This window comes from Lissotriton helveticus, chromosome 3_2 (assembly GCF_964261635.1).
Source record: "Lissotriton helveticus chromosome 3_2, aLisHel1.1, whole genome shotgun sequence".
Classification (NCBI taxonomy): Eukaryota; Metazoa; Chordata; class Amphibia; order Caudata; family Salamandridae; genus Lissotriton; species Lissotriton helveticus.
This window is the reverse complement of record NC_136062.1, coordinates 443,967,909-444,256,266: the sequence shown is the minus strand read 5'-3', so window position 1 is coordinate 444,256,266 and position 288,358 is coordinate 443,967,909. Positions and strand designations below refer to the sequence as shown.

General features: G+C 44.5%; 1 protein-coding gene across 1 annotated transcript; it reads right to left on the bottom strand.

Annotated features, from left to right (window-relative positions):
* Positions 1-63,816: 63,816 nt before the first annotated feature.
* Positions 63,817-277,009, bottom strand: LOC144826356 (1-aminocyclopropane-1-carboxylate synthase-like protein 1). The gene is made up of 15 exons (XM_078684684.1): positions 276,890-277,009; positions 247,582-248,174; positions 213,683-213,742; positions 213,106-213,176; positions 209,724-209,793; positions 178,841-178,907; positions 164,009-164,106; positions 147,197-147,274; positions 130,793-130,893; positions 127,238-127,327; positions 123,808-123,853; positions 84,915-85,056; positions 81,761-81,903; positions 68,769-68,922; positions 63,817-65,662 (listed from the first exon to the last, which is right to left on the bottom strand). Exons 2-15 carry the CDS (start codon positions 247,789-247,791, stop codon positions 65,532-65,534), a joined length of 1,461 nt encoding a protein of 486 aa, XP_078540810.1. The 5' UTR covers positions 247,792-248,174; positions 276,890-277,009; the 3' UTR covers positions 63,817-65,531.
* Between the last annotated feature and the right edge of the window lie 11,349 nt (positions 277,010-288,358).

Here is a 288,358-nt window from a genome sequence, read left to right as displayed (position 1 = left end):
CTTCTGGGAATATTTTTTTTTGTAGTTCCATTAAGCAATTTATAGAGAAATAGGATTCTTGAAGTTTTATGGCAATGGCAGGAGCAGGAATGAGCCAACCTCCACCCTTCCTCAATGAGTTAGGTGAACCAGTTATTCCCTGGAGAAGGTGGGAAGGTATATTCAAATCTTACCTAATAGCTATTGGGGGTAGCAACTACACAAACATACGCAAACAACATATATTGCTACACAATTTAGGCACACATGGGAGAAAAATATATGAAGATATTACAGGGAGATTGATTGAGGATGAGGAAGAGGTGGTGGAGGAAGGTGTCAATGTTTATGAAAGCACTCTGAGGGAATTAGCGGCTCACTTTAGGGAGAAAATAAACATAGTGATGGAAAGGCATAAGTTCTTCAAGAGAGTGCAGAAGAGGGAGGAGAAAGTGAGCAATTATATAGCAGTGTTAAGAGGGTTGTCAGCCACATGCGAGTTTGGTCAGCTCACAGACTCTTTAATAAGAGACCAACTAGTGAGGTGCACCAATGACACAAAGATACAAGAGGAATTACTTACTAAGAATCCAAATCTTGAGGAGGCAATAAACATTGCTAAGGGACTAGAACACACTGCACGTTGCATGAGGGAAATGAAAGCACCGGAGGGGACTAACAGAGAGAGAGCTGAAGGTAAATCCAGTACAGAGAGTGAAACAGTTCGTAAAGTAGGTGACAAGAGTAAAGAGGTCAATCGCAGCAAGCCTAGTTCTTCTGTGTGTTATAAATGTGGTAGTCCCAATCACTTAGCCAATAACTGGAAATGTCCGGCAAGGAATGTACAGTGCAGAAAGTGCAACCGGTGGGGGCATTATTCTAAGGTGTGTAAGGCCCCGGGAAAGGCAGTACATGTTATTGAGGGGACACACCAGGAAGAGGAAAGGGAAAAGTCTTACGTTTTTCAAGTGGAGAATGAGGAAGACAACAATGATGATATTTACCCTAAATGTGATGTTTTACTTGATGGGGTCAAGTTTAGTATGTTCGCAGATTCATGCTCCCCATATACGTTAGTAGACAAGAAAGTGTTTGATGACAAATTCGCCAACCACCCTGTAAAATTGTTGCCGCCAGATATCAGTCCCAAGGGTTACAATGAAGGGAAAATTCCCCTGGAGGGCATGGTGACTATGAGAATCTCATTTAAGGATAGACACACAGTAGGGAAGGTGTATGTGTCCACGAGAGGATCAACTCTATTGAGCTGGAAACACCAGAAGCAATTGGGGATCACTCTTGATCCAAACAATAGAGAGCAGGTGTTGTTAATTGAACCTGAAGGAATATCAGAGGATCTCGCCAAAGAGTTTAGAGAAGTGTTCAGTGATAGATTGGGTGTATTTGAGAATTACATGCACAAGATAGTGTTAAAGGAGGGAGCTGTTCCAGTAGTGCACAAGACTAGGTCCATACCTTTGCGCATGAGGGAGCCCCTCCAGCAGGAACTTCAGAGACTAGTCAGTGAGGGGGTCATCACAGAAATTGAGAGTTCAGCATGGCTAGCCCCGATTGTCATCATGGCCAAAGATAAAGGGAACAGCATAAGACTCTGTGTGGACTTGAGAGACCTGAATGCGAACATCCTTGTGGACAGGTTTCCTCTTCCCAGGATAGGGGAGATGTTAAGCACCATAAGGGGGGCCAAGTATTTCAGTGTGCTGGACCTATCGTCGGCCTATTATCAAATCAAACTCCATCCGGATTCCCAACTGCTGACAGCATTCACGACCCCATTTGGAAATTTCAAGTTTCAGAGAATGCCATTTGGTTTGGCATCAGCCGCCGCTGCTTTCCAAAGAGTCATGCAACATGCATTAAAAGACTGTAGGAACACCATCTGTTTCCAAGACGATATACTTATCTTTGGAGGTTGTGAAGAAGAACACAATGAAATGGCTAGAAGGGTCCTGAAAAAGTTGAAAGAGGTAGGCTTCACCACGAAACCCTCCAAATGCAAACTGGGAGTAAGCTCGGTGGACTACCTGGGACACACCCTATCTGAAGACGGCATCAAGCCAAAACATGACTTAGTGAAGGCAGTGGAGAATGCTCCCGCTCCCAAGAGTAAAGAGGACATACTGTCTTTCCTAGGTCTGGCAGAATATATGGCCAAATTTATTAAGGATTTTGCGATGGTGTCGCAGCCGCTAAGAGACCTGATAAAGAAGGACAGTGTTTTTGATTGGGGAAAAGAACAAGAAACGTCCATGAAGTGCATAAAGAAGGCAATCATTGAAGCTCCATATATAGGGAAGTTTGATCCTAACGGGGTAACCATCATCTCCACGGATGCAAGCAACAGAGGCATTGGGGCAACTCTGGCACAGAGAGAAGGCAGCAAGATAAACGTGATAGCTTTCGCATCAAGAACCCTCACATTGTCTGAGAAAAATTACTCGACCATAGAGAAGGAGGCCCTAGCTGTGTATTGGGCCGTTTGTCACTACAAATTTTTCATTTGGGGAATTCCGTTTGAAATACAGACTGACCACAAACCTTTGGTTTCCCTTTTCACAAAAAAGAACATGGAAAGCATGACGCCAAGGATAGCAAAATGGGCAGTGGGCCTACAAGCCTATAACTTCACAGTATCCTACATACCTGGTCAACAAAACAGAGTTGCGGACTTCTTGTCGAGAGCACCCGCAGAAGGAGAAGAGGAAGAAGAAGAGAAGGGTAGCTCAATCCTGGAGGTGCGATTGGCAGCAGTGGAAAAGGTGTCATGGGAAACACAGATGGAACGAGACGAAGTATTGAAGAAGGTGAGGAGATATATATTGTCCGGATGGCCCAAGAAATGCAAGGACATGGAGTCAGAGATCCAACCATATTGGAATGTGAGAGAGGAGCTATCGGTGGAAGGAGATCTCATACTGAAGTCAGGGAAATTAGTCCCTCCAGAAGCCTTAAGAAACCAAGTAGTGGAACTGGCCCACGAAGGACATCTAGGAAGAAGCCTGTGCAAGGCCAGACTTCGTGCAGACTACTGGTTTCCTACAATGGACAGAGAAATGGAGGACAAAGTACGTGATTGTTACGCGTGCGCTCTGAGTGATAAAACTAAGATCACGAGAAGAGCACCGCTGTCACCGGTTGAAGTTCCGGAAATGCCGTGGAGCAAGTTAGGATTTGATATTGCAGGTCCCATCCATGGTAGAGGACCCCAAGACTGTTACTTATTGGTCTTAGTAGACTACTTCTCAAGCTGGATAACCTGCAAGACCGTCCACAGCGTGAGCACTAAGGTGATAGTAGATTTCCTGAAAGAGGTGTTCACCCTTGAAGGCATACCCTCAACACTGGTGACCGACAATGGCGTTCAACTGGTTTCGGAAGAAATGAAGGATTTCCTCAAAGACTGCTCGGTGACCCACATTCGAACACCACTGTATTGTCCTAAAGCAAACGGAAAGGTGGAGAGAGTCAACCGAATGCTGAAGGAGTGCATACAGTTGGCCAACCGGGCAGGGGAGAACATAGAGGAAGCCATAAGGGACATGCTGTGGGCATACCACACCACGCCTAAGTCTACCACTGGATGCACGCCCTTTGAGTTACTGAGGGGAAGAAAAGCGGGCACCAAACTCACACCAGGTTGGATGGGGAGAAAACAAACAACGGAGATCGAGCACGGAGAGGTCAAGAGGAAGATTGAAGACAGTCAACAAAAATACAAGGAATGGTATGACAAGAAGTGGGGAGTGAAGGAAAGAGAATTTCAGGAAGGTCAAGGAGTCTATGTGAAGAAACCCGAGAGACTATGGAGAGGTGGCGACAAGTTCTATGCCTCCAAGACCATCCGGCGGCCAAATAGAAACTCCGTGGTCGTGGAAGATGGGAGACTATGGAGTCATGATCTAGTGGTTCCAGCAGAAGGGAGAGAACATAGGACAGTAGTGAGAAGAGCAGAAGGTAATGACGTCAGAGAAAACATCAGACAAGACAGAAGGAGTGATAGATTTAGAACCTCTCCTCAGTGGCACAAACAGTACATAATGAGATAGACACATACATTACAGTCATAGTATTCCATTCACCTCAGGATAAATTTCCGGATCTCCCTTGTTATTTCCCTTAAGGGGGATGATGTGTTGTAACCTAAGTTATGCTTCACCCTTCTCCTATTCCCGGTTTCCCCCCTCCTTATTGTACCATGTTGGTATCTTCCATGTGACAGCCAGGCGCTCACTGTGGAATGTTGACACAGTGACCCGGGCTACCAGGTTGACAAGCTGACGGCAGTGTTATGTGTTATCTGACAATAAATAACTCCAGTACAAGAACCCTGCGTCTCTCTTCACTACAGTAAGTAATTTTGTTAATAATTTCAAAGAAAACGCAGATTAAGAAGTATGAAACACACGACAAACATGCATACATTCGACTGACTTGGACTCATTGCTTCTTCTTGTTCTTTTCCCTACAGCTTTGAAAACAGAACGTATGACGCCATACTTAGGATTACCCTTAAAAATTTAGTGCACATGGGGGGTACCATCTGTAGTTCCTTGCACAACATGGCAGGCAACGCGCGGTGCCTGTCACGTTGTGCATGGAACTGCACTACAAGCCTTCTTGGCATTGCGGCGTGCGGTGCTGAGAGCACCGCCCGCCGCAATGTAAAAAATGCAGGATGTGCCCGCCAGTGTGGCAGGCGAATCCTAATGTCACCAGCAGGACCCCTGCACAAATGGCGGGCGGTCCCATTCCACGAAACGATGGCGGGCGGACAAAGTCCACCCGCCATTCTAATGATGCCCTAAGACTATGGGATGCTGCGTTCAGTTGTTGTTTTCCAAACAAACTGTCTTGCAAATGATAATACAAGCAATTTTCTTTCTTCTTCTTTTTTTCATTTTGTCTATTTTCTTTTAGCTCTTACCAGTTCTAGCTCCTGAGAAGAACCCAATAAAGTGACTTCCTGGGTTCAAAACGCGTTGACCATAATATGCCCTTTCAAGTGAAAAACAGATTGTCGGGCCAACCTTCTTTTGCATGTTGGAATGAACAGTTGTAAAAAGATTGTCTAGATTTCCTGGTTGCCCTGGACGGTACACTATTCGGTCCTTGCCCAAGTTAAGGTTGTCAAACACCACTTGTTCAAAGCATTATTTCCAATCTTTGGGCTCTGTCTTTTTTTCTTGATTTTTCAGTTTTGTATTTTTTCATTTTGAAGTTTTTGGAACTTGAGCTTCTTTATTCGTTCAAATATGTATAATTTTTTGTCCATGTTTTGTCTTTTGTTGTCCAATAAGTGTGACGTCTAAATATATGTTAACAATTGTTTATGGATTATATGTGGTTTAGTGTGGTTTATGAAAATATTTGAGTAACCAGGTTTTTGTGTTGACCATCAAAAAATTGTTTCTAAAATTGATCGAGTGTTTTTTTATTGATATGAAAAAATAAAAAGAAATTGATTATCCAATCACAACTGAGTTTTACGTGTGATCTTATTGAATTAACTTTGACTGAGCATCAGTATTGGCATTACTTCTGTTTTGATATTGATACTATTGGCCTAGCCTTACTGATTAAGGGGCAAAACCCTCTCTAGTTGAGCATAATCAAAGACTGTAGCCCACACCATACCACCATGCTTGGAAGTAAATAGCAGATAAGTCTTTCCAGTTTTTTATTATTTGTTTAAAAGCAACAGCAATTAATAGATCAATAACAGTTGGATAGGTGGACGAGTTCCATTCATAATAATTGACTACCGAGAAATATAGTCTTATAAGAAAAGCGTTAATTGGCATGACAAATATGATTAAATTGAGAGCATTCTTTTAACCAAAACTAATGAGTGTGAGGACATGTGAGTAGAGCATGGAAGAGATTTGTATAAAAAGCTTTACACAACCAGCAATCAGAGGAGATAGGTGCATTTATGTTATTTAGGTATTTGGATGTTAAAAAGAGTCTAGAGTAGACAGAAAACAGTGCATGAACACTATTTGCCACTCTAGATGTTTTAGTATTTTAATCCAACTCTTATTTCACATTGAGGTTGACAATGAGACATTCAAATATTGTTCCTATTGGAGTTCGATTAAAGACTTAGCACTCAAAAGAGGGGATGCATGAAGAGCTCTGTATATTTTCATAGCTGGAAAAGAGGATAAGATAAGACTTGTAAGTTGTGATTGGAAACTTACAGGTGTGCTAGTGGAGGAAAGAGACAGTAACATTTGTGAAATGATTCCCCTGAGTTGGATATATTTTGAAGTATAGGATTGTGGTAAATTGAAGCCAGACTAAACCGGCTGAAAAAGCAGCGTAGTATTTCCTTCAACACATTGTTTGACCCATAAGAGTCCTTTAGCTCTCCAGGGTTTCCCGAAAACTGTTTTGCCTTTGATGGTAATCAACTTATTATATCATCACAAGGATGATTCTAAAATTGTGTCCCTATCATATTAATAATAGGATGAAAGAGATCTAAAACATTTGGCAAATTATTATGGGGTAATAAAGGAAAGTTCGAGTTTCACCCATAAATGAGAAGGATCTGTAATATTGTCTATAACTAAAAATCTAGATTTATTAAGGAGGAAATCAGTGTGATAAGATTAAACAAAATTGGAATATAACTCCTAGCTCTTTAACTAGCTGAAATCTAGCAAGAGACATACAAGGCGTTTTATTGGTCCAGAAGAATATATAGATTTGAAATAATGCTGTGGAATCCATACAGGTGAATGAGCTAAGTTAAAGCGGATAATAGATACTAAAATCAACTTGATGAGATGTAATTTTTGTGATTACTAAATTTAAATTAACAGATATTGTGTCTTTAATATTTTAGTAAACCATATTCCCACATATTTTCTGAGGGGTACAGGCAAAATTAGAGCATAAAAAGTCTTGTTTAAAGTAGAATTTAGTGAGAGGGAGAGTTTCACATTTATCAAAGTTAAGTTTAAATCCAGAAACAATAACATACTTGCTTACTTCGCTTAAGAAAGCTGGCAAAGAGGAAGCCGGATTAGATGATACAATATGATCTGCATATACAGACATTATGAACAGTTTGTTATCATATGAAAGGCTAGTAATTACCAAATTCTAAAGCCAAAATGAATAGTAAAGGTGAAAGACAATATCCCTGCCTAACTCCTCTATGCAGTGGAAAGGATTGTGATAGCGACCATTTACAAAAATAGAAGCTGACGGAGAGGAATTTAGTAGAGAAACTAGAGTAAGAAAATATGGACCAAAATCAAACCATTTAAGCGTGTGGAAAATGAAAGACCAACACACACAGTCAAAAGCTGTCTCTAATCCAGAGAAACTGCTGCTAAGGAATGGGCATATCTATTGGATCTGCTTATTACATTGAAAAAATGTTGGGTGTTATCTGTTAAGTTTCTGCCTTTACCAAACACTGATTTTTCTTGACTTATCAGTTGTGGTAAGAGTAAATCAAGGCAAAGAGTAATGCGCTTTGCAAAAACGTTATAATCTAAGTTAACTAAGGTTATAGGTCTATAACTCTCGCAAAGTTCGAGATCTTTACCTTCCTGTGGGACAAGACAAATTAAAGCATCTTGAAATGTTCTATTTTCCAAGGTATTGGTCCTAAAAAATAAAAAAATTAAAAAAATTACCTAACAGGATTTTTGACAAGCAAAGATAAAATTCAGTTATGAATCCATCTGGTCCAGGAGCTTTCCCTTTCATGAATAACTTCATCGAGAAAAGACTTTCTCAAATAGTGATCTCCATCTCAAGGGGGACAAAATCAACAGAGGAGTTGTGTTCTTCACAGATAGAAGAGAACTAATGTGAAAGTGAGTTAGAAGAGGGCAGCGATTCAGGAGGATTTTCGTCCGCCTGGAATATCAGCATCAGTTAGGAGAGGAGTAATTTGCTTGTCAAGAAGGGAATACACACTAAAACATTTCTTTTGAACCTTGAGATAGTTGGCTAAGAATGTGCCTACTTTATTATGTCGACCATGGTTTTTAGGACTAGATTTAAATAAATAGGAAGTGGTATATTCTGTAGAAATGTTATTAAAATATAATTTAGCTTTAAGTAACTGATCAACATGGGATTTTGATTTCGAGGTATAATAGAGATTTTCTAAATATTTAATATGCTGTAAGAGTTCAGTTAACTTTTGATCATTACGTTTTCCTATTTTAGAAATATATGAAATAACTAAGCCTCTAACCGTAGTTTTGAATGAATCCCAAAGAAGTTGTGGAGATACATCAGGAATATTATTAAGAATAAAACATTCCTGAATAAAGGATTCAGAACTTTGAGAAAAAGATGTGTCTAAAGGAAGATAACTATTATACTGCCTTCTTTAAATACCTTTTGTACAAGGAATAAGATCTAAATCTGCAAGGACTGGAGCATGGTCAGAAATTAAGATGGAGCCAATTTCTGAGTTTAAAAGAAGTGAAGATAAGGTTTTAGAGACAAAGAGGTAATCAGTCCTCGACTGAGAAGAATGAACTGGAGAAAAGAATGTGTATTCTCTCAAAGTTGGGTTACAGAGTCGCCATGCATCCACCAGAGAAAGTATTTGTCACTTTTGTGTTGGAGTATAAATAGCAAAAATAGTTATATAAATGCTATTAATGAGTAGCGTTATAATAATTCATCTCCCCTCTTCATCGCATTGTGGTGAAATTAATTGAATGTTGCATAAACAAAATGGCAGCCACAATGGCACCAGGTAATGGAGCCGAACTGCGATGCCATATCAGTTGCGAAAAGTAGAGCTGGAGTGAGCAGAGCAAATCACTTGTTCTGTGGGTAAGTGAGACGACGGTCATTTGCGCTTCAATAGGTGACTGGACTATTTTTCTTTAAGAGCACTGCAGCGCTCCGTTTCTGCTTTCAGGGGTACAGTAAGTGAATCACCTCTCCATTACCCCCACTTCCCTTACAGGTCAAGCAACGCAGCTCCACAACCAAAGCCTTTCTTTTACCATTTTTAAAGACTCCTTGTCATTCCCTTCTACATTTTGGAACTCCCTTCAGGTAAATTCTAGATGCTAATTACTTTATAGCGCACTTTGCCCATAAGCATTAAAACGTCCATCATTTTCTAAAAATCTTTTTTTTTATTTTCAAAGTTTCCCCCCAACATTAGTACATTATTAGACGGGCCAGACAGATTAGAACTTACATCTGCGTACATTAATGAATTCTTTTTTGAGGTAAGACAATAGTCATTCACTATCTCTCACCCTCTCCTGCTCTCCCACTAGTTAGCTTTCATTACCTCTTGGCCTCACTAAATGGAACTACTGGATGCTCAGTCCTATTTGAATAAACTCTAAACTTTTTTTACACTACCAAAGGATATTAAAAGCACCACAAACACGCTCTTCTGGAACGGCCCACAAGACATCAGCCTTCACTCTGTCCCCTAAATCACATCTAATGTTCTTATCATGCTTGCTTTGCACTAGTTCACGTTTGCATCACCTTACATACCACATACTATCACTCTTGCTTTGCATCAGTTCACAGGTGTGCATCACCTTACATACTATGCACTATCACGCATGCTTTGCACCAGTTCACAGGTGTGCATCACCTTACCTACTATGCACTATCACGCTTGCTTTGCACCTGTTAACATGAGTGCATCACCTTACATACCACGTACTATCACTCTTGCTTTGCACCAGTTCACAGGTGTGCATCAACTTACCTACTATGCACTATCACGCATGCTTTGCACCTGTTAACATGTGTGCATCACCTTACATACCATTCACTATTGCATATGTTGTGCACCAGTTCACATGTATGAATCATCTTACATAACACGCACAATTGACCTTATTTTCAACATTTCGCATGTGTGGATAGCCTCACTTACTATACACTATGATGCTTGCTTTGCACTAGTTCACATGTGTACATCACTTTACATGCCATGCTCTATAACGCTAGCTTTGCACTAGTTCACATGTGCATTACCTTACATATCATGCACTTTCAAGCTTGCTTTGCACTAGTCCCCATGTGTCTCACCTACATGCCATGTACTATCACACTTGCTTTGCACTAGATCACCTAATATACCATATACTATCACACTTTCTGTGGAACACCTGTGTGACCAGACCAATGTCCACGAGTCTATTATCAAAAAAGAAATAATAAATGTAACATATGTGTTTTAATACTTGTCAATCAATATTTTAGTCTCGAAAAAGCCCCTAGCCTGCACATCTATAGATGGCAAAACATGCGGTGGGTGTCGGATGTAGTCCTCCTTTAGGCTTGACTATCAGATTACATTTGTTCTCATTGCTTGAATTGCAAGAATAATAATACTGATATTACATTATCTTTCTCCTTCTTCTGTGATGCACTAAAATAAAGAATGTAAAATATTTGTACATGAAAAATCATCATATGACCTGTTTATGGAATGTCCACGAGCAAGTGTAGGAATTGTCATAACCCCGGTGCTGGCATCTCCTATATGAATTGACCCGTTCCTTGGTTTGTGTGTTTGGGGGGGATGCTCCTTCCAGGTCTTGAGGCTCACTTTGATGACGTTATTACTAGGGTCAAGTGGACTGGGCAGCACATTTCAGGTCAGGGTGTGTGTGACACCATCTTTGCTGGGAGGGGTTTCCAGGGACATCTTCATTTCCAGGGTTAAGGGGGGTATGTGCAACTTCTAGTCTCCAAGGCACCCTGGTGTACAGGGCACCTCTGGGCAACAAGGGCCCAAAATGTATGGGTTAGGTGCAGCAACCTGGTAGCACCTCTTGGAGCAGCATCATTTCTGGTAAGGCATTTCTAGATGAGGACCAAATGGTGCGTCACATCCGGCCCCCTGGCACTGGATGTGATGAAGCTTCTTGGTAATGACTTCCAGGACATGGTACTTGGCACTTTTGAGTTTGATGAAATAATTGCATTAATCTAACACTTACCAGGGTTTAATTAGATGTGCACTCATTTATACTTGGGTGCTGTGACATTTGTCTGTGAAATAGTGTGGAAAGGCCTACACAATTTTTTAACGTTACCTGCAGCCAGTTCTACAATATTTGTAATTTGTCTGGAGAGTTTGAGAACTGACTGGCAGAAAGAAACGCAGTCTTGTCTGCTTATAGACAGCTGATGGAGACATTGCTGAACTCTCCCGGCATTACCGCTGCAGCTACAGGTAATCACTGGAAATGTTTATAATTAGGGCTCCCTGTTTTCTGTTTTTACTGATTTCTACAGATAAATAATAACGGAAAATATTGTGTTTCCTGTCTGTATTCATTCATTTTAAAAGTTCAAAAATACGGATAATTTATTTTCTTTTGAGTGTTTCTCTTTGCTAAGATTAAAGCCTTAGCTGCACATATTGGCAGCATGGGGAGTTACAAAGCTCGATAAACTTTGCTTAAACTATGCATATCTCAATATGTATTCCTGCTATTATGCAATTTTTTTATGTGGGCTTATTATTTTTGGCTGTGTAATGTGCTAACACCTGACAGGCATCAATGTATGAGTGCATGTTTGTCTTTGAAATAAATTTGGAAACATGAGTTATCGCCTCATCTGCTCACAAAACTCAAAATAAACATGGATTAATACCAATAAGATGGACAAAAATAAATATGGATACATAGAAATGGAAATGTTTAAAAAATAAATACCATAAAACCAGGAGCCTTATTTATAATGTATCGGAATGGAGAAAAGGGCTCTTAAACCTTTTCCTTGACATTTTTCACTCTCCAGAAGTTCTACAGGAGGATATCCTGGCACTGAGCCGAGCCAGGGCCGTGGCTTGGTGAAGAGCTAGGCCTTCAGTTTCTTGCAGAATTCAAGAGTTGAGGTGGAGCTTCTGATGTGTATGGACAACACGAACCAGGGATTAGGAGTGAGGTAATAGTTTGTATCTGTGATCTGCAGCTCATCCATTTGTAGCATGGCCGGCTTAGCGTTTCATCTTTCTGAGGTTAGTAAATTGAGAACCATTAAATTGGGTAGCTGTAGAGCAGGGGTCTCCAACCTTTTCTGTAACAAGAGTTAATAATGTTCAATGAAAACCATCCAGAGCTGCTAGTATTATTAGTGTTGTCATAAAGACCACACCAGACAAGGCAGCATAAGTGGGAACCGCCTGCAAGATGAGTAGCAGTGTGGAGTATCCAGCAGAAAGGTAAAAAAGACGTTGTCAATTTCAAATGCCTGTACATGGGTAATACATAACCAATGCCCCTGGCACCGAGCTTATGGTATTAATTATAAGTCTGCTCAAAGCCACATGAGTTATCACTCAAATATCAACTCAAAATATATTTTGGAAACCAAGGGGCATATTACCAAACCCGTGATAAATGCGTTAGCGACTTTTTAAAGTCACTAACGCATTTATTTTTTAACGCACTATTACCAATACGTCTCTAACCTGAGTTAAAAACGTATTCTTAACGTCATCTATCGCCCCGCCCTGGGGGCAATAGATAACGCTAATGGGATGCAGGGTGGGCGTTCCCACGTCCAACCACATGTAAAATGTGGTTGGAGGTGTCAAGGCAGGAGTTAGGAGAAGGAGACCTGCAATAAACTCGTTTATCGCAGGTCTCCCAACACCTGCTTTGATCAGGTGTTAGGCATTGATAACATGGGGGTGTGGATCATAAAGCTGAATCCACCCCCCCATATTATCAAGGCACACATTAGCGCGTGAAAAGAACGCTTGTTTTCATGCCCTAATGTTCCCTATTGCCGACTATCGGCGGATTTATTTTCGCCTACCTGTTGCGTGTTGATAATTACGCGCTATCACGGCAATTAAATCCGGCGATAGCCGGCGATATGGAAATGTGCGATGTGCTTTTATTATCGCACATTTTGTTAATATGCCCCGAGTATTTTTCTCAAAATGTTAACTTATGAGTTCTGAAACTACATAAAAAGCTTATAATTTAGTAGGCTGGGTTGCTCACAGGAGATTTACTTACAGGTGGCTGGAGAGCAACCAGTAGCTCACGAGCTATTCAATGGAGAAGCCTGCTGTGGAGCCTAATATTTATATATTCAGTTTTTAGAAATGGCAGAAAGCAGTGCAAAGCACCATACGTAAAGCAATGCATTACCATTTATTGCAATGCGTGGTCTCCTAACAGCTACAGTTATTCTGTGTTTGTGCTAAATTTTAAAGGATCAAAGTGAAGATTTGAAAAAAAAGCCTCATATGGGAAAGTAATCCCATTTCCTCAGGCAGGCTCTTGGAATGCCTCACTGGAGCCTGGTCGTGCATGAAGTGTACTTCAGGGCTTGGGAGCTCCTAATCAGAAAGGATGGAGGAGATGCTCTGCCAGACAGCTCATAAATGAAGGTCATTTTTATTTCTTGTTGTTACAAACAAATATAATTTGCAGCTGGGAGCGGATTAAGACACTAACCACATAAACACCATATCAGGGCAATTAAACACATGCATTTTTGGAGAAACCGATGAGGCGGTCTAGTGGGACTTCTATGAAAACCAGGAAGTCGGAATCGTCTGCCGTTATTGGCTGCCTTCACAAGAGGAAAGGTGTACGTACCTCACTTGTAAATAGCAAATTTAGCTGCTACAAAGCTACGGAGGGCGGTACACATGGGGGTTCACAATAGGTAGCGAAAACAGTGGTAAAGCGCATGTGCTTCCCGCCTAAAATGAGCTGTGAAATAAAACTCACTGTTTGGTCCATTTAGCTTCCATGAAGTCCATTATAAATGGCGCCAAATGTACACCTATAGCACAGTATCTTTAATGTCAGATGTAGGCCCCCCGATGTGCATTTACACCCCGACATACATGACACATATATATGTCTGCCAGGAGTGCAGCTGTGTTCTGGCCGGGCTGCAGTTTAAAAGAACTGCAGTGATGCATGACAAGAAAAAAATGCCTCAGCCAGATAGGCAGAGCCTCTTTTATATATCTCTCCACCCCCCACATTTGCCTTGTAAGCCCACAGGGCAGAGGGCTAATATATACAAATAGGGCATACTGCATATTGTAGCTAACGTGGTCTCACAGTTCAATCAATCAATCAATAATCCTTTATTCGTTATTTAAAAAACACCATAAAAGTACATATTTATACATTTAAAAAAAACAATTAAATGCAATTCATAGACATCACCTGCCCACTTCAGAGTTAAGATTAATGATTGACGAGCAATTCATTTAGCATAACCCTCTTGTATTCCTTAGCCTTAAAGCAACCTTAATAAAATGTATAATACAAAACAGCGTTAGAGGATCATTGGCCCTTTGCAAGAATGATAGGGCGACCTTGGCATGTCCAAACTCAGCCTGCTTTAAAATACCTACTAAGAAACTGCGCCTGGGTAATACATAAAATGGACATAATAATACAAAATAAAGGGTGTCCTGCGGAGACCGGTTGTCGCGGCCGCAGGCACCCTTCTGCTCAACAATTAAAGTAAAACCTGGCGGATCGGCTAGTAAATGGTGTAAAAGGTTGAGCCTAAAACGAGTAATTAAAAATCTGTCCTGCGCATTAGACATGAGAGCGAGATAAGGTTCCATACCCTCCCCTGTATTGACCATACTGTGGGCTCAGACTGTGGGTTTACCTCCTTCCACTACTGTTCTACATGAGGCTACCTGCACCAGAAAGATTCTCTTAACTCTGGGTTTGTCTTGGGGGATAATTTCTGCTAGTTTTATGAAGAGATCCTTACAGCCAGTTCCTTCAAGAGAAGTCTTCACATACTTTAACCATGGGATTCTCATTCCTTTATCCCTATCCAGGCAATCTCTGATAATTTGTCCACTCAGGTCTGCCTCCATGTTGGTCCAGATCTTTAGCCAGGCCATAAGGGGTCTAACCTTTTCAATATATACAGGGCCTGCCCAGTTCCTCATGGGCAATCAAAGCCGGTGTACTTTGTGGGGTTTTGAGTACCTTCCTCAAATATTTGTTCTCCTCCAGCTGTAATTGCCGGGTATTTACAAAACCCCAAACTTCTGATCCATTAGTCTGTTTGAGCAACATATTGAGCTGTACAAATTCATGATTTGCTCCAGTGACCATCTACCCAGCCTATGCCCATAATTTATTATAGCACTGGTCGAGGCCACTAACGTGGTACCCCGCTCTTCAGTTAGCATTTTAAAATTAAAAAGACCCATCAAATAATAGGCAAAGATAGGAAAAGGTTTGTACCTGTCCTATTTTGTGTGCACCTATTTTATAGGGGAACTTCTTCCATGGTTTAGTACCAGCCAACATGACAAATGACTTAGTCAGATTAGCAGAGAGATCTAGGGTATCCATAAAACTAACAAACCCGTCTATCAAACACTGAAGTCCCTTGGGAGTGCGGGCTAGCAGTACCGCGTCATCCGCGTACAGCAGCACTGGAACGGGTCGAGTGCCGACTCTTGGGGAATCTACCTTTAACTTGCCTAGCTCCTGATCTAAATTATTTATGTACAGAGAGAACAGAAAGGGGGCCAGAATGCATCCCTGTCTGACCCCGCTAGTACAGGGAAAAGGTTCTGTAGTGCCCCCTCCAGGTTAAAGCGCACTTTAGCAGAGGTGTTCCAGTGCAGTGCTCTCAAAATATTTACCAAGCCCAGATCCACTCCGAAACTGGTCATTAGGGTCCACAACTTCTCTCTGTTTACATGATCAAAGGCTATGGTGAGATCCATGAACCCTAAATATACTGCTTCCTTGCTGGCTATGGTATACTTATCCACCAATAAATAAAGGTTCAGACACTGATCCGTCGTCGATCTCCCTGCCCTGAATCCATATTGGACATCGGTAATAATTTGGTGTTCCTCAGCCCAATCCATAAGACGCATTAGGACCACTCTACCTAAAACTTTAGCTGTCAAGTCTATCAAAGAGATAGGTTCGTAACACTGGGGGTTGTCCCTATTCCCTTTTTTAAAAATTGGGACTATTGTTGCCGATGACCATGAACGCGGGAGGTCAGCTGCGAAAGCCGCGTTTATCACCCTTGTGAGGATGGGGGCCCATAACTCAACGTTACTTAAAAAAAGGTCTGGTGGGATACTATCTGGACCCAGGGCTTTATTTCGTGTTAAACCCTGGATGGCAACTATAATTTCCTCCATGGAAAATTCTACGGAGGAAACCGTGTGATTATATAGGCATTTAAAATGGTCATACCTTTGTTCAGGCAATGCCAATTTCTGGGGTATTAGTGTCCTGGAAACACAGGTTGTTTATTATTATTTTCCAGAACGCCTTCATGTCCCTTCTCTCTGCTGCGTCCCTTAAGTCTTCCCAGGCTTGAAATTGTAGGGAGGTCTTCCTACATTTAATCGCCTTGGTCTCACAGTTAAATAAAATAACCCTGGCCAAAGCACTACGCTACGCTCGCGTAGTTTGCGAAGTTTGCGCTACTTCGCACTACGCAAAATGCACGTAGCACAGTGCAAACACGCGTAGTGTAGCATAGCGTAGTGCAGCTGTCATTTTTTGCTTGCTCGTGGTCCTCAACGTCAAGTTGACAACCGCGAGAAAGCAAAATGACATTCCGGTGAGACTTTTTCCTCGTTCGCAATCAGCTACATCAAGCTGCTGATCGCGAGCGTGGAAAATGGACCGCCCGGCGAGATTCTCAACACGGGGAGGTCAGGTTTCTCATTGCGAGTAGTCGCGTATGCTCGCGATGAGAAACTACCAGTCCGCGTTGAGAAAGCTGCAGCTTGCGTAAAAATATACTGTGCAGCAGAAAACTACAGCTCGTACTGTGCAAGATGCCGTTTTCAATGATTGCACAGTGCCGGATTTTTGTACGCACTGTGCAATCATTGAAAACAGCATCTTGCACAGTACGAACAGTGTACTACGCAGTTCGCGTAGTGCTACGAGCAGCTCGCATAGTGCGAAGTGCACTTCGCATAGCTAGGCGTAGCGCTACTTTGCGAACTACGCCCAGGGTTAAAATAAAGCACAACTACTTCTTTGTGTAGGCCTTGCTAGTCCTTTTTTGAACAGGCCTAGATGGAATTGAAGCCCTTATTGCCTATCTCTGCTTGTAGAAAGCTTCAAAAATGGTGCACAGCTATTTCCTACTTAATTTTGAAAAACAAATTTAATGGTGTTTGATAACTTTAGTTGAAACATTTCAAAAAGCACTTTAGGCTCTCTGGACCAGAAGTGGCTTAAAAAAACTACAGTCACTCCTCACACGCCCTGTGCATCCTTGCTGATAAACAACTCTGGCTCAGAGGAAACTACTGTGTATCTAAGCTAAGGAGGAGCAAATGAGTGTTAACTGCTAATCACATAGCAGGCATTAGCCATAGGGGTATGGATAGGAACAGTTGGAAGAACAAAGGGAAGTTTTAGCACTACCTCTTTTAACCTAGATATTCCGAGGAGGGCTTCTCCAGTTCATTCATAGGACCCTGGACCAGTTTTGCCTTTATTAGATGGGAGGAGAGTGCATCTAAATAGAGGAGTGGCTGAGGAGCTGAAGAAAGGCCTGCCTATTGGCAGCTGGGACCTGCCCTATTAAAACAGGCTTCTAGTTAATTTTAAAGAAAATGAAAGAGGAAGTGATACAATAGAAAATGGAGGGACTGTCAGAAAATAGTTTTGGATAGTAGAATTTCTCTAGCCATTGGCGATTGCACAGGTAAAGCTGGCACCTCAAACATCGCATCCCCAGATCATTCATGGACCCGGGAAGGCTCCATCTGAACAAGACTTGTGACTCCTGACTGCGGCTAAAAGAAGAGAACTCACACAAGGACTCCTGCTAGAACTGCTCGACATAGGTGTGTGGATGGCGTCCTGTTTACATGCTTCAGTAAAACAAAAAGCAGCAGGACTCCTCACTCCAAGAGGGCCCAGGCGACCACAGAGAACTGTGCCCTGCAAGAGACCTGACTGAAGAGAGCATTGGTGCCCAGGAGCCTGCTCTGTGGAGCAAGGGGCTGCATTTCTGTCCAGAAAGACTTTTCCTAGCAAATGGAAGCCAATGGCCTGATTTAGAGTTTGGTGGAGAGAATACTCCACCACAAATGTGTACACTGTCCGCCAGACTGTCAATCCGGTCTCCTGGCACAGCTCAAATGTGAAAGTAATGTTGGAAAAGAAAATGTTTCTAACCACTATTGGCATCAAAATAACAGTTTGTTCTGATAGCAGACATGATGGCGTTCCACAGCTTGAATGCACTCCCAGAGAAAGAATGCTTAAGAGTTGTTGTATTTCTATATGTAGTGTCCCAGAGTGTGAAAACATGTTAATGACAGTAAGCTTGAGTGTATGGTGCCCTAATTGGGTGCCTTGTCATTGATAACAAGGTTGATTTAATTTGAGAATCTGTGGTAGGAAGACAATGCCATGTGGAGAGGACTCTTTCATATACAGGTCACTGTCATCAACATAAAGGCTTTACACATATATCATCAGTCAAAAATTATAACGCCATTCAATTGAAGAAAAGCTCCCTCAAGGCTGTTAAATATTAAGTTGTCTCAATCCTTGACTCAATTACTCCTTGATACCAATATAATTGACCAGATTATCATTAATAAAAAGAAATGACCATGGAGAACATCCACAGCACCAGTGCTCATACTTGCACCGTTCAAAACCACAGTGTTTGTGTTTGGCCGTCTCCCATCCATTATCATGAAAATTCTCACTAGACAAACACTTTGACCCCTGCTAAACTAAATCAATGCCTACTTTGCTCAAGGTGTTTATTCCAGTACACTCAAAGCCAGAGAAAATCCCACTAATGAAACAAGCCAATGTCTCCTGCAATCACCTGAAGAACTCGCAGACAATCACACACCTACCCTTCCTGTGACAAACTTAGAAAGCAGTCACAATCCAACTAAAAAACTGGAAAAACAACAACTCCATCCTTCATAATTACACCCAGGCTGTACAAGGTGCTGTGGCACAAAGACCCTAACTATTCATGTTGTATATGATGCACTTGGCAGATGAGAGCAGCCCTTGTCTTCAAGCCCTACGGGACTCTCCACAGCATTGCACCCAGACAACCGTCCAACCCTACAAAAAATCCTGTTTAATCACTGTGAGCCCAACAAGGAAACAAATGACAAGTCTTGCATGAAGTGTTCATGAACTGTTTGATCAAAAACTTTAAGCCAACACATGTTTCATCAGGTTCTTTCGCCTAGTCTTCTTCAGGGATAGGAAAACATATACAATGTGTATCACAGATACATTTGCCCAATATTTCCAAAATTCACATAACCATCACCAGAAACCCCATAGTGAGTCTATCTCCAAGATCCTCACAATAAGTACTTCAGACACCATATGCGTATATATGCATTTGTTTGTGCAACAAAACTTCATACATTATTAGTGAAAGTAAATTTCTGTCTTATATGTGTGTCACATTAAGCTGAATGTCAATCCCATTTAATGCCTCAGTAAAACATCTGGGGCCCATCCATTATGTGAGAGAGATCCCATAAATATTAGCACTAAAATGTGTCCACACCCTATCCATTAATTGACGCATTGGAAAAGGCGTACCCTTTAGTTATGATGTAGACAGGTAGTCATACCGACCTTTAAAAGTCAAAATCCCTTCCTTAGTATCATTGTTATCCATAAGTCATAGATTTTTCACTGCAGGAATAACGCTATTGATGCCTTTATAATGCTGCAGAGTAGTAGGAGACCCAAGTTCATAAAATGGCCACATCTTAGAAATGGAACAACATACTGCAAGCTCCCAAGATAAATTCTGGTTACTGAAGAGTTAGAGTCCTCACATTGTGACATCTCCCAATCACACAAATCTACAAGACCACAGAAACCAACACAGCTCACCCAGTGAGCAATGGGATAGAGGAATAAATTAGAACTGTGTGTACTGCCTCCAAATCTGTACTTATATCTAAGATGAGCAGTGCGCAATGGTCAAGTGACAGAATCAACAAAGCCACACGTACTAAATATTTCCATAGACCGTTTCAATTCAATACGCAAATGGCGTTACTGTAGGTGAGATATAAAGTATCGTGACCATAGTAGACTATATTTTGGAAAGAGTATTACAGAGCAGATAAGGTACTAAACATAATTCCTATACAATGTTATTCAAAATGCCAGAGTCCTCGGCCTACGCCTCACGGCACTGAGTATACTGGCGTTCTACTCAGACGCCATTTTATGTATACAAGCATCATCATAGAAATCAACTAGCTGCATCCAGTAGACAGAAAACACTGCTAACATCCGAGTTTAGTCAGTGTTCAAAGATGAAGTAAAGCTGGAACATGTCCACCTTTATATTATCAATAAGTAAACATTAAAAGGCAAACTGGTAAGGCCAAAACTCCCTAAAATACTTGTTAGGCAAAGATAAATCAAATAATATAGGGTTACCAATCTAAACCATTGAAATCATACTAACTGCGTGTAAAAAGCAATGTAAATGAATGTCTCTAAAGTGGTCATTGTTTAAGTTGAGTTAAACTGGCACCCGTTCAGCTTGGCATTAAAAATAATTTAGTCCATCAAGAGGGAGGACCAAACCTCACAACTCCAACAGTAAACAAAGGTTCACCAAATATAATTTTGATCAACTAACACATGTAAAAAGGGAGTACTTATGTGTCTACGGTTACACAGAAGCTACTGAAAATTGTAGTAAAGGCCAAAGTAAAATCACCCACCCAAAAGGGAAAGTTATACAAAATCATGGGTACTGACAACTCAACATATGTGTTTCATCCACCCCCAATACTGTCACTGTGGTGAAAAATAAGAAGCATTAAGCGTAACTAGTTAGTGAGCCACTCATAACAAAATAAATAAGTCTCAGTGGTGAACTCTCTCAACACTCCACGTTATGCAGGGCACGTGGAGTGCTCGCGCTCGTCAACGTCAAGTTGGCAACCGAGGAAAATCCACCTACCGGCAACATTTTTTCTCATTAGCGATCGTCAACGTCAAGTTGCCGAGCATGGAAAGTCACCCTCCCAGCGACATTTCTCAACGCGGGCAGTCGGATTTCTAATTGCGAGTGATCAAGTATGATTCTGATCGCTCATATTGAAAACCGTCCGTTCACGAGGAGAAAGCTACTGCTCGAGTAAAATATGTACTTGAGCAACAGAAGGGTATCAGAGCCCGCTAACACTGTGCATGGTGCTGTTCGCGATGATTGCACAATGTGGAAAATCACCCGGCGCTGAAAATCACTGCGAAAGGCATTTATCTAACACACTCTGCTGCTTGCACAGCTCTGCGTAGCGCGGCAAAGGTTTTTTTGCACTTCGCAGACTTCTGCTATGCAGAACTCAGCGAACTCCAGCCAGGTTTAACCCCTTTACCGCGGCAATCATTTTCAGAGGCGATCATAATAGGGCGAAATACACATCCCTATACCCAGGGTTTCAAGGCGATCGCCGCCGCATCATATTAGGGCAGAACACATAACCATAGACCCTGGGTTATAAGGCGATCGCCGCTGTATCATAATAGGGCGGAACACATAATTCTAGACCATGGGTTTCAAGGCGATCGCCGCCGCTTCACAATAGGGCAGAAAACATAAACCTAGGCCCTAGGGTTCAAGGCGATCGCCGCCGCTGTTTCAAGGCGATCGCGCCACATTATAGGGCTGAACACATAACCCTAGACCCTGGATTTCAAGGGGTTGTATGACGTTACAACGCATACTTTTACAACGCATACCTTTACAACGCATTTTTTACAATGCAACATTCCATTGCAACGCATGCCATTACAACGGATTTTTAAAAACTACCTTTACAACGCATACTACCTTAACAATGCATACCATTACAACGCATAACATTACATTGCATGTATGGTAAGTATTGGATAGTTTAGGGGTAAAAATTACTGTTCTAACTCTAGGGGGTGCAACAGTAGGGTAAGTGTTGGATAGTGTAGGGGTAAAAACTACTATTCTAACTCCAGGGGTGCAACAGTAGGGTAAGTGTTGGATGGTAATGGCATGCGTTGTAATGGTATGCGTTGTAATGACTGCATTGTAATGACATGCGTTGTAATGGTATGTGTTGTAGTGTCACGCGTTGTAATGTTTGCATTGTAATGGCATGCGATGTAATGGATGTTGCGTTGTAAAAGGGTTGTTGTAATGGTAGTGAGTTTGTAAAAGTTGCGTTGTAAAGGTTGTTTCCCTTTCAAGGTGATCGACGCCGCATCATAATAGGGCGGCACACATAAACCTAGACCCTGGGTATCAAGGTGTCACCGCGCATCATAATAGGGCGGAACACATGAACCTAGACCCTGGGTTTAAAGGCAATCACCGCCGCATTTTATTAAAGGCGGAACACATATCCCTAGACCCTGGGTTACAAGGTGATTGATTTGCATCATAATAGGGCAGAACACATAATGCTAGACCCTGGGTTTCAAGACGATCGCCGCAGCATCATAATAGGGTGGAACACATAAACCTAGATCCTGGATTTCAAGGCAATCCCTGCCGCATCATAATAGGGCGGAACACATGAACCTAGACCCTGGATTTCAAGGCGATCGCTGCCGCATCATAATAGGGCGGAACACATATCCCTAGACCCTGGGTTACAAGGTGATTGCTGCTGCATCATAATAGGGCGGAACACATGAACCTAGACCCTGGGTTACAAGGTGATCGCCGCCGGATCATAATAGGGCGGAACACATAAGCCAAGATCCTGGATGTGAGTGATCACCTTGCACCAGTCCAAACAACCCTTATGGTGATGGTTGTAAGTCAACCTGTTGTAAAGATGACAGGAGCAGTCAGGTGAAGTCCAAATAATTTATTGAAAGCGGCACAGCAACAGATGAAAGCAGCCACTATGCAGGCAGGGACAGGCAACTGACCTTGATGCCTAGAAGCTACTCTAAATTCTAAAAGGAACTCTGAGCATACAAACAAATACAAGTCTATTTAAAGGTACAGAATAAAATATACATGTAAGTGAAGACTGTTACACATCTCCCTTCATTGAAAAAGAACAAAGTGAGGAAAGCACAGTGTAAGCAGAAGACTGTAAAAATCCAGATGGTTATGAAACATAGACAGCAAATTTCTTGGGAACACTTTTTGGTCGGGAAAATGACTTAAGCATAGATGCGATGGATTCCAAAGTTTCCTGTTGTGAAACAGGAAGCGTGGCATTACGAACATCAGGACATTTAGCAACCCGTTTGATGTTCCACAACTTACCATCTTGAGTGATAACACTGTTACTAAAAACTTTAACAAGTATCATAGGTTTACCAAATTTGTCTGAACATTTGGCTAGAAAACCTGGTCTTCTAAACCTAACCAACTCACCCACAGACAAATCAGAAGTTTTGGTATTCCATCTATTATCATACCACTCTTTTGTTTTAGCTTGTTTGGATTCAACTTTATGGGAAACCTCCTCAACAAGATCCTTTGAAAACGAATTATTTGAACATTTATCCCTGAACCACCAAGGACAAATATTGGAAGCAGGATCTCGCCCTTTAAAAAGACAGAACGGACTAACCTCAGTAGCAGGGGCGTAACACAGGCCCCCGCAGGCCACGCAGTGCGGGGGGGGGACCCCAGGCTCCAAGGGGCCCCCTCACCGCCCAGTGACATATGCCACCTGACATCAAAACAGAACTCCTGCAACACTCTGGCTGGGAAACAGGACACGTTTTAGAAGCAAACATTTGTGGGGTTTTTCTTAATGTAAAATGTTGTACTGTCTCTCGTATATATAAACCAAGACTTTTGACATTAGTGTCACCCAAACGTCAGCGTTTTAATAGGGCGTACTTGCGACGGCCTCACGTTACATGCCGTCACGTGACTCTCTATTTTCCAACAGGAAGAGTCACTAGTAGTAAGGCGGCCATTAAACGCGGTCAGTTATGTTTCTTGGGCTCACTACTTCCAGACTTTGTGCCGCAGTAGTTTGCTGCCCCATCATCATGCGGGAGCACAGGCAGAGCAGTCAGCAGAAGAGGTCGGACAGTCATGTCTGCAGAGGGAAGATCTCTGGAAATCTGAGGGCCTCCACAATGCCACTCTCGTCCCATCCGCAACTCAAGTCTGACAATTCATGTTGCTTTCTGACATTATGATGTCGATTTACAACGTTAATACAAATTTAATTTTAGCAGGCTGCCTGAGCCTGCAAGTTTAGTAGAACTGCGCACTGGTGCTGCGGCAGATTGGACTCAGAGCCGAGTTAATTAATTGATTAAGATCAACTGAGACCCCGCAGGACCCTGTCATGGGGCCTCTGTAGTTCGTTTCCTTTGCATATTGTGTTCCATAGCTCTGTGCCCCGTATTCTCGGGCATCTGCCACCACATCCTACATGTTTAAATTACTCTGTGTAATATATTCCACTTATTAATGGACCAAGATGGCAAGGTGGGGTGGAGCATAGCAGAAACATGGCAGGTGGTTCACACTGAGCTATTCTGGACGTGAGCCAATAAAAGGGCATGCTTACCAGGTGACTCGTAACACACGAGAGCATGTACTGTAATCATTCCTTTTAATACATGTATTTATTTGTACTAAATTATAAAGCTAGTTGTTTCATTTTTTATGTCTTATTTGTATTTCTTGAGTTTGTATTGAGCTCATGCGACCAATGTAAGCTAAAAAGCAGCATTTAGATGGTGAGGCCTGTAGAAGCAAGTTGAAAATGCATTCCCAAACATGTTGCCGAGTAACCATTACATGGCATTTGTTACAAACACACAGGGTTTACCTGATGCAGCTGCATGCAGTAGATTAAATCTCTTGAATACATTTAGACCAAAAGTACATCTGGCCTGGGCCAGGCGATCAGTGAATTTATTGTGTATCAGGGCTGCTCCCTGCCTAACAAGAGTTCGAAGAGATGCAGTCTTTGTTCATGGCAATATTTCCAGCTGGGCAAAAGGACCAGAAATGGGATGGAGGGAGGAAGAGAAGGAGAGAGGGGGGAAGGTAGAGAGAGTTTTTACTATAAATCTGAGGCTAGCAACATAAGAGCTGATCTATAGATTGACAGGCTGTCTGTCAACACACCAGGTCAGTGGAGGACATTGCTTGCTTCACCCCATTGCAGCAGAGTACCACCAGTCATATTTAGATAGCAGTGCCTGATGCGCATCACCGGCTGTGGCAGTTGCGTTCTAAGGACAGCAGAATTCTGAAGGCATCATATTAAATTTGGACCATCTGAAAAAAAATCTTCTCCCAAAGAGGGAATGAGTTTGGGAAAAGCAGAGAAAGCAAACACCCTGGAGCACAATCCGTTTCTTTGCTTGGCGGACGTGGGCAATGAAAATCAGTGTTGGTGGCTAGGCCCTAAGCAGTGCAGGGCTGCTGCTGCCGGGCCACCAGGTCGCTGATTTCTGACAGGAGAGCCAGGTGAAGTTCCATCTGCAGTGCTTCTCACTACTAAAAGGGATGGGGCTAATAGCGAGTGTGGTGGGGTGGGGACCCCAGCCAATGTATTGCGGCCTTGCACTATGCTAAACTCTGAATCACCACTTGTGCCCAGCCAAGAGACAATGTCTTCAGCTCAAAATTTGGAGTGATAGCCAAGCACTAGAGGTCCCAGAGTAAAGGTCCGGAAAGGTTAAAGCGGTGGTGTAGGTAAGGAGAGGGTTTGGCCTAACGGTTAGGGCGGTCGACCTCGAATCTAGGGAACTGGGTTCCAGTCTCGGCAATGACGCAGAACATCGTGTGATTCTGGGCAAATCACTTGATCTCCCCGTGCCTAACAAAAATGAATGTGGCCTCATGTAATGCAACTGGTGCTAAGTAAAGCCCTCTAATACCCGATTCGGGTCAATTTCGCGCTATATAAAACGCTGTAAAAAATATATATATACATTAATCCCCTGAGGGTGGAACCTTCCCTGTTGCCAGCAGCTGTTTTTACTGCATGCAGCGCTCACTTTTCTTACTACTTTGGGGACACAGAAAGGCCTGTCTCCTTATGTGATGGTTACAGTCCAACAATTAAAAACGTGGGAGTCGATGTTCACCGCACATGTAGTTTAGAAGCTCTGTAGGTTTTAGGCTTCGCTCTGAGACCTCGGACTCAGGGATGTTTCATTTTAATCCAAAATTGCAGACAAGGAGTTTAGAAGAGAACAGGGGCCTGAATGAACTATGGCTACCAAGTACTGGTGAAGAAACATTACAAAAAAAATACTATGAAAAATGCTGACGTTTTTATTGTGGGAATTGCAGCTAATGTAATGTAAATAGCAATGCACCTTAAAACTGGATCGAGTAACACTGAGATATTAACAAATGCAATGAATAATTGTGTATTATAGAAGTTACTAAATTTACTCAATGCCTATAACTTCAAATACAGAAAGGCATTTCATTTTCACTTGAGTGCTTTGGAAAGACCAAAAGTCCTCCCAGTATAGGTTACTCTGCCACTCGCCAACTGATAGTTCAGGCTACCATTCTCTCACGCATAGATTATGCGAATTCTCTCTTGTTAGGGGCCAACAAGGCGGACGTTCTCCGCCTGCAGAGAGTCCAAAACGCAGCTGCACGGGTCTTGCTCAGGCTCCCTAGATTTTGTTCTGTGTCAGGTGCCATCAGGCAACTTCATTGGTTGCCTGTTCAAAAAAGGATTGAATTTAAAGCACTCTGTCTTACTTTTAAGATTTTAAAATGTTCTTACCCTGAGATTGTATCCAATTTAACACCTTAGCCGCGGTAGGATTTACCGCGGTGCGCTGAGTTTTTTTATAACCCCGCGTTACATGACGAGCTCAGCTCGTCATGAGTGTACGAGAGACGTACCTCATGACGAGCTGAGGTCGTCATGAGCGTCAAAGGGGTTAATGACTCCATATATGCCCAACCGCCAACTTCGCTCCTCGGAGCAGTTGTTGGCTGTGGTTCCCCGTGTGAAGCTGGCCAGAGCCGGGGGGAAGTCTTTCTGCCTTTTGGCGGCTAGGCTGTGGAATTCCCTCCCTGCCCATGTCTGCTATTTAGACGGTCTGTTCCCCTTCCGTAAGGCCATCAAAACCCTCTTGTTTCCTGCCTAGACTGTGCCGCTGCCTTTGTTCTGCTTTTTGCCCCGAGCGCCGGGATGCCCCTTTGCTGGGGCAGCTGCGCTTTATAAAATTACGTTATTATTATTATTATTATTAGGTTAGATTAATTGTTTTAAGTAACATTAAGATCTTCTTGAGTCAAAGGTTAGTGGTTATGGCAGTAATGTTGTTGTTTATTTGTTCCTCTCAGTTTGTTGCTGGGGTGCATGAACCAACCGATGTACTAGCCCGCCACAGATTTTAATGAGCAATACTATCACTACTGCACAAGTAGACTAAAGGAGTAAGAAAGAAAAGATGTAGGAGGAATCAAGGGAGAGGGGAGAGGACAGAACTAGGTAAGCAAGCATGAGAGAAAGACAGTGAGGATGGAGGAGTGAGAGAGAGAGAGTGTGCAACAAAAATAAGAAGTGAAAGTAAGAAGGTGAACCAATAAAAAGAGGAAAGTGAGTGGAAAAGAGCCGTATAGAAGAAACAGGAAAGTGGATGAAGGGGAGACAGATGAACAGAGAATACAGGGGAGAGAATAAAAGTTAAGGAGAAAAAGCAGGCAGGGAGAACAGTGTGAGAAAGGAGAAGAATGGATGGAAGCGCAAAGAAGGAGCATGCAGAGAAAAGAAAGGAAGAGGAGGAAAAGTAAACAGTGAGAAGTTTGAGAAAGGAAGAGTGGATGAAAGAGCAAGGGAAGAGAGTGCAAGTGAGAGAATAGGATCAGGGAAATTGGACAGAAAGAGTGGGGTGAACTAGCGATGCCAATTGTTTTTTTTGTATATGTTACATAACAGAAAAATAAAGTTTAAAAAGAAAAAAAGAGTGGGGTGAACTAGACCAGCTTTAGTGCATCCAGCTGGTTCCGGTTAGCAAGAGTGCTGATCTCTCAAGGTGGCATCTATTTCCATTATCTGAAGTTGCACTCTGTAAAGCACTGCTCGTTTACCCTGTTACCTAAGTTTGAATCATCACTTTGCAATGCTAGGACAGAACTGATGGGCAGATGACCACATATTTAGTGATTGTGCAGGCCTGTAATAGAACAGCACTGTTTTTCTCTTGCCTGCTGTACATTGCACCACTCTCGTTTTGTCACCATACTCCATAAATTATTTGAACATTTTCAAAGGGCAGGGGACACAAACTCAAGCGGTCTCTAAACCACACCATTCTGTTTTTGCTTCAGATGAAACTCTTTAAAAAATTCAGGCTTATCTTATAGAAAGAAGGATTTAAGATATTCCCCTTAAATGAGTAAATGAAAGATGTTGATCTCTGTTGTGGGCATTTCTAGACCACACACAAAAAAGAGTCATTTCTATAATTTATCTCAATGCGGGTGAGATAATGCATTTGTTCTTGCAATGAAGTCTTGCTCATAGTGTGACTTGTGGCATTGGAATGTCACTCATGAGGACACTGAAAACATTTAAATGTCTCTTATGAGGCAGCAGAAAACTTGACAGCTATGGCTGAGGGCTCTACTTTGCAGCAATCACACTGTCTTCAGTCTGCACAAACATGTGTTCAGCTTCGTAAGTAAAGTTAGTACAGCAGAGGTCTCGTCATTGCAGTGAGTTGCTGTCTGCAGTATGATTAGGTGCTTTGCAAGCCTTTTTAAGATATTAGAGTTTCTTGTTGCTCAAATGGGTATAGTTTCTGTTATTTAAACGTTTCCCCTCGTCTTCACTCCTTGATTTTGCTCAGGAGAAAGTGTCACTCATATTTGCTCAATGTCACTCATAATGACACTGGAATTATGAAAATGTCACACATAGGCAGTCTGAAACCTTGTCAGCTATGGTTGTGGTGCATATGACGTAACTCGGCATCTGCACAGGTGTCATTCAAAGTGCTGGTTGTTCAGTCTTGCCCCTTTATTTTGCACACGCTGCACTGTAACTAAATGAAAATGAATCCACCATGTCGATTTGCAGAGGGAAAGAAAAGTGTGGTATTGTGGGTTGTGGATACATGATACATATCCATGGGTTGCTTTCAATGTAAGTGAGCTGAGCCATCCGTTTCTAAAGAGCTGGGGGAGGGGAAGGCTAGAAAACATAATGAAATCTGAAGTTAATATGGACACTTATTGCTGAAGGCCATTTATGTAATATATGTATTTTTGTGGGTCTAGTTTACATGATTTAGATTGCCGATTCTTTAATTGATCTCTTACTCGTTTTTCATCCATGTAAATGTACTCTTAAATACGGTGCTACAAAAATACACACACTCTCCACAATATTCATATTAATGAGGCTCCAACACAATAAATCATTCTCAGTAATGATTTGACAATATTTATAAGGATAAAATCCTAAAAATGTGGTCCAGTTTTGATTCGACTGCAATGGTTTGTGGAAGCTCAGGGGGTCCAGTTATTTCCTATAAGCCTAGATTATATTTGACGGAATATCCTCCTATAAATACAAACACATTGAGATCCCCAATGAATACTGTTAAATCAGGCACACCTTCCGACCCTTGCACCTCTGGGGGCATATTCACAAGCCCCTATCACCACCACAACGTCACGTTCAGTGGCGTTATTGTGGTGATAGGGTCCTCGCCTTATTCACAAGGCAGAGTTAAGTCACTTAACATGGCTTACTGCTGCCTTGTGAATAAGGCCCCCTTTCAAGCTGTGTTTAGCGTGAAAGGGGCGTGCAGTGGGTGTTGTGGTGGGCGTTCCAACGCAACACCCATTGATTTTGACGCAGCCGCCTATTCACAAGGGCAGCGTAAATAGGAGGTAGTGCCAAAATTAAGATCAGGAAAACCTTGGTCTGTAGTTGACAAAATGAGGAGAAATGCTTTATTTCTCGTTTTTGCTTTTTCCATGAGTGCTGCCTTGTGCAGCACACATGGAAAAAGCAAAATGCCATGGGTTGTTTATGTACAGGAAAGTGTCCCTTCCTGTACATAAACAAACCTTTTTTAAACATGCCGTTTTGTAACTTATGTGTGTGCCGCATGAAGCAGCACACATATAGGTAACAAATTGGCATTTTAGTTTTCCTTATGTGCTTTGAAGAGACACCTTCCTGCACATTAACAAACCTTCCTGCTTGCAGGCACCCTTGCACTCTGGTGCAAGGGTGCCAGCGTTGGTGCTAAGTTGTGAAACTTAGCACCATCGCAGGGGTAAACGCAAGGCTGCACCATATCCTTGTGAATATGGTGCAGCCTCGTGTTTCCGAAGTAGCGGAGAGAGGCGTTAAGCCAAGAAGGCTAACGCCTCTCTCCGCTACTTCCTTGTGAATATCCCCCCTGGTTTTTACATTTTGCTATAGGTCTTGTGACCCCGAAACTCTCAGAAATTTGTAATAAGTCTCTGGCCTCTGCTGAACTTCTGCCAAGATGGAAACATGCTTCTGTTAAAAAATCTGTGGATATGACTAGCGTCTCTACTTTCAGGCCTATTTCTTTATTAACATTCCAAACTGAACTATTTGAAAAGTTTGTTAACTCTCAGTTAGAGTGACCAACCGTCCGTAAATTTCTCGGACCGTCTGTCATTTTGGTGTACTGTCCGTTATCCATAATCATTCCTTTTATGGACGCCTTTTGTCCATAGTTTTGGAGATCAATTACAGCGAGCTGTGCTATTACCCTGAGAAGTGCCAGGAAATTAAAGTTCCCAGGGTCCAGGCCGCACTTCTCTGCTGAACTCCAGAGGTTGCAGCAGCCCCTCACTGAGCTCGCACAGACTGTAGACAGGCCCATTGCCATTCTGACTGAGGCTGATTATCCCCTTTCGAATGACAATGCGCCGTCTGCTTTTAGCATATCTTGTGAGTGAGTGCCTTGGATCCAGTAGATCGTAGGTGGTGATTACAGAGGAGCTTTCCCCAAACAAAGTACTTCTGGGGAACTTGCGGCCCAATGTAATTTGCCAATATTGCTCACTGAGAGTGAAGGGGCAGGAGCAGTGACGGGGTAAGAGCTGTGACGGGGCAGGAGAGGTGACGGGGCAGGACTTGAGAGGTGACGGGGCCAGGCGCGTAACACAGGCCCCAGCGGTGCGGGGTCCACTGAGCTGCTGGGTACCCCCTCAGCACAGTACTCAGGCCTGAGTCCTCCGGATTAAATCTGGAGCGGGGGCCCCTCCATGTACTTGCGGGGGAGCCCCCTCAACTTTCGTTATGCCACTGCTCAGTAGTTGAGTGTGTAGTTATGCGATAAAGCCAAAGCTTTTCTCACTATAGATTTTTCCAGTTGCACCCCGACTTGACAACATCCGATACAAACCCTTTCCCTGTTGAAACGCTCTACAAAACCATTTTCATGGGGTTCAGTATGATGTACAATGTTTTGCCGTTTAAGGAAATGCTCCATTTCTAATGAGATCAACTGAACCCCATTGTCAGTGACACGTGTCGAAGGACACCCTTCTCTTGAAAAAACCTCTTTAAAGAATTCCATAACATTATTGGTAGAAGCAGAAGAAACAAATTTGACCTCAGGCCATTTAGAGTGGTAGTCAACAAGAACAAAGGCATAGCGAGAATCATTAGGAAGACACATAAACGGCCCTGAAATATCAAATGCTATTTTTTTCCATGGATCAGTGGGCCAGGGTGTACTCTTCTATGGGGGAACATTCACTTTTAACATTTTCTCACTACCCGTACAAACCTCTCACTCTCTTACCTTGCGATCAACCATCCGATCTAAACCTGGCCACCAAAAATAATTCCTTATTAAGGGTTTCATCGCAGACATTCCCGGATGCGTCTTATGGGCAAGTTCCAAAATAACATTTTGCATAGCAAATGGTGGTACACATTTACCAGATTTGAAAATTAAATTACTTTCTAATTCCAATTCGTCATAAACCTTAAACATAGGCATAAAGTTTTCTGTTAAATTCTTCGTGTCAGGCTAACCCTCCAAAATATATTTTTTAATGGTCTGCAAAGATAGATCTTGATTATCTGCAAGAGTCCAGGACTCTTCAGAAATATCCTCAAACATACCCAATAAAACATCTTGTAAACAAGTGACTACATCAGTGTCATCAGAAATGTTGTTTGAGAAAGTTTGACATGGAAGGCGAGACATGAAATCAGCAACCACATTTTTTTTTCCTGGGACAAATTCAGGCGTAAAATGCTCATTGTTAAATTCAACATTGCTGTCAAGGGCCTTAATGAGCTATCTGAGATTTATAACTTGTAAATGATTGTAAACAACTTCTTTCTCTGATCTCTGATATTGATTTTCCCTCAATAGTATAAATGAATGTGCATTCAATCAGATATAATGAAGGATTTATAGCTTCCATCCCTTGGGATTTTCCAACCATCTCCAATACATCCCCTCCAGGTTATGAACTTCCAGAACAATACTGCCAGAAACACAACTGTTTACCTTATTCCACCTTGAACCTTGTATTCACGTACTGACTGACACGCGACTGTTAGAACAACTAAGTGAAATACTTGCATGTGTTACACAGTAAAGGACATACCCCTCGCTATATGTGGAATTGCCTTTGCGAGTTTAGGGCTAGATGTAGGTAATAGAAATTTACAGAGTCGAAAATACCGAATTTTACCGATTCGGTATTTTCGAATCGGTAAATGCTATATAGTTAAATAATCGGTAAAAATTACCGAATCGTTAAGGATATTTTACCGAATCGGTATTTACCGATTCGGTAATTGACATTCCTTCCTATGGGCCTCCATGTCCATAGGAATGAATGGCAAATACCGATTCAGTAAAATAGGGAAAGAGTCAAGGGTGGCAGGGTGTCACATTGACACCCTTTTGTACCCCTGAATAGTGCTAGTGTGCACATGTAGCACACATAGATGCCCTAAGGGCATGTATGTCTGCCACATGGCACTGGTGTAAATGCACAGATTTGCATTTACAGAGGTATTCGTTATTTACCACCAACTTATAGTTGGTGGTAAATAATGAATCCTTAAAGCACAGAAGCACTCTTCAAAGTGCTTCCTACATTTCATGTACAGATTCGGTAAATACCGAATCAGTAAATGATGATTCGGTAAATACCGAATCGGTAAATACCAATTCGGTATTTACAGAATCTGTAAATTGGCCACCTACATCAGGAAAGCCAATAGGCTTACCGGTCGGTAACGGCCAAAAATCGGTAATTTCGGCCGTTACCGACTGGTAATAGCCTTCCTACATCTGGCCCATAGATCTTTAATAACATAAATTTACAGAGTGAGCAGCTGAAATACATCTTGTTTCCTACAAGCTTTTCTTTCTCCAAACAAAACTTTACGGAGTCGCTCAACATCGTTGTTGTAGACCAGGGGTCTCCAACCTTTTCTGTAGTGAGAGCTACTTCTGATCAGTGAAAATCGTCGTGAGCTACTGAAGGCCAAGCAACTCGCGCATGTTTGAGAGAGACCCCACACGCCCAGTTATATTGACTGTGAGCCGCCCTAATTTTTTAAGAGCCCATACTGTGGTTTGACTAAAAGGGGCCAAACTCCCTCCCACAGATGCTTTAGGCCAATGGGAAGGGGCCAATGGGAAGGTTTCCAGTTCTTCATGTGGCTATTCTGTCTAGGCAGGTACATACCCTCCCATAGCTTCCTTTGTAAACAGGATAACTTCCGAGACAGATGCTATTTATTCGGAGAAAGAAAAGAGTTTGACACGTTGATTTATTTCAATGATTAAATGTAGTCATTAATAAAGCAGAGTTTCACACCAGTTTTTTTTAGATCGCATTTAATGTGCAAGTAAAATCTGCAAAACCACAGAGCCAATGCAGCTACTAGGCAAGGGCAGAGGCTCACAATGAATACATCTGTAAAACAATTTGGGATCCAACTCTTTATGTAAGTATGTGAAACACCTGTTGTTTTGTAACTTCTTTTTTTTTAATAAAGAGTAAGGCTGGCTATTTTGTTGTTGAAGCACTCTTAACAGATAAACTCTGTTCCCAAGAAGCAGTTAAACTCAACCTCCGAACTGAGGATTTAACTAGTAGACGCCCGATCTGTCCATGATCCAAACGATGCTACTAAAGAGTTCTCTGAAATGCATGGTCTCGAGATTAAAACCTCTAAACCTAAGTTTGTAAAAAATCAATTCCCATAAGTCCTATAAGGGCAGACCATCTCTGGGCTGTACTTTGCTAGAGAGGGCAACCACCTTTGAATATTTGGGAATAACCCTTTCTGAAACCATGTCGTGGTAGCACCAAGTGGCTAAATCCACTTTGAAACTTTTTCAAATAGCTTGGGTTATAAGTAAAGAACAGTGGGGCATATTACCGAGATGTGCGTTGCAAAACGCACAACGCACATCTATCGCCGGATTTCATCGCTTAATTAGCGCGCAATTATCAATGCGCATCAGGCAGGTAAATAGAAATCCGGCGATAGTTGGTGATATGGCACATTAGCGCATGAAAACAAATGTTGTTTTCATGCGCTAATGTGGGCCTTGATAATATGGGGGGGTGGATTCAGCTTTATGATCCACACCCCCATGCTAACAATGCCTAACGCCTGGTCGGAGCAGACGTTGGGAGACCTGCGACAAACGAGTTTATCGCAGGTGTTTGTCTCCCAACGCCTGCCTTGGTAATAGGGTGTTCCCACCTCCAACCACATTTTACATGTGGTTGGACATGGGAACGCCCACTTTGCATGTCATTAGCGATGTTTATCGCCGACATGCAAAGTGGGATCGGGCCAGACTTTAAAGTGCCCTTGGTAATAGGGCTCTAGCTGTATCGCTGCTTTCTCGGCACAATTTGCAGAGAAAGCGGCGATACAAGCCCTTGATAATATGCCCCAGTGTTTCTCCCATAGCAAACCATTGGTGGTGCCTTTAAAGATCTATGAAATTAAAGCAGTGACCGCGACCCTCTATGGAGCAGAGCTGTGGGGTACGGCAGGATGGATGACCTTTCTAGGGCTGAGAATACATTTCTGGGAAGTCTAGTTCAATCTCCGCAGAGTACCCCTCTTCATCCCCTAAAGTTAGCCATGGGCAAGAAATCCATTGTCGACAAGGCAAAGCTCCGTCCTGTGTTATTCTGGCGGAGAATATGGTCAACTCCTGAGCTAAGCTCCTATGCCAAAGTGCTCAAAGAAGTTATTGCACTAGACAAATAGAACAAACTAAGGCAGCTAAAGAATTTAAAGCATCTGGCAGCTGACATTGGGCTTGGGCATCTGTGAGAGCATACGGACCTCGCATCATTCCCCTCAAAAATCAAATAAAACTGCAGTATTGGGGCTGGGTCTCCTTCCAAGTCTCTGCTAAATCTAATGAGGGCCGATTAAGCAATGAATTTACAGACTTTAAGTCTATTCCCCTCTTAGAACCTTGCTTAACCCCATCGCCGCGGGGCTAGATCCCCTGCGGTGCGGGGAGGAGGGGGTCGTTCGCGGGGCCACGGTGCTCGTGACAAACTCAGCTAGTAACGCTGCACGGTGGCGCTGTGCTCGTGACAAGCTGAGCTCGTCATGACCACACCCGTTTCCATGGAACGCTCAGCACAGCAGGGGAATTAGCCCCGCATGTGAGCGCCATGGCAGTCATGACGAGCTGAGCTCGTCATGAGCACGCAAGGTGTTAAATATCATTAAAATTTCATTGGATAGGAAGCTGTATATGCAGATCAAGTTCAGCATGCTTCCCTTCAATGCTTGCATTGGCTCATGGCGCAATACTACCGTAGCTACACGGTCCTGCCCTCTCTGCACTGCATCATCTCTAGTGAATGTCTTTTTTACCTGCCCTGCCTATTCTTGCGCCAGAACTAACAGCCTGATTCATGTAGGTAAATTGCACTCGCAAAGGGCCAGATTCTGAGAATCTGGCCCTTTGCGAGTGCGATTTTTGCATTTGTTATTCATGATACCAAATGCAAAAATCGCTATGTAAGAATTCGCATATTTGCGTGGAATGGCATTTAAGGAATCTCTAATAGAGATTCCTCAAATGCTATTCATGACACAAAACAAAATAGCGATTTTGGACTTTTGGGGCTGCTATTTACCGACAGGTCAGACCTGTCGGTAAATAGCAAAAACTCAGAAAAATGCTTTTAAAAGCATTTTTCAAAGTTGCATGTAGCACACACACATGTCCTTTGGACATGTGTGTGCGCAACACCTGTCCAAAAGTGCATTTTAGGGGTGCTACAGGGCGTCCTTTGGACACCCCTGCCACCCTTAAAATCGCTATCTTAGTTGCGAGTAGCAAATTGCTACTCGCAAATCCCCATTCATTCCTATGGGCCTCTTGGCCCATAGGAATGAATGGGGAGTATTTGCGAGTAGCAAATTGCTACTCGCAAATAAAGAACATGTAGGAATCGCTATTTAAGTAGCAATTCCTACATGAATGCCGTTTTGCGTGTCCTCAATAGCGAATCGCTATGATTCGCTATTAGGGACACGCAAAACGGCATGTACATGAATCAGGCTGTAAGTGGTTTCTACTCGTATGTAAACAACTGGGGATCTGAGTCCACACTGAAGCCGTGCGCATATTAAGATCTGATTTTGCACAAGTTATTGCCTGTTCAGTCGCAAACTTCCTAGGCCATATGTGGGGCATAAGGAGGTATCTACTGCTAAGAGGAGGAGATTGTTAATTTTATTGCTAAAATTCTTCGTTACATAGTATTCCTTCTGGATTTGTTTGTACATGTTTGTGATGGAGGTTGTCCTAAGTATCGGGGACTCAGTGAAACCAGGGCCATGTCATTAGTTACAGTGTGGGCCGCGTGTATCGAGGAGAACACGTTAGAGGGTTTTTAATTTGTAACAATGATTAGTTTTAATTGGACCTATGCACGGGCCATGTTTTATTATTTTATCTTTTGTATTTTTTAGTCTTTGTATGGAAGTAACTGCATATGTATTTGATGAATTTGTTATTGCACTTTATGTCGCACTCAACTTCGGACAATGGAATGCATGAGTTAATGAGCATATTGTACTTTTATGGTCAACGACCGAATACAGTGATTGATGATGATGATTGGCATATTTAATTAGCCTACAAGTCTATGTAAGGTAAATGTCACAAATAGACTGCGCCACCCATTGTGACCTCCATTAAAGTATCACTCTGTAATACCTATCTCCAGGCTTACCATTGTAGCCCTGTAGTGCAGTTTTAAAACTGTAAATTTGATCTGTGAAAATAACCATTTTTTCACAGGCCTGAACCTTCCTTTTAAATATTAATAATGTCACCCCTAAATAGGTCTTATTGCCCATAAGGCATGGCACATGGTATTGAAAAGTAACTGTAATTATAAATTGTACTTATGTAGTGTTTATTACCCCTGACCAGGCTTTTAATTAGGACATGTAAAAGTTTAAAGATCGACATGTCCTTACAGTGACTGACACCTCAGAGGTATTTTCACTGCGTCAGGGTTGGCTGTTCCACAGGAAAACACTGGGATGCATTATTAAATACAAATACTGTATCTCAACAATGGGAGTAGCTAGAAAAACAAATATACAACAATTTATTTATAGTTATTAAAAATAATTCAATTGTTTTATAATTATTATGGAAAATTATCTTTTAGAAAGATACCTTTGCCTTACCTGAAGTCCTTGGAAGCTACATCTGCATGTTAATCTCTCCCTTCTGCCAGCAAGTAATTACCATTGAATAGAAGTGAATGAAGTGCGTACTTGCTCATCGGAGCAAACAGTAGCCTGACCTTAATGGGCGAAGATGATCCATCTGAACCTGATAAAATATGCAGGGGTGCTGGAAGGATCCCTGTCGGTATTAAAGTGTCAAGCCCTACTTGAATGTCATATCCTGTTTGACAGTTCTGCTAGGGTTTGTCATATGACACTTCATAGAGGCCTCCACTGTCAAAGGCTAATGTTAGCTGACACTTGGGCACAGCTCGTCTTTTGTCCCCCAGCCAGTCGGCCCCAATCACAGTGGTCCTCTTTTTGACACTACAGTGTCATAATCAGTCTAATAGGTCAGCTGGGTATAAATATAACATTTGGGGTACACTTCAAAGGGGGACGGTAAGTTGCCCAAAACATTCTTGTGTATCCCATGAATGGTTGTTGAAAACTCAGTTTTGATCTACAGACGTCTGTCTCTGAGGTTCTTGTGAGTACAGGGACGCCTCAAACTAGATTCTATTGTTAAATGTGGAAGGATACTAGGATTACAATAGTACACTTCTTACACACACCCTCAGTGCCCAAGTTTATTGTGGCCGAAGACTTTGGCCATCTTGAAAATGCCCAAAGTGGTTATGGTGTGTCTAGGGAACATTTACCCCATTGGTTAGGGCTTCCCCAAGGATTATTCCCACCACTAGGTAGTGTCAGGCATAAATATAACATCTCCAGGCACTCACTTCAGAACAGTCCTGGACCGCAGGAAGAGGACTGAGCCTGAGAAGTACCTAGAAGACTGGTTCTGCTCTCCCTCTTCTTCTCAGGACAAAGATGGGGACTCCAAATATCATACGGTTAATCTTCTATTCATGCCACAGAGATACAACAAGCTACAAGAGGCCTTTCCTGCAACTGCCAAGCTGATCAGTGGAAACTGAATCTGAAGTCGACTCTGCTTGCCTCCTTGCGAGTCTCAAAGTACTTCGCCTGAGATCCTGGGAGCGAGAAACTTTAGAAGTATACTCCTATGGTGGATTCGGAATTAAAGAAGTAAGAGCCTAATTATGAGTTAGGTGGTCCTCCAGCGGAGCGCCACACCAGCGCTCCGCAGGAGGACCGCCAAACCCGTAGTGAGACCACCCTCCGGATTCTGACTGGAATGCAGGTCGGGTGGACGGTGCTGTGGCGGTCCCACGGCGGTACCTTCCTAAGGCTTAAAGGGACCGCCGCAGCATGTTCCTGTATGGGAAGAAGTGCACATTGTTGTGCATTTCTTCCAATGGAGGAACTTGAGGGTGCAATACCGGGGGGGGGGGGGCACATCATTTACCCCTATGCATTCATCCCCCAGAGGGCTTTCTGCCACCCTTTCCTTGGTAGTTATAAAAAAGGGTATACCCAAATAAGCCAATGGGACTTGGGTGTTGGACAGTACAGTAGAAAGGTGGGTCCCAGTAGAACGATACTAAAGAACACAACAATTAAATACCAGCAGGCATTAATACACTTGGACCATAATTCTATTGTTCAATGTTATTTAATCACATTGAAACCATGTAATTAAATAACATTGAACAATAGAATTATGGTGTACAAGTGTATTAGTGCCTGCTGGTATTTAATTGTTGTGTTCTTTAGAATCGTTCTACTGGGACTCACCACCCTTTTCTTGGTAGGCTCCCGCCATGGAAAGACTGGCTAAAATGCAAGTCGTGATATGCTTGGCGGTGCTGCAGCGGCACCGCCAGCATATTACTCTGCCTGACTGCTGTGCCACCGCTGCAGATTCGTGGATGTCCGGCAGTTGCAGCGGTCCTGTGGCGGTCCGTCCGCCACACTCGTAGTGCTGTGCATGATGCTGCGGCGTGTCAGGACCGCCAGCACACCGCCTAACTCGTAACTAGGCCATAACTCAGAAGGTAAAATATTTTACCAAAACAAACCTGGTTGGTATATCTGATCTACGCTCGATTGTGGTCACATTCAAATTGAGCTTAGTTCCTTTTCTACTGCGACGATTGACTTTCAAGTGCACTTTGTGCTTCTTGATGCTATTTCTACTTAAAACATTCTTTTAAATCATATCTCCGGTTCCCCTTATTGCATTTTTGTTATTTTTGATGCAATTTTGTTTAATAAATATAGCTCTATTTTTCCACATCATGGGCTTTTTATTGTTTTGCATTTCGAATGTATTACTGGTTTAGTACTGCATAAATACTTTATGCCAGAAGGGTCATAGCCTTCCAAGTTAAGCATTTTGCTCTATGCTGTAGATACAAGGGGTTTGAGCTAAGGTTTATTTAGTCACTTTAGTGATACACCCTGACTAGGGATGTGATTATTACTGAGGTGGACTTTTACCCCCTCAGCCAATAATCCAATGTATTACAGCGAATAATATTAAACCAACTAAATATGCACAAGTTGTAAAAACAAAACCAACAGTGAAGGCACATTGAAAAATATTCTCTAATGCGTCTGAAGTATCCGTTCTTGCAGGTGTTATATTAATTTCTATTATTAATTCTTAATACTCTTGTGTCAAATTCACACATGAACCACCACCAGCTATAGCCAATAAACCAAGGGATTTTTAAGGCACAGGGAGGTTTACGCAGGATCACGCAATTTGAAAAAACGGGGCCACTAGCATTCAACCATTGTCTACTGATGCTGAAAACTGCAGTTAGCCGCTACATTGCCTCTAACTCCCTGCACATTTCTCTCCCTGTAGATACCATGGGTCTTTTGTGTAAAGTGTTTTTTTGGTCACCTCTAAATGATTTGAAAAAGGGTTTGTGAATTGTTAAATGTTTTAGGAAGCATTAAGAAATAGCTATTTGGTAGTGGTATTTTAAGGCCGTTCCTTTCAACTACTGATTCCTTTTGGTACGTATTACTGTTTTGTGACCAAAATCCAGTCGTAAAAATTTATATTTTACCACCTACTCACTCTTGTGAGTAGGTGGTAAAACTCATTAGCAAGCTGCAAGGGGTTTCCAGCAGTGCTTTAAATGGAAAATAATAAGTGCAGGAACTCAGTAAATTGACTTAGGGGCGTGGCTAGTGGGCCTAATGGGCGGGGTTAGAGGCAGGGTGAGACATGATGATAGAAAAACTTCGATGGAGCATTCATTTTTCCCTTGCATTGCTCTTGACAGTTGTCTCAAACGTTCCATATGTGCAGATTAACAGGTACATATGCTAATAAATGGTGGTGTGAAGTACTTCTGGGAGCAATGCAAGGAGCTTCTAAACCCAGAATGCAGCCAAGCCATCAACAGTACTTTTAGCCCTTCCAGGCTAAGAATCACTGTGCACCAGGACGAGAAAAACTGGCATAGCATCATTATTAAGAAGTATTAGACGCATTTCTTTTCAAATACCTCCTGAGTGTCCTGATTCCCTCCCTATCTGATTTAGTTTCTGTCTCTCACACAAACATACACACAACCAGGCAAACGCACACAAACAAGCAGACAAATACTTTCTATCACCCTTCACATCTCTATTTTCGCTATCCCTCCCCCACTCACTTCTCTCCCATTTATAATGAATTCTCTTGCTGACCCATTCTTTTTACCCCTAAGGTATCCTTTAACCTTTTCCATGCTCATGACGAGCTGAGCTCGTCATGAGCCACGGTGCTCTGGTGCTCATGACGAGCTCAGCTCGTCATGAGCCGTGGAACGCTCAGGTGCGTGGAGAATTCCCCGGCTGTGCTGAGGGTTCCACCAGAGCCGGTGCACCTGTGACGGGCTCAGCTCATAATGAGCACAGGAGCACAGTGCCCCATGACGAGCTGAGCTTGTCATGAGCATGAGGGTGATGTGCACGCCCCCCTCCCCCCCAGCACAGCGGGGGAATTACCCCCGCAGCGAAGGTGATAATCCTCTACTATCACTCTTTCTATTTCTAATCTGCCATCTCCGTGCTTCTGTTACTCTTTCCATAGCCGTCTCGATCTCTTCCCCATCTCTGTCTGCACTTACCCCTTCTGTCTCTTTTTTTCCCCTTTAAACTCACCCCTGCTCCTTCTATCATTGGCCCCTCACTCTTTACCTTCTTTCACCTCATTCTCCTTCCTTTTCCCTCGGCAGAAGGCCCATGGCCGGAGAGGTTGCAGTGGCAGACAGTGCGCACTGCAGGGTCGTGAGCATGTGCATAGTCCAGTAGGGTAGAGGTCAGGGGAAGAACAATACTTGCCTCTGATGAGCAGGTTAGTAGACCTCCGCCCACCTCTCCTGGGCTCCAGGCAGGCCGCGTAGGCCATTTCCACCACCTCATCCCAGCAGGTGGGCAGGGGTGGGGGTGGAATTGCCCATTGGCCCAAAAAATAAATGTCACTCCACTCTTCTCTTTATCACACAACATCCTCTCTTTTCCCACATCTCCTCTCCAACAGCATTGATTCACCACACTCCCTAAATAGCATGCCACACCCTCACCTTTTTCACCCTCCTCATCCCTTTCTCTGTCTCGCATATTCTCCGCTTACCCTTACATCTCTTTTTTTCTCACCCATCCCATCTTCCTCCATTTTATGACACCCTCTATCTTCCTTCGTCCACTTCACAGCATAAGCATGACTGACTCCCTTCCTCACTATGTCACCTACAGACTTTTCTCAAAACTTTCTTTATATTAATTTTCCACATCTTTTATTACTGCTTTTCACCCCTTTCTAACGTTCTCCTGTTACCAAATCATCTCTTATCAACTAGCTGTATGTCTCACACACACTCTACAGTGGTTTTCTCACATCAGAACCTCACAAAACTTTGCCTACAGACACCCTCTCCTAAATCCAACTTTACTTCATTAATCCTTATCAGACACCTCTTCCTCCTGACTCTCCCAGGCCATAACCTCCCTCAAACTCTTCCTTCTCTATTTCATGCAGCTCTACTTCTTTTTTGCTTCTCCTATTTCTCTCCCTCAGTTTATCACACATTCTGTTTCTCATGCTGTCTATCACTCCGGCATGTTTTAAATGATAGATTTACAAACGTACACAGGCGAAAAATATGCGCTCCACAATTTGATAAAACTGACCTAGTGACCTTGCTTTTGATGTCAGTCAATCAAACCAAGCACATGGCTGAAGATTTAAGTAAGTGCTGTGATGATATCAAGCTATACATGGCTATTTACTTGTATGCTTCCATTTTAGGTATTAAAGGGTTTAATGTTTGCAGTTGGGGCCATAGGGGTACAGTCTTATCCGGTGCAGCCCAGCCACCTCCTCAGTAAATACCCTCCAGTCAGGTGGACAGGGGTGGGGGTGAAATTGCAGGAGCAAGTGCGTCAGGCCTCAGTGGGAGGACACTCCCGTGTTTCATGACACGGTCACCAATGCAGGCTCTCTTCCCTCCCACCTATTCATACTGCACACATCACTGTGCCCCTGGAAGCCGATGTTTAAAACACTAACAACAATTCGACCCAGCATGGAGGCCCGGCAGGGGGCGGTTGAGGAAAATGGGCCACATGCCTCAAGTCATAAGTCAAGTCATAAAATTTATATAGCGCACTACATACCCAGAGGGTTTCAAGGCGCTTAGGAAGGGGAGGGGGATTATTTGTCAAAAATCCACGTTTTAAGCTGCTTTCTGAACGCTAGGTGATTCTGGGTGAGGCGAAGGTAAGCGGGGAGTGAGTTCCATGTTTTGGCAGCCAGGTATGAGAAGGATCTGCCTCCCATGGTGGTCTTGTTGATGCGAGGTACAGTGGCGAAGGCTTGGTTGGAAGAGCGAAGTTGGCGGGAGGGGGTGTAGAAGGACAGTCGAGAGTTGAGGCAGTCTGGTCCGATGTCGTAGAGTGATTTGTGTGCGTGGGTAAGCAGTCGGAAAGTAATCCTCTTATTGACGGGTAGCCAGTGGAGGTCTTTAAGGTGACCAGAGATGTGTTCGTAGCGTGGGATGTCTAATATGAGCCTGGCTGAGGCGTTTTGGATTCGTTGTAGTTTCTTCTGGAGTTTAGTGGTGGTACCTGCGTAGAGGGTGTTTCCGTAGTCCAGTCGGCTCGTGACTAGAGCGTGGGTGACTGTTTTCCTTGTTTCGGTGGGGATCCAGCGAAATGTTTTTCTGAGCATGCGAAGAATGTTAAAGCAGGAAGAGGATACGGCGCTGACTTGTCTGTTCATTGAGAGTGAAGAATCCAGGATGACGCCAAGGTTCCGTGCGTGGTCTGTCGGGATGGGTGCCTTTCCGAGGGCTTCCGGCCACCAGGAGTCGTCCCATGCAGAGGGGGATTTACCTAAGATGAGGACTTCTGTTTTGTCTGAGTTCAGTTTCAGACGGCTTTGTTTCATCCATTCGGCGACTTCTTTCATCATTGTTGCCGTTTGCGATTTCTTAATTGCGAAAATTAAGGAATCGCAATTAAGAAATCGCAAAAGGCTATGCATCAAGAAATCACATTTTTTTTTAGATTTCTTAAAATTCCTCAATTGCGATTCACAATTTGCGAATCGCAATTAAGGAATCCCTTCCCATTGATTCCTATGGCCCTAGAGACCCATAGGAATGAATGGGAAGTCATTTTCAATTTGCGATTCGCAATTTGCGAATCGCAAATTGAGAATGCAATTTCAAGGGTGTAGGGGGGGTCCAAAGGACCCCCCCCTGCACCTCTGAATTATAACTTTAAGTGCATTTTTCACACACACATACCCCAAGGGCATGTGTGTGTGTAAAGTGAAACTTTCAAAAATGCACTTTTGTGCATTTTTGAAAGTTTTCGTAAATTACCATGAAGGTCGACTTCATGGTAATTTACCTCTCCCTATTTGCGAATTCGCAAATTTAAAATGTTCATGCATTGCATTTAAGAATCGCAAATTACGATTTCTTAAATGCAATCGCAATTTTAGAAATCACAACGTGATTGCGATTTCTAAATTTGCGACAAACATGATGCATCCCAATTTTGTCAATTGCATTCGCAAATGGCCGAAAATTGCGATTCGCACCGTTTGCGAATGCAATTGACAATGATGCATATGCCCATATGAGTGCTTCAGTAGCAGAGGCCCTCTTACCCATGGGGCAGGCCTCCAGCCAGCGCCCAAACGGAACACATGCTACCAAATAAACGGGCCACAGCTGGCCCTCAGGCACCTGCCCAGTATCTGATCAGAGTATCGGTACTCTCCTTAGCACTGGAAAAGTGCCGGTACTCTGCTTAGTAAAAATAAGAAGTGCCGGTACTCAGTACCTGTGAGTACCGGCCCATTTAAAGCACTGGTTTCCAGGGAATTCCTTTTTCTTTGTAAATGGTGAAAAACATTTTTTAGAGTTGTATTGGTCCCATGGACTACTGCCTAATCTTAAAAAATACATAGGTCGGTTTGTAATATAAGAATGCATTAAGTAAAAATTGGTGCTCAGATTGCAACCCCTTTTACCTAATGTATTCTGCATACATGAGGCCCAGGAGAAGTAAAGGATGAACAATCTTTATGGTGGGTGCATGGTGTAATGGTAGTGACCAGTCGATCTGTGAATCTCCATTTCTCACTGATCACAAAGAAATCCCTCAGAAAGACTGTTATGATCTACTGTTTGCCTTTCCCCTTGCCTTTGTATCATTTCCTTACTGCTCAGCCAGATTGAGTGTTGGTGTGCTTGGAGATGTCTGGAATGTTGGATGATTGATGATGTCGTGGAATGCATAGGTGCCTGGTGAGGTTGTGTGTCAGTTGGAGTGTGCAGGCTGAGCATGGGTACCTGGTGAGGCTGCTCCTGGTGGGGCATCACCTGGACTTTACATCTTCCTGTAACTTTCTGATGCTGTTTACTTATGAATAAATCTACAATATATATCTACACATCACCTGGCCACTGAAGATTTTTTATTTACAACAAAGACCTCTTGACGCTCATTGTACAGTGGTATTTAAAGTATATTGAATTCTGGCAGTGTGTGTAGCCAGTCATGCTTTAAAACTCACAATCAAAATTTCCACCAAGACAACAACCACTTTGCGTAAGCAGCGTTCAGTAAATGTTGTCATGGTATGCCTTGGGGGTGATGAGATGGATTTGCTTTGACCTCCACTGTCTTGATTTAAACTGACCAGAGTGACACACAACAAAAAATGGAAAATGTCTAACAATTAATATCAGTAGTGATTAATTTTGACTACACAGACCAACATTTAAGAATGTCAATAGCAATATTTTTAGAATGAACAAGGGTGAATACTGTTATTTCGAACACGAGTGTACGTATTAATACCTTACTTTACAAAGCTTCAGATCTTAGTTTTGGCAATGCTAAGCATCTTGGAACAATAGAAGCTGTGATTATCTAATGTTACTCAATTTACCAACCTCAGGAGTTGGAAGGCTAACTTGGCCTTTTCTACATAGGTTTTCATGACACGTAGGCCACAGCAGATCTCAGCCTTAATCATTAAACTCTAGGGTGGTCAACCGTCAGACTTTTTTGCAATTTTGTCCTGAATTTGGGTGGTCTGTCAGATTACCCGCAAGCCACATTTCTTACTTTTTGCTACTCAGGTCCACCTGGCTCATAAGACAATGGGCACAGTCTGGCAGGATGTGCAAATATCAATATTCCGCATGTAAGAGTTAGGAAAGAGGTGACTGACTATGGCTGTTAGGGAGGAGGTTGGCTTTGGAATCTTTCTTCTTTTCACTTTAGGATGACCAGCTGCCCCAGTTGATGCAGTCTGCCCCTGTTTTGGAAGGTGTGCTGCGGTGTTTTCAGACACTTTCGAAACACATATTGAACAAATTACTTACCTAGGGTAAAACTATTTCTGGTGGATTCTCTTTCTAACCGTAGAATCCTCACCAGGGGCCTCATTTATGAAAAGTGACGCATCGCTGCGTAAAAACAGCGATGCGTCACTTTTCACTGCACCCTACTTGCAACACCAATAATGCGTCATATTTACAGTATGACGCATCATTGCGCAAGGAGTTACAGATACGTCAGTATTTCTGACGTATCTGTATGGCGCAAAAGTGACGCAACTCCAGCAATGTATCCTTTCACATGGGGCAAGCCCCATGTGAAAGGGCCTGCGTCAGTCTTACGCCTGCTGTGAGGCAGGTGTTAGAAATTGACGCATTTGTGTCCTAGAAGTGGCGCCGTGAAATCACATAGATTTCACTGCGTCACTTCTACGATCCTTTCAATACGCCCCCCTTGCATACATTATACCTGGCGCAGGTATAATGGCGCGCTGGAGTTTACAAAGTGACGCATCTACCCAGATACGTCACTTTGTAAATATGATGCAGCAAGGCACATTTTTTACGCCACTGGTGCGTTATAGAAAGTGACGCACCGGCGGCGTAAAAGTGATGCACAGTCTCATAAATGAGGCCCCTGGTGAATAGTCCCCAGGCAGTGGACTAGATCCAGAAAAACTCTGAAGCTGTACTCCTGAATTCTCGTAGGTGGCGCTCTGCTGCTCCACACCGACTGCGTTCTGCCCCTGGAAATGATGAACAGAACCTCATATATTACCCCCGTCAAATGTGCCCTGATGTCAGTTTCTGTTACAGGATTGTCGATGTCCTCATATGCAGAGCCTTTCAGTAAATTGACATTGTCAGTAAGAAGATTTCGAGGAAGAGTCCTTTTTAGGTGGAAAAGACTTTGGGGCATATTATCAAGGACCGGTGTTAAAATTATCGCCTTTTTATCGGCCAGAAACTGCCGATAAAATGGCGATAATGGGCTTGATAATACGTCCTTGTTAATTCCCATAGAAGCCCATGTTAACATCAGAACATGGGCTTCCATGGGAATTAACAAGGGCGTATTATCAAGCATATTATCGCTGTTTTATCGGCAGTTTCCTGACGATAAAACGGCGATAATTTTAACACCGGTCCTTGATAATATGCCCCTCATTCCACAGAACAGGGTACTGGAGGTGGTGAGGAATCAGCAATAAGTCTTGTCTTGTGTAATGAAGCCATTGTTCATGTAAAGCGCTCCATTACCTGCGGTCGAGCAAGCGCGTCATGAAACTTTTTTTTTTTTAAATCTTTTCTTCCTACAGAGTCCAGCATCATCATACCACGGCTCAGTGGTGTACATAACTCTGAACATATGATCTTCATTAAGCACTATCGAGCACATGCATTGTTGTCAATTGCATTCGCAAACGGTGCGAATCGCAATTTTCGGCCGTTTGCGAATACAATTTATAAAATTGGGATGCTTCATGTTTTTCGCAATTTTAGAAATCGCAATCATGTTGCGATTTCTAAAATTGCGATTGCATTTAAGAAATCGCAATTTGAGATTTCTTAAATGCAATGCATGAACATTTTAAATTTGCGAATTCGCAAATAGGGAGATGTAAATTACCATGAAGTTGACCTTTGCATTTTTGAAAGTTTCATTTTACACACACACATGCCCTTGGTGCATGTGTGTGTGAAAAATGCACTTAAAGTTATATTTCTGGGGTGCATGGGGGAGTCCTTTGGACCGCCCCCTGCACCCTTGAAATTGCATTCTCAATTTGAGAATGACTTTCCATTGATTCCTATGGGCCTCTCGGCCCATAGGAATCAATGGGAAGGGATTCCTTAATTGCGATTCGCAAATTTTGAATCGCAATTAAGGAATTTTCAGAAATCGCAAAAAAATTGCGATTTCTTGATGCATAGCCTTTTGCGATTTCTTAATTGCGATTCCTTAATTTTCGCAATTAAGAAATTGCAAACGGCAACAATGATGCATGTGGCCGTATGAAATTAAGTAAGAGTGTTTTGGTAATATTCACCTTGATTGCTTACATTGTTTGCTGTTGTACTTTAAGTATTCCCATGCGATCTATAGGGTGAGTTGAGACATTAACATGTACTCACACAGAGCAACTAATTATATGCAGAGTGAGACGACAATATACAGGTGTTGCACCATAATCACTTTATTACTTTGTAAAGAACGGCAAGTCTCTCATATTTGCACAAAGAAATTCAGCGTAACCTCACCAGAACAAATGTATGTGATGTTGTATCAGACAATTTCATTTATTTTTCATGAATAATACATGTTTGCAGAGAGGTAATAGTCCTGATGAATGTCATTGCACCTCCCGCTGAGGGTACAGTTCAGGCAGAAACATGTTGACCACTATCTTTGGATAAAATATTACTCCTCGTAGTACTTAAACCCTGCCCTGTGGGGTCAACAAAGAAAGTGTAAAGCACCAAGAGGCATTTTTAACCTTATTTCCTTTTTCCCCTCTGCACTTTTGTTTTACCTCACCCAATCCACTTTGATAGAGAACTGCTTCCTGTACTTCCGCCTCAGAGCTTTCCTTTGAGGTGGGTGGCAGCCCAGCTGGTATCTTCCCTTCATACCAGCGGGAGAAGGGCCGATGATAAAGCATGCCACCTGTTGGTGGGCAAGGGCTTCCGTCCCAACAAAAAGAGGGGGGGACTTCCGCTTCCAGCTGTGCAGCCGTTACACACGCACACACACCCTCCCGCCCCCCCCCCCACCCTTCATCCCCAGAATAATTTAGTCAGTAGTATCTGCGGGGTAATGTATTAGTTTAGATGGATTACTCCGTGGCTTGACCCTCTTTTCCATAAAGTATTGTTGCTAATTTATTGTTCCACCGTGATATTTTATTTAAGGTATTATTTCTATAAAAAGTATCAAAACCCAGAGTGTCTGGAAAGCCAATTTCCTATGTGATGAAAGACGATTTTCACCCTGTTTCATTTGGCCACTGGGCGGCACTCCAGCCACACTAATCAGAAGGTTACGGATTGAATAGATTATCTCAGATAAACATTTCACGCATTTATTGAATAGAGTTGTACTTGAGGCTAGGCGCTGTTTTGAGATTGTACTAGGGCTCACTGCATGTGTCACAACTTTCAAAGTTCTATCGACACAAGAAGCTCAGACGAACAGCTAGTGATCGGTCTGGTACAAGCAGGCACTGGCACGAACACTACAGAATGACACACTGACAGTGGGAGAGACTGATACGAGTGATATGTTAAGACTGATGCACACAGCACACGGCTCAGAGTGACAGTGACTCACTGGGCCTGAGGGACATGCATTAAGGGACAAGGAGAAACTGGCACAAACTGTGAATGAGTGAGACGCTCACAGTGACAAGGAAGAAGTGATAAGCAGTAGAATTGGGAGACACTGACAGGCACAGTGGGACCTGTGAGACACAGGTGCTCAGTGGAGCAGAGACTGCACCTTCTGAGGAACAGAGAGAGTCTGACAGATGCTGGGACAGGCAGGCAATGGCGTGGGTAAAAGAAGAGAGTGACACATACACAGTCATAGGAAAACCATGACAGGCACCCACAAGAAAACACAGTTGAGGATAGACAGAAACTGAAGATAAAGTAGCTTACTTTCTGTTACATACCTTCTGGTGGATACATAGAGGCCTATTAGTATTTCAGGCGGATCGCCAACGCCCGCATGGCGGTGGCGATCCGCCCGACAATAACAACTGCCTGCATCCCTTTTCCCCAGCCATATTAAGATGGTGGGGGGACCCCCGCTGACGGGACGACCGTCCGTCAGTTTTCCGCCGGTAGGCAATCCGCCCGATTGCCTACCGTGCGGAAAAGATACGCAATATGGTTGGGTTGCCGTCCAGGCACCACCATCCATACTACGATGATGGCGGTCCCATGCGTTTCCATGGCTGAGTCTCTGCCATAGAAAGGCATGCAGGGAAAACCTTTGGGAGCCTGTTGCGGGCCCCCGGGAGGTTGGGGGGTGGCTGCACTTGGGGGTACCCATGGTACCCCCCCCCATTTGCATGCACAAGATAGCAGACACCAAGGTGCCTGTCACGTTGTGCATGCAAATGCATAGCCTGCCCTTTTAACATTGTGTCCGGTGCTGGATACAGCACCGCCCGCCACAATGTGAAATATACAGGATGCGACCGCCATGGTGGTGGTCGCATCCTAATTGGCGGTGCGGGACTGCCGCACCACTGGCAGCCTGAGGTTCCGTGAAAATCGTTACGACGTTTTGGGCATCGCCGAATATGGACGAGTGTGGTATCTATGAACCGTAAATGACGAGTTTAGTAAGTGTACGCGGTATCGCCATGCTACCCAGAAGAGTTCGTCTCATTTACAGGTTTTTCCAATGAACCCTCGGGTTCCATTTTAGATACGGCATCCATTTTGTTTCTTGCCCTCACGTAGTCAGCGAACAGGCAACTGTCCGCATCGTGACCTTTTGTTCCCAAGCTTCACGGAAGAAGCATATGCCTTTTCATGCGTCTTTTAAGAGTAGGGGGAGGACACTGCTAAAGCAGTTGCCTCCGCTCGAAGGTGATTCTGCCATGCCGGTCTATTGTTTCAGCCTCGCACGTGCTGGGATCAAGCCCTTTTAAGCTACGATTACGCATCCAATATGATCCTCACACCCTCTCCTCCCTGTTGTCTGACTTCCCTGCAGCTGTTCTTGTCTCTTTCTCTTGCTTATTTACAACTCAAGTGGAATGTACCTAATGGTGGGAAGATGTGCTTTTACAGTTGGAACTGGTGATGTTAATGTAATTATGTTCCGGGGTTCTGAATACATGAAAGCGATCCTTTTGAATTTTACTGTGGGAACTGAGCTGTAACCTTTTGCTTACATATTTTGCAATGACAAGATCTTGTATAAAAGAGAGCGATCCACAAATGCAATTGGAAGCAGACTCTTGGAACCTACACTCTGTTGTACTTCTCATGACTTTTGCATCCCTGCAGTAATAAACGCTGATCTTTGACGCCGAAGGAAGTCTCCCGTGTCTCTGTCTTTAGTGCGCCAGAACAGGTATCCCACGAAGGTTTTAGGTGTTGTTCCCTGGCACCGCTGGGCCTTAAATAGTCCAGTCCTTCAGTTGGCGCCCAACGCGGGGCGACATCGGCGGTACCGGTCCAAAGCCTGACGATTGTGAGGAACTTCGTGTGAAATCTCCGAGGAAAAGGTGCACCCCGCTTCATCGATCCTGTTGTCGAAATAAGTGGTCCGAAGATTTTTCCAGCGAAGATTCCCGCCTCCTGACGGCTGCGACGGACCGATGCCCTGACTGTCGACCTGTTTTCGACGCCTGGCGTAGACCTTTCGTACAGCGAGACGATAGACGGGCCTTCCTGGTGACGCCATTGAAGCTCTCAGTTAAGTATTTGTGGGTCGCTCCCAGTCCTTAGTTGTTGTTTCAGCTTGTTGAAGCTTTGTTGTTTGCATGGTTCCATTGCATTTGTGGTTCTTAGTTGTTGGTTCTTAGTTGTTATTTGACAGTTGCAATTGCCAAAAACCGAGGGTTTTGTCTTTCACGAAGAATTAGTGCTTCGGTAACTCTTGAAGTTTGATACTAGGTTAGTGTGCACGATGCCTAGCCATAGTGGTTTTCTTGTTTTCTTTAAATGTTGCAACAAGGATTCCCGGTTGGAGGACTCGTGTCCGATACCTCCAGTTGGAACTCCGATATATGAGCTCTATAGTCGACATGGTGTGGGCCCTATTATATATAATAAATATTGGGTCCATTACACGAAAAAAAGATGGTGTCCTTAGTTGGCCACCGCACGGAAGTTTTGAACTTACGATTTTAGATAATCTTGAAGCTAAATTGTTTAAAAAGAAAGCTAGGCCAGCTATGTTTGATTCCTTTCGGTTGTGGCGTAAAGAGGCCAAGCAGAAAGAAATCAAACAGCTTAAAAAGGATCGAAGAGAAGGGATCGTTCCGATAATGCAAGTTGTACAACAATGTCAGCGAGATAAAGAAGAAAAAGAAATAGAAGTTTCTACTAGATTACATCACATGAGGATAGACAAATGTTATCCGGTTTTACCAGCTAGTCTTGATAAGAAAGAAGAGGATTCAAAGGAGGATCCCCTGTTAGCGTATTTGATGAAATCGCCACCTCCTTATGCACAGGGTGCTACAGCCCCTGTAGTTCCTCCTGTAGTTCTGCCTGTTGTTCCTCCTGTTGTCCCTCCTGTTGTTCCGGCGGCTGCGGGTCAGCCCGTTGTTGGTCCTACGTTTGTCCCACCACCTGTCTCAATTCCTACTGCTCCTTTGCCTGTACCTTCTCAGCCTCTTGTCCCTGCCACCCCGACTATCTTGCCTGCTTCTGCTGTGTCTGCCTTCACTTCAAACGTTGTCACTCCTGTTCTCCTTTCTCCTTCTGTTCGTAATCGTATCCCTAACACTGTTGCTACCCTTTATTCACCGCTTTCTGGTCAGTTATTTCCATCCGATACTTCTGAAACTCCCCAAAGACGGAGTCAGATCCCTAGTGGAAGGGAAAAAGAGACGTTAGTGACAATGGCACATAGGTGGATAAGACATCCTGCCAACTACCCTCCATGCATGGTTTTGGAGACGTTTTCTCAGTTTAATGAGCCGACACAGAGATTCGTGTTCGAAGAAATGTGTAACTTTTTGAGGGAAGAATGGTATAATGACAATTTAGATGACATACCGCCCGATATGATTGAACTTCAGAGTCAATTTTCGAGCGGTATGATTGTAGGTGGCGATGTACGACGTGCCTTAGAGCGATTGTTATCCTTTAGATCCACAGTGCCTTCTCGCGTGTCATTTAATGATGCGACTTAGAAACTTGGAAAGCGGCTCCTGGTCAGTATCCCATGAGAGAAGTTCCGCCAGTATACATGCCAGGTGCTCCTGCTGCTAATCCTCCGATTCTTCCACATTTCCAAAGAGTTTGGATACACCTCCCATGGAAGCGATCAGAAGTCTTGCAGGTGAAACAATCTTTGCCTGATCCACGCAAGAATCCGGCGGGTTACTATAAGGAGTTGTCCCAATTGGTAGATGCTACTATTATGAACCTTGCCGACATCGACATGCTGTTCGGTAATGTTGTGCCACAACCGGTTTGGGCGAAAATTCGTCAGGAAAATCATGCGAATGAGTTAGGCGGTGATTGGGCTGCACTAATAGCAGCTGATGTCCGACAAGTTGGTGGGGCTAAGCCTGAGCAGTTAATTATGGATCTACCTCAGAGAATAATTACACTTATGAAAACTCTCATGCCAGCGATGAGGGTGAACTGGGATAAATTATCAGCTTGTAAGCAAAAGAAAGACAAGAGTGTCTCGGACTTCTTTACTAGGTTCGAGGAAGCATTTGTCGATCATAGTGGTCAGGATATGAGCACTGAGGGAGGTCAGCGGTTATTCGTTGATAAGTTCGTGTTAAATTTGTTACCTGAACTATGCAACAAATTGAAGAATTCAGAAAGTGCATGGGCTGTTTCAACCACTGCACAGATATTAGCGACGGCTCAATATTATGAGAATAGGGAAAAAGAAGAAAGTGATCGTGTAGATAAGAAAACGAAGGAGCTCAAAACGAAGGTTTTGTTGCAGCAAGCGTATCCTCCACGTTCAAATCAAAATGATTCGCAACAGCAATATAGACCACAATCGCAATCCTCCAGAATACAGTCACGTCCTGACTCCTCTGACTTCAGATCTATGCTTGGGTATAACCAGTGTGCATATTGTAGAAGAGAGGGACATATAAAATATGATTGTCCGGCTTTACGTGATCGCCTTAATGGTGTATCGGCACGAGGGGGTCGTGGTGGTCCTCAACAAGCATCTCGAGGTAGAGGCCGCGGTACCTTTCAAAATCAGACTGAGCGCCCTAATACGTCCTCGGACGCGATTAATTGTTTTGACCAGCGAAATGTAAGGCCCGATAAATCAGCGCAGTATTATGCGGACGACTATTACGTTGAACATGAGACTGTTGTAAACGATCGTTACTAGGACAGCCACCGACAGAGAGAGGGAGTAGTATCAGTTCCGGTTGATCAGAGTGGGCCTTACGTAGCAGTTGCTACATCTGGCGTAGTTGAGCCTTTTCTGTTAGACACTGGTGCGACGAAAAGTTCCATCATGCATTCGAAACTCCCTGGCGCACCTTTGTCCGGCTTAACAAATGTTTCCGTTGGATTCTCTGGCGCCCCTGTTAGCAATCCTGTCTCTAGCCCTATACACCTTACAATTGGCCCTCGTGAGCTGGAGGCTCCATTGATTTTATCTACTGGTTGTGGTGAGAATCTTCTGGGCTTGGATTTGTTAAAACGGTTATATGCGACATTGTATTGCTCTCCTGAAGGAGTAGAGCTTACATTAGGTCAGAGAATAATCTCTCCTATGTACTTGTCAATCGATAAACTTCCGCCGGAATTGAGCTCCCTTCCTGCGTCTCTATGGGCCACAGGTCCCAATGACGTGGGTCTCTTGGACATCCCACCTTATATGATCAAGCTGAAACCAAATGTGCGATTGCCACGTATACCTCAGTATCGTATCTCCATTGAGGGAGAACGGGCGCTACTAACGATTGTACACGATCTGATCGAAAAGGACGTCGTTGAAGAAACTCGGGGAAATGTGTGTAATAGTCCTGTGTTACCCATTTTAAAACAAACTGATCCATCTAAACCTCCTGTGTACCGTTTCATAATCGATTTGAGAGAAGTAAATAAAATCGTGATTCCACAGTTCCCCGTGGTCCCTGATATCACGACTTTGTTGACCCTGATTCCAGCGTCTGCCTCCTGGTTCACGGTGATCGACCTAAAGAATGCTTTCTTTAGTATCCCGATTGCTGAGGAAAGCAGAGACCTATTCGGATTCTCATTAGGTGGTCGCAGTTTTAGACTGAAACGTGCACCACAGGGCTATTGTGAGAGTCCGTCGATCTACAGTCAAGCCCTTAAAAGTCAACTTGATTCATTTGTATTACCGACAGGCGCAGCCTTGATTCAGTACGTTGACGACCTGTTGGTAGCTGCTGATACCGAAGATATTTGTAGAACGGCTACAGTATCGTTGTTGCGGCATTTATGTGACTTACATCACAAGGTGTCACCTTCCAAGCTGCAATATTGTTGCCAAGAAGTAACCTACTTAGGTCACTTATTGTCAAAAGATGGGAGAAGGTTGACCCCAGAAAGAATTGCAGCGATTACCCAAATGACTGTGCCAAAAACTCAGAGAGATGTACGTGCCTTTCTAGGTATCACGTCATACTGCAGACAATGGATCCCAAATTTTTCACTATTGGCGAAACCATTGTTAGCGCTCACCTGCAAGGATGTTCCGACTCCTTTGCCATGGACTGAAGAGTGTCAAAAAGCTTTTTCTGAATTACGTGATGCGTTGTGTTCGGCTCCTGTGTTAGGTACTCCTGATTACAGTAAGCCATTTACACTGTACGTTCACGAGAGGGATGGTTGTGCGTTGAGTGTTCTGGCGCAACAATTTGGTGACAAACAGCGCCCATGCGCATATTTTTCTTCGACCTTAGACCCAGTAGCTAGAGCTTTGCCGAGTTGTTTAAGAGCAACAGCGGCAGCTGCGGCGTCCATTCGACAGTCCGCAGGTCTGGTCATGGATAATATGCTTACGGTGATGGTTCCGCATGCAGTTGACACTCTCTTGAACCGAACGAAAACTCAACATTTGACGAGCGCAAGGTTGTCTGGGTATGAGCTGACGTTACTGGCTAGTCACATACGGATAAAACGGTGTAATGTGTTGAATCCAGCAACATTATTGCCGATCAACACGGAGTCAAGTGATGTAGCACCACATGACTGTTATCTGAGAACTGAAGAAGAAACGAAGGGTCGTATTGACCAAAAAGATACTCCATTGGTAGATCCCGATGGTACTTTGTATGTTGATGGTTCCTGTTTTAAGTTACCGAATGGTGATGTGACGACTGCGTATGCTGTAGTGACGTTGAGTACGATTGTGGAAACTGCGAGATTGAGTCAGAATTCGGCTCAGGCAGCTGAGTTGATTGCCTTGACGAGAGCGTGTGTGTTGTCTAGGGGAAAACGGGTGAATGTGTTTACAGACAGTCAGTATGCTTTTGGTGTGGCACATAGTTTTGGGCGATTGTGGAAAGAAAGAGGATTTTTTACGTCGCATGGTACGAAGATTCAGCATGGACAGCTTGTGAATGACCTTTTAGATGCACTTACATTGCCTAAGCAGGTGGCCATAATTAAATGTAGTGCGCACCGAAAAGTGACAGATGATGTTGGTCATGGTAATGCGTTTGCAGACGAAACTGCTAAAGAGACAGCTAGAGACCTGACAAATCGAATGTACGTTGCGAATTCGGTAAGATGGCCAGCCGAGACTAGCATGTGTGAGGACACAGTTGAAAGTGTGAAGGAAATACAGAATGAGGCCACTGAAATGGAAAAGACTAAGTGGAAAGAAAGCACGGGAAAGTTAGACGAGAATGGATGTTGGGTTGACTTGTCAGAGAAACAGAGATGGATGTTACCGGATGCATATGTGCTTGCTGTTGTTACAATGGCCCATGGCACAGCACATATTAGCTCGAAGGGCATATGCAAGTTATTGTCTCCTGTATGGAACAATGATGGGATTACTAAATGTGCAGAGAGAGTGGTTAAGAATTGCATGGTATGCTTGATGCATAATCCCGGTAGGGGCACCCCCACTCCACCTGGTCATTTTGCCCCTCCTACATGTCCTTTCGAAGTTATTCAGTTAGATTTCATCCACATGGAGAGATGCAACAATTTGAAGTATGTGTTAGTCGTGGTTTGTGCATTCTCCAGATGGATTGAAGCTTACCCTCTTAAGGATAATACTGCCCTATCCACAGCGAAAATTCTGCTCAAAGAGTATTTCCCCAGGTACGGCATGCCTCGGATTGTATGGTCGGACAACGGAAGTGAGTTTGTGGGAAGTGTGATGAAGAGTGTGTGTCGTGGTTTAGGAATATCCCAAAAATTTCATAGTGCTAATCATCCTCAGTCAGCAGGTTTGGTGGAAGAATATAATGGCACCCTGAAATTGAAGCTTGCTAAAAATCCAGGCAACGACTGGTTTATCATGGCCCGACGCTTTGCCTCTAGCTCTCTTATCGACCAGGGCTACTGTGCACTCTCGAGTAGGGCTTAGCCCATATGAGATTGTGTTCGGCCGTCCTGCGAACATTTGGGGGGTTCCGAGGCCTAAAGAGTTTAACAGACTTGAATATCCAATGTTGATTGATTATCTATATGATCTGACTGCTAAATTGAGTTTGATTCATCAACAGGTCTTTGAGGCTCTGCCGTCACAAACAGAGGGTCCTGGTCATCGGCTCCAACCAGGGGACTGGGTCCTCACCCGTAATTTCGGACGAAAACGTCACCTTGAGCCGAGATTTGTGGGTCCTTTCCAGGTGCTGCTAGCCACGAGGACGGCGGTTCGGCTGGAGGGACGAAAACACTGGGTGCATGCCACCCACACCAAGAAGGTTCCGCTTCCTCTGCCGGCAGACACATGGATACGTAAAGGTTTTTCCTCGTCTGAAACTGACGTTCCCAAGCGCTTTGTCCCATTTAGCGAAACTCAGCCCATAGGGAACACTTCAGTTTTATCTGACACCCCTGTTGATTCCTCTCAAACAATTTCCTTTCCTTCACCTTGAAGAATTCAAGTACTGAACAATTGCCTGAACAATCGAACACTCTTTCGCCATCCAATCCACTGTTTGAAGATCAGACTCGACCCGGAAGAAACCGATACTTTCTTCGTACACGCAATAAAGATGAATAATTTTTTTTTATTATTTTGATTTCAAAATACCCCCTCACATTTTGCCTTGACGATTGTGGACATTTTATTATGTATGTATTTCTTTTCCAGAACAGCTAGGAGACGTATATAAAATTGATTATTTAACTGATTAAAACCTGCCATCTGGGTTGGCCGTAGGGCCGCGCGGGTACTTCTTTCTGTTTAGCAGTTATTGACATTAGGTCAATTTCTTTTGTCAATTTCTGGGAACTCCTGGGAATTGATAATCGCTACTCAGAACGAAGTGCGTCAAGAAAGTTGCGGACGGTTGTTAAAGGATGGAGTTCTCCAAGCTGTCGAAGCTAGAGGAAAAGACGGCGCAAAGATCTAAATTGTACAGCACATTTCGAACAAAATGTTTTTTATTACAGGTTTTCATATTGTTCCTAACTGTTTCTATGCTGCTGGTGGGTGGAGTATATTTTGGTTTTCAATCATTACTGCCTTCTGCCTTACCTACCTCTCCTTCTCATGATCTAAATTTCGTCTCTACTGTTTCTCCACATTCTTTTCACCTACTGCCCCAACATGAGCAAGTCAGACGTGCGGAATTTAGAAACAATTCCTTTGTGCAACTTTTGCATCAGCATCAGTTGGTGGTAAATGCTACAAATTGTTGGGTGTGTGGGCTAATGCCACATACCATGGACAGGGGTATCCCATATTTGGTTCTTCCGTACAGCCCCCAAGGGTCAGCTCGGGCATTCCAAATCATGTTCTGTAGTGCACTAGATTCCTACCCCCATCGAGAGCCACGCTCAGCAAGCTTTGGTTCTGGTCCGTACCATAAGTCTCTGGCGATAGCGATGGCTGATCTAGATAGAGACATTTTTGATGCTTCGCTCATCCCAGAGGAGGAAGTGCAGGCCTATAAGTACCTTAGTGAGGCTGAGTATAGTATATCAGTGGGTGATAGGCAGCTTAAAAGCTCATCTCCGATCTGGATTGTACCTCACCTAGGCCACTTTTGTCTGCAAGGTCGTGGCCGAAATCCAAGAGCCCAGCTTGGGAAGAGTGCTTGTGTGGATACTTACGTTCTACCGATGCTCTTTTCCCCTGTCTTTCTGACTGCCAAGGGTACCTATTTTGTATGTTATGACCGAGCATATACGTGGTTACCTCATGACTTCTCAGGTACCTGCTATATTGCAAATCTCTTGCCCCCGACTTTCACTGTTGCTGCCGACTATCACAAAATCAGAGTTGTGAGAGGCATCATTAGTAAAGAGGATACTTCCGGTCAAGAAGCAGGAGACTTCTTCAAGGGTTTCCTACCGTTTTGGGGCCCTATGGTCAATAGCAGAAATCTGAGACAGTTAACTCGTGTAGTAGAGTCAACCGCTAACATAACTGCAAGCGCCCTTGGTAATCTGACAGCAGAGCTTCAAGCGGATAGGCTCATGACGTTACAGAACCGTATGGTTCTAGACATTGTTCTAGCAGATAGAGGTGGTGTGTGCAAAGTCATCCATTCGAGCTGCTGCATATTCATACCGGATAACGCTCCAACGGTTTATCAAGCCATCTCCAAGTTGCACAAAATCTCGGAGTCCATACACGTGGACGAGGGAGATTGGACGCTTCTAGGATGGTTTTGGAATCTAATGTCGACTTGGGGTTGGAAGATTCTCATGGTTATGGGGGTTGTTGTGACGTTTCTGTTCACGTGTTGCCTTTGTGTACAGTGTGGTCCTGCCTTATGTGGCCTTTGTGCTACAACGTGTATAAGAAGGCCATCTGTTACCAAAGAGGCATTGATGGATAGAATTATGTTCCAACAACATCTAAATGATCTGATGAGAATCGAGATTGACTCCGACTTCGACTAGTTCTTGCCTACATGAGGGCAAAAGGAGCGTCTGAGGTTCCGTGAAAATCGTTACGACGTTTTGGGCATCGCCGAATATGGACGAGTGTGGTATCTATGAACCGTAAATGACGAGTTTAGTAAGTGTACGCGGCATCGCCATGCTACCCAGAAGAGTTCGTCTCATTTACAGGTTTTTCCAATGAACCCTCGGGTTCCATTTTAGATACGGCATCCATTTTGTTTCTTGCCCTCACGTAGTCAGCGAACAGGCAACTGTCCGCATCGTGACCTTTTGTTCCCAAGCTTCACGGAAGAAGCATATGCCTTTTCATGCGTCTTTTATGAGTAGGGGGAGGACACTGCTAAAGCAGTTGCCTCCGCTCGAAGGTGATTCTGCCGTGCCGGTCTATTGTTTCAGCCTCGCACGTGCTGGGATCAAGCCCTTTTAAGCTACGATTACGCATCCAATATGATCCTCACACCCTCTCCTCCCTGTTGTCTGACTTCCCTGCAGCTGTTCTTGTCACTTTCTCTTGCTTATTTACAACTCAAGTGGAATGTACCTAATGGTGGGAAGATGTGCTTTTACAGTTGGAACTGGTGATGTTAATGTAATTATGTTCCGGGGTTCTGAATACATGAAAGCGATCCTTTTGAATTTTACTGTGGGAACTGAGCTGTAACCTTTTGCTTACATATTTTGCAATGACAAGATCTTGTATAAAAGAGAGCGATCCACAAATGCAATTGGAAGCAGACTCTTGGAACCTACACTCTGTTGTACTTCTCATGACTTTTGCATCCCTGCAGTAATAAACGCTGATCTTTGACGCCGAAGGAAGTCTCCCGTGTCTCTGTCTTTAGTGCGCCAGAACAGGTATCCCACGAAGGTTTTAGGTGTTGTTCCCTGGCACCGCTGGGCCTTAAATAGTCCAGTCCTTCAAGCCGGTCCCAGCACAGCTAGGGTGGCGGGCGGAGTCCGCCTGCCATCTTAATAGACCCCATAGTCTTTCTGCTAATTCCTTATATGATGAATATTTGTTCCGGCTTCAGACTGGTCCAGAAATCTTTCCACCGAGCCAATGACTGCGCAACGAATGCCAAACAATGACTCCGAACTGGGTGTGAGGTCAGCGGATTATAGTCGGCGCCCAGTGTTCTGTTGGTATCAGTTCCTGACATTTCTTTACCCCATTGCGGTGTTTGAAGATGAACTGAGAGAGCACCAACAGCGATATAAAGCACGTTGGCATATCTCCGGATCTAATTAACCACAGCCGGGTGGAGGCAGGGCAACGAGAAACATTATGGTTCAACCAGAAATATCATTATCGGAAGTAACTATTCTTTCTCATAGGTTTAGTTTAGTTTAGGTTAGTTTTTTTATTTTATTTGATTAATTTAAAATCTTACAAAAAGTAGCTAAAATATCAGCAAATTTTAAGATTATAAAACAATCCATCATTCCAATTTATATTCAAAGACTTGATTATATATCATACATTTTAAATTATAAAGCAATTGATCATTTAGCATTTTTTTTCAAAGACTTGATTATAATTTATACATGGTAGCTCAATCCATAAATAAAGTAAAAGCCTCCAATTTAATTTCTACAGCTCGTAGGAAGTTCACAAATGTTGAATTCATTGTTAAATCTTCAGGGTTTAAACATGCAATCAGTTCTTGCCAACATGTCCTTACACCACATATATTAAACAGTCTCTTAAGTGTAGTTTTTCTTTCACCTTCCAAATCTGGGCAGAGACACAGTAAATGAATAATGTTTTCTTTTCCTAATTTACAAAGTCTGCATAGATTTTCTTCTTCTGGTCTCTTCCATGGTAGTAAGTGACATAGGGCCAGATTCTGAGAATCTGGCCCTTTGCGAGCGCAATTATTGCATTTGGGATTCATCATCCCAAATGCAATAATCGCTATTATAGAATTCGCTATTGTGCGAGGAATTGCATTTAAGGAATCTCTATTTGAGATACCTTAAATGCAATTCATCAACCAATTTTAAATTGCGAATTCGTAATATTTTGCCGCTATTTACCATGAAGTCTGACTTCATGGTAAATAGCGAAAAAATAGATTAAAGCACTTTAGTGCATTTTTTTCTTTTGCATGTTACACACACACATGTCCTTTGGACATGTGTGTGCGCAACACCTGTGTAAATTTTCATTTCAGGGGTGCTACAGGGAGTCCTTTGGGCACCCCTGGCACCCTTGAAATCGCATCCTTATTTGCGATTAGCAAATTGCTAATCGCAAATAAGGAATAACTCCCCATTCATTCCTATGGGCCTGTAGGCCCATAGGAATGAATGGGAAGTTATTCCTTATTTGCGATTAGCAATTTGCTAATCGCAAATAAGGAATGTGTAGGAATCGCAATGTATTTAGCAATTCCTACATGAATCCCGTTTTGCAAGTCCTTAATAGCGATTACTTATGAATCGTTATTAAAGAGAAAAATTTCAGGAAACTATTAAAAACATGGACATATTCCTTATCAGACTCTGGATGCTTAGCACTTATCTGACTTCCTCATTGCAGACTGTTAGCTTTACCATGAACTCTTCGCTGCATACTGTTACAAGGTTTTGAAGCTCCAAGATACTCCTTGGAGTGGTAGTGCGCTATATAAGTGCCTTCTCACATCACACATAACATCACATCACATCACAATCCAGTAAGGAATCTTTCCATGTCTGTTAGGAACCACACCCATAATTTCATTAATAGTGACTGGACTAATTGCTGGTATTACTAAATGTGGTTGCGCTGCTTGAGCAGCCCTCGCTGGGTCTGTTGTTATTGTTCACATAATGAACTGTGTCAAACGTTTATATAATCTAACTAGATCAGTGTAAAGTGTGCACAGCTGTCCTGCTGGGAGTGCGTCCTATTGTGGATATGGTGTGTAGCTGAATAGGACTGGCCATCTTGCCCCATCATTGCTGGGGATGTGGTAGGGCGCCTTGGAACAAGTTTGTGTGTTCCTGAAATGTAAATGCTAATTCTAAATCTTTATTAGTTCTGCAATTTTTAGGAATTACTGTTGTAGTGTATGTGTGAAACTTTCCAGTGTTGGCGTCTTCTGACGGAATTGTCACCCATGAACAGAATAACTGACCGCTCTTGGATCTCTACCTCTAAGGTAAAACAAGAGGGAGCTCAGAGGGTTGTAACGTCTGTGTTACTACAAGTCTGCAGTTTTGTGGTCCAACCACTGGTGTTGCGTTAGCCATTTTAATGAATGGAATTCAGAGACATAAAACTATAGTGGGGTGATCCTTTGAATGGTTCAAGCTACAACACCTACATACAGAATTATGAGTTCCCTATTTTAGCCGAGAAAGACTTTTGCTAACACCGTGGGCATTTCCGTTAAAAGTTGACTAGGGGCTTTGGGCACATGTAAAAAACTGCTCCACTCATACCATCAGAATATGGTGACCTGGTTCCTTTCTAGGTCACATTGTGCCATCTGGACCCGTAAACCTATCAGGGTTCCTGATAGTGTCTGAAACCTCAGAAAATGAAACCCCAATTTCCCCAAGCAAATCGTGGAAACCAATCAACCCTTTTGTTGTTATCTCAGGCATGCTTAAAGGCAGAAATACACAAACTGGCATTTTAAACATTTATTGAGCAATTAGATTATTGTGAAAATACATCTGTTGCAATGATTAGTAGAAGGAAACAGAGCATTGTAACCAGCATAGCAAGAATGGTAAAAAAGGTAAATAATTCAAACATTATAATTATTGCATTGACTATATGAATAGTTAGATTTGTAATCCTACCTAGCACTACCTATCCTAGAGAACATAGGGTGAATGTGTTTCTGCCTCATACCTAGGAGTGGTACAGCTCCCCATTTACCATTGTGCGTGTCTCATCTGGATCCCAGTGTGGTGTAGAACAGGACACCATTCCTCACAGGATAGCGCACCTGGGCCTGAATTGAGGAACATGGTGACCACGACAATCCATGGAAATGCTAGTCAGCCAAACAAAAGGCTTGGGTGAGTTTATATGATAAACACTGGATCCATTTGCACTTTCCCTTAGTTCAAATCCAGCTGCCATTTTCAATTCTACCAATTCAGAGCTGTCTTTGAACACATAATAATATGGCAAGGACAGTTTTTACAGTGCACTTGGTCCTTGGTAAGAACGTACACTGGTTTTGATAAGTTGTCTAAGAGCAAAATGTGCTAAAATTCATTGTCCATAAAGATGTCAACTGAAAACCTGAACATGTAAAAATGGGTACATTTGTGCAGGGGCCCTATTAAACTCACAATAGCACAGACAGACAGGACAAGGGAACACGCACAGTGGGAAGGGGACATGAGAACATGGAGCAGATAGGCCAAGACACTGGGTCTGAGACATCAGAACATCCAGGCACTGCAGCAGACAGAAGGACACAGGGATTGGAAGCACAGTCAAAAGGCGATGGCACTACCAGACACTGCTGTTTACAAGTGACCTCCACAGAAAAGCTTCTGGATATTCCTGAGAAGTGCTGCCAATGCCCTGCTGGGCAGATAAAGCTGTCCTCTCAAACCTACTAGACACATTTTCCTGCTGGTCTTGCTTTTTTTCTAACAAGCAATTTAAAATCATGAATCAGGATCATGGAAGAGAACAGTCAAGTGATATGCAGTACTAAAGCTTAATAGGTGTCTGTTATAATGCTCACCACCTGTTTGTCTGATCCAGTCCAATGGAGTCTGCAGGACTAAAACAGCAGTTGTTTCGTAGAATTTGTCCCCTTTCTGGTAAACAGTACTGCATCTCCCCTTGTGCCAGCCAGAACAAGAAAGCACAGGACTGACGTGTCCTTGCACAGGGGGTTTGAGACAAACATGACTACTGTTAGTGCATAAAATGGAAATCCATTTGCATCCTTTATGATACAGCTCTCTGGTACTGTTACTTTAACTTATTTGTAAGTCAACACTGGTTTGGGAAACACAGAAGCTTCAGAAAGTGCACCTGCAGGAGGTAACATGTTTTAGAGTCTTCATGATTAGAAGACATTGTTGGCATTTTAGGGCTTACCACGTTCTCCATTGGTGTGATGCTGTTCTCTGTGCTCACAGACAGCAATTTCATTACAGTGAACCTGTTTATCTGGACAATATGTTGATGTGCCCAACTCTACAATAGAAATGAAGCTGGTGCACATGATCAGTCCAGAGCCTAGTGCTTGCCTATTAACTTGGCACACACACCAAAGAACTCTGGGTTCTCCTGAGTGAACTGTTCTACTAGATTCTTTTGAAGTCTGCCTGAGGATCGCATCAGCTGCTGCAAAAGACCTATCAGGTCGCCCAGGTTAGGCTTGGTGGCTGGAGATGTAGATGCTGTCTGCCTTTCCATCTGGTTCTGCCTGGTCCAGCTGACTTCTTCCTTTTGCCGCCATCTCGCCTTCTATCGCCTCCAACACTTTACGAATCCTCTGCATTCCTATGGGTAAAACAGAGTGGATGCAGCAGCTTAGAAAGTTCTACATGCCATTTTATAAGATTTTCAAGTATACCGCACTGCAGTCACAATCGTTGTCTACAGTGCAGCACTATCGATGAGACCTATATCTGATGTCAACCAGAAGCTTGTTACACCGAAAAACAGAGAATTAGATATCATTTGGAACAGCTTGAAAATTCAACACAATTTCACAATATTCTAGGGTGAAGCCTTTACACATAAAAAGCATCCATTCCCAGAACCAAAATCAATCAAGATTGATCATCAGTCAGTCTGACCATCAAGCCATAATTTTCAGGATTACACTGTAACCTCTTAATCCTTCTCAGACTAAAGTCTGCCCGCTGGTGGGAGCACGGATGTGGAATAAGGCAGATATGCCGCATTTTATTAATCTTTTGACATCATCTATTCCAGAAAACATAGGTGATATTGAAACTATGTCTACAACTTTTCAGGAATGGATTTTAAAGGCAGCCAACCAAGTTGCACCGGAAAAATGTCATCGCCCCAATAGAGCTACTCCATCTGCTCAATGGTACACAGAGGAACTGCGCCTCCAGCGCCAGTACTGTAGAAATCTTGAAAGACGATGGAGGAAACGCTACAGTTCCTCTGCTAAGCAAGAGTATAAGAGCGCTCTAGCAATTTACAAAAAAGCGATTAACATGCAAAAGAATCTTTTTTATACTGCCCAAATTGAGCAAGCACACAACTCTGCTAGGATGCTCTTTCAAGTGGTCAATTCTCTTTCTAACCCAAGTGGACCGGTGATCGAGAACTCGCAGGAATTATGTGACTCATTAGCCACTTTCTTTAAAACTAAGGTGGTGGACATCTACTCTACTTTTTCTAGTGAACAGGCAGGAAAAACGGATGCCCTATCCATCATTCATCCAGTATTCAATCATCCCTCCTTTGATCAGTTTCAACCAGCCACTGAAGATCAGATTAGTACACTGATTTGTAAGATCAAATCAGGTTCTCCTCTTGATTCCTGCCCCCCCACTATAATGAATAAATTACAAAATGTCATCACACAACCGCTAATGGAAATATGTAATTCCATATTTAAATCAGGTGTCTACCCAGCAAGCTGGAAGAAGGCCATTGTTAAACCTTTACTTAAAAAGCCTTCTTTAGACCCCACCATTTCGTCCAACTACAGGCCTATTGCCTGTCTTCCCTTCACGTCCAAAGTCATAGAGGCAATCATGAATAAACAGCTCGCAGAGTTTATTGAACATCATACACTCTTAGATGACACTCAGTTCGGGTTCCGGAGGGAACACGGAACTGAGACAGCATTAATAAAAGCATCGGACGAAATTAGAGAGATTATGGACTCAGGAGGAGCTGCAGTTCTTATATTACTGGACCTGTCGGCGGCCTTTGACACGGTCGACCACACCATCTTGGTCGACCGTGTCGCGACCCTTGGAATCAATCATCGGGCCAAAGACCTTATAGCTTCTTTTTTAGCCAACCGTAGACAGGCAGTAAAGTTGGGCAATTATTACTCGCCCACCACAGAATTGCCTTGTGGGGTTCCTCAAGGATCCTCGCTAAGTCCCACACTTTTTAACATTTATGTTTCGGACTTGGCGAGGGTCATTAAATCTCATGGGATGCGTGTAACCACCTACGCCGATGATACCCATCTTGTGTTGGCAGTGCACAAGAATGGCCCTGTGGTAGCAGCCAAGTTTCAGGAGGGACTACTGGATGTACAATCATGGATGCACAGTAATTGCCTGAAATTTAACGCGGAGAAGACCGAGGTCATGACTTTTGGCACAATTTCCCCAGAATGGTCAAACACATGGTGGCCCAGTCAGATGGGCCCCCCTCCGGTGCCAGTCACTAAGGTCAGAAATCTTGGAGTGATTTTTGATAACAGGTTATCTTTTGGATGCCATGTTAACAAGGTGGTCTCAGCTGCTTTCTTTGTACTGAAGAAAATAAAAAAACTCCTGCCGTACCTACCAGCATCTGCAGGAAAAACGCTAGTTACCACTCTAGTATTTTCAAAATTAGATTATGGAAATGCTCTCTTTCTTGGCACACACAAATATATCTTAAACAAACTTCAGTCCATCCAAAATATGGCAGCACGGATCCTGCTTAACATCCCTAGGCGACAGTCCACTTCTGCAGCCATTCGCCATCTCCATTGGTTAAGGGTCGAAAGCAGGATCAAATTTAAGGCTCTTTGTATAGCCTATAAGGCCATGCACCAGATCGGACCGAAGTTTTTAAAAGAAGCTTTCCAGGTGTACATCCCCAAAAAGAATCTAAGATCAGCGGCCAGCCATCTTTTGACTGTCCCCCGGACAAGAACGGCTACTTGGGGTGACAGACGATTTTTGGTAACAGTTCCCGTGCTTTGGAACTCTCTTCCTTTGCACATTAAAATTGCTCCCACCCTTATTAATTTCCGCAAATTACTGAAGACTTGGCTTTTCAACCAATGAGAACGTGCTTTGACTGGTGTTGTAATCCTGAGTATTTGCTGCGCCTAGACACCTCAGGGTATTAGTTGCGCACTAAAAATCCCATAAATAAATAAATAAATAAATAAATAAATAAGATATCCCCAATTGGTAAAGATGATTTTCTTCAACCAATTAAAAAAAAAAACATTATAAAGACAGATTACTAGTGGCATTTATAGCCATATTTTATATGGCAGCCATCATGAACAACACCGTGGTCATGAAATCCAGGGCGAGCAACATGTCACTTGCTCGCGATTCAGAACAGGGGTGAGATTTAACACTGTTACTAATGAGGGGAGCAAATCTGGAACGAATTATTCAAGAAATATCACACACACAAAAAATCTATGCTTCAACAAACTACCACAAACACGATTTATTTTGATATGTACTCAGACCTAGTCATCCACTGGTCTACAGATAAGAAGCACTTTATTCCCTCACAGTGATGAAGTAATGGTACAGGAATAGGACAGGAGGTATTCTAGAAGCTATGACCAGGAGGACAGAGAAAATTCAACAAGGTTCAGAAGGAGCAGAAAAACAGTCTACAAGACAAGACTATCGAAAAAGGCCAAGACACCCACCTAATTGTAAACGGTGAATTTTGTCGGCAAATATGATCCGAAACCAGCCCGGTTCACAGCACTCAAATGTCTTTCCATATAAGAGAAAGACTTTGTTATCCAGGAAACGTCTCCACAACTTAACTTCCTCTTCAAATGTGCTCGTCTGTAGGTACTGTCAGGTCAAAAACAAAATAAAAGCAAAGATAAATAACTGTTGGCAGGTGACAAGGATATCCCCTCTATAACTACTGTCAACAAAAAAAGCAAGGAGAGCAGTCTGGATATAAACAATTAAAACAGTGTTTAACCACATGTATGTGTCACTCGACCGGACTTTCTACTTTCTGGGTGCAAGGTTAGGTGAATTCTATTGCATCGATTAATCCCAATGGTATCTTTAGGATAAATGTGTTCAATCTTACGTAACGAGGCCAGTACATAGTGGGCTCGATTCACAGAACTAACTTAAGACATAATACTAAACTTACTACCATTTTGGTATTCACAGAAGGCACTTACTCATTGATGAGTAAGTGCCTTCTGTGATTACCAATATGGAAAGGGGCGACCGCTCGGTCCCCCCGAACGTATGGATGGGGGCCCGAACCTCCCGGGAAGCCATTTTGGGCGGGGTGGGCGTGGCCCGGCTGGTATGCCCAAAGCGGCGTAGCCGGAGCGCGCCTTCCCCCGCCCGAGAGGGGTTGTCCTAGACACCTCGAAGGAAGACCACGCCCAGTAGGCGTATCAGGGACGGGTACACGCCCTCCCGCAGAAGGATAAAGGAGCGGGAACCCAGAAGATCGTCCTCTTGTTCCTCGGATCGGAAGGCTACACCCACTCGTTGCTCGTGAGCCCTCGACGGAACAAGCAGCAATTTTGAATGTGGTAATCCTGTTTTTATCTTTCAGTTTCAACACAGATTTCAGGACCTCGTGGATCGACCAAAGGCGGAGGACTCGAAACCATGCCTAGCAAGCAAGCAGGAAAGGGTTCCGAGATGGAGAAGATGTTACGCCTGTTGTCGAACCGGATGGCGTGTATGGACCGAAAGCTCGGTCAAGTCCAATCGCTCGGTAGAGGTTTGGCGGAGGTAAAGAAGCAATTGGCTACAATGAACGACTCAGGTCAGCCGAAAAAGGTAATAGGCCCGGCCTTGCCGGGAGTGGTTCCAGGGTTAAGAGGGAAGCGGGTCAAAGAAAGGGCATCATCGCCCCCCTAGTACCGGCTGGTAACCCGGTTCAGGAACCAGTTTTAGGCCAGCCTATCCCAGTGGTGATCACCTCGACCGAGGATGATGAAATGCCCCCAGAATTGGCCGCTCAGTTGACCGCATGGCTTAAAACAAAGGTGGGGGGCACAGCGACCCCGGGAGATCCGGCCGAAGAGGCCAGAGTGTTAATGAAGCAGGTGCGGCAATCGAGAGATGTCGCGAAAGCGAGTGTTCCTCTTGTTCCCCCACAGGTGGCGGCAGGAGTACCAGCAGCTGGTCAAGAGAAGGTGGCGGCAACAATAGCCGATCCGGGTAAGCTCGCATTGCCAATGGTGGGGGAGGGCTCAATACCCTCTAGGCGGGAAAAGGTTGCACAGCACGTTCCCTTGGCCACGAAAGAGTTAATACGGGGAGACAAGTATGTCAACATGTTTTCATTGTTAACGGACCATCGTGAGATGGAGTATGCTAAAACGCAGAAAGATTTGTGGCACCCTAGTGTATGGCGCGCCAAGATGGCCGAGTTCAGGGTGGAAGAGACAGTGACGAACTGGGTTAAGGCCTTCTCTATATTTACCGCAGTTATGGGGGAACGTAAACCTGATGTTATGACTGGGTTGGTTTGCTATCAGAATCGCATTATGGATTTTTATTCAATGTATGAGGGGGAAGAATGGAAAGGCTATGACATGAAGTTCCGTAAAGCAAAGGAATATGATGCTTCTCTGTCTTGGGATTGTTTGGACTCGGTGTCATGGCACAAGCAACTCCTGCCAGGGGCGACAGGTACGTCCTCGCCAGGCGGGAGCGGGTCCTGAGTTGTCCGCCAAAAGCCCGGGGTGCCCTTTCGAGCAGGCACAGGTGGGGGCTATCAGCCTAGAGTTGGCGGGAAGGGCGGACAAGGAGGGGTCTGTTGGGGCTTCAATCGAGGCAATTGTAACAGACCACAGGGGACATGCAAGTTTAAGCATGTGTGTGCCGGCTGTGGGAATTCCTCACACCCGGAAAGTGCATGTAGATCAAAGAATGGCGGGACGGGTGGAAAAGGAGGACCTAAGCAGGAGTGAGGTGGACCTTTGTAACCGATTGCCTACACCAGTTGATCTAATGGTTATGATTCCGTGGTTAAACAAATACCCTGATCATGTGTCCGCTGGGGTGTTGAGGAAGGGATTCTTACATGGCTTCCACATCCCGGTGGGGGAAGTTCGGGGGAATTCCTTTTGTAGAAACCAGTTATCGGTACAGCACAACCCAAGCGTGGCAGAAAATAAAATAGCAAAAGAAGTCAGTTACGGACGAGTGGCTGGCCCCTTTTCCTGCCCGCCGTTGGCCGATTTCATATGTTCCCCGTTGGGGGTTGTCCAGAAGAAAGATCCGGGGGAGTTTAGACTCATACATAACCTTTCTGCTCCCAGGGGATCCTCGGTGAATGATGCCATAGACCCAGAAGTTTGTTCGGTACGATACGCATCGTTCGACGATGCCGTGGCCATATTGAACCACCTAGGCCCTGGGGCACTGATGGCGAAATGTGATATCGAATCAGCATTCCGGTTGCTTCCGGTGCACCCGCAGGATCAGCGCCTGCTAGGTTTTGCATTTCAGGGAAATTATTACATGGACAAATGCATGCCCATGGGTTGTTCCATTTCATGTGCATATTTTGAGATGTTTAGCTGTTTTTTGGAATGGGCATTTACAGAGGCCACAGGGCATAGACATGTTATGCATTATCTGGATGATTTTCTGTTTTTGGGGGCAGCCGATGATATGAATTGCGCACAGGCGCTGTATGATTTCTGCATCCTCATGAATGAATTCGGGGTCCCATTGGCACCAGGTAAGACGGTTGGACCATCTACTTCACTGGAGTTTCTGGGTATTGAGCTGGATTCTGTGGAGGGGTGTTTCCGACTACCAGTAGACAAAGTGACCAAGTTCCGGGCTTCCTTGAGGCAATGCCTGGGTGGGGAGAAAGTGACCCTGCACCAGTTACAACGAACAGTGGGTCAGCTTAATTTTGCCTTAAGGGTGATTCCTATGGCCCGCCCGTTTTCGCGCTCTATCGCGCAGGCTATGGGTGGTCTCAAAGAGGCTCACCACCGTACGAGACTGTGTGGAGAGGTTCGCCAGGATATGCGTATTTGGTTGGCATTTCTGGCAGACTTCAACGGTCGAGTCGTCTGGAGCTCCCCGCCAGAGTCTTCGGAGGAATTGGGTCTATGGACCGACTCGGCAGGGAGCGTGGGTTTTGGCGCCATCTTGGGTGATCGATGGTCGGCACAAACATGGCCAACATGGTGGCACTCCGACGGCCTCACAGGTAACATTGGGTTCCTGGAGTAATTCCCCATCTGGGTTGCTCTGATGACATGGGCCGATGACTTCAGGGGCCGCTCAGTGGTGTTTTGGTCCGACAATATGACTGTCGTAGATTGCATTAACCGACAGGCAGCACGCTGCAAAATGATGTTGAGATTGTTGAAAGAGATTGTGCTGCTGTGCATGAGATTGAATGTACTGTTCAGGGCGAAACATGTGCCAGGTGTACTGAATCATGCAGCTGATGCACTCTCTCGTTCACGTATGCAGGCATTCAGGGGTTATCTGCCCACAGCAGACTTAGAGGCAGCACCATTCCCAGAAGCAATGTGGCTAATCGGTGCCTCGGATTACAAGACCTCGTGGCAGCGAGTCTAGCCCCCAGGACAAGGAAAGCATACGAAGGAGCGTTTCGTTCTTATTGCACATATTTGGGTCCTGTGGGAAGTCTGCATTGGGGGCAGGAGGAATCCTTCCTGGGGTACCTGGTTGCACTACACAGGGAGGGCCGATCAGTGGCAACGGCCGGTAGGCATAGGGCGGCCATTTCATTCATGGCCCAGGTACACGGCATAAAAGACCCTACAGGTTCTTTTTTGGTGAGGAAAGCCCTTCGCGGCTGGCAGCGCCTTGAGGGTTGCAAGAGAGATACGAGGCACCCAATTGGCTTAGACAGACTGTCTCTGCTTTTAGCAAAGCTGGACGAGACGTGTTCCTCCCATTACGAAGCAGTTCTGTTCCGGGCAGCGTTCACATTGGCATTCCATGGGGCCATGAGGGTGAGCGAGCTTGTCGCAAGGAACAAGAGAGATATGGAGGGGAGGAAGGTTTGTGCAGGGATCACATCCAGATAAGGCGTGATTCGATGGTAATCATGATAGCCAGGTCCAAGACCGACCAGGGGGCTATGGGAGATAGTGTGGTCGTACAGCGCAAGCGAGGGTCCCCCGTCTGCCCGTTGAAGTGTGTGGAAGACTATTTGGCGCTGAGAGCGGCCGCTTGGGGGGGGAGCTTGCTCCGACACAAGGATGGCACCCCACTGACGAGATTTCAGTTTCAGAGGGTGCTGGCACTGGCAATCGCTGACGCGGGCATGGACCCGTGCGATTTTGGGACCCACTCCTTTAGGATAGGGGCTGCTACTGAGGCTACAGCCAGGGGTCAGAGTGCCGAGGAATTGAAACAATTGGGCCGTTGGTCCTCGAATTGCTTTAAGAGGTATGTGCGATTGCACATGTTGTAAGTGATCAATTGACATGCACTCACGTTTTCTGTCTTTTGTTTACTTTGCAGTTTCGCGGGCCTGCCATGCAGGGCGGAATTGGAGGTCGACCCTACATCAAGAGACCAGCGTTCAGAGATCACCGACTGGGGAGAGGATGGTATGGGTCGTGGGCCACTCATACGTGAGGCGCGCCGGTGACGTATTCAAGGAAGGTGACGCGATTCACGCACCTGGGGAATACGGGTTCAGAGTGGCATTCCATGGGAAAGGTGGGCTCGTTTCTGACAAATTTGAGTCATTTTTCGAGGGACTTTTAGGGCGGCATAGGTCACCGCCATCTATAGTCATAGTACACCTGGGTGGCAACGATTTGGTGACACTGGGTAGACGAGTGTTACTTGAACGAATCTTGTCGGCTGTTAGCTGGTTGGCTAAAAGAGCCCCGGGGTGCACGATTGCCTGGTCCCACATGATTCCTAGAAGGAGGTGGCAAGGGGGCCTTTCGGTGTCAGCTCTGAACCATTCAGTTAAACGGGTCAATAATAAGATTAATAGACTGTTCCGTTCTGCACAGTTGCATGTCATTCCTCATGGGTGTATCCGGGGTGACCATATGTATCTGTACGATGGGGTTCACCTGTCCAGGGAGGGGAATGATTTACTAATAGGAGATTTGGTTGCATGGCTGAGAGGTTTGAGGAAGTATGACCTATAGGAGGAGTTGGGGGGACCGGATAGTCGGTCAACTATCCGGTCTGTGGCGGTAAGGTCATGATCGGTGAGCAGGAATTTAAAGGTCCCTAGAGTGGGGCGCCACCCACAATGGATGGGAGCGCCCGGGGGAAGACGGCCATTGGCCCCTTCCACGGGGAGGCGGCACCCACTAAGGATGGGGCGCCTAGGGGGAGATGGCCATGGGCCCCTCCCAGGGGGGGAGGCGGTTAAATGCCCCTCCTGACTAATTTCCCGGGGGCCGGATATCCGCGACGGCGGATAGAGAGTATGGGGTGGGGGGAGAGTCCACGCTGTCCTTCCTACAGAGACCTCATACGGGAACTCGGACGACCCTTAAGATGGCGTCGAGTAGAAAGGGGGCCCCCACCACGACAAGGGAAGTTACAGTTGGCAATGAGGGTAGAGCCCTCTGCGCATGCGCCGCTCACACGGTGAGGGCGGGAGTTTGGTAGTAGGGATCTGACACCGGTTAAGACCTTGCCGTTGGCCCTTAATGCTAGGATGTACAATTTGAATTAGAGTGTATGCATTTTCAGGATGTTATCCAAAAGTACATGACTGCATCGAAATGTAATAAATGTCAAATTGTACATAATGCATAATGATGAAACTTTTAATTTTATGTTTTAAATTTTGTTTCATATTTTAATAAATACGGCCGGGAGGGTGACTCCCTCCCGTCTTCAAAAAGTTCAACGATTGTCCGACTTCCCATCCTTGGGGATGTGTGTTGGGAGGGGGTGGCGGGCATCCCGGCCATATGAGTAAGTGCCTTCTGCGTATACCAAAATGAGTAAATGGTGGTAAGTTTAGGATTTTGTCTTAAGTTAGTTCTGTGAATCGGCCATATATGACTGGTGCACTCTAAAAAGGGACTACATTCTAAAGATATATTTGGCAAATTACGTTATGGCATAAAAGAGGTGAGAACCCATATAGTAGCAGCCTGGTAGAAGTATGGGGCTCTAACTACCCTCATCAATGCCATCGATACAGATTTAAAAAGAAGGGCTGAGGAAACACCACAGCCTAGTTAGAGCACAGCATCAGACACCCAGTGTCTCATATAATTTTACCTCAAGGATACAAATAGTTATGACTCAATAATTTCACAATTGCTTCCAACCTTTGGAAAAATGTATGTATTTTTAAATCATCATTTGTAAACAGGCATAATGACAGCCATATAAATCAGCTTTTCTGTGCATAATATTTTCAATGTGTTCCAAAAGAAAATGACAATGACAAATATTTCAAAATTGTCATATGATGTCGATAGATCAATACATTTAACTTTGTGCAAACAAACATTCCCAAAAGGCATCTATTTTACCTCCATTTTAATCTAAAACAGGGTCTCTCTTTGGCTGTAATTTAGCAGCCACTACCATCCGTAAGAGAGAAGAAAAAAGGGCTGATGTATGAACACATTTAGTGGTCGCAAACCCTGTGATTTGGTAACTCATATGGTTTGCAAACTAGTAAATGTGGTTTTGGATTCCACAACCCAGTTAGTGATTCAGTATCAGGTTACTGAATCACTAAATGAGTTTATAAAGCCAAACTGAATTGGTATTTGGAAGGGGCAGTATTCAGGATGTCCCTTCCAAATACCAATTCTTTATAGTTTGTGTTATTATTTTGTAGCCAAATCCAGTACCAAAACATGAACATGTTACAGACAACTAACACTTTCATAAATGTTAAGAGGTCTACAAGGGACCTTTTACCTCTGTGAATGGTCAAAAAACCTTTATTAGGAGAAGTCAGTGGTTCTTGGGACCATTGCCTATTCTTAAAAAAAAAGTTTTCAAAATATAATTTTTTTATACACAGGCAGTTTCTTTTAAGGAAAATAAGCTGCTTAAAAAAAGTTTGCTTTACTTAAAAGAAATCACAAACGTGGTGGTCTACTAACCCCAGCAGGATACCACCTCCCTTGTTGACAATAAATTGTAGTGAATTGCATTAATATGCATAAGGTAGGTCGGCCTCAGGCTCACTACAACTTAGATATTTAAAAACCAACCAATTCGAGATAGTTTGATTCTTATAAATATTTAATGATTGCAAAAATACTGCTCACCAACTACAACCAGTATTTTGCAACCAGTAAATAGTACACATGGCCCAAGGTTACTGACCAGCACGTGTAGTTCTCCAGTATTTGTAGCTTTCGTAGATTCACATGCTTTAATCATCCACATGGTTGAGAATGAGATTTCCCTAGGGCTTTATAGTTTGCCCTGCTTTTTTCCCCTGTGGTTGATTGAGCAATCACATTCAGCTTCTCAAATGGCTTCAAATGTCCTCCAAAGGATTTTATTTCCTTGGATTACTGTTTGGACAAAGTAGATATACTCATCCTCCTTCTCCAGCATACACAAAATATTTTGCCTCTTTCTTGCTGTGCCTGATACTTGAACCTTTCACCTGATAATGGAGCTCTTGAGTACAGGGCAGTGCATGCACATGTTGTCTGTTACAGTTTGAAGCCCTTATCCCTCTACTTTCCTTTTGGAATACTATGATGAAGGATTTTGAACTTCAATTATTTGAAGTATCATCCTTTTGCCACTTGAGGGGGTATTTGTAATTGGATTTAGGCAGGGGTGGAGTGCATGGTCTAGGTACGAAGGAGGATTCTCCAACACATTGATGTTTCTCTGGGGGGGGAGAGTGGTGCTGTTGAAGTCAGTAGATTGGGTAGGCTGGAAGAAGTAGCATGTTAGGAAGCGGAGAGAGACACTCCAGTGTCTTGACAATCTGCATTTGTGATATAAGAGGAGATCATTATGTGTGATTGCACAAATTCCTGGCCACTGATACTTAAAAGCCCAATTCTATTTCCTTCTTGCTGCTCATCTTCAGTAATATGCTTGGAGGCAGTTTAAGAATTGCAGGGCCAGTGACAGCATTTTCATATATGAGGGGCTGCTAAATACCATCTTTGATGCGATGTTTGTCAACAGATTTCCACCATAAGAGGTTTGAGAACTAGTAGTCAACAAAGCCTTGTGATGCATCGATTTATGGTTGGAGGGAGGCTGGTCATTTATGCAGAGCTAGATATCTAGGAATTAAATCTCATGGATAAAGAACAGATGATGATCAGAAAGTGGCTGCTGGCCAAAAAAGTCGGCCTTGGCGGTACTTTCTCTTAATATATTCATGGAACATCATAGCAGAAAAGCAAATTATTTCATATTTTAGCCCTCAAAATTGCTTTATCAGAGGGGTATTGGTTATTTTTCTTTTGTTTGCTGAACACAAAAAATCTTGAGCGAAAGACCTAAACTTAAGAAGACAGCAAGTTCCTACGTAGGTAGAGACAGAACGTTTCTCGTTTTCTTGGCACCTGATTTCTTTGTCCCTGTGGAAAACCTTGTGCTAACTTGACAGTCCTCATACATAAGATCTGGATATAAACAAAAAATGCACTTCACATGATGCGCTTTGTTGGAACTAGCACATTCTGCTTGGCTGAGGCGATGCCCTAACCAGGTAGAGCATACCACTCCTGTCAGGGGTGGGTAATTACACTCACTGTATTACCTGCTCTCAGCCTTGGGTAGCGTTGCACTGAGCAGCCAGGCTTATCACAAAGGAAATGTGTAAAACATAGGCACAGCACTCACTTATAATACATATACTTAGTATCACGAAATAGACTTCAGACATGCAGACATGATATATGTAAATTAGTATTGTATTCAATACACACAATAATAAACATAACATGAACATCATGTACTTCTGGGCATATATCACAATTACAAGTATTACTAGCATTACTAGGCCCAACCATGTTGAAATTACATCAGTAGTGTGCACACTTGGGAAAGATTTACTCCCCACAACGATCTTTTGTGGTATAGCATATTGTCAAACATAGTCCCACCCTGACAATTCCTATAATTCAATATCACACAGTTATGGGGAACACAATGTCGGAAATATGTACATACAATAAATTATAACACTTTTTAGCAGCACCACGGACGGAGGCTGTATGGGTAAAACCAATGTCAAACGTAGTGTTCTTCTAGAAAGAAATCAACATGCAACACATCACCGCCGGCCAGTGTCATCAATCACAGGTGGTCTGCAGACTGTCACTCACACACACACACACACACTCACACCGCACCGATACGCGGTGCTATGGATATCAGGAAAGTCCATGTGGAATGCACTTGCACACAGACGCACACAGCATTGTAATGCAATGAAATTGATATCTGGCCGATAAATTGCAGAGACCCCGTGGCCCACGCCTCCCTCCACCCTCCAATTTACCCAGACAAATCTACACCCACAAATTGGGGATGACAGCCCTCCCCCCAGAAACTAGGGTGCACGCCGCCAAAGTCACACTCACTCAGGGTCCCAGGGAAGAAGGTGGAGGTATGTAGCAGGACCCATTAGGAGACATTTGGCAAATGGGGTAAAGTATTTGTACTCAAGCACACAGTAACACAGTGATGACATCACAAATGTGTAAAGTATTTGTACTCAAGCACACAGTAACACAGTGATGACACCACAAACGGACAGCACACCAGTTTAAAAATTAAGTATCTTTATCTAAACTCAACAAGACCAAAATAACAAAAATCCAACATACATGTAATAAGAATATGACTTTAAAAAGGTTTCAAACAACTTGGCTCATAGAAAACTATGGATGCGTGATCCCTCTCAATGTACCTGTAGTTGCAACAAAATTCACAAGGCAAACAGCCACACAGATGAGAAGCGTAGAAAAACAAAGATATGCGTCAGTTCTTGAGGCCATGGGGAGCCGATGCAACAGTTCTGCTACACACAGGAGAAGTGATGCATCGAATCCGAGACGTTTCTGGTCCGTGGGTGATGCATCGGAAAACGTGCTGCACAGGTACGATGCCTGGAAATCTGGGATGCATCAGCAATCTATTCAGCGGGGTTGAGCGGCGCTGCATCAGTTTTTTCAGCCATGATCCCTTGATGCATCGGTTCTTGCGGCGCCGACAGGCGCTGAGCCGGTTTCGGCAGCGGCGTGCCGATTCTTTTCACACAGCGGTGCTGCATTGGAATAACAGCAGCAAGAAGAGCGTTGCATCAGTTTTCGTGTAGTTGCATTGCTTTTCCAGCTCTCAACAGCAGAAACAACCATCAGAGGCTCAACACAGCCATTGGCACCTCTTGGCAGGTCTGAACTTCCAGCAAGGAAGAACAGGGGGAGCTGGGGATGAAGTCTTTGTGTACCTTCAGAACGGGAGGCAAACTCTAGAGCTCTAGAAATCTTCTTTAAGCAGGGGACACAGCAAAGTATAAAATGCTTTCTTTGGCAGAACCAGCTACTGCAGACCAACCCCAGACAAGCCACAGCAAAGGAGCAATATTCCACTTCCAGTTTCTCCAGTTCTTCTCATTGGCAAAGGTTCCTCTTGGTTCTAGAAGTAGTCTAAAGTTCAGGGGTTTTAGGTCTAATACTTATACCCAAAAATGTCTTTGTTCTCTTTGTGCAAGGTTTGCTGAGCCCAATCCAAACCAGTTCTGTCCACACTGGTGCTGTATGACCACAGGGGGTGGAGACAGCATGGTGCAAGGGAGATCGGCCCCATTTAGACGCAAGGAAATAACCTCCCACTACTCTCAATGCAACCAAGCCCCACTCAGCTCAACTCCAAGTCATACAGGAAGGGCCAGGCACACCTTATCCCCTCCAGTGGCTGTCTACCGCGAACGCACATGCCCGGACCCTGTAACTCCGAAACCAGACGGTCAATACACAAACAGGCAGAGGCACACAGAACGATTAAACAAGAAAATGCCTAAAGTGGCATATTCAGACACACAATTTAAAAACCTTCTTTACTAAAAGATGTGTTATTACATTCTGAGTTTAGAGAGTCTAAACTTTATTTCTCTTTCTTGTCTCAATGGGAATTTATACGTATACAAAGAATTTCCCATGCTATCTTATGGGGCAAGATAGCCTTTCAATAGTGAAAAACGAAATTGGCAGTATTTCACTATCAGGACATGTCACACATGCCAGAACATGTTCTACCTTTCACATACACTGCACCCCGCCCAGGGGGGTACCTTGGGCCTACCATAGGGATTCCTTACATGTAAGACAAAGGAAGATTAGGGCTCGGCACGTGAGTGCACTTGTCAGGTCGACATGGCAGTTCACAAACTTGCGCACAGACACTGCAGTGGCAAGTCTGAGATACCTTTTCAGGGCTATTCATGTGTGTGGCACAATCAGTGCTGCAGGCCCACTAATAGCATTTGAGTTACAGGCCCTGGCACACTCAGTGCACTTTACCAGGGGCTTAGAAGTAAATCAAATAAGCCAATCATGGATACTAAATCACACTAACAATTTACACAGAGAGCATGTGCACTTAAGCACTGATTGGAAGTGGTGAAGTTCCCAGAGTCCTAAAGCTAACAACAACAGGTCAATAAAAAAATAGGAGGAATGAATAGAAAGTTTGGGGATAACTCTGCAAAACACCTGGGGAAACTTCAGGTTACACTAAACGACGCAGCAAGACTGATTTTAAGCTGTCAAGAACAACTAAAGCAAACCCCATGCTAAAACAACTACATTGGCTCCCAATTAAGCAGAGGTTCAGGTTGAAGGGCCTGTCCATTGCACACAAAGCACAGTATGGAGTGGCGCCCAGCTATATAAAAGACTGATCGAAGCCTTATGTGCCTAGTCGTTGTCTTTGTTCATCCGGGAGAAATTTGCTGACCTGTCCACACTTTAACAGAGCTACACTGGGGGGGGCTTTCTCTGTGGTGATCCCCCAGCTCTAGAATAAGCTACTGGAGAGCTTACTTGGGGAAGCTAAGCTACTTCCTTTTAGGAGGAAATTGAAGACCATCGTATTTACTGAGGCATTTTGATTAGCTTACCCCACCTCTGCCCGATCAGTTGGCAGTAGGGGTCTTCTGGGTTCAGGGTCCTTTTGGTAGCGCTTAGAGACTGTTGGTGATTTGGAGCTTTACAAATATATATTAACAATAACAATAACAAAAAGGGCCAAGTCCAACAGTGAGGAATATCTTTTTTTTTTGTGTGGAGTTTTATATAGCGCAAACTAGACCCGAAAGTATCAGAGCGCATTACATGAGCACCAGTTATGTTACAGATGGACACATTCATTTTTCTTAGGCACGGGGAGAATAAGTGATTTGCCCAGAATCACAGAATGTTGATCATCCTTGCTGAAACTCAAACCTGGTTTTCCAGCTCTGAGGTTAACCGCCCTAGCCGTTAGGCCACATTTCTCTCTCCATGTACAGTTTCAAATCACATGTCAGACTCGGTCATCCTTCTCAACTCACTTCTAGCTAATAGAGGTCAGTAATCAGAGATGTTATGCAGTGTCATGGGAGGTAGGCATCACCCGTTCCAGGATCATGCTTCGTGCATGTCTACTCCTGCGCTGGCAAGATTTACACTCCAGGGGTAAAACCTGGCGAGACGGTGCTTGGGGTCTCACTCACCTTACGGAAATCAATCCACAGATATAAACCCGCACTGCGGTTTAAAAAAGGGACACCAAGAGCCTCCAACTCCTCCACCAAATACGCTTTGGCTTCCCTCAGCCGGGCATGGTTTGCTCTCAAGAAGACCTGATCGATCCAATCTAGATAAATGTAAACAATGACAAACACGTAGTATACTGGTTCCAGTGAAAATTTCCACATGACAAAAATTGTAAGGTAATTCAAGAGACACCCATATTGTGGCATTCAGGTCATTAACATACAAGCACAGCATCATAAAAAAATACAAAAAATACTTTGATTACTGTATACAACCAATTTATCATGTTGATGCATTTTAGTTGCAAAACCTCTATTTTTGCAGTCAATGGGCTTTTGTAGTTCAGAAAGATTTTATTAAAGAAGGTGTGAATAACCATTAGAACCATCATAAGTGAGATGAGATCAAATTTCAGAAATCTTAGAATCCAACACGTCAATGGTCCAAAAGGTATGGAAATTTAAACATTATTTAAATTTTTCCTAGAGTACAAGTCAGAAAGCAACAATTACAGGTTAGTTTCAAAAAGGACATCACATATAATAATAAACTATAAAGGTAAAGAAGTGCAAGAGGAAGGAAAGAGAAGGGAAAAAAGGAAGCCATGTTGTCGAGTAAGACAGTAAGACATGAAGGCAGCCCATGAGGTGTGAGTGGCATCAGACACTGTCCTCGTGGCACCATTAAACACTGTGCAATTTAGAGGATATATATGCAGGGTTGCTGAATGCTGCTTCCTATCAGTGAGCTGCTACAACCCCTTTTCTTCCTGTTTTCCACTATTTCGATCCCCATCTTTCTATGGGTTTGTTCTGGATAATTCAGTTTACTCAATGTTCTCACTGTTTCAAGTATAAAGCTCAACTCAACCATTCATCTTCCCTTTAGCGTTAAACAACATACTCTTGTGGGTGAGGTAGATCATCCCGTGCACCTTTGGGTCTCTCATCTGGCAAGATACATAAGCGGTCTCAACCTCCCAGCTTTGTGGTGAGAGCTCTTCAATGTGGGGTGGCAGCAGCAACCTTTTGCGTATCATGTTGTAAGACAAATTATTGGGAGATGATCCTCATGGCAGCACTTGGCTCACCAGTGGAGGCCCTCTTGGTTGGTTGAAGGTAGTTGCTTACTAGAGGTAGTTGCCTCCAGAGCGAATTGTCATGCTGTGAGATCTTTGGGTAGCGGCAGATCAAACTTCGGATCGGTGGTAATAGACGCTTGCTCTTCAGCAGCAGTAGCACCGAGTGATCAAACTCATTGTTGACTGCAAGTTGGCCTATTCTCACAGAAATGTATACAGCTCACCCTATGAACAGTGCAAAAAGCTGATGAGACCTTTTCACAACAGTGTCTAATGGTAAACAACGTTTACCCTGAATCTTTTGTGCCGCAGTGAATCACAACGCGGTCATTACAACGACCGCGTTGTGATTCCGCATACCATTACTCCACAAGTCGGCACAACAACTTGCGGAGGGGGAAGGAGGTGTTGGATTTAAAACCCAACACCTACCCTATTGTCCGCACAGACTGCAGGTGGAATAGTAAATTATACTATTCCAACATCCAGCTCTCCCCCTCCGCAAGTCTGACTTGTTCTGACTTGTGGAGTAATGGCATGCGGAATCACAACGCGGTCGTTGTAACAACCGTGTTGGGATTCCCTGTGGGGAAAAAGACTGCGGGATCACAACGTACATTCATGTCTAATGGCGGACTTCCTTCAGTCCTCAGAGTTCATTTTGGTGGATAGTCTGTCCTAATGCAAAGACAGACACATTCCTTCCTTCTTTCAGAAGGCAGGTAGACTTTTAAGCACTTCAGGCTGACCCTCAGCTCCCCCATCAGAAAGTGGTGACTTTAGGTGATGTCTCATCACATCTTCGAGACTGGCTGTCAGGCAGCATCTCTGATTATACAGCAACTTTACAAATACACTGTCAAGCACTCCCTTATTCACGAACTAGAGACTGGAACAAAGTGGGTTGACATTTGCCACCCAGGGGATGAGAAAACTCTGTCTGAGGATTCAGAACCAGTTAGGGTTGGTTCTCTTTTAAATGTCATTTTAAGGCTGCTCCTCAGCACAGCCCTTGTGGCATGTAAGAAAGAAAAAGCCTTGGGTCATTCATGGTTGATAAAGTTTGGAGGCAATGACTTTCATATTTGCAATTATTGAAACAAAGATGGCAGCACTCTCATAAAACTCTTATCGACAATGCAAGGCAATAATTTGTTTCAGTCTAAATGTAGGTTACGCCGTTCCACATTTCTGCCTGAGTGATGAAACTTAAGGAAGCAGAACTTCTGGTTTGGTTTGGTTGGCTACGATGGAACTACAACAGCAAAACTTGAGAGCAGTCAGTTTCGGGACTACAGGTTAGCTTCTCCATCTGCACTAAAAGCCGACTCTCCTAGCCTTAACAAAAGCCAAGAAGGCTTGTTGTCCCTGGGTGCAGTTGTAATGCGCAGCACCATTTTAGAATGTCCAGTCAGCAGAAGGAAGGCTTCTCTCTAATGTTGATAAACACAGATAAAAAGGTGGTGAAGATCAACGCTTTGTTACTGTTTCAGCAGCCGCCCTTTAATCAGTACACCCCTGTGCTGGTGGTCATACCAACAACATCTGCAGGGGAATGAGAGGATACTCTTTTTAGGAACATTGGAGTTGAAATAATTACAAAATGCGGGCAGTAATACCTATTTTCACTACGTGTAGGGAAAATGGAGGAGGAAGACTCTACCTTATTTCAGACCTCTACACTCTAAATCAGTTCCTCCACCTTGCTAGTCTCAAAATGCACATTTTAGCTCAGTCACTGACAGCTGTCCAAACCAAAGGCTGGCTGTACTCAGTTGACCCCAGCCAGGCAAAAGGGACATCTACTACTTAGTACCAATCACAGAAAAACCCAGGAAGTACTTACATTTTATTGTGATAAATTGACTATACCAGTGGAGATATTTACATTTGGTGTCAAGTGACTTAAATATTGAAAGCTCAAATGTGGTGTAAGGTATTGTAAATGGAGATACTTCAGATAACTATGATGCGGGGCGGGGGAGGGGATGGGGGGTTGCGTTAGTGCAGACACAGACATCAAAACTTACCTCTGTCACGCAGCAGTTGTGCCATTTTGTACTGAGTGGTCCCACAGACGCCATGTAAGTAACATAGGGAGGCCATGCCTTTACAGACATCTTGGTTCTGGGAATACAGTGTGCCAAAGCGAATCCCAGAGACTGCAAAGTCCTACGATAAGAAGTGAAGAGAAGATTCAAAAATTTGGAAACACGTTGACCAAATTACCATCCTTCATGCTCAAAACAATACAACCTCTCCCCAGCATATTGAACATCACCAGTGTATTAAGCAAAACAAATCTCAGAATAGTACCTTGGATGGGATTACTTTGTAATGCCTGGTCAGTACTTTTCCAATATTTAGCCATCGGTTACATATCACACCCAACTGCTACCCACTATAGGGTGGGTGGTATGTGTGTATATCTTTGTTTATCTGGAGCTCACCTAAACAGTAGTGGGCTACTATGAGTATCAGAACTGAAGAGATGTGTGGTTGCAGAAATCTCATAATATTTTCACTACCTACTGCTTGCCGTACAAGTGGTGGTATCTGATCTAATGAGCCCAATATACCAATGAATTAATACCAATACCCAATACCCCTATGAATTGAACCCCCTGAGTTAGGTTTTGTACCTTGTTCTTGTTTTTCTTGTCCAATAAAAAGAGTTCTGCAACTCCAGGAAACTGTTAATGTCACTCAGCTGGCTCACAAGAGAGTCATTTATGCAAGTATACTAACAAAGAGGAACCCCACAGCCTTGTGGGCTGCTGGGTTACAAAGCAAAGGCTAATATTTTTCTATGGAATATGCAATTAATTACACATGGCCCTGCTTGCCAACAAACACCCTAGAATGAGACGCTCTACTCTCCTCCTATAACTGTCACCTTACTCATAATTTGAGTACTTTTATCCTCTCACACAGGCCCGAGCTGCCTTCTCATCTCATCTAGGGGTGCAGAGAGCAGTAGGTGGGCACCAATGCAACCATGTGTAACACTCCAGAGTCTCTTGAGGGTCCACTACCCACTACTGTTTTATCTAATCCTGGAATTCAGTTAGAGGTTCAGGAGGAGACCAGCATAAATAAACTTGAACAATGGACTCTGTTTGACATGATTTCCTTTAATCGTATATTAAAAAGTATTAAAACAGGTTCCCCTCGGGACCCGCTTCCTATTACTATACTGCAAAAAATTGACTTATCTGCTTTAGAGCAGATTAAGGAGCTACTTAATGCCTCCTTACGTGAAGCCTTGATTTCTCCTGAATGGAAGCATGCGATGGTTCTTCCGCTGTTAAAGAAACTGACCCAGCCCAATTATCCAATTTTCAACCCATTTCCCTGCTCCCAGTTTTTTCCAAGTTATTGGAGAAACATGTGAATTCGCAATTAAATCACTATGTGGAGACCCACAATCTCTTACACCCCTCTCAATCAGTGTTTAGAGAAGGGTATTCCACAGAAACCACACTTCTGGCAGTTAGTGAAATGTTGCATAGTCATTTGGCTGTTGGGGACACTGTGGCGCTCATACTGTTAGATCTGAGCCCCGCATTTGACATGGTGTCCCATACTGTGCACTTACAAACGCTCAGATCCATTGGCCTGACTGGAGCTGCCTTGAGATGGCTAGCAAATTTTTTGTCTGGTCGTACATTTCAGGTTTCTTCTTCTAAAGCAGTCTCTAAAATCCATTTCTCCCCCTACGGGATGCCACAGGGCTCGATTATTAGCATTTATTTTAAACAATTGGCTTATATTGCTGAGGAGGCAGGACTGTCAATTTTTTCCTACGCTGACGACACCCAAATAGTCTTCTCCCTTTCTGCTAAAGGAGCCTCAAGGCCCTCTTCTCTACAAGATGGACTGGGTAAAATCATGTAGTGGATGCAAGTCAATTCTCTTAAGCTTAATGGGGAGAAGACAGAGGTGCTCATCCTAGGAAAAAAATAAAGAATTCTGGGGCCCCCAACACTGGCCCCCTGAATTGGGTGCCACCCATCAGCCTACTAAACAAGCCCGTAATTTTGGATTTATAATTGTTGATCATCTCTCGATGAGGCCTCAAGCCATAAAGATGGCTGCAACATGCTTCTCCATACTTAGATGACTCAAAAAGATCTTATGGATGTTGCTGGATTCCACAAATCAACGGTAATCCAGGCTCTGGTCACCTCTCGCCTGGACTACGGCAACATCCTCTTTCTTGGAGCCAATAAGGAGGTTATTCATAAGTTGCAAATTGTCCAAAATGCTGCTGCTCGCCTGCTCTGCCAGATTCCTAAATTTACGTCTGTTTTTAGTTCCTTGCGCGATTTCCACTGGCTGAAAGTGGAGAATCACATTCAATTTAAAAACTTAACTTATATGTATAGGATTAAAATAAGTAAGGCCCTTCACTATTTGAGATCTATTGCTCAATTGTATGTCCCTACTCGTCCTCTCCGCTAGGCCAATCAGACAAAATTTGTGGTCCCTCTGCCTTTAAGAAATGAGCCGAGCTTTGTGCACTTTCGTAGGATGTTGAAAACCTGGCTTTTTAATCAATAGGTTTCCATCTTCCATTTGTTCCCCGACCTTTTTTCAGGCGGCGCCGGGAAACCCATGGGTAGCTGAGCGCCTTATAAAACTAAAATAACATAACATAACTGAATAACTGAACAAGCCCTGCATTCCTGGCTAGGAATGTGTGGCCTGGCACATGGAGCAGGAGCTAACCTGTTGAGTAAATTTTCTACCAGGCTCGTAGTCCTAAAGTGGTGACCCGCAATGCATAGCCCAAGTACAGCTGCATCGAAGTCGAATCAGTACAGCTTCCAGATGATTCCTCTTGATCTCCAGGCTTAGCCTGGCCTGCATAGATGGTCCAATGACAGTAAGCCTTGAGAAATCTGTCCACTAGTTGCTCGAACACGCGTGACACTAACCTGTCCATCCCATATGTCCACAAGGGAGGCCCATTTCAGGCCATGGAACCCCAGCATTTGGGGAGTATGAAAGGCCACAGCCCAACATGATATGTCTGAGCAGAGCTCCTAAGCTTCTCTCACAACTGTCCAGCACCTGCTGAAAAATACTCATCTGCATACAAATACACTCCACTGCAGACACACAGCAAGTTCCCATGATATGCTGTCACTCATACCTCACTCAGGGGCATATCAGCAAGGGCCGGCTATAATAATCGCTCAGCGCGAGGATATTTATCGCCAGCTATCGCAGGATTTTATCGCTGAAATAGCGTGCTGTCAGCAACGCTTATCTCCAAAGCGATAAAATCCATGCGCAAGCTGCCAAATGTGCGATAATCGCTGGGAATCCAGCAATAATCGCACAACGTTTGGCGATAGCTTGATGATAGGGCAGGGCAGACTTAGCCATTATATCCACCTTCCATTGGATATAATGGCTAAGTCAGACTGAAAGCAGGCTTAAGGAAAGTAGCGATAACCGCGGTTAGCGCTACTTTTCTTATCACTATGCAGGTTAGTGAGCAGCTTGCTGATAGGAGAAATGTTGGTTAGCGACATTTCTCACGTTATTTGAGGGAGGAACGCCCACTTTGCATCTCATTAGAGGTTCCCAGCTGCGCGTTCAGGGAAATGGCGAAAAGGCATGGAAACATGCGCTAACGTGTCCATGCTGATAGGGCGTTAAGATTATCGCCGCTTTAGCGGCAAAAAGTGCTGCTAAAGCGGCGATACTGCCCTTGATGATATGCCCCTCAAATCTTTTTTTTCCTCTTCTTTTTATTACAGCAGAGCAATCGGCCACATCACAAACATACAGGAAAAGGATATACATGTCGCAACGTATCATCATAAACATAGAGGCTAGAGAAAACCCAACAAAGTGCATGAGTGCATGGCAGCGATCTAGTTACTAAATATTCTTACATAGGGCCACTGAAATCTTGAACTATTTGGCATGAGTAGCACAGAAGAAATAAAGTGCAACAGTGCAAACGTGCAATTGCAGCAAAACCGCACCTGACTCCTCACAAGAATACCTAACAGCCTAATAATTGCTAAGTAATCTTGCACAAAACCTTGAACATCTTAAATTGATCAGCAAAAATAGCAGCCTAAATAATTTAAAATAGAGTGTCAACAGAGAAATAGCAAAACACAGTACTCATCTTTTGACATTAAAGTTGAGTAATTCATATAAAGGAAAAACAAATTTGCCCATATTGCCCTATATCTTCGGGTGGCTCTAACCCTCATCGCATAAACTTCCTCAAATCTATATGTCCTACACATTTTACTAGTCCAATGACCAATCGTTGGTAGATTAGTTACTCTTCAATTCTGTAACATAAGTGATCTTGCCACAGTTATAGATATTAGTATAACATACTGCTGATATTTCTTAAAACTTTTAACCTTCCCAGAAGAGCCAAAAAAAAGCAACATACACAAGGAGTCAATTGCAGTGGACATACAGCGAGAAATACTTATAAAAACTTCTTTAAAAATTGAAATAAATGACTGCATTTTTTTTATATATGTACTCAATCATCTGCATCCTGTTTATTCCATCTAAAACATTGGTTACTCATTATGGGATACATTTTATGTAATCTCAAGGGCGTTTAATACACCAGCCATCTTGACAGAAAATTAATCCTTTTAACATTAGCACCCCGCGACCCTCTGTGACTCATTTCGCAAAGCAGCGACCAATCTTTCTAATTAAATGTACAGCCTGTCTCAGAATGAATTTTCTCATGTCTACCCAAGACATCTTTTTCCACTTTTATACTCTGATACAGCAGGCAGTACCATGTACTTACACCCAGCTTTTTAATTTGCCATCTGTCTAGCAATCTGACATGCTGGTTCGCTCAGAGTGCAATAAAAATGTTTTAAAGCTCACAATCTGAAAAAAACTTCAACAGAAAGCAATGCTCTGGCTCCCAAATCGCACCTGTACTGTTTCCCATGTAATTCATCTATCCATATTAAAGAAATTCCCAAGTCGGGCAAAGTACAATTCTTGCCAAAGTAGTAAAAGCCCTTTAGACAGCATTAAGCCACCTGCTGCACAAATCTTGAATACGGGTATATGTGTAATAAGAAGGGTTATCTCGAGAATTTTAAAAAAGTGAATTCTATCTGATAATGCCACTTAGACCACATATTTGTTTTTTGGGGGGGGGGGGAGTTTTGCTCCTCGTACAAAGATTGGTAATCTACTTGCACTCAAATGTATCATATGATTAAAAGAAAGGTTATAATAAACTGAATTTAACTCACCTATTTGAGATATCAGATTCACCAGGGAGGCCTGATAATACATCGCAAAATGTGGAAGTGCTAAACTCCCATACGCTATATCTAATTGAAGTGTTGTTAAATTTACAGTGGGTTGTTTATTATCCCAAACAAACTTCTGGATCATAACTCCAGCTCTTTAAAAAAAGAGTTAGGAATGTTCAATGTGATTATTAGAAAGGACAGTGGGAGTACTGACATTTTACCCATAGCAAGCAGTCCAATTGGTGATAAATGCAGAAGGGTCCATTTATTTAGTAATCTTTTTACCTCTCCCAGCATATTTCTATAGTTTAATGAGTACAGATCAGCATATTGGTTCGTAACTAGAAACCCAAGGTATCTAATGGGGCCGGACGATACATGCGGCAAACATGGCGAGGTGTCTGCGGGGGTCAAATTATTTGTAAGAATTTCTGTTTTAACTTGATTTACTCTGTATCCCCCAATTTTTGTAAATTAATCAATTTCTTCCAACACATTCTTTATGTTTGATCCCTCTGCCTCAAGGTACAAAATTATATCATCTGCATATAATTTACTTTTCAACAACTTTGCCATAGGGGGTATTATCTGCTGATTACAACGTATTTATGCTGCTCAATATAAAGAGAAAACAGCAGGGGGACAATGGACACCCTTGCTGAGTGAACTTATTAATATTCACCCTCCCTATTTCTGCTACATTAATAATTACCTTAGATTCTGCTTGGCTATGTAGTTCTTTTAGCAAACCTATCAGCTGGTATGGAAATATAAACTTCTCTAATTTGAGAAATAAAGCACTGCCAGATTAAAAGCCTCTCTGCATCCATAATGAGTATTGCCGCTTTAATCTGACTGGCAGAGAAGTAATCAATTGTTTGCATTAAAACATAGGTATTGGTGGCCAATAGTCACCCCAGCAGGAAGCCATTCTGATCTATATGCACCACTTGCTGGGGAGTTGGAGCAATTCTCTTCGCCAAAATTTTCATAAAAAACATTGTCTAATTATTCAGTATTTAGCAGACTAATTGGACGATAAGAGTTGGGATTCCGTGGATCTATATCTTTTTAAGAAAGATATTCAAACACTCCTTAAATTCTTTAGGAACAACCGCTCCATGTCTAATTTGGTTAAAAAGATTAGTTAAAAAAGGAAGTAGTTTATCTTCAAACCTCTTATTTACCTCCACCGGAATCCTGTCACACCCACAGGCCTTAGCATCAGACATATTTTTAAGCGCTCCTACAATTTCTTATTGTTCTATAATGTTATTAGGCTGCTTAATATGTTCCTCCGGCAGCTGAGGGAGCTCTAGAAATTCAAAATATGAGACTTGCGCATGCTCTACTATAATCTGCGTGTCCGTATCATTTTTTATTTAAATGTGTGAGAAAAATGTCCGCTATCTTATGATTATCTTCGTCTAATTTATTAGAGATTGGGTCATTCAGCTGATTTATTATTTGGGCGCTCTTCCTACTTTTCAGAGTCCATGTCAAAAATGTGCCAATCTGCTGATTTTCCTCATAGTGTTTTTGTTGATATGCTTTACTCCCTGTAACCTCTTCTAACACAAAAAAATCTCTTAACTCCTCCTTAGCTTTAGAAAATTCCTGCTGTAGTGATTTAAGCAAGTGTTCCTCAGATGAGGCTACATTTATTTGTTGTCTAGATTTGTCCACTGCCGCTTGCAAGACCTCAACCTTTGCTTAAGCTGTTTAGTAATCTGCAAAGATTACTAAACAGCATAAGCAAAAGGTTGAGGTCTTGCAAGTTATTTCTTGTCCCCTAAAGACAGCTTTGAAAGCCTCCCAGACCATAAAAATTGAAGGAGAATGTACATTAAATTGAGAGAATTCCTTAATAAATACTTGTTTTCTCTTTCAATCAAGTGGAATACGCCAGAAATAACTGATCAAATCGCCATCTTAGTTTCGTTCTAAGAGTAGCCTGAAGCGAAAATGTGAAAGAGAATACCGAACGATCCGAAAAGGAGTTGGCCAGTATCTCAGCCTTACCATTGGCCAGCAGTTTTCTGCCAGAAAAAAAAACCTAATTGTGATACTGTCCTGTATCTAGAGGAGTAACAAGTAAACTGTGAGAAGCACGTATGTCCCATCCTCCAGGGGTCTACTAGCACAAAATCTGATTTTATCGTACTTATTAACCTTGCTGTTTTTGGTTTCAATTGAAGCTTAGTGTTATTAGAGGTATCAAGACTCACATTTTTATTTTAAATTTAAATCACGCCGAAAATCAATGCACCTTCTGAATGTATGATCATATCTTAGAATTGTTCTAGCGCTCTGATATCATCATTAATGGGGCCATAATAATTCAACAAATGTAGCCCTATTTCCTCGATTTAACCTTATTCCATAACCATCTTCTCCTCTTATCCCGAATTACTGTCTTAATCTACCAATCGAACGAATTACATAACAAAAATCCCAACTCCTCGAACCACAATAGTAGCAGAAGAGAAGTAAGCTTATATTAAATATTGCTTTTGCAGGCTAATCTTAGCAACAATAGTGCAAAAATGAGTTTCTTGCAGAAAAATTACTTCTGAGGCAAATGACACTAACCAATTCAGAAGAACGCCACCTTTACATGAATTCAGGAGCCCATTCTCATTGCATGAAATTATTTTAATATATTGTGACATCCCTTTTATTTTTTGTAGTATATACCTGCACCAGCTTTATCTACTGGATTGCGTCTTTACTCTAACTATCTTTTACTATTCTACTGGACGTGCATTGTAGCACATTAGCGCTTGCCCTGCTAATTTTTCATCTGCCAATCCCCCCTTTCTCCGTCATACTCCCATACCTTCCCCCGCTCTCTTCCCAGCGCTGGGGGCCTCTACACCAACCAGCCATGGACCCTCCCTTCATCTATTGGTGCCATTGTGCCACGCCTGTCCCCAAAGACGCTACCCTCCCACCAAGAAAGAAAAAAAAGGAAGAAAAAAGTAAATTCCTACATTAATAATTAAAGGTTATGTGACCACTCATGCATTAGATCTTATCTTGAAATACGTGTGATAGAAAAACCTTTGCATCTTGTACTGAGGAAAAAAAATGAAAATGACCCTTCACCAACACTTTTAGTTTAGCTTGTTGTACCTTGGAGGCTTGCCACCCCCAGGCTTTTGAATTCTTGGATCAGGCACCCAATAGCCTTGCGGCACCTGGCAGTTACTGCTGCCAGATCCTGGAAAACCCTCATATGGACCTTTTCAGAAATAAAAAACGATTTTTGATCGATTGCCGTAGCCAAGACTTGTTCTCTAATACGGAAGTACGCAAAATTAACTAATATTGTCAAGGGCACTTGGCATTGGCAGGATACTGGACGGGGACCCTATGTGCTCTCATGATCGATATGTCACTCAGGGCATTTGGCAATATGAATTTCTTAATGAGAGGGTCCATCAACTGGGGGACGCTCTGATTCTCCCCCTGCGACTCACTTCCTTCTTGAATGCCAATAAACCTCAAATTACTGCGTCAAAAATTGTTTTCCAACATCTCTGTTTTCAATTCCCACAGTTGCAGTTTCTTTAGTTCTGGAATAATGATGTCATCCATTCTTTGATAGCAATCCTCAAGATCTGAAATTCATTGTTCAGCCTCTGAGAGCCCTTTAGGCAACTGCATCAGGGTATCTTCAATCATACACAGCCTTTGTTTAACTGTCGCTGTATCAAGAGCGTGCTGTACTTTCAGGCCCCGGATCTCCGTCAGAATCACTTCCTATAGTGGCCACAGCACCTCTGTAGTAGAATCCAAGTGAGGTTCTACATTATCTGATCCCGGTGCTTTCTCTTTCATCCTTTATTCCTGATATGGATCTGGTTGCTTGTCTTGCACTAAATTTTGCCCTACATTTCCTGGCTCAGGAGTGCAGGCCAATCCTGTGGGATGTAATAACCTTGTAACTTCAGGTATGGCTGATGACTAGTGTGTCTGAATCTGGGTCAAATGTAGTGGTTCTTCCATATTTTTTTGTTGATAATCAATTTTATTTGCATTTGAAAAACCAAACATACAAAGGACAGCATATAGTTGCATAGTAAGTCAAAATCCATCTTTGGCAGACAACAAAAATCCCAGCCATGATGTAGCACCTCCGAGCCTACCACCCAACCTGGGTAGCAATGTAAGGAGGTAGGAGAGAAATCAAGCACGTAACTCAAGACAGTAGGTTTAGCCATTTGCCCCATACCTGAATAAATTTCTCAGGACATCCCCAGGCATCTAAGAGGGGTTACTCCTGGGCCGTGCACCAATCCACCCCCCCGTCGCCACCAGCCCGGTACTGTAGTTTATGTGGACAGCTCGGTGGGTTACTGACTTGCTTACAGAGATCCTTTTGTTACTAGCAGTTCAGAAGTACAATCCTAACAGGACAGTGACCTATGAACTATCATCAAAGAGCTACATACAAACCTGAAAGGTATAATTAGAACTTCTTTTTTTTGTTTAGTTAATATTTCTCCAGTCTTTCATTATTCTAATGTGCCTATAACGAATTTGTCAGGGCAGATATACATTTTAATCAGTAAAGCCCCCCCCCCCCACACACACACACCACCACTGGGGTATGCTTTAAATCCTGTGTTTGGCTTCTCCAGATCAAACTCTCTTAAACATACTGCCCACCAGTATGGATGACATGTGATTCCTACTCCTGGTAATCCTCATTGGTTTATGCGACATTCCCTATAGGCTGGTTTACATATTTGTATGATTCATAGTCTATGCATAATGTGGGCACGATGTAAAGTACTGTAACACCCTACACTATGAGTAACGCTAGGCAACCAAATAAGTGCCCATGAGAGAGGGGCTAAGGAGATATGAGGGGCACTGGTGGAAGGTGGTAGTGAGGGAATCTGAGGAGGAGGTCATGAGGGGGAGAGGCTACGGAGAGATGAGGGGCACTGGTGGAGGGTTGTAGTGAGGGAGTCTGTGGAGTAGGTCATGAGGGGAGATGCTACAGAGAGCTGAGGGGCACTGGTGGAGGGTGGTTGGAGGGAGTCTGAGGATGTGGTCATGAGGGGAGAGGCTACAGAGAGGTGAGGAGCGCTGGTGGAGGGTGGTAGTGAGGGAGTCTGAGGAGGAGGTCGAGAGGGGTTGAGGCTAGGAAGAGATGAGGGGCACTGGTGGAGTGTGGTAGTGAGGGAGTCTGAGGAGGAGGTCGAGAGGGGGAGAGGCTACGGAGAGATGAGGGGTACTGGTGGAGTGTGGTAGTGAGGGAGTCTGAGGAGGAGGTCATGAGGGGAGATGCTATGGAGAGATGAGGGCCACTCTGGAGGGTGGTAGTGAGGGATTCTGAGGAGGCGGTAATGAGGAGAGAGGCTACAGAGAGATGAGGGGCACTGGTGGAGGGTGGTAGTGAGGGAGTCTGAGGTGGAGGTCATGAGGGGAGAGGCTACAGAGAGATGAGGGGCACTGGTGGAGGGTTGTAGTGAGGGAGTCTGAGGAGTAGGTCATGAGGGGAGATGCTACAGAGAGCTGAGGGGCACTGGTGGAGGGTGGTTGGAGGGAGTCTGAGGATGTGGTCATGAGGGGAGAGGCTACAGAGAGGTGAGGAGCGCTGGTAGAGGGTGGTAGTGAGGGAGTCTGAGGAGGAGGTCGAGAGGGGTTGAGGCTAGGAAGAGATGAGGGGCACTGGTGGAGTGTGGTAGTGAGGGAGTCTGAGGAGGAGGTCGAGAGGGGGAGAGGCTACGGAGAGATGAGGGGCACTGGTGGAGTGTGGTAGTGAGGGAGTCTGAGGAGGAGGTCATGAGGGGAGATGCTATGGAGAGATGAGGGCCACTCTGGAGGGTGGTAGTGAGGGATTCTGAGGAGGCGGTAATGAGGAGAGAGGCTACAGAGAGATGAGGGGCACTGGTGGAGGGTGGTAGTGAGGGAGTCTGAGGTGGAGGTCATGAGGGGAGAGGCTACAGAGAGATGAGGGGCACTGGTGGAGGGTGGTAGTGAAGGAGTCTGAGGTGGAGGTCATGAGGGGAGAGGCTACGGAGAGCTGTGGGGCGCTTGTGGAGGGTGGTAGTGAGGGAGTCTGAGGTGGAGGTCATGAGGGGAGAGGCTACAGAGAGATGAGGGGCACTGGTGGAGGGTTGTAGTGAGGGAGTCTGAGGAGTAGGTCATGAGGGGAGATGCTACATAGAGCTGAGGGGCACTGGTGGAGGGTGGTTGGAGGGAGTCTGAGGATGTGGTCATGAGGGGAGAGGCTACAGAGAGGTGAGGAGCGCTGGTAGAGGGTGGTAGTGAGGGAGTCTGAGGAGGAGGTCGAGAGGGGTTGAGGCTAGGAAGAGATGAGGGGCACTGGTGGAGTGTGGTAGTGAGGGAGTCTAAGGAGGAGGTCGAGAGGGGGAGAGGCTACGGAGAGATGAGGGCCACTCTGGAGGGTGGTAGTGAGGGATTCTGAGGAGGCGGTAATGAGGAGAGAGGCTACAGAGAGATGAGGGGCACTGGTGGAGGGTGGTAGTGAGGGAGTCTGAGGAGGAGGTCATGAGGGGAGAGGCTACAGAGAGATGAGGGGCACTGGTGGAGGGTGGTAGTGAAGGAGTCTGAGGTGGAGGTCATGAGGGGAGAGGCTACGGAGAGCTGTGGGGCGCTTGTGGAGGGTGGTAGTGAGGGAGTCTGAGGTGGAGGTCATGAGGGGAGAGGCTACAGAGAGATGAGGGGCACTGGTGGAGGGTGGTAGTGAGGGAGTCTGAGGTGGAGGTCATAAGGGGAGAGGCTACGGAGAGCTGAGGGGCGCTGGTGGAGTGTGGTAGGAGGGAATATGAGAATTCAGGTCATGAGGGAAGAGGCTAGAGAGAGATGAGGGGCGCTGGTGGAGGGTGGTATTGAGGGAGTCTGAGGAGGAGGTCATTGGTTGGAGGGGCTACAAAGAGATGAGGGGTACTGGTGGAGGGTGGTAGTGAGGGAACCTGAGGAGGAGGTCATGAGTTGGAGGGGCTACAAAGAGATGAGGGGCACTGGTGGAGTGTGGTAGTGAGGGAGTCTGAGGAGGAGGTCATGAGGGGGAGAGGCTACGGAGAGATGAGGGGCACGGTGGAGGGTGGTAGTGAGGGAGTCTGAGGAGGAGGTCATGAGGGGGAGAGGCTACGGAGAGATGAGGGGCACGGTGGAGGGTGGTAGTGAGGGAGTCTGAGGAGGAGGTCATGAGTTGGAGGGGTTATGTAGAGATGAGGGGCACAGGTAGAGTGTGGCAATGAGGGCACCCGAGGAGGGAGTAATGGGGGGAGGGGCTATGGAGCTATAAGGAGCACTGGTGGTGGGTGGCAATGACGGAATCCAAGGAGGTGGCCATGGTTTGTAGGGGGGCTACAGAGAGATGAGGGGCACTGGTGGAGGGTGGTAGTGGGCGAGTTTGAGGAGTAGGTCATGAGGGGGGAGGCTACACAGAGATGTGGGGCACTGTTAGACAGTGGTAGTAAAGGTATTTTCAGAGAAAGAGGTCAGTTGTGGGGCGCCAATAAAGACTTTTGCACCAGTGCTAAAGCCGTCCCTGTCATGGCCTTTCTGTTTTCGTTTATTTAATTAGCAGTCGGGTCATTAGGGCCACTGTGGAATATATTTAAAGTATGTGCTCATTTGTTTTACTGTTATATTCAACGATTCAAGTATGAGGGTAATGTTCCTAATGTTTTTTACCAGGAATAATGAAAATTGACTCGGATGGTGGCTGATATGGGGCTGGGGCCCAAGGTGGGTAGAAAATGGATAATCAGGCTGGGAAGGTAGTGTGATGCAGAGTCCGGGGTCTCTGCAGGTAGAAATGAAGAGAGATACTCTCTGAAGACTGACTATGAGGGAGGCTGAGTAGTGTTACTTGCCTTATTTTCCCACCTCAGAAACCACCTCTTCCAATCAAAGGGATCTTACATGGGTTACATTTCAAAAAGAAAAATGAAGCATTTTAAGAGCAGGTAGTGGTCCGTGGGACCAGTGCTTGGTCTTAAAAATATTTTAGCATCCATTCACAAAGAGGAACGTATCCCCTGGTGACTCCTTCCTCTTTCCAAGTTGGATTACCACCTACTTGAAGTAGGTGGTAAACTGCAAGTGTTTCACAACTGCAATTGCGGTTGCAAAACAATGATACATACAAATGTGGCTTGCTATTAGGAAGGGACGCCCTTGGAACGCCCCTTCCTAATACAGTCTTGCACAATAGCGTTTGTACATACCAACACCCTTTTTTGCAGTCGCAAACGGGCCAATTGCCCGTTTGCGACTGCAAAAAATGGTTGTACATCTGGCCTTAGTAAGCTAAAAGGCAAGTCTGTTGTTATGTGCGCCTTACTTGTGGCTTAGATTCTTAGTGCAGATGAAGCACTATTATGGTACACTAAAGCAAACAGAAAATGTGTTTTTAAATAAACTCCATGTTGAGTGATAGGGACCCCTGTGGTATTGGTGCTCACTCTTAGTGGTATTATCCTAATTCATAAATAGTTGCTATGGTGCTCAAAGGAGGGGGAAATCACCCACACCCCCGATATGTGACCCCTAGGGATCTACCTTACAAGTGAGAACAAAGCCCGAGCACACAAACATAATTTGATGTATGAGTGCTCGGGCATGTTCTCACAGAAAACGTGTTTTGTACAGTGCACATCTAGAACACATGTATTTGAAGGTGCCCTCTTATGTGATTATTAATAAAGGAGGTTCAGGGAAATAAAGGTTTGGCTTGGATCACACAATTTGGTCAAGCATGGAAGCCAAGATTGATCCCAGGATTTCTCATTTCACATCGTGCAATTCAGCAAGATGGGTGTCTCATTCTCCTGTATTGCATTACAGATTAATGCTATATCTTTCATAATTTGACTATTTTAGCACACAAGGATGGAGATCACGGAAAGCTATGTATGGATGAGTTTACAAGGGAGTTTGCAAAGAATAATAGAAGGTTACCTCTATGACTGGACTGCTAGTTTTGTAATTGGTTGGTATGAAAACTGCTGGCAGTTTTCATAAAGAACTCCTTTCTCTTTTTTCAAATGTGTTACTGTTTTTCAAGAATTTGTATCTTTGAAAGTACATCGCAAAAGAAAGAAAAGAAAGTAAAATGTATCAAGTTAAATTTATGCAGCGAAATAAGTGTTGGACAAATTGCAACAAGTAAATAGCCAGCCTTTCTAATACAATGATGCCAAGGCTTTGGTGTGGTTATAGGGACTTCCTTAATCTTGAACTATTATAATAGGCTTGGTATTTAAGTACTTGTATTGCAGCCTGGGCTGCTGGAATTCGAGGGTTTGCAGTTAGGTCCAGACATTGCGATTACTTTCAAATAACTCTCCGCATGCTCTGTATACACACAGAAGCAATCTGTTGTATCATGGTGACTGCAAGTAGATATGATGTAATCTATGGCTTGTAGGCTACCGCCAGAAGCAACAAATTGGGCCTGCAGTGCAGGGGCGGCTCCTACACTAGGGCGGAGGAGCGTTGCCCCACTGCTTTCTCGCAGTGCGAGAAGCAGAAACATAAAATGGTAATAACTTTCAGTTATGTTTGGCTGCGGGTGGGCGGGGCTGCTCTGTGCTTAGGGAAGGAGTACTGTGCCCACTCCTGAGTGCCTAAAGACTGTTTGGTCGGCACTCTGGGGCCACCCAAACCTGTCATGCACACTCTGCCTTCTCCATGCTGATTAATTAAAATGAATATTATTATATTAAAACCCAGCACAACACCCCACCCCTGCCTCCCACCCCTCCCTACCCAGTCATGCCAGCCGTGACTGCTGCAGTGGCCCACCCAAATAAAAATTCCTGGAGCCGGGCCTGGTCGCCACATGCGTATAGTAGGGGGTTTGGCATGAGCCCAGACCGCAGCGATGTCTTGCTTGGCCACTGCCACCGCAGTGCCCAGATAGTGTTTGGTTCTTGCATGTTTAAAATGGTTTCCATCTGCCTGAGTCTGTTTTAGGCATAACTTTTTGAAACAAAGGATAGTGTTTGAATTTCCCTGAGATAGCAGTAGGTGCCGTTAGTGCTGTCATAATCACGGAGGGTGTGGGCAGGGTCACTAATGAAGGAGATACCACCTGAAATTAATCATTAACCTCCTCTACTCCTTCTTCCTCTATGAAAGTTTCCTCCCGTGTTGAATAAGACAAGTGGGCAGACTTAGCCGTGCCTGCATTTCCACAATGGATGACACGTCCGCACTTAAGTATCTTTTTTCTCTAAAACCTGCTACCCGGCACTGGGATGTCTTTTTGCAATGCTTTGGTATGACCGGAGTTGCTGTGGAATTAGAGCGCTGTTGCTGCATAACATTAGGTTGCATGAGCTCCGCCCTGCCCACTATGTTGAGCCCACACAGCGACTCCTCGCACGCTGGCCCCACCTACCTGGGGGAAGTTGGGCTGCCCTGCACCTTTCGCCAATAAACTGCTTGCTCAGTCCAGATAATTATGCTCTCACAACTCTACCTCTGCTTTCCCTTTCAATCGGCATTCCAGCAGGTCCTTACATGTGGTAATCGTACGTCAAGTGCTCGAACTGTCCTGAAATGAGGGAGCGGGAGCCGGCATCCTTCCACAACCTCCTTTCTCAGGACAACATCCCAGGGCCGTAATTTACTTTTCCGGCAAGTTTTTTTCTTTTTTCTCCTCAAAAGTGGAAAAGATAGAACACCGTGGCTCCGCATTTTGGGCCTTATTTATGAGGTCGTATGTCACTTTTACACTGCCGGTGCGTCACTTTTTGTGACGCACTAGTGGCGTAAAAAATGTGCCTTGTTGCACCATATTTACAAAGTAATGCATCTAGGTGGATGCGTTACTTTGTAAGTGTAATGTATGCAGGGGGGCCTTCTGATGCAAGAAAAAGTCACAGGAGTGACGCAGTGAAATCTATATGATTTCACTGCGCCACTTCTAGGACACAAATGGATCAATATCTTACACCTGCCTCACAGCAGGCGTAAGACTGACGCAGGCCCTTTCACATGGGGCTTGCCATTATGATCTTCCCAGACTATATCAGGTTGATCCAACATCGACATCAGTTCTTAAGGGAGGAAAAGGCTCGCCTCCAAGGCCTCAAGATCCCCGAAGCATTCTTGTTTCTGGCCTGCTTGCGTGTGATATAGAAGTCCTGCATGCTCTTCTTTGACTTCCATGAAGAGGTCCCTGCCTGATAAGGAAATACGCATTAAGCCCCACACGCGTCCTCAACTTCACTCTGACTCCTCTTCCAGTGATCCTCTTCGTCAACGGTCCCAGCTCAAGCACAAACATCACCATAGATCAAGGTCGTTGCTGCTATCTAGAGCAGGAAGTGCAGACAGGTCCATGACCCCTCAGACCTGACATACATTTTCACTTCAGAGTAACAAGACTTTGGCTATAAGGTCATGAGAGGAGAGGCTACAGAGAGATGAGACTCGCTGGTGGAGTGTGGTATTGATGGAGTCTGAGGTGGAGGTCATGAGAGCAGAGGCTACAGAGAGATTAGGGGCACTGGTGAAGTGTGGTGGTGAGGGAGTCTGAGGAGTAGGTTATGAGGGGAGAGGCTACGGAGAGCTGAGGGGTGCTGGTGAAGTGTGGTAGGAGGAAATCTGAGGATGAGGTCATGAGGGGAGAGGCTACAGAGAAATGAGGGGTGCTGGTGGAGGGTGGTATTGAGGGAGTCTGAGGAGGAGGTCATGAGTTGGAGGGGCTATGGAGAGATGAGGGACACTGGTGGAGGGTGGTAGTGAGGGAACCTTGGGAGGAGGTCATGAGTTGCAGGGGCTACGAAGAGATGAGGGGCACTGGTGGAGGGTGGTAGTGAGGGAGTCTGAGGAGGAAGTCATGAGGGGGAGAGGCTATGGAGAGATGAGGGGCACGGTGGAGGGTGGTAGTGAAGGAGTCTGAGGAGGAGGTCATGAGTTGGAGGAGCTATGTAAAGATGAGGGCAGGTGGAGTGTGGCAGTGAGGGCACCCGAGGAGGGAGTAATGGGGGGAGGGGCTATCGAGCTATAAGGAGTACTGGTGGTAGGTGGCAATGACGGATTCCAAGGAGGTGGCCATGGGGTGTAGGGGGGCTACAGAGAGATGAGGGGCACTGGTGGAGGGTGGTAGTGAGTGAGTTTGAGGAGTAGGTCATGAGGGGGGAGGCTACATAGAGATGTGGGTATTTTCGGAGAAAGAGGTCAGTTGTTGGGCGCCAATAAAGACTTTTGCACCAGTGCTAAAGCCGGCCCTGTCATGGCCTTTCTGTTTTCGTTTATTTAATTAGCAGTCGGGTCATTAGGGCCACTGTGGAATATATTTTAAAGTGTGTGCTCATTTGTTTTACTGTTATATTCAATGATTCAAGTATGAGGGTAAAGTTCCTAATGTTTTTACCAGGAATAATGAAAATTGACTCGGATGGTGGCTGATATGGGGCTGGGGCCCAAGGTGAGCTGTGAGCTAAGGTGCACGGGAGATGGTGGGTAGAAAATGGATAATCAGGCTAGGAAGTTAGTGTGATGCAGAGTCCGTGGTCTCTGCAGGTAGTAATGAAGAGAGATTCTCTCTGAAGACTGACAATGAGGGAGGCTGAGTAGTGTTACTTGCCTTATTTTCCCACCTCAGAAACCACCTCTTCCAATCAAAGGGATCTTACATGTGTTACATTTCAAAAAGAAAAATGAAGCATTTGTTTCATTTTTTAAGAGCAGGCAGTGGTCCGTGGGACCAGTGCTTGGTCTTAAAAATATTTTAGCATCCATTCACAAAGAGGAACGTATCCCCTGGTGACTCCTTCCTCTTTCCAAGTTGGATTACCACCTACTTGAAGTAGGTGGTAAACTGCGAGTGTTTCACAACTGCAATTGCGGTTGCAAAACAATGATACATACAAATGTGGCTTGCTATTAGGAAGGGACGCCCTTGGAACGCCCCTTCCTAATACAGTCTTGCACAATAGCGTTTGTACATACCAACACCCTTTTTTGCAGTCGCCAACGGGCCAATTGCCCGTTTGCGACTGCAGAAAATGGTTGTACATCTGGCCCTTAGTAAGCTAAAAGGCAAATCTGTTGTTATGTGCGCCTTACTTGTTGCTTAGATTCTTAGTGCCGATGAAGCACTATTTTGGTACACTAATGCAAACAGAAAATGTGTTTTTAAATAAACTCCATGTTGAGTGATAGGGCCACCTGTGGTATTGGTGCTCACTTTTAGCGGTATTATCCTAATTTATAAATAGTTGCTATGGTGCTCAAAGGAGGGGGAAATCACCCACACCCCCGATATGTGACCCCTAGGGATCTACCTTACAAGTGAGATCAAGCCCGAGCACACAAACATAATTTGATGTATGAGTGCTCGGGCATGTTCTCACGGAAAACGTGTTTTGTACAGTGCACATCTAGAACACATGTATTTGAAGGTGCCCTCTTATGTGATTATTAATAAAGGAGGTTCAGGGAAATAAAGGTTTGGCTTGGATCACACAATTTGGTCAAGCATGGAAGCCAAGATTGATCCCAGGATTTCTCGTTTCACATCGTGCAATTCAGCAAGATGGGTGTCTCATTCTCCTGTATTGCATTACAGATTAATGCTATATCTTTCATAATTTGACTATTTTAGCACACAAGGATGGAGATCACGGAAAGCTATGTATGGATGAGTTTACAAGGGAGTTTGCAAAGAATAATAGAAGGTTACCTCTATGACTGGACTGCTAGTTTTGTAAATGGTTGGTATGAAAACTGCTGGCAGTTTTCATAAAAAACTCCTTTTGCTTTTTTCAAATGTGTTACTGTTTTTCAAGAATTTGTATCTTTGAAAGTACATCGCAAAAGAAAGAAAAGAAAGTAAAATGTATCAAGTTAAATTTATGCAGCGAAATAAGTGTTGGACAAATTGCAACAAGTAAATAGCCAGCCTTTCTAATACAATGATGCCAAGGCTTTGGTGTGGTTATAGGGACTTCCTTAATCTTGAACTATTATAATATGCTTGGTATTTAAGTACTTGTATTGCAGCCTGGGCTGCTGGAATTCGAGGGTTTGCAGTTAGGTCCAGACATTGCGATTACTTTCAAATAACTCTCCGCATGCTCTGTATACACACAGAAGCAATCTGTTGTATCATGGTGACTGCAAGTAGATATGATGTAATCTATGGCTTGTAGGCTACCGCCAGAAGCAACAAATTGGGCCTGCAGTGCAGGGGCGGCTCCTACACTAGGGCGGAGGAGCGTTGCCCCACTGCTTTCTCGCAGTGCGAGAAGCAGAAACATAAAATGGTAATAACTTTCAGTTATGTTTGGCTGCGGGTGGGCGGGGCTGCTCTGTGCTTAGGGAAGGAGTACTGTGCCCACTCCTGAGTGCCTAAAGACTGTTTGGTCGGCACTCTGGGGCCACCCAAACCTGTCATGCACACTCTGCCTTCTCCATGCTGATTAATTAAAATGAATATTATTATATTAAAACCCAGCACAACACCCCACCCCTGCCTCCCACCCCTCCCTACCCAGTCATGCCAGCCGTGACTACTGCAGTGGCCCACCCAAATAAAAATTCCTGGAGCCGGGCCTGGTCGCCACATGCGTATAGTAGGGGGTTTGGCATGAGCCCAGACCGCAGCGATGTCTTGCTTGGCCACTGCCACCGCAGTGCCCAGATAGTGTTTGGTTCTTGCATGTTTAAAATGGTTTCCATCTGCCTGAGTCTGTTTTAGGCATAACTTTTTGAAACAAAGGATAGTGTTTGAATTTCCCTGAGATAGCAGTAGGTGCCGTTAGTGCTGTCATAATCACGGAGGGTGTGGGCAGGGTCACTAATGAAGGAGATACCACCTGAAATTAATCATTAACCTCCTCTACTCCTTCTTCCTCTATGAAAGTTTCCTCCTGTGTTGAGTAAGACAAGTGGGCAGACTTAGCCGTGCCTGCATTTCCACAATGGATGACACGTCCGCACTTGCAAGTAAGTATCTTTTTTCTCTAAAACCTGCTACCCAGCACTGGGATGTCTTTTTGCGATGCTTTGGTATGACCGGAGTTGCTGTGGAATTAGAGCGCTGTTGCTGCATAACATTAGGTTGCATGAGCTCCGCCCTGCCCACTATGTTGAGCCCACACAGCGACTCCTCGCACGCTGGCCCCACCTACCTGGGGGCAGTTGGGCTGCCCTGCACCTTTCGCCAATAAACTGCTTGCTCAGTCCAGATAATGATGCTCTCACAACTCTACCTCTGCTTTCCCTTTCAATCGGCATTCCAGCAGGTCCTTACATGTGGTAATCGTACGTCAAGTGCTCGAACTGTCCTGAAATGAGGGAGCGGGAGCCGGCGCCCTTCCACAACCTCCTTTCTCAGGACAACATCCCAGGGCCGTAATTTACTTTTCCGGCAAGTTTTTTTCTTTTTTCTCCTCAAATGTGGAAAAGATAGAACACCGCGGCTCCGCATTTCGGGCCTTATTTATGAGGTCGTGCGTCACTTTTACACTGCCGGTGCGTCACTTTTTGTGACGCACTAGTGGCGTAAAAAATTTGCCTTGTTGCACCATATTTACAAAGTAATGCATCTAGGTGGATGCGTTACTTTGTAAGTGTAATGTATGCAGGGGGGCCTTCTGATGCAAGAAAAGGTCACAGAAGTGACGCAGTGAAATCTATATGATTTCACTGAGCCACTTCTAGGACACAAATGCATCAATATCTTACACCTGGCTCACAGCAGGCGTAAGACTGACGCAGGCCCTTTCACATGGGGCTAGCCATTATGATCTTCCCAGACTATATCAGGTTGATCCAACATCGACATCAGTCCTTAAGGGAGGAAAAGGCTCGCCTCCAAGGCCTCATGAACCCCTAAGCATTCTTGTTTCTGGCCTGCTTGCGTGTGATATATAAGTCCTGCATGCTCTTCTTTGACTTCCATGAAGAGGTCCCTGCCTGATGAGGAAATACGCATTAACCCCCACACGCGGCCTCAACTTCACTCTGACTCCTCTTCCAGTGATCCTCTCCGTCAACGGTCCCAGCTCAAGCACAAACATCACCATAGATCAAGGTCGTTGCTGCTATCTAGAGCAGGAAGTGCAGACAGGTCCATGACCCCTCAGGCCTTACATACATTTTCACTTCAGAGTAACAAGACTTTGGCTATAAGACAGGGACGGACGACCATGATGCGATCACCTGCTTGTAGGAAGGCGTCTTAGAAGGGCTGCACACTTGGAGGGACACCCTCCAAACCTTAGGAGAAACTCTGGTTAATAAACTTGTTATTTAGCATCCTTTGGATGGTGGCGGTACCCAGCCCCCGTTGGGGTTGGGATGACATTCCAGCCGCGACAGATACTTCAGTGGTTTTGAGGTATTGGGGTGGGAAGGGGGGAAGAGGTTGGGCATGTTCAGTTGTAATTTGTTTTTTGTTCCCTCTGCACGATTGAAGTGCTCCTCAAGTGGCAACCGCACACAGGCCGTGTCCCATACACAGTGCTTAATTTGAGCCGGTGCTTTCCGATGCTCAGCACCGGCACTTAATTGGTTTCTGGTGCTCAGAACCGGCACTTATTTGTCAACACCATACTTAGAACAGTCCACCACAAGGGGGCGCTGCTCATCTAATTTAGAGATGAGCAGAACAATGGTAGTTTCGGAATACAATATACATTAAAATTGCTAAAACCTGCCCCTCCCTGCCATTGCTTTAGCTTTGGGGACCTGGAATATCTGAACTGTTGCATTTACCTGTGAGAGAGAGGGTTAGTAGTTATTATGGTAGCAATGACAAGGGCAATGGGTGGTGCAAGCTGCAGTGGCCTCCTGGTCAGTGCTTTGGCACTTAATATTTTACAAATTAAGCACTACCTATACATACTCAGCACCAGCCCAGATGACAAATGTATATAGTAGCATCTCATGGGTAGGCTCCAAATCACCATCTGGAATGTTCGGGGAATCTTAGACAAAATAAAATGGGGTCAGTACTCCAGCAGGCTAAGCGCCTCGGGACTAACATACGCTACTGCAAGAAACACACCATCTATGTTCTAAGGCCCCTTTGTCTGTCCTGTTTTGGACAGGATCAAACATTTAATTGGGGATTCACCAGAGGCTCCTGAGGTGTGGCAATTCTGATGAAATAAATTTGTACTTGTAAAGCGCAATTATACCCCAACCTGGCGCTGTACGCATGCCGCTGTGGAACACTTCCAGGCTTTTCCCTGTGAAATATCTACTCCTGGGCACCCCCAAGGTGAAGCCAGGCATCCCAGCGCTGTTGGGGCTATTGTGGATATTAAGCAAGCTATTGCCCAGAGTTGCAGAGCGGGACCCATGATTAGAATAGGCACCGAGGCGAGAATTATCAGGTCCGAGGAAATTGAGCCCAAGACCCGCTGAGGCGAGAATTGAACCCTGGTCCCGGGCCAGACCTCTGCATTAGGGTTTGCCGCCCTAACCATTGAGCCACACTCCATTTAGGCCCCAATCGTTCTCTCTTACTCTGGCGACTCTCCCCTTGGTGTTTGGAGGACCATCAATACCGGATACACATACCAAGCTCTGATTGAATAAATCGCCCTCGATAAAGGGACCGTTGCCCGGCCACAACCCAATGGGAGGCCATGATGCCTACACTACGTGGAGTAGACATTTCATTCTGTGCCACAAGGAATAAACAGCATGCGCAAAACTTCTACAGATGGAGCCCCAATCTTGACCCTAGAGCGGCAGGCCCATGAGGAAGGCAATGGAATGGCCCGGCCCGCAGACAATGGCCCTAGCACAGCAGCTGAACTTCTAGAAGAGGCAGGGATGGCCTGTCAGGCCTCCCATAGCTCAGTATATCGATGGGGAGACAAATCAGGCAAATGTTTGCATGGTTGTGCCATACACACTGAAGCCAATCTATCTTTTCACTGTTCGTGGCCTCGGTGGTGATTTCCTCACCGATCCAGTGGCGATTGCGAATAGCTTCCCTGCATACTTTGCGGCGCTATACGCTAACTGTGACAGGCTGCATAAGACCCAAATACAGAAAAGTATTTGGGTCCCAAGGCCCTATCAGATACAGCCAGGTCTCTAGTTGATGACCCTCTTACAATTGACAAACTAACGGCCCGAGCTGATATGCTCCCAGGCAAACAGCTTCCCATATGAATTTTTTAAGGCATACATGCCACCGCTCAGCGCCCACTACAGCAAGGCCGTACATCTCGCACTGGCAAAAAAATATTTATCCCCAGACTGGGGACATGACGAGGTGGTTGTCTTTCTCAAGCCTGGCTGATCCCCATAAAGCCACTCCTCTTACCAAACAAACTCTTTATTAAACTGTGGAAAAGTAAATTTTGCCATGTTCTGTGTCCCTACGTGTTCCCCATCTTATGTTATATGTGCATGATTAATATGCATATGTATTCCCTTATGATCGATTAAAGACGCAATTCTAGTTGTGTCCAACTCTAGTATGCCAAGTTTCCAGTTCTCGTGAAAGCTACGAGTATTAGGCCTATGTAAAGCTATGTTGCCACGTTTCACAGTGTGCACGTTAATTCAGTAAAAGTCCCCGTTTCTAGGCCTCAAAAGGGCCCGGACACCAGATTCAGCTCCTGTCTCCTGAACCCTCGCTGAGGAGCGATACAGCCCCCACCTGTATCCCTGACCCTTCACTTACTTCCTGCCTTACAGTGCCCGGCTCGGCCTGGCTCTGCCTGCCAGTCTGCCAAAAGTATGTTATGATTCTAGTTATCAGTTCAGCCCTCCTTCTCTGCATTCCTAAACTACTGAATCACATCAATAGTTTCAGTCATGGTCTAGCCTTTACGTCTCCATTTAAGAGAAATACTGTATTAATGGTCATTTAATATTCCTCAACACGCACAACATGTAGAATAATGCATGCACCAGTCTTAGAGTCTGTTAGCCTTTACCCTGATAACTTTTGGATTCTATCAACATGTTCTCTAAACATCAGATACTAGATAGTGTTTAGGTACATGTCGCTCTGACACTCCAGACTTTAGTCTCTTCTTCTAGCGCAGAAGTCATAGCCCCCAGTTTTTCCCTAGTAACACGTCATTGCCAGCTTGCGCGCACCACTAGGTCAGAGGTCCCGGCTCCTTAGGTAGCCCCCTCCATGTTTCCACCCCATTTATGACATATTCTGTTACGTTTACATCACATGTCAATGTACACGCCTCTTGTTACACCCACTTCAGCCTTATCTTTCGCGACTGCTACGAACTCCGCCCACTGCTACGCCTACTGTATTAACTGTAATGCAATTGTTCTAGTATATATATACTTGTGCACTGTTATTAAAAGTTACCATTCCTTTGTCCCTGCCCCCGGCAGCTGCCATCCTATTCCCGTGCAGGTTGTCCTGTTGCTGTCCTTTATGCTGTATTAAAACCTGCAAACTCAAGATACCTCGAATCTTGACTCTTATTTATTGAGCTATCTGTTATTGTATATCTAGTCAAAAATAGAACAGGTATTTAATTATTTATTTACCACATAATGGCGCCCGAATAGGGACTTGCCCTTTCCCCACGCGCCGGAGAAGCCACGCAAGCCCCTTGATCCTCTGCAGTCGTGATGGAACCATCCTGCGCAGTGGCAGATATTTCTGCTTCAAGTATCCCTCAGGCCCACGGAGGAGACGGAGGTTGCGGTCCAGCATCCAGACGAGGCGGTGGAGGAACGCGGCGAGTCCCGACCAGAGCCCAAGCCGAGAGTCCAAGGTCCGAGGTATCCGGAGGCCCACCCGTAACTGAAGTCCGAAGTTCATAGTCCGTCGTCGTAGCAGTCCAGTCCAGTCCGAGGCCTTCCGTTCTTGCTGCCCGGTGAGTACCGTTGCTGGGGTAGTATCTAGACAGGGTCAATCAATTTGTCTCTGGTCCGTGGGTTTGGGTACGCAAATCCAACACGAAGTGTCCACCTAGGTGGATGCGGGTCCTGACGTGTCTCTTAATGAGACCGGTATGTTACGTACTGTTTCAGCAGTGCATCTAGTAAGTTCTGTTCTCGAGAAATTCATGTGTTTCTGTTCTCAAGTATTCCAGGTAATGTTTCTGTCCGAACTGTTATCTTAAATGTCATTTCAATGTGTTTTCAATGTCGTGGTATGAATGAGTTGTTTCCCCAGTCATTATTGTGTTCGTCGTGTATTGTATTGTGTCTAGATCCCAGTTTGCGTTATGCCTCTGTTCTCCAAGTTACGTCAGTTAAGAACTAGAAAAGGTCTGCTCGAGGAAGCAGTTCCTGTCCCGCCTAGGGACAGTCCCGGTCATTTTATGTATCATAAGCATGGCATAAGTGCCATATTATATCTAGACTTATGGGTCGAGTATACTAAAGATCTAGAAGAGAAATATAGATGGCCTGTATCAGGCACATGGGATGCCGAGTGCATCATGCGAGTAGAAGAAGCATTATGGAAAAAGAAAGCCAGACAGTCACAGAAAGATGCCATCGAGTTATGGCGCAAAGAATCTCATAAAAGAACGGAAAAAGAAATCAGAAAGTCAGAATTAAGTAGAGAATCCTCAGAAAGAGCCCAAGAAAGGGAATTAATCGAAATAGGTGAACGAGTTAAAACCGAACAGTCAGACAGGCAGAGGAATGCCCTTATTAAGGGTATGTACCCTCTTCTTGCCGAGGGCTTGCCAAAAGCAACCCCGGAGGCATCCAGTAATTTTCCGCCACCCTTAGTTCCGACCAAGCTACGTCACAAACCGACCGCAGCTGATATTTTTCTCTCGTCCTATTTGGACGACACAGTCCCAGAATATGCAAATCCTGTTCCGCCAGCTCCTGTAAATAATGTAATTCCTGCTCCTCCAGTCACCGGGGCACCTGTTACAGCACCTGTTACGGTACCCCCGGTCCAGCCTACATTACAAGTACCCGCTACATTGATCACTCTGCCAGCACGAAGAGTATCAGTCGACGATTCCAGTTTAGGGGCCTCGGGAGGAGGTCCTCCTGGTACCCCGCCGCCACAGAAACGTGTAATATTAGCCGAGTTACATGAACGTGCGTTACAGCGTACGCCCAAGCATCAGTCCGTTGCAGATATCAGGCGAGCTCTTACCGAATGCCGTTATGATCCAGTCCCAGGCGATGATAATATGGTTATATATTCATTGCGCGTAAGACGGGTGACCGAGTATTTGGACACCCTACCGAATATGAAAGAAGATCTAGACAGAATATATCGTTTCATCCGTACAGGAGAAGATCCAGAAAGTATCGGTGAAGTCATGTCTCTCAGGAAATCTGAGATCCAGTTTATGCTATTAAAATTTCTAATAAATTGTTTAATAAGGGAACAAGATTATCCGACTAAAGATCCGACCGAAATGAAAGTCCTGACAAGGGGGAGTGATAATATAGCTGGGGGAAGACACAAGACACTCAGTAGTATAGAGAGTATGTACAAGAAGATACGTAAAGAAATAATAAGGTTACACGAACAACGCAAAGAAGCACTAGTAAGCGAGAAAGAAAATGACTCTTCTACTGAAGAGGTAGACGACGAGAATCCTTCCAGAATAGCGTATGTAGGTAAATCTAGATTTCCAGACCGACACTTACGCCTAGAACACAAGAAAGTTTTCTCTATTCCAGCACCAGAACAAGGTTCTCTGGAACAAGTATTTCAAGCTACCGATCACATTCTGAAATCACGAATCGGTTATAGTGAACTTAGTACCATGCATGAACAAGAACTAGCCCGATCAGCAGTCCGATGGGCTACTGATTCTACCACTTTTCCAGACGAAATAGTGGCACAAATGTTTCTGAAACTGCCCCCAGCCGAGCAGCGACTGGTGGGTATGTATATGATCCAGCACCTCATTACACTGTATGAGGGTCAGCATTCCGATCCAGGTCCGTTACATGATGTTCTGAACGAGTTACTCCAGTATAAATGGAAAGGTCTAGGTACCGATTTAATTAGTACCATTCTAGAACAGCGCCACAAATATAGAACGTTCCTAAATCCGCATTTTGTTCACGTCTCACCTCCAGAAAGTAAACCGTTTTACATAGACAGACAGCATCCGTTACGAGAAGTACACCCAGTTAGGACACAGGGTGGTGAAATGCAACGAGTATTTGTTTACACCCCGATTACGAAGATGGAACTCTTAGAGATGAAAAAGTTAATTCCCTGTCACGACAAAGATCCAGCAGGGTTCCACCGTGAATTAAAAGACATGCTCCGTATGGGAGAATACACGTATCCAGATATAATTAAAATGTTAAAAGTCCTGTTGCCTGCGGGCATATATGAAAAACTCAAAGAAAAAGAATGGGAGGTGGGAGAGAAAAAGATAGATTGGGCAGTTCTAGAAGCTGAAGAAAATACACGTGTACCAGGTACCGGTCTAGGAGATAAATGTAAAGAATTACCTGAACTGTTAATACAAGTTTTGCCAAGATTACTAGCCACGAAAAAAGAAGACTGGGATGCAATCTCAGCCTGTAAACAGAAACCAGACGAAGATACTAGTGATTTTTATTCTAGATTCGAGAAATGTTTTAGTATTAACAGTGGTTTGAAGACGAGTAGCGAGTCATACCCTCATCTTTTTGTTACTAAACTAGTCGAGAATTCAAGTCCACAAGTTAAAAATCGAGTTTTGAAAGTCGAAAGTACCTGGCAAGCTAATACTCCGTCCCAAATGCTTCAGATGCTCCAGTACCACCAGAATGGAATCAGAGAAGAGCAAGATCACGAAAGGAAACGTATGAAAGACACGAAAATGAAAGTATTAGTTGCACAATCTGTTCCTCAAGACAGTCAGAAGAGGGGTACGAATCAAGCCAGTCATCCTGCAGTTCCTGTTAAAGGGACCTGCAATTATTGTAAACAGCCAGGTCATTTTATAAACGAGTGTGCAGTTCTGAAACACAACATAGCTACCGGTAAGACTAAAGAAAGACCACGTCCGCCTACACAAGAACAGGTTTCACAGACTTCTCAGCCACCACAGAATGCACCACAGACAGTTACAGTACCGCAGCCTATAGCTGCAACACAGCATGTTACACAGCAAATGTACCAGTATGCCCAGTCCGAGTATCCAGAGTACCAGCCGTATTCATGAAACAGCCTAGAGAGGGAGGTAGGCTTGCCTCTCATCGAGATACCTGTAGATCAAGAAGGTCCCTATGTTCACAGTCAAGTATTAGGGAAAGACAGAAAGTTTCTGATTGATACAGGGGCAAGTAGGACTACTATCAGTCATGACGAGGTTCCAGGGGCTCCGCTCTCAGGCTCTAGAAATGTTTCCCTTGGATTTTCAGGAAAGCCTATTGTAAACGAGATATCAAAACCAGTTACTCTAGAAGTAGGCCCATTGTCCCGAACTACTGATTTATTACTTACGAAGTCATGTCCAGAAAATTTGTTAGGCATTAAGACACTGAAAGAATTAGGTGCAGTTATTTGCTGCTCCCCAGAAGGAATACGTTTGTTTTTACGTGACTTTAAGGGTCACTATGTATTACGTGATTTTGATCCAAGATTACTGAATGTTCCCCAGCATCTATGGGCACAAGGTCCAACTGATGTTGGTTTTATGCAAATCACACCCCATCGTGTGACTCTCAAACCAGGTGTAGTGTTACCACGAATCAGACAGTACAAATTGCCACCTGAGGCTGTAGCAGCCTTATCCAAAATTATTGACGAGCTCATTGTTCAAGGAGTGGTTGTAGAAACTGACTCCAATGTATGTAATTCTCCTATTATTCCAGTCATGAAACGTACTGATCCAAATGCACCTCCAGTATATCGATTAGTGATTGACCTTCGAGAACTTAATAAATGTATCATTCCCCAGTACCCAGTTGTTCCAGATATTTCTTCCCTATTGACAGCCATTGATTCTGAAGCCACGTTTTTCACTGTCATAGACCTCAAGAACGCATTTTTCAGTGTCCCCATTCATCCAGACAGCCAGTTCCTTTTCGGATTCTGTTTAAATGGAAGGAGCTATAAATTCACACGAGCTCCTCAAGGTTTCACAGAAAGTCCTAGTATTTACAGTCAAGCACTTAAGAGACAACTAGACAATATTCACATGCCAACTGACACTGCCCTGCTCCAGTATGTCGAGGATCTACTGATCACAGCCCGTTCTGAACGTGACTGCGAGCGTGCGTCACTTACAGTTCTGTATTTTCTAGCCGAGATGGGGCACAAGGTGTCCCCTTCGAAGCTTCAATTCTGTGTCCAGCAAGTGATCTATTTAGGCCACTTACTGTCCAAGAGGGGTAGGCAGTTGACACCTGACCGTATCCAGTTAATAGCGAGTCTTCCTCAGCCCAAGACACAGAAAGAGGTACGAGCTTTTATCGGCCTCACTTCCTATTGCAGACAATGGATTCCCCAGTATGCATTCCTAGCCAAGCCACTGATACAGTTAACGACACAGGAGGCAGCCGTATCGACTGTCCTCCCTTGGACATCTGAACATACACTTGCTTTTAATGAATTAAAGAAAGCCTTATGCCAAGCTCCTGTTCTAGCTACACCGAACTACAGTAAGCCTTTTACACTTTTTGTCACAGAACGTGATGGTACTGCATTATCTGTTCTCACACAAGATCAAGCAGGACAGTACAAGCCCTGTGCTTATTTTTCAAGCACGTTAGATCCAGTAGCCCAGGCTCTGCCTGCGTGCCTCAAGTCAGTTGCAGCCACAGCACTAGCTATCAGACAAAGTGATTCCATAGTATTAGGACATTCCCTGACAGTACAAGTTCCACACTCCGTGGAAGTTCTTTTAAACCGAACACAGACCCAGCACTTGACTATTGCACGTTTAACAGGTTATGAACTGACACTGTTCCAGCCACACATAGAAATCAGACGCTGCAACGTTCTGAATCCTGCTACACTGTTACCGTCAGTTTCTTCAAATCCTGCCACACATGACTGTGTGGAAGTAGTTAACACTATGACAAAGCCAAGACAAGACCTGACAGATATTCCACTACCTGATCCCGACCTGACACTTTATGTGGATGGTTCATGTATGAGAACAAATACAGGAGAACTAGTAGCCGCGTATGCAGTGACTACTGACACTGAAGTTATAGAGACACACCGTATTGACACTCTGTCCGCTCAAGCAGCAGAGCTAGTCGCTCTGACCCAAGCCTGCATACGTGCCAAGAACCTGAAAGTTAATATTTACACAGATTCACGTTATGCATTCGGAGTCGTACACGACTTTGGAGTGCTCTGGCAAGAAAGAGGTTTTATGACTTCTCATGGAACCAAGATTCAGCATGGTCTCCTCATTCAAGCTCTGTTAGATGCAATACATTTACCGACAGCTATCGCTATTATGAAGTGCAAAGCACATACGAAAGTTACTGACATTATTTCCCAAGGTAATGATCTAGCAGATCGAACAGCCAAGCTCACAGCTCAGACTCCAGACATTCCAGTTAACATGACACAGACACACACTCCAGATCCGATTGCATGTATGACAGTTAAGGACCCCACTCAAGATGTCATAGATATCCAGTTACATGCTACTCCTGATGAAATCAAGAAATGGTCCGAACAAGGAGGGGTCCAGACAGATCAGGGATGGTTGACGAAGGGAAAAGCCACATGGTTTCTCCCCGACTCAATGGTTCAAGTCATTATTAATACCACACATAGTCCTGCACATTTAGGAGAAAAAGCCATGTTAGACAGTATCCAGAACATTTGGTTCAACAAGCATTTACGAGCGGCAGCCAAGCAGAAAGTCCGTACCTGTATGATATGTTGTCAGTTCAATCCAGGTAAAAGTGTCCCGGTGGAACAAGGGGGATTCCAGCCTCCTGACCACCCTTTTGAGGTCCTCCAGATGGATTATATTCAGATGGAGCGATGTCGAGGTTTCAAGTATGTCCTTGTAGTTGTATGCGCTTTGTCCAGGTGGACAGAGGCATATCCAGTTCCAGATTACACAGCCGCGACCACTGCCAAGCAGCTGGTTCGTGAATTTTTCCCTCGTTATGGACTCCCTAGGGTCGTGTATTCAGACAACGGCCAGCCATTCTCATCTGAGTTAATGAAGCATGTGTCCCTTCTGTTAGGGTACCAGTGGAAGTTTCATTGTGTGCGCCATCCTGAAGCAGCAGGTCTCGTAGAGAGACATAACCAGACATTAAAAATCCGCATTGCTAAAGTTTGTAAAGAGAAAGGTGTGGACTGGCTAGTAGCTCTGCCAGTCGCCCTATTTTATATGCGCATGGTCGCACATTCCAGATCAGGTCTGTCTCCTTATGAGGTCGTATTCGGCCGCCCCCCGAACATGTGGGGTACACCTAGACCCCGAAGTATTACAGATGTTTCCAGTAATATGCTGACAGATTACCTAGCTTCCTTGATGTCTGCCCTACACTCTTGTCGTTCACAGGTTGCCGCCGCATTTCCAGACAATACTGAAGTGAAACCACACGAGGTCATTCCAGGCGACCTCGTGTTGGTTAGGAACTTTGATCGTTCAAGTCCGCTGGAGCCCCGCTGGAAACAACCTCAACTTGTCCTTCTGACCACCCGCACGGCCGTGAAGCTAGAAGGCCGCAAGGGCTGGGTGCACCTGTCACACGTCAAGAAATTCCATGGATGTCGCATAAAAACATTGGACTGTTCCATTTTTAAGGACTGCCAGAATTCTAAAGACTGCCCTATTCTCAAGGACTGTCCCGCTACAAACTTTGATTCCAAGCCTCCCCTGTTAGAGGAAACTCCGCAGCAGGAGTATAAAAAGAAGCTCAGGTCTAGTAAAATAAGTCAGCCAGTTTAATTGTCTAAGTCCCCCTCGGGTGAAACGGTTAGACAGGTTTCTGACATGTATGAGATAGACCCCCATAGTGAGAGAGTTAGTCAAAACTCTATCAGATGTATTGTTATTCTATTTTTCTTCTATTTCTGAGTTTGATGGTTACCTGCACAAGTTATGCATTGCATTTATGTTTTCCAATTTCTCATGTAAATAAGTTTTCTAATGCTACAGTAGAGCACACATTCAGTGATCTGCCTCCTCACGAGTTGTCCTATCGTCTTGCTATGAGAAATAATACGTTTATCCGTATGTTGCACTATTCACACCAGACCAGCAATGCCACTAATTGTTGGGTGTGTGGTCGACTCCCCCCTTTCCAGACACCGAAGGGAGTTCTGCCACTCTTTCCTTATCCATTTTCACATAATGGTTCGTGTGGAGCATGGTCCACGTTAACGTCATCCTCAACTGATATGTCCCTTCTGAATAGTACATGTTTTCCAGACAAGCAAGGTCTCACCCATAGAACAGGGTTAGATCTAGAAAATGAAGTTTATAATTTAGGTAATTATTCTTCGAATTTTATGGTCCTGAATGTTCAGTCTGATACTACTCCAGATTTACCTGCTATTTCAGTACTACCAGTCAAAGGCGAATTATGTGTCCGAAAGAATGGTTCCGCACATGTAGGACATAGTGATTGTACTACTATTGTCAAGTATAGTGACAGTGGGAAATCTATTTTCAAAGCCTCACGTCATTCTTATTTTGTTTGTGGTCAGACCGCACATGTTCGTCTGCCCCTCGATTGGGATGGAACATGTTACATTGCCTTCCTACTGCCACCAGTTTTCCTAGCCCCATCCGATTATCATAGAAACACACATCTAGTACACGTCAGACATAGAAGGGAGATTGAGTCCCCAATTGTCGATCAAACTGAAACTACTCTAGAACAGTATCAAGATTTCAATAAAGGATTCTTCTTCTTTATAGGCCCTGTCCAGAATAGTAAGCTAATCCGTAGGTTAACCAGAACCCTTGAAGCAGTAGTGAATGAGACTACTTCTGCTCTAGGTAACTTAACCGAAGAGCAATCTGCTATGAGATTTGTTGTGCTCCAAAATCGTCTCGTTCTTGACGTCATACTGGCCGATAGAGGAGGAGCATGTAGAGTCATCGGATCTAGTTGCTGCATTTTCATTCCTAATAACGCGCCGTCTGTTTATTCAGCTATAACCAGACTTCATAAAATTGCCCATCAGTTACACCAGAATCCAGGCACCTGGACATGGTCCGGTTGGCTCTGGAGTATAATTTCTGCCTGGGGATGGAAAGTATTGTCATTCCTAGGTATAGCAGTAATGATCATTTTCAGTTGCTGCCTCTGTTTACAATGTGGCCCTGCGATTTGCGGCATTTGTGCTACATCCTGTATTCCCAGTCCTAGTCCTAAGTCCCGTTCCAAGACAATTCGAGACGAGCAAATGATGCTGCATGAAATGATAGATGGTATCATGAATATTGATGTTTCCTGATGGAAACGTAGTGACAAGGAGGGAATGTGGAAAAGTAAATTTTGCCATGTTCTGTGTCCCTACGTGTTCCCCATCTTATGGTATATGTGCATGATTAATATGCATATGTATTCCCTTATGATCGATTAAAGATGCAATTCTAGTTGTGTCCAACTCTAGTATGCCAAGTTTCCAGTTCTCGTGAAAGCTACGAGTATTAGGCCTATGTAAAGCTATGTTGCCACGTTTCACAGTGTGCACGTTAATTCAGTAAAAGTCCCCGTTTCTCGGCCTCAAAAGGGCCCGGACACCAGATTCAGCTCCTGTCTCCTGAACCCTCGCTGAGGAGCGATACAGCCCCCACCTGTATCCCTGACCCTTCACTTACTTCCTGCCTCACAGTGCCCGGCTCGGCCTGGCTCTGCCTGCCAGTCTGCCAAAAGTATGTTATGATTCTAGTTATCAGTTCAGCCCTCCTTCTCTGCATTCCTAAACTACTGAATCACATCAATAGTTTCAGTCATGGTCTAGCCTTTACGTCTCCATTTAAGAGAAATACTGTATTAATGGTCATTTAATATTCCTCAACACGCACTACATGTAGAATAATGCATGCACCAGTCTTAGAGTCTGTTAGCCTTTACCCTGATAACTTTTGGATTCTATCAACATGTTCTCTAAACATCAGATACTAGATAGTGTTTAGGTACATGTCGCTCTGACACTCCAGACTTTAGTCTCTTCTTCTAGCGCAGAAGTCATAGCCCCCAGTTTTTCCCTAGTAACACGTCATTGCCAGCTTGCGCGCACCACTAGGTCAGAGGTCCCGGCTCCTTAGGTAGCCCCCTCCATGTTTCCACCCCATTTATGACATATTCTGTTACGTTTACATCACATGTCAATGTACACGCCTCTTGTTACACCCACTTCAGCCTTATCTTTCGCGACTGCTACGAACTCCGCCCACTGCTACGCCTACTGTATTAACTGTAATGCAATTGTTCTAGTATATATATACTTGTGCACTGTTATTAAAAGTTACCATTCCTTTGTCCCTGCCCCCGGCAGCTGCCATCCTATTCCCGTGCAGGTTGTCCTGTTGCTGTCCTTTATGCTGTATTAAAACCTGCAAACTCAAGATACCTCGAATCTTGACTCTTATTTATTGAGCTATCTGTTATTGTATATCTAGTCAAAAATAGAACAGGTATTTAATTATTTATTTACCACAAAACATTGAAACCAACCTTGTCGCCAAGGCCCAGGCCAATCGACTTATGCCCCACATGGAAGATGTAGTCATTCTAACCAGACCAGGCAGGTTTCATGCCTCATCGTCGACACTTTACACCTGATGATTTGTATACTCCTCTATTGTGAAATCACAGAAAGTGTATTCAATTAATTATTGTCTGTTCTAAAAAAAATAATTTGATCAATTTACAGACTTTTTTCCTGCCTTCCATTTGTTTGTTTGTCTATGGTTGTGTATATGTGGTAGCTGGACACAGGCTTGTGTTCCACTTGGAAATTGTCAGATATTTTGCCACATTTCACTATATTTACTATTAAAACATGTCCGGCTGGACATTGAACAAAGATTCCAATTTTGGTCTATTTGTATCTCTGTTTTCAAATTGATAGTGAAGTTTGGGACCACTGTTTTGTGAAATAAGTCATTGTGCGATGTGCCATAATATCTGTTGAGCCCATAGCCACAGTGGATCACCTATGCCGCCCTGATAGCAGATATGGATAAGGCATTTGATTCAGTCAACTGGACCTATTTGTTTGCACTCCTGCGCTGACTCAACATTGGCCCCTGATTTTTGTCCTTCATATCTCTACAATACACGTAGCTACCCGCTGCAGGGCGAGTGGCTGGTTTGGTTTCTCACCTGTTTTCCATCAGACTGGTTGCCGCTAAGGCTGTCCCTTGTCACCACACCTATTTGCCCTGGCCATGGAACCACTGGTGTATCGTTCAGGATTGATGCTCAGATCCAAGGCTTTGAATATCTGTGAGAGGTTTTGACCATATCATGCTGTATGACGATGATGTCTTGTTTTTCTTCACAGACCCCCACAGAACAGTCCATCGACTTCTTCGCATCATGCAGGTGTTCGCTGAAACATCCGGTCGGTATATGAATTGCCACAAATCTATCCTTTGCCTTTTACGGGGGGGGGGGGACAAATGACTGTGGTACATGGTCAACAGACTTTACCATGGCCACAGAAGGACTGTGGTATGTGGGGGGTTTCCTATCTGCCTCCCAACCTATCCCTTGGGAGCGTAATATGGCTCCATTGACAGAACAAGTAAAGTTGATGTCAAATCCTGGTCACATTTGCCTTTGTCACTGTATGGATGATCCACCATCTTCAAGATGGTCTCCCTTCCTTGCCTCCTATATAAATTACAAAACCACCTGTGGTATTTGTCTGACATGCTGCTGCATGTGAGCTGACTTGTTATTATGGAACTCGTAAGTGCCCTAGAATGTTTATGAAAAAAGGCTCTGTTGCCAAGTGTTGGGATAGTCAGTTATCCCTGGCTGGCCCTGTGGATTGGACGCTGTTGTATGAGTATCTCCAATAAAGAAGATAACCTACAAATCACCCTGCTACAGTGTACTTCATTACACTGGCGATGAGTGTAGAACCACGTCACTGGGAAATATTACCACCCCTTCTCTAAACAAGACCACTCAGCAGGAATTTTCTACAACTAGTAAGAAGTTCTCATGATCAAGAAATCGTCCTAACACAACTCTGCTTCTAAGCAAGACTTTAAGGTACTGTGCATGCTCTGCTTTTCCCCAAAATTAGCCTATGAACTCTGGTGTGCTTTTCTACTGCCGCTGCTGAAATTCTCTGTGCTTCAAAACACAGGCAACCCGCAACGCAGTACTGGCATCTTACATTCCCTGCCCACTGCGTGTCTTGTTACTTCGCGTGTTTTGTGGGATTGCTTCTAACCCTGGGCGTAGTTTGCGAAGTAGTGCTACGCGTAGCTACGCAAAGTACACTTCGCACTACGCGAGCTAGGCGTAGCATCGCAAACTGCGTAGTGCACTGTGCAAGATGCTGTTCGCACTGATTGCACAGTGCCGGATGCTTGTCCTCACTGTGCAATCAGTGCAAACTGCATCTTGGACAGTGCAAGCAGTCGTTTTCTGCCGCACAAGTAAATTTCTACTCGAGCGGGAGCTTTCTCAACGTGGACTGGTAGTTTCTCATTGCGAGCGGTCGCGAGCATATGCGACCACTCGCAATGAGAAACCTGACCTCCCCGCGTTGAGAAGCTCGCCGAGTGGTTTATTTTCCACGCTCGCGTCAGCAACTTGATGTTGCTGATCGCGAACGAGAAAAAAATGCGCGCTAAGCTACGCTACGCGTCTCTGCACTGTGCTACGTGCAATTTGCGTAGTGCAAAGTAGCGCAAACTAAAACAGCGTGTACCAGTGCATTCATCTTTATTCACAACTTTGAAACAGCGTGACCTAGCACATTCGTCTTCATTTAAACCCAACAGAAACTCCAATGTGAAGTGTTTTCGTTGCGACATGTTTGGTCACCTTGCTAATGACAAGTCATGTCCTGCTCTCAAATCTAAGTGCAGCAACTGTGGGAAAATTGGACACGTTGCTCAAGCTTGTAGAACTCCAAAAAAACAAAAAGGGCAGATGTTTCAAAGAGGTTTCTCTAGAGGATGAGAGTGATTCTAATTACGAAGATTTGCACTTGGGCAAATTTTGTTACAAAATGGTCAGAATAAGAGTAAAGGCCCTGTAGATGAGTTACAAATAAATTATTGTACAATCAGAATGCTTTTTGACACAGGAGCAAAGATTTCACTTATCCCGAAAATCTTATTTGACAGGGAGTTGAATGCGGAGGTGAAAGTCTAAAAATCCAACATTAGGCCACTAGCTTATGGCGGTCAACCCATTAAGTTGTTTGGATATTTATTGGCAACATTGAACACAAGGGAAGGCTAACAGCAGGGAAGATTTATGCTGCTGCATGTCAGCTGACGTGTTATTATGGAACTATTAGGTGCCCTAGAATATTTATGACAAAAGGCTCTGTTGCCTAGTGTTGGGAGAGTCAGTTACCCCTGGCTTGCCCTGTGGATAGGACATTGTTGTATGAGGATCTCCAATGAAGAAGATAACCCAAAAAACACCCTGCTTCAGTGTACGTCATTACACCACTCTTTCCCAATCCTTGCAATCTGCTTCCAGCAGGTGAATGCACGGCATAAGTCACTTCTTATTATGGGGGGGAGGTGCAGATCGGAAGGCTCCAAATAACTCCTTTTCAATCCACCTACTGCTGTGGAAATGCATTAGCAGACAACCAGTCCTATCAGGCAGTTTTGTACCTACAGGTGCTTAACGACTGGTGATTCTGTGCCAAAGATGACCCAGCCTACGCTGTGGAGCGCTCGTATCTTTATAGCGTACCAGTGCCTCGGGCCTTGTTGCTGGCGGCACAGGTGGTGATTCAAGTGTGGATACAATCACTACGGCAGATAGGGTGATGGGGCTGCCTCACGCGGGAGACCCCGCTTTGCCAAAGATGACCCAGCCTACGCTGTGGAGCGCTCGTATCTTTATAGCGTACCAGTGCCTCGGGCCTTGTTGCTGGCGGCACAGGTGGTGATTCAAGTGTGGATACAATCACTACGGCAGATAGGGTGATGGGGCTGCCTCACGCGGGAGACCCCGCATTGGCATAATGCTTTCCTCCCCCAACTACCTACTATGTCCGGGTTCCAAGGATGGGATAATATTGGAATATACTCTCTAAGGAAGGTCATGGATTGCTGATTCCCAAATCCTTTCAAGAGCTTCAAAGTGAATTTTACATGCCACGCCCTCTTCCTGTATCTAAAGCGAGACATTGCCAGGCTGTGGAAGGAAAACTCCTCTCCTACATGCATAGAAACTGGGCATGGACTTTTTCATGGGTCTGGAGCTACCAATTTTCTTAGCTCTGGATGCCCACAAAAACACTCCAAGGTTTGGTACAGATGGTCGGAGTATCCTGGTCTACCTCCCCAAGCATGACTCTGGATAGGCGATGGCGGCTCATCAGACAGATGTGTGATCAATAGTGTGTTCGGGTGATTGGGGTGCGGGAGGCGGAAGTTAGGGAGCATAGTTAGGATGTTTCACACTTCGTTTGATGCAAAGCATTATTGTCTATGATGTACATGGAATCTAATGAAAAAAACATGCTTATGTACACTGACATGTATACATATGATTTGGTCCCTTTGGGCCATATTGTGGCAGAAAATACAATAAAATTTGTTGTGAAAAAGTCACTTACCTTGCTGATGCCCCACATCACATGAGTTCTCATAGGATCAGGCAATCTGCATGAGACAAAACACAGAGGAGTCCGTTTTCAAAGAGGATGTGGAGAAGTCAATGATTACTTAGCATAGAAGAGCAAAGCACTTCCTGCACAAGTAATGGGCATTTCAGTCGAAGAAGAAGGAAGAAGCACTATCATGGCAGAGGCATGGAAAGCTATCTGTATAGTAGCTTTGCTACTTGAAGTACCTGAGTGCCTTTACTTTACAGACAGAGATGTGGGACTGCCATCTCTTGGGAGTAAATTGAAAACAAAGATATTTTTGAACTGAAAAAAACATTTAAATTGCTATTTGATTGTTCTCACGCATAGCTAGGACCACATAATTTGCATCAAGAGAGAAACTCCCTTTACGATTTGACTTACTGGATTACAGTGGGGATCTGATTCAATTGTGACCTGCGTGGTGAAGGCTTAAATTGTGGCCTGGAAAGCTGGTTTTGTTTCTCGTGTACCCATGAAAATCGAAATTTGATAATTGTTGGAAAGTGGGTTATTTGGTAGGGGCAAATGTAGGTCTGCCACTGGCAATAAAGCCACTAACACATGGTAGGACTCAGAATAGGTCTTAGAAAATCATTCCTAAGCTCAACCCTTCGTAGCTTGGCTGTGAGCAGATACACCATGACCGTAAATAATTAAGACACAACACAAAATAAAAATCCAACACCAATTTATAAAAATAGGTCATATGTTTATCTTTTAAATGACACCAAAACGAAATTAATCCACTGTAGGGAACCAGAGATATGAATTTTTGAAGATTAGTCACTTTCTAGTGCATAGAAACCAACAGTGCCCCTTTTAGTAATTTAGTTTTCTCTGACAGGGACACACCTTTAAAAATTGTTCCGGAGAATCTCACCATTGTGTTGTGCCGCCTTCGCCAGCAGGCGGGGTCCAGTTTGAACTCCTTCCTGAAGTTCTGCTTGCGGGTCCCAAAGTATCCAACACGTATTCCAAGGTTCTGGAATCTCCAAGTGGATCCTTGAAAGTGTGATGCTTCAACTCTGCAATCCACTTGAACAAAACCCTGACAAAATCACTGGTACTCCAGGCTGGGAATTCTTTGTGGGGATGTCCAGGTGAGCTCTGTAACCTGTAGCTTGCAGGGAGTCCACTTTTTAGTCCTTTTTAAGCAGGTTTGATCCACAGGGCTGTAGTTTCCAATGGTGCAAAAAGGCGCAAACTCAGAGTCCTGGCCTTTGGAAATGCACTTCTAAATCTTCAGCGCTTTAATGAGTGCTTAGTTCTGTCACTCAACGGTGCGCATGCATCTCTTTGTTTGATCATATGTTCTTTATTTAGCATGCGCTCATTCTCATGCTTGCATGCACGCTACAGTGTATTCTTTTTATTATGTTGTTGTTACTGCATGCGCGCACATATCTAATGCTTTACTTGTATACAATTGAAATGTGCATTCTCGTGCTGTCTTTCTCTCGTTGAATTCCGAATGCCGGTTACTGACATTGGCAGTTCGGATTTCAAGGAGGACGGGCACACTCCAGTGATGTTCTGATCAAAGCTTGAAATAAAGCTCAATTTATTTTATCTACCAACTTCTGTGCTGTGGATTTCTCTATCATTTCAATCGCAGACAGACCCTTCTGATTCTCTTCAGTTTCAAGCAGCAGATCTGGAGGGCTCTGTCCCTATAAGATACTTATTCCAAGTTCTCTGGGTCATGCAGGAGGTCACTTCCGACCAATGGGAGCAGGGTAACTCCTCAAAGTTATGACCACATCCTGTAGAGTGTGGCATTATTTTGTCCCAGAGTGCATCAAATCTTCCAAATCCATAATGGCTGATTTTACACGAAAGAGCTAAGAGCTGGCAAAACACACCCCTGGGATGGCTAATTTACTTAGACTCGCCCCCCCCTGCATCTGCTCATACCTTCCTTAATCCTACCATCTGTCTAAGGTGGGAAGTTAAGAGCTGTAACTGACAATGGTATCTGCTCTTCCCTTTGTAGAGCGTAGTTTACGACTCCTCGCCCTGGCCTGGCATTCCTACGGAACAGCACAGTGCCCTGCCAGCAGAGCTGGTTAACCCCAGGGGCTCTTTATCACATCTTCAAGGCAGCCTAGCTAATCCACTTAACTCTGACCAATCAGGGCAGACCACTGGAAGGCTGAATTTGCACCTACGAACAAGAAAGTCTTTTAACTTCTTGTACATACACTTTAAGAGAAATTCACCAATATGATATTGTTGGATTTAGTAATACCATTCTGGAAAGTCTTTAAATGGCATGTGTATCCCTCTCCTATCAATAGTTATTAATCAATAACTTTCTACCATGTTACCATATTTAACAGGACAATTGCAATGGGAAAAATGACTTGGGCCATTTTTCCAGCACCAGGACTTACAAAAACACACTTGCCTTATATCTACAGGAACTTCACCCCATGTGCAACTAAGCAAGACTTTAGGGGTTCTGAATCTGTAGAAATATTGCAGATTCTCCTTTTACAGTGCTTCTAGTATCAAAGTCAAATTTGAGCAGCACTTTACCACAATGTGGTGAGTGAAATGTGACATTTCATTTTACCCAGGTACATAAAAACTCATTTTATAAGGGTGTACCTTATAAATACCTGACCCCCCTACCCTGGGATACTTAGAGGAGACCATGGGTGTCCCTAATATGCCAAAACATTGTAGGTTGTCCATTTTCAGTGCCCCAAACCCAAAATTCGAGTTTGGGCACAATCTACTTTTGAAAAGCAGTCCTGGCATCCAAGGCTGTTTTTAAACTGGGACAACACAAACTTCCCAAGCAGTAGCCTGAGGAGGGAACAAGAGGCCGTAGGGTAGTGGAAGGCGGTCAGCCTCCAATCAATATAGTAACCACAAAAGAGACCGCTCCCAGTTGCAGACCACATTAATTTCAATGTGAGGTGCCTTGTGAAAGTGGGGCATCTTGCAAAAAGTGATAGACGTGCATCACACACCACCAGGTGTCATGATTCATTATCTGCCAGTCCTTTTTTAACTGACCTCAGGCTTCAGCAGGGCACACATGCAAGTGCAGCAAAAGGCTGCTGGCCTCTAAACCACCATGCCCCAGGGTACTGGGGACTTCTAGGTAGTTTCAATCCCCCAGCCCTATTATATACTAGAGGCCTATAGGGGAGGTCATGCCAATCACAGGGGTACCCCACCATACCATTGTGTACCCTAGTGTATGTAGGTGTTTTATCTGTATTCTAATGTGTCTTTTTCAACATAGCAATGGCCCTGGGACCGGTTAGGCAGAGTCCAGAGTCAGTCAAAATCAGTTACCACCAGTTTCAGTCAGCAAAACGTTGGGGGGTGCCCAGGGCACAGGATGACTTTGCAACAGTAATCATAAAAAAAAGATTTGACTTACTGCTCTATACTCAGAATGCTCCGGAACATTTCAGAATCCTCGCAGACGGACAACATGTAAATCTCATCCACTACAACGTGCAACTCGTGCCTGGAACAAGGACATGAGAAAAAATAAGTTTGTCTCTCAACAGAATATATTGATATGGTCATATCACTGTACAACCTGAGACTGGTCAGTGCACCCAGACATTGTTAAAAAATAACCTGAGGACCACCGCCCCAGCATGTAACAAATCATATTTTAATGCTGGTGCTGAAAAAGGAACTTATGACTCAAACACCAATGTTTTTACCTGGTCTTTCTTGATGTTCTTCCCAACTCTGGGAACTCAAAAGAGACAAAACTGTTGAGGACACTATCTCACTGGTGTAGAAAGTAGAGAGGCAGAGGGAATACAAAAACAATAAGAGCCATCGAATTGCATAACCAGCACATCCTCGGAATAGCCAATGGACTTCATCCAAACGTGCTGCCAAAGCATCATTCTAGCATCAACTGCTCTGATCAGGCAGCCAGTGCTGTGTAATCGAGAAATTACAATTTATTTTACAAAATCCTGAATGTTTTGAGCCTGACATGCCTTTGGGATGCTGGGTAGACCTTCCTAACTGTCACATTAGTTGTGGGCATACCTCTCCAGAAAATAGCTGCTATTGACTGACCAAATAGACTATTCTTTTGGACTCCCTGTCTGGTTTGTAAGGAATGAAGTGGGGTTCATCCTTCTGGTGGAAGCCAGCCCCCCAAACTTTCTGGCATAGGATGCTGTGTCAAGATGTCAGGGTAGTATGGCAGGGGCATGTGGCATCTGGCAACCTGCCTGTGCACAAGAGGGGGAGAGGGGAGGAGGGGTGTGGTTGACAAGGCTTGGACCAGGTGTTCTAAAGGGTGACATTCAGGGCTTCACTAAATAGAAGTGTTTGGATAATATTTGTCCAGGTTGCAAAATGTCTGTCGGCCCCTTAGTTTTAAATTCAGTACATTGGGTGCCTTTCTCATTACCGCTTCAAAGGAGGCACTCCCTTATGTTGATAGCCTATGAGGAAAACACTGCTCAGTTTCAAGAGAAGTGCCCAACCCACTGGCCTCATTCAGACCCATATATAATTTGTCATCATCGTAGTGCTGGGGAAGATAATCCCCTACATCTCCTCATCATCTCAAAAGACTGGTTGGGTCTAATTAAAGTCTGAACTGGAAAGTTGTGAGAGCTCTGAGGTGCAGCTCTGAGGCAAAGGCATATATTCTGTCTAACTTGGATTGTGGCCATACGTGTGGATACGGCTTCCGGACACAGCCTCAGTTGGTGCGGAGATTAATTCAGCTCAGTCGGAGAGGAATGGGGTCTTCCTCTGGTGCTGGTGGCTTTGGCGTCAGTCTCAAAGGGGCCAGTGTGTATTTTGCTGCTGGATTGGAAGTCAGCTCTGGTATTGGAGCAGAACCAGAAGTGGGCTCAGGAAGCAGAGCCAATACAGAGGAAAAAATAGCCAGTGGTTACTATCGCTGATGGTTACTTTTACTTACTTGCTGAGTAATGGTATGCGGAATCACAACGCGGTCGTGGTAACGACCATGTTGTGATACCCCGTAGGGAGAAAGACTGAGGTTTAACAAGACATATTCGTGAGTCTTAGCATAATAGTGCAGCTTCTCATGTGAGGAGATGGCTGCCACAGCAGTGGCTGATGCCAAAGTCTGTGTTTTAAGGAAAGCGAGAGCAGACTCAGTAACTACACTGACCGAAGGGCCGAGATAGTATGAACATGACCTTGTATGTACTACTGAATGGCAGATTCAATGATCAGCTCCTGAATTTTTTATGCCACATGGATCTGCTTTCTGAACAGTGATAAGAACACTTGACCAGCTGCTGAGAGGATAGGACTATGTCATAGTATTTTCTTCCTTCCAGAGTCATGATACTAGATGTTCTCACTGAACATAAAAATCTATGAATTTATTATATTTATACACTGTCCAGCTGCTTTGTACATTGGATTTATGCTAGTTTGATGTTCTCCTTCACTTTCAGTACAGGTCTGCTCTTAACCTATGTGTCAAGTCCCACAATGGTAATGGTACACACTTCAATATACAATATCCGACCATTTTGCTACTGCCTGTCCCATCCTCTGCATCCGACCCATAGCCGCAGTCAAGAAATACAGTGCTATATTTTATTGACCAGGTCTGAAACTGAGGTTTCTGGTCACCCATCCTCTGGTAACTTAATCACCGCAAGCTTATGATCCGCACTTACTGAGAATTCCTTGTTCACTGGAGATAACTGCAATCCCCCATCCTTATCAAGAGCGGGGTTCAGACACACTAATGTTTTTCACACCTTTAGAAAGCAAGACATCCCCTCTCTTTTAATGCTAACAATTACACAATATGGTCTGCTGCACCACTCTGCCCCACCAGGTCCTCCCTTTTTATTGTTCATTTGTGTAGGGCTGCCAGTCCCTAGTGGAGAAAAGTATAGGTAAATTTAATCCGTGACCGACATACTAATCACTTTTTGATGCAGCCCATGCATTTTCTCTGCTGATAAGGTTTCATATCATGATTGAATGCTGTGTTTCCCATTGGTTGTGTTACATGCTTTTTAATAACAATTGTTTAACAAAAAGAAAAGCCTTTCAAGACATTCCAAAGTGTTGTGCCACAAACTCAGCAAGTCATGTTTTGTCAAGAGATTTAGAAAATTATTTCCTAGTATAAATAGTGATTAAACGGTTGCGTGTCAGCTCGTATGTGGTAAACAGCCACATGGTTAATTACAGCACACATCACAAACTTTTGGTTCGTTTGAGTATATTGGCATACCATTTGCATTTCTCCTTGCCGCCTAACTTTGCGGCGATAGGGGTAAGTAGAACTTCAATCCCGGCAGCACAGCTGTACGTTCTATGTAGGCCTTATCCGTAACTATCTACAAATTAAGTAAACTGCTTCTTTAAAAAAATCTGAAAAAAAATCTGCCACACATCATCTAGACAAGAAACATTGCCTGATCGGATGATCTTCGAAAACCAACTAACAATTCTTTTTAATTACATGTGTGCCCTTTCTTCTATACTTGTGTATATCGGAATTGACCTAGTGAAACCAATAGATGTATCATGCATACATGGTGGACTCCCTTTCCTGATTACTGCTGACTATACCATATGGATGGCACTTTACTAAATGTAATGGTTTGCGATTAGTGTACTCTGTAAAGGAACAGCATGGTTCCAGGAATAACCCCTTCGCTGCTTCTGACGGCCAATGGCCGTCGCGCGCACTACCTCCGTATTGCTGAGTACGTCCGTTGGCCGTCGTGGCCCCACCAACTGCACTAAACCACTACACTGCAGCGGAATTGCCGCCACGGTTAGGCGGATAATAGATGACATCCCAATGGTACCAAGTAGCATTTGATAAAGCCTATAGCTTTCTGTTTTCAAAACAAATTACCTTGCGTTATGCTTCAAATCGGGACAGTCTTTCTTCACCCTTGAACTCTATGACATCATGCAGGATATGCTGACCGTGCACACTCCTTACCGTTTAGCAAATTCCAGGAACTCCTTCATTTCTGTGAGTGAGTAAATATCCCCCAGAGGGTTTTGGGGGTTGATGAGGAACAGAGCCTTCACAATGGTGCCCTGAAAAGAAAAGCAAGACGTTGATTCGCCAACAGACAGTACAATTTGGCCTAAACATTCTGGCACTCAGAGTAGTGGAAACTACAGAGTAGGGAACAGTTTTGCCACGTTTACTGCATAACATTTGAAGCAGGCAAATATCAGTTGCGGCTCCTGCGTTATGGTGGAGGAGTCTCGCAGCCCTCACAATTCCCTCCCCCCTCCCTCCCCCCCCCCCCCGCCCCACCGAAAGCCAGCAGGGGCAAGGACAAATAAAATGATAATAAAACTTAGTTATTATAATTTTATTTTGTGTCTTGCCAGTCGAGGGAGGGGCGGAGACAGTCACAGTGACGCTGCAGCTGCATCACCAGGGAGAAGGGGGGAGTGGTAGGTGCTGCTAAATGTGCATGATGCATGAGGGCCGGCCAAACCATCATGCCCACTCTGCCTTAACTGCGTTGTACAGCTGGGTGGGGAAACCAACACAGGCTTCCACTCTATGTCTGAGCGCTGACCCAAGGAATAGCATTCTCATCATGTGAGCAGCGCTGGGACTGGGAGCTGGGAGCCTGCTCAGTTTGCAGCAGGTTCCTGCCATGGGGGCGCAGATCAGGAGTAAGGCGGCAGCCTTCGGAGCAGGTAAGTGACGTTTTAATAATTTATTTGTCTTTTTTTGTGTTCCACCCTGCCCCCGCCTCACCACTTCAAAGTACTAGTGACCGCTCCTTGCAAATATACAAATATCAGCCTGTGATTTGACTTGTATAACACAAACTATAGGAGCGCTTTATAAATATAGAGCTAATGAAAGGGGCAAAATAATGTATGAACACCCTTCATTTACATCACAAATTGTCCATTCACAGGGAGATGAAAACCAACTTCTCTACCCTAATATTAATTAGTCAGGTCATAATTTGAAACCCCCTGTGATTGGCTTCAAATGCAGGGATTAAGGCCTATAAGGGGCAGAAGTCCTCAGTCCCTGCACTCACATTCTCAGAATTTTTTTATCTGAGAAAATCATATCAAATTACATCAGGGACATTTGTATAGCGCACACATCACTTGGAAGTCTCATGGCGCTTTCAGACGGCTCTGATAGAGATGCTAGCTAGTTATCAAATAGCCATGACTTCAGCTTCTTACAAAAGCAGTTATGATCAGGGTTGGTGCGCAAGTGTGGAGGAATTTGTTTTCTCACCGGAAGCCAGTGAAGGGCTCTTAAACAAGGAGAAGAGGAAGGTCTACGCGGAAGATCTAGGACTAACCTGGCAGCAGTGATTTTCATTAATTGAAAGCAATAGGGCATTTCCATAGTTCATTCGGTTTATTATAAGTCCCTGGACTAATGGTCTCCTGGCCTCAGTGGGAATCCATTTAAAAACCTTCCGCAAGCTGCTCATCACTCCAAAACAGGTACCAAATATGTGATTAATCTGGTTTTTCATGGACAATTGGTTGTCCTTGTAGAAACCAAGGTTGCGTACCATTTCTTTGGGGATTGGGCAGGGGCCCAGGTTCGGTGGCCACCAGTCGTGTGCCCAATTATATATTATTATTATATTATTATTATTTATATTTGTAGAGCGCAACAGCTACCCTACAAAGGGTTTCCCGGCGCTTCCAAAATCGGTGGTTTTCTATTACTGGACAAAATTTAGATGTTAAACAGCCAGGTCTTTAAGGTTTTTCTAAACTTCATGTAGCTAGTCTCGTTTCGTATAGAGAGTGGCATTGAATTCCACAGTGTGGGTCCAAGAAAAGAAAAAGATTTGCCACCCATACGTGACAATTTGGTCTTGGTCAATGCTCCTGAGCCTTGCCAAAAAGCATGATCTCTAACTTGTCACCATTCAATTGAAGGTGGTTGGAGATCATTCACCTATCAATATGAGACATACATTTTTAGAAACGCTGTTTGGTTTCAACAGGGTCTGGGCCGATGATGATCAGGATCTGTGTGACGTCTGCATACGATATGACATGAAATCCATAGTATTTGTAAACCTTGGCCAGTGGAGTCATATACAGGTTAAAAAGGGTCGGACTGAAAATGGAGCCCTGTGGTACTCCCATCTTGACCGGTCTCTCACACAAGATACTATAGGAGCGCTTTATATCCAATTTGGACAGTTGTTACTCGGTCGACTAAATAGTTCTTGAACCAATTGAGAGCATTCCCTAAACATCTATCTCCCAGAGCCGATGTTCTAAAATGCTATGGGAGATGGTGTCAAAGGCGGCGGACAGGTCGAGCAGGACGAGGATGGCTGACTGATGATTGTTCAAGGCCAGCCTGTCTGTTACCGCGACCAGAGCTGTCTCTGTACTATGCGCTGCCCTAAAACTGGACTGCGAAGGGTCTAAAAGTCCATGACTCTCGAGATGGTCTATGAGCTGTTGGTTTATGAGGGATTCTAAAATTATCCCAAAATAGGGACGTAAAGAGATGGTACGGTAGTTTAAGATCAGTTTAGGGTCGGCAGTTGTTTTTTTTAGAATCGGTCTTATCCTGGCTGCTTTCCACATTTTAGGAAAATCAGCCTCTGAAAGAGATTTATTAAATAGACAAGTTAAACTTTCCAATAATACCGGTGCAATAATATAGAAATTTTTTTGAGGTACAGGGTCTATGGGAGAACTGGATTTTATCTTCCGCATGACAGTTGTAACTGATTTAATGTCACATTTGACGAAGTCGTTCACAATATGAGGGAGATCGGAGGACATGCTAGGCACATCTTCAGAGTGGATGTTATTAAGTTGTGATGGGAAAGAGTGATGGATGACTGCAATTTTATCTTCAAAGAATTTAGAAAGAGAATCAGTCCATTCTTGAGAGTTGGGAGTTGATGGTTGATTGCTAGGTGCTAAAAATTCTTTCAAAGATTTGATAAAGTTCCATACAGAAATTTTCGGCCTTATTTATCCGATTCAAAAGAAATGATTTTAGTTTGATGGCAGTCATATAGTCGTGATGGATTTTTTAAATATATTTCACGGTCTGCCGTGTTTTTGCTTTTGTGCCATTTTCGCTCCGCGGTTCTACACGAGAGCTTTGTTATTTTTAATTGATCAGTGAACCAGGGGGTGGTCCTGGTCTAGATTTTAACATGGGTAAGGGGGGCAATTTTGTCCACTGAGGTCGAAATCGCTTTATCAGAGTCATATGTCGTTTGATTTACGCTTGCTTCTGGATCTTGATAGTCTAGGCAGAAATATTTTGAAAAGAGAGGCAGAGGGACTTTGCGCCATGACATTCGCAATAAAACTTCTTTTTTTATGATCATTTTTGGTCATATTAATAGAAATAGCAAATTTTAATAGATGGTGATCTGGCCATAGTAATGGTACTGGGGATTCGACTGTGAACCCAGAGGAATTAGTAAAAAGAAGGTCAAGAGTATGACAAGCACTGTGAGTCGGACTCGCAACCAGCTGGACGAGACTGAGAGTGTTCATATTTGTAATCAACTGGTCGGTGCCTGAATTTAATAAGATTTCCGTGCGATGGTTAAAGTCTCCAATTAGAAAAAAATTATCATGTGGCTCAATGGTCTCTAATAATTTATCAGAAAAGTCACCTTTGGGTCCTGGGGGTCGATAAATTAGGCCCCTCTCCAGGCACCCTTAAAAAGGCCGTCTATCTTAAAAATACTGCTACCTTCTCTAGTGAAGGTACCAGTAATATATTGAAGACAAAAAAACAACTAAGGGGATGATTACGATGTAATTAGGAAAGGATCCTGATGGATTTCAGTATTGCAGAATCCGATTCGGAACCCTTGTTTCCTATCGAATCGTACAGATTTCCCAACAATTGATTACGATGCCCGGAAATAATTTGAGCAGACCGAATCGGTTCTGAAAGGCATCCATACAGCCTGACTTTTTCTGAGCTGATTCGTACAGCTCTATGGACACAGTTACGAGTGATTACGATGACAGAAATCGGTTCAATTCGGTTCGCCCGAGACAAAACGGCTGCCGGAATCTGTCTTTGGGGGCCCCTTGCGGGGCCCTCCTTTATACTGAGACTTACAAATGTAGTCTGTGGGGGTACCTAAGGGATCCCTCTTCCCAACCATGCCCAGGGGTTACCCGCCAGAGAGTGCAAGGTTTTCCCCAACCACCCTTTTTTTTCCATGGGAACCTGTGGTCTTGTTTTGGAACACACGCTCCCATTAAAGTCAATGCGAGTCCAAGCAAACGATGTTGGAAAGCATCTTAATCAGTCGTCTGGACTCACAGTACCCGATTTGTTTGGAAACTATTTTGTAAATTATTAATTTGGGACAGTTTCCTAACAACATCGTAATCGGGCCACAAGTGGTTGCCATCATGATACAAAATAATGCACAGTTCTAATATGCATGGAGATTGAAGCTCACTAATGCAACCTCCAAATCAAAGAGGTTGCTTTGTAGAGCAGCAGCTAAGCCACAGAAAGACTTTGGTTCTACAAGTGCCTGCATGAGGTGGGCGAGAACAAGACTCAGATCCCATCTGAAAGCCGACCTCCTGACCTCAGGTGATGTTTGATATTTTTCACTGAGTAGAAGATAGACTTTGCAGCCAGTTTCTGAAGGTCTAACGGTGGTCAAATAGTATTTACATATTTCCATCTGCATGCATGGTTCCACCAGGTGTCTAGAAATAAACATGCTGCTATGCTCAGATAATATCAGAAGGATGAAGCCTTTGGACATTTACCATTAACAAATTATTAACCACTTGCTCTTATTTTTAGATCTGATAATGGATTTCATGGCAGCTGCTAGAACATTTAGGACATCTGAAGCAAAGGGGGATACGGCTAGCACTTCAGGAATCCAGCATTCAAGTGCAAAGTCTATAGAGGGGCGGAATAATGTTCCCTCATCCATGAACGGACAATCCTGGCCTTGAAGGAAACTAGACAACCTACTTCTGATAAAGGAACAGTATGTTAAACTGTCAGATCGCAGGTATCAGAGCTACCAGTGTGAAAAATCCAAAATATTTTTAGTATGTCTAGAGAACACGATCAGTGTTTCTCAAACTGTGGGTTGCCAGTTGATTTCTGGTCGGTCATTGAAGAGTAATATATAAAGATGCATTTACATTTTGTGTTTATCTTGTAACATTTGCTGTGATTCAAAGACAGGGATCAAATGACAGACTATATCTTCTGACAAATTACAGCTTATTCTGTTAACATGGGGATTGGTGTTTATTTTTTTTCTCTGACTGCAAAGTTAGAGGAGTTTTTAAAGTAAACTAAGTGCCAATTTTACTGGGGTACAGGGAAAGGCAGTCAGATGTTATTATTTTGTAACACCCAACAAAATGTAAATACCTGTAGATGAACTGTACGCATATTTCAGAATATATCAGCAGTTAGGAAAGCAAAAATGAAGTAATTCAAGTGTGATAGAAACTAAAGATTTTACTAGAATCAAAACAAATCAAAACACTTGTATTTGGTGATGCATAAATGATCAATATTCACTGACTCTCGAATTACACACATTATCATTTGCATGCTATATAGTTTTATCAGTAAAACTGTATGTCTGTGCAAATGCAGTGGTCATTTCAATGGCAAAAATGCTGTATTTAAATGACAATATGCTACATGTGTATATTGTAATACTTGGAATAACATTTTTATGTTAACATTTTTTAATGTGGTGGTGGTCGGCGGTGTCGCGTATTCCCAAAATTCCAAATAAAAAATTATTTAATAAGAAAATGAACAATAGTTTGGGCTCTTGGGTGGCTCTCACAAGAGCCTTTGTGTTGTAAGTGTATATAAGACAGTGACAGATAATACTGTATGCAGAGTTTTGGGTTGCTGTTCCTTTCATCTGTAAAGTGAACTTGATCACTATAGATTCCATGCTTGACAAAACACAGATAGATATTGTAGATAGAGCCCAAGTTATTGTGTCTAAAGAAAGCAGAAACAGAGTTATTATATTTTTTCCAGGCCTTGGCAATCACTGGACAGAATCGATTAGACCATTTCAATTTCTGTCTTTGGCATATGTAAGAGTACACCAAGACATTATAAGCAAAAGCATCATCAATTCAACAAAGGTATCCTTGAGTAGGATTGCCAGTCCTACTCCTCCAGTTAACATGACTAGGTCATTGTCACCACAGTGCACAATAATGAGGTCTGGGGCTGGTGAATCCAGAATGGTTTTAACCAAAGGCAGCAACTGATAAAACTTTAATCCTCTCTACCCAATCCAAGTGATGTCCAAATTAGCCCATCCCAAGCCCCTGGTTATATTCCTTTTTCATCCAGCCTCAACACCCCAATAGACAAAGCTTTGGCCCACAATCCGCACTCTAAGCATTTTGTAGGAAGGCGGAGTAACACACAGGACATGCCTGCAGTTGAATATTACAGTTGGTAAAATAAAAAACAGTGAAAATGCATGTGTGCTGGTGGTTGAAAAAAACTAAACAAATTAGGAGGAGCGAATCTTCAGGTGAAATAAAAGTAGATAGCATCTGTAAATGATTCATAAATGGATGTTTGATTGGGTCTGGTAAATAGAAAAAAAATGTAACAGAGAGTTGGATATGCTTTACAGTATGTGAAGGTAACCATACCTGCTGTAGTTTATTTTGTAACTAATCAATCAACAGTTTATTGTATATGACTTCTTAAAATCGTTATATTTACAATCTAAAATATTTAGACATACATAGTTGGTAAAAAAACATCCAACTAAATGCCACTCAATAGCAACGAGCCAAACGATTTTTAAAATCCGAACAACATTAATAATGCGCATAAGATGTTAACTAAGAATTTGAACGATCTGCGAAAGTTCTATTGTTCAGATTTTGTAAAGGAACTCAGCGACTGAATTTGTCAAAAGAAAATGAATTAACTATGCGCTGTTAAGATAAAATGTGCCAATAAAAAGTGCAGAGTTTTACATTAAAATGTAAACAATCTACTAAATGTCTTATTATTCACGTAAACCCCTGATTGGTTAGGTTTTTTGTCCACTTGTAACATGGACTTGTGAAGAGATGCCACGCTTGAAGTAACCCATGCCGACCGTGTTCATGCTTTTTTAGTTTCCTCTAAATCGGCTTGCCGTAAAAGTTTCCTTACCGGTAGGCCAAGATTACGGAGGACCCTTCCAACCGATGTATCACGGCTTGTGTGCAAGTGCAGATGTTCAATTAATTAAAAATGGGTTTTAAAAGCAGTCTCCTCAAATCCTTGACTGCAGTGCATGCACATAGCAGGTGAGTTAGTGTTTCATTACAAAAATCACAGTGTGCTACTTGTTGGTTGCTTTTTCAGGATGGCTGTAGGTCTTTCGAATCGCGCATGCCTAACCGGTAATCTATAAACGCTAAAATGGGTTACTAAGTAAGCCTGTGGCTTTATTGATGTATAAGTGTTAATCACAGTCCACCCATGCCGACATTTGGAAATTACTATTTAATCTTCCAGAAAGACTTCTTTGCTATGTTATTAAACGATTTACCAACATTTGCCTGGTCTTCCATACTGTCCCATGTCATTTGTATGTCAAGTTCCGCCAATGATTTTCTCAGATGTGTTCCCCATGAATTTGGTATGTCTTGATACATCTGATTTTTAATTTCTTACCAGCATAAACTATTCAATGATGCAACCCATATTACATTGGCATAAAGTCTGGACCTCAGGCAATACCGCCGTAAACCTTACTATTATTGCGGGTCACTGAAAATCGACGCTGCTCACTCGCATTCCATGGTTTGTATACATCCAACATTTTTGTCAGATTACTTTGAGAACCCCGATTCCCTGGTAGCTATTAGAAGAATGACATTTAAAAAACAATGCACTGTGCACTTAGAAAACCTTAGGTTGACCATTGAATTATTAAAACTGGGGGCCATATTATCAAGAAAGGGCGACACATTATCGCCACTTTTATCGGCAGGAAACTTCCGCTAAATCGGCGAAAAAGGGCTTGATAGTATGCCCTTTTGAATTCCCATAGAAGCCCAGGTTAACACCAGAAGCTGGGCTTCTATGGGAATTTACAAGCCCATATTATCAAGCCCATTATCGCCGCTTTAGCTGCAGTTTCCTGCCGATAAAAGCAGCGATAATGTATCGCCCTTTCTTGATAATATGGCCCCCTCTGTTTTAAAAATCTGCTTATTTTAACTGGTCACGATATTTACTCGTAAGCTTCCCCGAACCAAAGGGTTAGGCGCTAATTTTAAGCTCTTACCCTTTTGACGGCATGGTGCCTCAGAGCACCATGTACGGAGTACTTTTTTTGTTCATTTTATAACCAATGGAGAAAACGTTACATCCTACCTTTTCTAAGGTCACACATTGTCAGCCTGCATATATTTTCTTGCAATCACTGCCTACTGTTGAGCTTTTTTGTGGAATGTTGAGCTTTCTGTGGGCTGTTTCTTATGCCAGAAAAAATATTAGATAGATGATATGATAAATTTTGTTTAATTTTTTTCAAATGATTAACTGATACACAACATTTTTATAATACGTTTTTTAATTATTGTTGTGAAATGTATTATAAATCATGGATTTTAAGAAATCTTCAAAAGCAGCTATTATGAAATAGAACAGAGGATTATCAGAAAATAGTTAGGCAGTGAGGCATAGTGGACCCTGAGTTGAGGTTTTTGCACTTCATCCTTTTCACTTTTCCTCTGTGTTAAAGCAATTATGTAAAAACAATGTATGAATGCTATAAATGAAGGATATTAGGGTCTAATGATTATATATATAAGAAGTTATCTTACAATGTATTGTCAAATGTCAGGTTTTAATTGTATTTTTATGTTTCTTTTATTTCACTTTTATGGTAAAATGTATTTAGGTCGAATAAAGTAATTACTGACTGACTGAGTCATATACTGTCAGAGCTATCATGTTGCATTTAACTATTTTCTCAAGGCATCTGAAGAAGTATGTAACATCAGGAAGCATGGCAAATAGGCAAAGCGACTGCTGAAACTGACCCAGTTCTCCTTCTATGGGTTGGGCTTGCTTCCCGAATGTGTTTAGTGGCCAGAGTACTCAGAGGGATACTTCGTGGAAGTAATGCTGCTGGACATGTACGAGCAAGAAGAAATCCTGGCCTGGTGTCTTTTGACTGGGTGTGAGTGTTTGATTGATTCAGATGCTCCGTCCATCACCACCCCCTTTTGTACCGCTTTTGGCCGCCATAAGTGTGGCAGGGTATACTCAGACGTGAGTCCCTTGCTCACTTTGCCACTGGATTCAAGCAAGCCGGGCTGAAGACGGCTGGAATGCCAGAAACTGGTCCTCGGAAGCTTGTTTCCGGTCCAGGGAAGACATGGCTTGGCAGTTAGGGCTGGACTGTTCCCATGAGGCACAGGGTCAGACTGATTTGCATATAGCCATGTCTGAACTGGGGTGGCAGAGTGGGCTAAAGAACGGTGATGGATTAAACCCAGATCTTTTGACTGGGTGTGAGTGTTTGATTGATTCAGATGCTCCGTCCATCACCACCCCCTTTTGTACCGCTTTTAGCCTGGTGTCTAGGCATGGGAGAAGGGAAACATGCCAGAATCTACTGATGAAGTGATAAAGGCAGGGTAGGAATGTCCTCAGTCCATGTATGCAAGTTAGAAATACATAAACAAAAGGAGAGAGTAAAGGGATTTAAACCACCGGAGTGGACGGAAAGTACTCCTGATCCCCTGGGTTAGGTATCTAAATAACAAAAAAGAGGAGTACCACCAAAAAAGGCTCAAAGAGCGATTAAGGTGGGATGGTTTTCTAGTGGAAAAAGAAGAAAGTCCTTCTTTGGTTTTAATAAACCCCTCACTCACCGACCTAGTCGGTGACATGCTTCATCATCGGGGCCACCTTGACAGCCGAGTGCCATCAAGGTGTGCTGCGACACCTGGAATACAGTGGAGGTGGTATATGAGTGATGAGTGCAAGAAAAAAGTAAGTGTGTTAAAAATTGTCCTGGTATGGCTTATAGGAGAAATATGTTATTCTTAAGACTACTGGACAATATTAAAAACGTGTGTGTAGATACAATAATAGGTTATTTATGACCATGTGTATCTGTAGATAAGTGGAAGGTCTACATGTTTCAAACCGTCATGGAAGTTACCGGTTTTTTGTCAGGACCAAGAAAGGAAATGGGTGGTCAGGGTACACTAACGCCCTGCCGTACCAACATTCCTTTGTTCCCTGCTAACAAAATTAGTTGCAGGGTGAAAAAACTGTAACCCGGGGGTGGTTACGCTGAGAGTAAAAAAGACCTGTAAGGAGAGAAAGAGTATCAGTCACAAGAAAACTCGTTACGTGCCTGCAACATAGTGAAGTGACGAAATCTGCTGTCTCTGTGGGTCATCCCCCTCTGAATTAATGCAGACTATTTTAGTGCATTGTGCTGCTCAAATACATAGAATAACGTATTGGCGCAATACAGCCAATATGGCTTCCTTGCACACCTATCAATAATTGTGTGCTTAGTAAAAAAAGAACCGTGATTTTGTCACTCGCATCCATTGATTTTAGGTGTGTGGCTAGGCAACAATCATATCCTTAGCAGTGAAAGGATTACCGACGTGCTATTGCTTCATCATGATCCAAAAGGGACAATACAACACAAACACAACATGTAACACACAGTATGCTCGCAAAGTGCTTACTCCTAATTCAGGGTCATTAGGCTGCACGGGATTAGAGGGAAGGGAGGCCACTGTTGGAAAACATATTCTGCAATGCAAAGGGAAAAAAATGCTTAGTACCGGGTTGGTTTGCCAGGGGTACTGGAAGGGTTCGGAAGAAGAAACGGTAGCAATCACGTTTCATTCGGGGAAAACAGAGTTCTACTTACAGTTTTCAAGTGGTATAGTCAAGCGATATACCTAGTTTGCCCCTCCATGCGCCCGTGATGAGAACGCAAAATGAACCGGGTTAAGACTACTGCCATCGGGGTCGGGGTGGGCGTGGTCTCCTGAACGTGATGATGTCAGGCGCTTCCCGAAGGAGTGGTACGGAAGCCTCTGAGGCGCACGTTGTGATGTTACTATGGAGACGCTACCGCGTTTGGAGAAACAGCGAGTGGGGAATATGACTATCATAAGGATAGGGGCTGTCGCTCCAAAAGGTGAAGCGGTAAAGCGATCGTATTAGTAATGTGTCTTCCCGAAGAGACTGATAAATTCACATGATAGGATAGTGGGAGAATGACGTTCCCTCGACTAATAACAACAAGGGGGAGTATATTTACTCTTGCTGAACCAGTGCAAAGGTATTGCATAAGCAGTAGGTCAGAGACCTCAAGGTGAACTGAGATACTATTGATCAGTATGCTAAGGTAATACCATATAGGCAGCCTGAATTGCGGCTGTGCTGTGATTAGACGGTCACAATACAAGCGTATCTTACAGCAATGCAATGGGGTTAGGTATATTGATGTCAATGGGTCAAAAAAACGGGGTGCGGCTTATTGTTTATTGAGATGGGCCAGACAGGGGGGAGAGAGCAACAAAGTTTTAAAAGACATTAGCCCATGGGATCTTAGGTGCTAGGTATATAAAGGTTAATAAACCAGGGGTGCAGCTTATTGTATCTTAGAATGGGCCAGACAGGGATGAGAGGGAGAGCAACAAAGATTTTGAGGAGCAAGTTTATAGGACATTAGCCCAGGGGATGCTATCATTTAATCCGTTGATATGTGTTGATAGTCTGTAGACCCATCTTTGTTCCTTCTCATACAGACGTTTCTGTAGGTTGGGTCCAGGTGTTATCTGTTCGATGATTGTCCATATCATGTCGTTTGGTGTGTGATTACTCTCTAAAAAGTGGTCTGTTAGTCTCGTCGCACTTTTCCTGCAGCGGATGGTGCTGCGGTGTTCACATATCCGTTGCTTTACCTTGCGGGTAGTCATTCCTATGTACTGTTTCTTGCATGTACATTCAATCAAGTAGATCACGTTACTGCTATTGCAGTTTGTAAAACTTGGGAAACTTGTCTCCATACTTTTCCTGCTTCAAGGTCCAATGTTTTTGTATTTCTCGTCAGGTGGCATCGCTGCAGTTTCTTTATCTTAGGCCTGGTATTGACCAGAGTGTCCTTTAAACTGTGAGACTTTTTAAATGAAAAGAGTGGTTTTTCCCAATGTAAGTTTCCAGTGTTTATGATCGCCCAGTGTTTATTTATACTCCTGGTCACTTGATTGGATACTGCATTAAACGTGGTCACGCATGTCAGCGGTATTGAGTTGTCGTTGGTAGTTCTCTCTTCTATGAGCGCCTCCCTAGGCTGATTTCTGGCCCTCTTCTGACATTTGTTTACAATTTTATTAGGGTATCCACGCTTTACCAGTTTTTCGGATAGATCAGTGAGAGTTTACTGCAATTTCGGCGCAATCTAAGAAATTGTCCATACGGCATGTTTTCCCTGAGTGGGCGAGGGTGGAAACTCTCAAACCTTAACAAGTTATTTTTTGCAGTAGGTTTATAATGAGTTCTTGTCTCTAGCCGGTTGCTCTCCTTGGTGATGACCACATCTAGGAATACAATCTTTTCTTTGTCATAGCAATTCGTGAATCTAAGGTTTTCATCGCAGGTGTTTATCCAAGTGATGAATTGGTCCAATCGTTCGACTGGTCCTTGCCAAATTACCAGGACATCGTCGATGTAACGTTTCCTGAATGTCAAATTTTCACGAAAGGGATTAACATCATTCAAGATAAACTTCTGTTTGCAGTCGTACACATATAACCCGACCACACTGGGGGCAAAAACGCTGCCCATTGATGTACCCACCGTTTGTAAATAGAGGGTGCCATCAAATTCAAAATAGTTGCATTTCAGTCCCAACTTGGCACATTCCAGAATGAAAGCTCTGGGTGTGTTGAAAGACCAGTCAGTGTTTTCCAAGGTGTTTTCAAGGACTTGGATGGTGTCATCTTGAGGTATGCTTGTATAGAGACTCTCAATGTCAACACTTAGTAGGACCGTGTTTTCATCAACCACTACATTTTGCAATAGGTTCAATAAACTTTTAGTGTCTTGTAGATAAGTAGCCGTATTTTGGACAATAGTCTTTAAGAAAAAATCACAAAACCTGGACAGAGGTTCTAATAAAGAACCAATGCCCGAAACAATTGGGCGTCCTGGGGGTGGTAACCTGCCCTTATGCATTTTAGGCAAGATATAGAAATATGGGATTTTCCCTTTTGTGGTACACAAGTAATCCGCTTCCTGTTTTGATATCCTGCCAGAAGCTTCTGCGGTTTCCACTAGTTGTTGAATTTCTGTTTTTAGTTCATTGGTGGGATCTGATTCCAGGACCTGATAATTTCTGGTGTCACTGAGGAGTCGTGTGCATTCCTCACGATATGTGGTTATATCCATAACCACCAACCCTCCACCCTTGTCGGCGGGTTTTATTATGATGGTTTCACAGGCGCGTAGTTCAGTTAGTGCTGTGTTCTCAGCTCTACTCATGTTTTGAAATTGAGTGGTGACCTGCATTTTTTCGACATCATTGTACACGGCATGTTCGAAAGCGATCAATTCCACCGGGGTGGTGTGTGGGGGTGGCATGAAGGTAGATTTGACTCTTAATCCACTCTCATTTTCAACTTCGTTTTCTCTTGGGGGCCCTGCTTTTCAAAAAAAGCTTTGAGTCTAAGTTTTCTAAAAAAAACTGCCAAGTCGCAATGTAATTGGAATTTGTCCAAACGGGCTGTTGGGACAAAACCCAATCCCTTATTTAAGACACTCTCCTCTGTGGTTGATAGTGGTCTAGAGGATAGATTAGTTACTAGGGTCTCATATTGCTGGGCCCTGCCTTGCTCTTGGTCCGATTGCTCATTGGATCGTCCTCCTCCCAGTGTACCTGATTGGGTTGTCTGTTTTTTCCTCTTCCCCTTCGTCCCCTGTGAAAAAAAGGAGGCTGAAATTGGTTTTGTTGAAATGGAGGCGGTTGGAAATGTGGTTGGAAAGGGGGTTGCCATCCATACATTGGGTAATGTGATGATTGGTTTTAGGGGTCTTGAAACATTGGCGGATTGAAATTAGGCCAAAGGTTTTGTCCTCTTTTGCCACCTCTGCCTCGCTGTTTGTTACCGCTGGTATTTGACCCATTGCTGCTGTTGGATGAGTTGCTTGAAACATCAGAATCAGATGTGGGCTTCTCAGCTGATTTAAAGTCTGGGTCTGAGTAAGGATAGGTTTTTACGAAGGAGAACCTTTTCAGATCCTTCTGAAATTTTGTGACCTTTTGTTGAGTCAGGTTCTCTCTATATTCATTTATCTCCTTATTTATTTAATCAAGTTTCCTTTTATATCCAGTAATACTTGTCTTAATATGTGTTTCAGTTTTTTGGATTTCAATCTGGATAGTTTCTGACAACCTCAGCGCAGTTTTTAAGATTAACATAATCCAATCATGCGTACAGTGCCACGCTATTAGGGCCCAGTCTTTTCTGAATGTTGGATCATTCAGAAAAATCTGTGGTGCATTTGTCACCAGAAGGCCCTTCAGGGCCATGTTGTTTGTTACATACTCCTTCAGGATGGTACCATGTAGTATAGTTCTTATACGATCCCTCTTCATCTCTGTCAACTTTTCCCAATCGCCTGTCTGTGCTATTGTTTGTGAAATACTTGCATCTGCAAATCCGGAGATTTCGCCCAAAATGGCGTCGATCTCTTCTGTAGAATATGAAAGGCCTTGATTTTCTCCCATGGTGTCTACTGTGTGTTAGGTGGAGAGTGTTAGAGTGTCAAAGGATCAAAGAAGGACACACTCTCGCAGTTGTGCGCTGCCAAGATATACAATAAACAAAAGGAGAGAGTAAAGATTTCAACCACCGGAGTGGACGGAAAGTACTCCTGATCCCCTGGGTTAGGTATCTAAATAACAAAAAAGAGGAGTACCACCAAAAAAGGCTCATATACAAGCTCCACTGTATTCCACGTGTCGCAGCACACCTTGATGGCACTCGGCTGTCAAGGTGGCCCCGATGATGAAGCATGTCACCGACTAGGTCGGTGAGTGAGGGGTTTATTAAAACCAAAGAAGGACTTTCTTCTTTTTCCACTAGAAAACCATCCCACCTTAATCGCTCTTTGAGCCTTTTTTGGTGGTACTCCTCTTTTTTGCGAGTTAGAAAGCCTGGAAGTGCTTGCCAAGGTAGGTGTACAGTGATGTGGTATCAGTGGGTACCAGTACACCATGATGCTTGTGCATCTTCCTGCGCAGCTGTCAATTACTGGAGAATGCTGGAGATGTAGAAGTACTCCCAAGTTTACTTCTATTTGCCCTATTGTCTTTAGTTGCCAAAATAATTGCTGCATCCTTCTCAACAACCTCTTGCATTATGTGCAAGTGGGACTCGACCACAAGAGAGGAAAGAGGACTCAAGAGAATTGTTAATCACCCACCGAAGAAGAGTATCTTAACTCCCCTGATGCCACCTCCCTGGAACCACAGATGATGGGTGAGATTAGGTAATATACACCATGCTTTGGGAGGCAGGAGCTTTCCACATAGGGGCACTGTACGAAAGTTACCATGCTCAGAAGGGTTGGCAGTGGCAAAGTCCAGTGGTTAAATGGAACCATCCAACTCAAATTGTAGCTGGGCTTGATCCCAACAGTGAAATTATGTCATCAAAGCATTATTAGATATATTAGTGTTAGTATTAGATAGGTCTCCAGCTCTTCGGGAAGCACCATATGTGGAGTTTGGCAATGTGATCTGGTAGCATAAGTCATCATACACCAGAGAAAAGATGACAGGCACACTCAGGCTTTAATACCGCGAAGGGTTATAAACACTAGCAGAATTTGGCCCTTTAGGGTTCGACACAGTATCTGACGACATGCTTGATACTAGGCCCAGGTTTGGTGCTCCTGTACCTACCTTCTGGTCTCACGCACACCCAACAGCATGGGCATCTACTAGGCACATACTACAAACCATTTGTTAGACTGTACACATGGGTTGAACTATGATCCTTCAGGCTTAGACTGACTGAGCAAAAGAAAGCAAAGAGGAAGCAAACAACAAGAATGACATTGTGGTGAAAGGTCTACAAGGTGAAACTGATGAGCACAATAAGAGGTTCAGTCCGCACTAGTTTGCATAAAAAGGGGAAAGAAGCACAAAAGAAGGGGGAGTCACCCCAACTACATGCCAGATCTGGGTGTTCGAATAGAAAATAGGACTGTTCCAAGATGTAGGTGAATCTTTTTAGCATTGCACAATACCATAAAGGCCTGGTACATCCTGCTCAATTCTTCTAAGACTAACATGGAAAGTTCACTCACCTCGGATTTTGCTTTCAGTAAAGCTGTTTCCAACTTCGGGACAGTCAACTGAAATGGGCGAGAGGTTGTGTCGCTTATCTGTGTAAAAACAGAAGCACTCTGCATAAATAGAACACTTTGTTGTAACAAGTGATGGCTCAGCAAAGATTGCAGTTCAGGTTCAAAGACTGACATTGTTAGTGTATTTTGATAAGGTTAAAGTGTGATTAAAAAGTTATGAAAAGGTAACTTACTTTCAAAATTGCTCCAATGTATCAGTATGACAGACAAACATGCATAACTGCTGCATTCTATGTAAAGTAAGGGACAAAGTACGTCCTCCAGGTGAAGCTTTTTTTTTTTATAATTCTCTACCATTAAAGGTCCTCAAATACTGGCCCTGCTAAAGTTGAAAGTTTTCAGTTTGTCCTTATAAATAAAGGAATTAGAAATTTAAAAATCATCACATACTGCCCTCTCCCCTTCATTGTTTTTACCAAGCAACGAGAAAATTAAGGTTCAGAGTAATTCAATAAAACTTGCATTCTGACCAACCACCATCCGTCTGCTTTATTCACGGCGAGTGATGTCTACTGGAGTAAAGTAAGATCTGCTTTTATGGTTACACCAACTCTTTGCCTGGTGCTAAGCTGTTTTAGTAGTCTGACTGGGATCCTGCTTACCAGGACCCCTGTCTCTCTGCTTTATCCCCTAAATTATTATGATAAGTAATTATGGACACCCCAGATTGGATACTGGGGTGCCCTTATAAGTTCCTAGTATATGGTACCCATGTACCCAGGGCATAGGTACCACAGAGGTCTCTAATGGGCTTAATCATGTATTATCTTACCAATGGGAGACCATGCAAACTGCAACTAAAGGCCTGCAATTGCAGCCTCTGTAAGCTGGTGCTAGCAGCACTTACAAAAGATATAGGTTTCCTATATCTAGGGTCACTGTATTAAAACTTACAAGTTACCTCTCTAGCAGGCCTTTGTAATACTGAAGGCAGGGTGCTTGGTTCTAAGCTTGAGGGTGCCCGTGCATAAGCAGGAGACCCCTATAGCCTACAAAGTCCAAACAACCCTGGTTGTAAGTGAAGCAGCCATATGCATATCCATACTAATATTATAAAGAGAGAGCCCGAACCTTTGAGGTGGTTAATCTCAGTAACCACAGCACCAATCACAACACCCAATACCGCATTGGAAAGGGCTATTGCAGCAGAAGGACATAGGCTATGCAGACGGCCACCATATATATTTTTTCTTTTTTAAATTGTTTTTATTAACTTTTCAAGAAACAGTGGTGTTCAACACAATCATACAGTGCAAGACATACAATTGTACCGTAGGACACCATATTCATTTAAAAGGTAAAAGAACCGTGCCATCAAAGTAGTCCCTTGTGGGCGTGTCTGCATTGTGCTGTGGGTGTGGGCTGGGGGCATGACTAACGCTGGGGGCCTGTGGTACGGCCATCACATCGTGGGCTGTGGGCATGTGCTGGGGGCGTGACAAACGCTGGGGGCGTGTGTCCGCCCTTCATGCCATGTGAGTCATACATACAAGCGCCAATTACATTGCTGTGCATCATCAAGGGGCACGCTGGGGGCGTGAGAAACGCTGGGGGCGTGTGTCTGGCCTTCATGCCATGTGAACGCAATTGCGCCGCATCAAGGGGCACGCTAGGGGTGTGAGAAACGCTGGGGGTGTGTGCTACGTTTCGCCCTTCATGCCATGTGGGTCGTACATTAATCAGAAGATCGTCTGCTGTGGCCGTGTGCTGAGGGCATGACAAACGCGTTCAGCTGGAGGCCTGGTAAGTAACATTACTGCAGCCTATCCTGCGCGCTGTTACTGAACTCTCTCATTCAACGAAATTAGACGCGCCTGCTACCATCAACCAGGGCTCTAGCCGGGCTCAGGCGGCGGATCAGTACACTAATTACACGGGCCTGATAACATCAACCAGGGCTGCAGCTGGGCCTCAAGCGGGGGAACACGCGCCTGCTAACATCAAACTGGCCTGAATCTGGGCCTCAAGCGGGGGAACACGCAAATGAGCGTGTCTGCGGGGACAATTACTGCAGCCTCTCCTACTCGCTGTCACTGAACTCTCTCATTAAACGGATTTACCCGCGGCTGATAACTCTCTCATTCAAAAACATACCACGCGCCTGCTAACATCAACCAGGGCTGTAGCCGGGCTCAGGCGGTGGATCACTACACCAATTACATGCGCCTGCTAACATCAACCAGGGCTGCAGCTGGCCCTTCTCTGTCCCTATTCTAATGAATCAAAAAATGTTGTTTACCGTGAGATTTTAAAATAAATTGCCCCTGCCAAATACACACATTACACACATTCTATTTCATACCCGGACAACGTCGGGACGGGCTGCTAGTACTTTATAGAATGGTACCGCGTAATTACGCGATGACCAACTTGAAAACGGCTGCAACAAATTATCATATTTGGTATCAAACATGTTGGAATCCAAGCACTGAAAGAGCCCTCCATTAGGCTCTCGGTGCTCCTGATACTAGTCTTCTAGACCCGGACAGCACAACAAGGCTGCTGCCAACCAGAGACACAATTCTACCTTCCTGCTGCTGAGTGTTTTGGGGCCGGATGGGTGCGCTTGCCAGCGCCACTCAGTCTGCATGAGCAGCACATTTGGTGCCTCCTTGCATGGTCCAGTTCAAACCTGATCTGGGAGCCATTGGCTCCCCCTACGGCGCAAAACTGGACAAAGGACATGGGAGTATGCGTTACTGTCCAGTCCCTCCATGGGAGAGTCCCCTGAATCGTCCCAACCCTTTCATAAGGGTACTAAAGGGCTTACTTGTGGGTGGACCCCTAGATTCGTCGTGAAACACGATTCAATTCAGACACCTCTTCAACTTCTGCCGTTTGGGCACTCTGGGATTCGCTGGCCTTCGTTTGGGCTTGACTTCATCCCCATTTCAGTCTGCTGCATCGCCTGTGCCTGTGCAACATTCAGGAACCTTCCAAGGCCTCTGGGCATCCAAGACACCTAAAGAACTCTCCCTTGAAGTGAAGAAGTCACTTCTCTGCACTTCTCTGCATGTGCAGGCACCGCAACTAGGCTGACAGGTTTGCTGATTTGTAGCTCCTTAAGACTCCAAAAGGTCTAACAGCATAGGTGGTGTTTTTCCACAGCCCTCAAGGCCTGCCCTGCCGTCTCACCAAGTTTGAGGCCAGTATCCCTTCTGAGAGCCGCAGGAACCAAACCACTGTGCACTGTGTTGACTTGCTTTTGCAAAGGTCTGTTGACTTTCTTCCACAAAGATCTTCAGGCTCCAAGTAGCCCCAACCTCCAGCATCTCCAGTGACAAGAGTCTTCATCCACACAGCCTTCCTTGCACCGTGGTCTGCATCTTTTGGTGAGCTGCTCGAGAGCCTCTTGTGACTCCAGTGTCTCCGGCCTATGGGTCCTGTTGAGGGTCACCTTTCTTTCTTTTTGGCTCTGTCTATTGCTCAGGGTCTACCCTGACTCCCTTGCTTGTGATGAGTCCCCTGGACCTTGCTGGTCCCGACAATGCACCTTCTTCGACATCCTCATTGTTTGCATTTGCCAAGGCTTGTTGCTGTTCCCGCCGGACACCGACCCCTCAACTCTCGACATCCTCAACTCTCGACATCCGACATGGGACAGCTTTTGCATGGCTCATGGTCTTCCTCAGCATCGCCTGGTACTCACAGCTGCAAAGTCAAGGTCACCATCAACTCTCCTGCAACACCCAACATTGGTGGGCATTCGTCTTCCAGGTCTCCGGATCACTCCTGAGTGAGATAGACTCTGCCCCCTCTCTTTGTAGGTTTTTCTCATCCTGAGTCCACCTACGGATTCCACCGGACATTTTTTCCTTCTCCAGCAGCAGCACTTTCTTGAAGTCCTCCATTGGGTTTGAATGCAGTTTTTGAAACCACTTCACACCGATGCATCCATCTTCCCTGGTGTAGAGTAACGTGGGTGCTAGGGTATCCACAGGTTTCTTCAGGGTTGACTAGGAAGGGTCCTTAATCTTTAAAATTGCAGCCGAGACTTACATGTTAATTTGTACGGAGAACGCGTGTGTGTTCCCACACTGCACACGATCTCCGTGGGCTCCTAGTCTCTCACCTTGGGTGGTTCCTTGGGTCCCCGCACTTCTACGTCCTCTGTACATTGTCGACCCAAAGCGTGGTTCTCATGCAACTTTCTTAGTATATGGTATGCTCCCATCCCCCCTGGTCCACTGTGTATTCTGTGTTATTTACATGATTTCTATGAACAGTTTTGTGTGCATTGTGTTTATCTCCACGTAGGAGATACCTAAACCTGTTAGAGAGTATTATATAATCAATAAATATTTTTAAAAATACCTTGTGTGGTTATTTTTCCTTTAATCTATACCAATAAGATTGCATTCTGGTACAACAAGCTGCTTTACACTTCTTCTGGACTAAGCCTGAAGACTGTTGTCCACAGCTACCACCTAGAGAGGTTTCTAAGGTTGCCTAATGTCTCTTAAATAACCATAAGGGTTGTCTAGACTGGTGCAGGGTGCCCACTTACATTAGTGGACATCATAAACCAGGCTAGGCTCTCACATCTAGGTAACTGGGTTATGTGCACATGGATATGAATCCACTGTGAACTAAACTGAAGCTACCAACACTGACCTCTAGGAGAAGCAAATGGACTTAGGTGCTAATTAGTCTATTTATCACTAAAATGATATTATATTAATAAAATGTCAAATACCAAAATTCAAGCATCTTTAGGCTCAGTGACTCTTTTCTACGACCACCACTAGTCTGCTTCATGCACGATGAGTGATGTTTAGGAATCTGTGTTATATTCACATGGATATGTATCCACTGTGAACTATACAGAGGCTACCAGCACTGACCTCCAAGAGAAGTGAATAGACTGGTGCTAATTAGTCTAACTCCGCAGCCAAGAAATTCCACCGCTGGATCTCCTGCTGCGCCAACAAGCTCGCACCTGTACGTCACCCGGCCAAACAATGCCCTCTGAAGTCCGCCTGGTTCATCACAGAACTACAAAAAGCCAGACGCGCCTGCAGATGCCTAGAGAAAACCTGGCGAAATCAGAAAACCTCGGAAGCACGGTTTAACCACAGGAGCACCCTGAAGGAGTACCACCAGCGCATAAGAGACACCGAACTGACCTTAATAAGGGACAAAGTCAAGACCAACGCAACCAATGCCAAGGAACTGTTCAACGTCCTACAGCAGTTCGCCAAACCCCCCAGCGAGGCCACGGACATCACACTTTCCCAGGAACTCTGCGACAAGCACAGCTCCTACTTCCATCTCAAGATCAAGGCCCTCTATAAGACAACTTCAGCGAGCAGACGCCAAACACCACCCCCCTCGGCACCGCCGCCGACCAACCAACTATCATGACCTGGAATCCCGCCACCTTCGAACACATCACCTCTACCATGATGAAAACCCACTCAGGAGCCCCTACGGAACCCTGCCCACCGAACATATTCCACAGGGCAATCGCACCCAACTAGGACGGACCATCAACGCTTCCTTCAGATCAGGCATCTTCCCAGAGACTGGAAGCGTGCAGAGGTCATACCCATCCTCAAGGAACCTACAGCCGACCCAACAGACCTGAAGAACTACATGCCCATCTCTCTCCTCCCCCTTGCAGCCAAAGTCACTGAGAGACTCATAAATGTCCAGCTGTCCACCTTCATTGAGGACAACTCCATCCTAGATGCCTCCCAATCTGAATTTGGCAGCAACCACAATGCCAAGACCGCCCTCCTCGCCGCCACCGACGACATCCGCATGATACTCAACCAGGGACACACTGCGGTCCTCTTACTTCTAGACCTCTCTGCAGCCTTTAACACCGTTTCACATTGCACGCTCACAGCCGGACTTCACGACGCAGGGATACAAGGAGCCGCCCTCGACTGGATCCAATCCTTTCTCGCTGGCAGAACCTAGAGGATCAGTCTCCCTCCCTTTCTCCCCGAACCCACCAATATCAACTGCGGAGGGTCCCAAGGATCATTTCTCAGCCCCACACTCTTCAACATCTACATGAGCCCCCTCACCGCCATTGTCAGACAACATGGCCTCAGGATAGTATCCTACGCTGATGACACCCAGCTCATCCTCTCACTCACGAAGAATCCCAAAGACACCAGACTCTGCTTCAATGAAGGATTGAAACATGTCACAGCCTGGATTAAAGAAAGCTGTTTGAAGCTGTACGCAGAGAAGACCAAGATCCTCATTCTGGGACCCTGCACCTCCGCCTGGGACAGCACATTGTGGCCCTCCGCCCTCGGGAACCCACTCACCCATACAGACCACGCTCGAAACCTCGGCATCATCCTTGACTCCTCCCTCTCCATGAACTGCCAGATTAATGCTGTCGCCTCCACCAGCTTCAACTGCCTGCGCATCCTGCGCAAGACCTTCAAATGGATCCCCCCGACTGCAGAAGGACAGTCACCCATGCGCTTATAACCAGCAGACTGGACTACGGCAACACCCTATATGCCGGAACCAACAGAAATCTTCTACGGAAGCTCCAACCCATCCAGAATGCTGCAGCGAGACTCGTACTCGGGGCACCCCACCATGAACTCATAACCCAACACCTACGAGACATCCACCGGCTCCCTGTTGAGAAGAGGGTCACCTTCAAACTCCTCAGCCACACCTACAAATTCCTCAACATTGGACCCAAATACCTCTACGAGAGAGTCTCCTTCCACACTCCCAAGAGGTACCACTGCTCCGCCGACCTTGCCCTTGCAGAGGTCCCCCGTATCTGCAGAAACAGAACAGGTGGGAGAGATTTCTCCTAGATCGCAGCCAAGGCTTGGAACGAGCTCCCTGTGCACATCAGATTCTCCCTGACCCTTCACACGTTCAGGAAGGATCTCAAGACCTGGATCTTCAACTGATCCGGAGCTGCTCCCCCCATCAGCGCCTTGAGACCCTCACAGGTGAGTAGCGTGCTCTACAAACCCTTGACTGAAACCCCTAATTTATCATTACTAAAATGACATAATATTAATAAAGTACGAAATTCCAACAAGCAAGTGTCTTAAGCCTCAGTGACTCTTTTCTACAATAACTACCATTCTTCACACCTCAATATTCAAATGAGAACCTACATATTTGTTATGTATTGTTGATTTGTTGAGTGCTTTACTCTCCTGTGGTAGGTGTGTGGTCTCCATGTGTTAGTTGAAGAGCGAGGTGTTCAGCTTCTTGCGGAAAACTAGTAGTGAGGAGGAGGCTCTTAAGTGTTGAGGGGGGTCGTTTCCATGTTTTAGTTAGAAGCGGCCTCCTGTTCTTCTCTTGCATGTGCGGAAAGTGTGTGCGAGTGAGAGTGAGACAGAACATAGGTGTCCGGGGGGTTGATGAAAGTGTATGCAGCTGTTTAGTTATTCTGGTCTAGTGTTGTGCATGGCTTTGTTTGTGTGTGTGTGTGAGGAGTATGAACTGCTGCACTCTGTTGTGGCATGGAGGTTTGAGCATGAGTCTTATTTTCACGTCAACTGTAAGCAGGGTGCGCGCCCGAACAGGAGGAGGATGCGGATGCTGAAACACTACTTGCTGCTAGGTTCGGTTTATACAGAGTTTTCGCGTTGGGGGCCCCAAAGAAGGTGTCATTCAGTTGCAGCCGCGACTAAGCACGGCTGGGTCTTGGCCCCCCACAGTGGTCCCACTGCCTTTGTTACTCACCGGCCGTGCTGTTGCTGGAGAGTGGGGCAGTGTGCTTTTAGAGTACCCAAGGAACTGCAAGCCTAAGCAGCATTAGTGAATAGTGTCCCCAGTGAGTGTGCACAGCGAGTTTTCCGGCCGTGCCCATCAGGCATCATTGGATATCAGACTTAAGCCACCAGAGAGAGCAAGAGCAAGAGGTACAGAGGAGGGGGGAAGGATTGGACTGATCGGACTGTATGGGCCATAGAATTAAGCATAAAGAGCCCACAAGTTACAAGAACAAGGAGGGGGAATTGTTATTTGGGACTGTTAATTGGGTCCAAATTAGTGACATACTAGTGCTGCACAGGACAGCCAGACATACCAGTGCCGCTCACAACTGCCTAGGACAGCCCATGCCAGCCCAAGACAGTCCAAGACAGTCCTCCAGTTAGGCGTTCAGTCTCAGATAGAGGGTGCATAACCCAGGAAAAGAAAAGACAGACTAAGAGATTGGGCCAAGAGTTACAAAAGTCTGACACCACTTCGGAATCGGAGCAGTCTCAGAGCGATGGAAACCCTAAACAATCCCCATTGCGAAGAAGGGCACCAAGAACAGAGCCAAACTCCTTGCAAAACTCCTCATTAGAGTCAAAGAGGGTCTTTCAGATGGTTGATCAGCAGGTCAAACAGCTAACTGAGCTGGAAGTATGTCAATCAGACTTGAGAAGTGAAAACTCCCCCGGTTGGAGGAACGTAAGAGAGAAAATACATTTGATCTCGCATTGCGAGGAGTGACCCGAAAAAATTCAATAATAGTTCGAGCAGAATAACATAATTTAGAAACTAGAGTGCAACCCCAGTCTACTCACCCAAAAGGTTGGGACTGCTCAAGCCCAAAATATATGACAGAAGACCCTCTGACCCAAAAAAGATCACTAGGGACACAAGAACAATCTCTGAATGAACTTCTTGAAATTTCATCTCAAAACAAGAGATCAGACAACAGAAGGACAAATTACTAGAAGACTTTACATTAATCCCTTATAGGAAGGCTGGGGAAGAGGAAGACATATCTTTAACAAGTTTAGTTTAAAATCCTTAATGACAGACAGTGAAGCCCGCAGGCAAAAAAGCGATTTACTGTTGGTTTACTAGTGATTTACTATCATCGCTATTACCATCTAAATCCTTACAAAGGACCAGGGAACAAAAGGAACAAGAGGTTGGAGGCAAAAGCCAAGCCCTGACCATGGGTAACAAAGAGAATAAGGATCGAACTGACAAGGATCAGGGCAACACCTGGGGGGCCCTGCTGATAACTATGGACGCAATGTCGTCAGCCATATTCCACCAGGCAGATAAACAGGACCTTCAGGTGGAACTGCTACACATCTTGGCAATACATATAGTGGGTATCGATAAAAAATTACAAGCATTAAATGATCTGATTGAGAGAGCCCAAAACACAACTATATACAGCAGGTCACATGCCGTTGTGAAACGTTAGGAGATACACATGATCAGGTGACCACACTTCTTACAGAAATATTGGCAGAAGTTAGGGCACAAGCAGCAATAGTATATAGGAGACAAAGCATGCAAGAACAGGAAATGGAAGAATAAGCATGGACAAATGATAGAAAACAGTGTTTAAGTAACTTGCATAGAGCAGAACTCGCTCCCCTTACACAATTAACAGGGAAAGGATTAGAAAAAGCAATAAATGAAAAATTGCTCAATCTTTATACAGCACCTAACACTGGCAAGTTAAATAAGGGGAGTGGAGAGACAGGAGCAGAAGTACAAGCACAAGAGCAAGAACAAATTGTTACAAAAAGGGAAACGAAAAGACAAAGTAAAGCAAGAAATAAGGGAAAACAGCTACAACAAAAAACATATTGCAATTATTCAATCAGAACACAAATAAACAGACAACGGATGTGGAGACACCCAAAAAGGTGGAGGAAATGCACACTGGAAGCATCACAGGATCCTAGGTGCAATTTGCTACCAATTATAAAAAACGAACAACAAGCAACTTGCCCAGAAGGGATATTTCGGGAGGAATTGCACCCGGGTCTAGCAAGAGAAGCAATGAAAAATTCAGTGGGCGGTGTAGCAGTACAACAGACAAAAGAAAATTAGCACAAGACTATAACACACAACAGTATGTTAGAAAAGGAAGAAAGAGAAGAACAGAGAGTAATAGTACATAAGGAGGAATTTTTGTTTACAGTGAGTAAGGAAAGGCAAAAAGAGGAACAAAATCAGAGAATTGTGAAACCAATTCTTGAAGAAAACAGAGACACAAACAAACAATGGATAAAAGGCGGACAGCAAGATTGTAGCACTACACTTAATACAACAAATAAACCACATGAGAATAGTAATTTAGAGAGGCAAAAAGCAAAAAAGTAGTTTAGTGAAAACAAGCTACTATCAATACCAAACTATGTTTCACGTGGACGATTCAATAACCTGAATAGAGGCACAATATTAAAATGAATCGAGGAAATAGGAGACCTCGGCCACATCAAATACACGGATTTGACATCCGTGGAATTTGTGCTTCATCCTCACGGAAGCAATAGAGAAGCAACAATGACCTACTGGGACTCAAAGGAAATAATAGTACAAATCAAGAATAATCACACTATTTTCAGGGCATGAGGGATAGAGTTACAATTCATTGAATCTTCCTTCCACCCAGGTCCATTACTGCCTGAAAACTAAAGAGGTACCTCTATCTTAAAGGGAGATACAGGAGCAGACTTAAGAATTATCAAGTACCCTAGCAAGGAACAGATCAAGCAGATGATCAGAACATCAACAGAGCAACAATCCAGGAAGAGTCGGGAAGTACATCAGGCGAGCAATAACTCAGTCCTGACAAAAAGATCACCAGATCAACAAGGGGGCAAGAGCGGCTGAAAATCCGCTCCTGGAACGTTCATGGGCTTGAGAATCTTCTACAGTATTAAGAGGTAACAGAATTTCTCCAAATGCACAATATAATTCTGATGCAGGAAACTTGGTGCATAGAGCCAATACAAATTACTGGATACACAAGTTATCATGTAATGGCAGAAATTACGTCAAAATTTGGCCATTCAAAAGGAGAATTAGCACTCTACTGTTTGCCAAGGTTCAAATGGCAACTCGAACATTTAGAAATTTGGACAAATTGTATACAGGAAAAAGAATAGTAAGAGAGAACGAGAGTAAGGATCAGTCAGCCATTATAGTAATGAATGTCTATATCCACCCAACATAGGATTTAAAAGAGAAAAAGCTGAAAATTCTATATGAAATATTAAAAACAATTCAGAGACAATATAAACAGGCAATTTACATAATTTTCAGACGACTTCAACATTAACCCATGTAAAAACATGAACACAAGGAACCAGTGCGAAACTGAGAATATTAATAAAAACAAGTCGGAAAAGATGGGATTGAGGCTCTTGAACTGAAATTATAAAAGAAGACACACCAGCAGCTGTTACATTATCAGTGGGAATACGAGTCCAACTATAGATCACACCCTAGTAAATGAAGCCGCAATGCAGCGAGTATGTCGCTTTCAAATTTGTCCCCGTATGGAGAGTGATCGCTCTCCACAGATCATTGGAATATAATATATGACAGAGCTGTATCAAGCATCAAACAACCTACTCTCGGCCCCTGTAACATATAATTTAAAAAGTTTGAAATGGAGGGGTAAAGGGATGGAAAGGATATTAAAGGAGGTATATACACAAGCTGGAACTCCGGATACAATAAAAAATAAAAAAAAAGGGAGGAAAGTGAAAAAATAAAAGAAGGGGAGTTAAAAATAGTATGGGAACGATTAATAAACACACTACTTGAAAAGTTCACAATAAAAAGGCAGACTTGTTGGATCAAAGGGAATATAAAGCAAAGCAAAGGAACAAAAAGGCAAAGATAGCACAGCAATAAACTACGCAGAGAAAAAATGCTAATCTTACGATAAAGCAGAACTCTAATAAAACAGCTTAAGCAAGGGAAAAGAAGTGAGAAAAACAGATTACGGGAACTGAAAACTCAGTATAACAAAAACTGCTGGGAAGCAAAAATAAGATGTCAAACGGACCCGTGGAACAAATTGCTCCTAGCAAGCCGACAACGGAAAAGTAAACAATTCTGGCAATTGATGAATGGCCTGTCTGTAGGGTACACACAACAGCAAAACGCAGGTATAAATGCTGCTTTGTGGGAAAAACACATGTGGGAAATATATGCTAATAGCGAGGCAAAAGGAATGCAAGATCACATGGTGAATGACAGAAATATGAGTATATGCCAAATACCAAGCTTGGTATCATCAAATGATAAAAGCGATAAAAAAGAATATAAAAAGCAGCTTGGAAAACTTCACACTGGTCGTGGAAGTCAACCATCTTGAAAAAACTATAAAGAATCTAAAGTCAGAGGGAGCAGAAGGACCAAATGCTATACCTAATGCTCTATTTAAAGAAAAACCATCTTATTTGGCAGAATACTTTACCCCATTATTTAATGAGCTATATATTACGAACTCCGTCCCAGACTCCTGGAAAGGCAGCATTTTCCAGACCATATATAAAAGCGGAAATCCTCAATTAACAACAGGCTATAGAATCATAGCATTAAAGGATGTGGAGGCAAAGCTATATACAGCCTGTCTTCTGCAGCACCTAAAATCGTGGCTAGAAGTAGACAACATCTTGCCCCAACCACAAAAAGGGTTTAGGGCAGGAATGGGGACCCTAACAAATCTGACAGCCCTGATACTGTTGGCAGAAAAGGATAAAATAAGGAAAATGCAGCTATATGCCTGCTTTGTAGATCTGTAGTCTGCCTTTGATCGAGTGCCACGGGATGACATGTGAAAAAAGATGGCTGCATGGGGTGTACCGAAAAGCCTTTTAAATGCAATTAAAGAGCAATATACATAATCCTTGACCCAGGTCAAAATAGGTGATGGCAAGAGTGTAACGAACAAAGTTTACACAAATAAAGGATTAAAACAGGGATGTGTATTAGCTCCATGCCACTTCAATATATATTTAGCAGACCTATCACAAAGTATACGGAACGCCAACTCTCAACCGCCCGTACTGGCTCACGAAGAAATGGAATATCAACAGTACGCTGACGATATTGTCTTATTGAGGTAAACACCAATAGGACTGCAGCGAAGTATGGACACAACATACATGGTTAAAAAAGGGCTAGAGACAAATCTGAAGAAAACTAAAGTTGTGTTGTTGGTAGACTCGAAGATTAAGCAAGAAGTACACCTGGTTTTTGGAAGGGAACAAAGTTGAGGAAGTTAGGACATATAAATACTTAGGATTTATCATGGACCATCAAATGAAAGGTAAACAACATAGAAACAATGCAGGTGAAAGCGCAATCCTTAAATTATGGCTTAAGAACATTAAAAAAGAAACTGAGCTGTCCTTCATTTGACCATCTTTTAACAGTGATGAGTGCTCAGTTAATGTCAACAGTGACTTATGGTATGGAGACCTTGAAAGGACGTGCAGAAGGCATCTCTAGTACAGGTGCGTTTGGAGTTTGGGCTGCTAAATCAAAAATACCAATGCAAAGGAGCCTTTATAAAACTATGTTGGATATTACACGCGTCAGAAAGAGGGTCAATTAACCTATCTAAAATAGACTATCGAGGAACTTGGAATAGAAGACGCCAGGAGTGCAAGTATTGGGAATCAGGCTTTTATAAAGTGATAACAGCTACTAATAAGCATCTTTCAGACTTAACAGATAAGGCAAACATTGCACTCAGACGTCATGGCTCGACAGTGATTAATTTCTACAAAAAACTACGGCATCAGGATTATCTTACAGCACACTTTTCATCAAGAATAAAACTCCAGTTTATGCAGTACCGTTTTGGAAAATGAGAAATGAAAGAACGGAAACATCCTGGAAGGATCAGACATCGAACAAAAAATGCTGTTTATGAAAATATGAGGAAGAAACTCTGACACACCTATTCTGTGTTTGCCCGAGTTACCTGACAGAAAGAAAGATAATGCTGAAAAGAATCTTTAGAGAACTAGAAATAAGAACATGCTGGCAAGCAGTAACCCATTGGTTGGGTGGCTCCTCTATACCATTTATATACCGGGGAGTAAAATTAGTAACAAATAAACATGAAAGCCTTAGAGCAATCAATTTAAAACCTGTGATAACAAGAAAGAAGACATTTGAATTAAAATGCACTTCTGCATAATAGCACTTTAAAAACTAGCTTGCGTATATTGAATAATGCGTTTATATAAAGCACTGAGAAAAAATGCCATGTACAGAGTAGCTAGTTTTTAAAATTGAGGACATACTAGAACAGTATTAATGTCATTGTTATACTTATTTTTAAAATGGAAATACAAGTTTGTTTTAAAAGAGTCGTCAGAAACATAAGTTATGATCACTTTTATGAAATGTAATTAGGCTTTCCTGTTTTCAGTTTCTATTTTTGGTAAATTATGGTGGGGTTTTTTCAATGCTTTGAAGTGATTTCAATACCTTGAAAAACAGTGGTTACACATTTTCGCGCCATTAAAAACTACAGAAACAGTGTTTTTCCGGTATTTATGGAACGTTTCACTTTTATTATTGCTTGCTTTCTGCACTGATAGCGCATGGTAAATAGACAGTGTAGGTATGGTGTATAGTGTGTATGAGGTCCAAATAGATTTTTGCAAATTAACCTAATTGTAGTACACCATACAATACTTCTTCAGTGAGTCTTTGGTCATGTGTGCTCGCTCTTTCCTTCCCCTGTAAACTTCTGTGAAAAGGCCCTATTAACATTGGCATTTGAGCTAGGCAACGCCAAAACAGCCAGTACACAATTTGTTAATTCCGGCCACTTACATAGCTTTCCATGCCAATACTGGTTCACTTGAAGATTGCCAGTCTCAGAGCAAGTTCTGCAGCATGTGCGCTGATCTGGGCACTTATGCCCTCAGAGTTATTGAAGCAGTCAAAAATGTAGCAGCACTTTTGAAACTACTGACGAAATTCCCCTTTATGGAAGGGATCTAGAACAGAGTATCACAGTGAGGTTTCGTTGACTTCAAATGCCATTTGTGGTGAAGGGACATTTCTATGCATCATTGAAAGCCATTTCTCATACATTGTAAAAAAAGTTCCTGAATTGCTCTTCATCACTGCTTTGCTTGCCAAATGGCTCGAACTCTTACACTGAACATGTTGCAGTGCCAAAGTCACTAAAGGTGCCACCCAGCATATTCTCAAGGAGATGTTTCACATTTACACCAATTATGCTGAACACTTGGCAAAAAAGGGTATTTTCAGACTGTAGTTTATTTTATTATGTCAACTACAGCAGTTATGTTTTCCTGTAAAAATCATCTAAGAATGCAGTAGAGTGTACTTTTTTTCACATCACTATCAATAAGTGACCAAAGATCCTCACATTTCTTGCCCTTGGCATCATCACTCAGCAAAAATTCTGTAAACGGTTACCACATGGATAATATAGCATTCAGAGCCCCTTGGACTGAGAACCATCACCTAAAGGACACAGTTGGAATGACTCATTGTTTAATGCCACACAAAGCACAAAATGGTAAATATTTGCGTCTTAGTTCCTGTGCATAATAAAACAGTGCTCAGAATGGACTAAAAAGTCAAAAGCATTCCTTATTAACTCTGAACGTAAAGATGCTTTCAGCATACTTTCTAACAAGTGGCAAGGATCTCTTACAGAGAAGCACTTCAGCACAGGTATCAATTTTGACCGATCATCACACAAAATGTTCATATACATAGCTGAATCACTGCAAATAGAAACAATATCACTCCAATCTTTGTTGAACTTGGAAAGAACCTTTTTTGCAGAGCATTCCAAGTGACACTGCATTCCATATTTTCCCAAAAGTCTAGTGTCATGTTTTAACCACTATCTCGGATGCTTGGTGATAGCGCTCTTTTTACATATACTTGTCACTATACCTTGCATTGAATGTTTAAAGCCTGAGTTGTTGGCAATTTACCTACTATCAATACTGACTCACTAGAACCTGGAGGCTGATGTATTAAGGGTTTTTACCCATTCTCTGTGGGTAAATGTGATGACACATATTAGGAAAGATTCTTAGGAAACCAGCCAATTTACCTATCAATGAAAGATTCAAATGTGATTTTGATATTTCCTGATTCTCTACAGTTGATAAAATAAATAAACAAGACCTAAAGCATGCCTCGAAACTCTGCATCTCTAGACCAAAGACCACAGAACTGAAAAAACAGATTAAAGAAGAACCACTATTTTAGTGGCATCCCTAAACAACAAAACTCAAGCACAATAATGTTAGGCCAGACTTTCTTACTGCTAGCTTGTATAACAGGAAGGAAAAAAAATACTTATTTGCACCCATTTTCCTTTCTTTAACTGGCATTTAGTTTGTGATTGTGCAGGTGTTTTTACAGTATTTATATGCTTTTACTGGTGAGGGCTTTTTCTCTTTCAGTGGGGTTTTACCAGTTATTATAGGTTTAAACCTAAAACTGCACAGCCTAAAAGTAATGAATGAATAAATGTGTAACGTTTTTTATTGACCAAAAACATAAATAAAATATGATATGATATGATGTGAGTCTTGGCATTCTGAGCGGTCTGGACTCTGTGTAGAAGTTGTATGGAGATTTCTACTTAAAGAGTGTTGCATTAGTCTAGCTTGCTGGTCAGTGTGACAGTCCATTCAGTGTTTTGTGGCAGCTAGAAGCATCTTTTCCACTGATAAAAATAGATGTATGGAGTGGAAGGTGAGTCAAGCACTAAGTGCCTTTCATTTTGTGTTGATACCTACTCAAATCTTCACAGCCTTTGTTATGCCAATCCAATGAGGACTTTGTAAATATGGACTTTTTTAAGAGCCACTTCAATAACCTAATGGATGGAAACATGTCTGGCATTTGCAGCCGGAATTTAACCTGCTGTGGGTAATTTTGCAGTCTCCTGGCATGTGCTGAAAAGCTCAAAAGACTATTGTTACCTCTTCAGTGGTGGTGCTGCTCTGACTACAATAGATGGGGCACAGGTCATACCTTGCTATCTAAATGAACATAAACCATCTTGACGTTACTATAGAGAAAGATGCTTTGCTTGATCCCGCCATAGAAGGGAGTGGCAATCAGCACAGCATCTAAAACACAATACAAGGAAGAAGGATCATTGTAAAGAATAAGAAAAATGCACACTGATGGCAGATCAATACATACACATTTCTTTTCATACAGATGATGTTTGAATATGTCCAGAGAAGACTCTATTATTGTTGTTTTTTTAATTTCTTTTTAACATTTTTTTAACATGTTCATACAATAAAAGAAGATAGGCAAGAAGTAAAGAGAGTACAATAAAATAAAAAATACAATAAAAGAGGATAGACAAGAAGTAAAGAGAGTACAGTGGTATTTTGCATTTTATGTGAGAAGCCAATAAAAACAATTTGTAAAGTTCATAAACAGCAATATGAAAGCATTGCAGATCAAATCAGCAAAATGTATTGGATAGTTCACATCAGCGAAGAGTGGAAAGAAAAGTGTCAGAGAGAGAAACAGTCAAAAATAAAGACGTGAGGAGGGTCGCATATTTTCCGAGTATCTGAGGAAGCATACCCAGGCTCACCAAGTGTGGTAATAAATAGATTTGAAGTCTTTTACCAATCACATCGTTTTGACTCTTAACGTGAGTAGTAACTCAAATAGTAGTAGTTCTGCCTAGTTAAGTGAGTGGGGGGATCAGGAAGAGTCCAGTTAAGCATGTGAGGTTTGGTCCATAGTTATTACAATGGAATATGTTGTTTATGTTTTTGTTGATATCTTCCCAGTACGAATGGTGCAGAGGACCAGTAAATAGCAAGTGTTCGAGGTCACCAACCATGGTTGAGCAGCTCCAACATTTGTTCAACTTTAATGGGCCCTGTCTAAAGAGTTTGTCCGAGGTCCAGAAGGATCTATGTAGCAGCCAGTGTTTACACTTTGAGATGATGGGGGGGATTTGAACTTAGTAATATGTTTCCATATTTGGGACCAGTTTTTCTCAGCAAGATGAGTATAGCCTCCTTTAAGGAAGGAGACTAACAATTTGTTTTGAGATTTTTGTATGGCATTGGGAGTGTGTTTGGGAAGGATTTGTTGGTACTGAGATGCGACTAAAGCTAGTTTATTTAGAATGCTTGGATTTTGTGGGTTTAGGAAGGATTGATTGTGGTTAATCGTAACTCTGAGTTTGAGGGAGGTGTAAAATTCTCTTGTCAGGGATGTTGAAGGGCTTTCGTAGGAGAGAGAAGGGAATCAGATTGGCTCTATCAATCACATCTTTAATGTATAAAAGGTTATGCGATGACCAGTGGAAGATTTTACTGTCAATTTTCATTTTGTGCCTATAGGGAGGCGTAGGAAGAGTGGTTACGTTTGACAGTGTATTTGCTGTCCCAGCGTTTTACTGCCTTTATTAATTCCCTGATTAAACTTGAGTTTTGTATGGGCTTAAAGTGATTCATTGTGATAGCAGCTAGGGGTGTGAATGACGAGAGCAGACCTATCTCGATGTCTGTTCAGAGAGGTGGGGGAGCAGAGGGTTTGGGTGAATCCAATGTACAGCTTGTTTGAGTAAGCAGTAGTAACGTACCCCCACATGCATCAAGGTAGGCTTTTGCCATTACTTAATTGCGATTATTAAGGAATCACAATTATGGAGTTGCAAAAGCCTATGCATGTAGGAATCGCTAAGAAATAGCAATTCCTACACATTCCTTAATTGCGAGTTGCAAATGGCGAGTACCAATTAAGGAATGGCTTCCCATTCATTCCTATGGGCCTACAATTTGCGAGTACCCATTAGGTACTTGCAAATTGCGGATGCAATTTCAAGGGTGCAAGGGTGTCAAAAGGACACCCTGTTGCACCCCCGAAATTGTAATGGTAACCCATGTTGCACAAACACATACCCCAAGGGCATGTCTGTGTGTACCCAGGAACGATGGAAAATTCACTTTAGTGCATTATTCAAAGTTTTTGCACATTACCATCAAGTTTCATTTGACGGTAATTTGCGTCCACAAATACCAAAATAGCTATTTTAAATTTCATCATGCATTGCATTTTTGGCATCGCAATTTGCGATTCCTTAAATGCAATTGCAATTGTAATTTTTGCATTTGGGATGATGCAGCCCAAATGCAAAAATACCGGTCGCAAAGGGGCTGATTCTGCAAATCTGCCCGTTTGTGACCGGTTTTCAGTTTGGTGCATGTGGGAGTTAATGCCACATCGATGCTTCTTAATTGCAGGTCAGCTGTAAGGCATGCTGCTGATATTGCTGACCTCATACTTAGGCAATAACTAGACCTAATCTAAACTGATTGAAATGTGGAATAATGACAACATAGATTGTATACTCCACAGGATCTATCTTTTCCTTGAAATAAAAATGGAGACCATATCCTGTAACTCTGACCAGCACCCTGACCATATCTTCCTTGGGGATTTCAAATAATACAGGGAACAATGCTAATGATCTACTACTGTGCACCTTCAAAGCTTTTCTCTCCGGCCTAAACTTTGCCCCTTTCTGAAACGGACGTACCCACAACAAGGGCTTCACCCTCTTATTTCTCATCTTGGAAAGGGTGTTGAATAGACAACGACAACTTCGTTAGGCCAAACAACGGTCACACGATCTGAGGAACATCAACGTTAATAATCTAACCTATATTAGTAATAACCTACTTCCTCCGCTTCCTAACTAGACAAATCTGTATGACCTACTAAACATTACATCCACTCCATGACAGATATATATATGACTCAATAGATCCAAAGCAACTCAAAAGGACTCCCAGAAAACTTTCTAAACCCTGGATCAATTGCTCCCTTAACGAGAAATGACGCAAACCAAGGCTGGCAGAGATATCATGGAGAAAATCTCCTTCCATAACAAACTTCAAGCAGTTAAGGATGACAAGAGGTTACTTTTCTAACTACTGCCATACTAGTGGCCACTATAAGAGATTGTTAGAACACAGCTAGAGAAATGGGTTCGTACCTGATTGGTTAGGGTCATTCAGGGTTAAGATGAAGGAAGCAAGTTTTTCTCTGAGAGGCTAAGAAAATATAACCCTGAGCATACTATGTGTAGAGGACAGAGCAGTATAGTTCTAAGTGTTCTTTCTGCTGTCTTTAAAGCTCGGGATATCTTGCTTCCACAGAGCGGGGTCTCACTATTCCTGAGCCAGGTCCAGGAGAGGTGAGGTCTGTTCCCCTGACACACTGGGTGAGTAGACTACTGTACCATAGAGCGTTTTTAATGTTTCCTGGACAGTGCAATGGGTACAAGGATGATTCTACTAGTGTGCTCATCATATGTTTGTTGTTACAGATGTCTGAGACACCAGGTGACACGGAGAAGTTTAACAGATGATGGAAAATATTATCCTTTCTTTTGTTATCACTTCATTTCACTAAAAATATTTTTAATTAATTTAGCACATTATCTATCACTTGCAGTAGCATTTACAAGTTGGAACAGAGGCCCTGAAGAAAGCCTAGGGTCCTATTCCCAAGAGGCTGAAACATGTTGGCCCCCTTGCAGGTTTTTGGTTAAACTGCAAGATACATATATTACTGCACTGTTCTTGTTTTTAACAGGAAGAGGCCCTTCTTTTCCTAAATAAATAAAATATCTTTTTTCTTGTGGTTCTCTATCCTATTTTAAATTCACCACTTTCATAATTTTTCTTGCACTGCACTTGATCCCATCAGATCAGAGTCACATGGTCCTAAAGTGATTGTGGGTCGGAATCCCTTTGCCTGATAAAAGGTACGATCTCCGTCTCAATGATCTAGAGACATGCGACCTTTATAGGATTACCAAGTGATAATATTGATCATACAATCTTTTGATGGGAATCCTAAAAATGTGTTTCCTCTACAACCATTGGTGGCCCTCATTTTTGATATTCCTTGTCCCAAGCCAGAACTAGTTAGCCTTCGCTGTATCTGGTTGTACTACCTTAGACTTCCAGTCAAGTACATAGAGGTTCTTAATAATCCTCTTTTTTTAGACCCCTAGGTTTCCCTGTTGTATATGTATGAGTTGTGAGGAATTTAACCTAGGCTGGTCTATAAACATTCCTCGGACCCTCTATTAATAGTTTGTTGTTTATATATTAGAGCAGTTTACGGCTGCGGGTTCTTTGAAAAAACTGCACGACCCTAGGCAGTTTGGTACTAATTACGTGTCAGAATTAGTTTTCATATACTTGTACTTTTCGTTTCTGACACCTGTGGTTCTTCTCAAAAAGGTCATTGCACCCTGTTCCTCTAGCATTTTCTCATTATGGCTGAACGCAGTGGTTTAGCTTATGAGGATTCAGTTTTTCAATCCATTCTAGATAACATGCCCAGTATCCTAGAAACACTTCCAGCGCCATCAGTGAGTGCAATAGATGATTGGATCAAGGTCCTTACCCTTAGAAAATCACACTCTCGCACCCAAATACATGGCATAACAATGGCTGAGTATATGAGAGCAAGTTGTGCACCTCTAGGCCTCATAGTAACGAATGCACATCGCCTTTTTCTAAATGACAAATCCTTTCTAAAGGATTGGTCACTAATAGCCTGGCGCTGCACCCGTGATTGGCTAATATTAATAATCAGTACAGCCAAGCGAGTAGCAGACGCCATTCTAATAGAGATACAAGTCCTGACAGGACAGATAAAGACCACAGTCACCCCTTTCATTTTCAAGAAACAGAAGGATGAATCTGATAAGAACAACAAATACTTTAGTGACTCAATACTTCAGATAAAAAGAGACAAATTCAAGAAGGATTTGGCTAAATTCAAAATGGACCGGGTATACCCCTACACCAGTGACACCTACAAAGCCCCTGACTTTAGCAAAATCGGTAGGAGATTAGGATCTAACTATTCAGGAACCAGTTCGGATTCTGGCAGTGATCCAGATGTCACAAATCCTCCTCCACACATGGGAAGGGGCAGAGGAAGGAGAGGGAGATATCAGAATGTTGGGGTACCACAAACTACTGTAGGGCAACCATGGTGGCCCCCGGTACCTTGGGGACATCCTGGCAATTTTCAACACCCCTTTCAACCACCTATGGGGCCCTTTACTGGCTACTCGAATTTTAACAACCAGTATTTTTTAGGACTAGGTCCTCGTCGGTCACGAGGCAAAAGAAGACCAACGCAAGTACAGGTGCAGGTTCATTGGGAAGACACGTCGGGACCCCATGCAGGTACCCGGAGCCACACCAGGAGGGGTGCCCAAGAATAAAAAATACTGAATCAGAACCCAGCCTGGTAGTGAATCTTAGCAGTAGAACCCTATCAGCAATAGAAGAAGTTGTTCTTAATAAGGGTTTGGGCTTTGTCACCACGGATAATGGGGACCCCTTCCAACTACAAATAGAACTAGCCCAGTTTTTTCGCAAATTAAGACTGCACTACTTCTTTAAAGACAAAGAAAATGATGTCACTGATCAAGAAAGTGACGTCAACACCGGTCTAAGGATTAAATCCACTTTCCTTCCACCCACATACGCTACACCCGCACAAGTCGCGACCTTTGAGAAGGCTGTGAAGGACGACATTGATAAAATCTGGGTGTCTCACACGAGTGGTTATAATAATTTGTCAAGACCAGAGAGACTAGCACTTAAAACACTCACACAGGATTCCTCCATAATCATCAAACCTGCTGATAAAGGGGGATCCATAGTGATACAGGATGCAGACACTTATAAGAACGAGTGTTTACGGCAATTGAGCGACAGGTCTTCTTATATGCCATTGACAGTAGACCCCACCGACAGACTGCCTAATGAGATCAAGGTTTTGGTGGAAGAAGCTTTGGCAGAAGGTTGGATAACTTCCCCTTGAGGCACAGTTTCTACAGGCACAACAGCCTACTATGCCTTATTTCTACACCTTGCCTAAGGTGCATAAGGCCCAGAGACCACCTCCTGGGAGGCCGATTATTTCCGGTCAAGGATCAGTCCTAGAGCCGCTTTCGGATTTTGTAGATCACTTTTTAAGACCTATAGTGCACACCATGCCGACCTATTTAAAAGACACAACTGATGTCCTAAGGGTAATCCCTGGAATAGAGTTCAACCAGGAGACAGATTACCTGGTCTCCTTGGATGTCGTATCATTATATACCTCAATCCCCCAGGATGAGACTTTGGATACCATCAGCTCCATCCTGGGGGAGTTGGACCTCGACTCCATTACTCTAGTGCCCTTTATAATGGTCTTAGCTAAAATCGCCATGAAGGAGTAACTACTACAGATATGAGGATACCATCTACCTCCAGACTTCAGGGACCAGCATGTGCAGCATTTTTGCTCCATCGCTGGCAAACCTATATGTTCATAGTTTTGAACAGGAGTCCGTGCTTACAGCGGAGAACCCTTTCTTCACTTCAATAATATGGTGGAAGCGCTATATTGACGATATCTTGGTCGTGTGGAGAGGCGACCTTGATTCTGTCCTTCGCTTTCACGAGTGGTTAAACATCCAAAACAGGTTACTGCGGTTTACAATTGAGACCAGCAAAAAAAGGATTTCCTTTTTGGACCTATCTATTTATACCACTCAACAGGCCTAGAAAGTGAACTTTTCCGAAAGCCTATGGCGAGAAATTCACTACTCCTATATGAGAGTCAACATCCTAAGTCATTACGTGACAATTTACCTTTTGGACAATTCCTCCGGGCCCGGCGGAACTGTTCCACTCCAGAAACTTTTGCAAAACATGCAGCTACTCTTTCTAACCAATTGGTAGCCAGACATTACCCGGTTAAGCTAGTTAGACGCTCACTGAAGCGAGCCACTAACAATAGTAGCGATGCACTCTTGGAGCCTTCCACAGAAAAACCACCTTTGGCTCGCCTTACATTTGTCAGCACATTCAACACCAAATCCAATGCTATACAGAAAGTAGTTAGACGACACTGGCGTTTACTTAACTGTAGCAATGAAAAGATTGAATATCCACTCTTTGCTTTCAAACACTCAAAAAATCTGCTAGATTCCCTGGTACATACCCACCCAAAAGAGTTACCAAAAAGAACTATTGGCACATTGTGGAATTTACCGGCGGCCACTAGACACCACCCCTGTGGTGGATGTTTGGTGTGCTCACAGACATCAAACATGACCAGTATAGACATTGAATCGACCATGGGAGTTGAGGCAATTCACCAATTGCAACAGCTCCAATCTGATTTACCAATTAAAATGTCCATGCAATGAGCGTTATATCGGAATGACTACAAGAAAGGACAGAACGCGCATGCTTGAACATAAAAGTACTTTCCGTTGCAAGAAGAGTGTCTCAAAATTGACAAAACACTTCAAACAGCATAATCATGGAGAATCAGAGTTCACTTGGACGGTCCTTGAGAAACCCTTTATTCCCTCTCACATAAGGGATGTATCCAAATTTTTGTTTAACAAAGAACAGAAATGGGTATATAAATTACATACAGACAGCCATGGTTTAAATGATGAAATACCTTGGTTTAGCCTCAATTGAACAGCTTCTGGAGTTGCTAATAAGATATTGCCAAGTTAAGGCGACATATATAAAAAGCATCAGAGTTGCACTATTCATAATGAGCACCTGGCAGTTATACATTTGTAGTAGTCCTAATAAGTGCAGATTTTTTGTAGTTCCTTTGAACCCTCAACGTTTTCTAGTCTGATTATTCCTTGTCCCAAGCCAGAACTATTTTGCCTTGGCTGTATCTGGTTGTACTACCTTAGACTTCCAGTCAAGTATATAGAGGTTCTTAATAATCCTCTTTTTTTAGACCCCTAGGTTTCCCTGTTGTATAAGATGTGCATATAATATACATATCCGTAGTGGCAGTCGAGTTTGGCGGCGTGGGATCAGGGCGCCGGCACCAAACTCGTAATCGGGCCCTAAGTGTGTAAGTGTAGGGTGTGATATTGTTGTAGGTGAGTGTGTAAGGTTGCGAGCGAGTGTAAAGTGTGGATGTGGAAGAGGGAAGGTGTGTGTGTGTGTGTGGATATGAGTTGATAGGTGAAGCACCTGTGGTTTAGAAGTGCGCATAGAAGAGGGCAGATGAGTTAACGTAGACACCTGAAATAATGTTCTACCTTAGAGGAGTCACACATGAGTGTAGAGGCATGAGTGATGTTGTCAGGGTGCAGAAAGTGGCTTGCAGAAGCCATGGTACCTGAGGTTGTGCGTATGAAGTCAGTAAGATTTGTTTGCATGTGTACACATTTTTAACATTATAAAAATGTTGTATACATCATATACACATTTTAAACATCATATAGCCACCATCATATAAAAGTAGGGCTGTACTTGAGAAACTGAGTCTTATTTGACATACTGGAGAGGAGTCAGGCATGGCCGCCAGGGATGTATGGATCAATCGAGCCAGGCGATCATTTGCTGTCGGTTTTCAATATAAAGCAAACACAAAGAGAGGATGGACAGAGTGCTGAAACATTTCAAACACTCACCTCCAGTCCCAGATCTGGGTTGAATCCATCATCAATCTTTAGCTCCCTTCGGCACCTCAGTTCAGACACAGCTATATGCAAACCAGACTTTACCATGTGCCTCATGGGAACGGTCCTGCCCGAACTGCCAAGTCATGTCTTCCCTGGACCAGAAACAAGCATCCTGGGACCAGTTTCAGGGTAATACCCCTAATCAGCCAGGCTAGCTTGAATCCAGTGGCAAAGTGAGCAAGGGACCCACGTCTGGGCATACCCTACCAACTTAGGGCGAACAAAGCAAACACAAAGGGCCCGATTCACAAAAGTAATCTGAAACACAATCATGACTTTACGACTTTCGCTATTCAGAAAAGGCATTTAGGAGTAGTAAAGTTAGGATTTTGTCTTAAGTTTGTCTTAAGTTTTGGTCTTAAGACAAAATCCTAACTTAAGTTTCGACTTAAGTTAGGATTTTGTCTTAAGACCAAAACTAAAGACAAACTTAAGACAAAATTCTATCTTTACTACTCCTAAATACCTTTTGTGAATACCTAAAGTCGTAAAATTAGGATTTTGTCTCAGATTACTTTTGTGAATCGGGCCCAAGGAGATGATTGTCTGAGTGTTGAAACATTTCGAACACTCATCCCCAGTCACAGATCTGGGTTGAATCCATCATTCCGATGCGGGTGTGTGGACCTAAAAGGGATAAGTGAAAGTGTATTTAAAATCCCCCCCCCCAGGTACCCTGAAGTCAATTTTTATTTGTAAGTCCATGAGGTAAACGTAAAAGAATTTATACAGGGGAGTAGGAGCACCTCTAGTAACAAATATAGTAGAGGTCAGGGTATTACTCTACTGCTCTCAATGCCTGTGTGTTTGTCGTTGAATGTGTAATTTGGTCAACATGTTTCGCGCTAGGAAAAAGGTACCTAATGGATCCTAGTGCGCTTTGTCAGGACCGTGCAATGTGCGTTCGTGAATAAAGATAGGAGCAGGGAAAAAGAACACCCTATATTCCCATGATTCCTCTATTAAGGTGAGAATACATCATAGCGTTCATGGGAACATCTTAATCGTGTTCCAGTTATTACCTGATGGAGAAAAACAACAGGAGTGGAACACAAACGTATAGAGACATACAAAATTAGCAGTGAATAAAATATTATCCACATACAACTTAATTACAGCAGCTGCGCATTAGGTTACGACATGCATCTTGTTGTGGCAAGTGCGGAAGTATGTGCCCTTGACATTGTCATATTGCCACATGTGCATGTGTGACAATATACTACTGTCATTATCTATAGTACGTCTGGAGGTCTCATGCACTGGCCTCGTGTGTGCATGTCATGCTTTCCACTTGCGATTCCTTCATACACACTCATTTGAATCATGGTGGCCACTGATTCCGGTGTGTACACAGAGCCAGCGATAAGTGAAAAAAAGGAGGTGTGGCTGTAATGGTTTACTTAAGCAGTTCAATGCACGCTTGATAGTGCAAACCACTCTTTATCAGATGTACCAATACGTGACTCATTGTATCTGTGAGGAAAAACACGTATTCAAAGCATTCATACAAATTACCCCTTCTAATAGAATGGAGTGCCTCCACGGCGAATCCCTGCGGCATCAAAGGGGGATATCTGTGGGACATTGAGCCCAACGCGATACCGGTCGTACCTGTATTCCTGATTGAGAGTCAGCAGAGGAATACTCACTAGTGCTCCCATACGTAATGGCCCAATACCTGCCCTGCCGCTGGTCGGAAGCCGGAGAAATGAACCGGACTGGAGGTTAAAACAGTGTGCTCAGGGAAGTCTTGTGCCTGAGCCTGGGGGCATGGTCTCATAGACGTAGTCAGCTACTTCAATGAGTCTAGCTGATCTAACGTACTAATTGTATTGTATTGTAATTGCATTTATATAGCGCTTACTACTCCTGACGAGGCGTAAAAGCGCTTTTTCGGCGAGTAGCACGCTACTCTGGGACCCATAGAGGAATAGTGTTGAATTAGTATGGTGAAACATGCAAATACATTTTAAGTGGTGGATAGGTTAGTCAGTTATTTGGATTTGGAATGATAGCAGAAGGATAGATGGAGGACAAAGGTTTGTATTTATATAGCGCTTGTTGACGCACGCTATTCAGGAAGCCTATAAAGGATTAGTGGTGAATTAATATGGTGAAATATGAAGTAATTTCAGTGGTGGATATTAGTCAGTTACTTGGAGTGAGAAGGATAGCAGAGGAATAAAAGGAGATGAAAGATTTGCATCCATATAGCACTTGTTACCCCTGAAGGGTGTTGAAGCGCTTTTCTGGCGAGTAGCATGCCACTCCGGAACCCATAAAGGATTAGTGTTGAAAATTAGTATAGTATAAATATGAAGTAATTTGAGTAGTGGATATGTTATTCAGTTATTTGGGTAGTATATTAGTATAGTTGAATATGGAATTTAAGAAGTGAACATGTTAGTCTGTTAATTTTGATTGCAAAGGATAGTGGAGGGATAAAAGAGTGAAGGATTTGTTTCAGATTTTTTCTTTTTACATCTTAGCAGTAGGATGAGGCTTTTGGATGAGTAAAAAGGAGTTTTGGAGGCGAGGAGTCAGAGGGAAAAGTTTAGAAAGGTTTGTTTTAGGGGATCGGTATAGTAAAAGTAGGTGTCAGATGATCCAAGGAGGGGTAGAGTAGGAGAGAGTCTAGAAAGGGTTATTTTGGTGATCATAGTAGTGGTATGGGGTTTGGGATAAATCAGAGAGTAGATGTAGAGGATGTATTGATAGATGTATGGGATGAGAGATAGGGTAGTGCATTGGAAGGAGTAGTAGAGAGAAGTTTGAGATGAGTCAGAAAGTTGGGCTAGAAGAAATATTGAGCAAAGTATAGGCTGAGAAATAGGGTAGTGAATTGGAAATGCTAAATTGGAAGAAAGTGATAAATATATAGATCCATAAGGACATTGAAAGTATATAGATACATATAGGAGGTAAGTATATGTAGATTCAAGATATTGATAGAGGCATAGGATGAGAAATATGGTAGTGCATTCGATATGCTTTTTCAGAAAAAAAGTAACAGACACACAGATCCAAGTACATGGAAGGTACATAGATGCACAATGGAAGTATGTACATGTAGACCATAGATGATTTTTATTTATTTATTCATTAGTATTATTTTTTCTCTTAACATAAAGTTATTTTACTTGTTCATACAAAGTAATACACAAAGATAGGTATATATCTATAGTGAAAACAAATGCTGATATACAGAGGGATATGCTGTAAATCTTGAGTAGTTTTCTGAAGATAAGGTGGTTGTCGGTGGACCTTATGTTGGGGGGTAAAGAGTTCCATAGTTTGGCTGCTTGAACAGTGAAGGATGTGCCACCCATGGTTTTTTTCTTGTATGGTGGGATTTTGAGGCGAGATGCTCCTTTAGAGCGGAGGTTCCTTTGTTGAATGTGTTTGGTGATTTTATTCCTGATGAAGAGTGGTCCTATTCCATGTATTGCTTTGTGAGTGATACAAAGCAGCTTGAACGTGGATCTTCTGGCAACCAGTAACCAATGCAGGGCTTTCAAGGCAGGGGAGATGTGGTCTCGTGGTTTGATATGCAAGAGTAGTCTGGCAGCCGAGTTCTGAATCCGTTGTAGTCTTTTCATGCTCGTTAAAGGTGATCCGAGCAAAGAAAATAGTGTTCTTTTAAATGTGAAGCAAACAGAAAAGTTGTTTTTGGGGAAAAAAGGACAGAGATGGCTCGCAAGGATGTAATGTCTTCCCAGGGGTTTTCCGGTTTAATTCGTGCTTGGATGCATTTTATGCTTTGAATACCATATGTCCTTAGTCACATATGATGACTAGGGATGTATATGTACAGCCTGTGCCGAACAGTGCATTGTGATGTGTGTTGGTCTGGGGTGTGTGGTCTCTCTCACAATACCCTTTGGCACCAGTGTGTGTCGCCTTTTTTCTCAAATATCTGAATGCAAACAGCAAAACACTTCGGAATGGTAGTAGCTTGTGGTAATGCGCTAGATGTCACTATACCCTTCTCTGGCCAGTATGTGGTTGATTACTTGTTTACGGTTATTGGTTATAGAGCCATATTGTGATCTTAATGACAAATGCTATAGAAGGGGGTTGACTAGATAATCAGTGCCCTTCACTGGCCGTATGGTGCTGATCACTCGTTACTAATTACTGGTGACTAAATCCCTCTAGTTCCTCTTGGGACAAATTCCGCCCCGGGTATCTCATCAGTCAATCCCCGTGTGTTACATTTCAACCGGTACACCCAGCGTTGTTCCTGCCTCAACAATGTACTAGGGGTCCAATTAGGATTGAATTCAATGATGGTCCATCTCAGACTATTAGGGGCATGGCTCTTCTCAAGGAGGAGACTCTGCAGCTTTGTGCTGAACTTCTTGCATCGTATGGTGCTCTTGCGTTCACTGATGCGGTCTTTTATGGGTCTCGTATTCATCCCTACGTATTGCATGTCGCACGGGCATGTCATCAGATATATACAATTCCTTGTGTTACAGTTCCTGTGTCTTTTTTGGAACCATGGTCTAGCCAGACCAAGGTCGATTTGTTTAGATACTCCTGTTTGTGGACACGTGGAAAATGACCAGCATGGGTAGTGTCCCTCAACAGGTGGCAATGCCCAGAATGTATGTTGAGTGGTGTTAGATAGTTTAGGTAGTGTATGAACCAAGAGGTCCTTAAAGTTCTCTGTTCGTTGGAACAAGAACAGAGGAGATGGACGAGGTCTGGATGCCCCAGTCTTTAGAATGTTCCAATGCTTTTTAATCAGTTTTTGGATTTAGTTGGAGTTAGGAGTAAATGTGGTTACACATGTGAGTGAATCAGATTGGGACTTCTCCTTCACTTCTAACAGGGCTTCCCTGTGATTATTCCTAGCCCGTTTATGTGCTTATTCTATAGTCCTCTATGGGTAGTTGCGAGCCATCAGGTCGTTTGACAAAATAGTAGATTATTTCTCAAATTTGCAAATTGTGTTACAGATTCAGCAGAGGCGTAAAAACTGCCCCACCGGGATGTTTTTCCTGAGTGCTTTGAGGTGGTGGCTCTCGTACATCAGGAGACTATTGTGGTCCATTGGTTTTTTGTAATTTGTTGTTAACAATGTTCCTTAATCCAGAGGTCCAAGAATGCGACGTTCTCCTTTGATATTGTCCCTGTAAATCTTAAAAAAGGGTCAAGGGTGTTCAGCCATTCACAAAATTTTGTGCACTGGTCTCTATCTCCTCTCCAGAAGAGCAGAATATCATCAATATTACCTCACCAAATCATTATTTTCTCTCTGTAGGGGTTGTTTTCCCCCAGAATTAATTTGTGTTCAAAATTTGCCATGTACATACAGGCTAGACTTGGCGCAAACGTGCTTCCCATGCTGGTCCCTTGGATTTGGTGATACAGTTGTTTTTGGTAAGTAAAAAAGTTTTCCTTGAGGGCCAATGAGGCACACTCACAGATAAATAGGACTGGTGTTTCATACGGCCACGGGTCAATGTTCTGCATCATGGTCTTCACCACCTCCAGGGTAGCGTCCTGGGGGATGTTAGTGTAGAGTGCTTCGACGTCTCAGGTGACCAAAAGGGTGATTCTTCCTGGTTTGGCAAAATTTTCGATCAGATTTAGGACCTCTGTAGTGTCCCTCAGGCAAGTAGGGGTTTTTGTGAATATTGGACGTAGAAAAAAGTCACAGAACTTACTCAGTGGATCGAGGCAAGAATCAATACCTGACACTATTGGGCGTCCTGGGGTAGGGTTTGTCCCTTTTGTTAAGCCCACTGACACCTTCGGATAAAGTGTGCGCTTTGTAAAATCGGATTAAATAAATAAAAAAATCAATCTCCCCTGGCTGCCGGCTTTCCCACTTCAGGTGGCCATCTTTTCTGGGTTTGAAGCCATGCCTCCCTTCACTGTTATTTTTATGAGGTTCTCTCCCCCCACCAAGAGTGTGTGAGTGCAAATGCAGCAGAACGCCTTAGTGATACTATGTCCAACAGTTTTACTATTACAGTAACCACTATAGCTTTGCTTCCTGCATTCCAAAACTAGAGGTTTGTGTTGTATATTCATACATATTAATAACTAACTGATAAACCATTAATCAGATGCAATCAGTGTTTCGGCAAAATCAGTAGATAACTTCAGCACTCTGAAGCCACTGTTGTTTTCGTACCACCTAAATGTATACATTTTCCAAAATTCACACATCTGTCTACAAGACCACTTACAAAGTCTTATTTGCATAGCACTCAAAATGCAGTGTGTGCACTGTAAACACAGTCATGCATTGGTACCAGCAGAAAACACTCCTGACTTACCCCCAGGATCACAGAGAACTGAAGCCAACGCCGAAAAGAGTGATCCACAGCCATTCACTACTACCACCTAAGGAACAGAAAGACAAAGAGAGTGATGAGAGTGATTGACAGGTAAGTAAATGGATCCATCACCATCCTGCAATGGAACAAGAATGCAGAGAAGACTCGTTGGCACTGGCACGAGGGCCCCAAAGCATTTTCTATCCAGTGATCTAAAGAGGGTTAACACAAGGGGTGCATTGTCAGTGTCCTCTCTATCAACAAAGGGATCATAATTCGTCCACCAAAGAATGTGGAGGGTTGGCGGACGCTTGTGATGGTGAGATCACACAATCAGTTAACCATGGGGTCATAAGCACTATTCCAAATCCATAGGGGCAGATTTACAAGAAAGTGATGCATCTGTGAAGATGCGTCCCTTTCCCTGTGCCACCATGCATAACCCTTGCGTCACCATGGATGCGCCCTATTTACAATACGGCGTACCAAGGCGCAAGGATTGACTGATGCGTCAGAAATTCTGACGCATCTGTTGACGGAAAAGTCACGCATTGCTGGTGCCGTATCGCAGTTGCGTCCTAAAAGTCACGCAGTGAAATCTACCTGACGCAGGTATAACGTCAAGCAGGGCTTTACAACGTGATGCATCTAGGAAGATGCGTCACGTTGTAAATAAGCTGCAACTCTTATGCCACTCTGCATCGCAACAGTGACGCAACGACAGCGCAAGAGTGACGCAAGGGGCTTGTAAATTTGCCCCATAATGTTTTTATCTCTTTTAAGGTTAAACTCTCTAAACCAACCTGACTGCCTCAGAAATTCCTGCTAAGTCTATCAAGCGGCACACGCTGCTTGCACATGCACATGGAACTTCACATGTCCTAACCAGACTACTGTACTGAGCAACAACTGCTTTTCAGAAAGTAGGCATACTTCAACCATAATTACTTCCCAACAAAGAGGAGCAAGTACCAGCAGTACCCCAGCAAAGATGTCCTACCCAGCTTTATTTGCAAATAAATATATTCCCCTTCATTAGGCAGGATTCAGGACAAAGCTTATTTCAAATTAAACATTCCAGCCCTGTACCCTAAAGGTCTGCTTCACTGGGGTCAGCAGAACCACTCGGCAATAAGTACGATCCCCTCAGAAGAAAGCCCAGGGGTATATTTACAAGGGCTTTATCTACGCTTTTTTGGCATAAAAAGACAAAAAAGCGTAGATAAAACTTTCACCCAATTTACAAGAGGGTGCTAACATGCATAATCGCATGTTAGCACCCTTTTTCCCAACGCCTCCCTTTGCATCTCTAATGAGATGCAAAGTGGGCATCACTGGGCGTACCCCGGACGGACTACCTTGCAAATATCGCTGATGTTCACATCGCAATATTTACAAGCCTGCCCCAGCATTTTAGCACACGTTCGTTTTTTTTAGTTTTTAGAGAGAACTGCTGTTTTCTCCAATAACTAACGTCTGCTAAAATGCAGACTTACCTATCCCTAACATTGGGGTGGATTATGCTAATACGACCCTGTGGGTCGTATCAGCAAGGTTATCGCTGTTTTGCAGGGAACATCGCTGGAAAACCAGCGATGTTCCCTGCAAAACGGCGATAACCTCGCTATCCCTGGAATTTTTATTGCCCTGGAGTAACGCGTTGTTAATAACGCGCTACCAGAGCGTTAAATTCTAGAGATAGCCAGCGATAATAAAATTATCGCTGAGCACGGCCAGCGATAATTATGGCTGGCCGTTGATAATATGCCCCTTGTGTTACAGAGTAAGACCTAAGAGGGAGCTTCCTCTCCCTGGGTTTGGTGCTGTTCTTTTTTACTAGGAATAATGTCACCTTGCTTTGTTCTTATTTCGGAGGCATGCGAGCCCCTTAGGGTATGTACCCTCAGCCTGTGTCATTTTAGAGAGAAACAATGTGGCAGATAAAGGACAGCAACACCTTATCTGTTAACACAGTCCGGCTATCACAACTGCAAACCTTTGCAATAGGGATTCAAGAGCTACGGGACACAAACACACTACTGCAGGAAAAGAGAGAGAGAGAACTAGCAGAAGAGCTGAGTTTTCATTGCTTTTTAGATAGGCATCAGTGGAAAAGTGTTCAGGCAGCAAACCATCCCTCAATTTTCCTCTAATTCATATCAAGCACACTCGAAGCAGAGGATTTTAAGAAGGCTCAACTCACCAGATGCGAGAAGCCTCAATTGAGTACATAGGGCTGGCAATTGTGTTAGGAAGATTGGCTGGACTTGTAGGATGCTCTATAAATATTGCACAGAGTCTTAAAGTCAGTTCCTTAATTCACCAGAAGCAAATGATTTATTTTTTTGTTTGAGCCACCAAGACGTTGATGGCCATTTTCTGAATTCTCTGCAGCCTAGTAATCAGGGATGCAAAAAGTCCAAGGTACAAAGCAATGCCATAGTCAAGGCTAGAGAGAACACTGCCACCGACACAATCTCATGATTAACACAACAATGCACATGTAAAGGACATGATTGGATAGAGACATCTAGCCACAGATTTCCTAACTTGGAATTACCCCAGGGGATCCAGAGATCTTTTAGCAGCACCTCTGCACGCCTGGGGACGGCGTTGCATGGCTCCACCGTGACGTCATACACGGATATAACATCAGTGGAGCCATATAAGTCCCTCCCGACGCACTGATGTCATTTTTCTGCTGTGAAACTTTTCCGCGCCAGAACACAGTGCCACCACTAAATCTGGATGTGGGAACATTGTGCCAAATAGATCTAAAAATATTTGAAACAAAAGGTGTGAAACATCAGAAATGGATTTAGTGAAAATATCAAAGAATGAAATTGAAACAAGGTTTCGAGCAAGTACTCACACCACAGAAAAGCCCTGCATAAGGGAAGGATCATAACCTCATATGAGACTAGCAGTAATGGACAGGAATGCAACGATAAATGTCAACAATCTTGCAACAACAGAGAGTGTTCTACAATGCTCACCAAAAATTATCCATTGACAGTGTCAGAGGAAGGGTGCAAGAGTGTGAATGCATATATGAAGCTACCACCCAAATACGAGAATGGGTGGCAAAAGTAAGAAGTAACACAGAATAAGACCTCCTGACGTGGTCAAGGATGTGAAGCAGAACAACCACTAATTGAGACAGAGATCACTGGCAGAAAGACCAGTTGGCGTAGCAACCCAACCTGAAAAGGTCCTCGTAAAATAGGGAGGGTGGATGGGTGTTAAGCAATCTGTGGCTAGACTATGGGGCATATTAGCAAGAAATAGCAATATTTATCGTTAAATGCGCTTAGCGCAATTTTCTTTTATCGCTGCCTATCGCTGGATATGTTAGCGGGGAAAACCTGCTATTAGCAACGTTTTTCTCCATTGCGGTAAAATATCCAGCCATAGTGGCTAAATGCTTTAATATCGCTGGAAATACAGCGATATTCACGCATTAACGCCAATGGGGGCTTAACCTGAAGATCCACCTCCCATTGGATAAACAGGTAAGTCATGTTTTTAGCAGGGGTTAGATTATAGCGATAATCGCGCATAGCGTGATTTTTTGTTTGGGTACGCCCACTTTGCATGGCATTAGCGAAAAATATCGCTGACATGCAAAGTGTGCCCCAAACCGGTCGCTATCGCCAGCTTGCTAATAGGGTGATAAAAATATCGCCGCTTTAGCTGCAAAAAGTGCTGCTAAAGCGGAGACATGGCCCTTGCTAATATGCCCCTATGTCTCTACCAGATATATCGTTACCGAAGGTAAGTAACTTGTCCATCTGATAGAGACATCTAGCCACAGATTCCTTAACTTAGAATTAGATACCATAGCTATACCCCACAGGAGGAGGGCTTACGATGCCTCTCCATCCTCCCCATTGTGAGAGGACTTTTTCAGGTTGGGTTGTTACCTCAACTGGTCTTTCTGCCAGTGATCTCTGTCTCAAAGAATGGTTGGTCTGCTTCACATCCTTGACCATGTCAGGAGGTCTTATTCGGTGTTACTTGTTACTTTCACAACCCATTCTTGAATTTGGGTGGTAGGTTCATATATGCATGCACACCATGCCACCAGGAAGCAGCATGTCCCTCACTGAGGTCTGCACTGACCCACAGCAGGAAGCACCATAACCCTCATTGAGGTCTGCACTGTCCCACACCAAGAAGCAGCATGTCCCTCATTGAGGTCTACACTGACTCACACCAGGAAGCAGCATGTCCCTCATTGAGGTCTACACTGACTCACACCAGGAAGCAGCATGTCCCTCATTGAGGTCTACACTGACTCACACCAGGAAGCAGCATGTCCCTCATTGAGGTCTACACTGACTCACACCAGGAAGCAGCATGTCCCTCATTGAGATCTGCACTGTCCTACACCAGGAAGCACCATATCCCTCATTGAGGTCTGCACTGTCCCACACCAGGAAGCAGCATGTCCCTCATTGAGGTCTACACTGTCCCACACCAGGAAGCAGCATGTCCCTCATTGAGGTCTGCACTGTCCCACACCAGGAAGCAGCATGTCCCTCATTGAGGTCTACACTGTCCCACACCAGGAAGCACCATATCCCTCACTGAGGTCTGCACTGTCCCACACCAGGAAGCAGCATGTCCATCATTGAGGTCTACACTGACTCACACCAGGAAGCAGCATGTCCCTCATTGAGATCTGCACTGTCCTACACCAGGAAGCACCATATCCCTCATTGAGGTCTGCACTGTCCCACACCAGGAAGCAGCATGTCCCTCATTGAGGTCTACACTGTCCCACACCAGGAAGCAGCATGCCCCTCATTGAGGTCTGCACTGTCCCACACCAGGAAGCAGCATGTCCCTCATTGAGGTCTACACTGACTCACACCAGGAAGCAGCATGTCCCTCATTGAGGTCTACACTGTTCCACCCCAGGAAGCAGCATGTCCCACACCAGGAAGCAGCATGTCCCTCATTGAGGTCTGCTCTTTCCCATACCAGGAAGCAGCATGTCCCTCATTGAGGTCTACACTGACTCACACCAGGAAGCACCATATACCTCACCGAGATCTGCACTGTCCCACACCAGGAAGCAGCATGTCACTCATTGAGGTCTAAACTGACTCACACCAGGAAGCAGCATGTCCCTCATTGAGGTCTGCACTGTCCCACACCAGGAAGCACCATATCCCTCACTGAGGTCTGCACTGTCCCACACCAGGAAGCAGCATATCCCTCATTGAGGTCGGCACTGTCCAACACCAGGAAGCAGATTGTCCCTCATTGAGGTCTACACTGACTCACACCAGGAAGCAGCATGTCCCTCATTGAGGTCTACACTGACTCACACCAGGAAGCAGCATGTCCCTCATTGAGATCTGCACTGTCCTACACCAGGAAGCAGCATGTCCCTCATTGAGGTCTACACTGACTCACACCAGGAAGCAGCATGTCCCTCATTGAGGTCTACACTGACTCACACCAGGAAGCAGCATGTCCCTCGTTGAGGTCTACACTGACTCACACCAGGAAATACCATATCCCTCACTGAGATCTGCACTGTTCTACACCAGGAAGCAGCATGTCCCTCATTGAGGTCTACACTGACTCACACCAGGTAGCAGCATGTCCCTCATTGAGGTCTGCACAGTCCCACACCAGGTAGCACCATATCCCTCATTGAGGTCTGCACTGTCCCACACCAGGAAGCAGCATGTCCCTCATTGAGGTCTACACTGTCCCACACCAGGAAGCACCATGTCCCTCACTGAGGTCTGCACTGTCCTACACCAAGAAGCACCATATCCCTCACTGAGGTCTGCACTGTCCTACACCAAGAAGCACCATATCCCTCATTGAGATCTGCACTGTCCTACACCAGGAAGCAGCATGTCCCTCATTGAGGTCTACACTAACTCACACCAGGAAGCAGCATGTCCCTCATTGAGGTCTGCACTGTCCCACACCAGGAAGCAGCATGTCCCTCACTGAGGTCTACACTGTCACACACCAGGAAGCAGCATGTACCTCATTGAGGTCCGCACTGTCCCACACCAGGAAGCACCATATCCCTCACTGAGGTCTGCACTATCCTACAACAGGAAGCAGCATGTCCCTTATTGAGGTCTGCACTGTCCCACACCAGTAAGCAGCATGTCCCTCATTGAGGTCTGCACTGTCCCACACCAGGAAGCAGCATGTCCCTCATTGAGGTCCGCACTGTCCCACACCAGGAAGAAGCATGTCCCTTACTGAGATCTGCCCTGTCCCAACCAGGAAACAGCATGTCCCTCACTGAGGCTCACACTGTCCCACACCAGGAAGCAGCATGCCCTCACTGAGTTCTGCACTGTCCCACACCAGGAAGAAGCATGCCCCTCACTGAGATCTGTACAGTCCAACACCAGGAAGCAGCATGTCCCTCACTGAGGTCTACACTGTCCAACACCAGGAAGCAGCATGTCCCTCATTGAGGCCTACACTGTCCCACACAAGGAATCAGCATGTCCTTCACTGAGATCTACACTGTCCAACACCAGGAAGCAGCATGTCCCTCATTGATGTCTACACTGTCCAACACCAGGTAGCAGCATGTCCCTCATTGAGGTCTACACTGTCCAACACTGAGAAGCAGCATGTCCCTCACTGAGATCTACACTGTCCAACACCAGGAAGGAGCATGTCCCTCACTGAGATCTACACTGTCCAACACCAGGAAGCATCATGTCCCTCACTGGGATCTCCACTGTCCAACACCAGGTAGCAGCATGTCCCTCATTGAGGTCTACACTGTCCAACACTGAGAAGCAGCATGTCCCTCACTGAGATCTACACTGTCAAACAACAGGAAGCAGCATGTCCCTCATTGAGGTCTACACTGTCCCACCCCAGGAAGCAGCATGTCCCTCATTGAGGTCTACACTGTCCCACCCCAGGAAACAGCATGTCCCACACCAGGAAGCAGCATGTCCCTCATTGAGGTCTGCTCTTTCCCATAACAGGAAGCAGCATGTCCCTCATTGAGGTCTGCACTGTCCCACCCCAGGAAGCAGCATGTCCCTCATTGAGGTCTACACTGTCCCACACCAGGAAGCACCATATCCCTCACTGAGGTCTGCACTGTCCCACACCAGGAAGCAGCATATCCCTCATTGAGGTCTACACTGACTCACACCAGGAAGCACCATATACTTCACCGAGATCTGCACTGTCCCACACCAGGAAGCAGCATGTCACTCATTGAGGTCTAAACTGACTCACACCAGGAAGCAGCATGTCCCTCACTGAGGTCTACACTGACTCACACCAGGAAGCAGCATGTCTCTCATTGAGGTCTGCACTGTCCCACACCAGGAAGCACCATATCCCTCACTGAGGTCTGCACTATCCTACAACAGGAAGCAGCATGTCCCTCATTGAGGTCTGCACTGTCCCACACCAGGAAGCAGCATGTCCCTCATTGAGGTCCGCACTGTTCCACACCAGGAAGAAGCATGTCCCTTACTGAGATCTGCCCTGTCCCAACCAGGAAACAGCATGTCCCTCACTGAGGCTCACACTGTCCCAAACCAGGAAGCAGCATGCCCTCACTGAGTTCTGCACTGTCCCACACCAGGAAGAAGCATGCCCCTCACTGAGATCTGTACAGTCCAACACCAGGAAGCAGCATGTCCCTCACTGAGGTCTACACTGTCCAACACCAGGAAGCAGCATGTCCCTCATTGAGGCCTACACTGTCCCACACAAGGAATCAGCATGTCCTTCACTGAGATCTACACTGTCCAACACCAGGAAGCAGCATGTCCCTCATTGATGTCTACACTGTCCAACACCAGGTAGCAGCATGTCCCTCATTGAGGTCTACACTGTCCAACACTGAGAAGCAGCATGTCCCTCACTGAGATCTACACTGTCCAACACCAGGAAGCAGCATGTCCCTCACTGAGATCTACACTGTCCAACACCAGGAAGCAGCATGTCCCTCACTGGGATCTCCACTGTCCAACACCAGGTAGCAGCATGTCCCTCATTGAGGTCTACACTGTCCAACACTGAGAAGCAGCATGTCCCTCACTGAGATCTACACTGTCAAACACCAGGAAGCAGCATGTCCCTCATTGAGGTCTACACTGTCCCACCCCAGGAAGCAGCATGTCCCTCATTGAGGTCTACACTGTCCCACCCCAGGAAGCAGCATGTCCCACACCAGGAAGCAGCATGTCCCTCATTGAGGTCTGCTCTTTCCCACACCAGGAAGCAGCATGTCCCTCATTGAGGTCTGCACTGTCCCACCCCAGGAAGCAGCATGTCCCTCATTGAGGTCTACACTGTCCCACACCAGGAAGCTCCATATCCCTCACTGAGGTCTGCACTGTCCCACACCAGGAAGCAGCATATCCCTCTTTGAGGTCTACACTGACTCACACCAGGAAGCACCATATACCTCACCGAGATCTGCACTGTCCCACACCAGGAAGCAGCATGTCACTCATTGAGGTCTAAACTGACTCACACCAGGAAGCAGCATGTCCCTCATTGAGGTCTGCACTGTCCCACACCAGGAAGCACCATATCCCTCACTGAGGTCTGCACTGTCCCACACCAGGAAGCAGCATATCCCTCATTGAGGTCTGCACTGTCCCACACCAGGAAGCAGCATGTCCCTCATTGAGGTCTGCACTGTCCCACACCAGGAAGCAGTATCTCCCTCATTGAGGTCTGCACTGACCCACACCAGGAAGCACCATATCCATCATTGAGGTCGGCACTGTCCAACACCAGGAAGCAGAATGTCCCTCATTGAGGTCTACACTGACTCACACCAGGAAGCAGCATGTCCCTCATTGAGGTCTACACTGTCACACACCAGGAAGCAGCATGTCCCTCATTGAGGTCTACACTGTCCCACACCAGGAAGCACCATATCCCTCACTGAGGTCTGCACTATCCTACAACAGGAAGCAGCATGTCCCTCATTGAGGTCTGCACTGTCCCACACCAGGAAGCAGCATGTCCCTCATTGAGGTCCGCACTGTCCCACACCAGGAAGAAGCATGTCCCTTACTGAGATCTGCCCTGTCCCAACCAGGAAACAGCATGTCCCTCACTGAGGCTCACACTGTCCCACACCAGGAAGCAGCATGCCCTCACTGAGTTCTGCACTGTCCCACACCAGGAAGAAGCATGCCCCTCACTGAGATCTGTACAGTCCAACACCAGGAAGCAGCATGTCCCTCACTGAGGTCTACACTGTCCAACACCAGGAAGCAGCATGTCCCTCATTGAGGTCTACACTGTCCCACACAAGGAATCAGCATGTCCCTCACTGAGATCTACACTGTCCAACACCAGGAAGCAGCATGTCCCTCATTGATGTCTACACTGTCCAACACCAGGTAGCAGCATGTCCCTCATTGAGGTCTACACTGTCCAACACTGAGAAGCAGCATGTCCCTCACTGAGATCTACACTGTCCAACACCAGGAAGCAGCATGTCCCTCACTGGGATCTCCACTGTCCAACACCAGGTAGCAGCATGTCCCTCATTGAGGTCTACACTGTCCAACACTGAGAAGCAGCATGTCCCTCACTGAGATCTACACTGTCAAACACCAGGAAGCAGCATGTCCCTCATTGAGGTCTACACTGTCCCACCCCAGGAAGCAGCATGTCCCTCATTGAGGTCTACACTGTCCAACCCCAGGAAGCAGCATGTCCCACACCAGGAAGCAGCATGTCCCTCATTGAGGTCTGCTCTTTCCCATACCAGGAAGCAGCATGTCCCTCATTGAGGTCTGCACTGTCCCACCCCAGGAAGCAGCATGTCCCTCATTGAGGTCTGCCCTGTCCCACACCAGGAAGCAGCATATCCCTCATTGAGGTCTACACTGACTCACACCAGGAAGCACCATATACCTCACGAGATCTGCACTGTCCCACACCAGGAAGCAGCATGTCACTCATTGAGGTCTAAACTGACTCACACCAGGAAGCAGCATGTCCCTCATTGAGGTCTGCACTGTCCCACACCAGGAAGCACCATATCCCTCACTGAGGTCTGCACTGTCCCACACCAGGAAGCAGCATATCCCTCATTGAGGTCTGCACTGTCCCACACCAGGAAGCAGCATGTCCCTCATTGAGGTCTGCACTGTCCCACACCAGGAAGCAGCATGTCCCTCATTGAGGTCTGCACTGTCCCACACCAGGAAGCAGCATGTCCCTCATTGAGGTCGGCACTGTCCAACACCAGGAAGCAGAATGTCCCTCAATGAGGTCTACACTGACTCACACCAGGAAGAAGCATGTCCCTTACTGAGATCTGCCCTGTCCCAACCAGGAAACAGCATGTCCCTCACTGAGGCTCACACTGTCCCACACCAGGAAGCAGCATGTCCCTCATTGAGGTCTGCACTGTCCCACACCAGGAAGCAGTATCTCCCTCATTGAGGTCTGCACTGACCCACACCAGGAAGCACCATATCCATCATTGAGGTCGGCACTGTCCAACACCAGGAAGCAGAATGTCCCTCATTGAGGTCTACACTGACTCACACCAGGAAGAAGCATGTCCCTTACTGAGATCTGCCCTGTCCCAACCAGGAAACAGCATGTCCCTCACTGAGGCTCACACTGTCCCACACCAGGAAGCAGCATGTCCCTCATTGAGGTCTGCACTGTCCCACACCAGGAAGCAGTATCTCCCTCATTGAGGTCTGCACTGACCCACACCAGGAAGCACCATATCCATCATTGAGGTCGGCACTGTCCAACACCTGGAAGCAGAATGTCCCTCATTGAGGTCTACACTGACTCACACCAGGAAGAAGCATGTCCCTTACTGAGATCTGCCCTGTCCCAACCAGGAAACAGCATGTCCCTCACTGAGGCTCACACTGTCCCACACCAGGAAGCAGCATGCCCTCACTGAGTTCTACACTGTCCCACACCAGGAAGCACCATATCCCTCACTGAGGTCTGCACTGTCCCACACCAGGAAGCAGCATATCCCTCATTGAGGTCTACACTGACTCACACCAGGAAGCACCATATACCTCACCGAGATCTGCACTGTCCCACACCAGGAAGCAGCATGTCACTCATTGAGGTCTAAACTGACTCACACCAGGAAGCAGCATGTCCCTCACTGAGGTCTACACTGACTCACACCAGGAAGCAGCATGTCTCTCATTGAGGTCTGCACTGTCCCACACCAGGAAGCACCATATCCCTCACTGAGGTCTGCACTGTCCCACACCAGGAAGCAGCATGTCCCTCATTGAGGTCCGCACTGTTCCACACCAGGAAGAAGCATGTCCCTTACTGAGATCTGCCCTGTCCCAACCAGGAAACAGCATGTCCCTCACTGAGGCTCACACTGTCCCACACCAGGAAGCAGCATGCCCTCACTGAGTTCTGCACTGTCCCACACCAGGAAGAAGCATGCCCCTCACTGAGATCTGTACAGTCCAACACCAGGAAGCAGCATGTCCCTCACTGAGGTCTACACTGTCCAACACCAGGAAGCAGCATGTCCCTCATTGAGGCCTACACTGTCCCACACAAGGAATCAGCATGTCCTTCACTGAGATCTACACTGTCCAACACCAGGAAGCAGCATGTCCCTCATTGATGTCTACACTGTCCAACACCAGGTAGCAGCATGTCCCTCATTGAGGTCTACACTGTCCAACACTGAGAAGCAGCATGTCCCTCACTGAGATCTACACTGTCCAACACCAGGAAGCAGCATGTCCCTCACTGAGATCTACACTGTCCAACACCAGGAAGCAGCATGTCCCTCACTGGGATCTCCACTGTCCAACACCAGGTAGCAGCATGTCCCTCATTGAGGTCTACACTGTCCAACACTGAGAAGCAGCATGTCCCTCACTGAGATCTACACTGTCAAACACCAGGAAGCAGCATGTCCCTCATTGAGGTCTACACTGTCCCACCCCAGGAAGCAGCATGTCCCTCATTGAGGTCTACACTGTCCCACCCCAGGAAGCAGCATGTCCCACACCAGGAAGCAGCATGTCCCTCATTGAGGTCTGCTCTTTCCCATACCAGGAAGCAGCATGTCCCTCATTGAGGTCTGCACTGTCCCACCCCAGGAAGCAGCATGTCCCTCATTGAGGTCTACACTGTCCCACACCAGGAAGCTCCATATCCCTCACTGAGGTCTGCACTGTCCCACACCAGGAAGCAGCATATCCCTCTTTGAGGTCTACACTGACTCACACCAGGAAGCACCATATACCTCACCGAGATCTGCACTGTCCCACACCAGGAAGCAGCATGTCACTCATTGAGGTCTAAACTGACTCACACCAGGAAGCAGCATGTCCCTCATTGAGGTCTGCACTGTCCCACACCAGGAAGCACCATATCCCTCACTGAGGTCTGCACTGTCCCACACCAGGAAGCAGCATATCCCTCATTGAGGTCTGCACTGTCCCACACCAGGAAGCAGCATGTCCCTCATTGAGGTCTGCACTGTCCCACACCAGGAAGCAGTATCTCCCTCATTGAGGTCTGCACTGACCCACACCAGGAAGCACCATATCCATCATTGAGGTCGGCACTGTCCAACACCAGGAAGCAGAATGTCCCTCATTGAGGTCTACACTGACTCACACCAGGAAGCAGCATGTCCCTCATTGAGGTCTACACTGTCACACACCAGGAAGCAGCATGTCCCTCATTGAGGTCTACACTGTCCCACACCAGGAAGCACCATATCCCTCACTGAGGTCTGCACTATCCTACAACAGGAAGCAGCATGTCCCTCATTGAGGTCTGCACTGTCCCACACCAGGAAGCAGCATGTCCCTCATTGATGTCCGCACTGTCCCACACCAGGAAGAAGCATGTCCCTTACTGAGATCTGCCCTGTCCCAACCAGGAAACAGCATGTCCCTCACTGAGGCTCACACTGTCCCACACCAGGAAGCAGCATGCCCTCACTGAGTTCTGCACTGTCCCACACCAGGAAGAAGCATGCCCCTCACTGAGATCTGTACAGTCCAACACCAGGAAGCAGCATGTCCCTCACTGAGGTCTACACTGTCCAACACCAGGAAGCAGCATGTCCCTCATTGAGGTCTACACTGTCCCACACAAGGAATCAGCATGTCCCTCACTGAGATCTACACTGTCCAACACCAGGAAGCAGCATGTCCCTCATTGATGTCTACACTGTCCAACACCAGGTAGCAGCATGTCCCTCATTGAGGTCTACACTGTCCAACACTGAGAAGCAGCATGTCCCTCACTGAGATCTACACTGTCCAACACCAGGAAGCAGCATGTCCCTCACTGGGATCTCCACTGTCCAACACCAGGTAGCAGCATGTCCCTCATTGAGGTCTACACTGTCCAACACTGAGAAGCAGCATGTCCCTCACTGAGATCTACACTGTCAAACACCAGGAAGCAGCATGTCACTCATTGAGGTCTACACTGTCCCACCCCAGGAAGCAGCATGTCCCTCATTGAGGTCTACACTGTCCAACCCCAGGAAGCAGCATGTCCCACACCAGGAAGCAGCATGTCCCTCATTGAGGTCTGCTCTTTCCCATACCAGGAAGCAGCATGTCCCTCATTGAGGTCTGCCCTGTCCCACACCAGGAAGCAGCATATCCCTCATTGAGGTCTACACTGACTCACACCAGGAAGCACCATATACCTCACCGAGATCTGCACTGTCCCACACCAGGAAGCAGCATGTCACTCATTGAGGTCTAAACTGACTCACACCAGGAAGCAGCATGTCCCTCATTGAGGTCTGCACTGTCCCACACCAGGAAGCACCATATCCCTCACTGAGGTCTGCACTGTCCCACACCAGGAAGCAGCATATCCCTCATTGAGGTCTGCACTGTCCCACACCAGGAAGCAGCATGTCCCTCATTGAGGTCTGCACTGTCCCACACCAGGAAGCAGCATGTCCCTCATTGAGGTCTGCACTGTCCCACACCAGGAAGCAGCATGTCCCTCATTGAGGTCGGCACTGTCCAACACCAGGAAGCAGAATGTCCCTCATTGAGGTCTACACTGACTCACACCAGGAAGAAGCATGTCCCTTACTGAGATCTGCCCTGTCCCAACCAGGAAACAGCATGTCCCTCACTGAGGCTCACACTGTCCCACACCAGGAAGCAGCATGTCCCTCATTGAGGTCTGCACTGTCCCACACCAGGAAGCAGTATCTCCCTCATTGAGGTCTGCACTGACCCACACCAGGAAGCACCATATCCATCATTGAGGTCGGCACTGTCCAACACCAGGAAGCAGAATGTCCCTCATTGAGGTCTACACTGACTCACACCAGGAAGAAGCATGTCCCTCATTGAGGTCTACACTGTCCCACACCAGGAAGAAGCATGTCCCTTACTGAGATCTGCCCTGTCCCAACCAGGAAACAGCATGTCCCTCACGGAGGCTCACACTGTCCCACACCAGGAAGCAGCATGTCCCTCATTGAGGTCTACACTGTCCCACACAAGGAATCAGCATGTCCCTCACTGAGATCTACACTGTCCAACACCAGGTAGCAGCATGTCCCTCACTGAGATCCGCCGGGACACACACCAGGTAACTGAATGTCCCTTACTGCGGTCTGCAGTGGATTTTACCAGAAGCAGAGTGTCTCTGAATGAGCTCTGCAATAGTTTTCCCCTAATGCTTCTCACTAAGCTGCACACTGACTGCCCTCAAGCACTTCCCTCATCAACCTCAATGAATTTGAACAACTCTACCTCTAAAATTTGCTGTGCACTCCCCTAACCTTTGAAATAACCTTCCATCGCAACCTCCGAACTGCATCACCCATCTGTTCCACCATTGTCTATATATTATTACCATGTATGCCTATTGTTTATATTATTTTCCTTCTGCATTGTTTATAAAGTTTGCATTGCAGAGAGCAACGTTTACAGGTCTGTGCATCTCAAACAAGGCAGTATATGGCAATGCGCCCAGTTACATGAAAGCCCGACTGTCTCGTTACACCCCTGGGAGGACATTGCGTTCATCAGAGGATACTCTTTTGGTCAGCCCTCGCTTCCGCCTGTCCACCTTGGGCGGACGTGCCTTCTCGACCATTCTTCCGGCAGTTTGGAACAAACTACCATTGCACCTTCGGAAGGAGTCTAATCTACTGCCGTTTCGTCGGATGCTAAGAACGGTGCTTTTTCAAGATGCATGGGGCGTGTTATAAGCTGGTTGCCTGTTTCTGTAATGTCCGGTGGTTCCAGGTACAAGCGCTTAGAGACCTATAGGTGATAACGCGCTATATAAATTTAAATAAATAAATAAAATAAATAAATATTGCATACTCTGTAAAGCGCTCCGATACCCTTGAGTCAAGTTCGCACTATATTAAACTCGAAAAATGAATAAGTATGATGGGTTGTGTTCAGAAGGCTGCAGGCCGCAGGCAGTGATTTGCATCGCTCACGAGGCAGCCTCTCTGAAAGCATCATAGCCGCTTAGGTGCACTCCCCACAGAGCTACTCGTACAAACACATCATCAGTTTTCAGCACTCTTCCTATTCATATACTGTGATTACTCAATCTGTATTCTTTGCGGTTGTGTTTCTGTATATATTTGCCCCCGGGTATGGGGACAAATACATTTTATGAGCAGGTCTTCGACGGGCCAACTGAGGTTTTGTTCACTGAAAAGTTGTATGACAGACAAAGCTATCCAGTGTTTTGCTGGTTATTGTATTATATTGGAATTACATAGCGCTTACTCTCCTGGGAAGGTATCTATGCACTTTAAAATGATGTTCTTGCTCCCAAGGAAACTTGGACCCAAGCTTTGCTAATCGCCAACAATGCCTCCGTTGACGTGGTTGTGAATGGCCCCTCGCTCTCATTATTTCAAATCAACACTTTGAGTGGGAGCCGGGGCCGGCTGTAGGGCGGTGCGATCAGTGCCACCGCACCCGGCGCGGACTTGGGGTGGGGGCGCCATGTTTATTGTTTTGAAAGCACCAGATGCCACGTTCCTTGTCCCAGCAATTTTCAAGCATTAATAAAAATATCTCGATAACTCCGGTGATTAATGTTCTTCCTACAGAGAGACCGGAGTTTTGTCTGCAGGAGGAAGTTTTAGCTCACAACAGCACAGCCACAGGAGGTTAATGTGCCTGCTGCAGAGAACGTGTCCCATTCAGACACTATAAAAAGGTCAATGGGTTATTTTTTAGTAAGAGAGATCCTTTTGTTACTTTAAAAGGTCAAATCCTAATATAAAGCAGTGAGCTATTAACTGTCCTCCAAGAGCTGCATGAAAACAGCAAGGATATATTAGAGCTACATATATTTTTGCCTAGTCTTTCCTTATCCTAATATTGCAAGCAGGGTTAATTTAGGTAGAAATCAATTCTTATTATTAAAGAAAACCCCTAAAAATGGTGTTACATTTTAAATTCTGTATTTGTCCTTTTCCAGACCAAGGACTCTTAAACTATACTGCCAGTGCCTACCAGTATGGATGACGTGACTTCTACACCTTGTAGGCCTCTGACTTATGTAACATTTCCTATACACCTATTTCACACGTATGATTGTCTCCATGCAATGTATGTGTGATGTAAAGTGTACTCACACCATAAACTGGTATGAGTAGCACAATAAAACTAAATAAATCTAAGAGACAGTGGTTACGTACACTTAGGGGGCATTGTCAAATCGTGGTAGTGAGGGATTCCGTGGCGAGGTGGTCATGGTAGTGGGGCAACAGATATTGTTGCACAAGGCACCACCAGTACTAAAGCCGACCCTGGTGGGAGCCACTAATGCGAGCAGGCACCCAAGATGGTGTGTTGCTTGGCTAAGCACCTTGATGGCTTACCCCCAGATGCATCAAGCATCCATTTTGCGATTCCTTATTAGCGAAAAATAAGGAATCCCTAATAAGGAATAGCAAAATGGTATGCAAGAACAAATCACTTTAAAAACAGCGATTTCTTAAAATTCCTTAATTGCGATTCGCAACTGCGAGTCGCAATTAAGGAATACCTCCTCATTCATTCCTATAGGCCTAGAGGCCATAGGAATGAATGGGAAGAATTATCAATTTGCGAATCGCAATTAGCGAATCACAAAATGAGAATGCGATTTCAAGGGTGCAGGGGTGTCCAAAGGACACTCTGTTGCACCCCTGATACTGATCTGTGCACATATGTTGCGCACACACATGCCCTTAGGGCATGTGTGTCTGCAACATGAAACTTTGAAAAATGCACTTTAGTTCATTTTTCAAAGTTTTTGCAAATTACCATGAAGTTGTCGCTATTTTTTCAACTTTAATGCATTGCATTTGAGGAATCTCAATTTGAGATTCCTTAAATGCATGTAATCGCAATTTAGCCAATTCTCAATTTGCGATTTTTGCATTTGGGATGATGCTTCCCAAATGCAAAAATACCGATCGCAAAGGGGCAGATTCTGAGAATCTGCCCCTTTGCGAGCGGTTTTTAGCTTCATGCATCTGGGCCTTAGTGTTTTAGTTAGTATGTGTAATTACATGCATGATGTTTTACAAAATAGCCAGAGTACAAGTCCTGCATAAAGTTCTCCATGACCACAACTCCCACTGGGTTTTTTTTCTCCAAGCGCATGCACCCGGGTCCGGGACTCCACCAGACCATGAAAACTACAACTCCCATGAGGCCTTTCATAAGCGCTGGCAAGCGCCCTGTAGACTGTTGCAAAACCACCACAGCCACTCCTGCCTTTGCTGCAACTCAATATACATAGGCATCGTGTCCCCTCCCTTTTACTTTTTTGGGAGGAGAATGGGTATGATTAGGTATGGCTTGTTACACAGCAGCATTGACAAAGTGAGTAATTTGGCATCCATAACCTTTTTAGACAGAAGTCTGTAAATATTCATTTGACTTATTGTCTGCTCTTTTCTTCCTAACACGCACAACTCTGTCTTCCTGGCATCTCACCTGGATGTGACTAGACATTACAGTGTGTGACTACAGGGCCATGCCCCCCTCTCCTCTAATGTCACATTCTTGTTCCCTAAATTATAGGGCGAAGTAGCTGACCATGTTACGGCTGCACTTACTTATAGACTTACAATGTGTAATGTTGTAGGGTAAACAAATACGAATACTTCCTCAACTCACATGAGCATAGTCCTTCGTTCATGCACCACTCACCCAGCAGAGAGAGCACTCACACCATTCTCCCTGCACTTATACTGCTCCCACACAATTGTATTAACATATTATTAATCCCATAGGCGAAACCTATACATTTACCAATGCTTGTTCCATGTGTTGTCTGTTAGCATGAGACTCCATGTACAGCTGAATAGGTGTAGCCCTCATCTGTGTTTTTCTAGTCTGCTCTGTAACTGTCTCCCCTTGTAACAGGACAACTTTGTGTCTTTGGGAATGCTCCAGTTTTAATTTTGCCACCCCAACTGAGATGGACAAGAGTTTTACCCAAAATGCCTCGCAACCAAAGTGAATAGCAATTGCCTCTGTAGTCAACACCCCCTTCAATCATATGGTGCTTGCCACTATGCTGCAGCCAGGACCATGTTTTGCACTGGGTGTTTGAAAATATATGGATTTTAAAAATTCCATAGTCGTGCTCTACCCAGAATACATATTATCCCTCCAAAGTCCATAATCTGCATTTGGCAGCACTTCTCAAGTAGTTCTGATACACCAACTGAGAGAGGCAGCCTACTAATTCTAGAAATTTGAAGTTGCTGGCCTTATCTCTAGTCTCCCTATGGAGATGCCATGTTGCTGTGCCCTGCTTGAAAAAAAAGCAGCTGAACTTCCCAGTAAAGGAGAGAAGCAATGCCCAACTGTGGTGCATAGCTCAAGAAGAAAGCCTGCCCAGAAGCCCCTTAAATGTGAAGCCCAGCTGGCTACAACCAATCTGACAGGTATCTTTATTCTGTGATGGCTAATGTAGCATGAGTAGCTATCTGTTGCTAAGTGAAGGGTGTGCAACATTTCAGTAGCCTGCACTGAACCTCTCTGAGCCAACCAGGGCAGATTAGAAACTACGACAAAAGCCACATGCATCGCAGCACACCAGGTTGTATCTATTGTGTGTGGTTACAAAGTCACAAGCGTCCAATCTACAACAATCATATGACGCGAAGGACGGGCCCTTCTTTTGCAGAATACGGTGGCTAATACACATAGCTTTAAATAAAACACGCTTGTTCAACGGAAGGCAGTGCATACCCATATCTCCATTGAGCATCTGATGCTGTCCCCTTCCCTCCAAGGATGATGTACCCTACACTATACAAGGCTAATATGGACAGCTGGGGGATCTAGAGCTAGTTCCCTGGATGTGCTGTATCTGGGGAGGTGCCGGACAGCGCCAACTAAAAGAGCAGAGGTGCTGCCCTGGACTGAGAGAAAAGCACAAGCAGTAACTGAGTCCTGCATGTATGAGTTGTCTTCACGCTGGACTTAGGTACTGAAACCAGACGGCCTTTATTAAATGTGTATGACTTGAAGACCAATGATGTCTATGGACATGGACGGTATCTGTCAGGGAGCTTGCACTACCCCTTAGCGTGTCAAACTAGGTGAGTTCTACAATGTACCGATTTTAGCCTTCACTGTCCAGTTACCTTCAGCTGATTGACACGATTCCACAACTAATCCAAAAAGTACTCTATGACACACAGTTCCTGGGGCATTAACATTTAAAGGTGGGCAAGGACTCCAACCCTAAACTGGTGAATCCCCAGTTGATGGCGTGAACCAGTTGTTGCAGTCAAAACTGGAGATGGCTCACACAAATTCTATTTTGACCACCCATTTGAAAGCCACTGGCCTATAACGTTTCTCATCTTTGGGGAGCCCACTGTGGGTGTCAGTCCAAATTCAATATCCATTGTTCTCACCTTGACCACCTGCTACTTGTAACTGGTCCATTCTTTGTCTGGTGCCTTATCCACCAACCACCAGACCCTTCATTGCCCTTTTCAATGGATGCTAAGAACGTTAGACCCGTTCCTCCTTCAGCTGGCAATACTAACTCAGTTGAGAGTAGTTTGGGCTCTTGGCAGAATCTCTACACTAATGGCTGAAAGTTCTGAGTGAAACACCCCTAGACTCAGAGAATGTCTTAACGGTTGTGGAGAGTCATGTTCACAAAGGGAGAAAGTGTGTGATTCCATTGCAGTGCGAAATCATAGTTCACCCGGGGCCTGGACCACCAGTAGTAATTAACTATACCTATTTGCCTCAAATGTTCTGCCTGTAGCTACTGCTGGTAATACCATCTGCCCCAGTAGGTGATTAAACCCTGGCCCTCTACACTTACAGACTGATCATGGTCTCACAAAGTTATAAAGCAGCGTTATGAAAGCATTGACTTTTTTCCTGTGGAATCAGAATTCCATTGGAATCAAATAATTATAATTCCAAACATTTTTACAAATTTCCTGTTGCAAGTCCTCATTTTTTACTACATTTTAAGATCCGTGACACAAACACACAGTGTAGTAGTGAAATAGGAATCCAAGTCAGAAGAAAAAACAACTAACATTTTTTCACCACTAAGGGTTCGACTACGATGTGGTACGGAAAGGCACCGAACGGCATTTGATTCACCCAAATCTGATTTGGAACCCGCCTTTCAGACAGACTGTTAGAAAACGAGGCAGTATCTGTGAGGCCTGCACAAATAACATGACTACGGGCCCGATTCACAGAATGAACTTAAGACTAAATCCTAAACTTACTACTATTTGGTATTCACAGAATGCACTTACTACTTTCCGGATTCACAGAGTGAACTTACTACTTTCGGGATTCACAGAATAAACTTACTACTTTCGGTATTCACAGAATAGATTTAAGACTACTAACTCGAAGTCTGAACTCGAGCCGGAAATTCTGGCCCGGAGGCGGAGCTTCCGGGTTGGGGGCGGAGCTTCCGGGTTGGGGGCGGAGCTTGCCGCCCAAAGGCGGAGCTTCCGGCCCGGAGGCGGAGCTTCCGACCCGGAGTCGGAGCTTGCGGCCCAGAGGTGGAGATTTCATCCATGGCTAAAATCCCCACCTCCGAGCCGGAAGCTCCACCTCCAAGCCGCAAGCTCTGCCTCCAGACTGGTAGCTCCGCCTCCAGGTCGCAAGCTCCGCCCCCACACCGAAGCTCCGCCTCCGGGCCGGAATTTCCGGCCCGAGTTCGGACTTAGAGTTAGTAGTCTTAAATCTATTCTGTGAATACCGAAAGTAGTAAGTTTATTCTGTTAATCCCGAAAGTAGTAAGTTCACTCTGTGAATCCCGAAAGAAGTAAGTGCATTCTGTGAATACCAAATAGTAATAAGTTTAGGATTTAGTCTTAAGTTCATTCTGTGAATCGGGCCCTACATTTGTCCTTCAATGGGAACCAAACACCCAATTGTAGCGCCTGACTCTCAGACGGTAGCGTTGTAGAGCAGTCTGAGGCTTACTCAAGGGAGGTGGTGTGGGCTAGTAATCGCCATTACAGGTGTGCAGCAATAACACTCAATAATTGATTGTCCAGTCTGTACTTTGCTTTATAAAAGTAAGAGTAGATGTATTAAACACACACACTACTCAATACTATGCACCAATTTACAAATATACATAAAATGTTGAAATTACTTTGTGAGATTGCATAACATCTCCACCCCTCCCGCAGGGGGGTGTGGTCTAGTACCACCACTCCCGAATATATGCACATCATCTTGCCCCCAATGCAGTTAGTTGAACATAAACTGGAGCGAGGTCCCTGTGCACTGGCACCATCTCAGTGGCGACCCACCCCTTTACCTCAACACACATTTAAAATAGGTAACCCTGCCTTGGTGACACATTGCCCTGACAGAGCATTTCCTACTGACCATGAAGTATACACCTCTACATCTTAAGGGCTAGCAGTCTGGGTTCTTCACCTAAGCGCAGCAGTAAGAATACATGTTTTAGCATCACTGTAGAACGAGAGTACTCAACACATTTGTGGATCATTAGAATGCATTGCAATTACAGCCCCTAAAGGCATCACAGATGAAATCTCAGGATTACGAATATACAGCCAGACACCCAGCAGGAACGTCTGACAACATAACCCTGCTTTGAGAATGACATCACCTTACACAGGCACTTCACATTACACATGTGACCTTCAGTCCCTCTAAAAGAAATAACATTAGTAAATGCACTACGGGTGCAATTACACCTCTTCACCTCCAGGGGATGCCTCTCTCTAGACGTCCCCAACTCAGCCTTTCACTCCTTGATGCACTACTCAACCCTCCTACAGCTGTAGAACGAAAGTTCCAGCCCAAGAGGAGTTAAACTGCTGACTGAACCCTTAAGGGGTTATTCTTTTCAAGTCCCCATGTGACCTAGGGAGGGACTTCGTGCTGGGGAGACTGGACTTCTCCAGCAGCTCTCCCATCGCCTCTTTCACAACTGAGGGTGCCCCCCTCCTCTAGGGCCCACCAGGCACCAAAAACGATGGTTGTCCCCATGCCTTGCAAGGCATTATGTTGCGCTTCAGGCTCCTTTCTATGCATATTGTAACAGCATTTCTCGCGCTGTGTCGGGGAGAGCCGCGACGTGGGTCTGCGGCCGTGGCATCCCTCGTCAGAGGGTCTGGTCCCATGTCAGCCGCCTTTGCCAACTTTCAGGGGCCTGGTCCCACCCGGGCCCCTGGCCGCACTTTCTTGCTCTTTCAGGCTACCGGTCCCACCCGGGACTCCCACATGCCTGCCCGGTGGAGGGCAGCTCAGGGAGCCCACCCCCGGGTGCCCCCGCCAGCTCCCCACTTGGCCAGCACCAACGTGTGCTGCCGCGGAAGCCGGCTTCCTCTTCTGGTCTATCCGCTCCAGGCAGACGCTCGGATCTACGCCGGCTCCTCCGGCTTCCCGGGGGAGCGTGACGGCGCTCCCCCGCCTCCTTGTTTCACACGGGGCCCTGAGTAGGGATCCGGGGCCCTTCCTCCTATTCCCTGGGGGGGGCGCGACGGCGCTCCCCTGCCTCCGGTTTCGGCGGGGGCCAGAGTGGGCTCCTGGAACCCTGTGGAGGGCATTTTTCACGGTGAGCGTGACGGCGCTCCACAACTTTTCTTCTTGAGGGTGCAGCCCCCGGGACCTGACCCACCCCGGGTGCATTATCTGAACCTGTGGCAGAGCCCTACGCGCTTCGTCATCGATTGGCCACATGTCAAAGGTCACTCACCTTCTGGGGGGAATATCTCAGCCCCCAGGGGTCCTATCTCTTGTTTTTGCCTCTTCTTGCTCCTAGTGGTGCTCCCCAGCCACTGGGAGCACTCTCCCTCGCCCTCTGGTTCTCTGAGAATGGGGATTTAGCAGGGAGCTGTCTTCACTGGCTCCCTACACCAGCCTCATCTGCTCTCCTCCTAGGCCTCTCTTCTCCCTGCGCAGAAGCCCCTGCTTCTGCGCCATATTCCTGGACTCTTCTCCTGGTGCTGTTCAGGACCCTGGTGGAAGTCCAGGGGTTCTTCCTTCCAATTGACCATTGCGCCAGGCTCCAGCATCTTCTGCCTCAGCAAACCACACCCCAGAGAGAGCTTCCCTTCCTGTGCAAGCCCTTTTCAAAAGTTAAGTAGGGAGCTGGCAGGAAGTCTCTGTTTGGTTCAAGATGGCGTCGTCCAGGCTCTCTGACCACATGGTCTCTGAAAAAGCCCCTTCCTCCCACGCTGCCTTCCCTCCTTGGTGCAGCCTGGTGCCTGGCACCCAGTGATAACTGCTAATGGATGAGCCTATAGTCCCACCCATCTTCTCTTCTTGGAGAGGAGGCCTTAGCTTGTGGAAGAAAGGTTCTCAATCCATCCTGCTGAGTTCAGCCCTCAGCCAGGCCCTGGTTATGGCTGACTCAGAGAAATATGACATTTCTGGATGACCCAAAAGCAGTACAGATATATGACTTTGACTCTTCAGAATACTCCTTCTCACATCTGTTACAGTGCACTTTAGTGCGTGTCTGGAATCTGTAGGCCTTATGAAAGTTACTCTAGCCCATGGGCTCCACACCCCGATGGAGGAGTAATGAAGTGAAAAACAGTAAAACACACTGATTTTCCCTGGCATGTTCCTTCCCAGTGTATAAAGCCTATTCCATGACACCACTCAATTCTGCATAAGTACTGTCAAACCATTCACTTTGTAGCTGCTCCTGGGCTGCGCACACTAGGAATCTCCCCTGCGCAGCCCTTACACGGGTGCACAGGCATGTACACCTGTGTCTGCATGTAACCAGCCTAGTGTTGCTTACTCCAGCTGCTGCGCAGTGGCCTGGGCAAGCCAGGGGGACACCAGTAAAATCCCCATGCAATATCTTTTATTATGAGTTCACTGTGGGTGAGTCCCAAACTTATGAGGCTCCCCCACAGTAAAAGCTCAACAATTAGGTGCCCAAAAAGTGAAAAATCCGGGCGGGCCAGAGTGTCAGAGCCACCTTCTAACACTGACTCAAACACTTTTATGAACGACCAATTACGATGGCTAGAAAGCATTCATACTGTCCCACTGGGTTCCTTAAGGCATTGGGAGCAACCTAGTCGATCGTAGCCGAATCGTAGTGGTCTACCGACCGCGGTTTCACCCGAGCGATTAGGATGTCAGATTCAGACAGTATTTCCAAATCGGTAGTTCTGACATGGATCGGCCCGTAGCAGGCCCCCCTTCACCCAGGGCCCTCCGTATCGGGTCCATGGGGGTACTCATGGGTCCCACCTTCCCATGCAGGCACAGTGTAGCATGCACCATAGAGTGCTTGCCACAGGGTTCAATGTTTTCGCCAACCACCCTTTTTGTCAATGGGAGCCTGCATTCTTGTCAGGAAGCATGTAATCATAAGGTGAGAAACGCAGAACCCGTTTCGGTAGGAAACGATTCCGGACGACATGGTAATCGCCCCCTAAATCAACAAAATGCATCTGTAATGACCTTGTGAAAAATCTGCCTGTTCATAAATCTCATGTGGCTTCTTGTGCCTGAAGAGTCTCCAGAAAGGGATGGAACAAAACATTATAAATACATACTTGTGGAACTGAAACTGAATAATTGGAAATGTAAAAGATTTTTGAAGCCTGGTCTGAAAAGCATAGTATAGGTAAAATAAAGAAGGCAACGGGGAAAAAAAGACAGAAATATTTGTATAGTGTTTGTTTGCAATTTAAACTTTAGCAGTGGCTCAAACACTATGACCTTACTGTGTACCAAGAAGAAAAACAAGCACTGGAAATACAATTGGTCTCGCATTTGTTGTGTTGAAGCTATTAGCATAGTAAATGGCAGTGTATTTTACTTATGTGTTATGAAGTGTATGTATGTGGTGTGTAGTGGAACTATGTGGGTTGGATTGGATTAGTTAGTTGTATAATTGTGTGGAGTGTAGTTAAATGGTGTGGAGTGGATTTGTGTAGTGCCATTATGTGGCATGGTGTGCTTTGGAGGCATGTATGACGTTACAACGCATGCTTTTACATCGCATGCCTTTACAACGCGGTTTTTACATCGCATACCATTACAACGCATAGCGCTTTTGGGTGTTGGATAGTGAACAGTTTAATTTACTATTCCAACTCCAGTCCCCGTGGACACTAGGGAAGGTTATTGGATAGTAAATTAACCTATTCCCTATCCTAGAGCGCCCCCCAGTGCAATGCGTTGTAATGGTTTGCGTTGTAATGACCGCGTTGTAATGGTAGTGCGTTGTAAAAGTTTCGTTGTAAGTGATGTTTCCCGCTTTGGAGATATATGGTTAGCGATTTTGTGAAATTCAGTGTAGTGGAGTTATGGGTAGTGGGATTGTGTGGAGTGGTAACTTATACAGTTTAATTTTGTGGTGTGCAGTTGAATTTTGCGGCACGATGTGGAATTGTGTGGTGTGGATTGGATGTACGTGGTGTTGTGTTATTGTGTTGTTGAGTTGTATTATGTGGTTTGGTGTTAAATTATATGGTGTGGGTTGGAAATGTGTGGAGCTGAATTGTGTGGCATGGAACTTTGTGTATAGCTTTGCGTTTATGGTGACAGTAAAGAACAAATAGGTAGGAGCTAAGCATGAGATCTTTGAGTTTTTAAAAAAAAGGATAGTGCTGGAGCTATTGGCATTGTAAATGTAAATGTCTCTTACCTATGAGTTACGAATGGAGTGGATGTATTTGGTGTGTACTAATTATGTGGGTTGGATTGGACTTGTTGGTTGTGGGATTGTGTGGTGTGAAATGGTGTGGTGTGGATTTGTGTAGGGGAATTATGTGGTATTCTGTGCAGTTGTATTATGTCTATTCTAATTATGTATTTTTGAGTGTATTGGAATTATGTGGTGTGAGACTGTGTGTAATGGAGTGTATGTGTGTGGAGTGGTATGTTGTACTGTGGAGTGTTATGAAGTGGAGTTTAAAGAAGACATTGCGTACAATTTAATCAAAAAAGGTCTTCTAGTTTTTTTATCCTTGCAATGCTGGCAATCTCCTCCTGCCTGTTAGTATGCTTGTTTGTTATAACTTTCATTTGTTATGCGGAGACATAAACAATAGGAGGGTGGAGATCGAGAAATACTACCTGATTACAACATGAGCAGCGGACGGACACTAGGAGAGAATCAACAGATGCCAGATTCTGAGGGCACACTGAGGTGGTGCTGAGTAATGCTGAAGTGGTGCTGAGGTGGTGGTGTGCTGGTACAGGTGTGATGCTCAGGTGATGCTGAATGAAACTCAGGTATTGCTAAGTGATGCTGAGGTAGTTGTGTGCTGGTGTGGAGGTGATACTGAATGTTACTGAGGTGGTGTTGAGTGGTGCTGTGTGACGCTGTGGTACTGAGTCATGCTGAGGTGGTTGTGCAGCGCTGGTGCTGAGGTGGTGCTGCCCGGGTGCTGAGTTGCTGCTGAAGTGGTGGTGGGTCACTGATGCAGAAATGGTGCTGTGCTGATGTTTATATTGTGCTGTGCGGGTGCTGAGGTGGTGCTGCGCTGATGCTGAGTTGGTGGTGCACTGAGGAGGTAGTGCTTTACTGATGACGAGATGGTGCTGCGCTGATGAGGAGGTAGTGCTTTGCTGATGCTGAGATGGGGCTGTACTGATGCTGAGGTGGTGGTGTTCGGGTGGTGCTGCACTGATGCTGAGTTGGTGCTGCACTGGTGGTGGATCACTGATGAGGAGGAGGTAATGCTGTGTTGATGCTGATGTACTGTGCTAATGCTGAGTGATGCTGAGGTGGTGGTGCTGCACTGTTTCTGAGGTGGTGCTGTGCTGGTGATCAGGTGGGGCTGGGTGATGTTGAGTTGGTGCTGTGTTGAGGTAGTGGTGCGCTGATGCTGATGTGGGGCTGCGTTGGAGGTGGTGCAATGATGCTGAGATAGTGCTGTGAAGTGCTGATGTTAAAGTGGTTCTGCGCTGATGCTGAGTTGGTGCTGCACTGGTGGTGCACTGATGAGGAGGTGGTGCTGTGTTGATGCTGAGACGGTGCTCAGGTGATGTTGAGGTGAGGCTGAGTGATGCGGATTCCCTCACCCCCACTCTTTAACACTGACCCTTAACGCTCCAGAACCACTAATGTTCAGATGCACTTATTTATGCGTTTTTATATAGCGCGTACTTTACCCGAAGGTGTCAGAGTGCTTCACAATAGGAACAGAACTGATACAAGAGAACATTACAAGTGAGCAGAATACAAAAGCAAACGTTACATTAAATGAAGCAAAAATGACAATTGTGAGCCAACAAAATACAAGAGGTAGCAAACGGTGCATTACAAAAGTGACAATCGTGAGCCAACAAAATACAAGAGGTAGCAAACGATGAATTACAGGAGGAAAAAGTGACGTGTGCAGGTTACAAAAGCGTACAAAGTAAACATAGAGGTATAATACTGCAATATATGGAGGACACTCAAGCACAAGAACAAACGTAACGTAGGCACTGGTGGCACTTGTGCAGGTATCGAAAACAAACAAATGTAAGAGGTAGAAAACAGTGCGTTACAAGAGAAAGTGACGGGTGCATGTTACACACGAGTACCAAACACAGGTAGAAGGATAATACTGCAATAAACGGCAGACTCGCAAACCACAAGAACACACTGCGAAGACAATTCCATAGTCATGTAAAGTAGAATTTTCTATAATAGAAGGGCTTCCTTCAGATAATAGAGAGGGCATGGATTACATTTGGAAGTGTCTTTGAAGTAGGAGATCTTTGAGGTCAGTTTTGAAGGCCTGGGAGGAGGTGGTGGTTCGGAGCTGAGGCGGAAGTGAGTTCCAGATTCTCACTGCGCTGCCGGAAAAGGATTGGGCCATCGATCTTTCCTTCTTGAAAGTGGGAGGTTCAAGCAGTAGATTTTCCGCATTTCGTGATGATCTAGAGCCTCCAGAGAGTTTCAGTTTATTCGCCAGGTAGCACGGAGAGGAGGAGTGCAAGGCTTTGTGGGTGATGCAGGTAGTCTTGTAGATAGCTCTAGCCTCGATGGGAAGCCAGCCGAGGGTGGATAACATGGGAGTGATGCGGTCGCTTCTTTTGGCCCCATAAATGAATCGAGCTGCTGAATGGAGAACAGACTTAAGGGGGGACAGGTGGGATTTGGGGAGGCCAGTCAGAAGAGAATTGCAGTAGTCCAGTCTGGAGAGTACCAGCGATTGGACCAGGGTTTTAAGGTCATGCTCCGGGAAGAAACGACGAATCCCCCAAAGAAGACGCAGTTGGTATCGGGCAGACTTTGAAAATTGAATTAATGTGGGAGAGTAGATTGAGTTTTGTGTCGAGTATGACACCAAGGGATTTTGCGCTGTCGACAATGATGGGTTTATTGTTCAGCAGATTCATCTGGTCCATCCATGATTGAACCGGGGGAGGAGTAAGTGAGGAGCAGAGGAGGAGGAATTCAGTTTTGGAGGGATTCAGAATCAGTTGATGTGTTGACATCCAGTTTTGAATGGAGTCGAGGGTAGAGCTTAGGACGGAGAGATAGTGAGTGGAGGCAACCTTGAGGTAGATTTGAGTGTCGTCTGCATAGAGATGATAGTTGACCCCAGATTTACTTAGGAGATTTCCCAGAGGTTCCAAATAGAGATTGAACAATGTGGGTGCTAGAATAGAGCCTTGGGGAACACCTTGACCCACCGCCAAAGGAGATGAAAGACTGTCCGCTATTTTGATCATTTGGGATCTATCAGAAAGGAAAGAAGCAAACCATTTAAGCACAGTGCCCTCCATGCCCATTCTCTGTTGAAGAGTGTTGAGGAGGGTGTTGTGATTGACAGTGTCAAAGGCTGCCAAGACCCCCCCGAGTCTAGTATTTGCAGCGCGTCATCGATCACTTGCAGCACGGCAGTTTCAGTGCTGCAGTTTTGTATACAGCCGGACTGAAAATTGTCAAGAAGATCATTGTCCTTGATATGACGAGAGAGTTGTTTCGCAACACATCTTTCTGTGATCTTCGCAAGAAAGGGTAGGTTAGTGATAGGGCGGAAGTTGTTGAGGTCATTTGCATCTGCAGTGTGTTTTTTAAGCAGAGGGGTGACCTGCCCAGTTTTGAAGAGAACAGGAAGGGAGCCTTGACAGAGAGAGAGGTTGACCAGAGTGGCCCAATAGGGAAGAGAATGGGAATAGAAGTCAATGGCAATGGCACTAGGGATGGGGTCGAGCGAGTAGTTGGAGGGCTTTGTTTCGAGGATGTACTCTTCAGAGATGGGTTCGTAGTTCTGCCAAATGGCTAGTGATTTGCGCTCCTCTGGAGGGGTAGGATGAGCGACCTGAACCACAAGTGATTTAACTTTTTCGTCAAAGGATACAGCGAAATCAGAAGCTTTCTTTGTAGAATCCTCCAATTTGGAGGTTGGGGGAGAGTAGTTAGTATTCTTGATGGGATCAAATAGTTTTTTGGGTCTATTTTTGGCTGAGTCAAGGAGGGTTCTGAAGTGTGATGCTCTCCCAAGGAAGATGTGCTTGTGGTACTTGGATCTTGCTGAACGAAGCATAGCCAAATTATCGGTGGAGGGTGCTTGCCTCCATTGTTTCTCCAGGAGTCTTAGGTGCTTCCTTTCTTCATATAGGGATTTGTTGAACCAGGGTGTTGAGGGAATGGACCTTTTCTTTTTGCTTTGAAGAGGAGTGACGCTATTCATTTCGACTGCAAGGACTGAGTGGCATTGTTAGGTGGCAGACGGGTGGACTAAAAAAGGGAGTAGCAGATAGGAATAGGGGGGACGAGATAAGATTGGGGTACCGGGACGGTGCAGATTGGACGAGGAGTGTATTACCTAATGGTAAGGCTGACGTGACGAAGGGGGGGCATACTGTGAATTTTAATGAAGTAGTTGACCACACCAATTAAATAGCCATGTGGATGAACTAACTTTTTGTTAACTTTTTTACCTCTGCACCACCATCACCACGCACATCTACACTTTCTTTCCCTAAAACCCTCATACCCACATGCACCAACTGGCAGGGACAAAAGGTATCCGACAGAGAGCCCCATTTGGGTGTCCGTCAGCATTGCACCGCCAGCTTCACGAGGAGCAAAAACCCATATGATGAAGCATGACACCTAGCTTGCTGGGTGTGTGAGGGTTTTATGTCCCGAAAGGGAGGACCCCCCCTCCCTTCCTCCTACCCCTAGTTTGCTCTCTGGGATCACCACTGACCAGTGCAGCCTCCCGGAAACATACTTCTCCTTCCCTTGGGGAACTGCGTACCCCTCTTTATCTCCACAGTTCTTGGGCACGTACGCTGGACCCCTAACAAGCCCTCCCTGTCCCTCCTCTTTGATATAAGAAATGTAAAAAATATATTACACAAGATGAAAGGGGTTCTGCAACTAAGGAATGTAAAAGTACAAGGACTCCTGGGAAACAATCTGTACAGAGACTTAACAAATGACTCACGTTTTCCGCATTCAGGGGAGCAGGTGCCTTGCAGTAATATGTCAGGAAGCAGGCCACCTCTTCCCTTACACTGCAAGGAAATCAAAAATTTAGGTGGTTAGGAGCACAACTGATTCTATTCATTGCTAGAACTTTAAATAAGATGTTTTTAAACACTCTCTCTAGTTTGACAGACCGGTCTCCCATATTAGCTGATAAACTTAACAAACATTTGCAATGCAATAGGTCTTGCAGCATTAAAGTTGGAGTTATTCTCATTGTATATGACAATGTGTTGCATAAATTTTTTTGCAATCATGTTCCTATTTCGCATAATTTTGCTTCTTGTTTGTACCGATATGACTGTATCTTTGTGCCTTTACGTTTGTTAAGTGTTTATATGCTTTATGTCTGTTTATTCTGAAATACGCTGTTTCCTAAGTATTCACATTAATTAACATCATATAAAATATCCAACGAGCTTACTGACTGTGTCCAAGTTTCTTGTCTTAGCCCTCATGTTTACGATTTTCGAAAAGCGGGTGGGATCGAGTGAATGAGAAAAGTGCTATTTCACAGCAACTGAGATTAAATAACTTTTTTTTTTTGGGATGTTTAAGTAAAAAAAACTTGCTACCGAGTACCGACAGCAAGACCCCACTTCATTGCAGCTCACTGCGGGAGTGCTAAGGGAGACGACACTTCACATCACTTCGTAGCAAACATTCTTAAACATGCACCTATTGTTGTAAACACCGATTACTTTGTAAATTTAATACGTGTGCATGGCCTGGGGCTATCTTAACGTAAAGTGCCAAAAACAACACGAGAGGACTAAAACTCTTTGTTTCAATGGGGGTTGTGCTCCTGTCCACAAGAGGGGAAGGGGGACTGAAAGGAAAGTAGTTACTTGCAATGGGTATTGACAGCCTGCTCATTCACAAGCGTTCGAGCTACACGTGGATTAATGTAATACTCAAATATAAAACATGCTAAATGACTCTGTCTGCATGCTTCTTCTATTTGCCGTCATGTCTCATAGTTCGGAAAGCGCGCGCTCTAATATCAATCTAAAATGCCCAATTTGCAAAGTAGCAACATTAAATTACATTACATAAAACATAGAACGTGGTTCCAGACTGTCTCTCAGTGCTTCTTGTATATGCCCTCATGTTTCCTATTTTCAAAAACAGCCCGGTATAATTAACTACAAACTGCGCTGTTTCACAACAAGTAACATTGATTAACATCATTAAGCACGCAGCCTAATGTAATACTAAAATGCACTAGCACTTCATTGCAGCTCAGTGCCTGCCTGTTTATCAGCACCGCGCGCCCCTCTGCAGACTCCCCCTGCATTCCAAAGTCAGTCACGTGAACACCTCCCGAGGCGTGCGACGCGATCCGATTCTTTCTGCTATGCTGAAAACAGCAGAAGTTCACGCGCCCAACGTTATCCTATGACAAACTCGTTGTCGGCTGAGCCGACAGCTATAGTTCTCTGGCGAGAACGCACTTCGCTCGTTTCTAGCCGAGACCTAAAAAGTAGTACATCCCCTACCAATTCTTGTGTGGAACAGGGTTGGATGCCGGCAAATGTGCATGTTGGTTGGGGATGAAAACTTTTAGGATAAACAATGCATTGGAACGCCACTTCCAGCAGTTGACAGGGATTAAATATGGAGAGTTTTTAAGCCATCATGGCAGAGATATCTGCAGTAGTAAATGCATTTAAGCTTCAATGAATTCCAATGTGAATGAATGGCAGATGTAAAAAAAAAAGTACATTTGGTTGTAAATTTATGTTTATGAACAGGGCCATAACCCTCACAATTACACTTTACGTAAGTCTATGGGACTCAACCAGGTGAGCAACGCTCATAGAGTTGAAAGGGTTTCAGCCCCCACTACCCTCCCTCCCCCGTAGTGTCTTAGCCCGGGCTGGCATTGAGTTTTTCATGTCTTTAAAGACCGTTTAAATTTTTTACTTGCCTTTGTAAACTGTTTAACAATGCTTAGTTTTTTTTCTAGTTCTAGTACCCCTGGGTCCCCACTCTGCCTATTCCTTATATTTGTATTTTGCTTTTACTGTCCTAGTGTGAGAATCCATTTCATGAAAAGGATAATAAAGTATTGTTGCCAAAAGTAAAATACTAGCCATTTGTTGTTTAAAGAGCCTGCAAAAAGCCTTGTCTTGAGACTAAATAGGGTTATAAATAAAATCGTATGTCTTCATTTGTAATGTAACTTCTCTGTCTTTGTTCCCTTTATTTATCAGTAATGGATTATTCAGGCAGCTCTAGAACACAATTAAAAATGCTTTTATGTATTTTTGCTGTTCCTAGTATGCACAGATAAGTGCTGAAAATAGGCTTAAATTTAGGTGACTGCTTATTTTAGTACCGTCTGGGAAATCAATATAATGAGCTGGCAACCCTAATCATAAGACTGGAAGTTTGTTGCGGGATCAGCACAATATTTATTTCCTCCACCCTCGATCCCTGAACAGGACCGGACTGGGAACGCAAACAGGCCTTGGCAATTGAGTTGGACCGGACGCAGTGGTAGAGGGGGTTGAGTGTGGAAATCACTGCACCTGCTTTTGGTACAGGGGGGCCAATATTGCAGCACTCATGAGGAGCAGGCTCATGACAGAGTGCATAACCCTTAGTTGAGCAACCAGGTCCACTTCGGATGTCTACAAGTCTCCTAAGGTTGGTTCTCCTCTTACAAGAAACACCACTGCTTGGATAAGAAAGTGCTATTTAAGTTATCAAAGAAACAGATGCTCAGAATTCTTTGTATAATGCCTCCATTCCTAAAGAGTTTGGGAAATAAGTAAAAATGTTTTCAGGATAAGGCCCAGCTTTACTTCCATAAAGCAATTGGCCCTAGGAGTTTTGGTAATAATAAAAGCTTGCGTCAATAAGCGGTGATACATTCAAAACATGGTCTTCGAGAAAGGAGAGCAAGTTCTTGTCAAGCAAATGCGAACACACAAGACTGATGCTTCGTTTGATGCTGAACAGCTAAGAGTTGTGGCGAGCAAAGGACAAATGGTAACTTCCCAACAACCCAAAAAATCCAGAGACTCGTCATACTTAAAGCATTTACCGCAATGTTCATCGGCTCCAGACCTCATGAGTGAGGCAGGTCGACTTAATTTCCAAAGTCAAGCAACTGACTCTTCTCCAGAGATGCCAAACAAAGGTGCTCCTTCTCTACCTCGTACAACTAGAACCGGCAACATATGACAGCTGCTGCTGAAGCTTGCCACCTCTAAACTCATTGCATGCTTTATGCAGCTCCTTGCAGCTAGGACTCATTTCATGCATACAGACATCTTGATGGTGCTTCAATCACAGTATACCATAAACCTACACAGGTACTGATGGCTACTCACAACATATGGCCCTTCCAGTCTGGGTACTGCAGAAGCGGGGGTTCAATGTCGTGCATGTCGCTCTGGGTCAACTTCATTATACAGCAGTCATGAGAAAAAAGAGAAAAAGTCAAACAAATATGCAACCAACAACACTGTCATATACCCTGGATGGTCTTCAAAAGTGGATTTCTACAGTGGCTTATACAATGAAGTATGTGCAGTACACAGGCAATATTCCATTGTAACCTAACTGTCTCATTTTGAGATTTATTTGGTTTTGTAGTACAACCTTAGTGCCACTTTAACTGTGTTTTTCACTAAGGATATTGTAATACATAATTGATTACCGATAATCAGATTATAAATATAGCAGCAAAAGATTACACTAAAAACAAAGGAATGACACAGTAAAGTAACATATGTAAAACACAAGTATGTAGTATAACTGTGAGGTGGACAGTTCAACATGGACTGGGTGCATATAGAAGCTTGATAATGGGAGCTAAAATTAACCACAATTTAGTGCAGTATTAGAATAGGATTCAATTTAGTTCATGACCCTCGTGCAAACTTGCCACACGAATGCAGAACTTACCCGCTTGGACATTAGGTCAAAACAAAGCTTATTTTCACTGATGTCAAGACTGATAATACCCTAGGGAAATAGAATAAAACACAAGTTATGATACTCTAGTTTGTAGTGTAGATTCATCAGTGGTGATACATTAACATGGAGCATAATGTAACTCACACTAAAATAAACAAGCATTGGTATAGCCAATAGGTCTTGCCTTTGCGACATTATTTGTTTAGACAGAATTTTTGACTATGTTGTAGAGCATTGTGGCTGATGTGCATCATGTTGAAAAGTTATAATAAAAAGGGTTAAGTATTTTTGTTGCCTTTATACAATCCAAGACGACATTATATACAACCGAACAACCTGAATAAAAAAATTTTTTTAATAAAAATGTCTTATTTTTTTTTGTACTTGCACTGCTGGCAATTTCTTCCTCCCTGTTCTTATGCTCGTTTGTTGTAATTCTTTTTGTTATGGGCGAGTGGGACATTAATAACGCGGGAGTGGTGTTTGGAAAACAGTAATTAAATTAGAAAGCGAGCAGCGGATGGACACTAGGGGAGAATCAAAAGATTCCAGATTCCGTGGGCAGACTGACGTGATGTTTAGATGTTGTTTAGGTGATGCTTAGATGGTGCGCTGATGGAAAATGGTGGTGGGGGGTCATGTTTGGTGCTCAGGTGGTGCCACTATATGGTGTGGATTGGAGGTGCGTTGTGGATTGTGGAGTTGAAATATGTTGTTTGGTGTGTAATTATGTGGAGTTGAATTATGTGGCCTAGAACTATGGTGTTGAGTTGAGTTATGCTTAGTGAAATTGTGTCATGGTGCGCAGTGCATTTATGTTGATTGGTGGTATGTGGCATAGAGTGCATTTATGTGGAGTGTATTTATGTCGTATTGATTAGAGTGCAATTATGTGGCATATCATTATATTGCAGTGAGTGGTATTATTTGGAGTGTATTAATGTTGCATTGAGTAGAGTAATTATGTGGCATGTGAATATGTGGTACTGAATGGTATGTGCAGTGTATTTATGTGGCATTGAGTACAGTGTTATTAATGTGGCGTGTAACTATGTCGCACTGAGTGGTATTATGTGGAGTGTATTTATATTGCATTGAGTAGAGTGTAAATATGTAACGTGTAATCATGTGGCACTGAGTGGTCTTATATGGAGTGTATTAATGTTGCATTGAGTAGAGTGTAATTGTGTGGCGTGCTATTATGTGGCACTGAATGGTATTATGTGGAGTGTATTTATGTTGCATTGAGTTGTGTAATTATGTGGCGTGTAATTATGTGGCACTGGCGCAGAGGAGTGATAATAATATGAATTATGCAATAGTTATAAAATTGCTGTTGCATGTTGACATCTGATTGTGAGGATTTTAAAACACCTCACAGGTATGTATAGGAAAAAAAGTGTTTATGAAACATTCCTGTATTGTAATGCATCTGCAGATTTTAGGGATTTTTATTATACCTTTGAGTATATATTGAAAGCATTACTTGTTCACAGTGCTTTGAATCAACAACAGAGTACCAAGCGCAATCCGCAATATTGCAAAATGATGCTTTCCTTCAATAATACATGTACTAGGAAATGGGAAGACAGATAGAAAGGAACTGGGCATGCATGAATGAATGCACGCACACATGCACATTTTAGATCTAAGGTTACATGCTGTGGTGCAGTGAAAGCAAAATGATGACACATATGTTATGACTAAATGAAGCTCCACCATACAGATAAAGAAAAAGTTAGATACCTATAACCAACAGTTAGCAGCTTCTGTTATATATTTATAAGCTGTACACTTTTCTGCCATGTGGGGTGGTTGATATAAATAAGTTTCATTTTGAAGTCTTATAGTTTAGGCTTCAGCTATGCAATGCAATAGGTCTCGCATTATCGAAAGGTTCAGCTATTGGTGTTGCAAATAATAATGCAACGCTTATAGCTCAAACCTTTAGCAATGTGACACTTATTGCATTGCACATGCTTGTTTGCTCTTTGTGACCTGGTTGTAAGTGTCGGCAATAAACAGAAACCCAGCTGGACACAGCCACATCTCTTTACAGACTCAGCAGCCCATTGGGGTAAACAAAGATACAACTTGGAATGTCTCTTCACAAGTTAACCATGATGTGAAGTTTCACTTTCTGAAGATGCACAGAGCTGTGTGTGGTGTGAGGAGCGTCACGCCCTGTGACTGCAGCATACAGCTGTAAATGTAACTCTTGTCAACAGACCCGTTTCCTAAACAAGGACATGGGTGCAGTCTTTAAATGACACTGTCCAGTTCAGACATGTCAATAAGACGTAGTAAGACGCACAGCTTCAATTGTCCATGTCTACAGATGAGGAGCAGTAATTAGCAGTACAAAACCTTTTAGGAAAACAACTTAAAACAAGCATTTGCAATGCAATAGGTCTCGCATTAGGAAAGTTTGAGCTATTGGTATTGTAAATGGCAAAGTTTTTATTTATGTTTCTTTTTTTTAAAATAGCTAAATTAATAGCTTCGTCATTTACAATGCCAATAGTTATAACTTTCGCAAATGTGATACCTATAGCATTTGTAATGCAATATGTTTTGTATTTACAAACCGCGAGAGGACAAAAAAAAGCTCCGGACCACCGCCTCCTCCCAGGCCTTCAAAAGGGATCTCAAAGTTCTCCTCCTCCAGAGACACCTCCAAAAGTAATTCACGTCCTCTTGCTATTTATGAGGAAGACTTCCCACTACTGATAATTTCTACTTTCCATGACCATGGAAGTGCCTTCCCAGTGTATGCCTGTGATTGGAGGGTCTGCCTTTTTGCAGTATTTTCCATGTACTGGTGTTCGGTGCCCTTTTGTAACATGCACACACCACTCTGCCCTTGCAACACACGGCTGCTACCTCTCACATGTCTTTGCCTTTGATACTTGCACAAGTGCCACCTTGCCCATGTAACGCTTGTTCCTGAGCCTGAGTGTCTAGCACTTATTGCAGGACTATACCTCTAATTATACTCTGTTTTCTCTTATAACTGCACACTTGTCACTTTCATTTCCTCTTGTGCACTTTTGACTACCTCATGTATTTTGGTTGCTCACAATTTTTACTCAAGTATTTTGTTTGCTCACGATTGTCACTATTACCTTTACTACCCATGTATTCTGGTTGCTCACAATTTTTACTCAAGTATTTTGTTTGCTCACGATTGTCACTATTACCTTTACTACCTCATGTATTTTTGGTTGCTCATAGTTTTTACTACCTCATGTATTTTGTTTGCTCACAATTGTCACCATTACCCTATGTAAGTAACGTATGTTTTTGCAACCTGTTCTTTTGTAAATGTTCTCATTATGTTTCATTTCTGTTCCTAATGTGAAGCGCTCTGACGCCTTCGGGTAAAGTCCGCGCTATATAAAAATGCATAAATACATAAATAAATAAATACCGCCTTCGGGTAAAGTCCGCGCTATATAAAAATGCATAAATAAATAAATACCGCCTTCGGGTAAAGTCCGCGCTATATAAAAATGCATAAATAAATGAATAAATAAATACCGCAAATCAAACATCCTCGTCACTCAGCCGGCCTGCGACCAGGAAGTCAGGCAGGCCGGCGCGACAACCGGAAACAGGAAGTAGGAGGGCGGGAGCCTACCCCGCCTCCCACGGAAGAGCCGCGATTGTTTGGAGCACCGGAGCAGGCAGGAGCCTACCCTGCGCCCCGGTGCCGAAGGAGGGAAGAAGAGTCCTGCTGCCGGGCCCTGCAGCTGAGGAGAGCCGCACGAAGGAAGCAGGTGAGTGGGTTACTGAGCTGCGGGGGGGGGAGCATGTGTGTGTGTGCTTTCGCGCGCGCGTGCGGGGGGGGCGGGCTGTGTATGTGTGTGTGCGCGTGTGTGTGTGTATGTGTCTTGGAGTGCTTGTGTGTGACTGTGGGGGAGGGGGTGGGTGTGTGAGCGAGTGTCTGTCTGCGCGCGCATGTGTACGGCGCGGGAAGCGACGTGCGCGTTCGCGCACACGAATCCAAGCTCGTACACCCTCTTGTCCTCCTTCCCACCAGACTGATCGCTATACGTCTCCAGCTGGACACATGCATCCGCTTGCGGATGCATTGCCAGCGAGACCCAAAAAGCAGTTAAAGCCTTAAAGTCAACCTCCATTCCTAGTGTTATTCTACTCAAGGTTGACCTCCGACCCCCAAAAACTGAACTGATCACGGAAGACAGATGCATAATGATTGAGGCTGAAGGACATACAGCCAACAGAAAGCCTTCAGGGCCGGACTGGCCGTAGCGGGCACCAGGCAATCCCCCGGTGCGCCGCACGGTTGGGGGCTGGTTTTGGGCCCCTGGGGGCCGTTTTTGTTACAGGGCCGTTTCGGCCGCACAGCTGCAAAATCGTCCCTGTAACAAAATCGGCAGGAAACCGGCCCCGGCAAAGAGCTCAGCGGCACCCTCAACCCCCCTTACCCGCGGGGATGGGGGGCCGAGCACTGTGCCAGGGCCGGTTTTGGTTCCCAGTCCTGCCCTGAAAGTTTCACGGCGTTATGCAGCACCGCTAATTCTGCCTATTAGAAAATGTAGAGAAGGATCTTTCGAGAACATCTGTAGTTTGATATGCCAGCAGCCTAGGTGTCAAATGATATACATGTAAATATGTCGATCAAAACTTTAGGATTGCTCCTTTGAATTAAAGAGTGATGGAGAATCCCTTTGAGTAACAGAGACTAACTTTCCCGTCAGCATGGTGCCAATCTCATGCGCATCTTAAAATGAGTTTTCCAGCAAATAGGATGAGACAGGTTGGAACCAGCTGTGGTAACTGGAAAGCGGCTCTGCTATTAAATGTTCGCACACAGACCATGCCGATTTCTCAGAATCAAGCTAGATAAAGCTTTACGATAATTATGGAAGAGAACAACTCGAAATCTAACCCAAATGAGAGCAAAGTCAATTTCCATTTAAATGCGTATAGTGTTGCAATTCAGATGCACCAGGACCATAAACACTTACATTCAAATGCTTGTTCTACAATGTACATACATGGTGCAATCCCAGAAACACCGCCAGGCCTGCGGGTGGGGTCCTCTGTGCCCCTTGGCAGCAGCTCAGCTGGCCAAGAGCTCATGCCCCGCCCGGGAATCCCCACCTCTCCTCACCTCCATTCCCCTAGGCAGATCCATGTGGCCCCCGAGCAGCTACCCGTCTCCTCTCGTCCTCCTTGCTGTCCAGGAGCAGGGTCCAGTCCCGGAACCCCGGAAGAGATCTAGCAGCGCCATGAAGAGTGTGTGCAGCCCACTGTGTCCTCTCTGACTGTTATCCAAGCCCTCACCCTCCCCGAAACCGAAAGTAAAGGTGTCGGAGTTTAACGTGGAAGGAGTAAACAGAAAACCAGGGAGGGTGATGGTGCGTGGGGACAGAAGGGAGTGGAAGGGACCGGATGGTAAAGACTGGAGAGCATGGCTGCTGGGAACTTTTATTTAAGCGCTAACAACTAAAAAGTGATTAAAGACAGAACGGGACAAGTGCAGCAGGGCTCTGTGTGTCCAGAAAAAAGGGGAGGTGAACGCTATTCATTTAAACTCGCAAACAGCACACGCATAATGAAACAGTGAAATGGCAGCAGCTACGATTCTGCCAGTTCAGGAGCACATTAACTTTATCGGTCACTCCCAATAATCAGCTGCAGGCGACCTCGGCTGCGTGCAATTAACAAGCGCGCCCGCCTCGCGCTGAAACAGCAGCAGGGGGAAGGGAGGGAGGGGCCCTGTGCCTGTTTCCCTTGCGGGAGCGAGCAGGAACAAACAGATGGTTTCAAAGCTCTTCCCAGCAAGGGAATCGCCAAACATGCACGGGTTGCCATTGAAAGCAATGCAACGCATTACTAAAGGTCTTCCTATGCGGATTGGTGTCACTATATCGCGGATTATTACAACGCATTCCGTTACATCGGAATTTTTACAACGCAGGATCTATTACATCGGATGCCATTACAACGCATGGCATTACATCGCAGATGCTATTACAACGCATGGCATTACATCGTAAGTATAGGTAAGTATACTTTTTTAAAAAAAATTAATTAATTTAATTTAATTTATTTAATTTAATTAAAATACATTTTAAAATAGTAATTAATTTAATTTAATAAATTTAAATCTATTTATTTAATTTAATTGTAATAAAAATTGTAATTAATTTTAATTAATTAATATAATGAAATTATTTTAATTTAAATATGTTTAAAATTGTAATGAAATTAAATTAATTAAAATAATTTTTTTAATTTAATTAATTTAATTAAAAATGTAATTAATATAATATAATTAATTTAATTTAATAAATATATTTTAATTAATTTATAAATGGTAAATATAATTTATTTAGCCCTAATCACAAACCCAACCCTGAACCCTAAAAACACCCCTGTACCCCAAAACCCAAACCCTACCCTGAAACCTAAAAACACCCCTGTACCCCAAAACCCAAACCCTACCCTGAAACCTAAAAACACCCCTGTACCCCAAACCCAAACCCTACCCTGAAACCTAAAAACAACCCCTGTACCCCAAACCCAAACCCTACCCTGAAACCTAAAAACACCCCTGTACCCCAAACCCAAACCCTACCCTGAAACCTAAAAACACCCCTGTACCCCAAACCCAAACCCTACCCTGAAACCTAAAAACACCCCTGTACCCCAAAACCCAAACCCTACCCTGAAACCTAAAAACACCCCTGTACCCCAAAACCCAAACCCTACCCTGAAACCTAAAAACACCCCTGTACCCCAAAACCCAAACCCTACCCTGAAACCTAAAAACACCCCTGTACCCCAAAACCCAAACCCTACCCTGAAACCTAAAAACACCCCTGTACCCCAAAACCCAAACCCTACCCTGAAACCTAAAAACACCCCTGTACCTCAAAACCCAAACCCTACCCTGAAACCTAAAAACACCCTTGTACCCCAAAACCCAAACCCTACCCTGTAACCTAAAAACACCCCTGTACCCCAAAACCCAAACCTAGCCCTGAAACCTAAAAACACCCCTGTACCCCAAAACCCAAACCCTGCCCTAAAACCAAAAAATACCCAAACACCCCAAAACATATACCTCAGTACACCAAAACATATACTCCTATACTCATACTTATTTAAAAAATTACTTAAATTAATAAATTTAATTTATAATATTTAAAAACATAAATAAATATTTTTATTTATTTTTATTTATAATTAATAATAATTAAATCAATTATATAATATTAAATAAAATAAAAAAAATGTATATACTTACCAATACTTACGATGTAATGGTATGCGTTGTAATAGCATATGCGATGTAATGCCATGCGTTGTAATGGCATCCGATGTAATGGATCCTGCGTTGTAATAGCTGCGTTGTAACAGCATTACGACGTAAAAGTTGCGTTGTAAGTGTGCATCACCTCCTATGCAGCAAATGAGCGCAGCGTAGGCAAGACCTATGTTCCTATGCAGCCATGCGCTCTGCAGAGGCGACAGCTACAAAATCCAAATGATCACACTGTTCAATTGAGAGCCCATGGGAAATCCCCATGTGAGGGTCTTTGGTGAGCCAGTGACAGTCTGGATGAAAACAGGTAACTTCATAATCAACAGATGTATGTAGGTTTATGGAACAATTTCCTTATTTGATAAATACACTAAGCAGTTCACAAGTATCCTCTTGGAACAATCGGTAGTCTTAGTGAACGAAGCTAATCCTTGGCGCTTTTTCAGACAAGTTTTAGGAAGGTATGTGAGAGCTTCGATAACATCACTATTTTAATTCTGTTGGCCTAGTAACCAGTTGAGAGGCACAAGCATCACACTTTCAGGCACATACATCAACCATTTTTGCGGGCGCAAACGGTGCGATTCACAAAAAACGTCTGTTTGCGCCCGCAAAAAAGGGCCTCTGAATACATTTTAAAACACAATTGTTCGGGGGGGAGGGGCAAAAAATAGTTCACGGCCTCTTCTGTGGCGATGTTATATTTCAAATACAATGGCTTAATGGCGTCAGTAAGCAACGTTGTATTAGGGGTCAAACTAATAAATCATCATTTAAATCTGGTACCCAGCTTCCGCATTGATGGCAAAGTCTGTCCTGACTTGCTAATCCCTCCCATGCTCCTCCTATAATTCATAAGAGCAGCTGATTCATCTGTAACAAAAGGATAGTTCTGCCTACTCAGTGCGGGAGATTCCATACAGCAGACGGTTGCGGTAGTTTATGAACACTACTCCCAGCTATTACATCATTACCGGAATGACCCAGACATAGAGCAGTATCTCTTTTACAAATGACTTCTTAAATGGTCTTCTTAACTACCGTTTTCAAAGCTTGTTTTGATAAAGAGCCTATGCTGCTATACCCAATATCAAATAAAAGTGAAGCTTTCACATGATACCTAAAAACAACGCTTTTCCACTTCAGGCTTACAAATATATCCTGCCTTAGCGCAGCCCATATAAGGTTTTCAGCACTGTTCATTAAGGCATTACCCCTACTCAAACATGCAGCCTAATTTTACACATTTCTATGTATATTTTCAAAAAAATCTCATCAGCATAGCGCACCAGCTCATTAAGGCGCCTTTGAAGTCTTGTCAGAGTTAGATCCATCAGAATGGCGTCATACGTGTAATACAGACAACTCAATTTCACTGTACTTAATTTTAGGGGGCCCCCTTTTCACAACCCCACCCTACTCAGCAAGTCATTGATATAAAGAGAGAAAAGGAGAGGGGCTAACAGTCACCCCTGCTTCAGCCCATTACGTGTCTCTACTTTGTACGACAGGCCCTGAATACCTCCATCAAAACCTGAGTCCAGGTTGAGGAGTGCAATGCTATAATCAGTCTCAGCAAATTCATAGGGATCCCATTGCATCGAATTTACTCCACAGCGTCCCCCAGTCTACCCAGTCGAAAGCCGTGGAGGAATCTATAAAAGTAGTATACAGGGCCATTCCCTTCCCCATTGGATATTTTTCAATCAGAGTTTGCAAGGCGGTAATATTATTTAATGTGCCGCTATTCTTACGAAATCTTGCCTGCCCTGTCGGGACAAGATAATTTCTGAAAGCCCACTCTTAAAGTTGGAGAAGGATACATTTAGCGAATACTTTTCCGGTTGCAACTAACAGTGGGTTGTGCCTAAAACTACCAGTGGACATTCTAGGACCCTTTTTTAATAATGGAACCACAACTCTTCCTGTCCAAGAAGATGGAATAATCCCATATGTGTAGCAATACGAAAATACTGGGCAAAGGAATTGAGCACATGCAGAGCTATCTTGTTTAAGCTATTAGGAAATCCTCAGGGCCCATCGCACCTGAGTGTACCTTTCCCCTTTAAACCGTTCCGTGCTGCCGTCGGCCATTGGCCGACGCGGCCCCGCCCTTTTTGCAGAAGTGCCGCACTTCTGCAAAATCGCGGCCGCCGTTAAGACGTTAATAAAGCTCTCTATTTCGTTACAAGAAGGGGAACCATAGTCATTCCCCACATAGATCTCCTTAGATGCCTCATACTTGGACCTGGCCTGGCCACAGTATTTGGCAATTTCAGGCCAGTATTTACGCAAATCACCAGACCAAGCGACCTCTCTTAGTTTAATCCAGTTTTAATACTCCACCTTTCTTCTTTCTGACACATTAGTACTCTTTCTATCTGCTTTTGTCTACTAGTGTCCCTTTGGCTAATCGGAGAGGATTGCTTAAATTGTTCCCTCACCTTTTCAACCCACCTCCCTAGACATATAATGATTTTATTCAACCAAAGGGTACGGCCATTTGTTTCATTGTATGTGATACTATCGTCTCTAGAATTCAAGGGCTCTAAAGACTTGAGCTCCAAACTAACTCCCACAGATAAAATACTATGGTAACTCAAGTTTATCCTCAGTACCTTAAATTGGGAGCAGGCATACAAAAACGGGTAAGATGCTACCATGCACTGCCCCCAAGAGGCGTGGATAGTAAGGGAGGCTGTGGAATCATCTGGGAATCTCCCTTTTAAAATAACAAAATCATTCATTCTCAATCAGTGCAAAAAATGCAATCCTCGATTATCTGACCAAATGTTATCCAGCAACATTAGTTCAGGAATAGTCCATGCATCCTCCAGTTCCTGGTTACGATAGACTAAGGAGGAAAAGTTGGAGATTTTTGCATTACAATCTCCCACCATCAATATCATTGTACAATTTTCTGAGATACTGATTTTATGGATAAAAGAGAAATTGGATTCCACCAGGGAATCAGACACCCTGCCATGGGGAATATATACATTTACCAGTAAAAGTGACTGATACTGACTACGTCTCCCATTACCCAGCTTTAGCTTAACGGTCATGCAAAAGTTAGACGGATGGGAGAAGACCAGGGGGTTCCAATTTATCGTTTAATTAAGTAAAATAGCTAAACCACCGCTTGCATGACCCTTTACTGAGTGTTTTGCTGCACAGAAGAAAACGAGAAAGTTCACAAAATAAAATCTGCACAGCAACATGTTTCCTGTGGACAGATTATAATTGCACCATGTTGCATTAGGGCGTCCAGATAAGAGTGCTGGTTTACTAGCCCAGCCATGTTCCGGGACAAAACCTTTTTTCGGAGGGCTACCTCTGCAGCATAGGGATTGTTTTCCCTTCTTTGGTAGTATTCAAGGAGCCAGATACCCAACTCCACTGTTCCACTTCCTCCCCTCCTCTATGGTCCATGATATTTTCAGCCACTGGTCCTACCATGTGAATCACTCTTTTTCCCGAGGAACTACCAATACTTAGTGTTGTGTAATGCTCCACCAATGTCCTGAAGATCATCCAAATGGGACACACATGGGACAACAACTGGCTCCTGAAATGGAAAAACCTCAATCAATCACGTTTTTTTCTAAAAAGATCTACATTAGCCAATACTAACATTGTGATTATTACAGAGCTAAAAGTTACTCTGGCAAGAGTGAGTTCACAGCTTTGTACTAAAAAAACCCGCTCAATATATTTGGTTTTAAACAATCTCAGATCTTCAATTTCACATAATAGCTGCAGGAGAAATTTTTATTAAAAGGGCCCAGTTCTCTGTGAAATAGTGACACAAAGACCAAGGTATTTACTGGTTGTCTTGGCCTTTGTACTACACATACCCTATCACTTAGCCTTGATTCAGACACTGGCTCTGGCATTTGTGCTATAGGTTAAGTGAGGGTAGGTCCTCCCACACACATCCTCCCATGGCTGGGATCTAACCATACAGGGGTAGAATCTCCACTAGTGGGGTTGGAATGGAAGCTATCCCCCACCTGCCCTACCTCTGACAAAATACCAAGAAAGGGGTTCTGGCTCCTATCAGTAAGGCTGAGCCCAATTATCAATGAACAACATACGAATTGCCAATACTGATTTACCTTCACTGTATAATTTTCACCGGGATACAAGAAACCATTCAATGTGGCCCAAAGATTATTACTCCCTATCTCTTTATTTTTTAGAGGAAAGGTTTTTCTTTTAATTACTTTTTTCCATCATATTTCATTATAAAAGATTCTCTACAACGTTACAACCATCACAACACATAAAGAAAAAATCTATTACAATTACACACAAAAGAATAATACACAATGAATGACGTCACCTAATAAACAAGAACTGTAATAAATACATAACACATTTAAGACACACAACAAACACAGAGCCAGACAGCTGAATTTCTATTTACAAGGTTTGAACCCTCTATTCAGGACTAGAAACAAACAGTACATACAATCAAGTAGAGAGAAACTCCGAACTGTATTTTGATACAATCATTAGTTCAATTGCCAACCAATGTAATCATTGAAAGAAACAGTAACGGGTTTACATTTTATGGACACTGTTTGAAAAGAAACTGGTCGACACATTTCGAACCTCCCATTTAATCTTGGGGCTCTCCTCAGGAACACAAAAACTATCTCTTTGTGAGATCAGCCAATCTCTACTAGTGCCACTACGTGCCATGCAATTGTTTTTGTTTGACCAAATCATTCCTGGTTGTAATGGAAAACTGTTCAGTGACTCCAGGTGATAGCACTCTGTTTTCGATTGATGCCCGGAAAATAAGCCACTATGGGTATGCCCAGAGTGAATCTGGGTTGGCACGTCTCTCGTGCGTTCACAATGTCTACTTCATTTTAGAATCGCGGGCGGTTGCACTCGAATTGACCATTTTTTACTTCCCGATTGTGTTCGCGTGACAATTACGCCACACTTCGTAACACGAATAGTTATCTCTGACAAAGCATTGTATCTCTTTACTACAGTGTTCTGAAAGTTTGGGTTTCTCTTTATTTTATGAGGAACAAAATCCTGATTTGTCAATATTTTGTGGTTCTCCCTTTTAGAGCACAATCCACCCCATTATGTCCCCTTTCCCCCAATCCATTGTGCCCTTTTTCTAGCCCTCAACCCCTCTCTAGTGGTTCATCTTTCAGAATATGTGATGGGAGAGGATTTGCATCTGGTTACTCAAGATTCTGAGAAGCCGGGCCGAAGGGCTTAACCTCACTACCTTTCTGCAGCAAGGAGGAATCAACAGGCTCCTCAAATAGAGTTGGAAATCGTAGCTTGTTTGGCTTATGTTTTACTATGCGCCGTGTCCCCTTCTTTTTCCCCTTCATTATTTTAGGGCTATTAGCTTCTATCTGAGGGGCAGCCTCCCTTGGGGGAACATCCTCTGAGTCAACCATAGGTTATCTAATGACTGAGGCATAAGTTTTTAAAACTGTATCACAAGGGGCGTAGCTTGCAGCCAACGAAAATGGCTGCAGCCTAGGAGAGCTTCGTGATCAACGGTGGTTCTCCCAATTAATCCTGGCACAAATCCAGCGGCCTGCTGCAATCCAAACATGGGCAGTGACGCCGGATCATCCAGCGCACAGTCGGTGAAAGTTTGGGCTCCATATTGCCGACCGACAACGACCTGGACCGTGTGGTATGATCGTGTCCTAGACGTTTGCGAAGAAGCCGGGGGCCTCGTGTGACCTGATCCCCACCTGAGGTACCGACGAAACTGGCCTGACTAGCCAGAACCACAGAGGACACCAAGACGACCGGGAGAGCCTCGCAGGCAACCCGGTAACAGAAGGCAAGACGCCGCGCACAACGTGCTGGGGCATCAATCCGGGCTGGAACCGGCTCTCAGACACCGCCCGAGCTGGGGGGACCAGGACAGCAAAGGACAGCCGTATAGGAACTCAGGCTGGGAGCGCTCTTACCTGGAAGGGCTGCATAGTTAATGTGGCTAAAGACAAGGACCTCTTCATACGGGGCGCAAATACCTATGCCACGCAGAACCCTGCAGACACCGGATTACCAAAAAGCTACGCAGAGCGCACAGAGGTGGGTGCGATAGACGCGGCCGGGGCCCAGATTCCCAGGCTGGACGCGCTACTCCATCCATGACACTGTAGCAGCCAGCACCACCGACGCAATTACCGCAAAGGGATCAGGCGGACCGGACGGAATAGGGGGGATTGGGAAGGTGCCCCACCACACTAAGGGCCTGAGACAATTCTGTGAGTACGGGCGATATTGAAGGTGCAAAATTAGCGTACATATTGCAGCGCGGCACCTGGAAGACCCAGAGCGGAACGGGTGAGAAAACATCGACACCTGAGCAAGGCCCAAACACTGCACGCAGGACATAACCGGTCGCTAAAAGGCGAAAGAGGGAAGCAGAAAACCCGAAAGGCCATTTGTTGACAGAATTCCGGCAGGCAGGCAGCGGCGATTACTGCTCTCTCTTCCTCCCCCTAACAGGGGCGTTAGACACTATGGGTTGACAAGGTCAGCGCGTGGTGCAAAACAATAAACTGGACAAGTATGCTTTCCACAAAGACCAGACGCTCACAACAGAGACACCCGTAAATAGTGGAGATGACCCACAGACCACAAAGCCGGGGGAGGTCACCCTGTAGGATGTAATGACCACCCTTCATCAGATGCAAATGTCCATTGCCACAATATCCACAGACAACATGCTGTTGCCCACATATGTCTCCAAGATGAGCACCAGAGTAGCGGACGCTGAAAAAATATTTCAGCGGCACTCACCGCAGATATAGCGACTCTGCAGCGACAAGTCTGCCAATTAGAACTGGCTGCCAAGCAAATGGCAGAAAAGATGGATGACCAGGTGGGACTCTCAAAGCGTAACAATATACGCCTGGTTGGGGTGCCGAAGAGTGTCTGGGGACTGGCCATGGACCTCTTCGTAGAAGACCTCATCCAGACGCAACTGCAGCCACGTGGTCTATCAAGCTTTTTCTCTGTTGAAAGGGCCCACAGAGTGCGTGGTGGAAGACCCAGACAGACCAGGTACCTCGCCCAGGCTCATACTGGCACGTATAATCAATTTCCGAGATCGGTTTATGATCCTACAGGTGTCAAGTACTGCCCCCACAATTCAGGTTGAAAACAGTACTGTGACACTCTACCCGGACTGCACGTCAGGGGTGACCAAGAGGCGACATAGTTTCCTAGAAGTCAAGAAAGAACTGCGTAACCGGGAACTAAAGTACGCAATGCTATTCCCTGCGAAACTAAGAGTAGAGGCAAAGGGTAAAACCTGTTTTTTTACAACACCGAAGGAGGCCCACGAATGGCTGGAGGGATGGCGCCCGGCCGCAGGGCCCAGATGGCGGGGTCAGAAACAAAGACTTCATGCCATGCTGTCGGGATTGTCGAACATAAAGGAGACGGCCTCCTCTGAGGGTACGCCACAGAACGCAGATGAAAACTCAGAGTTAGGTCATGACTGACTTATTGTGAAATGAGATGGGGAGGGGGGGACAAATCCCCCAAAGACAATGGCACAAAGACCCGACAACACCTTCTTCTGCCGTGAGAACTCCATCAAATGACTGAACATGTGTACTATCTTTTCCCTGTGGTACCTGGTATAAGTGCAATAGGACTGAGCTGGCAACACATGGCCGTGGTAAAATACAGGCTTGATGGGAGGAGCCTCCAGAGATCGCTGAAGGGCTCTCCCCCTTACGCAAGTACAACGTTTTGGGGATTAAGCACTCTGTTAAGTTGGGGTGGCTGGTAGTTCTCATCCCGCAGTGCAGGGAGGCAGGGAGGGGGTGGGGAGTAGGGGGTAGTTAAATGGGTTATTATTTGGGTTGTCACAGATGCACTATTATTTATTTTGTGGTGATGGACTTGATGACATATATGATGGCGATATGACATGGACACTGCAGGGCGCTCTCAACACTGACACAGATGAAAACACATACGACACTAACAGATATGAATAAGGACACTCTCATCATTCAGCCTTTGCTCCCTAGGGCAGCACCACCTCCTTTCTCCGTGTTATCCTGGTATGTAAATGGACTGGGCGACAGGATCAAGAGGGGGTTGGTCCTCCAATACATTAAACACAAGGGCCCGGCAGTCACGCTGCTACAAGAAACGCATTTGACAGGCTCGGCATGTAAGCCCCTAGACCGATGGGGTTACAAAATGGTAGCACACTCGGAATTTACCTCGGGCTCCCGGGCCATAGGAATCCTGGTAAGTAAACGCTGCCCACTGATAATAACAGGATCACGGACAGACGACCAGGAAAGATTTGCTACGATATGATGTACATGGGAAGGACGACCATACAATCTGGTATCTGTGTACGTCCCTCCACTACTACACCAATCAACCTTCCTGGCCCTGGGAAACTTCCTGTTATCACTCTCACAGGGGGAACTCATTATAGGGGGCGACTGCAACGCCACAATTGACGCATCCATAGACAGAAAGCCTCCTAGAGATCCCAGAAATATAAATCTTACATTGGTGGACTTTGTTAACTCAGTCGGCCTCATTGATGTATGGAGAATCAGGTACTTCCAGGAGAAACAATATACCTTTCATTCAGGGGAATACAATATTCTCTCATGGATAGATTATATATTTATATTGGCAGCAGGGCTGGGGAAGGTGTCAGATATAATGCATTTACCCAGAGGCATCTCAGATCACTCACCAGTGCTCCTTACTTACACGTCCTACACTCCGGGAAGACACCGACTGTTTCCACTTTACGCAGGGTACCTTAAAAATCGTACGATAGGTAAAGGCCTATTCCAAGTCACGGAGCAATATTTCATAGAAAATGAGCACTTTGAATCCTCCCCAACGGTGCTGTTTGAGGCATATAAAATCGTATTGTGGACCAGACAATCTCTCTAGTTACACAGCACAAAAAGACACAAAAACAGCAGGCCAAGACTCTGGAACAAGGGGTTGCTCAGGCGGCAGCCGACCACACCACAGACACAAATGACGATACAAAACATAAGCTGCATTTGGCGCAACAGGAATACAGGACCTATGCATGGGAGGAGGCCAAAGCCAAACGCACCAGCACATACTATTTATGAGCCGGGGGACAAAGCCGGTAAGCTTTTGGCTTGGTTGGATAGAAAGGAAAGAGCCAGGCGATGGGTTGAACAACTTAGATTGGAAAATGGGACCATGTCCTCAGACCCCCAACGCATCGTTGACACACTAGCGGCTCACAACGAGAAAATATACACACCCACAGCCACAAACACTATAACGGATAATTTAGACTTTCTAAAGGACATACAAATGCCCTAACTGTCTAGCGCTGCAACTCAGACACTGGAGGCAGATCTTACTCCAGACGAGATTAAGCTGGGAATAGGAGCACTACATACTGGAAAGGCCCTCGCACCCAATGGTATCCCAGTAGAATTCTACAAAAGGGTAACCAGTTGGCTCGTACCTCACCTGCTTAATATGAACGCAGACATTTTGGAACTGGGGGAGCTTCCTACGGATCAGCGCCTTGCCACAATAGTCACAATACATAAATCGGGCAAACCACCACAAGAATGCATGTCCTACCGGCCTATAACATTAATAAATACAGAAGCTAAAATACTTGCAAAAGGACTGGCCATGAGACTGCAGCCAAATCTTGCAACGGTGATCCACCTGGATCAATACAGATTCATGCTGAACCGCAACACGGCACTGAACCTCAGACGACTACACAGTGTCATGGCGTGTAAATCCGTGATTGCAGAAGATGCAGTCATTTTATCCCTGGATGAGTGTATGGCGTTCGACATGGTCGAATGGCCTTTTCTCTTTGCGGTCCTCCGGCACAAGGGTTTTGTCCCAAAGATCTGCCAATGGGTGCAGCTGCTCTACACAAAACCCCTGGTGCAAGTGGTGGCAAACGGACGAATTTCAGAAGACTTTCCTTTGGGCAAGGGGACGAGAAAGGGATGCCCCCCGTCACCACTCCTCTTTGCCATGGTATTGGAGCTGCTGGCGGCATGGATACAGCAGGATCCGGTCATCCGGGGACTAAAATGGGACATGGGGTGGGAGGATTGCATATCATTATATGCGGACGACGTATTGCTATACTTGGCAGCGCCTGCACGCTCCAACAATTGCCTGTCAGATATGAACGCCGCTTATGGACGAGCCTCGGGATACACTATAAATTGGGCAAAATCATTTTTATACGTACTTCACGGCTCCCCGCCTTGTCTCCCACGCAACTGTGAACTGCAGATAGCTGACAGGGGATTCAAATACCTTGGGATATACATAACACATCAAATGGCGCACTCCATCGAAGAAAACCTCACACAACCACTAGTACGTTTCCACCGGGCTGTCAAGCACTGGCGAACGCTTCCGCTCACAATACTGGGGAGAGCGGCTCTCTTTAAGATGATGGCTTATCCCAGATTTCTATACACCCTACAAAATACACCATGCCCGTTCTCCCTTATATACTTCACAGTGATTAACGCCAAAGTGACCAATCTATTAATGGACGGGAAACCTGCCCGTATAGCCATGCAAACGCTCGTAAAGAGCTGGTATGGCGAGGGTATTGCCCTTCCCAACATAAAAGTATACTACTGGGCATCACAGCTCATTGTAACAAACCAGTGGCTTCATGCGCCACAGGAAAAGCCAGCATTTAGCATGGACAGAAATCTACTTGAGACGGAAGAAATTATGGGGGCATTGTATAATACTAAAAGGAAGACGATACTGACGGGCCCAACAGCACATGATATTCATATATGGCATGAGGCGCAGCGAACACTCATCTGGGAAGGGGTTATAATGCAGCTACACCACTATGGGACACCCGGAAACTTGGTAGACTGAGAAACCACAAGGGATTTAGACAATGGGACCTGATAGGGAAATCAACGGTGGGAGATGTTTGGAAAAAGGGAGAAATTATCCCTTTCACCCACTTGCATGCCACTTATGGCCTAGTACAGGTGGAATATTTTAGATATATGCAGATTAAACATGCACTGCTGGCTGCCCTTCCACCAGGTACGCAATTGCTGGGGGCCTCACCCCTAGAAGACATACTCCTTACAGATCACTTAACTAAGAAAGCCATTTCCCAAACTTATTGGAAAATAATAAATAATCAGCCAGACCCTTCGGCAGCCCATAAGGAGAGGTAGGAGGCAGATGTGGGAGACCTAGATGAAACCGACAGGCAGGAAGCGCTGGTGTCCCCAAAAGAGGTAGCGATTCCCTCCAAATTGAAGCTAATCCAATTGAAAATTCTACACCACACATATTATACATGAACACTTCTTCACAGAATCAAAAATACATCCACACCACTCTGTCTGAGACAATACGGGGCACAGGGCACATTTTGGCACACTCTATGGCAATGCCCGGCATTCATATCCTACTGGAAAGCTGTTATGCACATGATCTCCCAAGTGACAGGAGTTGAGATTCAGCCAGAATTGAAGAGGTGTCTGCTCAACATTTGGGAACCCACAGACCTCAACTATGCAGCGCAGGACTGGGTGGCACTAGGTATGGCACTGACAAAACAAAACATAGCGCAGAACTGGTGATCCAGACAGGCCCCTAGTCACCAACAATGGTGTTGTGATATGGATGGTACAATGATAACAGAAAAATCCGTCTACATACAAAGGGGGTGCCCCAGGAAATGGACTCGGATATGGGGGAAATGGCACACCTACCGGGGCAATCTTTGTGAACCTCCACAGGAGGTTTCGTGGTCTGACGACAGTGACTAACAGCTGAGACGAGGCTATTTCTGTTGTATACTGTGATTCAGAGAAAGATGTAGTCTAATTACCAGCCTAAATGGTAATCTGCCACTGTGATTGTTTATTCCACACCATATGTACGCTATTAAGTTTTCAGTAATGCATCAACGTTTATGTCATGTAAAATGTCAATAAAAACTTTTATAAACAAAACTGTATCGCAGAACATATGGTATTCCCCTTTTTAAAATAGAGTAGACTGGAGGGTAATATTAGGTACTAATGACTTTTTTTCACTCTGTGATGACGTGCAGGAGAATCCCTTATTCATGACCTTCTGGGTTGCTACAAGACAATTTCCCTATGTCATCCAACTTTATACTGGTCTGACTCACCTGAGTTTTCACATCAATACATTTTCCTGCCTTTCCTAAACAAGAAACGGCAGAATTAAGCTGCTGCACCCCCTGTAAAATCCAAGATTAAACACCCAGCACATGGTCAGAATGGGCATGGATTTCTCAAGCAAGGTAAAAATAGATGAAAGAATCCTCTCTAATGCATAAAGTACATCCAAAGTGCCCTCCCTTTCCTATCTTCATTAACACCCTCATTCAGTGTATGCCAGGCATCTTGTGCCCATTTATTTGAGGTTGCTACTAAATTCGATAATCCCAAAGATTGCATCAGCAAAGCGCTCGAAGGAGTGCTACTGTACCCGGCTGGCATAATGGGATAGCTATCACGATTATCCGGTGACAATCTCAAGGCTGATTCTGGAGCACTTGGCACACATTGCATTTTTAATTTAGCCTCTATATCTTGATATGGAAATGTCTGGGAGTGTAAGGTCTTCCAGATCCTCATGACCAAAACTGCAGTTAACAATTTGGTGTGCTCATAGGCTAACTTTAACTGGTAGGGAACCTGGTGGTGGCTCTAGAACTTTCTAGGGACTCGTCATAGAAGTCAAGATCATATGTTCCATTTTAGCCATAGATTCAGTGGACGTATTTACATCAACACCGACAATTCCTTTGTGCTTAGCCTTGTCATTATCCAAGTCCATGTCCGTTTCTGATTCCGATTCAGTCTTTCCGGCTTCTGTCACTTAAGCACATTCATCCGCTTCAATTTCCATTTCATTTCTGGATATTCTAGCATCTGATGGTAAAATACAATCATCAATGGCCTGAATTGAAGGGATTGGTACAAGAACATTCAATTCAAAGAATTTGGAGTACTTGGGGTGATGCAAGACCGTCGTCTCGGGGAGAGCCGGACATATGCGTGTTATATCCGCTTCAACGATACCTGGAGCTATTCCTGATTCCTTATTCCTTAGCATTGAATTCCTCAAACCCTTTGTGAGCAAAGACAGCAATGAGGGATGAGATTTCAGGTGGGACAAGCAGGCTTCGAGGTTCTTTAGCCTGATGGTCTTTATTAATGTTGGATAACTGGAGTGGTTAGAGGGAACCCCTGAGGAGCCAGGTAGAGATCCTTGCTATTCTGTGACAGACCTTGAGGACCTAATTAAGCAATCAGAATGCAAACACCCAGAGGGCATCTTAGTGACCCACAAAAACGATGATGCACCTTTTAGCAGGAACGTCTTCCTTACTTTTCTTGTTAATTTATTGATTCGGGGCTATCTGGAGCCACCTATGCAGGCAGTTAGTTTTCAAGTTTCTTTTTGCCAATGGACTGCATAGCCGCATCTCTATAGTCTGCAGCTAAGGAAGAGGGGCACGATCATGCGGTTCCAACCAATGCAAAATAAGGTAAAAGGATATCACTTGCTGCCAGGCTTACTGAGCTTACTGTGCTGCAGGACTATATGAGGACAATGTGAGGGCCGTGCGATAACATGCGTGATGGCCAAGGCTGAGTAGCTCTCCCAACTCCAAATGCCGCACCCAGACCTTGCTGGGCTGCCTCCGTGGAGGGGAGCTCCACCCATGCTAAGAAAGCTAACCAGCAGCTGCCTTGCCTGTCTCAGTCAAACAAGAAACTACTGACCCGCCTACCTGCCTCTATTGCTCCAGTTGCCAATGAGAACACAATTAACAGGGCAGTCGCGATGGCAGCAGAACAATATGTAGCCAGGTTAGTGGAAAAGGTGAGGTAAGGACACTTGAGATACTGAGGCTTGAGGCTCTTAGGTGTTTAACTGCACAAGGCGAGACTAGCTGGAAACAGGCAGACGGGAGGCCAGGGGGGGCGCTGTCCAATGGGGGCCAGTTCTCCTCGCTCCTTCCACTCAAACCCCTGCCTCATCCCTGTCTTACCGTCGCCATTGGCGTCAGAGTTGATGCTCCAAGTTCAAGGCTCCAGCACTCCCGCACTCTCACTGCAATGCGGTGCGGCCTCCCGCCCCCTCTCTGGAGCTACTGAAAATCACAGCTGTGGTCGGTGGTCGGCCACTAGTGCTTGGCTAAGAGCACAGCCTGACCTCAGCAGCACATCGTAGCAGCAGCAATAACCATGCCTCAGTTACAGTTACCAATCACTGCAGCTGCTGCTGCGGACTCGGCCCACGGCTACCTGTAGAACTTGCTAGGTGTACTGGAAGATCCGAGGTGCTGGTTCCGCGATTATGGAGGTTTTTGAGGCCCAATTCGCACACCACCGCACCGTTTCACCGTGAAATAAACAACAATGGTTGCACCAATTTTATTTGTCAAACGTTTGATCAGTGAGCCTCAGCAACAGACTCCTCACCCATGCTCACAAAGCTCTCCACAACACAGGACCAGCGTACCTCAATGAACGGCTCACCTTCTACACCCCGAACCACCAGCTTTGCTCTGCTGACCTCGCCCCTTGCCACCGTCCCCCGCATCCGTCGAGCGACCGCCGCCGGCAGATTGTTCTCCCTCCTCACAGAAAAAACCTGCAACACCCTCCCCATCTGCCTACGACAGACCCAGGACCTGCTGGCCTACAGGAGACTCCTCAAGACCTGGCTGTTCGAGCAGTAGCTTCACCCCCCCACACGGGTAAATAGTGCGCTCTACAAATGTGCTGATTGATTGATTGATTGACATCATCTTAGACTAATCCTCAATTTTTTATAGGGTTAATCATCAAATATTATGGTTGAAACAAATCAATTGGAGATTATCTGACAGACTCCTGAAGGTCATTCAAATACACTTTAGTTTGTGAGTATCTGTAAAAGTTGGGAATTTCTCTAGAGTGACCAAAAAATTGCAACAAATTATGGTCTGAAGTAGGGTTGCTTGCTTTCACTTCTGTTTAATTTATCTGTAGCTGACTTTGGAGAAGTTCTCTGAAGAGTTAAAAACTTCCTGCCGAAAATTGGAGATCATCACATCCCCCTACTTCAGCATGCAGATGATATTGTCATCCTGGACGCAAAGCGGCTAGATTGGTTACAGGCACCAACTGAAATAAGCACATATCCCCAGTCCTAAAATCTCTTAAATGGTTGCCCTATGAACCGCAAATTCAGTTAAAGATTACCGTTCTGGTGCATAAAGGTCTTCACTTCAATACTCCCAGGCACCTTGCGCAAAAACTCGAGCTATCTTGTGGTGTTAGAGCCTCAAGAAGCGCCAATACATTCCTTTTGAAACCACTCATCCTTAGCAAAAGCAGAACATGTCACAGAGCCTTCTCTGGAGCTGCCCCAAAGATATGGAACTCTCTTCCACCGGAACTATGGGGAATCTCTTCAACGACGGCATTCAAATTGGAAGCCAAAAGATTCCTTATGAATAAATTCTTACCCTAATTGGGCTGGGCTCATCCACTTGAAGACACTGTTTCCTACTACCATTGTACAATCATTTGTTACTGCATCTCTTTATCGCATACTGTGACCCCCTTCATTGCCCCCTTATACCTGTTTATTGTATTACCCTCCATGGTGCAATTGTCCGGGATTCTGCAATCAATCCTGTTGTTTTTTTACTCCTACTTGATGCCAAATATTGTATTTATGTCCTTCCTTCCATCCTAATGTAAAGTGCTCTGATATCCTTTGTGATCTTGTTTGCGCTATATAAAACTTCATAAATATATATCCAACAATCACTTGGTTCACTACACAAGTACAACAAAGATAACAACTTGGTAGTGGGTATGAACAAAGCCAGTATCACTGCATTTGGAGGATTGATTAGTTGATAGAATAGCAGCTTGGGGCAGGCCAAAATTCATCTAGAAGACTCCTAGCATTTCAAAGGGGTACATCATGATAAAAGGGTGGCCCCAAACCCAAATCTAAATGCATTGAAGAGAAAATCAGCTTTTGTCAATTGTCATTAAGAAGGTTAGATATTATTTTGCCGGGTACTATCGTTATCTTTATTGTAACAGACCCTAGTTCCAAAAATATCTTCCTTCACTGACGTACAGGACTCAGGTTCAATCAGTGCCTTGAATTTTGCTTTAACAATTGTATTCAAGATATCTATTAACTGTCAAACATTTGCATCTCTATCTCATCCTAGGTTTGAATTAGGGATGGTTAGCAAATCACGTAAACTGGACATGCACATTTTTTCAGTAGGTGAGTAGTGTCACTTTTGTTGGACATTTCCTCCAATCCTGAAAGACAAGCTCCTGCACAAAGAATTTAAATCACATTCTAAATCAATTTGGGTTATCTGAACAATGGAAACAGTGCCCAAATTATCATGATTTTTTAATATTGGTTAAAAAAGCTAATAAAAACTCCTCTTTTTGTGAATGTCTGGGTAAGGTTAGCAATCAGAAAACAGAAACATTCACACTGGACACTAAAATCTCACATAACCTCTTATAAGTATTTAATTGACCATTATAAAAATACGGTTAAAACAAAATACACGATGACACCCTTCTGCACATTCTCCTCATTGTAGATCTAGAAGGAGGTTGACATAAGGCTTAGTAATTACATATATATTGGTGTTGTAAATTTTGTAGCAACAACTTCAAATGTGTTAGCCATCTGTTTTGCCCATGTCAAAAATTATTAAAAGATGGTAGAATTTACTTGAAGCAGTTTTTTGTGAACTCGATGTTTCTATTAATAAAGAAGCAATCAGCCACTATCTAAAAAGGTGAGGATGGACAGCTCATTTGTTGTGTAAAAAAATGCATGGGCAGGTCCTTGTCACTGCTGGAGTCTGTTTCTCTAGCTCTGCATTTTTCATCGTGTGGCACTGTATGTCGATTTTCCCTCCCTCTGTGACACTAAAACGGGCAGTAACTTACAAATTTCAATAACAGGGATTGGTGGGGAAATAATGTTCATATAATTTTACTGTTATACTTGGTTTTAATTTTTAGACTGAAATTGTGGTGGTTTTTAAGACTCCATAATTCTATTTGAATAAATATACAAACCACAAAATGTAGAATACTCGACCCAGATTTGAAACTCTGCATAAAATGTTAGACCCAACTGATCACTGCCCTTGTCAGACAAGCTTTTTTTACTGGAAGCCTTTCCTAATCTACATGAAGACCTGTCACTCAGCCAATCGCCTAAATGCACTACGTGTCACTGAACCATCTAAGTACTTACCTGCACTCCGATGCGTATTGCTCCATCTAACCTAACTTAGGGTCATATTATCAAGGACGGCGTTAAAATTATTCCCGCTTTAGCGGCAGAAAACTGCTGCTAAAGCGGCGATAATGGGCTTGATAATATGCCCTTGAGAATTCCAATAGTAGCCCATGTTCACACCAGAACATGGACTACTATTGGAATTCTCCAGGGCATATTTTCAAGCCCATTATCGCCGCTTTAGCGGCAGTTTTCTGCCGCTAAACAGGCGATCATTTTTAACGCCGTTCTTGATAATATGCCCCTTAGGTGGTTACCTGCACCCCGATATGCACCACTCCATGGACTTTATACTAAATGATTACCTGCATTGAGGTAAGAACTGCTCTATGTAACCTGAACTAAGAGCTACCTACACTCAGATACATATTGTGTTACCTAACTAAACTACGCACTGACTGCCAGGGGAATAATGCAGCATGAAACAGGGCGCTTGCAGTCCAGTGCTACAAAGCAGCTTCATGAAGAGAACACAACAACCCGTAGAAGCTGCAAGTGTAGCTGTAAAAGAATCAACTGAAAAATTCTGAAGCTACAGGTTGAGGTTCAGGGATGAACAAAGGTTCAAAGAGAGTACCAGGACACCTTATTACTTTCGAAGAACTGATAAAATGTTGTTTCACATCCATTAAGCGAAGGGTCAAGACGGATTAGCATATGACTGGGTCCAAACTGGAATGGGATGGTGAGCAAAAAAAACGATGGATTTAGGCCCAGATCTCTGTACTGGGGTGAATGTATGACATTGATCTGCAATCTGTCCATCAACTGTTGTTTTTGCATTTGTCACACTGAGTGGGACGGGTATGCTCAGACGTGAGTCCTGTGATCTCCGTGCCACTGGAGTCAAGCTATCCTGGCTGATGAGGGCTGAAAGCCCGAAACCGGTCCGAGGATGCTGGTTTCCAGTCCAGGGAGGACCTGGGCTGGCAGTTCAGGCTGGACTGTTTCCATTGGGCACATGGTCAAGACTGTTGCATATGACGGGATTCAAACTGGATCGGCATGGTGAGCAAAAAAACGATGGATTTAGGCCTAGATCTCTGTTCTGGGGCGAATGTTTGACATCGATCAGCATTCTGTCCATCAACTGTTCTTTTTGCGTTTCACACCCTTGACCATTTCCCAATCTGTGCCTAGATAACAGAATGCAAATCGCTTCAAGTGCAATGTCATGTCCATGACTGAGATGCGCAAGACTGACCAGATGAGGTCCCTTTGTCAACTCTCATAGGGGCTTATTTACAAGGCCTTTGCGCCACTTTTGCGTCATTTTTAACATGGTAATAGTGACGCAAAAGTGGCGCAAGGGGGATGTAAATCTGCCCCATAATCTTTAAAATTCTTCAGTAGGTATGCGTTTGTGATCGGCTTGCCAAACGCAGAACCCGCATCGCCTCTGCCCTCTGCTTCCATGCCCCATAGCCTGCATGTTTTAAGTTTAGGGCTCTGTGCAGAATGTGTAGAGCTCTCCTAATGAAAGGTGCTCTCCTATATAGAGCTTCCCCTATACTGAAATCATGTGATTCTGAAGATAGTAACTAGGAACTATGTGGCATTGATTCATATGAAACATTAGGGCTGTACAGAGCTCTTCCCTGATTACATGGACACTTTAAATGAAGCGTTGCTCGCCCTCTGGATCAAAAGGAATGCTCTGATATTTCCCCACCACTCTCCAGTAAAGGTCTATATTTTTGTTTCATTGCTTTAGCCTCGCACCTGCCCTTCTTTTGCCAAAAGAAAGTCTGAAAAATTTCATGTTGAGGCAATGGGTGTCTGTGAGAGGGAAGGACGTTACACTATCTACCGTGCAAAGTGTTAAGTAAAATACGACTGTGCAGAGCAGAATGGGAGCGTTATGCAGAGGTGACACTACAAAGGATCAAGGAACACCAGTGCAAAAGTACTGGGTTTGCACAAAACACTACTTACAAGAAGGCCAGTTAAGGGGAGAAGTGCAGTGTGGAGCACATGGTAGCAAGTGCCGTGTCTGCTGGCTGGACAGACAGATGTACTCTTTTGTGCACAGAGGGGATATTGCTGCAGTGTTTTCATTTAATAAAATGCAGGTTAGCTTGAAGAAAAGGGGCTTAAGGTCATGATGTGGACAACAGAAGACATGTTCCACTGACAATTCTTTAAATAACAAATTTTACTTGGTCATTTTTAAACTATTTTTTAATTCAGAAACCACTTAAACCCTCTTTAATAATTCTGTACTTTTAACTAGAGTAATATTAAAACGGCCATAATACATGAAACGAGGCCTGATCATCTCTGAAGAGTCACTTATCACTTTTCATGAAGAAAACCTGGGTGTAATGTATTCCCGTTGTAAATAATGGCACTGTGCTGAGTTGGTAGGCAAAGAGCTTTATTCTGCATATACCAGTACAGAGGAGCGCCGGCCGGCGCTTCCGATCACTCTCCGCTCTTCGCGCGCTCTGCCTCAGCCTGCACGCGCAGCTTCTCACATGGCCGTCGCACGTCACGCCTACGTGACGTGCAACAACTAGACTGCGTATGCTACATATCTCCCCCTTTTTATTAAACAAGAAAGAGTCACTTACAGTTCATTGTCCAATTCAAAATCTCTGTATCTGGAAGGTCTTACCACCTGCCTTCCACTCCTTGTGACCCGGACTGGGTTCTCCATTGACTCTTGACTCTGGGTCTCAGGGTTTACTGTCCCTTCATTCTCAACTCTTCCTCCATGCGTGCTTCTCTCCCGACAGTCCCATTCCAATCCTTGACTTCCATTTTCTCCTTCTTCTCCACTTTCCGTTCCAGCTCTCTCTCCAACTTGCTGTTCCTTTGGCTGTTGATTCTTCTCCACTTCGGGGCCTTCCTTGTCTTCCCAGTCAGCGCTCTGTTGTTCCCAGCCCAAAACTTTATTGCACCTGGCCATGCGGTCTTGGGACCACACGTTCCCGTCGCTTAGCAAGGCAGCCCGATCGTACACTTCTACCACTTGCAACGGCTTGCTGTACTTGCTTTCTCCCTTCTTCTGCAGGGTGGCCAATCTTACTCTTACCCACTCTCCTTGCTCCAGACCTGTGCCTTTGACATTCCTACGTTTGTTGTAGTGGTTGCTGTAAATTGTCTGTGCTTTCTCCAGGTTGGCCCGCACCACTGCGGGGGACCATTCACTGGTGATGAGCTTCTCCTTCCAAATTCTGTTGTCGTGGGTAAAGGGTTCACGTCCTCTCAGTATTTGGAATGGACTATACCCCGTTCCAGTAGGGGTTATTCTGTAGGCCCATACCATGTTCTCTAGTGCCTTCTCCCAGTTCTGTTCACTTGAGATGGCCGCTTGTATGGCTCCCATCACTACCCTGTTAAATCTCTCCACTAAACCGTTTCCGGCCGGATGGTAGATTGAGGTGTGTTTGACAGTGATGCCATTTCTGTGCATGAACTTGTTCCACTTTTCTGACGTGAACTGGGGCCCATTGTCACTCAAGATCGATTTATGTATTCCTTCCCTCGTGAAAGTCTCAGACAGAAACTTAAGAATGTTCTCCGTGTCCATGGCTTCATCTACTCTCAATTCTGGCCACTTTGAATATCGGTCCATAAGCACACACACGTATTTCTGTGTGCCTTGGTCGTCTAGGACCGGTCCCAAAATGTCTATGGATAGTTCTTCCCACGGATTTGAAGGGGGGTCAAACTTTCCTATCGCTGGCCTCAATGGTTTTAATGTCTTGTCCGCCCGTTGACACTGGGGACACTCTCTGACATGCCTTTCAGCCCTTATGTCCATGCCTGGCCACCAGTAATTTTGTTTGGCGCGTGCCTTGAGTTTCCCTATGCCCAGGTGTCCCTCATGTAGCAAGTCCATCAGTTTTGAGGTGAGGGTCCTTGGGGGAATCACCTTATCTCCTCTGTATATGAAGATCCCTCTGTCTCCTATCGACAGTTCTTCCCGCACTTCGAAGTACGGCTTGAGGGTTGCTCTCACGTTCCTTTTATCGGGCCATCCATGTGCGATGTACCCCTTCACTTCCTTTATGTCAGTGTCTTCTTCATATGACTCTGTCTATTCTTGTAGACTGATCAGTTTCTCTTGGTCCTCTATTAGAGCTACCAACTTCCCACTGCCGGCGGGGTCTTCCTCTCCTGGCTCCATGGCGGCTGCCCTGCTCAGATAGTCCGCTACTCGGTTCCGGCTCCCAGGAATGTACCCGACATCATACCTGAACTCGAGCAACTTTAGAGACATCTTGGATATCCGAGGGGTGGCACTGGCATGTCCACTCGACGTCAGCACCTTCACCAGCGGTTTGTGGTCTGTTCTGAGTAGGAAGCGTGTTCCCCACAGAAATTGCCGGAATCTCATCATGGCCCATACGACCGCCAGCATTTCTTTCTCGATCACGCTGTATTTGCTCTCTGTATCTGTCAGTGCTCTGGATGCAAAGCTGATCGTCTCCATCTCCCCTCTGCCTCTGTCTTGCATGAGTACAGCACCCAGGCCTTTATCACTGGCATCTGTCGTCAGTATAGTGGTGCCTTGTGGGTCGTACCCCTTGAGGGGAACGGCTCCGGTAACATCTCTTTTGATCAATTCGAACTCTGCTTGGGCTTCCGGTGTCCATTGGAACACTGTGCTGTCTCTGGTCAACAACCTCAAATGGTGGGTCTTGGAAGCGAAGTGTACCACAAACTTGCTGTAGTACTCCGCCATCCCCAGGAACGACCTGACCTCTTCCTTGTTCCTGGGCGGCGGTGCTTCAGCGATGGCTTTGACATTTTCCGATTTGGGGGTAACGCCCTGTCGTCCGATCTCGTGGCCTAGGTACGTCACCGACTGCAGTCCCAACCGACACTTCGACCACTCCGCTGTGAGACCTTTGTTCTCTAATGTTTTCAACACCTTTCCCAGCTTCTGGTCATGATCTTGCTGGTCTCGCCCCATCACCAAGATGTCATCCTGGAAATACTGGACATCCTTGCAGTCTCTGAACAGTTGGTGCATCATTTTCTGGAAAACAGCGGCTGCTGAAGCCAACCCAAAAGGCATCCGACAAAATTGGTAACACCCAAACGGGGTGATGAAGGATGTGAGCCGTTTGCTGTCCGGGTGCAGTGCAATTTGGTGATAGGCCGAGGTCAAGTCGATAGTGGAGTACCACTGCACCCCCCTGGTCTTGGCCAGCATTTCCTCGATTCTGGGGAGGGGAAATTTCTCCACAACGATATTCTTATTCAGTTCTCTCAGGTCCACGCAGAGCCGGACCTTCCCATTTGGTTTCATTACGACCACCAAGGGCGCCAACCATTCTGCACATGTTATCGGCTCGATTATTCCTTTCTTTTCCAACTCTTGGAGTTCAGTTTGGACTGCTTCTCTCACCGCAATCGGCACATTCCTCACCTTGTGGGCTACCGGAATGGCCCCTTCCTTAAGCACAATCATGTGTTGGAAGTTTTCCATCCGTCCCACTGTGCCACCAAATACCTTCGGGTAGTTCTCCTTCCATTTGTTCATGTCCGGCCATTCTTCTTGCTCAGTAAGTAAAATCTGCTCTTTCCCTCCTGGATCCAGTTTAATTCCTAGGTCCCCCTGGTCTAGCCATCCCAGGACCGAGGGTCCCTTTTCTGCAATGTACAGCTTGCACCATGCTGACCGGCCCCTGAATTCAAACAGTAGGCGGCGGAACCCCAACATTGGAATGCGGTCCCCATTGTAAGTGACCGGTCTGATGTCTAGCTTTTCCAACTCCGGTCCCAACTTGGGTCTGAATGTTTCTTCCCATACTGCCTGTTAGATGATGGTGAAAGGGGATCCTGTGTCCGCCACCACGGTGATGGTGATTCCTCCCATTGACATGTCCAGGATGGGTTTTGTGGATTTCCTCCCTTCTATGCTCATCACTTGGTCGTATATGCACAGGACCGTGATCACCTCTTCTTCTGCTACTTCTTCCAGATCTTCTTCGCCTTGCTCAACACATTTCACAGTTTCCTTCGAATGTTTCTTCCTACACACCTTTTCATAGTGGCCCAGGATACCGCAGTGTAGGCACTTGGCTCTGAACGCAGGACATCTTCTGTCACGGGCATCGTGGGACCAACTGCCGCATCTGTAGCACGATTTCTTGCTGTCGCTCCCTGGTTGTTTCCCTTGCCACCTGCTCGTTCCTTTGGCCGCTGAGTCTTTTCCTCTTTGGTCCTTACGGTGGTCTCCTTCTTGTATCCTGTTCACCATTGTCGGAGTGACCACATCTTTCTTGGTTACTGCAGCACACCTCCTGGCAAGCTCGGCCCTTTTTACGATGACCATAACTTCTTTGAGCGTGGTGTCGCTGCTCGCCCACAGCTTGTCTTGGACCTGTGTACTCGTAGTGTGCATTACGATCTGGTCCTTTATGAATTCATCCTCCCACAGCGCGTATTTACACGGGGCTGCTAGTTTCCTTAAGGCCCCTACATATTCTTCTATGGTTTCTCCAGCCCGTTGTTTCCTTTGCTGGAAGTTGAACCTGTCCACAGACACACATATGGTGGGGCGGTACCTCTCATCCAGGTCTTCTACTGCATGGGCATATACATCCTTATCGGTGTCCTCCCTCTTCTTGGGCACCAGACTCTTGTAAATCCTGAGACCCTCTGGTCCCAGGTTCAACAGCAAGATGCGTTTCTTCCTTTGGGGGGTGAACTTTTCTTCATTTTCGTCCTCCAGGACCCCAATGAAATTGTCAATATATTCCTTCCAATCCTCCCACTTCATCAGGGGTTCACCAGGTTTCGGTAGGAATTGCACCGGTGCGATTGCATAGCCTGCCGGTGTGCTCATCTTCACCTCCCTGCTCTCTGTCGCTTTTACGGCCTTGCTGGTGGGGCTCCCTGGGGTGCTGTCTTTTACTTCTGTATCGGCGTCCTCCTGGGGACTCCTAGTGCCAGTCCCCCCTTCTTCCCCCTTGGCAGCCAGCGCTGTTCCTACCTTCCGCGGTGTGATTGGAAGGTACTTGCGGTGATCGGTCCTCTGTGGTGTGCAGTGCTGCCTCTCTGGCCACTGCGCCGCCCCTCTGGTTGCTGTGGCACTGCCACGCTCCTCTGCCTGTCTTTCTTGGTGGTTACTGCTTTGCCCCCTTGTGCTCTCCACTCACTGGCCCAGTAGCGCCGCTCTGTGCTGTGTCCCCCGTGGCCTGGGGTCGCCTGCTGTGCTGCAGCCCACGTGGAGGTGGTGGTTCGAATTTTTTTTTTTTCTTTCTTATTGGGTGCCGGTGGAGGCCATCCCGCCCTCGTCGCCACTGTAATGTATTCCCGTTGTAAATAATGGCACTGTGCTGAGTTGGTAGGCAAAGAGCTTTATTCTGCATATACCAGTACAGAGGAGCGCCGGCCGGCGCTTCCGATCACTCTCCGCTCTTCGCGCGCTCTGCCTCAGCCTGCGCGCGCAGCTTCTCACATGGCCGTCGCACGTCACGCCTACGTGACGTGCAACAACTAGACTGCGTATGCTACACTGGGCCTTGTGAGTGTGTTTTGCCAACAAGACGTCCGTGTTCTTTGCATTCGACAAATCAACAAAGGAAGCCATGCTGGGAACTGGGCAGAGAGTCCACAACAACTCATTGGAAGACCAGGAAGCCTGCAAGTATATGTTTGCACTTTAACGCCCAATAATGTAACATAACGTAACATAATATGGTAAAATGTGCACATGGGGCCTCATTTATGAACAGTGACGCATCGCAGCGTGAAAGCAGCATTGCGTCACTTCTCAGTGCGCCCTCCTTGAGACATGCTGGATGCATCATATTTACAGTATGGCGCATCATGTCGCAAGGAGTTACAGATACGTCAGTATTTCTGACGTATCTGTAGGCGTAAAAATTCGCATTGCTGGGGTGTGTCACGAAAGTGACGCAACTCCAGCAATGGGTCGTTTCACATGGGCAAGTCCCATTTCAAATATGCCTGCGTCAGTCTTATGCCTGCTGTGAGGCAGGCGTAAGATATTGACGCATTTGTGTCCTAGAAGTGCTGCAGTGAAATCTCATAGATTTCACTGCGGCACTTCTATGAGGCTTACTTGCGTCAGAACGCCCACCCAGCATACATTATACAAGGAGCAGGTATAATGTGGCGCAGGGGTTTACAAAGTAGTGAAACATAACAGGAGTAGGACCCATAAACCAAGTCGGGATTGGGTATAGTGTAGAGAAAAAAGGCAATATCCCAACAGGTATCAATTCAAAAGGCAGTTATGTACGTATGCTAAACGCATTACAAAAACAAGAAGAATGGAGACTCAATTGGATTTTGTTTGGGTTATTATTCACCATATATATCAAGCCGAATTACATCAGGGTATACAGTTAAAGCAGAACTGTATAAGAAGCATCATGTGACAACCCGAAAGCACTTCATAAACTGGACAACCCCGTCCTGAAGACGATCCCAATTCAAGAGGATCGAAACGCCATCGACTCCACTGCGCAATTTTAGGCGTACTCCTTCCAAATGGCTCACGTAAAAATGGAAAATAATGAATACAATTGATGTAAATTGTCATTCTTTGAGCCACCACTGTACATTATTTACACTATTGTTCACTTTGCGCCGTCCACGCTGTTCACTCTGACCACTTGCGTTGTCACCAATATCCACTTGTATATATTGCTATGTACCAAGTGCTTTCGGGTTGTCACATCATTCTCCTTATACAGTGCTGCTTTAACTGTATACCCTGATGTAATTCTGCTTGATATATATGGTGAATAACAACCCAACCAAATCCAATTGAGTCTCCTTTTTTCGTGTTTCTGTAATGCTTTTAGCATACGTACACAACTGCCTTTTGAATTGATACCTGTTGGAGTTTACAAACTGACGCATCTACTTAGATGTGTCACTTTGTAAATATGACGCAACATACTGCATTTATTTTTTTACGACACTGGTACGTCACAAAAAGTGACGCACCAGCTGCCAAAAGTGACGCAAGGCCTCATAAATAAGCCCCATGGTCTTCTGAATTTGATCAGGTAGGGTAAAGAAGGCTCATCTGTTTCTTTAAAAGAATGAGCATCTTGACCTAACCAAGTACAAGAAATTACGTGGCAACTTGGTTAGGCCTGCATTTCAGTTATGTGTGCCTTATAACACATCAGCATGCTTCTCTACTCAGTGGCATTTAAAACAATCAGCTGGATCCAGAGACTTCCCCAGACATACTCACATCTGGATTCTTATCCTCGTCATACTTGTCTTTGTTGTAGTCTGTGGCACCTTCTTGAACTGGTCCTTGGAGGCCACAGAGCATGTTCCCTCTTGCAGACAAGAAGGGGCTGCTCTGGAACTGGCTGCTTGGGTGAAGGTTGTTCTGTGTGCTTGGCACAAGTGCCCGGGCTTCCTGAGAGATGCTGCCCTTCAGACCTGAGCTGGCCATTTTGGAGAAGAGCTGCGCTAGACCCTGGCCCACAGGAGGAGTGGCGGCAAAGGAGGTGAGGATGGTGCCCCGCTTGAGGATTGTGAGTATCTGTGCAAAGACTTTGAAAATACAGAACTCGTTCAAGGAGGTGCTGCTCCAGCTACAAGCACCAATCCTCCATCTTGCTGCCCAGCTGCAGTCGCCGCTCTTCCAACAGAAGCGGGCCGTCTTCCAGGGCCCGCTGTGAGTGTAGAGTCTTTAACAGCAGCTCATCCAGGGACTCCTTAGTCCTCAGCTAGTCCTCAGCCCCTTATGCTTCTTCCGCCGCTTGTGGAAAGCACTGAAGCTTGGACGTGGAACTGCAGCTTGGAGGACAGTGGACGAGTTGGTCTTTCTAAAGCCTAACAGAAATAATGGGGGGCAAAAACAGCGTGTAAATAATGTTCTCAAAGAATCACCAAAAACACACATTGATAGTTTGTTGCAGAGTCACACAACTAAGAGGCACAAACACATCTGACACAGTCTGAAATCAAAGACGACAGCTTTTATCAATGCGCAGTGGAGCAAAGATGACTTTGTAGACCCTGCACTGTCTTGAGTGAAGTGTTTGCTTTGTATACTGAATTACTACCAAGGAACAGTTGCAGCTCCATTGGAAAACTTCAGGCAGTTGGAGTGAGAGAGCAGTGCATATTCTGCATGCACAAAAGTAAACTTTATATAATCCGCGACTAGACTATACATTAATAATTTTATAAAACGAATAAACTATGAATACCTAGTACAGGTATATATACACTCTAATTGATTTTAGTCCCACTGTTGTAGGTCGTGGCCATAGCACATTGATTGATTTTATCATTTTTCCTAATCGATATGCAACATGGCTGGAGGAGTTTATTACCCATACAATTGGGATTAGTGATCACCTGCCTCAAAGTGTTAATATTTTATTGTCTGATAAAGGCATTGGTTCAGTGGCTCAGAGTTTAGCCTGGACCCAAGGCTGTGTGTTGGCTCGACAGAATGGATACTCAATATGTTGGGCTATGAGCTAACCTGAGATCACAAGCATTAAAATAATGGACCAAAATCCCAATAATTAAGTGTCTACAGGAAGACATCTCCTCCTGCGAGCTATTGAGTGCCTTTTCCCAAATAACTGGGATAATTCAAAACACTGTAAAACGTTCATGCAGGAATCAAAACTTTTTTTAAAATGGTTGGTCCGATTCGCATTGTACAAAAACATATTCATTATTAAAAGCCGCCCTACACAAACTAGTAAAGGATTATGAGGAAATCAGGGTGCTTAGGAAGGCCTATAGCTCAGCAAGAAACGAGCATAAGAAAGATATCAAGGATCGGGCCTGGATAAACTTGTACAAAGCATCCCTATGGAGGGATTGCTCCCTATTTTGGGAGGCAGTAAAGGCTCCTTTTTTGTGGAATTGAGGGGGAGCAAGGATCGAGGTAACAATAAGCGAAGGTACCTGGGTCCATTTTTTCTCCTCTGTCTATGGTTCTGGGGAGACAGATATTGTTGAAGTAAACAAGCAAGTAGTACAAAATGATCACACTAACTTTGTACCAATCGATATACATTTTACGCATGTGGGAAGTCCAAATGGCCATAAAAGAGAGCAAAAGAGGTAAGGCACCAGGGCCGGATGGGACTCCGATTGATCTGTATAAGTTCAAGAATGAGTTATGGTCCCCACTATTAACATGAGTACTGAACGCTAGTTGTGAAAGGGGTTTTATCGAATCTTGGTGAGAGTCCATAATTATTACTATTTATAAAAAAGGCATTCGGGAAAACCCAGCATGCTACAGACCTCTCTCCCTGCTCGACTCCCTCATGAAAGTAGCAGGTAGAGTCATATTGAATAGACTACAACAATGGGCAGAAGAAAATAAGATCCCTGCCCGGTTCAATATGGATTTAGGGAGGGGAGGGGCACTGTAGAGCAGGTCTTAAATTTTATCATGTTACATGGAAAATATACTCAGGCCAAGCAAGGTAATTTATTTGCGATGTTTGTTGACCTTACCGTGGCTTTCGACTGTGTGGACCATAATAGACTATGGCAGATCCTAGTAGGATTAAAAGTAGAGCCACCCCTTATATTATTTCTGAGACAACTATATGCGGAGGCCTCTGCCAAGGTGAGGTTTGGATTAACAGGAGAATGCACTAAGTCATTCAGTGTAAAAAAAGGTGAAAGACAAGGCTGCATACTTGCCCCGTTCCTCTTCAGTCTATACACCAACGAACTGGAGGAGACATTGGGGGCCAGAGTGAGAGACTCGCCGATAATTAATCACACTAACATCGTCTCACTTTTATATGCAGACGATGCAGTCCTAATGGCCAGAACCCAGCTTGGTCTTCAGAAGGCCCTTAGCACTTATATCGATTTTATGGAGAACAGGGGCTTGAGACTTACGGGCACATGCATCACTGGTTTTTGCATTCGCAAACGGTGCGAATCGGTAGAATCGGCCGTTTGCGAATGCAAAAACCATGTGTGGGATGCATCAAACTTGTTTGCACAATTCACATTTTTTAGCATTTCTAAAAAATGCGAATGCATTTAAGGAATCACATTTGTGCGATTCCTTAAATGGAATGCATAATTTTTTTAAAAATTGCGAAAATGGAAATTGGAAGTGCAAATTAACACGAGGTTGACCCTCGTGTTAATTTGCGAACATTTTTAAAAATCAAAAAAATGAATTTTTTTAACTTGCATGTTACAGACACACATGTCCTTAGGACATGTGTGTGTGAAACATCCACTTAAAAATACATTTCAGGGGTGCAGGGGGGTCCTTTGGACCCCCCCCTGCACCCATGGAATGCATCAACATTATGCGAATCCTAATTTGCAAATTCGCAATTCCCATTGATTCCTATGGGCCTTTTCACCCATAGGAATCAATGGGAAATGTGAATTAGCAAATTAGAATTCGCATAATATTAGCGGATCGGTAAAAAATGCGAATTTTACCGAATCGCTAATATTATTAGAAAAAATTCAAGCATCCCGTTTTGCGAATTCCAAATTACGATTCGCTATTTTTCGCAATTTGGAATTCGCAAACGGCCGGGATGATGCATGTCGCCGTTAATGTTAAAAAAACATACGTCATGTCTTGTGGTAAGGGAAAGAGCAGGTGGTGTACTCTTGTAGCTGGAAAAGACAAAATTGAACCCACAAAAACAATTTCCTATCTTGGGATCTTACTAGAGGAATCAGGTTCATGGGGACCAGCAATCAAGAACAGGGCGTTACTATTTAAGAGGTCGACAGCGGCATTGATGATGTTCGCCAAAAAGATGGGTAAGAGGCCACCGGAAATTTTATTGAAAATGTATCAAGCAAAGTGTATCAGTGTGTCTATATATGGAGCAGGGGTTTGGGGTTTTAGCGTCGTCTTACCAATTCAATTAATAGAGAATGCTTTTTTAAGATTCATTTTAGCTGTCCCCCAAAGCGTATCTGTTTTTATTTGTCATAGCGAATTGGGGATTCACTATATTACGGATGTCATAAAAATACAACTGATGCTATTATGCCATAAAGTCTGGACGTCACCTGACCTAGGATTGAACCTGGATATAATCAAAGACTCTATGGGTTTGGAACAGGCGAGAAAGATCCTATGGTTGAAATACAACTGTAATCTCTCTAATGATCTGGGCAGACCAGAATTTTTTAGTAACCCTGATTCCTTACTTAATATCTCTGGAAAAGATCTTAAGGCATTGTTTTTGAATCATTTCGACTTGTTACGAATAGGGCTGGAGATTAGTAAAAATTCTGTGATGAAGCATCAACTTATTTTGACTACTGTCACCATCCAGCCCTATCTTGCACGGTGTTTGAGGGGATATGATAGGTATATCCTGACCAGGTTTAGATTTGATTCTTTTTTCACCTGGTCACATTCCCGAATAATAATGACTGGTCCAGAAGGCTTACTAAATGTCCGTGTGATAACCTATCAGATCAATCATTATTACATGTGCTCTTTTTCTGCAAATGTTATACTATTGGAACGGGCCAGATGGTTTAAACCTTTCTTGAAGCAGGGTTTATGGCGGCAATGCCCTACTATTTTTACAGTCATTGAATGATGAGTATTGTGTTGGAATCACGTTGGGTTTTTTAAAAGTATATTGAGGAATAGAAAATGTATTAGCTGTTCTTAATTCAAGTATGTCTGTATATTTTGTATATGAACTGTTGCTTTTATGGTTTTATACAATTGAAATCGAATAAAGCATTTTCTAAGTCTAAGTCTACACTCTAAGTATTTGAAAAGGTCTCCAGAAAAGGCTTTATGAAGGAGTTAATCTTTATAAACCTACATAGTTTACTAACTATGCAAAGCTCTGCAGGCAGAATTGGGTATGACCTATACTATTACACAACCTAATGGAGCTTGTTTTTTCACCATGCAAGGCTGTAAAGATAAGCGTATGCACTAGAACTCTCAACTGAACCACTCAAGTTGAATCCGCTAACTGCTGAAACCCTCATGTCCATCTAATCCTTTGGATTCATAAAACTTGGAATAAGAATCATGAAGAATTTCACTCTGCTCAGTTGGGACATGTCCACAGCACTTCATGTAGAAGCAAGGCACATCTGATAAATAGATGCAATAGAAAATAAAGCAAACTCTTGCAACTCCACAATCTTCATCATCACTCATACTTAGCGAGAAACAATGATGGTCAAATTCTAGACCCCACCACTGCTAACCACACATCAATTAAATGCTATCTTACCAGTCAGAGGTCTGACTGTTTTTCAATTCCTTTCCAACCAACAAACTCACAATCATCTTCTGATTTCAAAACTCGACCTAGAAAATCTGGAAACACTCACTGCATAATCTGACTGCCCATGCATACATTGTTCAGAAATTGTCTTACTGCTTTTACACAGATGATATTGATTGCATGCTCTCTGCAAACACCAAGATCTTGCCCTTGGCAGTCAATGTCCTTATACCCCTTGAACCCAGTAAGCCACAATTCTGAAGCTGTTAATATAAAAAAAAGATATATTTGCAACATAGAATACACTTCCCTAATTCTTCTCACAAAACTTAAATCCCTGTTGGAGAAATACAAACGTGATAACAGCTTCCAGTGTTAAAATGTTTGAATGTCAAATGGACTTATCATTCAATCCAGCATTCAGACAGAATACTTTTTTAGCAGATTGCATCTCTCACAATTTGAAAATTGGTCCTGGACTTTAACTTAGAGATGGAGCAAATTACTAAATTACTATTCTGACAAGATTTTCACCATCAGAAATAACCTTCCACTCCGTCCACTCTCATCTGTGCCGCAATCTACTAAAACCTCAAGGAAATTGAGACAATTTGTTATCAAATGCACCGAGAAATTCCCCCGATCTTCAAGAACCAGTGCCGGTGGATCCAATAACAGTGCATGTATTTTTAAAAATGTCACCTTTTTGCCATCAGTTGTTATTGCCTTATTAATGTACTAATGTAAGTATTCCAACAGCACTAAGCATCACAACAGTGTGTTGGATATTCACTTTTCATGTAGCACGATTTTTGCAACTCACGTACTTTTCACCCAGTCCTGACAAAAGCCCACTCATTTTACTAATTGTGCTGAAACATGTAGACCATCTTATGACAACTAAGAGTATATCACTCTATTAGTTGCGATCTTTGATTTTAACCATATCCTGGGTCGCCACTAATAAATACATTTGGCAAGGATTCCCAGAGATATTTTTAATTTACACTACACCACTTCACATAAGTACACCACACCAGCTCCGCTGTAATCCGGTGTCGTAGCACAACTGGGGGGCATTCGGCAACCCGGTTGGGACCCCAATTATGTAGCATGACACCAACCAGGTTGGTGTGTGAGGGGTCTTTTAACAAAACCTAATGGTTCCTTGGCACTGTTTATCATAACAGTGAGTCCTGATAACTTGCTTCTCAGTGGCTTCGTCCACATTGTTTTTGCTTATTAGTGATTCTCCCACTCAAGGTACCTTCCCCAACAAGTTTAAATAGTCCCATATTTTGTATTTTCATTTTGCAAAATGTGTGTTAGTTTTCATTTAATGCAAACATAAGGTATTTGCAGTCAAGCACAGTAAAGAAAATCCACGCCCTACATCCACAGAATGCAAGGTACATGCCAATCAGAAGCCCCTCTTATAGGTGCCAAACAAAGAACAAGTGAAGGAGGACAGTACGAGCGGAACTTCTCATCAAAACCCAGCCCCCAGCTCACATCGCCTTCACGCTGCCAAGGGCAGGTTCCAAGAGGATGGGATTAGTAACCAAAACAACCTTTCGGCAAGGGGGTCTGGGACTGAATGAAGGAGGCAGGGTGTGGGGGGAACTGGGATCAAGGGCATAGATAAAGGGGCACCCTGACATTGACATTGATCATGCAGATCGAGTATGCTCAAGAATCTTCTTTGGCAAACTCCCAAATCAGTCAGCGCCTGAATACCCTCACGGGTGGTTAGCAGTGCTAAATAAAACCTGCTTGATTAAATGATCTGCCTTTCCAAGTTTTTAGGGCACCTTTTGTAGAACAAAATGAAACCCCATGGGTATACAAACAAGTAGACCGCTGTATCTCTACAACAAACAAATCTAGTCATGCATTCCGGATTTTAGGAGGCTACTACTGGGCTTCAATATATTAAAAAACAAACTTGATGCAGGCTTAGAACACTTCTAGCAAGTGCTTATGCATAGAATATTTGTTCTTAAAGCTTTGTTTCTGTTGACCTGCTGAATTACAACTGGAAGCCAAAGACCCCCCAGCCATTTCTAAGATTTCATCAATAATATAGAAAAGAACAACAAACAAGACACACTATATAAACTCAGAACATTTTCTCTGCAATTGCATATTTATATGAGAGGTACTATATACTGTGAAGGCCACAGTTCCTACAAGAAACAAAAGAGAGAGCCAGGACTATGAACATGGTGCATCCCTTTCCCCTACTTAATACTCAAAAACAACAGACCCACTGAAGAACCCTTAAGCAAGGACGACTCTCTTATAAATCTTGAAGTGCTAGGAACCACTACGGTTTTGAAAAAACCCCTCACCCACCAACCTAGTTGTGGCATGCTTCATCACTGGATTCCCAGCTGGGCAGCCGAGTGCAGCCCAGCTGTGGTTTGATGCCTGAATTACAGTGGGGTGATTTTTTTTGCTTTTATGTGACTGGTGTTCAAAACTGTGCAGGTAACAATAGACTGAATGGCTTCATAAGAGTAACATGATTGTGAAGCTTTCGTCCAGAAAACATGTTTTTGCTATGCAAGACTTGCAGCAGCCAGGACTGCTTACTATGTGCTGAAGGTCAGGCATACCCATTGCTGCAGTAAGGACTGTTTACTATGTGCCAGAGATCAGGCATGCCCTTTGCTGCAGTCAGGATTGCTTACTATGTATTGGAGATCAGGCATATCCTTTGCTGCAGTCAGCACTGCTTACTATGTGCCGGAGGTCAGGCATACCCCTTGCTGCAGTCAGGACTACTTACTATGTACCGGAGGTGAGGCATACCCCTTGCTGTAGTCAGGATTCCTTACTATGTGCAGGAGGTCAGGCATTCCCCTTGCTGCATCAGGATTGCGACCTATGTACCATAGGTCAGTCATACCCCTTGCTGCAGTCAGGACTGTGTAGTATGTACCGGAGGTCAGGCATACCCCTTGCTGCAGTCAGGATTGCTTACTATGTACCAGAGGTCAGACATACCCTTGCTGCAGTCAGGACTGCTTACTATGTGCGGGAAGTCAGGCATACCCCTTGCTGCAGTCAGGATTGCTTACCATATATCGGAGGTCAGGCATACCCCTTGCTGCAGTCAGGATTGCTTACTATGCACTGGTGGTCAGACATACCCCTTGCTGCAGTCAGGACTGCGTAGTATGTACTGGAGGTCAGGTATACCCTTGCTGCAGTCAGGATTGCTTACTATGTACCGGAGGTCAGGCATAATTGTTTGCTGCAGTCAGGACTGCTTACTATGTATCAGTGGTTAGGCATACCCCTTGCTGTAGTCAGAACTGCATGCAATGTGCAGGAGGTAAAGCTTACTTTGTGAAAACAAACACTCTCTTGACTACCACTGACTCCTATATTTATTATCTTTTCCCACTCACATCAAGCGAAGTAACTAGTTCTGTGCTACTGCAAAACTGTTCTCCAGTATTACTCCAAATGTTGCTGTGTGGCCCATTGTCCATTCATAAGAGGTGCGTAGGTGGTCTCAAACACGTAAGAGAGGCTGTCCTCGTACTTCACACTCCTTTCCAGTTCTGCTGTGTAAACTAAGGCTCCATCAAGGGTGAGGTTTAAAAACTCAAACTACAATGAGGAGAACAAGAAACAAAGCTGGTCAATGCCTCAGTGGCATGTTCGAGGGCTACTCGGGGAAACCCAGCCAAAGGCAGCAGCCACACATTGTATTGATTGAGTGCATTATATGGTATGTGCTGCTGGTGGGACCCCTGCAAAGCCTCACTGTGGACTGGGGGTTGGTGCGGACCGGAATAACAGGCGTGGAGGCCGTATATACTTGGCAATGGTAGCTGTTTTTATTGAGTGCAAACAAAGATGGGATGCTGAAGAGGATAGGTGACTGCAATCCGTAGGGTCTCTCCAGTCTCTCCACAGGACAATGGGGTCTTCGGGCGTCTTCTGGTCTTCAGGGAGGGGTCCGGTGTAGCCTCGGAGGGAAAACAGAGAGACAGGGCGGTTAGTCCTTTTTGGCTAGGACCGTCGGAGTACTCTCACCAACACCCGGGTCGTGAGGGGACATAGACGACTGTGAGGATGGGGGCGGAAAAAGGTAGGCTCATAAGAGATGGGGAAGAGAAGGGAACGGGGAGAGCGTGTCAAAGTGAGTGAATAAGGGGGGGGCTATGGTACACGGTATGGGTGGAGTGTCACAACTAAATATATATCTACAGTGCAAGGGTGAATTCTCTGTGCTCAAGAGTTCTATACAGATATTTACAGTTAACTACAGAGGGGCACGGAGAAAGTTGACTGTGTACTCACGTGCCACGCCGCAACTCTCCAGCGAGTCGCGGCCGCTCTCCAGCCACCTCCTGAGGACTCCACCACTCCTCGGTCCAGACGTCCTCCGCTTCCTCATCGTCGCTCCTTACACTCCTTCCGCTCTCCGCCTCTGGTCCACTACACGCTGTCTCCTGCCACGAGTCTGCTACCTGGGACGCTCTCCTCTCTTCGTCGCCAGCTTTTCTGCTCCTCGAGCCGATGACGGGGGCGGGACTTCCGGGTTCACGGGAGGTCACTTCCGGGGCGGGACTTCCGGGGTCTCTGGGGTCACGGGAAGCCGCATCCGGGTTCGTGTGCTGTCCTGCCGGTCTGTCGGGTACCTGCAGGGAGAAAAAGAAAGGAGGAGTCCTGATCGTCAGGGACGCAGGAGGGTTAGCGTTCATGGGTTCCCTACTCTGTCGCCGCCCGGTCAAGGTGAGTGGCGCTCCCCTTCCACACTCACCCACCAAACATGAAGCCTCTGTGACTGAAGAAGAACATGATCAATTTCCTATGAGTGTTTACTGAGAATGCAGGGGCAGATCTACAAGAAAGTGCCGCAGCGCAGTACTGCAAGCCCTTTGGCTGCGCCAAGCCGCAGCACTTTCAGAGCACAGGAATGCGACATATCTACAATGATATGTCGCATTCCTGTGCTCTCCCTTGCGCTGGCACAGAAACAGCTGCCATGCCCCGGCGCAGGCACCCTTGCATCATGGTGCAAGGATGCCTGTGCCATGGGGAGATTGCTTTTGTGAAGTTAGGGGCCCCTTCCTGCACAAAAGCAATCACTGCAGGCATTTTCCTCTTTCAATGCGTGCTGTAGAATGCAGCACACATTGAAAGAGGTAAAACGAGGAGAAATTAGAACATTTCTCCTCGTACCACTTGGCTACGCCACCCTATGGTGGCGCAGCATACTGACGCAATTCCAGGATTACAATTTCTCGTAAATCTGGAAATGCATCAGTGGACTTGGGTGTTTCAGTGGACATGGGTGTTGCGTGGAAACACCCACAGCAACACCCATATCCTGCCCCTAACAAGCAATGTGTTGCGTGAACTGGGGCGATATCTACAAGCACAGGTTAAGTCACGCAGGGTGACTTTACCTGTGCTTGTAAATATCCCTTAGCAGCCTGCGCCACCGGTGTGTCACGCAAAGTGATGCACCGACGGCGCATGGGGCTTGTAAATCTGCCCCTTAGTGTCTGTGATCACTGGCTGAATAGGAACGTTATGAGGCTACTGGTAATTGTTTTGTGACTTTGATGTTAGGGCAATGCAGTTGAGGAGGTTTCACAACTTAAACAGATTACATTTATAAATAGCACATCCTCCCCCTGATTGACACAAACTGCTCAGATTTAAGTGTTTACAGACTGTAGGGGGCAGATTTAAAAGCCCCACGCGCCGCCGGTGTATCATGTTGCATGATGCACTGGTGGCGCATTGTGGAGGGCCAGAGGATAAGGGGACCCTCAAAGGGGCCTCAGTGTCACGTTCCGACAGCCTTTCCTTGTTGGAAAGGATGACATGGAATGGCTGTTGGAAACCAACATCTAATCCCGACGGTGGAGCCGCCATCTTTAAGGGATTATGTGGTCTGTCTGACGCATTGACGGGTGGACACTGTTGAAGTTTGAAACAGTTCGACCTTAGTTCGGCGGTTCTGACCGCAGTATTACAATGCGACAGCCAAAAGGACAGTCGGAAACTTCCATTTATCAATGGAAGCTTGTGTGGAAGAAAGAAAAGGACTACAGCACAAGCTTCCTTTGACAAATGGAGGGTTGTAAACATCCCTGCACCGTGTGGCAGGCACCTCATGGTGCCTACCACATGGTGCAGGGATGTTACGGAGCACCAAAGGTGCCCCATAGGCCCTATTTCGGAGACCCAGGGGGTAACGGGCCCTCAAAAGGGCCCCAGTGTCGCTTCCTGGCAGCCTTTCCCTGTCAGAGAGGACAACATGGAATGGCTGTCGGAAACCAACATCATAATCCCGATGGCTGAGCTGCCGTCATTAAGGGATTATGCGGTCTGCCCGATGCATCGATGGCCTCCTTGGGCCCGCTGGAATCACGTCGGAATCCCACCGCAGTTTTCACTCCAACCGCTATCATCTTAATAGGACAGTTTGGACTGTAAGCATACCATGTCGGACGGCAAGCTACAGACTGCTGGTCGTAGGCTTTTCATCCGAAATCATAGTTAGGCCCTAAGTGTCCAGCACATTCTCTTACTTACACTATATTGGAGTAAGTGTAGTAAATTATTTATGTTTAGTGTCCACCACCATCCGTGACTAAAGCAATATTGGAGTGGGAATAGTAAATTATGCATTTTAGTGTCCAGCATTTTTGTTTGATTAATACAGACAAACAATTGTTAAAGTACATTTTATGTCACACATAAAAAAAATTCATGCAGGTTTTTGTAAGATGTAAATACATTATATTGAAAATAAAATATTTATTTATTAAAACAAATATTACATTGAGAAGGTTTTTGATTTACTTGTACAGCTTTATTTTTATTTAATTTTCTTATACACAAAAAAGAATTGTAATTAAAAAAAAAATGTAGAAGTAGTGCAGTTTTGAAAAAATGGATATACATGTATTATTTTTGAAAAGTACATATTTGATAATAATATTAAATAATATTATTCATAATAATGTTTAATCTACATCTTTTGAATTGTATTGTTTGTATATATACTTTTTTTAATTAAAAAGAGAAATGTTTTTGAAATTGTGTATGTTCATAAACATTTATATTACATTTAACATGTTTTATAATGTACATTTTTGATCAATATTTTTAACATAGATTAAATAATTTTATAGAATGTATATTATTATTTAATATGGTATATATTTTAGAAACATATCAATACATTATAGTGTATTTATTTGTATGTGTCACATTTTGTATGTATGTTAAATAATATTATATATTTCTATAATTTTATTTAAGAATATATTTTTCAATAAATCACATCAATAGGAAAATCTGCATTTCAGGTACATTTATTTATGCATATATTTCTGGCTTATTTGTTATTTTCATACTTTTTAAACACGTTTTTCAATTATAAATATATTTTTTAAAGCAACAGAAACAATTTATAATATATAGTAAAAATATTATATATAATATATGATTTGCTATATGTTGTACCCTTTTATCAGCATAATTACTACAATTTTATTAAATAAAAAAAGTTAAACATTTTAAATATATACATTTGTATTATAGTTTTATTTTACATTGGGTTCTGTGTGAAATAGTCTTTTCGCCAGTTTAATTAAGCAGCCTTTTTTTTGTGTTGGTCTTAGTGGATTTTGTATTCTATCGTTGTTCTCATTTGGACTGTATTGGACAGAGAAGCTCGCTGTTGGAAGCTGCGTCATATTGGTTAAGGTAAGTTTATTTCAACTTATTTCTAATGTAATTTAACAGGAGGGGGAGGTAGCATGGTATAGGATATGGATTGTGCTATTTTTAATGTTGTTACGAAGTACAGTGTGTTTGAAGTAATATGTGTAATAGTGTTAGTGCATCATATTTCTAATGAAATGTGGGGCGGGCATCGTAGCGGTTTAGACCAGCCCACACTTAGGTCAGCGGTACCGATGGCATGATGACAATTCAACTGCCAATAGGGCGGTCACAAACTACCATTTTCCGATGGAACCTTGTGCTGTGGCCGCTGTCATCCTAATACGGAGGTCGGACTGTAATCCAACCATGTTGAGCAGAAAGCCTCTGACACTGGCCGGAGGCTTTCAGTCGTCATTTTATTGAGACCCGTAGTGTTGTAGGTAACTATTTAGGATTCATTGATTATGTGTTGAGTAGTTCTTTTTAAATTGAAATACATAGTATTAACAGTATGTATGTGCGGGAGGGATATGTTTTTTAAAGGAAATGTACATTAATTTATCATAAACTAATAATTATTTTTTTTTCTATTTTTTTGGTTTTTCTGGTTCTATGTTACAGAGAAATATGTGAGAGGATTTATTTTTGCACAGTTGTATTTTTCAATTTTTGGGGTTAATTGTAACTAAAAAAATAATAATTTTGAAGGATTACTGTCCTATTATTGTTCTTTGGATAAAGGTCTGCAGCTACAAAAGAGTAACTAATTTTATTTTATTTAAAGTGGGTGGAAAATGTTAATTTATTTGTGATTTCTAGTTTAAATTGAGCTGAATTGTTTTATTTACTATGCGTGAATGGTTATGATGAATTTGTTTGGTTATTTTATATATAAATTAGTAATTTTTTTTAAGTTAAACATATTTTTATGTCAAATAATAATGAAATATTTTAATAAATATTTTTTGACAATTTTAATATTTAAAAAAAAAATTATATATTTTTGTTATTTCTTGTTTAAGGGTATGATTTACAGTATGGATTTTGCTAATGTTTCTAGGCATTCCAGACCTTGAGTATTTTGATACAGTCTAACTTTGTATTGTACATGCTCATGCATTGTTTTAGGTTGTTTAGTTAGTTTAGTTAGTTTAGGGCACAGTTGTGTTACGGATTGGCTAGTCTTAAGGCCTAACTGTGACTTTGGCTGTGCTGCCCTGGCTCTCCGTCGACACAGCACTGCCATATCTGTGCAAGGACCCCCACCTAATTAATAGTCGAACTTGTGTAAGGTGGATGGTCTGTTCCCTTTCCCATGGCGGTGCCTGGAAAAACAGGTACCACAATGAAAACTGCAACAAATGTTCCTGCACGGAATAGACAGCGACTTCCATGCAGTGTTGGAACTTTGGGAGATTAGAGACAGGGGGGGGCGCATCTTGTGCCCCCTGAATGTATTCCACTGGCAGGGAGGTCATGGGAGCCCTGTAGGGCCCCCTTTGTTTCTACACCACCAGTGTTTTCATGGTGGGGCTCCCTCCATGAAATGGCTGGCAGTGCAGGAATTCATAATTTGCCAGTGAGACTGTGCCAGTCCTGCTGAGCATATAACATTGTGCCACAGGTACGACTCTGCCAAGGTACGACTGTTTCCTGGCACAGCCGGTGGGTCTTTGCTGCTACGGTGACATGTTGTCGTAATATGGCAGCTGGACCACAGTGATTGCGGCACTCATAATCAGGCCCTTAGTATTTTTGTTTTTTTGTATAGCTTCTAGTAGTTTATGTTAGGTGGGTTCAATTCTTCCCAATGTGGATTGAAAGGCCTTTATGCTACACTTCCACTGTGTTGTTGGTTTTTGCTTGATGGGCTAGGGTACTGGCGTACACATTCCACCACGGAATATGGAATTTTAGTTGCTATCTGTGTCCAGATCTGTGTAATCACCCTTATGAGGTTTCCTCATAATAGTAAAGTAGGGGAGTTAGTTTATTTTCGTTGGCTTGATTGTAGGTGCTTTCAATTAAGAGTTTTTTTTTTTTTCTTTGGCAGAGTTTTATATAGCGCGAACTAGACCCGAACTGAATCAGGTATCAGAGCGCTTTACATATCACCAGTTACGTTACATGAAGACACACATTCATTTTAGGCACAGGGAGATTAAGTGATTTGCCCAGAATCACAGGAGGTTTTTGGCGTCGTTACCGAGACTCGAACCCAGATCCCCAGGTCCGAGGTCGAGCGCCCTAGCCGTTAGGCCAACCCCTCTCCCCTAGGTTATAGTGATTTATTATTTCAGTTATGGGGATGTAGGATAGAGCTAATAATTTCTTAATGTCATATGCAAAGTGGCTATTCATTGCATATCCAACACTTAGCAGCTGATTAGAATGTCATGCGGTAAGTAACCCTGGGTGTAAAACTCTGCTCCGCTCGCGGAGTTTGTTGAGTTTTTGTAACTCTGCATTTTGAGTACAATGTGGAATTACCTGGAAACTCTGCACTCCACAACGGAGCAGTGTTTTTTTGTGTTTGCGGGGCAAAAATGTGTTTTCCCACACATGGGAGCAACTTACCAGGTGCCTGCAATTGCCAACAAGATTTTCCACTCATTCATGAGCACCACAAGATTTCCTAGCCGTCCACATGGTACTGCAAGAGTTTGCAATCGTGAACACGTCATTCGGGCGCGCCATTGCGGGCCCAAAATGCGTTTTCCCACACGTGGTACAACTTACCGGGTGCCTGCAATCACCAACAAGATTTCCCATGCATTCGCAAGCAACACAACATTTGCTAGCCAGCCACACGATCCTGCAAGAATTTGCGACTGTGAACGTGTAATTCGGGCGCGCCATCGGACTTCGACGGAAGGTTTCTGAAGAACGTGATCCCAGAACACGCAAAATCTGCAGTCTGGAGAAGGTTCTATCCCGAACAGGCTCCTCCCAGTGCTTTGTCCATCTCCTGTTCACTTTTCATTTGGATTTGGAGGTGGAAGGATCACTCTTTTTGTCTGATGCAACATATATCATTGGATTTGAGGACTTTTGAATTTGAAATTTCACAAGTAAGTCGAAAAATTGGTGTTGTTTGTTTTATTGGGGCCATGCACCTAGATTTTTGTGTACCTCTCATCAAAAAATGTATTATGGTGGGTGTCAGTAGGGGCCCAGTTGGTTCTTTGTAAGTAATTTTTCTTCTTTTATAAAGGTAACATGGTGCACAGTTCACTACATTTTCTCCAACTTTTGAAATCAGTTTTAAATATTTTTTAATTCACTAGCCCAGTAGTCTGCCAATAGGCCTTTCAGCCAGTAGGCCCATAGCTACTCATGGACGCATGAAACAACTGTTTCTGTGGTGTTTGTTGAATTTAAACATCATTTAGGGCATGGATGGCATTGGATAGAAATGCAAACTGTTTTTTTTTATATCTAACTTTTTTTGTATGTGTGTTAAATAAATGCCTTTGCTGGATGTGTGTGGTTGTTGTTACTTGCAAACCTTTCTTAGCCCTATGGATTTTTGGTTTTGGCATTGTTGCATTAAAGCTGTGTTGTTTAGCATGCCTCCTTTGTCTGGACAGTGTGCGAGTGTGTTGGTAATAGTGGGCCAGCATTTGCCTTGCCTGAGCCTCCTCATGAGGCCAGAAGTCATTTTAGAAAGTCTGTGTCCAACTCCATATAGGCCTGCTTGAATACCTTGTTTTCCAGGCCTCCTGCTTGTTGTTGTTGTGACTTGTGAGTGACCATGTAGCTGGTAGCCATTTTGTTGTGGAAGTTAGTGCGCTTTACTGCTTTTGCCATAGGCCTGCATGTCTTTACTTTGTTCCTCTTGGCTTATTTCTTCCATCTATTGTCAGATGCAACTCCCTGAATGCTGCATCTCACGTGATGCACAATCCCAAACCGGGTCTGTTACATTTGAATTTTTGTTGTTGTTGTTCCACTTTCATATCCTTTCTAAGTGCACTTACAGTACATCATGAAAGCTCTTGTTGTTGTCAAAGTCCCACAAATGGCTTCTGTTTTTTTAATAACTGAGGTAATACATTTAATAATATTAATAACACTAACACGTGAGACCACACAGTTTTATATTATATTTGTTTGTTTGTACTAATAGCAATTGAACCACAACAATGAATGCCACGTTTCGCTGATGTTCTTCTTGCTTCTTTGCTTTAAGGTGCACAAAGGAGGAGGAGACAACATCCCCCATTGCACTGCCAGACAGAAACTATGCTGCGCACAATGTCACGTGACTTGTGACTACAGACATCTCTTCAACTTGTGCCACTACCTGCTGCTGACATCTTCAATATGTCCCTAAAGAAAGGTACCAGGTCCAGTACCAGGAAAGTTGTCCGTGAGAAGAAGGTACTGCCATGTCCCTAGACCAATACGTCACCCAAGACCTTTTTTTGGTAACCAAAAATTGCGCCTGCAGCAGCGGTTTCTGGGGAGCAAGCTGGGAGCAGCACCCCCACATCAGTGGACCCACCCCACCAACCCAGGCCCAAGCCCATGACTGTCACTTAGCAAGCCAGTCTAATCATGAGTCCAACGCCGACGAGCAGTTAAGCTGAAATTGACTTATCGTTATCGCAAAGCAGTACCAATCAATGAGGAAACTTAGATAAGTGGGCAACAACAGCCGCAATCACCCCTAATAATAGTTGTTCCTCCTGAAGTAGGGGCAGTTCAGAAGATCGTGCTTCCTACAAAGGAAGAAGAAGAGCAAGCCACTCTTTCAGAAGAGACATTGTGTTCAAGATCCACAACAAGGAAAAGGAAGGTTAATCCATCAACTTCTCCTGCAAGGCTTCCTTCTGATGATCTGGATGCTACTTGGATGCCACCTCAGTCTGAGAGTGAGACACGCCACGAGACAAGGCTAGAGAAAAGGAAGGTTCCAGACTTCCTTAGATTTCTGGAGGTAGATGTAGAAGAGCAGGATGATGACGAGCCAGTCATCATGGAATATTAGTCCTGCCCAGTTAAGACCAACTTTACCCCATCTCAAATTGCTGTGAGGGATGAGGCATGGATACCACCAACACAGATACCACCAACACCAACTCCAGCTTCCATATTTCTTTGGCAGCAACCTACATCCACCACTACAACCTCAGTAGAAGTAGGTACTGCAGAGAGTCAAAAGTCACGCCAACATACCAGTTCATCTGATATTGCAAGTGGCACCAGCAGCGCCAGAAAATTGACCTCCCCAGTTTGAGACTTTTTGTGGTTATCAAGAAGGAGGTGAACATTGCTAAATGCTACATTTGTGGACAAGGTGTTATCTGGGGTAAGCTTGGTACAAACTATGGTACCGGAGGCCAAAGAACTCATCTGAGAAAACACCACTTGATCCAGTGGGAGGCGTACCTTAGCAGCCAAAAGCTGCCTGTGTTGTTGGTGGAGGGCATAAGACAGAAGAAGATCCGATCACGGTGAAAGATGAACAGTAGGGAGACATTTTCTCTATTACACAAATGAACCCTGACACAGCAGTGCAGTGGTACCGCCCACATCATCAGCAGCAGCATCACAATGGCACATGAGTCAGGCTGAGACACCAAGAGGTCCAAGGCAAGAGAGTACCACAATGAAAAAACGTGCATTAAGCATAACATCGGGTATCAAGAAGTCACCTGCATCAGTGGCACCAGAAAAGAAAAAAATCCATGCTACCAATCTCAGCATGTTTAGGTCGGAGGGGTAGTATGAACGCAAGGATCCACCAGCACATTTGTAAAATACGAAGCTGGCTAAAATGTTAGCGCTGGACCTCCTCCCTTTTTCTTTTGTGGAAGGGATCGGTTTTCTTGAATTTGTGGCAGCCATCTGCCCAAAAAGGAAGGTTCCCAGCCTGTCCTATTTCGCCAGAGTTGCTGTTCCAGCACTATACCACTATATGCTGGAAATGCTTGGATAAGCTTTGCAGCAGAGTGCTGTTCACACTATCCACCTGACAACAGACATGTGGGCCATGCCACTGATTACATGTGCATCACTTCACACTGGATCTCTTTTGTGGGTCTCAGAGAAAAGATATATGCAGGTGCTGACACTGCTGAGATTTTCAATGCCGCTCAGAAACTGTAGCCAGGTTCGACATGAAGGAATCTCAGAAGGCAGATCTTTCTCCCACCTCGCCGCCAAGACCTGGAACACTCTCCCCACCAGCCTACGTCAGACTCGGGACCAGCCGGCCTTCAGAAGACTCCTCAAGACCTGGCTCTTTGACCAGTTGCGGCCCCCGCCCCCCCAGCGCTATGAGACCCTCATGGGTAGGTAGCGTGCTTTATAAATGTACTGAGTGATTGATTGATTGATCTCATACTGCTGCAAACATTTGGAAGATTTTGACAGCAAGGTCTTTGACTGGTTTTGACCAAGAGGGCTTAACATTGGTTTTGTTGCCACAGACAATGGCAGTAATATAGTTAAGGCCATGGTCAATGGTGGCTATTTCAGGGTGCTGCGTTTGGTGCACATCATTGTTCAAGACTTTCTGAAAAAAGAAGATCAAGTCAGCAACTTACTGACCACCTGCAGAATCAGTCATTTTTTTTAAAGCCTGTAAGCAGCTGAGGATCCTTCAACGTGAAAATATAATGCCAGCTGTAACCATAACATTTGTGCCACAATTCGAGATCCTTGGTTTGTACAAACCATTACTGGACACTTTCATTCCTTTTTCAGACAGGGATTTTGCCAGCTACAAAACTTGGACAGCTGCGCAAGCCAGTCTGTTACAAAAAGACCGGCCGGGATTTGGAGGCCCGCTGCTCCAGGGCACATTAACTACTGTTGGTCAGCCTTCAAGTTTGACTTCAGAGCCTGAGGGCAGTGCGGTTGGCTCACAGCAGACAAAACCACCAACAACACCAAGAACAACATCAACAAGAACAAGAGCACCAGCTACAAAATTGGCACAAGAATGGTTTCTACGGGCAGGGCTGACATTTAGTGCAGATGCAAAGGCAAAAGAGGCCAAGCAAAGCAGAGTACCCATGAGCATTGAGCGGATGACCGAACAGAGGTCTACTTTGATCAAAACCCAGTGCTGTATTGGTATGGGAAAAGGCGGCAATGGTCAGTGCTCAGCAGGCTGGAGATAAACTATCTTGCTTACCCTGTGCAAGTGTCTCTTCTGAGTGTGTTTTCAGTGCTGCTGGTGCCGTTCTGACAGTGAGAAGGGCCAGTTTCTTGCCCCAAAACGTGGGGGGTTAACCATGATCAACATTAATCAGCACTTTATACCACTTTATACCACATACCTAAACTAGCACAGCAGGAAGATGATGACGGCAACTCAGGTCATTCAAGTAGTGTGTTAGGTGACACACTTCTGGGTGACCCACCAGAGTTTGAGGACAAGCTCTACTTCCCTGAAAACTAGACTTTCACTTTACTTTCTTTCTTCCTTTGATACTCAATAAAAAGCCCCCCCCCCAAAAAAAAAGATATAGCTAAGGGTTATTATTTACTTTATAATTTGTGTGTGTCACTGTCTTTCTAGTAAGAGATTACAGGAGTGTGACCCGTAAACCATGTCGGGATTGGGTAGCAAGATAGAGGTCAAAAATAATATCCCAACAGGTATTATTCTGGAGACGGCTTAACATGCATGCTAAAAGCATTACAGGAACAGAAATGAGGAGACTTGAATCAATTTAAGTTTTAGATTGTTATTCATCATATACTTATTATAAAAGACATGTGAGGGAAAACAATTATACAGTTATGGCAGCACTGTATTGGAGAAATCAAAAACAACCCGATTGCACTTGGTGCTCAATTATGTGCAAGTGACACAGGTGGCGAAGCAAGTGACAATAGTGGACAGCGTAAACAGCGCAAGGTGAACAATAGTGAAGATTATGTAGAGCGACTGGGATCATGTGGCTCAGGGAAAGATACAATGACATAAATGATTGATATAGGAAGTTGGTAATTCAAATGAGCCATTGTAGAGTGTGTGCCATGTATTGCGCTGTGTTGTCGACGGCGTTTCGATGCACATCAATTGGGATCGTCTTCAGGACGGGGTTGTATAGTTTGGAAGGTGCTGGTTGATTTGTAGGTATGCAGCAATGTGGAGTAAAGTGGCCCAACCGGGCGGAGGATGCCAGTAAGCCGATCCCAGCACGGCCCCCGGAATTACTTCCACACAGAGGCAGGATTTATTCAGGACCTTTGACCCCCGCACCTCGGACGCCGCAAACTAAATTGGCGGACACGTGCCTCTACGGTACTCGTTTCACAGTTCTCCCAGTTACTCCAAGTACAAGATTCCTCCCTAGAAGCCCGCATCCTCCGTCCGGTTGGGCCGCTTTACTCCACATTGCTGCAGTGTAAAGTGCAGTGGATTAGAGTGAAATGATACAGAGTGGTATACAGTGGTGAAGAGTGCAGTGGTATAGAGTAGATTGTTTCAGAGTAGAGTGAACACGCATAGAGTGCTGTGACATAGAGTAGAGTGCAGTGGTGCAGAAAATATTTTAGTGGCTTAGAGTTCAATGGAGTTGAGGGGAGTGATGCAGAGTAAAGAGGTGTAGAATGTAGTGGCAGAGAGTGCTTTGGCATAAAGTGGTGAATGGAAGAGTATGCAGAGTAGACTACAGTGACGTAGAGTGCCGGGGCATAGAGTAGAGTGGCATAGAGTTCATTGGCAGAGGGTGTAGTGTTGCAGAGTACACTATTATAGAGTGCAGTGGTGTATAGTAGAGTGTGTAGAGTGCAGTGAAGTAGAGTGGTGAAGAGTAGAGTGGCATTAAGCGTGTAGCATTGAGTACAGTGATGAAGAGTATAATAGAATGCTACAGAGTGCAGTGGAGTAGAGTTTTGCAAAGTAGAGTATAGTGGTGCATAGTAAATTGGTGTAGAGTACATTGTTTTTGAGTTAAGTGGTGTAGAGTGCATTGGCATCGAGTGCAATGGTGTTGAGTGCAGGGTTGCAGAGTAGAGTGGCATAGAGTATTGTTTCAGAGTAGAGTGAAGTGACTAAGAGTGGAATGGTGCACAGTAGATTGGAGTTGTGCAGTAGACAAAGAGCGCAGTGGTGAAGCATAGAATAGTGTGTCATAGAGTGGATGGCATGGGGTGCACTAGCGTAGAGTTGAGTGGTACAGAGTAGAGTGCATTGTTGCAGAGTAGAGTGGCATAGAGTGCAGTGGTACACAGTAGAGTAGAGTGGGGTAGAGTGCATTGGCATGGACTGATACAGAGTAGAGAGGGGTAGACTGAAGTGGCAAAGAGTGGCATGGTGTAGAGGCGATTGCATTGACACAATGTGGAGTGATATAGAGTGTGGTGGCATAGTATGAGTGGGCAGAATAGAGTGTAGTGGCTTGGAGGGTTGCAGAGTAGAGTGGTGAGGGGTAAAGTGGAGTATGCACAGTGTGGTAGTGCATTGCCATTACATCCACATCTTCCATTGAAATGACCATTACATTTGCACAGACATACAGTTTTACTGATAAACGTATACAGCAGGCACACATAAATGTGTGGAAATGTCATCACCTAGTGTATTCATTTGTTTTCATGGTATTAAAATATTTGTTTCCACTACACTTTGGAACTGCCCACAGTAGCAAACATGATTATCACAGAAATCCTTTCACTTTGAAGTTAAAGAAAGAAAACTAAACACCAAGCTCCCTCGAAATACGGTGCCTGACAGTTGACCTTTGTCTTTCAATGCACAGCAAATGCGACGAGATAAGAACAAGATTTAAAGGTCTGTTTACACAAAAGGAACACTCGGAGGGATACTGTATATACGGTTTGGGACAAAGAAGGGACAAGCCCAAGCAGGAACCACTAAAACAAATAAAACCAGCAAATAGAAAACAAGAAAATGTGAGTTACAGAACAAAAAGCGACTGGTAAGCAATGGCCGGAAAGCATTCCCAAGGAAGCTTTCTAAGTGTTCCCAAGATGTTGCTGTATGGTAGGCCACGACCTAAAAAAGGGAATCTTTGCCCTGCATATCATCAGATTCAATTAGTTGATGTTTCCATGGATCTGACGTCCTTTAATACACCATTTGGGATATTCAAGTTCACTATTTTGCCCTTTGGACTCATATCAGCCTTCCTCAGTCTTCCAAAGGGCAATGAAAGATGTGTTAGTATTTGCTTTAGTTATAGGTAAAGATATACCAAGATGATGTATTGATTTATTGGTCTAACCAAGAGGAACATGATAACAAGCTAAGACTGATTTTTGAGCTGTTCAGGGCAAGAAGTTCTAACTTTGAGTGTAAACAAATGTAAGTTCAATCAAACAGAAATATTTATACTGAGTATTGTGGACATATGCATTCCAAAGAGAGTGTAAAACCTAAAGAATAATTGATCCTCACAATTGATAATTTATACTCTCCTGTTAATAAGGAAGAGTTAATAAAATTCCTTGGAATTTCTCAATTCCAACACATTTTTACTGGGTTTTGCTAGCCGCAGCAACAAAATGAGAGCCCTGTTAAAAAAAGTTTAAAGTTCAGTTGCTCTCCAGTTTGAGATCTTGAGTTTCAAGATGTTAAGGGTGATTTAAGAAATGTTCCATCCTTACAGAGTTTGGATATTAAGAAGCGTTATATAAGAGTCAGTAGCTGTGCTCAAACAAGTGAAGGTGGGGTAAAGACAACATTCTGTTCATCTCCAGAAGCTTGTTAGAACCAGAAACCCGATATTCTGGGATTTAGCATGAAGCACTTTGCATTTACTGGGCCAAACTTTGGGGAATGAATTTTGTAGTAATGACAGACCATAAGCCCCTTAAAGATATGCTTTTATAGAACATTTTAGATGCCAATTTCACATCAATTTGCAAGTAGGTAGTAGCTTTGCAAGACTGTGATTTCAAAGTCAAATACCCCCGTGGGGCAGAAAACAAAGTCACTGATTATCATTTGCTTTTGGTCCCTGACCACTGTGATGCTGAGCCTGATGAGGAGGATGATGAACGGGATTTAGATTAGTTCAAAGTGTGTGAGATCACTTATGGCATAATCAGTGAGTTTGAATGGTAGTCTCTTTTGAGTGAAGATGTAGTGTTAAAAGAAGTAATCAAATTAGTCAAGAAGCGGTAGAACACAAGAAAAGGTGTGAGTGAGAGTGGACTTAAGTCTCGGAACATGAGAGAAGAACTGTCTGAGAGTGAAGGCTTGCTGTGTAGAGGTACTAAATTGATACCCCACAGTAAAGTCAGAAGCAAAATTGTTCAGTTACATCATCAAGGTCACTTGGGAATCTCTAAAACTAAGGAGAGTATCAAGTTACATTTCTGGTGGCCTGGAATAGATACACAAATTGAGCGTATTGTAAGGGATTGCATGGAGTGCTGTTCAACTGACAAGAATTGTAATACTAGAGCTCAACCAATGTGGGTGAGAGAGGCCTGATGACTGTGCAGCCTTAGGTATTCTAGGACCTCCTATTGGTAGAACTGGCCAATCGTATGTGCTGGTTGGGATGGATATGTGTACAAACTGGCTACAAATACATATCATGCAGAACTTTGGGACTGGCAGTCTGATTGCCTTTCTCAGAGACATTTTTAGCTGGAAGGGATTTTCTGGATGTATTTAGATTGACAATGAATGGCGTTCAGTTAGTTTCTAAAGAAATGGAAGAGTTTCTGGTCCTTAGGGGAATAAAGCATTTAAATTGCTCTCCTTATCTTCCTGAAACCAACACAATAGTGGAGAGGTTTAATAGTGTCTTAAGATAATCTATTTAGATTTCAGAAATCATAAACAAGGATTGGAAGAAAGACTTATTTGAAAGAGTCAAGCTTTATCATTTAACACCCCACTCAGTCATGGGCAAGGTACCCTTTGAATTGTTTTAGTGCAGGAAGCCAAAAACTATGGTGAAACCTTCCTGTATCAAATATCAGTCATCCACAGAGATGTTGCCTGACAATGAGAAATGGGAAATAAATCAACAAAAAAAGATGTGGAAAAGAAACAACATTTTGATGAGAGAGAGACTGTCCATTAAACAAAAATAAAAGTGGGTGACATGGTAAAAGTGAGGTTCCCCTGAAAAATTGAGCTTCAAAATGTCCTTCTATTTTCATTGTTACTAAGGGCCTCATTACATCCGCCCAACACTGTTGTGGTTTGGAACTTGCGTAACTTAGGTTGGCGGTCCGACCTGTGTGTAAGGATGCAACCACCCAAAGGGCGGATGTAAACATCCATTTTTCAATGGAAGCTTGTGCAACAGGCATAAAATGTGTGCAGCACAATCTTCCATTGAAAAATGGATGTTTGTGTACATCCTTTCACTATATGGCAAGCACCATGCAGTGTCTGCCACACGGTGTTGAATTGTTGGCCCTCATAGCAATGGGCCTGGGGAAAAGATGGCCCTGCTGGGCTCCCCAAAGTCACTTTCTGACTAGCTTTCTATTTTGGACAGGCCGACATGGAAAGGCTGTTAGAAACCAACATTGTAATTCCAACGGCGGAGCTGAGGCCTGCTCCTCTTTTGACGGAATCTCCAAACCCCCCACGGGTTTCCCTCCGACCGCCATCATCATAATATGGCAGTAGGACGGAAACCCTGGATGTCGGGCGGTAAGCATCTGACAGACTGTGGAATGGCTTTCAGCCGACATCCAAATCGGGCCCTAAGTTTTTTACGTAGGGATAGATGTACGACCATGCCAAATTGCGACTCGCACTATGAGCTCAATTACAAGTCACAAATTGCGAGTCGCAATTTGGAATGTACAACATTGTCAGAGACACTGATTGTGATTCCCAATGGGGTTGCAAAATGCGAGGCTCATGAATATTAATGAGCCACTCGCAATTTGCGACCCTGTTGGGAATGGCTGGCCCTCCCAGGGATGGTGGCCTGCAGAGTGGAGAAGTGTGGCTCAATGGTTAGAGCAGGCAGACCTTGATGCAGAGCTCCGGCCAGGGACCAGGGTTCGATTCCCGCCTCGGCGGGTCTCCGGCTCATTAATTCCCCTGACTGGATATTCTCGCCTCAGTGCCTGTTCTGATCATGGGTCCCACGCTGCAACTCTGGGCAATAGCTTGTTTAATCTCCACAACGGCCCCAAAAGCGCTGGGATGCCTGGCTGCACCTGGGGGGTGCCCAGGAGTGGACATTTCGCAGGAAAGCCAGGAAGGGTTCCTAAGTGGTATACGGACAGCGCCGGGACACCTCCAGTGGAGGTAGCTGTGCGCTTTACAAATTCCGACATTTACATTTACCTCCATGTCTGGGACTGCTTGTCAATAAAGCAGTGTGTTTTATTTTTTTTAATGCAGCCCGTTTTCCTTAAAGGAAAAAGGGCTAAATAAAAATAAAAAAAAGAAAGAAACATTTTCGTTTCAATTTTTAAGGGCAGGTAGTGGTACCTGTGACCACTGTTTGCCCTTAAAAATTATTTTTAAGAGCTATTCACAAAGGGGAAGGGGTCCCTGGGGACCCATTATTGACTCCATTACCACCCTCTTGAAGAGTGTTTTACAACCTCAATTGCGGTCGCAAAACATTCATACATGGCTTGTGATAGCTATTAGAAAAGGAATGCCCCTTCCTAATAGCAAGTCGCAAAACACTATTTAGCGAGTCGCAATTTTTGTGACTCGCAAAATAACATTTGTACATGGCCCTCAGTAATTTTGCAGGCACAAACCTATTTTTGTATGCAAAATCATGTCATCCATCTTGGCGCTAATTCTCTTAGGCTAGATGACCACTGAATTTTGAATTTAAACAGAATTGTGGTGGTACGGCGTTGCCCAGTTAAAGCAAATGTGCGGATGTGAGGGATAAGGGTGAACCTAGATGCTGTAAACAGATGGTAAATCCTCTCAAATACATGAATGATTATGTTTAGATAGTAATGGAAATTTGAAATGTGTATTAATGGTTTGTTAAGTTTTTGTGTTGGTTTACATTATGTTATCTTATTTTCCTCGTTTTGTTTACATTTTTGTGAAAAGAGGTAGATGTGTGGTAAGGCTTGTTTGTTGGAACATACACTAGAGAATTGAGCATTTTGAATTTAGGATGTTTGTCAAAGTGTTTCTTTTGTCAGTTGGTCTCCTGCTGATGTGGTAGCTGTGATGGATCCTATATTCAGCTGAACTTAACATAAAATTACCTTTTTAGACATGTTTATATGCTTGCGAGCAACTTTTCCACAATGGTACCGGGGGTTGTATGTCAATACAACGCGGTGTTTACACCGCACTACCATTACAACGCTGGTTTTACAACACAACGCAACTCAAGGATGCTGGACTTAGGAATAGTAAGATTTACAATTTTAACACCAGCCTACGTACAGTAGGGAAGGTGTTGGAATAGTAAATCTACTATTCCTCAGCCTAGAGCGCCCGTGGTAACGACTTGCGTTGTAAAACCAGCGTTGTAATGGTAGTGCGGTGTAAACACCGCATTGTAATGGATGTTCCCCGTACAGGGTAGCCATCACCTTCTTGGGTTCCATTCCCTAAAGCAAATAACTTCTAGCAATCATGGATGAATGTTCCCCATGATCACACATGGAAATTGTCTCTTCCATCTGCGCTTTGAAGGAAATCCCAATGCCAGATTACATCTTCGCAGCTTGAGGCCTCCTAATGATCCTGAAGGGAGGCAATGGCCCGCTATTCACCAGTGGCAATTGCAAAACTTCCGAGCCCAACTAGCCATTCACCACCAAAGGCTAACCCTGTATGGCCTCAAGCAAACGGCATGTTGGAAAGGTTCATGGGAACACTAAAGAGCATTGGGCCAACATGGAGGACATAGCAGTCACAAAGGCACTGTGCCAAATACTGAGGGCCTCATTTATGAGAAATGACGCATCGCTGCGTGAAAGCAGCGATGCATCACTTCTCATTGCGTCCTCCTTGCGACATGATTGATGCGTCATATTTATAATATGAAGCATCATGTCGCAAGGAGTTACAGATAGGTCAGTATTCCAGACGTATCTGTAAGCGCAAAAGTGACGCATTGCTGGAGTGTGTCACAAAAGTGACGCAACTCTAGCAATGTGTCCTTTCACATGGGGCAAGCCCTATGTGAAAGGGCCTGCGTCAGTCTTACGCCTGCTGTGAGGTAGGTGTAAGATATTGACGCATTTGCATCCTAGAAGTGGCGCAGTGAAATCTCATAGATTTCACTGCGTCACTTTCAGGACCCTTTCTTGCGTCAGTACGCCCCCTTGTATACATTTTACCTGGCGCAGGTATAATGTGGCGCAGGGGTTTACAAAGTGACGCATCTCCCTGGATGCGTCACTTTGTAAATATGCCGCAACAAGGCGCATTTTTTACGCCACTGGTACGTAAAAGTGACGCACAGCCTCATAAATGAGGCCCTGACAGCACACCAAAACAACCCACACCCAAAAAAGTGAGAATGCCCAACCACCCTCATATTTGGAATGCCCATATGCACCAAACTGTTGCATGGATTGCCACAAAAGATGACCAGAAACACAGAGCCTCGGAGAGAAGAAATGGAATATGAAGACATAGGCAGGCACCCAGAGAGGAGCACAGGGAGTAACCCCAATGGCATGGGAAAGGGTGGCGGTCAAACACAACAAAGGAAGAAGTTGGACAAGCCCTGAAATCTGGAACCACTACAGGTTGCAGAGGGGAAAGACAACATGTTCACCATGACATCAGCACATGGAAGCCATCCAAGTTAAGACCATCAAGTGTAATCCTGCAGCGAGATCATTACAAAAGACCCAGGGCCAGAAGAGGAGACGCCAGGATCCATCCCGAGTGGATCAGCCGAAGACCGGATAACTCGGCTGCAGCAGTAAACAAAAACACTGCAAAACACTAGAACAGGGGTATCGGGCCAAAAAAGCTGCACTTTATCCAATCTATTATGGTATAGTGGATTTGTTGTGGGTGCTAGGAACCTGAAGTCATATACCCCTAGACTCCCAACATAATTCAAAACAACACAATGGTTCAGCACCCCACACAGTGTACATTTGACAGTAACAGTCAATACAATAATACGGAAGAAAATTCTTCAGTGGGACTTAAAGTTCTTTTCTTGCTTTTATTGACAATCTTCAAGTAAAAAAAAAACGTAGCCAACGCGTTTCATCCGTAGGACTTCTTCAGGGCGAAAGGTATTCATACGTTTTTTTCAGAGTTTTTCTCTCAGAACCTTTTATATTATACGTTTTCAAGGTTTCAACTGTGAATGGCATTAACGGCCTTATTGTGTGTAGCTGTAGTCAAATCTTTTTTTTTCCAAATTTAAATTTTCAGGACATCAGATGTGTAGGGCATAAATGGCCTTATTATGAAGGATAGCAGTCAAATCCTTCTGTGAATCATGATCCGAGGGTCACAATAACACGCTCAGGAAGAACCATCAACAGAGCCCATCGACTGATAGAGGAGATATGACAGCTGTTAGTCTAAAAAGGGGGAGGTGTGGAGTCAAACTAGCACCTCGTCAACTAGCCCATGTCCATGGGACAGGAAGTGACCTCTAGGGAACGAACAGATTACATAACAAGGAAAGGGTATGAGCGGAAGCATGCAGGAGTAGAAAGGCAACAAATAAAGCATCTTACCTGCCTCCACCCGCCTGGTATTCTAGTCTCATTTCAGCTCCAAAGGGATAGGACTCAAGTGGTGTACCCAGAATCACAGGATATTGTGCTGACGCAGGGACCTGGCCCCTCAGTTTCAAAGTCGGCAGCCCTGTATATATAGGGCCACATCATCTGTCCTCCAGCGTTCTCTAAATTCAAACGCATCTTGTGCTTTCCCTGCTTGCTGCATTGCCACAGGTCCTCCCTACCCGCTTTCAAGTTAGCTTTCATTAGCAAGATCAAAAAGTATTGAAATCTGTTGACTTTGCTAGTGCTGGTATGAATGCTGATGAATCACAAAAAGCCACAGAACTGAATTCTTAATTTTCGGTAGCGTTTGAAAACTGATTGTTGCTCCCTTGGCATGCAACATGGTACTATGGCAAACGCCTTTTGCAAGGGCTACCTTGAAATGTGGTCAGTGCAGTGAGCCAGGCTTTGTAGCGACGAACCGTTGAAAGAGAAAATCTACACCCTTTGACTATCCATATTTCCTGGGTAGAATGTTTTGCTTCTGGACTTTGCTTCAACCTTCTGTAAATATACACCCTGAAGGGTCGGGGGCTCCTTTAAAGGAGGATGTGTTGTGGACTTACAGCCTGATTCATCAAGCCGAATTGTGCTCGCAAAGGGCCAGATTCTGAGAATCTGGCCCATTGCGAGCGCAATTTTTGCATTTGGGATTCATCATCCCAAATGCAAAAATCGGTAATTGCTAATTCGCTAAATTGCGTGGAATTACATTTAAGGAATCTCTATTTGAGATTCCTTAAATGCAATTCATCAACCATTTTTAAATTGCTAATTCGCAATTTCGGGCCGCTATTTACCGAGAGGTCAGACCTCTCGGTAAATAGCAAAAACTTAGAAAAATGCTTTTAAAAGCATTTTTCTAAGTTGCATGTTGCACACACACATGTCCTTTGGACATGTGTGTGCGCAACACCAGTTTCAATTTGCATTTAAGGGGTGCTACAGGGTGTCCTTTGGACACCCCTGGCACCCTTTAAATCACTATCAGCCTGATTCATGTACGGGCCGTTTTGCGTGGCCCTAATAGCGAATCATAGCGACTCGCTATTGAGGACACGCAAAACGGTATTCATGTAGGAATTGCTAAATAAATAGCGATTCCTACATGTTCTCTATTTGCGAGTAGAAATTTCCTACTCGCAAAAAAAGGAATAACTCCCCATTCATTCCTATGGGCCAAAAGTCCCGTAGGAATGAATGGGGAGTATCCCTTATTTGCGAGTAGCAATTTACTACTCGCAAATAAGATAGCGATTTTAAGGGTGCCAGGGGTGTCCAAAGGACACCCTGTAGCACCCCTAAAATGCACATTTGAACAGGTGTTGCGCACACACATGTCCAAAGGACATGTGTGTGTGCAACATGCAACTTAGTAAAATGCTTTTAAAAGCATTTTTCTGAGTTTTTGCTATTTACCGAGAGGTCTGACCTCTCGGTAAATAGCGGCCCAAATTTGCAAAATCGCAATTTTTGAAAGTGTCATGAATAGCATTTAAGGAATCTCTAATAGAGATTCCTTAAATGCTAATCCTCGCATATTAGCTAATTCTTCATTAGCGATTTTTGCATTTGGGATTGTGAATCCCAAATGCCAAAATTGCACTCGCAAAAGGCAAGATTCTGAGAATCTTGCCCTTTGCGAGTGCAATTTAGCTTCATGAATCAGGCTGTATCTTATTTGCGTGTAGCAAATTGCTAATCGCAAATAAGGAATACTCCCCATTCATTCCTAGGGGCTTTTGGCCCATAGGAATGAATGGGGAGTTATTCCTTATTTGCGATTAGCAATTTGCTACTCGCAAATAAGGAATGTGTAGGAATCGCTATTTATTTAGCAATTCCTACATGAATACCGTTTTGCGAGTCCTTAATAGCGATTCGCTATGAATCGCTTTTAGGGGCTCGCAAAACGGCCCGTTGATGAATAAGGCTGCTAATCTGGGAGCATGACCCACACACTGCTGGCTCTCCTAATGAGGTGACGCTAGTATAGCAAAAAGAAGCAGAAGCGCTGCAAGAGATTCGGTGGGGAGGACTTCCTGCACCGATCGTACCGGATAAAGAACTTTGTTCAGAGATGTCATATTTCAGCATCATGCCTGTAAATATCATCTTCATGACTGGGTTCCATTTGGATGTTATAAACATGGTGGTGCATCAGTAAATGTGCAATGAGGAAATCAAAAACAATGCCATAGAAATGAGAACTTTTTCGTAAATACCAGCACTTACTTGAGCCATCTGATGCACTTTGGGAGATGTATGCCATACCAGTCATGCGACCCAGGACGTTTTAAAAGAACACATGCACGTAGGCACTTTGCTACTGCTTCCTCCCGTGGCCAAGGCAGTAGCGCCGAAACATGTAGGGTTTAAGGAAGCACTTGGTGCAGTGTTATTTCTGAAATAAAGAAACTGACTCCAGTAATGCCCGGTTACTCACCGGTAATATCCATTACTCCGAGTCCAGGTCTCCCCGTCCCATTCCTTACAAGTGAGCAGCTAGTCTGCTCTCCAGAAACCTAAAACCTAGCAGGGCTTTTCAGTACTTCCCCCAATATGGCGCCAGCAATACAGTGAGGATAAAGGGGGAAGTGCATCATAGAACATCCTGAGAATACCAAAGAAAATCCAGAAAGGAAAACAATCACCAAAAACAAGGGAGGGAGGGAAGGGCTCAGGAATGGGACGGGGAGACCAGGACTCGGAGTAATGGATATTACGGGTGAGTAACCGGGCATTACCTCCTCGTCCTGTCTCCCCGTCCCATTCCTTACAAGTGAGCCCATACCCAAGCACACGGTGATTGTAAGAAAAAAACAGACCAAAATATGCGAGGAAAACAGGTCCATTTTAAACCACAGAAAACAGTACACATCACAAACCATGTACCGAAGACAGGACACAAGCCCCAAAGGCAGCAGAGGCCGCCATCCCCAACCGAAGTCGAAAATGGGAAACAAAAGAATGGGGAGTAGCCCAAGAGGCAGTAATACAAAAGACCCTCAAGGAGGCCCCCTTGAACATGGCCCAGGAGGACGAAACACCCCCGGCCATCCCACCCTGAAAAGAAGAAGGGAGAGGACATCAGGGGCGAAACGTAAGCAGAAACCTCAGCACCCCTGACCCAACGAGACAAGGTGGATAAAGAAGGCCGAAGCCCCAGCCCCGACAGGCCATAGGCAACAAGCAAGGAATCAACCGTACGGAAACCAGCCGCAGGCCCCAAGTAGAAGCGGAGAGCCCTCAGCACATCCAACGAACGGAGGAACACCTCCGCAGGAGAGGCAGGACCCGGAAAAAACACCGGGAGCACAATATCCTCCCGACAGCGAAAAGAAGACACCACCGTAGGAAGAAAGAAATGACTCGGACGGAGAATGGCCATGTCAGCGCAAAAGCGCAAGAAGGGGGGAGAAGCCATCAGCGCCCCAAACTCACCAACCCTCCGCCCAGAATCAATGGCCACCAGGAAAATAACCTTAGCAGAAAGGAATTCCAAGGCCACGGAGACCAAAGGCCCGAAAGGAGGACCCGTCAAAGCCTGCAGAACCAAGGGAAGAACCCAAGGAGAAACAGGAGAACGAGAGACAGGACGCCAAAGCAAGAAACTCCTCAGAAGGCGAGCTACCAACGGGGAGACAGAGGAAACAGAGGAACCAAGAAAAGCAAGAACGGTAGCCCATAGCGCCCGCAGGGAAGAAACTGCAAGCCCCAAGACGAAACCATCCCACAAGAAGTCAAACACCCTCACTGGCACACAGAAGGCAGAAGAGAGACCCCTCCCAAGACACCAGGAGGAGAAACTCTACCAGTGACGGGCATACGACTTCAAGGCGGAAGGACGCCAGGAAAGCTGGAGACATCGGGCAACCTCCACCGAGCAACCAAGACCCAGCAAACTCAACCTCTCAAGTGCCCAAACGCCCAGCCGGAGGCGTTGCAGGGAGGCAGAAGAGGAGCCCGCAGGGGGGAGGGAGACAGGGGAAACCCCCAACGAGGTCAAACAGAAAAGGTCAGCAGACAGGGGAACCAAGACTGCCGAGACCACTCCGGAACCACCAGGAGAACCACCGCCCGATCCAACTGAATCATCCGGAGGACCCGCGGAATAAAGAAAAGGGAGGGAAGGCAAACAGCACACCCCCCGACCACGGAACCGAGAAGCATCGGTGGCCCACGCCAATGGAGAGGGAACGATGCCGCAAAACAGAGGAAGAAGGGCGGAATCCTCCGAGGCAAACAGATCCAGCCAAGGAACAGACCGAACAGATCCGGGGACAGACAGAGGGACACCGAGGAGGGGAACACCCTGCACAAAGAATCCGCAGGCCCAGTCTCCTGCCCCGGAAGACAGACCGCTGTCAGAGACAAGAGAGTTGACTCGGCCCAAAGGCCGATCCGCCGGGATAGGAGTAACAGAGCACAACACATGGCCCCCCCAGTGACTCACATAAGAACGAACCACCAGAATGTCGGCCTGCACAGAGACCGCCCGACCCCGAAGGAGAGGAGCGAACCAAAGAAGAGCCAATCAAAGCGCCCTCAACCCCTTCCAGTCCGAGGACCAGAGGGATACAAAACTGGACCACCTACCCGAGCCTTGGAGGCACCCAGAACGGCACCTCACCCCAAAGCACTGGCATCCGCGGACAACACGACCACAGACAGAGGAGGAGGAGATCGAACCCCCGGGACAGAGACAGAGGGGACAACCACCACTGGAAAACCGCCCGAATCCCCGGAGTGACAGGGATGAGAGTCTCGTAGTCCAAGGAGGCAGGATCCCACTGCGACAGGAGACGATGTAACCGGGGGTACAGATGCAGCCGGGCCCAAGGAAGGAGATGCAAAGCGGACGCCACCTCCTCCTGACTCCGCAACCAGAGCCAGGCAGACAAGCCAGGAAAGGTGACTAAACAATGTCAACAGGCGCACCTGGGAGAGGAACACCATGCCCAGGTCCATGCGGAAGAGAGCCCCCAGGAATTACAGGGACTGGGAGGGCACCAGGGAGGACAACCGGCGGGTGATGAGGAACCCAAAAAGACCCAGGAGAAGACACACCTGGCCCACATCCGACAGAGCCGGAGAAAAAAAAGGAGAGACAAACAACCAGTCAACCAGACAGGGAAACACCTGCAGCCCCCAGGAATGAAGAACACCCACCAGAGGGGCCAAGAGCACGGCGAAAACCCTGGGCGCCAAGGAAAGGCCGAACAGGAGCACCCGGAACTGGCAGGGAAGGTCCCCCACAGCAAACCGGAGAAAAGCGCTGGTCCGCCGGAAGGACAGGAACGCGCAGACACGCATCCATCAGAACCAGGGACGCCAGGAAGACTCTCAGAAGCACTAGAGGCAGGATGGACAGCAAAGCCACCAACATGAACGCACGTCCGGGAAAGAAAGAATGAACCCCTAGAGACCCAAAACAGGGCACAGAACTGGAAGCATTCATCACGGAGACCAGGAAGAGGAACGAACAACAACCCTCGCCCCATACCAGAAAAGGAACCACCACGACAGCCATCTATTACAACAGAAGGCACACACCTCCAAGCAAGGCCACCTCCGTAGAGGATGACGGGGGCTGGGGTGGGGGGGTCATCCAGAAGAGCAGGGGGAGAACCCGAACCGAGAACCCATGGGCACAGGCCGCAAGGACCAGGCATCCGGAACCGGCAACCACAGGGGCAGGCAAAAAACACCGTCGCACCCCCAGCCGGGGTCCGACCACCCAGGAACCCAGAAAAGGGCCACTGAAACAGGACCGACGTCCGAGAGGACGCAGCCAACCAAGAACGCATCCATACACAACTTCAGTAAAAGAAGAGCCGGGGCTCGGAACCAGTACCAGGGAGTGGACCACATAGACGTAAAAGGACGCAGCCCGACCTCAAAGAGTAAGTGCAGGAATGCTCAGCCACCCCCTCCACTCGCTGACAGCGGCAGAGGGAGGGCATCATGGAGAAAAGTATACAAAACTAAAGCGTACCACCTGGAGATACAGTCACAGCATGGGCAGGCATTGAATTCCGGCCCGGAAGGGCAGACACCACCAAAGGTACAAGACGTACCTCAGAGCAAAAGCTCCACGGACCAAGAGTGGAAAAAAAATCCACAGCAACCGGCAAACCCAGGCAGACCCCCAACCAGGGATCAACCAGGCAACCAGAAACACTAGGAGTGAAACACAGGACAACATGCGTTGCAATAAAGTGCACGGTCACCCATAGGTCACCCATAGGTCACCCGGAGCATAAAAAACAGATGTAGCATCGCCACCAAACTCAAAGGCAGCACCATAGCGACCTCAGAGGGATGAAAGGCTGAGTGGACCCGCCGGGACCCGAATCCAAGACCACGAGGTCGAGAACACAGGCCACAGCAGAGGATGCATCAGGCCACTGAGCCACCAGCCCTAGCATCTCCACAAAGCAAGAGGCACGAACCACCAGGCCACCGTGACGAAACCAAACAAAAACAGGCCACATCAGGGAGGCACGGCTATAGCCCAGCGACCATGACGAATACAGGTCGATGCAGGGGATGCAGCAGACCATGCGCACAACGCTCCGCAAGTGCCACACAAACACCCCTTACGGACCCCACCACAGCAGCAGAAGGGGCAGGCCAAACAAGAGGGCCACCAGGCACCATGGCCGGAGAGCACTCGCCCCACCAATTAGGAGGAGCAGGGGAGCCAAAGAAGGAGCCATCGAGGCACCCGACCACTTAAGCCAGGCGATAAGGGGGCAGACGCACAAAAAAGCGACCGGCCTCCCAAAAACCAAGGGGAGGCAACAATCCCAAAGGACGCTTCGCGCCGCAGGGAAAGAACAGAGGGCCCCCGCCCGCTAAAGCAGGGCGAGATGGGACCCCCGCGAGAGGAGCGGCTGCCAAAGCAAGCCGCGTCCCAGAGGGCGAGGGGCAGGGAAAAGAACAGGCACAAACTGCCGCTAAAGCAGGCTGTGAGAGGGCACAAAATACAAAAATACATTTCCCAGCACCAACCCCAAACACAAGAAAAAAAGCGGCCGCTACAGCAGGCTGCCAAAAGAAACAAATGAAAAAACAGAAGGGACACTTACCCGACCCGAGCTCCGCTAGGCATGAAGGCAACTGACGAAGTCAGAAAAAAAATGAACAGGATGTTCTATGATGCACTTCCCCCTTTATCCTCACCGGATTGGTGGCGCCATATTGGGGGAAGTACTGAAAAGCTCTGCTAGGTTTTAGGTTTCTGGGGAGCAGACTAGCTGCTCACTTGTAAGGAATGGGACGGGGAGACAGGACGAGGAGGTAATGGGCCTCTGTTCTTTGTACTCACTTGCTGTGGATTGACAGGCTGCTCCGTGCCTGTTGTTGAGAGGCCGCCCTGAAGGGTCGGGGCTCCCCTTTCGGAGGATGTGTTGTGGATATATATATATATATATATATATATATATATTCACTGAAAAAACCATAGGTTATAGACCATATATAGTTAGGAATTAGCATTTAAAAAACCTTATTTTACTCACACAAAACCATTGAAATTCCATATATAGTTAGTTGCACTAACTATATATTGCGCACCCGCAATCCACTGCTGATGATGTCACATATTACATCATTCATGACATGGTCAGTGACATCACTGATGACATCACTGATGACATCTCAAATGACATCACTGATGACATCACTGATGACAACATCCAGTGACTATGTTTCTGTAAAGTTAAAATATGTCTTACATATTGAAGAATGAGTGGATGTATAAGTGTCTGGACGAAGGATTTAGTAGGTGCATGACTGAATGTATGAGTGAGTGATTAAATGTGTCTCACTGAGTGCATGGGTTAGTGACTAAACTGTCTTAATTTGTGCATCATTATGTCTGTTGTTCTGTAAACTGCTGCATGTGTTGATCAGTAGCTATATGAGTAACTATATGGGTTATTGATTGATTGCCCAAGTATTTGCATGGGAGACTGAGTGTGTGTGTGGCTGGATGGGAGGTGTGTGACTCTGTACAGATCAATGTGTACTTGTATCAATGATTGTATAAGAGAGTAAGTATGTGTTAGTATATGGTTGAAAACGTAAGGTGCTCTATGTTTAACTGTATAGAGTAGAAAATGGAAGTGTGATTGATTCTTTACAGGACTGACTAGGTGTGTGAGTAACTCCATGGATGAGTGGCAGAGTGTGAGTGTCTGTATAGGTGTATGAGTGCATATGATTGTGTTGTAAACATGAGTGATTGTATGTATGAATGATTGTATGGGTGAATGAGTGAATGTGTGTGTAGACGTAGGAATCAGTGAGTACGTATGTAGTAACTAGTATTGGTGTGTCAATGGTTTCAAAAATTATACTCTGTTTTTAACACTGGGTGAAACAGAGGTTATATTAAAATGTGAGGAGATGCATTGTATTGTCACATGAATGATATCATCAGTGATGTGGTCATTGATGTCAAATGAGATGTCATCAGTGATGTCATCAGTGATGTCATTTGAGATGTCATCAGTGATGTCATCAGTGATGTCACTGACCATGTCATGAATGATGTAATATGTGACATCATCAGCAGTGGATTGCGGGTGCGCAATATATAGTTAGTGCAACTAACTATATATGGAATTTCAATGGTTTTGTGTGAGTAAAATAAGGTTTTTTAAATGCTAATTCCTAACTATATATGGTCTATAACCTATGGTTTTTTCAGTGAATTTTCAAGGTTTTGTAAATGCTAATTCCTAACTATATATGGTCTATAACCTATGGTTTTTTCAGTGAATTTCAATGGTTTTTTAATAGCAAATATCATAAGCTGTCGAATGTCAAGTACGTGGTAAGAATTTTTTTTTTCGTGTTTATGCACACTGATCTGCTTTGATTGCTGCCCCCCACCCCTCATTTCTATTAGGAGTACTCTCTCTTTGCAGATAGTGAAGGGTAGTTAATGCAGCCCTTTCCCCCTTTGTAATCCGTCGTGCCTGCTTCTCTCTCCATTTGATTGATTGTTCTCTTTGGTTCATTCTCTATTTACAAACAAGCACAGAGTCGCAATACTCTGTTTAGTCTTTGCAGATAGCGAAAAATCGTGTAAAAAAACAAAAGGAATCGAGCAAAATCAGTAGGCCATTAATGGGATCTCTTTTGACCTCGCTAAAATAGAAACATTAGGAACAACCTGTTGAAAATAGCAATGCGTATGTATATAAGCGGCGTTCATTTGTGTTCACAGTACCCCTTGTTGATTGTTTCAATCGAGCATTGAATTGTTCGAAGTTAATTCTCTTAACGATCTTCTCTACCTGCAAACGAGGAAGAATAGGAATATTCTATCTCCCTTTGCAGATAGTGAAGGGTAGGTAACGCAAGCCTTTAACACGTCGTACCTATTTCATTCCTCATTGATTGATTGATTGTCCGAACATTGACTGTTTGGGAATTAGTTCTTTTTGGAGGTATTCCCTGTTTGCAAATAAACGTAGGAAAATCTTTGCAAGTAGTGAAAGGGTACGTAATGCGGACCGTTCTCCCCCGTTGTAATCTGTCATGCCTATCTACTCCCCACTGATTGATGCACCTTTTTCACCCGGACCATTTACTAGAGATACGTCATCTGGCCCGACCAGAGAGCACCCCTAGTGAAAAGGACATATGCAATAATAACGAAGTGATCACTGTATCCTGTTAACAGAAACTTTACCATGAAACAACCTGGAAAGAAAAAAATAGGAAAACGAAAATCAGTAGGCCACTGATGAACATGAACTTTTATTAAACAACGAACAAAGAAACAATAACATAACGTAATGATAAAACCTATTAATGTCCTAGAAACAAGAAAACGTTAAAATATGCCAGTGGTGAGAGACCAGAAAAACAGTAAGAGAAACCAAATCACCCCTCGCTGTCCCACCGCCTGCCACGCCAAAAAAATCGATAGACTAGGGAAAATGCAAGTCAGTAGAACATCCACCCCCACTCTGGAAACTTCCAAGGTGGGGCAGGGTTCCGGCTACGCCCAGCCGGGAGCAGCCCATATAAGGCAGGTTCTGCTGCCACGCCTCGGCCAGGAGATCCTAACGTAGGGTGTAGCCGGAGGAGAGGCCGAGACCAGCGGGACCCGGCCAGGGGATTGCCTTTACAACGCTGAACAGTTGCAGGGGGGGGGAATGTCTCCTCGACCCTCCCCTCTCTCTCCCAGTCCGGCCGCGGTGGCCCTTGAGAGTTTCAGGTAGTCCCGCCACATGCTCTTCCGGTCCGGCCACCAACGGTCAGGGGGCCGAGGCCGACGGGATCCGGCTGCAGCCGATAAACCAAGAAACCCGTTCATGGGGCCAGAGCCAGGGGCGTCCGGCCGACATCCACCGGAAGCCCGGCCCGAAGACGGACGGGACACTTCTTTCTTTTATAATGGCTGCGACAACACTGGAGGGGGATGTCTTGCACATGCCTCCGACCCCCCCTCGTCCTCATCGCCTGGTCCGGCCATAACAAATCTCAAGCGAGACGCCGTGGGGTGCACTGGGAGGGAGAGACGGTGCGAACAGGCCTCTCCCGCCTCCCCAGGTGGAGGCTTCCCAGCTGCACCCTCAGCGCTCCAGGCGGTGGCATCCTAACAACTCCAGTGCTGCACAGTTTCGGAACGACCTAGATAACGGTTCTTCCACTGTGGCCATGCTGCAACGTCTCGCCCGGCAGGGTGGAGCCCGTCCGCTCATGTGACCCCGCGATCGCCGGTAGCTGCCGAACTCTCAAAATGGCGGTCGACCTGGCAAGAGCGGGCCCAACATAAAGAAATGGCCCGGTCACTGGTTGACTCCACCACCGTAGTCCTCCACGACCTTGAAGATTCTAGAGGAGCCGCGGGAGTCTCCGACCCCCGATGGGGAATGACTGCCATGATCGCCCGTGGAGTGACGAAACTGTATCCGCGGGACGTCGGCGCTCCCATGCTGGCGCCAGCCTCACTTTGAATTACTACAATCCTGCAGACCTCACTTCCGGTGAAAGCACAGTGTGACCCGGTAGGAAAAATTATTGCACCCCCTCCCCTTTTTGACTGATAGTTCAAACCACCGATCCTTTCCTTTGCCCTTTTAACGGAACTTTGGACTGCCTCCCCCTCTTTTACATTTTCTAGAGAAAACAAAACATTAACCACTACATTAGCATAGCAGTTGACACCAGAACTGTTTTCAAATTGAAAACCAACAACATCTTCAACAGAATCCTTTTTGTTTCTGCTGTGACCCTGCTACAGCACAGGCATTGTCCCCAGCAGTAATTCTGCAATGCCGGTAAGAATAGCTGTGGTGCCTACTGGACTCACTCACCCCCGCGGCGCCCCACGCCGTTATTTGCTGGGCGGCAACTTGCTAGACATCACTTTCGTGCCATCTAGATTTCAGC

Coding starts and splice junctions, on each gene's coding strand:
- LOC144826356 (XM_078684684.1), bottom strand. CDS start 247,791: ATGGCCAGCTCAGGTCTGAAGGGCAGCATCTCTCAGGAAGCCCGGGCA. Junction 147,275..164,008: donor ATGTTCATTTAGATAGCAAG/GTATGACCTGTG, acceptor GTTTTTACACAG/ATAAGCGACACAACCTCTCG. Junction 127,328..130,792: donor TTCCTGGAATTTGCTAAACG/GTAAGGAGTGTG, acceptor TCCTTGTTCCAG/GCACGAGTTGCACGTTGTAG.